We start from the raw sequence: 288,358 nt of genomic DNA on the forward strand, positions 1-288,358 counted from the left end.
ACCTGGACCTACATGCACTTTTAAATTTACAGACCGATCCTACCTGACCCGACCCAATCTTACCCTACCCGATCCTACAGTCACATTTAAACTCATGACCCTGCCGGACCCTATCCAACTCTACCTGATCTTACGTTAACATTTAAATTTATAATCCTACTTACGTACCTGGGCCGATCCTACCCAACCCTACCCTACCACACTAAAAGTGTAGCATAACTGTAATTAAGAGTAGCATAGACCCCCCCCCCCTTTTCCTTTCCCGAGCTGTGCAAAGCAGCCTAACTTGGAAAAATTGAGAGCTCCTATATGTTTGGATATTGGGGAGTTTCCTTGATATAGCGTTCATTTCTGCTCTCAAAAAAAACAAACAAAAAAAAACCCAAAAACGCTAAATCCTAGGGGGTTGGGGGGGTTATTTGGATAAGCTGCTGGACTCATTCATGATTTCAAAAAGCATACTTAGGTGACTTTTTCTAACATTAATTGGCTACATTTAACTAAGTTAGCCTTTGTTTTGAATTTACTCTAATGCCGGATTAGACTAAGATCAATTCCAGTAGCTAACATAACTGGCTAGGCAGCAAGTCAAATTCCAGTCCCTCAAGGATTTTCCAATTACAGAAATTGACACAAAATCAAGGAAACTCAGCAATATTCGGACGAGTTTGCAACTTTTCACACATTCAGCCAAAGCCAAAAGTATACAGTAGCTAAAAGATCCGTGCAAAACAATTTCGTGCAATTGTAATTTTGCCAAACGAAAGTAGTTTTCCATAAAAAAAATATTTAAAAAAACACACGAAAGATTCCGCAAATTGGATCACAAACTTTCGAATAAAATAAATAAATAAATAAATAAATAAATAAATAAACCCACAACAAAATCAAGCATTTTTGCCCACAATAATCACGCAAAAAAAAAAACCTCGGTGAAATCCCGTACAGACCGTAATTCTAGTTGATGTGAAATATTACGACTAAACTATGTTTTCAGGCGAAAACGGCACAGCAGCATTTTACTCCTTACTCTCCGCAACCTTTTTACTTTCCCTTGAGTACTTTTATTTATTTATTTATTTTGGCTGGATACTTTGCCTTTTTAGAGCAACATTTTGACTCATTATCTGTACTTTTCCATAAGTAGAATTTCTCAGAACGTTGTCCATCCATCCTCAGTGCTGGTAAGACAAAATATAAGTTGCGAGATTGCAAAGGCTTTTTAGTTTTTGATTAAGATTCCAGCATTTTCGGTTTGGACGACTTCCAGCAAAACAAAGTGTGGGTAAGGTTCTTGCAGTTTAAGTTTCGAGTTTTGGATTACTTTAGATGAGTTTTTTTGTTGTTGTTTTTTTTATTTAAAAAAAAAACTCAAGAATTAAATACAGAGCATTTGAAAAACTTTTGAATGGCAGTGTATTCTGGGTCTAGACTAAACTAATAGGCACCTGTTTGTGCTCACTTAGGCATGCATTTAGGAGTGTAAACTAACTGGTGTGTGTGTGTGTGTGTGTGTGTGTGTATACTGTATGGTACTAAAGCAAGTGTTATGTTACTGGTGTGTGTGTGTGTGTGTTTGAGCATGCTATTAAGTTCAAGTTAGCACAGCTAGACTCCAGCAGACAGGTTGAAACTCACTCATCCAGGTGAATTAATGACACACACACACTCACACATCCATCTGCCCCTTGCATCAGAGAGAGGCCAGTGGACAGTGGAAGGGGCTGTGAGGTGCTAACAAGGTGCTAATAAGGTGTGAACATTGTATAACTCTGGTCAATGTTAAGGGAGCGAGAGCAGGAGGTGATAGAACATGCTGAAACCGGAATGTGAAATTTCTGGCATAAATCAGAAAATTCTCACCTTTTGTTTTACAGCCCAGAAAGTTCGATATATTTTTTTTTTTTGTTCTGTTTTTTCAGCAAAATGTCAAATTAATTTTCAACCCTTAACTCTAAGCCAAAGCATAATTATTACTCGTATGCCATTACTAACATGACAGTTAGCATTTGAATTGCACATAGTGGTGAGCTGGTGCAATTTGAACATTTAAAGTTACTCAACAATGAATGTTTTGAAATTACAGGCTTGGTTTTTTTTTTACTACCTACATAGCATCATTCATATGTTTGCTTCTTGTATCAAATGTAAGTTTACCCATGTCATCGGTGAGTGCTGCACATGTTCACTGAAACGATAAAGGAGGAGCGTTACACACGTGTGGAGGAGCGTACACAGAACAATGACCATAGAAATATAGAGCAATCAATTCAAATATACAGCAAGCGCACTCGCCTTATACATACATACATATACACACACACACACACACACACACACACACATATATATATATATATATATATATCTATATCTATCTATCTATCTATATATCTATATATATCTATCTATATATATCTATATATACATATCTATCTATCTACCTACCTATCTATCTACCTACATATATATATATATATATATATATATATATATATATATATATATATATATATATATATATAGCAACTTATCTGGTAACAAATGCCCGAAGACTTTGCCCGAAGAGATTTATACTTTGACCTATCACAAGCTGTGTATGGGCAAGCTGTGTATGTGTGTATGGGCATGTTTTTATGTCTTAATGGGGAGATTAGGCTCAGATTTGGGTGTGTGAGTAACATCAGTTAGCTGCATTAATAATTATGTCAATGGAAGACAAATATATATATGTGTGTGTGTGTGTGTAACTCAGATATGGTTCCCATACTATGTTTCGGTCCTCTGGGCCGCTGTAGGGCCTTTCCACACTCACACGCCATCCATCATCACCAGAACAACACAAGAATACACAAAAGCCTTGGCCCAGAGGGATCAGAAAAGCATTATTACATTAAATATACATCAAGGAAAGCACTTGCTTTACTCCAGAAACACGGAACAAAACAAGCACAGATCTTCCCGTAAATGGATGACTTTAATACAGATGCCGGAGTAGAAGAATTGCGTTTTTAATATCTGGGACGACTGATACCGCAAAAGCAATACCAGGCACGGTTTATGAAAAGATGCCATATCTTTATGTAATGTCACTGCCAAATGAAGCTCTGAAAGTGTTTCCAATATCATTTTGTCGTGTTCAAAGAGATGTCATTCGTCTCATCTGGAGATCAAAGATGGTGGAGGATGACCGCAAAGCCTGTTTCTCCTTTAATATGCGCGTCATGCGGAAACATCCGGGCTGATTTGAAAGGAAAATCGCTCTGTGTGTGAACTGAAATTGAAAATGAAAAAAATAAATAAATGTAGAAATTGAAAGCATTTCATATTAATTAAAGCAACGAAAAATAATACCACTGTAACATAGCACCAGGCAAAATAATCAGAATATAAATGGATTAAATTGTACATGTCTTTGACTCAACTGCTCTCGGTGTTGTTATCTAGTTTAAATTAAACCGTAATTAAACGCAATACAAATGCGAAATGAACCCACTAAAACCTGCTATTTTGGCGAGTACATTAAGCAGTTTATTTATTGATTTTTTTGCTGAAATAGAACAGTGGGAAATTCATGCATGCGCTGTGCAACTCAGTTTTGAGGCCAACCATGCTGCCATCACTCCTCACTATCAGTACGTTTCCACGGACGACAATAATCCGATGTTAACCCGATTAAGACGATACTCGGATTAAGAAACTAGCATGTAAACAGCGATTATTGATGACCTTAATCCGATTAAAGTCGTACTTGAAGTAAACACAGATGGAATTAAGACGTGTGGAGTATTCCTGTTTTAGTCGCGTTATCGACGTGCGTTACAGACACGTACACACCTTAATCACACTATTAACGTCGTGTGCGAGTTTTCACCGCATTGTGCGACAGGACACGTGCACACACGGCAGCGCTCAACCGTTTGACGGCAAACGAGAGCACGGCTGCGTCCCAAACCGCGTACTTACATACTACAGTATACAGTAGGTGAAATACATGCATCTCAGCTACCATACAGTAGGTAAGTACGCGGTTTGGGACGCAGCCCACGGCTTCAAGCGGTCGTCTATTTGCACGTACAGCACGACGAATCATTAACTGCGCTCGAAGCGTTCATAAAGTTAAAAATGAAACAAAACTGTATACGGTTCCATAACGAAGACGAACCGTATGTCGATACGTGAAATTCTGGAGGGAATGTCGGACGGCGTGGCGTGGGGACGTAACGACGTGTGCCGTTAATCCATCCATGTTCTATAACATGTAAAACGGGAACATGAAAGGAGTATTCTAAACGTAACTCATGTAAACACCTTAATCAGAATACTGTCTTATTCAGAATAAGGTCAACAATTAGATTATTGCTGTCCGTGTAAACGTAGTCTGTGTGTACGCAACTCAAGTCCGCGTAATACGGCCCTTTGTGTAATACTGGCTTGTCTAACCACTCGAAAAACAGCGATTCCAACACCTTTGTACTGACACGTAAATGATCACCAACCGATAAAGGCAAACCACGTTGCTTTCAGAAATATTGGAAAGGATCATATCATCTCCAGATCTTTTCATTTCTGAAGTATCACTGAAGATGCTTGCGATGTACATCAGCTTCACCGAGCTCATTTGGGTTCTGGGTGGGATTAGATGTACATCTTACGTGCATCGCATTTTGCCCATGTGTGTAGCAAAGCCCCGTTTATTCCCTCACATTCTTCACTTTGTGTTTCAATGATGTCACTTTATATTCACGATATTACCCATGCAGGGTCAGGATATGAGGAGGAAAAAGTCACGAAGCAAAAAAAAAAGCAAGAAAGTGAATCAGACTTTTGTCAGAGATGGACGCCTGAGAGGCCACTTCTCTCCCTGGTGTCACTTACCTGATTATTAGAGGGAAAAAGAAGAACTGCTCTCAGACTTCAATTGTATATGACAACATGTAGCATGAGTACTTCAGGGAAACAGGCTACGCATACTTCAGAAACATCTTTCTTTTCTTTCTTTTTGCTTTAACAGGAGTCAAAGCAGTTTTCCTAGAATGACAGGGTTTCACCTTCTGAGACTCCGAGACCCTGCTTTACTCCTGCTGCCTCGGTTTCCCTTAAAGTGACCACGCACAAATTCCCAATTCAACTTCTACATTTCAAGTGACTTTACTGCATGTCACTACTTAATGACTAACCTTATTTTCTCTCACTAGTTGAGCCGTTAGAATTCTTACAATTCACAATAATCAGACCATGGGCGATGTTTCCTTGTGTACGTACTTCCGTAATATTCATAGATCTGGGAAAGGTTTGTAAAGTTTTGAGATCAACTGGACGTTTATTACAAAAGGCCTTCACCAGCAAAGTGTTTCCGTGAAGAATTTCTGTCCGAAACGCCATGTTCTTCTGGAAACTTTGTACACGATATACAAACAAATCGTTTTGAACTACTGCTTATGCAACATCACGGAGAAGCCGAGCGCCATCTTTCCCACTGTAACAAGCAAGCCGCATGTCGATGTGGCGAGACGCTAGTGCGCAAATTCAGCGTGGGTTATATTAAGGGCAATCCAAGATACATCATCACTACTACAGGGGTCAATGCACAGGCAGTGAGACTCATCATAGGAATATCTATAATCACGAACGGTAGCACAGGTAAGGGCTGACGCTGAAGACGGGATATAAAGTAGGAAAATACAAAAATGGGGCTTAGGGAAACATGTTGCAAAAGGTACTCAGACACAACAGCTTATAAATAGACGAGTTCATCAAGCGCTAGTGCAAAACATGTCAATGTCGGTTCCTTCAAAATCAACGCAAAATCAAGCAAACTCCGTAAAGTTCGGAGGAGCTTGCGATTTTTTTTTTAATTACCGCAAGTTTGGGCAAAAGACGCGTCATGTGGCGTCATCACGACGCGCATTCAGCTTCTCCTATTCATGTGCGTCAAACATGAGTACAGCTAAGAGGTCTCATTTACCAATAAACATCACCGCGAAAGGCCACGCGAAACAATTCCGGCAATTCAAGTAGTTTTGCGCAAACAATCGCATCAAACATTGTGAAAAAACGCGGCAAAATCGAGTGTTTTTGCCCGCAACGATCACAATAAAAACTCTGCAAAATCCTGTACGGAGCGGAATGTGCTAAAGTAATAATCCAATGACAAGTCAGGGGTGGAGACAGGAACAAAAACAAACAGGATCCGTTACACTTCCAAAACGCATGAGCGAGGACCCTCATTATGGACGTGTGGGGCTCTAACCTGCGAAAAATTTCACAATAACCCAAATACTTTTCTGTCACGCTAACAGATGGTATTCCAATATGACTCACAAACCATGTTCGTCATTATTTACTGAACCCACCGTCAACGAGAACACACAACAGAAGGAATGGAATTCTGACGTGATTCAAACGATGAGTTGGTCATTAAGATCATAGAATTAATCACTGTTAACGAGTCTATCCAGTTTCAGTCAACCTGTCCCCACTGTAGCCTCAGATTCCTCTTATTTGCATGCCCTGCCGCTGTTGTAGCTCACACCCCTCAATGTTAAACATGTCGTACGTTCTGAGAAGCTTTTCTGCTTAGCACAGTTGTAAAGAGGTGATTATTCGAGCGGTTATTTGTGTTAGCGTAGCCTTGTTGTCCAGTCTGGCCTTTCTCCTCGCTCCTTAATCTCCTTCCCTTGCCTGTCAAATGCTTGCCTGGGTTTTATATTTACCCCATGGTGCTTGCTTTAAATTCAACACTTCTCACATGCTGTCGAGTGTTAGACTCCACTTTATTACTAATTATTTATGAGTCGTGCCACATGCCTGAAGAATACATCATGTGTCATGCTAACAAGCCGGTGACATTTTACATTTTAATTTTGGAGACTTTACTGTCTACCCCAAGGTATAACCCGACCATAATACACACATACGTCGGTGCTTCTCCCCACACACATCCATGCTGCTTACCCTCGATTGAATACCGACTTATATGTACTTCACGATACTGCACAAATACTTTGTATGCCAGTTTACAGTTTACGGACCTGTACACTTGGGTATCTTATCTTATTCAGGATCAACCTGAGTTGATGAAGTGCACTAAATGTTTCTGTTGGGGGGAAAAAAAAACAACTAAAAATGATATTCAGTGTTGTCATTTTGATTTGAATTTTAGCGTTAGATTAAAAACTCAAGACCTCCCAAGACTCGGAGAACAGTTCACACAAATCTACTTGCTGTGATTGAGCAGATTCGTGTCATCTCCATCACTGCTGCCCATCTGTCAGCACTAATTCCTCCTTCTCACTTCACCCCATTTCACCTGCCTTTACACAAGCTTTGCTGACAGCAGGGACTTGCAGCAAGAAACGATCCTCTATCTTGATCTCAGCTGGTGAAGGCACTCCCAGACTGGAGATTTGACAGGTGTTACCATGGAAGCCTCACAACCGAAGAGTGTGATAAGCCCCACCTCCCAGCATGTGATTGGCAGTCTGGAATCAGTCCACTTTCACAGACCAAGCTCCATCCCCCCCTTTCAAAACCCTGCAGGATGTCACAGTGACGGGGAAGCAACAAAGTGTACACCTGCATTTTGGATCAGTTGCTTGGGAGGTTCTCACAGAGGTCAAATCCTGAGATGACCAAGGATTGAAACACCTGAGTGGCCTTTGCGGAGACAAATCTCCAGATGGTACAGTGAGTGACGATGCCACCACACAGCTCCAGGGGCTCCAGATTGATCCTTAGCTAAGGGTATTGTCTTTGGAGTGTTTCGTATGTTGACCCTGGGTCTGCGTGGCTTTCATGTGCCCTGAGATGTTCTTGGGATAAGTTCTGGTTCCACTGGGATGTGACCAGGATAACAAGTTTACTGAAGATAAATGAACGAATGAAGTACTTTGTGGGCTACAAAACATTTTTTTTTTGCTGATATCTACACTGTCTAGAGCCAGAGGTATATTTTACTAAATAAAAACAGTAGCGGTAACGAGAAGGCCAACAGTTACACCGTCACTGATCTATTTGTTCTCCGACATTCAGCCTGCTCAGGAGCAGTCATGTGGTAAATTGTTTCGGGTTTTATTCAAATATGTATTTGCGTTTGTCTCGGAATACAAAGTTGTTTGTGTACACTGGACAGCAACAGGAATTGCTAATTAGCTTCCAAACGATGAATAATGGGTCTTTGCTAGACATCATTTGCTTCCCCTGCCATAGGAACGTGTATTTTTTTAAATTAAGAAACTACGTTTATAACACGGCCTTCGATTGCAACTTGTTCAAGGCACTGCAAGAGATCCACGCATATTATCTGGACGGAATTTAACTGTTACTAGTTACCGATAAAATCATTCCGTCTGTTAGCAACAGCCAGCGGTATACCGTTAAACCACACTCGCACACAAATGGAAATAGAGCTCGTACAAGATCAGCTGTTCTTCCAGAACCATCCTGAGATATTATTAGCAGTATATGAGGGAACGACAGTGTTGGGAAATTCATTAAAAGATCTGAATAACTGGCAGAAACAAGATTATGTCTCAAACAAGCTGTATCAGAAAGGAAAACAGGAAACATGTGTTGGTTATAATGGCACAGGCAAATGTAAAGTTCTAGGAGTTCTTCCTACCTACTTTGTAGGAAAGTTTTTTTTATTATTATTATTTATTTACTCACTCCTGAAAACAGGAATGATGATTAAAAGGCATGCACTCTGGAATCTGATGGTTTCAGGTCATTAGAGCAGCCCTACATCCTGAGGTGGTGTTAGTTCGCTAATTAGCATCCGATGCCGAGAGCAGTCGACGCAAAGGTAAGACGGTTTGGTCAAATGAAACAGCATATATATGGAAGTCATTAATAGTCAAAAAATATAACTGGATACAAATATGGATAATAGAGTGAGGCGAAGATCGAGAACCTTTTAATTATTTCCTAAAGTTTCCATTTAAATAAATGAAGAATATCTTTATATTATGCCTCTATTTATCATTTAGGCTACTGTTTTGTTTTTTTTTTAAACTCCATGATTCATTATGTATCTACTTCCTGATTTCTTCCTGCAACTATTACTAATATCTCTGCACTGATTATATGATAACGAGGGATTGGGTCTAATTTACCCCAGCAGTATCTGATGCATCATTGGCTAATCATTGTGCAGAAGAACCATAACACCAACATATTAAATATTGCCTGGGACGACATATTTCAGGGAGGTCGGTTTACCAGCTGAGAGAATTTTCATCGTCAAGATCATGAACACACTGACGAATGTGGAAGAATAAACCTCAAAAATCATAGCCGAACACCTGTATGTGTGTGTGTGTGTATATATATATGAAGTGTAGTGCTTTATTAATGCTGTAAGCTTACTAGCAATGAGCTCTACTTAATATAGACAGATGTTCCTGCAAAAAATAAATTCCAGCATGTACAGTCGTGCTTGAAAGTTTGTGAACCCTTTAGAATGATCTGCATAAATACGACCTAAAACATCGTCAGATTTTCACACAAGTCTTAAAAGTAGATCAAGAGAAGCAAATCCAGCAACACCTCGGAGTTGAAGCTGTTCTGTACTGAGGAACGGGCTAAAATTCCTCCAAGCCGACGTGCAGGACCGATCAACAGTTCCCTGAAACGTTTAGTTGCAGTTATAGCTGCACAAGGAGGCCACACCAGATACTGAAAGCAAAGGTATACATACTTGTGCCACTCACAGATATGTAATATTGGATCATTTTTCCTCAATAAATAAGTGACCGTGTATAATATTTGTGTCTCATTTGTTTAATCCAGGGGTTCCCAAACTTTTCCAGGGCAAGGCCCCCCAAATGGCATTAACATTTGACCGAGGCCCCCCTTTTGCAAGATGTCTTTAAAACACATTAAAAATACAGACTTCTGAATATATCCCCCTTTTTATTAATAATTACATCTTACATCTTTACATTACATTAGGAATTGATTGTGTGTGTGTGTGTGTGTGTGGTTGTCTGAGAGTGAGATTTTTTTTCCCCCACACCAAATTGTTGAGGCCCCCCGGGCACCCCCTGGCGGCCCCCAAGGGGGCCCCCACTTTGAAAACCACTGGTTTAACCTACTGGGTTATGATATTTTAGGTCATATTTATGCAGATCATTCTAAAGGGTTCACAAACCTTCATGCACCACTGTACATAAATGCAGCATTACCGTTGCTGTTTAGTAATCCCACTGCATTAATAAAAGCACAGCATTCACATTGCGTGTGCGTGCGCTCCAGGGACCACCCTACTACCAAAACTGTACACCCAAAGGAAAACATCGACAATTACGAATAAAAGTAAGGTTAATGCGACGTAACTCTGAAACAGGCACACGGAATCATAACATGTACGCATATCAGCACTGAATAACTAACAGTTATTATATGTTTCTAAATGACAGCTATATTGACTTTTTAATGATCGATATTACTGGTCGGTTCTACACGAGGAATTTCCAATAAACAAAGAAAGCAACCTTCTCATACAATTTGAAACTGCTTTTATATTTTGATCCTGTATATAGCATTTATATCTATCTATCTATACATCTATTATTGGTATGTTTTGTTTTGCGTTATTTTGACCATCCCACGCATCGCTGTATTGAGAAATCCGTTTAAAAGTCAAATCACATCGGGTAAGATCGTTTCATAAATTCACGCCGTTATGTTACTGAAATCACGCACTGTGACTAATTACTTCTCATCGAAGACAGAAGTGAAAGGTGTCTAGTTGGTGGGAAAGAGGCCATAAAGTGGCAAATTAGGGGCATAATTACCCACTTCAGCTCCCTCAAGCATCTTCTGAAATGACTGTTTATTTTACAACCCCAGCAGAGTTGACTCAACATTTTCAGTGCTCCTATTCCACAAAGGCATCAATTCAGTGTTATTTGTATAACATTTATATATATATATATATATATATATATATATATATATATATATATATATATATATATATATATATATATATATATATATATAGCACAAAGCTGCATTACATACATTCATCTGGATATACTGTAGATTTAGATCTCTAATGGACAAGCCAGATGAGATAGTAGTAAGAACATATGGAAGAAACATACTTTTCATACTGTAAGAACCAGACTCGGAAAGGAACCCATCCTCTTCTGGGTGACACCAGATAGTGGTATGATGCGTCATGACTTTTCTAGAAGTGTCGAGTTAAAAGTCAGAAACACAGGACCAGCAGTTCTTAGGTACGAATCGACAGTATGCAAGCGAGATCATCCACTGAAGTTGTAAATTGATGTGAATAGAGATCAAACACACTAAAAGCAAATGGACACACACACACACACACACACAGCAGATATAGCTATCTTCATGAACTGTGCAGTAAGTGTGTCGTGAGCCCCAGCCATCTGTTCATCGGTCTGTCCAGCATTATATCTACCACAGGGTTTTTCACACCGGTCCAGTCTCATTTCATGAGAAATGTAAAAGGTTTAAGCTCGTTTCTGTTGGGTTTTCATGTGAATAGTGTTCGAAGACCTACACCTAATGCTAGTCCTAACTTTAATCGTTCAAACCTTTTCAAATGGGCTCATGAGAATTCAGACGAGATGGTCGTACTGGTTCCAGGTCACAGGAAGGCTATGGTATCTATGGTAAATATCCACTCTTTAAAAAGTGGTGAGCAGCAAAGCATTTCAAAAGGCATGAGGTGGATGTGTGAAAACAGCAAAAGACCACATCAAGTTCCACTCCTGTCAGCCAAGAACAGGAACCTGAGGCTACAGTGGAGAGAGAGAGAGAGAGAGAGAGAGAGAGAGAGAGAGAGAGAGAGGGAGACTCACTGTAACTTAACCGCTTAAGAACAACATTGCCTGGACTTTTTCCAATATGAGTGATTATTTGAGTAACCATAGGCTTCCCGTCAGCTCAAATTACCATTCTGTCTGAATCCTAGAGACGGTTATGCATGGAAAAACCATTAACTAAGGCTCTAGTGCCAGGTGATGGGCTGATTGGATAATTGCATGAATGCACAGGAATAACATCAAGCCCAAACCCTATTATAGAGAAAATGAGTTGGTACAACAACAGTGCTCATTTAAGTGCTTAGTGAAAAGCTAAGACTCACTGTTTGGACAGCCCGGGGCAGTTCATTCCATCTCCTCGGTGTCAGTACAAAGAAGAATCCTGATACATGTCTTCCTTGAGGATGTATGGCGTCTACTTGGAGAATACATCACTGTCATCCTGGAGTCATTTTGTGTTCAACATTGGTCAGCACTATGATTCGTCAGTTTTGTTAACCTAAATAATTGGACTCGTTTCCTTAGTCCAAGTATTGATTGGAAAACGCGAACATTTAAGGGGCCCACTTTGTCCATCATGGGTGTATCAAGTATAATCTGCAGGGATGCTTTCGTTCCCTTCTCCATAAGCAAGATCATTTAAGGCAGCGTGGTGATGGTGGGCAGCCAGAGGAGCCAGTCAATGACTAAAATGAGTCAATCTGACAGAGAGGCACGGACACGAAGAAAGGTAATGGTGGTCTCCGGAGAGCTCAGCATTCCACTTTCACCACAGTTTCCTGCCTTGTTGTTTAAATTGCAGTTTGCTTCTCTCTCTCTCTCTCGCTGCGATCAGATTTCCTCATAATCAAAGGAGATTCTTGGGGTTCATTGATTTTTTTGTGAATTGCAGTGCGCCATCCCATTCTTTGCTTCTCAGACACTAGAAAGCACCCTTCGACAAGTTTTGGAAAACGTGGCTACAGCCATTATTGGCTCATCAACCACCCCAGAATCCAGGCTTAAACAGAAGCATCTCTATCTGCACCACTTTTCTGTTTGACCAAATTCACGCAAATTCGACTTATTCAAGAAGGAGCAATAAAGAATAAGAGTACTGAACAAATAGAAGGCCCAATATAAAATACAAAATAAAAACACACGCAGTAATGACAAGGACGGTGGTAACAACCAATGAGCTTTCCTGTTTGAAGCAATTAAAAGACAGTGAAGGTGTTAGCTTGCTTATGCCTTTGCTACATACTAGCATTTTGCATACACTAGGTTGTCTAGCGAAAGCTGAATGTTTTTAAATACCAAAACACATTATTGTCTTTTAGCTAACTCTGTTTATTAGTGCTTTATAGTTTCCATCCCAAAACATATCCTCATGATGGTAAAATAGATCTAAGAATAACATTAAGATAAAACCATGTTAGAGAGGAGTAAGTACAAGGACAGGTTTGGTCCCCCCCCACCCCCACCCACCCATGCCTTTCTGGAGTTAGTGTTTAGTGAAGTGCTTAGCAATGATGTGAGGCTTAGTTTCCATTTGAAGACAGCCAGTGACTGTTCGGAAAACCAGGGGAAGTTCACCACCTGGGTGCCATTATAAAGAGTGGGGGGGGGGGGGGCAAGGAGATAATAATGCCATTGAGAATTTATATCGTCATTAACTGCATGATAAGAAAGGGGGATTCTAAGCCTATGCTTGTTGTCATGGTTACATTCAGTCAGCTCTACTTTCTGCTATAAGGAAATGTAATTCTGCCAGCCAATTAGAAATGAGCATTACGCCTTTTCAAACAGAATGTTTCTTCTTCAGAACCACCCTCGACTGTGTTTCTTTTGGCACACGTTAAATGGTGTGGATTCAGTCCAGGCATATGTAGGCATACTGGCCCTGTCAGAAATCACGCAGCTAGCAGCCTGCTCTTTATTCACTTAAACATGAAGAAAAGGCATGCTGGACTTTTCTTGTTTCAACACACGTTCCTGTTTAGCTTGGCCATCTGAGTGGAAGAAGAATAGTTTAATATCTCTTAGCATAACGAGTAAGAGCAATTTAGAGATTAATAAATATGCTCAGAACACGGATGCCGAGCAGGAAGGCATATCTCAGCACTGGGTCGCACTGTCAGCTTGAGTAATTATCACCAGTGAAGACTGCCAGACTGGAGAGGCTCACTGAAGCAAAGCAATGTGTCAGAGCGAGAGAGAGAGAGAGAGAGAGAGAGAGAGAGAGAGAGAGAGAGAGAGAGAGAGAGAGAGAGAGGACTGGACTGGATAGAAAGCACTTAATATATCTGATCTTGTTTTGTAAAATAGCTAATCTAATTTTAGACTTTAGAACTAGATTTTTATTTATAAGCACACGCCTGGGCAACGATTTAAAACACTAACCAAATTATACTTTAGCATACGATTTCCTTCCCATAAATGTCTGGGAGAGGAAACGATCATTTGATAGCACATATCTTCAGAAGTGGTGATAATATTCACCAAAAATGGCTTAATACTATTTTTTTAAAATTATTTGACAAATTTCATGAAACAGTTGTTGTATTAATATCTTAAAGCAAAAGCATGGACCCCACTTTAAACCCAATATTATTCAACCTTTATCATAATATGTTTGCCTGCCACAATGAAGGGTCAGACACACACAGACAGACAAGGTGATACCAGCTGCACCAGTAAAAACTGGTAAAGTGACTGACCATCCACCCTCTACCCGATGGGAAAAACAACCTCAGGAACGAGATTCCCAACACACGTACAGTATCAGCCGCCCAACCAGCGTTCATCTTCATGAAGTCCTCATTTACAACTCCATCCATTTTAAAGTCTAACTTATTGCATCAAGGGGTCAGGAAGTAGAGCAAGAGCTAACAGAGGCCCTCGGGGACAGGAATCACGCTCCCCCACGCTCGCCCGTATGAGGGCCCGAAGATCACGGCCATGCGATGTTGATTTTCACCCTTGTCCCTTGAGCACAGAGATTTCTCCAGATTCTCGTAATCTTTTGATGATATCATGTACAAGATGATGAGATATTCATAGTCTTCGCAAATTTAACATTGAGGAACATTATTCTGAAAATGTTCCACAAATTGTAGAAGCAGTTTTTCGCAGATTGGTGAACCTCTACCCATCCTTACTTCTGAAAGACTCTACCTCTCTAAGATACTTTTTTTTTTATACCCAATCATGTTACTGACCTGTTGCCAATTAACCTCCTGCTGTTTCTTTTTAGCAACACTTACTTTTCCAGCCTTTTGTTGACCCCGTCCCAACGTTTTTGAGACGTATTGCGGCCATCAAATTCTAAATTTTTAATTATTTAACTTATTGCATCAAGGGGTCAGGTACTAGAGCAAGAGCTAACAAAGGCCCTCTGGGACAGGAATCACGCTGCCCCATGCTCCCTGCCCTGTATGAACATTTTCAGTGGAGGAGGAGCAGCAAACAGGACAGTTAATTACATGGTTGCCAGACGGAGCTATTTAAAATAAATAAATAAAGATATATACACATATATATATATATATACACACTCCACAGCTGCTGAGATCTTGTTTTATAGAACAAAACAAAGGCAAAGTGTAAGCGCAGACCGTGTATCTATTATGCACAGATCCATTCCTATTGTAACATATATTGCAACGATTGAGAAATTAAAAGAGGGATTAAGGAGTGGATAATGTCCATACATCGGAAATGCATGGGAACCATGGTGATGGTTGTTTCCCAAACAAAGTCTGGGAAAAAAAAGAAAAAAAAGAAGAAGAAATATGTGTCTCCATTTACCAGTGCTCAAATTTTTAGGTGCTAGTTTCAGGTCTTTTGTGTTTTGGGCTAGAAATGTTGCTGAAATTATGTCAGCTCCTCTGTCTTCATCAGGCACATGAGAACACAAGTGCTGTACTGAAGACAGTTGAACAAAGGTAAATCTAAAAAACAGTCAAAACAAGCTGCTAGACTATACTGGATGACTTTATGTTGTCAACTCTCAAGTGTCTATTACGAGGTTACTCTAAAAATAAACGCACACTTTATCCTTATCAGAAAAGCCAGTCCTGAGCATATAGGGACGTATCTCGACTATACATCTACACCTGCACAGATAATGTCATTGTGTGTTTGTGGAGTGAGAGAGACAGACAAAGAGAGAGAGAGAGAGAGAGAGACACCTGAGACACCAATATTAGTTATATAGCGGCACAGCATGATTCTTCATCAGACTTCACACGCTTGGACTAATTTGTTATTTGAATAGAGGTTCCTTGCTATGATAAATAGATAAAAGAAAGAAAAGAATGAAAGAAAAGAAAGTGGGTAATAAGAGCGTAGACGCACATTGTGTTCTTGGATATGAAGCCCCATGACCCCATTCAAGAGGTCAAACTCAAAGGTAATTCACTGGACAGTATATAAAAAGAGTTTTAATAAACGCCCTTGACATTGGAAATGAAAGGAATAAATATGCATGCTATAAAAGACTTATTATTCAAAAGACCAATTATTCTCTGATCCAAGTCATAATCCATCCATCCATTTTCTATACCGCTTATCTTACTGGGTCACGGGGGAACCTGGAGCCTATCCCAGGGAGCATGGGGCACAAGGCGGGGTACACCCTGGACAGGGTGCCAATCCATTGCAGGGCACACTCACATACACATTCACACATCCATGGACACTTTGGACATGCCAATCAGCCTACCGTGCATGTCTTTGGACCGGGGGAGGAAACCAGAGTACTAAGAGGAAACCCCCACAGCACGGTGAGAACATGCAAACTCCATACACACAGGGCAGCAACGGGAATCGAACCCCCGACCCTGGCTAATGCTCAAAATTAAAAAGGAAGCTACAATAGGTTTATAGTCTAATTTATGTCTCATCATTGTTGTAATATAGACTATATGGACAAAAAAAAAAAAAAAAAAAAGTATACGGACACCTGACCAACACATCCATATGTGGTCCTTCCCCTAAATGCACACAATTTTATAGAACGTCTTTGTACGCCGTAGCATTACACTTTCCCTTCACTGGAACTAAAAGGCCTAAACCTGTTCCAGCACGACGATACCCCCGTGCACAAAGCGAACTCCACGAAGACACGATTTGCCGAAGTTGGAGTGAAAGAACTCGAGTGGCCTGAGTACCTTTGGGATGAACTGGAACGCCGACTGCACCCCAGGCGTCCTAGAGGAAAGCCTTCCCAGAAGAGTGGAGGTTATTATATCAACAAAACAGGGACTAAATCTGGAATGGGATGTTCAACAAGCACATATTAGCGTGACGTTCGTGTGTCTACAAACCTAGCATAGTCATCCTGAATGTATAGGCCCAATCTATACTTTTATACTGACTCGTACTCATTCGAATGGGGTTTTCTTGAAACCTTTTTTTGTGAGAAACTAGGGCTCTACATAGAACCATGAACTCTTCTGAAGAATCCTTCAGAGTGATAAATGGAGGCTTTTTCGTACTATACTATTATATTAGCTACATTTTCCAGGTCATTTCAAAGTTTCTCCCCCCTCCCCTATCTCTCTCTGTCGCCCTCTCTCTCTCGTCTCCAAACCGCCTTAATACTCTCCTTGTTCCACATCCATTTACATTTGTACGGTTTAATTTTCTTGGCGCCCTGTTCCAGCTTCGCTTGTTGTTTTGTGTTGCTTCAGTGTTAATGGTTTGTGACAAGGCGCTAGGCTGCTGAGTGGAGGGAATTTCAATGGGGAAAGAGAGAGCGAGAGCGAGAGAGAGAGAGAGAATGAAAGAAAAGGCAAACCTTTTAAAAGTGATCGAGTTTTCCGTGTTGCATCGAAGGAAGAGAGATAGGGATATCAGAGGGGTGGTAATATTTTTCAATAAAGCCTGCTTTAATACCTCATTATAACTATGCATCAATTCCTTCCCAATACAGTCTACAATAAGACATGATCTACGGTCAGTCAAGACTGTGGCTGTTAAATATATCGAAATCATACCGATGACGTTTAACGAAAAAAGATTATATTATAGCTATATAATATTATAGCGCAATTACCGCACAAAGCAAGGTTATTTGGCACGTCTATAATCGGCTACGCTGTATATCCGGTAAGCGGACATAAATAAGCATTTGTAAGAAAAGAAAGAAAGAGAACTTGAAGCAGCCTCGCACAAATATGTTTCCATGTGTGGAAAAGTCCTGCAGTCATCGGTGTTCTACAACTGTAGCTGGACAGTTTTATCCACTGGGCGTATACACAAAATAAAATAAAAAAAAAAAATCCATCAAAGTGTGAGCAAATGTTCTACAGAAGGTTACAGAGGTTGAGAGAGAGAGAGAGATGTGAAGACATGGAAATGCAGGAGAAAAACGAGGAGTGCTGTGAGGACAGAGGATATCGCTGTGATGGATATGTTGAGGGGTTTTTTGTGTCTTTCACATTGTTCCTTAATTACCTCGTGACAGATAATGTTTTTGTAGGGAAAAGTGAGGGATGGGGAGTGAGGAAAGGACGAGATGTGGCAAGAGACTGATGTCGGCTAATAGGCGTCTGGGAAATCAGCAGCGAGTCATCTGTTATCTATGTCCTACTCAGTCTTGACTCGCATTTAAATTGGTCAGAGACTCGAGAGTTCCTCAACACTCGCTCAGGATGTGAATCTACCTCTGTTTTAACTCTCACCCACTTTTTAGAAACTAAAAGTGGAACAACACGGATCTTATTTTGTCCAATGTGAACCTCGAAATGTCCTTTACTCAAGCTGGGCATGAAAATAAAATTTGAAAGGATTGTTTCTGTACGATCTCTAGCGATCTATCAGTTGCGATCCATTCATTTTCCATAAAAAGTATCCTATACAGGGTCGTAGGGAGCGTGGAGCCTATCCCAGCGAACTCGGGCCACAAGGGACACCCTGGACGGGGTGTGAACCCGTTGCAGGGTACAATCGCACACGCATTCGCACATTATGGACAATTTAGAGACGCCAATCAGCCTACAACGCACGTCGTTGAACTGGGGGAGGAAACCGGAGTGCCCAGAGGATACCCCCGAAGCATGGGGATAACATGCAAACTCTGGGCACACGAGGCGGAGGCGGGAATCGGACCCCAGTTCCAATCCAGTGCGATCTAATCCAGGGAGTATTACGCATAGCATTTATCCTTATATAGAGTTCTGGCTCCACCCACAGACATTCCTGTTCTTTCTCAATTCTAACTGCTTAACACATGATCGCACAACATTTCTCGTAAAGTCTAGAAACAGAAACTCAAACCAGCTTAAATATTCTAGAATGTTTGAATTTACATATACGAACATATCAACAAGGTCCGAGACGTTAACCGAGTCCAGCAGATCCACGCTGGGAGGTGTTCAAACTAAAATGCATACTTTTAACATTCGTGTTTTGTTAAGTACTTCACAGTACGTTTATGTTTAGACTAAGTTTTATTATATATTACCCTGTGTAGTTATAATAGTTGCGTTATTGACATCGAAAAGAGACGGGAATCAAACAAAGTTAACTTGGACGAAGCTGGAGTTTAGCTTGGAATGAGGTGCGGCCATTTATAACGTAACCAAGGTTTTATTCGAATGAAAAATTTATTTCAGGGTTGTTGATCCAAACGCAACATAAACATTTACAATCTACCGCTATATACATTCAATTCAATTTTATTTGTATAGCGCTTTTTTTTTTTTTTTACAACAGTCATTGTCTCAAAGCAGCTTTACAGAAATATATAAATATACATCATCTATATAATTAGAAACACTATTTTACCTCTTCATTTTTGCAATTAGCCAATCAGGTCACAGCCGTGTAGCGTATAAAATCATGCAGATACAGTTTAAGAGCTTCACATCAAACACTCTGACTTTGACCGCGGTAAGTTTGTCGGTGCCGAACAGGGTGATTTGAGTATTTCAGAATCAGGATCTCCACAGAACGGTCCAAAACCCTCCAAGTAACATCCGGTGACTAGGAGTTCTGAGGGAAGAAAGTCAGAGGAGAATGGCTAGACTGGGAAGACTATGGTAAATCAATGAACCACTCTTTACAACTGTGGTGAGCAGAAAAGTATTCCAGAATGCACAACAGTGCGGCGGAGGAGTTACAACAGAGGATACCATTGTGGAATCCACGCCACAAAGAACTGAGGCAAAAAAAAAACAAAACAGTGTTTTTAATAAACAAAGTGGCTGTGGTTCAGGTGGTAGAGCGGGTTGTCCACTAATCGTAGGGTTGGCGGTTCGAATCCCGGCCCACGTGACTCCACATACCGAAGTGTCCTTGGACAAGACACTGAACCCCAAGTAGCTCCCGATGGCAAGTTAGCGCCTTGCGTGGCAGCTCTGCTACCATTGGTGTGAGTGTGAACGGGTGAATGAGAACCGGTGTAAAGCGCTTTGGATAAAAGCGCTATATAAGTGCAGACCATTTAGCAATAATAAAGTGGCAGATGGGTATAGTTGTATCTCAAAGGAAGAAGCATTACCGAGTTGATTCCCACATCAAATACAGACCTGCATAAAGTTATTTATTAAACTGAACCCAGCCTAATTTAAGTGTATAGTGCATACAGTATAAATACATTAAATTCTGGAGTTCTTTTTTATTTTGCTCTGCAGCCACCACGAAGCTTAGCTCTAGCCATCGCTGCTGACCAGAGAAAGCGCAGCAGGAGAAATACTGGAGAAGGCTTTAGGAGGATTTTAAATTACTCTCTTTTTCTCACTCTGTTCTTTAGCGCTCCCGGAGCGCTTTCTGTTACATGAGCTCTGAGCATTCCCCATCTCTAATCTTATCAAACTTTTACCATGGCTAATGATAGGAGTTTTGCATGTTAAATTAAAAAAAAAGGGGGGAGAGAGAGAGAGAGCAGTGTGGTGTGTGCCTGCAACATGATCCCATGCTCGATATCATTCCACACACTCGCAAGTCAATACGTCAATAATGACATCTATGGTGACACGGGTCCGACGGGACGACTCGGGCCCAGGTTTCCAGGAAATTACCCATGTCAGCTGTTCCTGCTCTGGAGGGAATCTCTGGGGCTTTGTGAGGCCAATCGACTGAACGAGGAAGTTGAAACTGGAGCTGTGTTTTTTATTGCTGCTAATTTATTTATGACAGCTTTACTTATTTATTCTTTACTGCTCAAGAGATTACGTGCTCTATTTCTGTACAATGTACAATTGTAATTTGTGTGCGTCGTGTAAGGGACAGGGGATTTAGCATAACAAAATATGATATGTTTAGCCTTCATGAGGCCGTGTGACAAGTTTAAAAAAAAAAAATGGTCATGCTGATAAGATCTTGTGAATTATTTTAAAATGGGGTTCTGGGGTTCTATATTTAATACTAAGCATATTTAGCTTTTTGCCATTTTGCTCCCCTATAGAACCCCAATCAGCGATACTTATACATTAAACGTTACTAACAGTAATATTTAACAATATAATTCATTAACAGTAAGAACATACTACTACTACTACTAATAATAATAATACATTAGTCATGTTTAAATTGCAGTTTGCACCAAGGAGACCTTGCTTAGTCTTGGTTTTGATATAACTGAGCCTTAGATGAGAAAATCTGTGCGTCTGGAATCAACCGAATAACTAACCGATAATAGTTGATAGCAATTGATTCACTATAGCAATTGATTCACGTCGCTATATTGCTATACCGAACTGACCCCTAGTTGTTTGTGAACTCCACTTTGAGAACCATACATCTATAGACTAAGTTACCCAAACACGTTACAAGATGTTTTACAAAGATACTTGCAAAAGTAACACAAGTACTGCAGCAAAACATGAATCAATTCACAGTCCAGGATTTCGCGATTTTGCGATCACAGAAATTAACGCGGAGTCAAGCAAACGTGCAATATTCGGGGGAGCTTGCAATTTTTAAAAATGACCGCAGATTTCCCGTAGATCTGGGCCAAGACGCACGACGTGACGTGATCACGATGCACATTCAGCCGAAACCCTCTTCAATTCACGTGCGTCACACATGAGTACAGATAAAAGGCCTCATTTCCCAACAAACAACACTGTGTTCAATTTTGTTCAAGTGCGATTTCGCCAATTCAAGTAGTTTTCCACCAAGAAAAAAAAAAAAAAGCACAAAAGATTCCGCAAACTGCGTCACAAATACTGAAAAAAGCCACAGCAAAAATCAAGCATTTTTGACTGCAACAATCACAAAAAAAACCCCTGAAATTCTGTACGGACTGAATACAGATCGCAAACACGTGCTGTATAGTATACTAACAGATAACAGAGTCAAGACTACCCCTGTCAAGTCCAAGACCTGGACTAGCCGAGATCGCGTCAAGACCGAGTCTTAAGGAGGTCAAGGCGAAGACAAGATCGACTCCAAACGAAATCGAAACTGAGACAGATCATCATCAAATCCTTTTCAAGGCCAATCCTTTAGTTGGCTTCCTTTGTGCATGGCGCCAATGATTAGGCTGTTTTCTAGAAGAGGGAATCACTTCTCGTCACACTTCGCGTATGCTAAAGAAATCACAACACGTATTATTTTTTACAAACCCTCAGACTAGACCATATTCAATGAGACCAATGCCCAAGACAAGTGCAGTAAGTCCAAATCAAGTCCAAGTCTGTCACGATTTGGAGACGGATGCAAGTGCAGATAATCACTTTAATAAAGACCAAAAACAAACACGCAAAATACACTAAGACCTTGTGGCAAAACACTATGGCAAAGACTAAACATCAACCAAAAACCTAAACACAGCAACAAAGACAACGGCAAAGAAACACAAACGTAAGACCAGGAGTGCGGTGCAAACCGTAGTAAGGTGCAGTGACTTCTGGGAACTGTAGTCCAGAGTGCCTTCTCTGATACATGACAAAGTCAATACATTCTCCAGTCCAGACTCAAATCCTACAGCCCTTCTAACAGAACTCTCATTCTTTATGATACAGCTCGGAAACCTATTTATTTGCAGGCTACATGCGTTCATACGTCTTCAGTCGGTGCTTTATCCAGGCCAGGGACAGGGTCCTGGTGGATTCAGAGTCTGATCCATTGCAGGGCCCAATGCATACACATATTCCCTCCTGGAAGCACGATAGAGTGCAGAATCCATCTACCGGCATGTTTTCGAGAGGTATGAGGAAACCGTAGAGCCAGAAGGAAAACCAGTGGGCCACAGGGAGAAAATGTGACAGTAATCCAAGCCCTGGAGCTGATTAAGGAGTCAGTAATGCTACCTTCTACACCACAATGTCTACATGCAGGCAGATATAACTCCACTATGTACCGTATATTAAAAAATAAATAAATAATAAGAAACAGGAAATAAAAGGTGCGAACCTCACAATACTCAAATTGCATAGTCATGAAGTGAGAAAACAAGACACATGCTTTCGTAAGGTTTTGTCGCATTTACCAAAGCTCTTTAAATGCATAAGACAAGGAATATGATAATATGTATAAAAAAAGATCTTAATCACCATGACTTGTATCTATATTGCATATTATATTAACCAAGACCACAAATGCACTGTGCTAATGCTCTTGGACACGATCGCTTGATGAATTTCTTGAATATACATCCAACAATGAAGCCATAATGGATATCATGGAAGACGTAAGGCAAGTACGCACCTTTGCATACATAACCCGTATTGCATTTTTTCCTCTAACGCTTGCCGCGACTTACACACTCCGCCCCTACATCACCCGCTGTTCCTGACACTCCACGGGAGCTCATGATGAAAACAGATGCAATCACATACCACACATTCATTAAATGTGTAGTTACAGCCTGAAGGAGCATGAGCGAGTCAGCGTGATGACCTACAGTATTCCTTTCCACTTATTAGATACAGTTTAGTGCTCATTTTGTTTCTCCACTACACGCAAGACTAAAGCCATTCACAGATAAGTCAGTCGGTGCCGTGTAATGGCCTTAAGCATTTAGAGTAGAGACGAGTAGCGTCTGTCACACATGATGTAGTGTAAACAGACTGTCACACACATGAAGACACAATGAGAGTCGGCAGACCTGGAAAACAGGACGCAGACGTAGACGCTAATGACGAGAGGCGTTGACGGGGTGCAAACAAGACCAGCAAGCACATGTTGTTTCCGTGATTATGAGCGTGTACTGTTTTTACACTCTGCATTTATAGCTTAGAGATTATTAAGGTACACGTTAGTGTAGGTGAAAACATGAAAATATTGCAATATCGCATGTGCTCCATTGATTGTGTTGTAGGTTTTGCAGTGCTTGACCAATGAAAAGCCACTAAATATCCTGCTTTATTATTTCTGTCATTTTAATTAGTTTTTAAAATGTATTGACTGAGATGTTATGATGTGGTATAAATGCTGTATAAACTATCAAATGGCATATTAGTGGGTTTTTGGGTTTTTTTTTTTTGTTTTTTTGTTAATGAATGAATTAGTCAATATGAAGTTATTTTAATTGTTCTCTAAAGTTTCAATGAATAATATAAATTATAAACAAGTTATATTACTCGACTATGTATTTCCCCATTCCTTTTCATTTTTCAACTCCTTCATGTTTCCTTTTTTTTTTTTTTTCCAATTTCAGAGAGTTTAGTCTTTTATGAGCTTCCTGTTTTACTTCTGCAACAGTTTCTAATGTAATCATTAATTATATGTGCGGCGAGCTGAGAAAACACCGTGGATGTCGCTGTGGCTGAATTCTGGCAAGTTAAGGTTGGCCACCAAAGCGTTTCCTCTGACAAATTTCAGACAAATGAGAAAAAAATTGCAAAAAAAAAAAAATTGATTTTGTGGTCAATAAACTGTTTTTGTGTCGATTTTGTTGTATATATTGGATCATTATCCTGCTGGAAGATCCAACTACGGCCCATTTGAAGCTTTCTGGCAGAGGCCGTCAGGTTTTCATTTAATATCTGTTGATATTTGATAGAGTCCATGATGTCATGTATCCTAACAAAATGTCCAGGTCCTCTGGCAGAAAAACAGCCCCAAAACATTAAAGAACCAGCACCATATTTAACCGTGGGCATGAGGTACTTTTCCATATGGCTACCTCTTTGTGTGCCAAAACCACCTCTGGTGTTTATTGCCAAAAAGCTCTATTTTGGTTTCATCTGACCATTGAACCCGATCCCATTTGAAGTTCCATTAGTGTCTGCAAACTGAAGACGCTCGAGTTTGTTTTTTGGATGAGAGTAGAGGCCTTTTTCTTTAAACCCTTCAAGAGAACTTGTGGTGATGGAGGTGACTTCAGATTGTAGTTTTGGAGACTTTCTGACCCTAAGATGCAACTAACTTCTGCAATTCTCCAGCTGTGATCCTTGGAGAATTTTTTGGCCACTCGAACCGTCCTCTTCAGTGCGTTGAGACGATACAGACACACGTCCAATTCCAGATAGATTCATAACATTTCCAGTTGGCTGGAACTTCTTAATTATTGCCCTGATGGTGGAAATGGGCATTTTCAATGCTGGTGCTATTTTCTTATAGCCGCTTCCCATTTTGTGAACAACAACAATTTTTTGCCACACATCACAGCTATATTCCTCGGTCTTCCCCATTGTTATGAATGAAACAGGAAGTCATGGTTGAACAATTTCCTGTACCTAGTCACCCAGGCGTACTAAAACAAATGTAAAAGATACTTCAAATATATTTTCCCCATGTGAATTCACAGCGGTGCCAATAATTGTTGCACACCTATATTTAACAAAGAGGTAGCAAGAACAAGAGGTAAGGCAGCTGTAGACTTTCATTATATTTTTAAGTTACAGTAATTAGAGCATACGATCGTATGACATGTTAGATGACGAGTGTCTCCCTGATAAAGGCCTTGATGAAGGGTGCGATAACAAGTTGTCATTAAATCTCACATACCAGGCAGCCGTTGTCAGCTTTGTACAAGCAATACAGATCTAACGGCCATATTTAAAGATATGGATGGAGTTTGTTTTGTCTACTTCCACGCTTATAAATACCAAGAATATTTAGGCTTTTTATTTAGTACCTTGAAAAGTTCCAAAGAGAAGTACTTCAGCCCTGTAATTCCCAACTCACAGAAAAGAAAACTTCCATTTAAAAAGTGCTAGAGATATTGGAGAAGATATTTAACGGCCCAGGAAACCTTCAATTCGTAGTTTTCGGTCACGTGACTGGCGCGGAGACCCGGACGGCAAAACATCGTTCCAAAATGGCAGCCAACACTGGACACTCCATGGAACTGCAGCACAGTCCTGTCAAATTTCCATCTCTTTCAAGCCAGGAATAGTTTCATCACCTCTCAAAAGAAGAAAAACAACTGGATCTGAACAAACTCTGAGTTTTGGGCACTCGCAATCCATATACAGCACCGAAAACAGCAAAGTCCCTCCTGGAGCTCCACTTTGGCGATGTTTATACGTATGCCAGCAAGTTAGAAGTAATGTTAGTAACGTTTGTGACATTACTAGTAAAGCCCTCTGTCCCTTCAGACTGAAAATGAAGGTTCCCCTTAAATTAGATAACTTATTATTTAGCTAGCGTTAGTTAACTGTTAACCGTTCCGTGAGTCAGGAAACAGTTTCGCTAACTAGCGCAAGTCGTCAAGGCCACTGAAGTTGGTTGCGCAACAATTAAAATACTCAGTGTTTACCTCTGACGTAAGCTCTCCGGGTTTTCTTTCTCGGACGGGAGTCCGGAAAAGCACCCAGGCTTGTCTCCTCGTCAGTTAATGCGTCCGACTAAACATCAACTATCCGCAAATTTTGGCTAAACAAATCTGGTAAAAATAACCAGCGGGCAGCGGAAGAAACCCGTGTTTTGCCCTCCACGTGGGAGGTTCCTGTAAGAATGTGACGTCACGCGAAAAATTGTTAATACAAACAAATTAGGATAAATCAATCTTATTCTCTGCCTCTAAAATATTACTCAATAAAACAGTTTCCCTAAGCGCAGGAACAGGCGCATTGTCTGCTGAAATCAAAGACATCGAGGTAGGTCGCTGGTCTGACACGGCATCAAGGTCACGCCATATATCGTGTCTCAAGCTGTCGCAGGGGGAGTTCCTTTTCGGCCTCGATTTCCAGTGTGCGCATTTGCTGGGTTTGAATACAAAGTCCCAACTCTTTCAGGCAGGAAACCAGTTCAGTGTCCAATATTGTCACTAGCGGCGATGCGGGATCCTTGACCTCTGTCTCCGTCTCTGCAACACCCACCCCTTCTGATTTCGAGACCGACGGAGCACACGACCGATCCTTTTCCTTCAAAGACTCAGAGTTCGTCAAACGTGGTGTCTGGAGTTTATAATGTGAAAAATTTGGACTTTTCTTTGAAGACAAGCATGTACATGTGTTAAGAAGTGAACAAATATGGTCAATATCCATCCATCCATCTATCTATCTATCTATCTATCTATCTATCTCTCGCTCTCTGGGTTAATGACGGTATATAAAAAGTCTTTCATAGGCCTGGAATCCTGCCTTTCACATGATGGTTTCTTTCAGGCCACCATTTATAATCTATTTATAGTCCAATATCTTCACAAAATGCAAACTGAAGGGTATTATTGTGTGCAGCATTGATTACACACGAAGCAGGAAAATATACGAGTGTTGTATGAGAGTAGCCTGGAGGGAAGCGGAGAATCGATCAGCGTCTTTTATGGGATTAAAGTCGTTCTTCTCAGCTGCCTGTGCATTTCACGGCATATATATATATATATATATATAAAATGGAAATGCTATTTTGGTGAAACCAGGGGAGACAATGCAACCGCTTCCTATGTCATGCTTCCTAACCATTTGTATTCTATTACATACGGTATAAGGCTGTAATGAATGCAGCTATCGATATCTGTTCCTGTATTTGGAATTAAATACAAAAGTGGGTGTGGCCTAAAAAGGCCCGGAAACCTTTTCCCTTTCCTTGTCTTCTTTTTTTTTTATTATTATTATTATTATTATTATTATTAACAAAATACCCATTAATAAAAGAGCAGTGTCAGAATGATCTATGAATTCTGACTATGACAGTTCCTTAACTTCGCCTACAGTTTATAAATATTCTAATAACTAGAGATGTGCACAGGACTGTTTTTTTGTTTGTTTGTTTGTTTTTTAAATCCAGCTCACACAGGAATTAATTTTTGTTTGTACCTTTTTAAGAATTTAGCTGGTTCTTGTTCCCAAAATATAAACAAACTCATTTAAACCCTGTCCAGGCGGTTACTAAGGATGAATGAATGCTGTAAATGTAGCACGCTCATGTTAACGAATGTAGCATCTCTCTGTCCTGCAAGCTTCACATCTGACCACTCGCTCGCGTCCACGCCAAAGTAAGAAACGGGTATAGTGTGCCTCCTATTCATACCTGTATTTATATCTGTCGAGAACACATTATCTGTTCAATGTGAATAATGTGTTCATATTTTGTTACATCCCTACTGCAGTACAATGTTTTTTGGGTTTTTTTTTTTGTCTTGCTCAAATCCTCTCGAAACTTCTTAGCATTCGAACGTTCCATCAAAAATAAACGGTTAAACGTTTCTATAATTAATAAATAATCATCATAATGTATCATGATTATTTCAGAAATCAGAACCATCCTACGCCTCTTGAAATAAGACTTCATACTGAAACTCGGAGCTTGGATGAATAAATCCCGTCGACAAATCATGGGAAAGTCATTTAAGCGCTCACGCGAAAGCCCTTGGCCAATCTAGCATGCTGTGATGAAAATACCAAATCGTTAATTAACCAAAGTTATCTCAGCATTGATTTTAGGAATAAGTGCTAATATAGTCCTGAAAGCAATTAAGCGACTCTGTGATGGTAAAACAAATCATAATAGAAGGTTAATTGGAAGAGAATTAAAATAAAGATTATGCTGATTAGTATGCCATATGGTCAGAGAAGGATGAAGCGCAGAAATGTGAGAAATATATAGACGATGACATGGCCATGGAATAATAACGCTGTGCTAAAACCGTTCTAAATGACTGGGTTAAAAGAATGCTAAATAATAAGTTCATGACAAGGCTCTATAAGTAAGTATATATATTGGTGTTGATTTGGTGTTTGGTCTGGAAACTGTACAAAATGGGTTTCCCCCCCCCACTCTCTTCGGTCCTTCTCTGGGTAACTGATGATTCTTAAACGTTCACAGATATTTCCAAATGGATCTCTATTGTAAATGTTAAACGGGGACCCCCTTACAGAAAGCTTCACCATATCAATCCTGTTCCTTCCATTCAACAACTTGCGTTTAGCGGTAATCTTCAATCATTTTGAAGTTTCCTCTATACAAGGCCTTGTTACTATAGAAACAATAACGTACAGTATTAGAATGAGCGCGTTAATAGACACCTGTGTTTGTAATTACTACCGTCAGAGAAGGTGTTCTAGAAAACGAATCAACACCTTTTGACCAATCAGAAATGGAGAATTTGACCTCGCTGTGGTGGAAAATCATGTATCTATGACGTGTCTCCACCATAGGAGAGTCATCAGGACAGTGAGTTTGCGCTTTTTGGATTCTATGTAACATACGCTGCGTTGGTTTATTTATTTCTTTTTTTTTGATTGTTTATTTGTGTCAAGAGACAAAATTAAAGAGAGGCTGGTGAGGGAATGACTGTTCATAACTAATATAACGCAAGTGATAATAGGAACTAATGCGTCAGGGACGTTAAGAATAATTGTAATCACGGGCAAATCGCTGGAGTACAAGACGAATAAAACGCGACAGGGGTGCCGCTATTGTTATAATCAACGACCGGATGGCATCACATCATCCTGTCATTGATTATTTTCCTATAGTTGCACTCGTTACCCATTCAAAACAACACTGTTTTCATGCAGTACTGTGCAAAAGTTTAGGCACCCTATTTTTTTTTTATTATAGTACAAACTATGTTATAGATTATTTTTATTTTATGGCTTCTACAGTATCGAGACATTTCGGATTCCCGAACATTAGTTTTCCAGCACAAAATTAAATCTTAGAGAAAAATGTTTGTATGGCAGTAAAGAAAGCAGTATATTAAGTGGTAAGAGACACTTTTCAGACAAAAAAAAAAAAAAAAAAACACAACGAAGGCTGCCGGGATTTGCTGCAAAAATAAGAAGCGAGTGCGACAGTCGAGAAGAACTGTGGCTGGTTCTGCAAGACAGCTCATTTCCTTATAAAACTGCACTAGTTCTACCTAATATTTTAAAACATTTCAAATCTTTTTTAAAGCAAAGGGTCATCACAGCAAATATTGTAAAAAAGTAAAAAAAAAAAAAAAATGTACTGTTTACAGCTCTTTATAGTATATTTCTTATGTAGAAACAGCATTTCTTTGCACAGTACTGATTACGAGAGAAACTCTCCTCAAATGCTTTGCCACATGTTTATGAGGTCATTATTTATGGTGGCTTTCAACATGGCACATCTATGAAGTGACCCAAGACACTGTGTACTAAATGAGAAAATGTCCAATGTATTTTGACTCCTTGAGATTAAAAAGGCTCCTTAGCTGTGCAAGTCTGTAATAGGTCAAAATCGCTCACTAATTAAAGTGCTAATTATACGGGCACCTGACGAGCATGATTATTAATTACATCAAGTCTACGCTCTATTTAACCGACCCTAAGATCATTAAGTAAAGCGGTTAACATCTCCTCAGGGCAAAGCTGAACTTCTGGGAATTTTATTTATTTATTCATTTTCTGCCAAAGTAAAAGAATAAAACAAACTTTTCCAAGACAGAATCACCACAAAAAAACAACAAAAAAAAAACAGAATGTACGAAAATTAAGAATCAAATCAATGAAGAAATTATTTACCCGAGTTCGAACCTTTCACCATGACGAGCAGATTATGGTCTAATGGTCGGGCGCTATAAGGAAATATTTCTTTAATACGTGTCATCAGCATTAGGACCAACCGAAAGTTGCAATTGCACGTACGTTTTTAAGTCAACTTGACGATATACTGTATACTGTGAGTTTTTCCCATGTGTCTCGATGTTGTAATGCAACCTGGAACATTCTGTACCCATTATACTGTTCAAGCAGATTAGGACGATGCACTACTGAAAATGCAACGAGGAAATCTGGTGCAGTGATTGCAGATTTTAAGAATTTGCACGAACCAATCGGTACGAGCGGTTAAGGTTAGCGCGAGGCCAGGATCGGCGGCTATAGCTCGATTCGTATGCAACACGACGAAATTGCTCATTGAAACTCCTATTCATTTTGCATGAGATCAGTTTTAAATAAGCACAGCAACACTGGAAAACACGTGATGTCCATTGAAGCATCTAATATACAGGAATAGATATATGGATACACCAATTTGGTCATGCACATCTCTTATTCCAATGTTAGATCTGATCGATGTTATTTGTTATAGATTGGACAGTTTACGTTTTCTATGAGGTTTCCAAGCGTGTTTCTTTTTCTGATGGTTGCATATCTGCGAGCGTAATTCCATGCATATATATATATAAAGCTGTGCATGTGACAGACTGTGACCTTTTGACCCCAGGACTAGGTCTAAAAAGATACACACATACAGTACATGACATGCATACGCGGCCGCTCTCTGCTGAACACACTGCTGAGGGTTTGGTGTGATGAGTTCCAGTGCTGTCTCTTCTCTACACGCTGTTGGCCTGACCCCGCTGAGCTGGCACCTGCTTCAGGGGAAAAGGTGCCAACCTTTCCAGCTCCAAATCCCTAACCTCGTCTTTTTCTGTCTAGCACTATCTTCTACGCGCCGTAGCAATCTCAGTAAACGTATAGGGAAAACAACGCTACAGACACTTTCCTGAAGAGCATTGTAAACGTACCAGCGGGATCTGATTACAAACTTGAATCGATTGGACGCGCCATTTTCAGTATGGCACACGGCGATCCAACATCATCAAAGTGTGACATTCGGACCATGAAGAAACCTCACTTAACTAGAAATCTAGATCATTTCTAGACAGACCGGCTGCTTAAAAACAACCCCATTTTGCTCAACCTGGACGAGATTAGAAAGTAAATAAAAAGATTTGTGTGTCATTTTGTGTGTCAAAGTATGTTAGAGTATTCAGGAACACATAAATACATAAAAATACACACATAAATATAGACATATGTTTCACATTTTGTAGTAATACTATACGCATAATTGGGTAAATGTTTCATTAGTACATTATTACAGAGCAGTACAAGGCAGGCCATTAAAATGATCAAATAATGATGAGATTTTGGAATTACTCTGTAATTATACAAAATAGCCTTTCCCTCATTTGTAAGGATAAAACGGTTTAGAACTTCCAGCATAACACGTGCTTTATGACTACACTGCTTATTGTCAAACGCTTTTAAATAGACTATTGCGTTCTTTTCATCAAGTAACACAAAGGAAACCAAGTGGGGTTTTTTTTTTTTTGCCTAATGCACTGTAATCTCAGTGTACTTTGTCTTTTCTTGTGCAAGAGAATTTGTCTACGTGAAAATGTAATCATAACACTGAATCATTAGAATACACTAATTAGTCATGTTTTCAATTGAACTACTCGAGACTATTTCAGAGTAGTGAGCTAGCACCGAAGGCGAGATCGCATAGCCGAGGCTAATTTTCATCTTTCCAGCCTTTTTAGTTGTTCGATCTCACTGTAGGTGAGATCAGTTCTCTGAAACAGCCCGAGTAGTTACGTTGGAAATTTTATCGCCATGGTATCACAAAATTTCAGTACTGTAACAGCAAAAGTTTTAGGCATCATTTTTAAAAATTTTTTAGTACAAACTTTGTTGTAGATTTTTGATGTTATGACTTCTACATTATCGAGTCCAAAAATTTTGGATTTTAACATTTTTATTTTTTTGTCACACCAAATATTGGCTTTGTTTCATTCACTACCGTTTACTGGTCTTTACGGTATTTTTTGTAAAAATGTAGAAACATTTAATTTCATTATTTTTGAAGGTAGCTTCGCTCTACAGCATTTTTTTTAATTTTTTTTTTTTTTTGCATGTGACTAAAACTTTTGCACAGTACTATACTTAAATTAAATTAAAAATTGAAATTAAATTACAGTGACACATCAGTGCAAAATTTCCCAATTACACTGAAAAAAATGTTTATTTATTCCCAGGTAATTACTAGTGATTGACAACGATGCATTATTTGAATTACTGGTGCATACGTTGTTTCTCCTTTCTGAACCAACTCGAGAATTATCCGAGTCATTATTCATATCACGTACTGTAATATTTGGAGTATTTGTATTTATGCATGGTGGCTTTGTGGTTAGTACGTTTGCCTCACACCTCCGGGGTTTGGGGTATTTGCATGTTTCCCCGTTTTTTGGGGGCTTCCTCCGCGTACTCCGGTTTCCTCCCCCAGTCCAAAGACATGCGTTCCAGGGTGATTGGCATTTCCAAATTGTCCGTAGTGTGTGCCTCGTGATGGGTTGGCACGTCTTCCAGGGTGTCCCGAGTCTCTTGGGATAGGCTCCAGGCTCCTCGTGAGCCGATCTGGAAAAGACTACTGGTAAAAATTAGCATCCCCTAAATCTCTGTGACTTTAACTGAGGCATTGTTGTTGGAGAATAGCTGGCTGGGTTTGAGCAGATAGGACAGCTACAGTGACTCAAGAGCAGAACCTTGGGCTGCAACAGCAAAAGACCACATGGGGTTCCACCACTCCCGTCACCAAAACGAAACAGTTCAAGACTGGAAAAAAGACCAAGTGAAGTTTTTCCAATTTTCACCTTTCTTTCCGATTTCGGCAAACCCGTGCCCCCTAAATCCTATTGCAGAGGCCGGTAAGCGCAAAACTCTCATAAATATCTAAATAGTTGGGAGAACTGTTAGCAGTCATTAAACATCAGGAGAGTTTTAATGAGAGCCTTGAAAGACACTCGAATCCTTTTCATTCTACCTTCTGTAGTCATTATTAGCTGTGATTATAAAAGAGAAGAAAAGGCTTGGTGTCTCTTTTGAACAGAAGAAGCAAACTAAAAGGATGGAAGGCGTTGCACGTTTCAATTACTTTATGTTTAATTGCTCTATGTTTTTGTGCTTTATTATCTTTTTGCAAAAAGAAAGGCACAAGAAAAATAGTGTAAGATTCATATGCTTATATAATTAGGACTTGTTTTATTATTATTAAATTTATTTCTGATTTATAACCACATCCATTCTGTTTGAAGGACTTTTAGGCTTTAGGTATTTTAAGCATGGATTTGCAAAGGTGGTGAGGGTCTAGAGGATATAAGTATTTGCATAAGGTAACGGTCACCAAGGCCTAATCGCCATCAGGGGACATCTTGGGGAGTGGCAAATTGATGAAGAATTAAAGTCAAAAAGATAGATTAAATGCAAATTAGTATGGTTCAAGCTACAGAGTAATGGTTGATTAGATGGTGAGTGATATAGTTAAGTATGAACAGTGTCCCTTCTTATAGAAGAACGCAGGGAAATAAGAAGACCGGGATAGTCGGGAGAGGAAGAGCAAGATGAAGGTCACCTGAGACTCGGATTAATTGTATTTTTGTCATTATATTTTCAATCAGTTGATGGGGAAGCATTCCTCATCAAGGGTCGCTTAATCTTTTAATGTATGAACTTTTATCTTCCTTTTTTTTTGTTGTTCAAATGAACCTATAGCTGTGATTCTGTGCTTCATAAAAACAAAAAACAAAGCTTTATTGGCAGACATGTTTGTCAGAATAAAGGACACTATCGTCATTTTCTCACTCATTTGTAGGTCATTGAAGAATTCTTACAATGTGATCAGTTGTATCTTTGCAAAATGGAAAATGTCATCCTGCCATGCACTTACCGGTCACTTTATTAGGAACACATGTACTGTAGACCCGCTAATACATGGTTGTTGGTGCCAGACAGGCTGGTTTGAGTATTTCGGAAACTGCTCATATTTTGGGTTAACCAATCTTTACAACCGTATTGAGCAGAAAAGCAGCTCACAACGCACAACATGTTGAACCTTGAGGTTGATGGGATACAACAGGAGAAGACCACATCGGGTTCCACTCCTGTCGGCTAAGAACAGGAATCTGAGGCTGTAGTAGGTACAGTTTCACCAAAACTAGACAGTTGAAGATTGGAAAAAGTTTTCCAAAATTGTTTGTTTATAATCCCGGGAGATCGACAGTTTCTGAAATACTCAAACCAGCCTCTTCCATCACCAACAACCAGCCCATGGTCATTTTCCCCCATTCTGATGTTTGTTGTGAACATTAATTGAAGCTTTTTTTCCCCTACATCTGCACTACTGCCACATGATTGGCTGATAAGATATTTTTTGTTGTTGTTGGCGTTTGTAAAATACTATAATGCAGCATTTTATGCCATAACTGCACAGGCCTTCCATTAAAATGCCCGACACTGCTTATATTCAGTTCAGGTTAGAATGACCCATTAAAGACTGTATATAGAACAGGCAAAATGGTGCTGTCACTTCCACTGTGCCATTTTGATGCAATAAAAGGTCACGGTGGAGCCAGAGCTTATCTCGGGAACACTTTTCACAAGTCGGATACACATGGGTCTATCGCAGTGCACCCTGCACACACACATTCACACCTAGGGGCACTTTAGCATAGCCAATCCTCCTACCAGCATGTTTTCAAGAGCGGGAAGGAGGAAACGCACACGGACGCATGGAGAAACTCCACTCGGGCAGCAACCGAAGCTCAGGATCAAACCACAGACCCTGGAGCTGCGAGGCAGCAATGCGACGCAGCCCACGGACGGAGGGACTGCAATAGAAAACTATGAAACGCCTTCATATTTGTCTTTTTTTTTTTTTTTTTTTTTTTTTTTTTTACACTTTTAAATAACAATTTTCAGATTCATAAACTGAACAGTATTCTAGCAATGTTCTACTTAACGTAAAATTACGGAATATCTCACGGAATATCATAGTTTGTATTGCAATACAAACCGTGTAGACAAAATGCAAATCACCTAAAAGACAGAGTGAGATTGTTCAAGTTAGTAAATAAGTATGGCAGTGAAGAATTAGTGAGAGCAGGACCAACAGATTTGCTCAGCATGAACATATTACAGCAGGGGGGGGGGGGTAGGGAGCATACACAAAACAGACTACATCTGAGAATGCTCCAGACAGATTCATTTCTGACCTCTGCTGTGTGTGAAGTTCTCTTGAGAAGAACCGAGACCGGTTTAAATTGGCATGGTGAGCCACGTAGAGTTTTAATGGTTGTGTTTTTAAAACAGCTTGTCAATGCTAGTCAGAGCTCTGGAGTCTTGTTAGAAACCCAATTGCTCTTCAATTTGAGAGCGTGACTGGCCAGGGTACACCTAACCATATAGTGTTTAGAGGCATCTGTTGTTAAAATTGAGCTGTAGCGGGGGTGGTTAAGGTGTGAAGCAGGACTGAGAAGGCAAATTTCTGTTAATGAAGTCAGAACAGGGCTTTGCAATCAGTTTGTACACCGTTATACCAATAGGGTCTCGCAATTGTAAATTCCAAGCAGTTCCAAAAAGTCTGGACAAATTACTGTAGCAGAGGATAACTACTAATTATAACTACCAAGAACGCCGTTGACAACGGTTTCTATTCTTAACATCTCTGTGAATATAGTATTTCACCACCTATCCTAAGTGTCACACGCTACACCAATTATCTTCTCCATTAAAGATAGTCCGTAACCTGCTAGCAGCAGAGAAGGTGCTACAATATTATGCGTTTTGCAATCTATAAATACAGAGGATCCAGAGCCTATCACGGGAACACTGGGAACGAGGAAGGAATGCACCCGGGATGGAAGCTACCGGCATGTTTTTCCAGACGTCAGAGGAAATTGGGAACCTGAACATAACCATAAACTCTGCAGTAACCAAAACTCAGGATTGAACCAGGGACCCCAAAGCTGTAAGGCTACCTGCTGTGCTTCATGCTTCTCATTTGATCGTCATCAAATGAAAAATTACTATTCACGGGGATTCTTTTCAAGTTTTTTGTTTGTGTGCGCGCGCTCCTAGGCAATCCAATTTAAAGTTAAAGTGTGACTCTCACACTTTAGTAGGAAATGAAGTTTATCATGAATTTACTAATCAACCTTTTACAACAACAACAACATCATAGCTAGCTAGCTAGCTAAAATTACTTCATTAGATCCACCATGTTATTTTAGCCAGTAGGGCTGTGCGATATGATAAAAATATCATATCAGGATACTCGAGACATTACGACGATACACGATGCATATCACGATATATAATTTAGCTAAGAAACTGTCGGCAAAACAGTCGTAAAATAAACAAAAATGACGTTAAATGGACTTTGACTGTACTTTTCTTTAATGCCGACAGAGACGCATCATTTATTTTAATTACGTCAAATCACCGGCATCCATTCAGTACCATTTAATTTGTAATTATTAATTTATTTATTTATTTATTTTTAAATACATCACCATTCCAACAATATCTCAAAAGTGTATCGCGTAGCCATTTATCACGATATCGATATTTTTTTCGATACATCACCCAGCCCTATTAGCCAGACCTACTGGATATCTCTAGCGTGCTACAACGTTACTTAGACCCTTACATTTCACTCAGTCTACTGTAGGTCTGGCTACGGTTGTTAATTTGCTTGTGTGGATGAAAAAGCACTACTGGAGTCCTTTTCCACCATTTTTTGATGGAGAGGATTTAGATATCGGTATGGATCGAGATTAGTGCGTTAAAACGAGTGGCTTGGAATGTTGGAAGCTTATCGTTAGTGAAGTTTAATTAAAGTCCAATGGATATTTCTTGCAACGCATAACAAGTTACAGTCTTGAGATCAAGCTGGGAACAAGACAGTCATGCAGCGAAAGAAATGGAGCCTATTAAGATGCCAGTAAAATTTGCGAACAGAAACAAACTTCCTGGCGTTTTTATGGAAAAGCTTTCACAGTGTGCACAGTGACAGTAGATTGGCTTACTGTGTCATAAACATTTTTTTTTCTCTCCAATATTTCAACATCATTTCAGAACCTGAATGAAGCTCAGATGGCTTTGTTTAGTATTTTTTTTAAAAACTTTTCCTCTACCGTTTCCCGCAGCTCTGTGACGACTTTGTCCATTATTTCTCAAGGTAGTTTTATTATACCGATGGAATGGAGATCAGATGCGTATCGTGCTATTTTGCTTACAACCTTGCATTTTTCAATAGGATGACACTGTTTATTTTTTTAAAACGAACTTTTAAATGACTGCTTTTTTATTGTATAATGAGAACGATAGCGATTATTTCAGATTTGCTTTACACGATATGCAATCATACTGGTTCGTTGATCGGATCCCTAAATGTTAAATCAGACCATGCTCATTTTTTGGCTTCTCTGCTCTCGGTAGTTTGCCCGAAATCTTTACCGACAACATCTGGAAACAAATTAGCTTGGTACATGTTGTAAGGCGTTCCAGTCGTTCATTTAAAAGTCTCAGGATTCCCATTAGGGAAATGCAGCTTGTTAAGGAAACCCTGTCTATGTATCACCGAGCTGTCATTTATAATCACTCGCATGAGAAGGAATGCAAGTGCAGGTTGTTAAAATATTAAAATATGAAAATATGCACAAGCAAACAACACAGGAGAATAGAACATTACTCGGATACAAACGGGCATGAACATGGCACGTGGATGCAGTTACAAAAGCTTGGTACACTAAGCCAGTGTAACTTGCGCTTCAGGCTGAATCACCAACTGAGAACTATGACCTAGTACATGAAACTGAATGCAAGAGCCCCTAGCACACAAGCATGGTGGATGCTGTTCTGTAAATGGTGTTCATTTCGTTCACTAGACCCAGTGCATTGCCTGCTTCCCAAGATCCTGACTGTTCTTCAGTGACAGAAAGTCCCCATCAAGTCCCCACATCACAGCAACTCTCTGAGGTCTCAAAGGCTTGTTACCTCCTGAACTAAAAGAGATACCTCTGAAAATTGCCTTTACACTAGCGATCACTGGCGAAAAAAAGTTGCAGAGTTACAAAAGCTAGTTTATGCTAATGTTATATGATATGCTAATGTTATGCCAATGACCGTATGAGATATGGGAGCATAACGTCCTAAGAGCCTATCTTAGGAACACTGGTCATAAGGACTGCCCACTAGGTGGGACACCAGTCCATCACATGGCAACATTCACACATATTTAGTGTACAATTTAGTGAAGCCAATCTACCTACTGAGTGGGAGGAGACTGGACAAACTGGATGAAACCCAGAGCCCACCCTGTTACCTGCTATTTGTGTAAATGCAACGTTCTTAGTAACTTCGTAACCATGATGAACTACCAATCAGCAAAAATCTAAATCTTTCGACGAAACTTTGTTGCTGGTGAGAAAGTAACACACTGGCAGTTCATCATAACGTTAATGTGAGGTATATTATTGCTGTGCATACAAATCAGAGAGAGACAGATAGTGGACCCATCAGCCATGTCTAGAACCACAGCTGATAAATTCCCTACTAAAGCAGCCATTAGTGCACTCATGTTCATCACACATTTCTGAGAGTATAATGACAGAGCTCAAGATAATTGGCTAATTAAAGTTTTCGATCACAACTCAATCAGGCAGAACTAGAAAAGTCTCATTAGTGTCGAGTCTGAGCGAGATGCACTTACAGACTAAGCTGTGCCGCTGTCTCTCCTTCTAAAGCAGTAAAAACAGTTTCCATTGATGCTCGTAACAACAGCTCCAGATTCGAAAGATTTTGACAGTGTCAAGAAGGTATGTACATCCAGGGGAGTGGCTTCTACAACTGAAACTGGTAGCTCAGCTCTAGGAAGGGTTCGGCAAGACCTCTTCACCAGTGCCAACTCAAGACATTGCCGTTTGTGGTTCTCCTTAGTAGAGTTGAAAAGCCTGCGGGGACGCATGTCTGGTACGCCACTCATTACATCATCCATTACATTCTGCAGCCCAAGATGGCCAGCAAATCCTTGGTATCCGCTACTGCGCTCAGAACACCCTGGCGACTCAGCCTCCAAGACCCCAAATAGACAACAAGATTTGGTACCCAGTGTGACTTGTGCCTCAGGCTGAATCACCAACTGAGGACTATGACCTAGTCCAGGAAGCACTTCTGAATGCAAGCGCCCCGAGCACACAAGCCTGGTGGATGCTATTCTGCAAATGACGTTCATTTCATTTACTAGACCCCGTGCACTGCCTGCTTCCCAAGATCCTGACTCTTCTACAGTGACAGAAAGTCCCCATGAAATCCCCATGTGCCAGCCATCACAGTTTTCAATGCTCTATTGTGAAGAACATATGGGTTTATGAGATCTGAAAATCATTGCATTCTGCTTTTATTGACATTTTACACTGCGTCCCAAACTTTCTTGGAATCGGGGTTGTATTACTGTGCCTCCTCGGAACTGTTCTATAGCGTTTTGCTCGTCTCTTCGATTCTTAAGTGGTACAGGATAATCTAGTTGTTGTGCAAATTGTAAATCCTTGAATGCTTGGGATTTACATCAAGAATTCCTGATGGCACAGGATTAAACAAGCCACTTGACTATAGTGGTCGATGTAGTGCCACTACGTGTGATCTGAAAAACGACTTCATAACGAATAACTATCAGGCCTGCCAAGAAAAAAAAACAGCGTTTTTATTAAAAAAAGGAAATTGCCAGACCAACATTCAACTAACGTTGGCGATGCCTTGACTTCTTGAAGAACATTGTTGTACCAACTGCTTCTGCACCACCAGCTAATATTTGAATACTTGACAATGACATAGTAGGACAATTTTGAAAATAGCTTCTACGTTTTGACCACACTAGCATTTTTTAATCCATTTCTCAAACGTTTCTCATCCATAATGATACACAAAAACAGAAAACGGCATGCTGGGTGTCCAACCAATGACCTTTACGTAATTTGTTTCCACAGCGACAGAAAAACATGCGCGTTCTTACACGTCTCAGCAATCAAAGATGGAAAACGGCATTGAAATAAACTCCACCACCTTGGAATCTTTTTTCTTTTATTATTCATGACAAACAATTGATCATCAGCGTTTTTGAAGACCGATGTTTTTCTTATGCATACTAAATATGGAAAAGAAAAAAAATGTCTGATTTATCCACAGAGCAGATTCCACAAGATGGTTGATTGCATAAGAAAAGATGCGTGGTCAGATTTGCAATGATCATACAGATCAGCAATCATCATACAAATACAGATCAGCAATCAAGTAGAAACTATGCATCTTTTTTTTTTTTTTTTGCGATCACAGACTCTTTTTATTTCCCCCTCAACCTGCTTCACAAACATACAAGCATTTTCAGTAATGATTTTCCTTTGCTAAATGCTAAGTGCATGTGTTTTGTCAACTTGTTTCTAAAGTCAGCGTTAATAACGTCAGAGCGGGGTGTGAATTAGGCAGCGATTAACAAATGCAGTGCGACGCTGTGGGATTCCATGTTTGCAACTTCATTTATTTATTTGTTTGTTTATTTATTCGGGAACCTGATTTTGATCGTATTGTTGAGTGCCAAAGCTATATTTAAAGAACATGAGATGATGATAAATTAGGGAATGTGATGCTGTTTTGCTATATGCCACTACAAATAAATTTATTTTTTTTTAAAAAAAGGACAAAAAGGTTTTGCTCTTTTATGATTATTTATTTATATTATTTGGGTTCATATTTCAAATATATTTGCCTCTAAAATAGTTCAGTACATGACAGAGAATATACAACGGCCAGCACTACAAGCTTTCCTTGCACTTGTGCACCGGTACATCTGAAGAAAGAAAAAAAAAAAGACAATAACAAAAAGAAAATAACATTCTCACTCAGGCTCTTACATACACTCTGACCAATTCAATATAAGGACATATGGTACAACCATGATTGCTTCATCTTCATGTGTGTGAGGAACCGTGAAGTTTCACCACAGGATTCCACCGGGTTTTTTCTTTCTTTTTTTTTTTCTTTTCTTCTTTAATGGATGACGCAACGGACAAGGTCGTGATCAGACGGTGTTTTTCAGCACTCAAGGTACAAAAATGAACGGACGTGAACGTTCTGACAAAGGACGACCTCGGTACGTTAATTTAAAATGTGTTTTAGCATGTTTCGCTAATTCGCAAATTCATGACAAACTGGGGCTTTTTTTCCTTTCAGGGTTTCTACACCAGGACATGACGAACGGAAGAAAATGAAACTGATACGGCATACTCCTAAAGCGGTAACGTTGTGTTTCGAATACACACTCACCGTCCACTTTATTAAGAACATCTGCACGTTCGTGCGATCATCATCATCACGTGGCAGCAGTGCAGTGCGCAAAATCGTCCCGATGACAGATCATGAGCGTCACTTGATGTTCACGTCGAACAAAACGTGACTTTGATCGTGACATGGTTGTTGGTGCCAGACCTGCTGCTTCGTGTATTTCAGATACTGCTAATTTTTTATGGGTGGAAGTGCCTTGTTGATAGGAAAGCTCAGAGGAGAACGGCCGGACTTGTTCGAGCTGACAGGAAGGCTACGGTAACTCAAATGACCACTCTTTACAGACGTGTTGAGCAGAAAAGCATCCTAACAGGTCAAAAATTGCAGCAGGTGAGCTACACTAGCAGAAGACCAAATCGGGTTCCACTCCAGTCAGCTAAAAACAGGACTCTAAGGCTACACTGGGCATCCAGTCTAGAAGAATGTGGGGAAAAAAGTACCACGCAACGTTTGATCTGAACATTAACTGAAACTCGACGTGATATCTGCATGATTTTATGCATCGCACTGCTGTGACGTAATTGCCTGATGTACGGCGAATATGTCCAGGCGTTCCTAATAGAGCGGACGGTGACTGTATTACGCGTACGTCTGTCGTTCAGTGTGTTCACAAAGTAACGTACGCCGACGTCTTTTAAACACGTAGAACATTAAATCTGCACATGCTCACAACAGTCCCGATGCCAAGACGCGGGTCTGCAACACTGCATATGTCTGTTTAATAACCTAACTAACTCAACATTGCAGTTAGTATGTGGATCATAAGAAGAAACAGCTTGGAAGCAGAAGCCGTAAAGCCACCGAGTCACTTGAAGGAAGTTTGTCAGTGCTGATTTTCTGAGCTCTCTGGAGGGGGCACATATTTAAGGTCGTTTTCTGGTTGCGCGCATACATTTCTGTTCATCGTCCGACTCAAACTCGTTCTCCGTAGTTCATCTAAAGGCCATTCGGGGCAAATGAGCGCGCATTTATCTGAGCCCCATTTACTCATTTAACTCAAAGCAATGAAATTGACCTCCCGTAACGACGAGACACATTCTAACGGGAGGGGAAGAAACACCGTGCAAACCAGAAGTGGAGAAAAAGAGAGAGAAAAGTGCCATTAGCGATGAACCAAGGACAAGACATACACTCTCCAACCCACTTAGGCAAATCTTTACAATTGTGCGTAATGATCATTTCCATCCCTACTATTGAAACGCGCCAGTCTTACAGTTAACCCGTCTCTACATTTCTTTCTCACACATGCACACGCCGTGGCAGGTGACGTTGACGTTTACGTGACATGCAATCCTCGCACATGCACACGGTCTCTCGGTTGCAGCATGATGATATCGATATTAATAAACCAATTTGAGCGGAACGTCGACGGGAATAACGGATCAAAAAAGGATTCGTGAATGTATCCCTTCACCTTAAAATACGTTATATGTGCGATCTGAACTCTCTGTGCTAGCCTAATATCTACTGAGGTACATGAAATGTCTAGATGAAGCTTGGTATAGACTTTACGTGAAGCAAGTGATATTTGGAATGCGTGTAAAATGAGGCAACATTGAGAAAAATATACGAGTAAACGAGTAAGCAGTGTAATCTGGGTTGATAATGACCCTTAGCAAGGTGGGTCAAGGGGGTGGAGCTGAAAGGGAACAGGCATGTCATGGAAATATTCATCTTTCCAAAATTTTCCACTGCACCAATGCGGCGCACACACACACACAAAAAAAAAAAAAAACAAGCAATGTAGTTTGTTTTTTGTTGACAGATAACTTTTCATTTAGTACAAACATTTCAAGTTGAATTTCTGTATTAACTAGATATTAGTTATGCAGGCAATAACGAACTCTGTTTTTTCTCCCCCCATTGGCTTGATACACAATGCCGACATGTGACAAGAACGCTATCCAAGTTTATTTAAGGGGAAAATGTGTCCGAAATTGGCTTCTTGGCTTCCTAAATGTAAAGATAGATCCTTAAATTATTACATAATTACATTAACAGTTCAATTTTGGGCTGCTACATAATTGTTATCGTTACTTCTAGCTACATTTTCTTTGTAACATTATCTTAGATTATTGGCTAGCACTGTGAAAATCAAACCAGTACACTGGCTCAACATACTAACCCGACCTCACTGGGTTCAAGCAACCCATGCTGGGTTTGTCCATATTGGACCCAGCACTGGGTTTCCAAATCGACCCATTTGAAATAATAATATTAATAATAATAATAATAAAAATTTTATTTTAAAGAGTAAATAATTAATTCCCTTTCCATCGTTTCCTTTTTCGAGTCTAATTATTCTGTTCTGGAAGCATTTTATTTATGATGATAAATGGCTGGTCAAGCCAAGTGCACGTGTTAGCATGAATGGTAACACACAGGCCTAAAAACTATGTAACGTACAGGTACAGTCGACTGGACCAGAAGCAAAAGAGAAATCTAAAAGGCTCTGCTCTTGGTACGTACTTTTAAAAAAAAAAAAAAAAAAAAAAAGACCTGAGATGCAAGTCAACACCTTTACCGGAATGTAGCAGATCTGAGCGATATAGCATCTTAAGATAAATATGCACTGGTTAAATATGAATGTGAGCAAATTTTACAAGCAGGGCTCAAGAATGAGGCAAACCACGACGTGACTTCAGAAAACTAATCTCACACTAAAAGCTCAGTGATTAGACATTGCATATTGAACATATAATATGGCAGAGCATATGAGCATGAATAATACTGGGTCAAAACCAAATTTATATATGATTGTTTCATAGCATCTAAAATGTTATGATGACCAGGTCGCCTATAATGTGTATACTCTGACAGAGGCACACATGGTTTCTTCCATTATCTGTGTGATTCTCATATTTATATATATTTATATATGCTTGTGCTCCTTAATAAAAGTCCACAAAATCGGTCATTCATGGTCATTTGTAGTAATGAGTAAATTGTGAGTAAATGCCATTCACAGAGGACCTAATAGAGAACCCTGATGCACTCTCTGGGAACTTAGTCAAACGGTTCACAGTAAAAGTCGACTCTTCGAAACGTACGAGTTGTCGGGATAAGCGTATGATACATTTTGCTCAAAGCGTCGACTGTGATGATGGCACATTTCACTAAATATGTGCTCAGCTTTGAAGAATCATTATTATGCTGTATTGCTTCGTGTGAAATGTGGATGTCCGTTATTTCTCGATGAGCAGTTCATTGAAAGATGGTTTGCTTTGTGCCAAAACTAGATGTCTCCTTGCTTGCTGGCAGCACGGTCCTGTTCCTCTTTCGAACGTCCAAGTCGGAACACGGCACTCATTTGGATGCACCTGCACTATACAAATCCTCTTTAGCAACTTGGCTTTTTCGCTATAGGATCATCAGAAACGTGGGTGGAGCATGCAGACCTTCTGGGAAGCCCGTCTTTGGAGTCCTTATGGACCTCGTGCTCCTGCACTTGGGGAAATCAGTCAGTTCTGATGTCCGTTAGTCCGTCGCCGGTGAGCGCCGATCGGCACACAGTTCAACATGCGGTTTAACGTATAGATAATACGGGTTGCCGTTGTGTCGGAGGATGGTGGGGCGAGGGTAGACGTGTCCGATATAGGACTACCCTTTGACGTAAAGTTCAGCCACCATTCTGTTCAGCAGCAAGGCAGGAAACGTCATTTATAGTAAGGGACAAGGCATACAGCAAATTTGTAGATGGACAAAAATACCACACGGGGAAACGAAAGTGATTTAAAAAAAAAAAAAAAAAAGCATATAAATTTGTGCTTCTTTAGTTTAACTTGATCATACTCTGAGTCATGATTAGTCTCAGAACTCGCTGTCATTATCCATGTGTTGATACTTAGGTAATATATCATATACATGTAACTGTACAGGTTCTCTTCCATTCGTCCAAATGGACAGCATTTCATTTGGCTGTCCTCATTTTTCACCCTACATTCTGCTGATCCGTCCCGAGAATTCACGTTTCTGTGCAGGACAGTCTTAAGGGATGAGTGACACGTCGCTTTAAAGAGCATTTCAGCCCGTGTTTGCCCCAACCTTCGCTTCATCTGAAGAACCGCCATCATCTTTGGTAACATAATTGACACTTTGGTGTGTCAGCAACACAGAGAGGGTGGAGAGGGAGGGTAGTCGGGGATAAATAATAAAACATACATACATACATACATACATACATACTGATGCGATGCAAATATAAAGAATATCATGAACGTGGATTCGACTAGTCATAGCAAAAGGTATGGAGGTATGGCAAGCCATTGAGTTGAATCGTGGTGTTCAAGTCAGAGACGGAAACAGAGAGCAGGTCTAGGGAGACGACGGCAAGCGCAAGGTCAGCGCAAGGTCAAGCCGAGCATGGAGAAACGTGACCAGGAAATGCAAGGAAAATAATGTGAATGATGGAAAAATGAAAATAAAAAAAAAAAAGAGACAGGAGAGGAGGGAGAAGGTAGGAAGGAACATATCTGGGCAGTGTTGGTTGATGCCACAGGGGGGGCGGTGGGTGCGAGGGTATGAACAGATGTATCATCCATCATCTGGAGAATAGCAGGACGTAGAGGCACATGGAGCTAACGAGCAGCTCGGTCAGTGTAGCGGGCTGAAGGCGTCGGGCTGTTCCTGGAAGCACGGCTGGGGACGAGAACAAAAAGGAAATGAGTTATTTCAGGTGCAGTCTTTGCAGAAGTGCACTTCTCATACTTTTTAGGCCAGGGTCACCGTTGTTGCGGTGGATAAACACACCTGGATACTGTCGACTTGTACCCAAGGCCTACTTTGTAACCTTAAAGACTGTCCAATCAGATGCATTTCAGTGCAACACACTGATTATTGTGAAATTTACATTTACACTTTACTTTCGCTTTGCCTGCATCCATGTCTCGGGGACTTTTTCATTGCCATTGTCGCCTCTGGCTTGTTCATTGCGGATTTAAATCTACATCTTGACTTTTGTGACGTTGCTTCATGACACTAGCTGCGTTTACATGGACAAGAATAATCCACTCTTAATCCGATTAAGACCATACTCTAATTAAGAAACTACCATGTAAACAGCCATTTTTACTTACCTTAATCTAATTAAGGTCATAATCGAAGTAAGCAATAATCTAATTAAGACAGGTGGAGTACTCCTGTTTTAGTCGCGTTATGGATGTGTAGTAGTGACATGTAAACACCTTAATCACATTATGAACGTCGTGCCGGAGTTTTCACCGCACAGGACACGATCACACACGGCAGTTTTACGGCGAACAAGAGAGTTCGGCTGTGTCCCAAATCGCATACTTTCCTACCATAGGCCTGTAGTGGGGAAAAATACATGTATCTCGGCTACTATATAGACGTTAACTACGCGATTTGGGACACACCCACCGCTTCAAGCAGTTGTCTATTAGCACGTATAGCATGACAAATAATTAACTGCACTTAAAGCGTTCGTAAAAAATAAATAAATAAAAACACCCAAAACTGTATACGGTACCATAACGTAGACGAACTGTATGCCGATACGTGAAATTCTGGAGGGACGTCGGACGGCGTGGCGCGCTGACGTGATGACGTGGACTGTTAATCTAATTATGTTCTAAAACATGTAAAACGGAAACATGACAGGAGTATTCTAAAAGCGACTCATGTAAACACCTTAATCACATTATTATCGTACTCAGATTAAGGTCAATAATTAGATAATTAATAATTCGATTATTGCCTATATGTGCAAACAGACGACTGCAGTGGGACATTTAGCAAGGTTTTTTTTTTTTTGCTGGTTCGGATTCAGACACTGTTGACTCAACTCGAGTTGCAGTAATCAATGAATAACCGGTCGTATATAATTATACCCCATCGTTTGTATAAATAAAGAGCAATTACATGAGTGAGTGAGTGACATACTGTATTCGTTCCCAACAGGTTAAATGTTCAAATGTTATTCGGCAGGACGAGCCATATTCTGGTGTTTAAAATTGTTATGAAAAAGACCCCAAGAAGGATTCAGCACGTCGAATGAATCCAAGGGACTCGGTTTTGTAATTTGTCTACACGCCATGCCTCTGTCACGTGTTTCTATTTTGAGACACTATCATAGTCACATTGATCGTTATTTATTTTCTACCTCGCTATTCTTATTTCTTTTCTGACTTTCATGCTGCTGTGACACCTTCATTTCCGCATGAGGAATTAATAACAGTGTGTCTTATCCCATCGTTATATTATTACATGCTACTATCTAGCCATCCGTTTTCCATACCGCTTATCCCGCACGGCATCACGGGAGAACCTGGAGCCGGGGTATAAGGCAGGGGACACCCTGGCACACGCATTCACAAAATACGGACAATTTTGGAAGCTACGACGCACGTCTTTGGACTGGGGGAAGAAACCGGAGTACCCCGAGGAAACCCCCAAAGCTAATGGACAACATGCAAACTTCTCACACCCAGGGTGGACGTGGGATTCAAGCCCCCAGCCTCGAAGATGCGAGGTATGCGTGCTAAACACTAAGCCACTGTACCCCGCCTCTAAATGCTACTAATGTTCATAATAAGCATACAGTTGTTTTTTTATATTATGTAAAAGTAGAAATCTTCTCACCCAATGTTCAATTCACATTCAAATCACTTAACCATCCCACTCTATTCTGGAAGAATATTTGTATGGATTTATTTAAATGGCAAATGATATTGGACTAAAACTTGTGTATAATACTTTACTACGCTATAACGCTCAGCTTTCATGCCGTAATCTATTTTTAGGTGGGGCAGGAAAGGGGGGAAAAAGGCGTTTAAGTGTATAATAGCTAAAGTCCTGACTTTGAAGAGGGAAGCGGAAACTTAATTTTGGAGAAGGTAGGGAAGGAGTGAGTAATTATGCTTCATAAAATGTTCTCAGGCCTTCTCACGCTATCAGGGCGCTAAATTACAGTACGGGTTGCGCTTTGGTATCATCGATGTACGGCTATGCCTCGGGCAGACTAAAAGCGTAGATATGACCTTATCGACAAGAACGCGTAGCAAGAGGACAATTAAAAACCAATCAAATTCATCCGAACTGAGGAGCAGCTTTCCATAAAACTCATAAAACGGCTCTCCATGAAGTACAAACGAACGCATTGCTGTATTTTGGTACGGAAAGACGTTAAGGATTTCTCCCTCTCTCGGTCTTTCAAGCATGCAGGCACATATAAACACACACATGGAGTGCATTATGCATGCATGTCAGCAGCAAAATCGGTTTAATACATAAAGAGTAGCTTTCTATTGAAGAGATCAATATTATTTATATAAAATGTTTTCTAGGGCTGGCAGTAAATCAATACATTTTTAATAAAGTTCCTTATTCTTCCGTTTCAGTGAAGTACAACTGAAGCATCTGTCGCTTCTCAAGGACCTTTGAAGGAGTTGGCAATTTTTCTAGCGCGGGTCAGTAATGGAAGATCGCTTCAAGTGGATGTATGCTAACTATAAGTGCATGTGTACACATGCCTATCGATACCGGGGCGGTCAAAATGAACGTACTAATCGATTAGGATTTTCACAAGATTGACATATTTGAAGACAGAAAACCGAGATTTAAAATTTTTAGGTTTTCTTTTTTTTTTGTCGCCTTCATATATAAATCTACCAAGAAAAGGCTTTAATATACATACATGTAATTATTTCTTTAAAAACATACATTTGTAAATATCAGCGATCACGCTAGGCTAAATCATAAACCGTTTTTACATTCCATTCAACATTCAGTCAGCTCCAGAGTTACGGGCACACGTGGAAAATAAAGATGGGCTAAAAGTTTTTATTCATCTCAACCTTACACTGAAACTATGACCGAAATCTTTAATGGAAGTAAAAATATCCAAATAGATTAGACAGAGAGAGTTAGATTAGATAGATAGATAGATAGAGCGAGAGAGAGAGAGAGAGAGAGAGAGAGGGAAAGAGATAGATAGAGCGAGAGAGAGAGAGAGAGAGACAGATAGAGAGAGAGCGAGAGAGAGAGAGAGGGGGGGGGGAAAGGGATAGATGGAATGAGAGAGAGCGAGAGAGAGAAAGAGATAGATAGAGCAAGAGACAGAGAGAAAGAGATAGAGCGAGAGAGAGAGAAAGAGATAGATAGAGAGAGAGAGAAAGAGATAGATAGAGCGAGAGAGATAGGGAAAGAGAGAGAGCGAGAGAGAGAGATAGAATGAAAGAGAGAGAGAGAGACAGGCAGACAGCCCCGCACTAATATTGGCACCCTTGGTAAATATGCGCAAAGAAGGCTGTGAAAAATTGTCTTTATTGTTTAACATTTTGATCTTTTGTTAAAAAAAAAAAATCACAATATACTCTATTTTTATATATATATATATATATATATATATATATATAACCTAACCCTGCAGATAGATAGATAGACAGAGATAGATAGTAACTGAAACAAGTTGGGATATACGTATTTTACTTTTTAAGATGGCATAAATGTTCAGGAACCCTTTCAGTCATCCATGACTTCCTTTAGGGCATAAATATGAGGTGACAAACAATTATGATATATGCTGATGAGAAAGCCATTTGGGATTCCCAATTGTCTAACTGTCTAACAGTGTTTGAGAGGCTTAAATGTAAAATATATAAATATAAGCAATAAAGATATACTGTGGGTAAATAAAAGCAAACAAAACCATTAAAGTTCCTGATGAAATACGATCTTAAGATTTTCATGTAGCTTGTATGATACGAAAGCATAGTGTCACGCTACAGCGCATGTTCATTCTCTCTGGGGCAGTGCAGAACTGCAGGCTCATCACTATTCATATGCATTCGCACACTAAATACTTTCACTACTGCACGACGTAAAGATCTCACAGTTCTCACGGCCCTGATCTGCACTGGGAGTTAAACAAAAAGCAATACGGCACCTCATACGAGAAAGGAAATATCTACTGTTTATAGAAGCTTTAGATCAAATCCTACACCTCTCTTCTTGCATATATAGGTGTAAGATATTCCTCAAACACAAAAAGGCAAAAGCAAAAGGAATAACAACAGACATAGCACTTTGTAACAACATGAGCTTAAGTAAACACTCAATCCAGGATGGGGGTTCAAAGCACACACACACACACACACACACACACACACACACACAGACAGTGTCAATGCTGCTGCCGCTACCCATTATTTGTCATCTGAGAGAGAACATAAAGACACATGCCATCGGCAGCACCTGATATGACAGCCAACGGCAGAGAGGAGTGACGCAGCAAAAAATAAAAACAAGAAATAAAAGTAGAAGAAATAGAAAAGATGAGCTGGATAGAACAGAAGAGAGCTAGTTAGAACAAAATAGAGCGGAATAGAACACAACAGAATAGAATGAAACAGAATAAAGTAGAATACAACAGAATAGAATGAAACAATGGAATATAATAGAAAATATCATAGAAAATACAGAAAAGAACACAACTGAATGGAATAGAACAGAATAGAGTGGAATAGAATACAACAGGACACAATAGCATGGAATATAATCGAATAGAACGTGTTCGAATAGAATGGAGAAGAATGGAATGGAACAGGACAGAAAACACTAGAACAGACTAGAATAAAAACCTTTCAGAATAGAACAGAGTACAAACATACTGGAACAGAATAGAATGAAACAACAGAATAGAATTGAACGGAATAGAACAGAATAGAGCGGAATAGAAGGGAACAGGACACAATAGCACGGAAATAAAATTGAACAGGATGTGTTCCAACAGAATGGAGAAGAACGGAATAGAATAGTACAGCTTCGACTAGAACAGAACGATACAGGATACAACAGAACACAACAAAACAGAATAGAATAGAACGGAACAAAGTACAGAAAGTAAAAGAATAGAATGGAACGGAACCGAGTGGAATAGAATAGAACCGGACCGAATGGGCTGGGAAAGAATGGAATAGAACAGTATAGAAGAGACTAGAATGGAACAGTACCGAATATAACATAATATAGCAGAATGGAACAGGAAACAGAATGGAATAGAACCATATAGAACGGAGCAATACAGGATATCAGAATACAGCAGAACCGAACAGACTAGAATACAGTCAAAACAGGGTGCTAAACTCCCCCTTTCCTGGTCACTGAGGTGGTACCTCACCGACGTCTACCAACGTGTATATATTTCCAAGTACATGTTACATACTAAAAGGTATAAACAGTGTATCCTCGACGATGCTGCGTCAGCGACTACTACTACTACTCTTATTTCTGCACAGGAGGAGGCGCTTGTGGGCCTCAGAATGCTAAGAGTAGGATGAAGAGTAAAACACGATTGCAAAAATAACTGTTCTTCGTTTAAGTAATTCACCCGAGCACGTAACGTTTCATGCTAGAACGATCCTTCACAGATGGCTCCATTTTTAATAATAAACTAATTTTTTTTTTTTTTAAAAACAAAAATTAGCTCAAGTACACCAGAATAAAACGAAACAAAACCGAACGCAACCGTAAAAAAGTGATGTTTTGACTCAAACAGAATAGAAACACACACACACACACACACACACGACGAGACTACAATATATATTATCAAGTGTAAGCTGCAACAACAGGCAACAGTTCTTGGATTCTGTCCTCAGCTTTCGACTTTAATAATTGAGTGGTGACTTGCGGAGCTCACTCGCTTCCCTTCCAGCATTACTTTTTTGCAGCTTTTTTAAAAAAAAAAAAAAAAAAAAAAAAAAAAAAGGGGGGGGGGGGGGGGGGGGGGGGGTTGGGAAGAGGAAAGGCATACTGTAAACATCTAATAAGATTTCCATCTCTGATTGGTCTAAGGTCACAGACTTTACTACAGGCAATGAAAAAGAACTCGTATGGTAAAAAGTGCATTTGGCCAATAATCCAAATGATTGCGCCCCAGCTTCCTGTCCAGACGGCATGCAAGTGCTCATATTATACTGTACAACATCTTTCTAATAACCCTGAAACACTGCATTCGTTGGCTGGAAATATGAAACGGGTTTCAATTCAATCTAAAGAGTAGTTTCACTCTAGTGCTTACAACGTACAATTAAAAAAAAAAAAGTCAACGTCATTGTTGATTAATGAATTACATTTCATTGCATTTATCAAATACGCATTCATGGGGCGAACAAAAAGAAATCACTTATTGTGGCCAAAAAAAAGGGCTTTTTTTAAGTTTTAAAAAAAAATACATTTTAGCAAAAAGATCTAATCAGGAAAAAAAAAAGTAAGATTTTGATGACTAAAATGAATATATTTATCTTACAATTAATTCTCTGTCTTTTATCTGTCAGCTTATTTCTTTGTTCTCCTTTAATAAAATGTTCATTAATCTCATTCGATTGGAAGAGCAGCCATTTAATAAGTTCTTAAGTACAAAGATTTAGATCTTTGATGGAAAAGTTGGTTATCGCTATTTCTTTTTCGATAATAGCACACCCTATTGTGTGTGTGTGGGGTTTTTTTTTTGTTTTTTTTTAAACTTAATTTGCATTTAATTGAACATGTACTAAATAAAATCTAAATATAAACATGTTGTGACTCCTTATCTACCTTACGTGATCTTTGAAAATCTTTTGTAAGTAAGTAAAAACATTTCCATGTCATTTGGGCAAAATCTATTTCATTATAATATATTGCTTTTCTTGAAAAAACAATAAAAATTGCGGAAAAACCGCAAAAGCAGTTTTTTCTGGGTTTTTTTTGTTTTTTCTGACCACCAGAATTCAGTCAGTGAGACACCTCGTGTGTTTTCCCAGACCGCTAGACATATATTCAATTCAACTTCACTTGAATTTCATGTCAACGCGAACAGGCAACGGGTTAAAGATACCACCGTCAGGCTCGTACAGAAATCCAAAGACACGAAGGAGAAAGCAGGCAAAAGGTCAACGATGAATATAGACAGAATGAGTATCGATACTGTACAAACCCTCCGCTCCACAGGTACAAGCTGTATATTGATTTTAAATTTTACATCATCTTGAATGAGGGGGGATGAGTTGAATGGATTTCTACAGCGTGTATATATTCCCCTCAAGTGTGTAAGTCAGGCACTTGATGCAAACAAATCCAGTAAGGACGGGGTTACCTTTTGTCGCACCTCTCCCTGAGTTTCCGAAACCAATGAAAGTTTTATTAGATGTTAAAAAAAAAAACAAAAAAAAAACAGCATCTAAGTGCAAACTGGAAACAACCTGGAGATATTAAAGCAGAAATATAGCAGAAGTGTAGAAGGAAAAAAATGGAGTTGTTAGATCGAGTTGACAAAGTTCATTACAGTAATGTGTTTAGCTGATGTTTGGCTTTGACAGCTTCATACATCTATACGTTTCGCTTTGATTCCATGTTCTCGAACTGGTATTCTGCTGGGAGCTTCCACACCTTCTGCTTCTGTGAATGGTCTCACAAAAATATCCCAGCTTATAACAGCTTATGCTCAAATCCCCACCCTTTCATCAGCGCATCATGTGATCTGGACTTGAACCTAACACTATGTTCACACTAGAATGCCCCAAGTCCCTCATGTCAAGCCCAATATACCATTTATACACATCCCTTTTGTTTTAAAGTTTGATTTAGGCCAATTCCAGTTTTATGGATGCACATATATACATACACACACACACACACACACACACACACATATATATATATATATATATATATATACACAGAGAGAGAGAGAGAGAAGCGGAATGATTTATAATCCAACTATCTGGTATCACCCAGAAGTCGTTCCCGTTTGAGCCTGGTTCCTCTCAAGGTTTCTTCCTCGGATCATCTCAGGGAGTTTATCCTTATGACCGATGCTTCTGGCTTGCTCAATAACGATCTAAATATAAAAGCGTTATACATTTTTTTTTAAAACAGTATTATTAATGAATAGAATCAACTACTTCTTAATAGTGAGCACACAACTTTGGACTCCAGTGCGCATCATCAGTGTCGGTTTGTAGCGAGTCTACTGGAGGCCCACTGAATCAACGCCATGAATCCCATCGATCTTCTCAAATTAATGTACATTTACATCATACTCCTCTTAGTTGTGTATGACGGTGATGGGAGACAATGGCACTCTGGACTGTCGCCTGCTTTCTTTCAGCATTTTTTTTTTCCTGTCGCTGTGCCCGTATTTACTGAGGAGGAGTGCAACAGGGGCCTAACTGGAGAGAGGAACGGGCCAGAAACACCAGCGCTGTGCCAGGCACGAGCTCTTCTAGCTTTCACTGGATTGGCTGGCATGGGCCTGGATTATTCCCAGAAAGAGAAATCCCTATGACGATGTTTTGTTCTCTTTAGACCACTTATCTTTCTCTAATATCAGAACCAAGCCTTGTGATGTTCATTTGAGGAACCAGTAGCAACCAAGTAGGAGAAGTAGTTGAAAAATTTTTTTTTTTTTTTTTTTTAAAAAGGAAAAATTTATTTTCCTCAAGTCTCCTATTAGATGCCAACTGTGGTTTTATTTCTTTGCATGCCTAATAACAAAATCCTCCGTCACCTGTGTTACAATCCTTATCGAATTCTTTTCACTCAAAGGGTATAAAAAAAATATTTTAATTATATTTAAAAGTATATTTAAAATTTTTTTTTAAATACTTCAGAAAAAGGTATATTTTCCATCCATCCATCCATCCATCTTCTACCACTTACTCCTTCTTCAGGGTCACGGGGAACCTGGAGCCTTTCACAGGGAGCATCGGGCACAAGGCGGGGTACACCCTGGACAGGGTGCCAATCCATCGCAGGGCACAATCACATACACACTCACACACCCATTCATACACTACGGACACTTTAGACACGCCAATCAGCCTACCATGCATGTCTTTGGACCGGGGGAGGAAACCGGAGTACCCGGAGGAAACCCCCGCAGCACGGGGAGAACATGCAAACTCCGCACACACATGGCCCCGGCGGGAATCGAACCCTGGACCCTGGAGGTGTGAGGCGAACATGCTGAAAAGGTATATTCTCGATTGAAGAAAATAACACAAAATCAAGCACTCGGAAGAGCTTGCAATTTTTTCAAAATGACCACAGATGTTCTGCAGATTTGGGTCAACACGTGCCATGTGACCTCACTTCAAAAAAATATATATTTTTTTTAATATCATCAACAAACGTCACTTCAAAAAAATCCCACAAATTCAACATCGCAGAATCGCAATCACGCCAATTAAAAAAAAAAACCGCAGCAAAATCGAGCATTTTTGGCTGCAAGAATCACAAAAACTCGCCGAAATCCTGTACGTTCTGATAAATATATTTTTCACTCAACAAATTATTTACGTCTGTGCTATATCGTCAATTTTGTATTGCTTTGGTTAAGAATAAAACATTGATTTATAGATAGATACTTTTCTCTTTTTTTAAAATATAAGAAATTTGTCAATTGCTATAAAGAATTGAACTTCCTACAGTTTCGAATATTATTCTTTGTTTATTTTCTTCATACGACAGCTGCATTTTACAGCTTCGTCTACTGCAGTTTTACTCCTTGCCCATGCTATATGCATATTTATACCACAGAGCTGTTCTTGATTGATCAGAAAGTGTTTACTATAACAGCAGAACTTCTGGTTTCATAAGTTAAACGTTATCGCTTCTACACTAACAACTTACACATGCGGCCATTCCACATAAACCGCTTATAAAACCGTGTTATCACAATCTACGCAAGAAACCCCCGGATCTTGTTATTAAAGGGATCTTCCAGTTCCGTCACGGAGTTTTCAGGTCTTTTAGATATAAAAAGTTCTCCAATTCTATAAGTACCAACCTGTTTCGGGGAGCTTCTCCTGCTTGCACTTCCCTTTGGTGACGGAGACATCGTCAATGGCGATGTCGCCCTCGAACCCGTCACCACGGATGCCCTCAAACACCACCTGGAAATAAAAAAATCACAGTGAACGTCACAGAGAGCATGGTTTCATCATTACGGCCTCACCAGCAGGACAAAAATAAAAAATATTAAATACGACAGGTCTTTGTAAATATTAACGCAAGACACTACTGGTATTTATTTATTTATTTATTTATTTATTGTAGTGACCTTTTGTTCCCTAAAGAAATTGTATTTCTTGATGTAAAAGTTTACTGATTGTGAACACACTCAACAGCCAAAGATGCTTACAGACGTTTGCTGAAATGTCATCTTATTTATCATTTAATCGCAAAAATACCAGGTGTTTTTTTTTTATTATTATTATTAAAATGGTTTAGTATGCCATTTGTCAGCAGAAAATTGATCATAAATCCATTTCGAAAAACAGAAATAAATAAAATCTTCCGTAATATTCTTGTAATTAGGGACACTGATGAATACGTAAAAAAAGATTTTGTGGCTTCGAACAAAGGAAAGAAAAAAATCATTTAAATACGCATTCATCCACTATTAAGTGTGGTTTATATGATTTATTTGCATTTGTAGAAAGACGGCAGAGCTTTTAGGTCTTCTTCGAAGTTGCTAAGATGCAATTTAGATTTAAATTAGCATTATTTTTATATTTAAATAATTTTTTTTTTATTTTTATAAAGACTGATGTGGCCTAAATCATCATTTCTACCTGTAGTGTCTTGCCTCTCTTAGCTTTGTGTGGCATCTTTCACTCCTTCACCAGCTTCCTCCCGTCATCTCTGGTATACACAACGAACACATCACGGCGCGTACGTGTACACACACACACACACACACACACACCTGGCTTTGACTGACAGCTTAATTATGTTAGCACTGAAGCTGCCTATACACACCTAATCACACACCTAATCTCACACACACACACACACACAGGCCTAATTCGGTTCTGCGCGAACACACTGCATCACTTACAAGCTGGATGCTCACGCAAAACAAATGAATCGATAAAAAGGAAAGACAGCTTTGTACACTTTCGATTAACCCGCGACAGTTTATCAGTGGAATTACATCCTTTCGCTACTTAAAACCGTGTGGCGTTTTTAGTGCTGAGGAGATAGAAAGTGCGGCGTTATTAACAAGAACTACTAAAACTCTTTTTAGTTTCCGTTGTGTCTGATTATATTTCTGCTTCTTTACTAGTATAAATTAAAAAAAAACTTTAACCTATTTACTCTAAGGAGTACTGATTTATGTTTAGGGGGAGGGGGGGGTCAACGCAAGTCAGGGACGAGATCCTCAGAATATTGGCACAGCAGTGTACTGGGTCCAAACCTGGTACAAGCTCCACAGAATCACCAGAATAAAAGTAACAATACGAGGAAAGATGTGCTTATTTAAAACGTTACGACGAAAGAAAGAAAAAAGCCTCAAGTTAACAAATAGGAGGTTTAAAGTTAATGATAACAATAACAGGACAAAAGCGTGGCAATTGAAGGCGATTCAGAAATGAAGGAGTCGAGGATAAAGTCTTCAGAACAGGGCGTTTGTTTGTTTTTGAGCTAATCCTCAATATTCTGAGAACGCTGTGAAACTAGAGAGATGATATGCAAATTCCATCAACTCCACTGATTATTTTCTGAGATTTTTATGGAAAACCTGATTTTTTTTTATTATTTATTTTTTTAAATACATTTTCTAGTATACAGGATAGGATCGTAGTCAGCCATTTTGACAACCAGTACCTGATAACTAACTAAACCGATTGTGCTTATGTCCAGTTCGCTTTGGCAGGTAGCTCTCCAACAGCTGCATCAGAGGCACGTAGCTCTCTAACAGCTCCATCAGAGGCACGTAGCTCTCTAACAGCTCCATCAGAGGCACGTAGCTCTCTAACAGCTCTATCAGAGGCATGTAGCTCTCTAACAGCTCTATCAGAGGCACGTAGCTCTCCAACAGCTCTATCAGAGGCACGTAGCTCTCTAACAGCTCCATCAGAGGCACGTAGCTCTCTAACAGCTCCATCAGAGGCACGTAGCTCTCTAACAGCTCCATCAGAGGCACGTAGCTCTCTAACAGCTCCATCAGAGGCACGTAGCTCTCTAACAGCTCCATCAGAGGCACGTAGCTCTCTAACAGCTCCATCAGAGGCACGTAGCTCTCTAACAGCTCCATCAGAGGCACGTAGCTCTCTAACAGCTCCATCAGAGGCACGTAGCTCTCTAACAGCTCCATCAGAGGCACGTAGCTCTCTAACAGCTCCATCAGAGGCACGTAGCTCTCTAACAGCTCTATCAGAGGCATGTAGCTCTCTAACAGCTCTATCAGAGGCATGTAGCTCTCTAACAGCTCTATCAGAGGCATGTAGCGCTCAAACATCTTGGCTGAAAGTTGTAGGCCTGCTGTTTTGCTACTGCAGTAGAACTAGAACAAGTTGTGTCTTAAAAACAGCAAACGAATCAAAATAAAACATTCGCAAAAAGTGGTTTCGCAATCACATTTTTTTTTCCCCCGGGTGGGCGGAGGGGCAGTGTTGTTGCCTCACGGCTCCAGGGTCTCCGGTTCGATCCTGAGCTCGGGGTTACTGTTCGGAGTTTTGTGTGTTCATGTGTATGTTTGGATTTCCTCTGGCTCCCTGCCACCTATCAAAACATGGAAGCAAGTGGACTGGCTACAGTAAATTCCCTCTACATGGGTGAACGTCTGTGTGTGCAGGGTGACCTCAGATTAACTGCTGTCCTATAGGGGCGAATTCTCCTGCCTTGCGCCTAGTCCGGCTCCACTGCGACCCCGGCCAAGATAGAGGTGTAGCCGAAAACAGCCGGATTATTTTTTTCCGTCATCAACTCGGTTCAAACCTAGATCGGCATTTGAGCATTATCGAAAGTGCTTGGACTTCTTTTTCTGGAAGAGCAAAAATAATAAGACCTATGCAGAGATATAGAGTCTACAAAGGAGGTTAGTGTATTTATGATATATTTGTATTCATAAGAGTAAGTGAACTGTCAGGCTCTTAGAGACTCGGTGTTGTTAAGAGCCATTCATGCCAGACAGAGAAAGCGAAACAGACAAGTGCAAGGTCAAGCCTCCTGATAAGAGAAAACTCTCCACATGAACACTTTGACTTCTGATTTTCCCAGTCAGTCCAATTAAACATACACTCACAGAACCACCATATTATTCTGACCCTTAAGCCTCTTGTATAGTTCATTTTTGTTTACACGTACGCTAGCGTATACACACGGTAGTACGCATAACCTTTCAAAGTATACTTCATTCGACATGTACGCGTACGCACGCGGTCGACTCGTGCGCATTACGACAACTTGCACTACCCCTCCTCGCCTACAAGAGTCAGTACAGAGCAGTAAAGCAGGTCTTCTGGTGTGAAGGACGACAACGAAGAACAATCACAACAAGACGAAGAACAACGCCTGGACAATCTCTTGCGCACGTTTCCGTCTCTTCCGTTTGTTCTTCGACTACCTTGAGAATCAGTGGCCCTGGGCCACTGTTGCCACCTTGTGGAACAACTAAATAGTGCAAAAGAATTAAATGCACATGTACGACCTGTCGCTTTGAATAGGATGATGTTATGAATATGTAACTGAGAAGAATATAGGCTGAGGGAGAGGAAATCTCACGCTTCTACTCTATAAGACTGGGAATAGACTTCCCTACTTCCATTGCTAGCAGGTCTGTGGTACTAAGCCTCCTCTCTCTCTCTCTGCTAATTGGCTACCAGGCCATGGGAAAGGATGAGCGACAGGAACATGGGTGCAATGTCAAACACTGAAACTTTATGTCAACTGACGTTAGAAGCCTTTTCTGTCGCCGAACACACCCCCATACATACTATTCTTAACCCTGCTGATCTTTTCAGTAGGTTGCTGTGGATGCTCCTTTAACCTGGTCATCTTGTTAGCTTTTGCAGCCATAAAAATGTTAAATCTATTTTTAAATACACACTATCCATCCATCTATCCATTTTCTTCTGCTTATCCAGGTCCAGGTCGTGAGGGCAGCAGTCTAGGCAGAGATGCCAAGACTTCCCTCTCTCTAGCCAGCTCCTCCAGATCCTCCACGGGGATACCCAGGCGCTCCCAGGCCAGACGAGGGATATAATCTCTCAATCTAGTCCTTGGTCTGCCCCGGGGTCTTCTCCCCATCGGACATGCCCGAGACACCTCCCCAGGGAGGCGTCCTAGCCAGATGCCCGAACCACCTCAACTGGCTCCATCCGATGCAGAGGAGCACCAACGCTATTTCGAGTCCCTTGATGAGACACACTCATGTAAACTTCTACAAACCGGTGTTCACGGTTTGCCTTTTTGGATGTATTTATTCTCTCCTTCTTATCGCGGACATGTACACAGAGCATAGCGTGCATTACTGCTGTGCATCTCATTACAGAAAAAGACCTCATTCATTCTACATACACGCCTTCATAACAGACTCCGAGAACTCAAGGCTAATGCTCGAAACGCCGCGATTCGTACACGCGCTGCCATTTTTAATAGGATCACGCGTGGGCTTCCGTTCTCGTGTGCGCGCAAGACTGGAAGAGAGCCGTTAATTAGCGTATGTGGCTGCTGAAGGTTATGAGAGTGTCGTGGCAATGCCGGGAAGTCTCCTGTGTATGCCGAGCATCATGGAAAGGAAGAACTAGAGTAACAAGAGAAGAGAAGTAAAATAAAGCTGGGACACAAAGAAAGGGGGGAAAAACAGGAAATAGGAAACACTAGTGGGAATGAATAAATGACCAAGCGAGAGAGAGAGAGCGCGAGAAAGAGGTTAATGGACATCACGCATGAGAAGCTCAGAGGGCTTGAGAGCTGAAAAACAGGCAGCTTCACAAAAACATCACGACGAGAGTCTGTATGGCTTGTGTGTCTCTAACCCATCAGCCATATTGATATTTTAGTTTACGCTGAATATTATTTAAAAGAATAGCAATAATAATAATAATAATAATACAATTTGATATTCTTTTCTGCTTGCTTACTTTTTAATATCTGCGCTAAATAGAATTTCACCGTTCGATGTTTAAGACCAAGTGTCCTTGACTGACCAATCGATGGTTGAATATTCAATTTAAGACTAAGAATCATAAGAATAATGAATCGTGTATCTCATACTACTGTAGTATAATATCCACTATAAATGTACGGTAATTATACATAATGGACCGAGCTGATAGTAGAAATAAGGCTTCTAGAAGTAGATATAAAAACACAAAAAAAAACCTAATTGCTCTTAATTAACTGTTTCATATTCAAAACCTGTTTCTATACCACAGAGAGCCCTTGAGAGAGAAAAGCTGTGACATGGAGAGAATCGAATATTTCACTCCCGCATAAACAAGTTCAAGAGTGACCCTCGCTCGAACATCTGTTCACACAGGCCGATCGATTCTGTTCCTTCGTGTCCGTCGGCGTAGCGGAACATTGGTGTCATTCAGACTACACGGATACACGAGGTTCATGTTGACGATCGGCGCTATTACACTGGACATGGCTTACGGGAATTACACTGTGATACAAACAGGATCTACACGCTTTTGCAGCACTAGTTGTGAGAAATATGTACAGTATGATAAGATCATTATCAATATCTGCTTCTAGCTTCGCGTTAAAAAAAGATGACATTCAATACGATTTATACGACTGTTGATGAATTTTCTAAAACAACCGCTATGTATGATTGTACTTTCAGCTGCAAGGTTTTTAACGCAACAGAACAATATGTTGTCATTTCGATAGTAACAGCTACACAGGGTATACTAGTATGGTTGGGAAGTTTATTTAGCATTTTTGGAAAGAAGTCAAGCTGCTGTTTTAAGCTTTAATGATGGTAAATGGTCCGCACTTATACAGCGCTTTTATCCCGAGCGCTTTACACTGGTTCTCGTTCACCCATTCACACACACACACACACACACCAATGGTAGCAGAGCTGCCACGCAAGGCGCTAACTTGCCATCGGGAGCAACTTGGGGTTCAGTGCCAAGGACACTTCGGTATGTGGAGTCACGTGGGCCGGGAATCGATCCGCCAACCCTACGATTAGTGGACAACCCGCTCTACCACCTGAACCACAGCCACCCATAATGATAATGATAATGAATCTTTATTGGTCACATGTACATTACAGCACAGTGAAATTTTTTTCTTCGCATATCCCAGCATGTCAGGAAGTTGGGGTCAGAGCGCAGGGTCAGCCATGATACAGCATCCCTGGAGCAGAGAGGGTTAAGGGCCTTGCTCAAGGGCCCAACAGTGGCAGCTTTGCAGCGCCGGGGCTTGAACTCCCGACCTTCCGATCAGTAACCCAGAGCCTTAACCGCCATCGCCACCACTGTCCAGGTGACACGGGAAAGTGTTAACAGGTTCACTCATTTCGCAACATTAAAAGTAACCATAAACAGACAATACTATAAGAACAACACGTTGATTAATGAACACGAAATTGCAATCGGTCGCATATGAAGAAAAAGAAAAAAAAAAATCAAACATTTCGGGACATGCGGTTACTGGAAAATAATCGACTCTGCTTGGCATCAAACCAACCCCTCGTTGATTGTTTTCCTATAATAGCACAATCCAAGTGTTTTATTATATTTTATTATATATAGCATAAGGTTAACCAAATAATAACTTCTGACTGCCTTATCATGGTGCTGTATGCTATCGTACTGGTACGCCGTCACAAGCACAACCTCTTCTCTTCTGGCGCTGATATGTGGAAAGGAGGAAAACATGACTGGAGTCTGTATTCGTTTACTGTTACACAGCGAGGAACGAGGGGACAGGGAGAACAAACAGATGGGATGGACAGAGGGGGAGAAATGGCTGGATTAAACTGGCTGGCCGGCTGTTCTTATCAGGAGGAGTCTGGCTCAGACTTTTACCATCGATCCTTGGGCACACTGTGGTCTGACTGGGAAGCTTGAAAAGGGACTTTTTATTTTGAGCTTGGATCTCAAAAAAAAAACAAACAAAAAAAACCATTGTTTCTTAGTAGATGGACAAAATAGAAAAAGATGTTCCAGAGGAACTCCTGCTTGTTCTGCTGATTCTTTATTATAGTCATCGTCAGTTATAACCGGATGCTGGACTGGTTTATTGTCTTCGCATGCAGAATACTGTAAATTACGGAGCCCAAAGGTTTATTACAGGTTGTGGAGCCCTCATTAAGTACTCCAAAGTTAATTGCCCTGCACTAACAATTCAATGGCTTAACCACTGGTAGGACTTTATTTATGAGGCTATTTTAAAGAAGCTCCCTCATGATTTATCTGGTTTTTATGGCTGTTATGGCTTAAGGTCTGGGCTGTTTCGTAAGTTTGGATTGAGATGTAAAAAAAACAACAACAACAAAAAAAAAACATACAGTTAACCAAACACGGGTATTATTTTTGTGTGATATTAGGTAGGAGACTGCTGGTCATCAACAATTTTTTTTTACACGTGAAGAAACTAGCATAGCTAATCATCTAGCTGGCAAGCTAACATTCCTAGTCAAAGTTTATTATGCTTTCAATTGTTATTATGGGGGTATTTTCTTTTTAAACTTGAAGTGATTTAGCATTGTAGTTTAGCTTTTTCTTTTGTAGTCGAATCTGCTAGCTAGCCTGCTAGCCTGCTTGTAGTTGTCACTTGCTAGCTAGCCTGCTACTCCCAGAGAACAGTCTAGAAATCAATGCATATCTCAGGTAAGTGCAATCCAGGTTACAATGCAACTGCCATGTCTGCTATCAAAAGTTGCTTCTCAATAATGCCTCAGTGACATTTTGATTAATTGCTTGTCGTTCTTCGTTCATGTTTTATTCTGGGAGAAAAAATAAATAAATAATGAACCGAAACGAACATATCTGATGAATGAAACCAAACCCTCAGAAATTCAGTGCTTATTTCTCATGAGCAATTCATTTCCGAAATGGTTGTGTGTTATCATTATGATAAAGGTTGTCCTATTTATAATAATGTCTTATTTTCCAGTTTACTAGTTCACCATAATAAAGGATGTAAAGTGCATTGTACCTGAACATAACATTCAAAGATCTTACAAAAGAACTATTTCTCTCACATTAGAGATGATTGTTCATCACGTGAACGCAATTTTAGATTTTCTGTGAATACAAAGTTATCGTGGAGGTAGTACGTGGTTACTATAATAATAATAATAATAATAATAATAATAATAATAAACTGAATTTCTGTACATGTGCAACTATTTACATTGCTGCCATCTTGGTAAAGTTTGTCTTGTAAAAAAAAAATATATTTTTTTAAAAAAAAAGTGATTTATAGCTCAATATTCAGCTTGAATAAATCGCTAAAGGGTATGCTGTTATAGGGAAATTAATCAATGATATGGTGTTTGAATATGGCCTACCGTGAAGCAGAGTTACTGTTACCACCTCAAAATATCTGACAAAAGTATTTTATTCTTCGACCACCATCAATTTACCAGTCTTTCATGAATCAAACTTCTGACCAATCAGATTTCGAGAATTCCACAGCGCTGTTATGCAACATAAAATAATTAAAAACATCCATCTAATTATCACACATATGACGCATGCTTTTTCATATCGGTTTCATTGCAGTGTACCACATATTTGATTTTCAGAAGCACCGGCATTAGCGGTCTTTCAGTCTTGCGTGTCAAACTAATGCACAATGTCAAGATAATGACGAGCGAGACGTCGAGTACAGCAAGAAGAATCTACAGGAAATTAAAGTGACTGACGAAAAAAAGACAAGAAAGTTTGGCATAGAAGTTGTTCCTATCTACCCTTCGTTCTCGTGTGTCTCACCAAAACATATGCTGCTGTGAATACGTGATGAGGTCCGCAAGGAGCCGCCATCTCTCTCCCTCATTCTTTTTTTTTTTTTTTTTTTTTTTTTTTTTTTTTTTAAAAACAGACACTCCAGAATTGGCAGACGGAGGGAGTGCAGAAGCAAAGGAAGAAAGAGAAGGGCAGAAGGAGAGGGACAAACTTGGCTACCTCTCAGCTGTCATCTCAACTTTATTGTTAATTCTCTTCATTAAAAGGGAAAACGCTTTTAGCCGAGCGTGATGGATAGGAAAAACAAGTCAGACCCAAAAGCAGGCAGACAAATAGTATTGTGTATATAACACAATGCTAAATAAATAAATAAATAAATAAATAAATGTGTGCGCATGTATGTGTGTGTGTGTATATATATATATATATATATATATATATATATATATATATATATATATATATATATATATATATATATATATATACACACACACACACACACACACACACACATATATATATATATTTATTTAGTATTATATTATATACACAATACTAAATATAGTATTTATAATTTCATTTACAAAGGTGTGAACACAAATCAGACTTCAAAAATTCGATAATTTGGTGTCTTTATGCTCAATTCCAGAAAACAGACTTCAACTTCAACACCAATAATCTGGATTTGGAATTAGGCCTTGTGGATCGAAAAAGACTTGAGACTCCGGCCAAATTCACAGAGTCTAGCCTTCAGGGCGACTAATGTTTTACGCTACCAGAGTTAGGAAGCTATGTATCTAATTAGAAAAGCTATTCGATTAAAATACAATTAAGTTCCCAGTTGTGAGGCCACTACATTTCAAATAAAGAAGCTTGTAGACGTTCTGCCAGGAGATAAAAAAAAAAAAAAAAAAGTGCTGCAATAAGAAAATAATCAATGGCCACCCTAAAGCACATCCTGAAGCAATTTGACCAAAAAAAAAAAAGAAGTCAAATTTAGAGTTGTTATTTAACTCTCTTAATTGTAACAAAGTGCGGACACTGGAGACTCCTTCCAAAATGCCGAATAAACATCTATCCACAGAAACATCAACGATTACACAAGGGTTTAATCTGTTTATAAGGAGCACCCACCATACAAATCCCTGCATAATCTGTTACTATAGAAATGCTAAGATATTAGAACCTGTGCGTTAATATAACCTGTGTAGCTTTAGAGCTAGAGTTATAGAAAATGAATCAACAGCTTCGAAAGTAAACTGTGACAATCCAGCCAAGTTACACAGAACGACTCAGTTTTTTTCCAAATCATTACCTCAGTGATCTCTGCACAAGATGGCAGACTCAACCGAAACTTAGATGTTGAATGTGTGTATGTACCTGGAATGGTCCACTGGGATACACCACAACGTTAGCCTTCCTCCAGTTGGGGCCTTGGTGGCCCGAGAGTGTCCATACTAAAGAATCCACTGTGGCGATGCTCTTCACTCGCAGCAGGACATTCAGAGTTCCTACAATGAAAGAGAACATCAGCCTTCTGTTTGCACACCACTTTCTTTGCCATAGATCTCATTTAAATATTAACGCACTGTTACCCGTCTCAACATCGACTCAATATGTACATGCATCATGCTTACTACTTGTACTTTTCAATATATACACTGATAAACACTGTCTGTTGGGAAAAAATACACTCATTTTAGTAGGGATATACCCGTACATTCATGCCATTATGTAATCAGCCACGGTTTTTCAAAAAATATAATAACCATCAATAATGACAACTTAAATCTGATAGCAATTTTCATAACATGTTCTTTGGGTGCAAAGTTAAAGAAACAGAAAGAAATGGCTCTAATAAAAAACCAAAATATTATTGTATGCATTTGAATAAAATGTGCCACATTTTTTTAATAGTGTGTTTTTTTTAAAAAAATAGTTAAATGGGTCCCATTCCTTTAAACCCCCAAGACAACATAACCGTATTACCCAAAAAACAAGGTATTACATGATGGTGCGTCCATATCTGTACAGAGATGACAACCAATTACCTTCCACTCCATCGTTATTATTGCTTTGTTCTCATATTCATGGGTTTGTGCTTACTTCTAAATTGCACTACTCCATAATACGGGAAGATGGAGTCTTCTTTTAACACCTAATCTGACAGAGAGTGGGTGCGCAGACTATAAACACCGTTTCAGTAAACTTATGTCTTAACATTCACTTAAAAATACAAACAAGCACACACACATACACACATACACACAAAAAAAATGGCACATTAGGATTAGTGGAAATGAGGACAAGTGCCACCTGTACGGCTCATGAATTAAATTATCCTTCCTACTTAGTGCTTAAGGGTAGCCGATATAGATATATATATATATTACAGCTCAAAATAGGGACAAAAGCCCTCAAGGTAAAAGTGAATGGAGTAGCATGAGAGAAGAGGCAGTCCAGTGTTGCATTCATAAAGCATATTTGCATATTTATATACCAAATATAACATCATAATGGAAACCTTGGCCTGCACTTATATGCATCACACAAATATCAGTCTGACAGAAGCGATATAGCTTGGAAGAAAGCACGACGACCTTCATCCTTTTAATGAATGTGCATCGAGGTAGATCAAGTGGGCTTCTCTCTGAAAGCTCCTGCCAGATTTGGTTAATACACTCCCTCCTGATAAAGGTACCGCGACATACACAACCCCAGGCACGTACAGGAGACATGGAGAGTACAGTACAGAGAGTTATACATATGAGAGAGTATGAGGTGTCACATGGGTCATCATTCAAACATTAGCTCTCATACGTGTTTTTACTACTAGTAAGGCGTGCTAAGAATCGACCGCAATTAATGACCAGCTAGCGACAAAGGGTCGTGGAGGAGCCTATCCCAGGGAAGTCGAGGCGCAGGGTTGGGAACACCCTGGGCGAGATACAGGGCGTACACACATTCACACAATTTGGAAATGCAAATCAGCCTACAGTGCGTGTCTTTGGAATAGGGTCCAGCTGGAGTACCTGGAGGAAACCTTTGAAGTATGGGGAGAACGTGCAAACGACGCACACACACAACTCTGGAGGTGAGACTAAGCCCCCCGTGCCCATAGACAACATCAGACTCCACCTTAGAACAAGATCAGGTCCTCTTATGGTTCGACTATTTGAAACCTTGCTTGCTATTGCGAAACTATTGCCCTATACTGCTCTAAGCTACCTTCACTGTTGTGTTAGATACATTCTGGAAAACCATCCAAAAATGACCAAGAAAAAAATCTATTAGTTTTACTGTAGTTACTAAACACTTCATCATCATCATTATTATGTAGTGTCTTTTATACCACGTGTTGACTCCTTTGCTATAACAGAAGCTATGACAGTACAGTAGTTCCAGCTGCAAGGCTTACAGCCCTTGTACTAATACGTTACCGTTTCTATAGCAACTTACATGGGGACGTGTATGGTGGACGGGCCGGAAAAACTGGATTTTAAAATTGTTGATATTTATTCAGAAGGAGGAAAAGTATATTTAGAAAAAGGCGTAAAAAGCTGTAACTTTTCCGATACCCAGAAAGTCTTGAAGACGGAGAGCTCTGCGGTTTCTCGGTAACGTGACGAGCATTCAAACACTAACTCATCACAACGTTCAGACGATCTGGTCTCGATTCAGAATGACAGAAATGCACCAGAACAAAAGCTAATCATAGTTAGTGAAACGTATGCAGGTTTACTTCAAAAGTTATCGGTTTACGATACCGACATAGAGATTTGATCTTATTCCTGAAGCAAGCCATGTCAATATACAGTACATCAAGATCTATAAAGGTTAAGTCAGATTTGTAAGAACTTGTAAGACGCCAGGTGTTAAACCGAGTTAGTTATAATAGATCGACATACTTCTATTTCTTTTCATTTAAACGCCGCTAGCTCAGTCGTTTTAAATACCTCCCTATCATACCTATCAGTGTATGAAAACTAGCCAGGTAATAAACCAGCCTTGCTAAGATCTAATGTCTGTCCATGAATTTGAACACATTATGAACCTAGGTCTAATGCTTTACATTCAGTACACGGCATTGAAAATGAGAAAGTGAGAGACGATTACAGAGGAAACTAAAATAAAACACAAAATCTTGGCTGAATGGACACTTAACCACTTGACAAGGACGTGTATTTCTCCTTTTACTTACTATTCAGAGATACAAACGTATCTGACAAAGAGAACTGAGCGTACCAAGGGCAGACCTATATTAGAACTGCCCGAAACGGAGGACCTGAAAGTACTGTTAGTCGGGCAAAAAACTAGATTAATTTAGTTAGCTTTGCTATTTTTTTGTCATTCTTTGGTTCTCTTATGCATCAATACATAACTATTATAATTACAGGCTGAAACGATGGAAAATGTGGAAAGGTTCAAGGGGTGTATACTTATGCAAGCCACTGTGAATCATACTCAAACGCTAAAAACACGACAGTGGTAAAGAACAGGCAGGTAGAGCTTAAACTTCTCAGGCAACTGCTGAAATGACGATCTAATAAAAAACACATCACGTTATGGACTCTATAACTTACACTTTACATTTTGCTTCTCACTTTTCACCAAACAGAAGGAAGGATTTTGTTAATATCAGAAAAGGGCATTGGGTTTAAAATATCTGAGTCACTCGTTTCAGTGATCTCAGTAGAACAGCTTAGGCTTTTACCCTGAATGGTTGCAGCAAAACAAAGCAGGGCAGCTTATTAGCGAGGCTAAAGGAAAGCCAATTGGAACTAGCTTTCTTTAGAGGCATTCACTCGATGTTCTAATCAGAATAAAAGAGGGACTGAACATTTATCTGACATATGTGATCCGAGTCTTAATAAAAAAAATCTTTTTTTTTTTTTTTAAAAAGTATTTGCCCCCATACTGATTCCTTCTGTTTTTGTGTATCTCTCATACTAAATAGTTTTAGATCACCAAACGAAATATAAAACAACGACAACCTGAGTAAATACACAATACAGTTTGTATTTATTTCTTTTCTTATTCAAGCCAAAAAAAAAAAAAAAAAAAGAGTTATCCAACACCCATGTGAAAAAGTAATTGCCCCCTTAAACTTCAAATCTGGTTGTGCCACCTTTTGCAGCAATAACTGCAACCAAACTCTTCTGATAACCGGAGATCAGTTTTTCACTTACTTCTAGGACTAGGACTTAGTCTTATGGTTTGGATCGTTGTCTTCCTGCATAATCCAGTTGCACTTGAGTTTCAATTTACGGACTGAAGACCAGACATTCTCCTTTAGGATTTTATGGCAGAGAGTAGAATTCATGTTTCCCTCAATTATTGCAAGTTGCCCAGACCCTGAAGCATCAGAGCATCCCCACACCATCACACTTCCACCACCATGCTTGACCGTAGGTATGACGTTTACACCAGATATAACTGGACCCCTGTCTTCCAAACAGTTCCTTTTTCGACTCATCAATCCACAGAACCTTCTCCCAAAAGGTTTGAGGATCATCAAGGTGTGTTTTGGCAAAATTCAGACAAGCCTTAATGTTCTTCTAGCAGTGGTTTTCACCTCGCCATTCTTCCATGGATGCCATTTTTGCCCAGTGTCGGTCTAAATGGTAAATGGCGCACTTATATAGCGCTTTTATCCAAAGCGCTTTACAATGTTCACACACATTCACCCATTCACACACACACCCCCATGGTAGCAGAGCTGCCATGCAAGGCTAACTTGCCATCGGAAGCAACTCGGGGTTCAGTATCTTTACCAAGGACACTTCGGCATGTGGAGTCACGTGGGCCGGGAATCGAACCACCAGCCCTACGATTAGTGGACAACCCGCTCTACCACCTGAGCCACAGCCGCCCTTTCTGATAGTGGAGTCATGAACAGTGACCTTTATTGATGCAAGAGAGGCCTGTAGGTCCTTTGATGGTGTCCCTGACTCTTTTGTGACTTGCTGGATGAGTCATTGCTGTGCTCTAGGAGGAATTCTGGAAGGTTGGCCACTTCTGGGAAGGTTCTTTACCGTGCAGAATTTTTCCATTTGGAGATAACGGCTCTCGCTGTAGTCCTTTGGAGTCCCAGAACCTTTGAAATAGCTCTGTAACCCTTTCCAGACTGATGTATTTTCAATCACCTTCTTCCTCATCATTTCTGGATTTTCTTTCAGCTTTGGCATCGTGTGTTACTGTGTAAGATCTTTTAACCAACTTCACGCTGTTGAAAAAGTTCTATGTAAGTGTTGATTTGATTGAGCAGGGTTTGCGGTAATCAGGACTGGTTGCATCTAGTCCAATTGAACCCCATTATGAATGCAATTTCATAGATTGTATAATCTAGTTGCAACACTGAGTGCAACACTTAGTCCAGCATTGACATTGGTACACTAGAACATTCAGTGCAGTGCTGAAGAGCTACAAAATTCTTATATTTACATCTAAGCTGTAGGTCGGTGATCCATATAAATCCAGTGAGTTGCAAGAGCTCCACACTGGTCTCTCCACCGATTTCTTGCAATCAACATGATGATGATTTCCACGACTTCTACAATGTCCGATTGATGAACTGCAATCCAGCTAAACTATAGGCTTGTCTTGTTATTTAATATCAGAGAATACTACAGTACAGTAGTTTGCTTAGAGCAGGGGTAAGTCCTTGAGAGCTGGAACTCAGCACAGTGTGGTATTTTTCTTGGTCAGCCTTATGAGAATGAACTCACCGGTTAAATATAGAGTAACAATAACAGCTGGGCTTTGTGGCCTTTTCAGATATCTTTCATCATTCTTTGTCCTTCTTATTGTCGTCTGTCTGCCAGCTTTCTTCCTATGATTCTCAAAGGGTGTTACCTAGTGTGAAGCATCAGCAGCCGTGCAGAACTATTTTTCACCATGCTAATTTGGGACATTGTTAATGTTAGCCTTGCATGGCTAGCGCACCACACAGATCTTTGCTTGCTAACAGGGATGTCTGATTCTCTGTGGGAAGCCCAGAGTAATGAGGGCTCAGACAGCCTTGCTTCCCTCTAAAGCTGGAGTCTGTACTCACCGAGCTGCCCACATGCCAATGCTCAAGCTAATCATTAGCAGATTATGTACACAGCACTGGCCATCAGCCAATGGTGGGTTTAAGCAGCGATGATGGTGCTTCTCAGTGTGATTAGTGATGCTAATAGAGATCTGATGTTGGTTAAGATGCTATTTAGAATAAATGGTGGATAGCTCGGGGGGGGTGCGCGCTTTGATTAATAGTATCTGTTATTGGTACAAGGTGGAAAAATCCAAAGATGCACATTCCATAAGAATTTTTTTAAATGCTATACATCCTATATATATATAGTTAAATATACAGTCTGAGAACCACACACACCAACAACAGCTAGACAGAATATGAGGTTTCTCTATAGCAACACCATCATGATGCATACTGGTGGTGTTGGGGGGGGTGTGTGTGTGTGAGAGCAGGATTGGCTTATGCGAGATGAGCACCCTGGGGTGATTCCGATTGTGATTAATGCGCCTCGCCTTTCAATTACAATTTTCATTAAGGACGTGCTGTCTGTTCGCGGTCTCTTAAATAGTAATGGAATTAATAAAACATATGCTGTGAAATCAGCAGTAGCGCAGGCCCCGAGGAGAAAGTGTGACCGTTTTTCAAAAGGCTGAGAGAATCTGAGGGATGTCTCGGCCGAACGTGGCGCAAATGGGAGATAATTATAGCGCGGGATCTCTAAACGAAGACGAAAGGATTGGAATAGAAATCAATGCAGTGATTCCAAGCACAAAACAGTGGGGGGGGGGGGGGTGTGTAAGAAAAGGTACAACGTTGCAGTCACGCCCCTATATTTATGTACGAGTTGTTTTCAAATGTGTTACCGTACGGTCGCGTAGTCACTAAACCGACGTGACTTAGCAGGAGTTCAGCTGTGAGCTAGATTCATCAGCAATATCACGAGCATAATGTTTTCTCAAGATACCGTGTTGAATTACAATGAATATTATAAATGGCGACAGATCAATAAAAGAGTTCACATCTTTATGAACCACCGTCCTCAGGGTTTATTTCCCATTTTTTTTTAGCAAAAAAAGTGACAAATTAGGCAAGCTCACAAACGTCTTGTCGTGTAAACCTTTGTGATCTTTTTTTTTATTAAAATATGTCATCATATTTCAAACTATGAGTGTAGGATGTGTGGTATATAGTACCATGTTGTATTTGTTAGGGTTTTTTTTATTATTTAAAGAAAGTGATAGTCTTATCAAAAGGGATCGTTCAAAATAAATTAAATTTGTAGCTGGCTGTTACCTTAACTAAGTAACTCGACCGGTTGGTACACCTCCATTAACTTATAATCTAATGGGTAAGGTTAAAGGGTTAAAATGACATGTATGGCATGGTAAAGCATGGCACGAGATAAAAAAAAAAAGGTTTTAAAAAATTGTCCGAATACCGGCTAAAAGTTTCGTCTAGGCTTAGTGTAGTCCAAAAAAAAAAATAAACAAAAAAAAAAAAAATATATATATATATATATATATATATATATATATATATATATATATATATGGCTTCTTGAATTCAGTACATGCGTTATGCTTTGTGGGATATTGGAGATTGTAGATCATAGGCATACAACTTCGAAGCCCATCCATAAATCAGTCAGTGTGTGTGTATGTGTGCGTGTGTGTTTTGACATGGATGGAAGATCTGTTTGCTGGATATAGCACTCTGATGGAGTATTGTGTGATGAAGGGCCTGGAAAGTGACTGATAGCGCCTTCGCATCGCCGTAAATCAGACGACGGCCTTAGGTGACCCTGCCATCAAACAGGATGCGCGCACACATACACAGTCACACACACACAAACAAATCACACACAAATACATACACACACACAGCACTAACTAAAATAACCCAATGTACACATGAACAATTCTTAATTTGTCAACTGACAGCTGGCAGAGAGATCATTAAACACAAAAAGTGTAATCACACACTCTCACACACACACAAACACACACGGAGAGAATCCGTCAGTGTAACTGAAATGACTCGAGGATAATTAGCAACATGTAGACGGAAAATATTTCCTCTTCTTTCGGGACGTATTCGGAGTCGGCGAGTTTACGTACATCGATAGCTACACAGGGAAAGTTCCTCGTATTCAGAGTCGGGTTACGCGGGTGCTTAAGCTGACTTTACGGGACGATGTTGCCAGATCGTTCTTGAGTAGAAGCATCCGAGACAGCGTCTAGACCACGCCGGGTGGGGTGTAGAAACGATGGATTGAAGTAGCTAGATCGCGCTTTCTTGCTTTGCTGTCAAACGTAACACGATACGAATACGATACCCGAGTGAAAAGATGCCAAGCATCGAAAACCGATCGTTATTCAACATCAATTTAACACCAATTACTGCAAATTCGGTTTAACGATACTGTCTCGGCCCTTAAAAAACAAACAAGAACAAAACACAACAGCAGCTCGCTCGTTCCAGCACATCCTAATAAATATTTATTTGTTTATTTATTTATTTTAGCTCATGTGCCGACTTAACGAAGTCTCAGGATACTAAAGCGAGGTCAGTGTGTACCCAGGATATTCCAACACTGTTTCAAGGGGCAGTGTAGGTGAATGCACGGGTATCCCTTTAAAGAGAAGGAAACTCAGACTCTACTCAGAACACACACACACACACACACACACACACACACACACACACACACACACGGACTGATGGATAATGAGATACATTTCCCCAAATAAAAAGACACTGACATAGATCACCTTCCCATAGGCTGTAGCTCAAACACACCTACACGCTGGTTATACGAGGCTGCAGCATACCCCTTAATATAGACTTTTATACACACACACACCAAACACCATTGATGTGACAGAACAGGGATGGTTGATAATTTGACAGGGATGCAAGGCTGTACCAACTGCAACAGTGACAAACACTTTTTCCACTTTTCTTCCAAGCCCCAACTGTGTGAGCTTGAGCATGTGTGTGTGTGTGTGTGTGTGTTTGCTTTGCACATCTGCAAGCACAACATTAGTGTGACAGAACGGTGACAGATGTCCTCCTCCTAGATGGCTTCCTCTCTGGAAAGGTGCCAAACAGCAAAAAAAAGACAACTGCGCACACACACACACACACACACACCCCTAGATATCCAACACCACTTGGGCCAGACAGATGTCACTTTAAGTTACAGCTCCATGTTTTTACACTCACAATAAGTTATCCATCTAGCATTCTCTCTCTCGCTCTCTCACACTCTCTTCCTCTGTGAAGTGATGTGGTACTGACCCATGTGTTTTCCGTTCATATGGTAAAAGAAGGAGACGCAGTACGGCATTCTGCTGGAGCCCGAGGGACCTCGAGCCGCTGTGACGTTGTAAAGCGGAGACAGGAGACGAGCTTTATCCCCTATCTGACGTGGCCGTGATGTCTCAATGTACATATAATAACCTGTTATGAAGACACAGAGGAAAGAGACACAGGAAGTACGCATCGTGCTTTCCGTTGAATTTGTTTCGGCTTTGTATACAGTTTTCCGTCTGCCTGTATTAATCCGTCAATTAAACCGTACGCATCTTGATAGTTTCCTCTTTGCTTTCGCCCGACCTCTCTTTAAGGAGCGTCCGTCACCTACTAACACACCTAAGGGCTCGATTTGTTTCCGATTCAAATGCCACCTCAAACCATAAGGACAGCAATAACTGCACGACATCTGGTGACTCCGGTGTTTCAGTCGTTTTATTGAGCACTGGAATTGTCCGTTTAATTCATCTCGTATAGTATTCGCTTTTCGTAAACCCGCCCGAGACGACCTACTCGGATTATTACAAATACCCGAGACGTATTTTTCTCGGGTAGAAGCAGGCGAGACGGGTTTTTCAGTCGCGTTTAAACCACCGGCTTTAAAACACAAGCACTTGAACAGATGAGGGACAGAAAACGTGGACCGAAATGAAGCCGAACAGAAGTCAGATTAATCGCTGTTTAAATGTGGCTTTAACAATATAGCTTCCACCCTTCCACCGCATTTTATAAAATAGCACTTGATCCAGCACATCCTGTTTGTTTTTGTTTGTTGCACAATGAACTAGAAGTATAGGGTGAACAACATGGTGTCTACTGTTGAGAGTTGAGACTCTGACTGGACAGAAACGTATTCATTGTTTTACAGTTAATTGTAGTTAATTGGGTGCACACATTTTTGTGGCCATGACATTGTCACGAAATTGTAATTTGTCCAAGCACTCGTCCACCCTGGTTACTGCTTTCATCATTTTAATCCATATAATATTTGCTCCTAGATGTAAACAGTGTCTTCGATGAAGATGCTGTCATCTCCATTGTGCTCTATATGAAGAAAACTAAAATTCCGTAGACTTCAGAGTGACTATACAATTATTTAATGAATAGCATCATATTTATGTATCCAGCACCGCACCGGCGAAAACTGAGACGCACCCTTGTTTTGCATAATTTCAGTATTAACCCTTCACTATGTGCACATATCGCAACTCGGGATACTCCCTTCAGCGTGCATGTGGCCTTTATTTCCCTATAAAATGCCTATACAGGACTGTTTACCTTCTTTGGTCCCACTTTTGTCCATGTCAGGCCCCGTGTTGACCGAGCGTTTAGGGTTTTGACTCAAATGATTTTGTCTGGTCCAGTCAAACACGTCACTGCGATCCTGGGAGAACCCGCAGATCCGCACATCCTCAAAACCACAAACGTGATCTAATGGAAAGAGAGAAAACATGGGTGGTAATATATAAATGGGGCTGTATTACAGGAAGAAAAAGTATACGATGGCCTGGGGCTTTTCAGAAAGGGTGATAAAGATGGACGGAAATAGGAAAAATTATCTTGAGAGAGCTGAGAGAGAGAGAGAGAGAGAGAGAGAGAGAGAGATAGAGAGAGCTGGGGAAAAAAAATCTCTCACACCATTCACACTTTGCTGCTTGTATAATTGTAATTTACATGCAGTATTAAATTTGATTAGCGAATGTAAAAGCTCTAATGTCAGATACATGCCTGAGAGTAAATACTTTTCCACAGGCTATTTTACGACTCTTAAATATAGTTCTCATAGTCCTGTGTTAAGCATGACTCTAGTTGCTGTAATCCATGGGGAAACTAGAGTTTCGCACATTCCCTCGGTAGCTGTTTAAATTCCTTTTTAAAAATGTTTCCCTATTCTGTGGTTCGAGATATTCCACAGCAATTCACATCCTACCACGCTCTCCAAATTGCGCCACTTGTCCTCCAATCTGTTTTCGTCTATGTTTTTATAATTGTCTCACTTTGGCAAAGCTCTGTAAGCAGGCTGCCAGCCGAGCCGTGTTGAATTTAATTAAACGGAGCTGGAGAACGAGAGACACAGAGAGAGACACACACAGAGAGACAAAGAGAGACATAGCGAGAAAGACAGCAAGAAAGAAACACAGAGAGAGAGACAGAGAGAAAGACACACACAGACAGAGAGAGAAAGAAAGAGAGTGAGAGAAAGACAGAGAGAGAAAGTCAGAGAGAGAGAGACAGAAAGAGAGAGAGAGTGAGAGAGACACACACACAGAGAGAGAAAGAGAGAGACTGAGAGAACGAGACACACGCACAGAGAGAGAGAGCGAGACAGAGAGAGAGTGAGAGAGAGACAGAGAGAGGCACACACACACAGAGAGAGAGAGAGAGAGAGAGACACACACACACACACAGAGAGAATTTTTTTTGAATTTGGAAAACTCCGTTTTGAGAGAGAGAGACAGACAGAGAGAGCGAGACACAGCGAGAGAGAGAGATACAGAGAGAGTGAGACAGAATATAAATATATAAAGGGAAGTCTGTCTCACCTGAAGATCTTGGATAAGTGTAAGCTGTAAAAGAACAAGTGAAATGAAATCCTCAGAAAATAACAATGATACATAGATGCATTGCAATGAAAAGTAACTTTAAGCTAAAACAGAAATATATATATATATATAACATAGGTTTTCAGTTATGTGACAAGTGAAAGAAAATCTGAGGAAAGTTCAGAGGGATTAGATAAATAGTTAGAGGAAAAATCCACCTGAACTACGTGCATAATTAATATGTGATCTTTAACAGAGTCCAAGATTTAATTTAATTAAAATTTAATTTAATTAACCGTTCTCGTCATCTCGTAGATAACTAGCTTAGCTGAAATATATATACAAAATGCAGTGCATTCCGGAACTTTGCAGATGGCGCTGCTCTCAGAGCTGCTGTCGCAGAAAACAAAATCAACACCTCCTGGCCAATCAGAATCAAGCTTTCAACAGCGCTGCAGTATAAACGTATCTAGTGATATATTAGTAAGAGCTGAGGTGCCGCTCCTGAGAGCTCATCTAAAACAAACAGTGGTATGAGACTACCCAAACCTCAAATATTAAATACAAACTAAGTAAGTAAGTCATTTACACTACAAAGTACAAACAATATAACTATACAGAGAACCGCACTATATCAGAACGCTCTCCAAAATTCACACCACTGAAGTCGCTACTTCCTGGTCAGGGAGCTGTCGATCCTAATCTCACTAGCCAGTGAGAGTAAAGCGCTGTTAAGCCCCGCCTACACGAGAGGTTTGTGCCAGAATGGCGGACGCAAGCTTGCACGTTCATGAACCACGATTAGCGGGGGAAAAAAAAAAGCTTAGAAAACTGTTAACAAAGAATGCTGTTTATTTAAAGACCGTTGGAAATTTCTGTCACCGAGTTCACTGTTTCAGTTTCAGAGTGCTTTTCTTGAAAAGTTACGTTCAATACTTTTGCCACAAATTTTATTCCACATAACCATGAAACTTGCTGTGCCCTAAGGGCTGGAAAATGCCTGCGAACAGCAAGTAAACACAAGTTTCAACTGATCAATGAAATAAAATGTTAAGCTAGCCATGTTTAACGTCTATATTACTCTGTATAACGCTGCACGACTCTGTATAACGCCTCCTGCCAAGCACAAATTGGGTGCCTTGACTTATATACAGTCGGACACTATTTCTATACAAGCTGCATATTAGAGATATTCGACAGATCGTTCTTTCCAGCATTCTCCTAGAATGATTAGTACATCATTTCTTCTCCAGAGAACAGCTCTCAAGACGTCGCTTTAGAACTATTAATCCAACGGCACAAGTGTGTGGGAGGCCTGTTTGCAATTTTAATTACCGCTGAAATGCTTAGTAGCGTTTATGTTTATGAGTAGGCTTTACAGAGAGAAACATTCACACTCGCTCTAACTCACAATTTATACCAGCCTGGGGTGGAAATCAAGACGCATCTGAATTGGACGTTAACAAATGACATGCTGTTAACTTGAGCACTCCCATTTTTCCCCACACTGTTGCTTCGCAGAGCTCCGCGCCTGGCCGATAACGTTCGGAGCTAACGATCTGACGTGACGTTCGGCAAAGCTTTCGGGCGGCCGGACAAATGGCAGAAAGAGTTTAAGGCGAGGTACGATGTTAACATGCACATGGAACCAAACGCGCGTTCTTAGCATAATACAAGCAAAGGGGAAAAAAATGTGCTGTAAATCCCAGACGCTCTAAAGTAGTCCATCAATATAGATTCAGAGGTTTTCCATCACCATATTTAACCCATTTTTACAGTTCGGGTCCGCCGTACAAGTGTAGGATGTTACTATAGAAACGGTAACGTATTAAAACAGGCACATTGATATGAACTGTCAGAGCTGTCGTTACAGAAAATGAATCATCACCTTCTGTCCAATCAGAATCGAGCTTTCAACAGCGCTGTAGTATAAATGTATTTAGTGATGTATTTGTAACAGCTGTGGTTTGTTAAAACCGCCGAGGTGATAATGTTACTTCTAACAAACTTCCAAGCAAAAGTTCTGAAGAATCTAATTAAGATGGAATGTATGGAAGCCATCATGTTGAGTGAGGTCATGAGAACTTACGCTCAGAGTACTGGATGGTCCGGGTGACGGTATCTCCAGTACCAAAGGCGGTGATGGGAGTGAGGCCCACCTCGTAGGACAGAGGGATCCGTAAGTCCATGATGGTGTGTGACATCAGCACACCTTTTACTGGCTCTCTGGTGTTGATCTGCTTGGACATCACCTTTTGACCCATCTACACACACACACACACACACACACACACACCAAAGGAAATGCTGATTTTAATAATAATCGTTCTCAGAATATGGTAAGAAACCGGTCCATTACATTATTCATCAAGAATCCCATATAACATACATCATTGTATAACTTTAAAAAGGTCCGAAGCAATAAAAAGAACGGTCTGACTGATTATTATCGTGTTGTTTTTCAAATGTTCTTTCAAACTGACAAGTTCTAGAAAAATACTTTGTCGCACATGCCAGTTGTACTGCTTTTGCAGACATTCACTTTGCCAGGGGCTCAACCTAGGTATGAGGTCTATTTAAAAATAACCTCTGAAGAAAAAATCAGCAGAAGAATGAAAAAAAAACAAAAAAAAACCCAGATTTAATAGAACATTTTAACAACACTGGTGTACGTGATTAATGACGTGTGCTTGATGCCATCTTGGAAAATACATCTTTTAATGGAAATCTGTTAGTGGTGTTAGCTGTCACCGGTGTAATGGCCTGTGCTTATGGCATCAGTGTCAATTAATAACTCCAGTGACTTAAAGTAATGACGCCACATAAAAACATCATTCAAAATTCAAACATTTGGCTGGTCAGAAATCCGGAAAGTTTTGAAAACGATCCCAACGCCTAAATGTTTTAGCGTTCATTTCATTATTGTACACAAATGACGCTTTTCCAAACTCCGCCCCTAGACAATTGTAGCTTAGCAATTGAAACTGGCCAAGGACACCTCAAAATAGCTTTCAGGACTTTGCCATCATGTTGACGGTGGCTGTATATTGGATGTCCATTATCATAAAATTTAGAAATCTGTAAATACTTGTGCTTGATATCCAATTCACAACACACAGCCCCCTCTGAAACTACAGATAGATAGATAGATAGATAACACACACAGTCCCCTTGTTTTTGCTATACACTGATTTGAGATCAAAAGATGAATACGAGAAGAGAGTTTAGAATATCAGCGACAATAGAACGCATCATATTTTTGATCAGACGAGCAAAAATATTGAAACGTGACTGACGGGTCATTCTTGTTACCCAGGTGTGTCCTGTTAGATTGATTGTTTAAACAATAAATAGCTCTGACCATCTACTGTTGGTTTTGGCCTTCAGTTTCACCAATGAAGACAACTTCATAACTTGTTGTTAAGAAGGATAAACCAACGTGAAAATACGAGAGCTCTCTATGGGAGCAAAACAAGCCATTTAGAAGCTGAGAAAAGGGGCATTGCATTAACATTGGGCATAGCCAATATGACAATTTTAGCTGAAATTCTGATCTCATATTCATCTTTTGCTCTCAAATCCAAATGTCTTCACTATATAGCAAAAACAAAAGAATCGGCCTTGCTGTTTCGGAGGGGACTGCATATATGGACATGGACATGGTAGCTGAGAATCCATGTTAACAAACCTACAATAAATGAAACATAATATGAAGGTTCGTAATCCTTTATTCGTGGATTGATGATATTTAGAAAATCAGTAGACATTATGTACTGTGCTGTTATATTATGTATTGTGGGTGTAATACAAAACTAAAGTATCTCCATTCAGCCTACAATATGTTTTGAAGAGCCAGTATTCGTAACATAGTTTTTTTTTTTTTAAATTGTACGTGAATCCATTGAAATATTTCGCCATTAATTAAAAAAGAAAGACCACCAGGTGTTTATTAACTATTTTAATAGTTCAACGTGGCAGAATTGGGCTACTTTGGTTGAATTTCGTTCCGGTATCTAGCCATGTCATCGATCCGTTTTTGCTTTAACTTTATAACAGTGACAAGCTAACTCATTTTTTTTTTTTTTTTACTGGTCAACTGGTAAATATTACCAGCCATGCACCATCTCATATAAAAAGAGTATTCACCATTACCTGCCTATAAGTATTTATTGCAACAGATTACTGAAAACATTTAGGAAGCTGTATTCAGTATCCAGCTTTATTCATACTTCTCCAGTATAGCCCAGCCCTGTCAATAGCCCTGTCACTCTACATTGTGTATTTATAAGTGCATTTGCTTAAAGGAGCCAGGCACAGACAGTTCCATTAAAACCTAGTGAATTATTAACAAACATTATCATTACTTAACAGCAGTGGAAGGTGACACGGCGGCAAGAAGCGAGAACTCACAGCGCCCACAGCCAGATGGAAATAATGTCTTTTATTTTCCTTTAGATAAAATGTCCAGGTACTTTAATACAGGCGGTAAGGTCTTTATTCAGGATTCATTTGACTGTTACAGTTTAGGATAGAAATGATGATTAGGTATTGCTGGGGGAACCATTAAAACTAGGAACTATATGACTGGGCAAGACGCATCATACAGTACATGCGCACTGTAGACTGGGATCTTGAACTGCGACAAAGTGCTATAAATCTCTCTTTGTGGATGATTTGTTAGGAAGAACTATCTATTCAGAAAATCAGCACTTTGCCGGTCGAGTCATGATTGATCAGCTGAAAGCTATTTTTCCCCCCACCACCTTCAATCAGGTTGTTGCTGCTCGCTATTCCACAATTTATTTATTTATTTTTTTATCGTCATTCCCCATATAAAAGAAAATGAAACTATGAAAGTTAAGAAGTAAGGCAAGAAAGAAACAAGTGATTAGGGAAACAAGGAACCTGGGAAAACAAGGGAATTAGAACTGGGTGGCTATGAAACAAGGCGTCTGGGAGACATGAACATTAAAGATTAGATGATTAGGAAACAAGAATTCTGGGAAGTAAGTGAACTAGGAAGTAGGTCACTAAGAGGAACTAGGTGGTTATGAAGCATGGGAGACATGGGGACTAGAGAGTAGAAGCCAGGAAAACTAAGAGACAAACTAGGAGTATAAATACCGTGTCACAAAAAGTGTTATTGGAGAAATAAATTTTAAAAGAGACTGAAAAAAAAAGATCAGTTTAGTCTCCATCACACACTCGCACACAACAGGATTCCCAATCAGCAAATGAGAATGAATACCGTATTAATACTAATACACGAGTCGGCGATAGGATGGAAATATACTCAGCAAAAAAAAAAAAAAAAAGAAAAGAAACGTTCCTTATTCAGGAAACTGTATTTTACAGATCATTTTGTAAAATCCAAATAAGCTTTGCAGATTTTTTTTTTTATCGGAAAGGGTTTAAACCAGAGGTTCCCAAACTTTTCCAGGGCAAGGCCCCCCAAACGGCGTCATACGGTAGGGGCTTGACGAATCAGGGAAGGATACGCAATGATCCAGAAAACCCAATCAGGGGGCGGATGTGGGTGGAGCCACACCTTTTATTTTCAAAAGTATTCATTTTTGGTCCGTTTACACTGAAACGCGAGCCCGGAGTTTTTCAAACTAAAACGGGGTCTTCGGCGTTTCCAAAAGTCTCCGTTTACGAGGGTGGAAAACACCCGAGTAGTGTAGACGACAGGCGTAACTGTAGCAACAGATGTGTGTTTTAAATCAAAAACGCACTCGTGAAACAGGGCCTCAAGAGACCTTTCTACTGAATCTGAAAAACACCAGAAGAAAGACGCCTAGGGTTCCTGCTTACCTGCGTGAACATGCCATAGTCCTGCTGCAGGGAGGCTTGAGGACTGCAGATGTGTCCAGAGCAATACACTGCAACGTCTGTAACGTAAGACACCTAAGACAGTGCTACAGGGAGACAGCAAGGACAGCTGATCGTCCTTGCAGTGGAAAATTACACGTAAGCATGCGTCCCCTCAGACGTGAATCGAGAACTTGCCTTGGTGGAAGAGTGGGGGAATATCTCACAGCAAGAACTGAAACCTGATGCAGTCCATGAGGATGAGGATGAGTTGAGGGACTCGTTAGTCCATTTCTGTTCCTCAAACGTCCGTGAAACTTGTTCAGATTACGTCCCGGTTGTTGAATCTTTTTATGTTAATACAAATACTTACACACGGAAAGAAATTTGCGGGAAAGAAAAGCGGCTGAACGTGAGAGGACGTTTCTTTCCTTGCTGAGTATATAACGCCTTTTAATAAAAAAAAAATACATTTTACTGGATAAATGGGACATCTATTAACAAAGAGCGAACAGAACAGGAGGATTAAAGTTAAAAATACTGCCGTCAGGAAACGAGGTGGGAGTAATGGGTATATCGGACGACACCTCCCTCTGCGGCTCTAGACAGTAATTACAGGACAGCTCGCTAGTGTCATGCCAAAGTGGCATCACTACGGGCTCATTAGCGGGTTCAGGTCTGGCAGAAAGGACCTCTGCACTCCTTCTGTCTCGTATCCCTCTTATTTTTCCTCCGTCGCCAAAGGCAGAGGGACAGAGACCGTGTTTGTGTTGTTAACCTTGCAGTTGCGCATCAGCCGTATTTGTTATATGACTAATTAGTTCTCGCTTTACGAGCTTGCTACCCAGAAAGTAGAGCGCAATAGCAACTGTACTATGTGCACATTAGCAACGGTGTGTGAGTGTGTACTTTTGCAAACAACTACAGTAAAGCCACCGCAGCCCACACGCACAAGTCAGAGGTCACACAACCAGATGTACACACACATGTGCTTGGGTACTTTTGCTAATCATTTGCATTCATTTTGTCGCTCGTTTTGGCATTATTCTTTCATTAAGATTCAAATTCTCCTCCTCACCTCCTACGGCTCGAACAACACCTGTCCTTATTTAACACCTGTCCTTATTTCCACCCACATGCACTCACAGCATACTACCATTGTTGGTTTTTTGTTTTGTTTTTTAAAACCATTTCAAACATTGCAAATCCTTCTGCTCTTGGGCCTCGGCTTGTTCTTCCTTTATAAAGTCATACACTACCAATTTCTAAAAAAACAAAACTGTCTCTCAAAACTCACCACTAACAGTAGAAACTTTGCAGCCAGCCACCTGCCAGACTGCACTGCCCTACTTTTTAGATTTCATGTGTGTTTACGTTTATAAGGACGTGTATTACGCACTACATGCCAATATCGCAGGTCTCACACACTTCTCCAAATGCGTACACATTCACCCATAGGAAATGTCTACAATGTTCCACAAGGTGCAAGTTCAACAGGAAGTTGCATCATTCGAACTGAAGATCATAGGAAATTTCAGTGTTATTCTGATATCTGAAAATACAACCCTGTTATCCAAGTTATAAAGGTGTTTTTAAAAAAAAGAACAAACAGAAATCAGACAGAAAACCCCAATGTCCTTATGTCATTAGTATTTATGTTAGTTAAGCACATTTTGTATATTGTGTATTTGCTAAACTGGAGGGGGGCAATGGTGGCTTAGTGATTAAGGCTCTGGGTTACTGATCGGAAGTTCGGGGATTCAAGCCCCAGCATTGCCAGGTTCTGGGTTACTGATCGGAAGGTCAGGGGTTCAAGCCATTGCCAGGTTCTGGGTTACTGATGGGAAGTTCGGGGATTCAAGCCCCAGCATTGCCAGGTTCTGGGTTACTGATCGGAAGGTCGGGCGTTCAAGCCCCAGCATTGCCAGGTTCTGGGTTACTGATCGGAAGGTCGGGGGTTCAAGCCCCAGCATTGCCAGGTTCTGGGTTACTGATCAGAAGGTCGGGGGTTCAAGCCCCAGCATTGCCAGGTTCTGGGTTACTGATCGGAAGGTCGGGCGTTCAAGCCCCAGCATTGCCAGGTTCTGGGTTACTGATCGGAAGGTCGGGGGTTCAAGCCCCAGCATTGCCAGGTTCTGGGTTACTGATCAGAAGGTCGGGGGTTCAAGCCCAAGCATTGCCAGGTTCTGGGTTACTGATCGGAAGGTCGGGGGTTCAAGCCCCAGCACTGCCAAGCTGCCACTGTTGGGCCCTTGAGCAAGGCCCTTAACCCTCTCTGCTCCAGGGGTGCTGTGGAAGGTTGCGCAGGCTGACCCTGCGCTCTGACACCAACTTCCTAACATGCTGGGGTATGCGAAGAAAACAATTTATACATAATTTATCACGTATAAACGTATACATGACCAATAAAGACTCATTGTCATTATTTAAAAGTAAAACGTAGCCAAAAGTCAGCAAAGAAATCCTGTACAAAACGAGACATGGTTGCGTGCCATGAAACACAATTTCAAAGGTTTTAACAGGTTCAGTGATGGATAATGCTGAAGAAAATTATAGTCCAGGTTTCTTGTCTGTGGTAATCACACCATCACGCGTACATCACAAATGCAGTGGATGCTGCAAAACCTTGGAGTATTGCTTTAAGTTGCTCTTGCTTACATTCATACATAGGTTTATCTAGTATTCTTTCTCTCCCAAATTTTTTTTTGTAAAGTAAATTTCATCAGATTGCAATGCCTTGTGGGCATGTTCCGCTCCTGAAGTCTAAGAAACTTTACTTGAGGTAATAAACTATTGAAATTTTCCTGTAGATATGTGAGAGTGAGGGCTCTTATTTTTATATATATATATATATATATATATATATATATATATATATATATATATATATATATATATATATATATATATATATATATATATACACACACACACACACGGTGCACTCATATACATAAACCATGTTACTGTTCTCCTGTGTCTTAGGAATTGTTCTCCATGTTTATCTCTATGAATATTTATGACCGTGTGTTTGATGAACTAGAAGAACAATTTACACAAACCTTTGATTTGTGTGTACGAGACTCGGGCTATTGTACGGTCATATTAATGTGACATATTAATATGAGCTGTGGGTTTATATGGGGGAAGACTCCTGTAAATCATCGCATGCTAATATGAATAATAAGCAAGCATTATGTACTGTAGTTTACTTTACGTATATGCGTACACACACACACGCACACGTACACAGATATACATGCACTGCTGTTAGTCTTTGGCCTCTCTAAATATCAGTGGTTATGAGATCTGAGAACAGATCTGTATCCCCAGGGTACAGAGCAGAGAATATGTGCAAAAGCTCATCTCTCATCTGTCCTTCATACACACTCGTCCAGACATCTCCGTCTCTCTTATTTCCGAATAAAATTGCGTATGCTTCTATAGTAATGCTATGTACGGTATAAAACACAACAGGATGCGCCGTTAGGGAACGAATAATCAACGGTAGAGTGACGTGATGCATCCTGACACGAAGAGCAGCCACCGTTACTGCTTCACACATGATTACGTTTCCTATAACAGCACGTCCTGAGGTGTTTTATTCCCTCCTTCGTACCTTTTAACCATTTATAGTTGCATTTACAGTTGTGGAATGTCCACAAAACAAGTTAGCTGCTGCCGTCACTTACAGTTTGTTATAATGGCTATAAACAGTCATACTGTAGGTGAAGAGAAATGTAAGCAATCTGTCATTATCTGTTAGTTTCTACATTTAAAAATGGAACCAGAAGCCAACATTACGAAACTAGCCAAATCCATTCCGTGGTAATATTGCAAAAGCTTATCGAAGGTATTTTTGAAAGTCCCCTCTGAAACTATTGAAATGGCAAGGCCAGACCCTTTTTTTTTTTTTTTTTTGTTCTAGACTGAAGCCATTGGAGTTTGAGATCAAAGGATGAATATGAAGCGAGCTTAGAATTTCAGCTTTTGATTTCCTGGTATTAATAGGTAGACGTGTTCAACGACATAGAACATTTTGTATCAGACCACCCAATTTCTAGGCGAGCAAAAACATTGGAACATGTAGCAGACGGGTGTTTCTTGTTACCCAGGTGCGTCTTGTTAGACTGATTGGTTAAATAAATAGCACTGAACATCGACTTTTGGTTTAAACCTTCTGTGAAGACTGTACGATACAAAACACAATGCCAACTCAACAAAAGACTTTATCGGGGGGAAAAAGTAGAAGGTTTCAGACTGGCCAAGTCAATCTCTAGACCTTCACCCAATTGACCATGTGGAGACTGAAGCACACCAACACCAACAGAAAGAGGCTGCAGTAAAAGCCTGGAAAAGAACGTAAAAAAAAAAGAAGACAACAATTTGGTGGGATATGCAACCAAATATGAAGTGTTATTCAGTTTCATTTGCTTCAAGATGTATCTGTTCCTATACTTTTGCTTGTCTAAACATTGGATGGTCTGATAGAAAAATTTCTATGTTTTCTGCTGTTTAACACATCTAGATGTAAATACCAGGAAATAAAAGCTGAACTGAGACCAAGTATAGGAGTGTAAACCAAATAGATAGATAAATGGAGAGAGAGAGAGAGAGAGAGAAAGAGTAAAACAAGATAAACAAGCCCGAGTAAGAGTTAGTCAGAAAGAGAAACAAATAGAGAGCAAAACAAAGAGAGAATAAACAAGACAGGTAGACAGAGAAAGAAATAAATGAGGACAGCAAACCATAAAAAAAAAAATAGAGAACAGGAGTGCCAACGAAGGAGGGGGACAGCAAGTGAGAGTATGAGAGATAAAATATAACAGAATGATGTTTGTGGGGTGGGAGGGGGGGATGGTTGGTGGTAAGGAGGAGGGTGAGAGAGAATGGGAAATAGAATAAGAGAAAATGACAGGAGCCAAAGCAAGACCGAGCCATACAGAGTATGAAAACAAGCGCAGGAGATAGAATGAGCAAGAACAAGACACTAAGAACGACGAGAGGACCATGAAGGAGAGACACAGTGGAGATGAGGAGAGATAACGTGTTACGCATTCTCTGCGACTTGTCTCAACCCCAAACACCGAATTCAGTTCATTAAGGGTGTGACAATTAGCACTGGAAAGAAAAAAGAAAAAAAAAAAATACACTAACATGTGCAGGAGAGGAGTGTTATATGACTTGTGATTGAAGCTACAATCATACATTATGTCCTAAGACTTGACAGTATGTACTGTAGACTACACTGAAATACGTTAGTGAACAGTACACATTTAAGTATGTATGTATAAACAGGCTAGCAAGGCAAAGCGGTCCTTCTCTTTCAAGGAAAAAACAGACATTCCACAACATTAAGTGTAGCTATAAACAAATGAAACATGACATTCATGAATACAAAATTGAAATTGTTGGTAAATTTGCTGTGGTATTGGAGAAATAGCACGTCAGGATGTACCGGTAAAGCAAAATAATAAATATCTTTGGGATAGTAAGACTAACCCTGCGTTGTTTTGGGCCACGTCACACCATTCAGGCATTCATTATTTTCTTAGAACAGCACGCTGTCATGTTTTCAACCCTGTTATATACATATACCATGTGATATGCATATGCTATATAATTCATGTTAACTAATGCAGTAAATTATGCTAGTTGAGGGAACCTTAAAGTACAGCCAAATGTTACCAAAATGTTATACTATTATGTATGCAATACACACACACACACCACATAGTTGTATGCAAGAGTTTGGGCACCCCTGGTGAAGTTTTTATTGATTTTTGAAGTGAATAGTAGTAAACACAACCTCTACAGCAAACATGTTTCTGCGAATGTTAACGCTCAGTTACATCATATTTGATGAGCTTAACAAATAGAAAAAGAAAAAAAAAAAAGAGATACAAGATTAAACAGTAATTATGGCATGTGAAAACAGTTGGACACCCTTCCATTTTTAAAGTCTCAGAATTTAATTAACTTGTTAAGCCTTAACTGATTCATTAGGATTTCGTAATTCCTAACTGTCATGAAGCTCAATAAATTCTCTGACTCTTCAAACCCTGTACTAACACTCAACAACCATGGCCTCCTTAAAGCAGCAGACTAATGATCAGAAAATAAATCTAATTGATGCCTTCAAAGCAGGAGGACACTTTAAAATAAATAAATTAATTAAAAAAAAGATATCAAGTCATTCCCAGCTCGCAATTTCCGAGGTCAGATTGATTTATTTTTTATTAAGAAACGGCAGTTAAGTGGAAGTCAATGTGAGAATACCAAGAAAACTTTCAGATATATGTGCTCATACAGTATGCTGGGTTAAAAAAAAAAAAAAACCTGCCACATGACTGCAGACTTGCAGAAAGATTTAGTTGTCACAGGAGTGGTGGTGCACCATTCTACCCTTCAGCATTGCTTGCACAAACATGATCTGCATGGAAGAGTCATCAGAAGGAAATCTTACCTATAACCTTATCACAAAAGTGAACGTCTGAAGTAAGTAAAACATCTAGATATGCCAGAGGCATTTTGTAAACAAGTGATGTGGACGGATGAAGTAAAAGTGGAGGGGATTTTTTTTTTTGCCAAGACATGTTTGGAGAAAAAATGACTATGTTTTGCAGTTGTGTAGCAGCCAGTGGCACGGAAAACACTGGACAAGTAGATGGGAGAATGGATTCCAGTAAATATCAGCAGATTCTTGAAGCAAACACGACACATTCAGGCACGAATCTGATGCTGAAGACAACAGGACAATGTTCCAAAACAAACCTTCAAATCCACCATGACCCAATTCAAGAAACGCAAGCTGAAGCTTCTCCCCTCACAGTAGCCCTGACTTCAACACGACTGAAAATATGTAGGTAGATCTTAACCATGTTGTGGAAGAATACCTCAGAACTAGAATGGCGAAAATTTATTAGACAAGAATAGAAATGGTTATAGCTCTTTAAAAAAAAATTTAAAAATCTAATAGAAAGTAACTGTGCATTAATATTTGCAGGAATTTTTTTTTGTTATATACAGAGTTTGCTTCAAAAGGTTGTGTTTACTTCTTTGCACATCCAAAAAAAAAAAAAAATCAACAAAGTTATCAAATTATATACATAACATGCCCATAAAATCCCGACACACATTAATAGGGTCACAATAAATTCCCCACTGTCAAAAGCTTGGGGATTCTAAGAAGAGGATTAGCTATTCATGCCACCAAAGACAAGTGGCTAATCTTCCCTTTTCTTGTTTAAAACCCAGCCACCTGCTGTAATCCATCACCTTCTTCCTTTATTTCACTACGGGCCACATTCTTATGAATAAATTATTACAATGTTGGAATCGAAATCCGACAGAAAAATAAAACCCACACACACACACATACATACATACATACACTTGCCTTCAGGTGTGTTCAGGAAGGTGTTTTAGATACATGGTGCGATTGCTCAAGACGGTAGGTTTCATCCTCAAGATGTTTACAGAGGCGGGGTTTTTTTTTTGTGGACAGGAGAGTAAACGGTAAAAATACAGATAAATCCAGAAGAAGATCCTTTTCGTCTGCATTACCGTGTGTCTGCTGACAGAGACGGATTGGGAGAGACCCAAAAAATGTGTGTGTGTGTGTTAGTCTGAATATGCACAATGCTGAAAATGTCAGTAGCTTCATCAGTTAGCACTTTATTACCATATCCCATCTGCTACAATGGGGTCAGGATGGACCTAATGAGGGCAGAACAGAGTAACACAACATTGCCAAGCTGCTAATAAATACACTTAACACACAGGCTGGTTTTGGATAAACTCCAGTAGGAGGAATTCACAGCGTTTTTGAAACTGAATTAGACTGCCTAAAAAAATAAATAAATAAATAAAAGTCTCCTAGCAATTTCAAATCTTCCTGTAAACACTGAGTTTTATAGTAAGGAATTAAACATTTCACAACATCAAATGGGTGAACAATATGTTTGGCAAGTTGCTGTCGTATAATAGAAACGAAACACTTTGTGACATGCTGTTACTAAGGTACTGTGACCACCCGAACTTACACATCTTCCTATATCATCACATCCTGAACGGTTTTATTCCACCGTTTATAGTTACAATTAATGTCGTAGAATGTCTTCGAAACACGTTTGTTCCTGTTATCACTGAATAAACTGATTTCCTCCTCCTGAAAATCGTATCCCATAATTTGTGTATACGGATACCTAAGCACTTGGGGTTAGCGGCAATATCAGGGTATAATGCGTATTAGAAATGGTGATAATATTGGAATATTTGTTTCCTGTTCAAATTATTTCATGTACTAGCAATAACCTCTTAAATGAACACCTGTTGCTCTGGGAAATGAACCTAGCCGACTTTACCTTTTTGCGAAAGATGTCTCATCACACTTGGGTAAAGGTAAGCGCTTCCCTGGAGAGAGAAAAGCTTACAAGGTCCAGGTAATTTTGTGACACCTGAGCCCCAAAATACCACCGACACCTTAAGAAATGCAGCATATTAACATTCTGAATCCACGGCTATGGAGGAATCTGGTGCCATATGGGCCAGCATTATATCAAGTCAGCTGACATACTGGATCATATTACCTCCTTGAACTTTTCCACTGCAACTGAAATGGACTTTGGGATTTGGGATGTCATGAATCTACACAAAATAGACAATAATACTGTACATAGCCCATATACAATACAGTGAAGCATGATGGTGGTGGCATCAGGGTGAGGATACGGTTGAGAGCAATGTAGATGGAGCCAAACGCTGAACAATTGCAGAAAAATAAAGCTGTTGCATTTTTCAAGAGACTTGAGATCGGGGTGGAGGTTCATCTTTTAATACAACAATAATCTAATAAAATAATACTGCCCAAACTACACTGACACGGTTCAACAATAACAACCAGAATGTGGAAGAATGGCCCACTCGATACCCAGACCTCGATCCGACTGAGAACCTGTAGCTGTTCACTGACGGTTTCCATCCAATCTGACACTTCTTGAGCAATTTTTCTAAAACGGGCAAAAAAAAATATCAGGATCCAGATGTGCAAAGCTGATCGAGATATATATCTGAAGATTTACTGCTGTAACTGTTGCTAAATGTCGCTCTACCAAGTATCAGCCTGGGGATTGAAGACTTACACAACCGAGAAACGTCTGCATTTTGTTTAACTAACGTTTGTCGCGCAATAAACATTTTTTTTTTAAAAAACCTTTAAAACGTTGGACATTGTGTAAATCAAATGGTAGCAATCCAAATGAAGTCCATTTCAGTTCCTGGTTGTAACACTACAAAATATGCTAAAGTTCAAAGGGAGTGAATATTTATTCCACATTTAAGGCACCATGTAGCTTGGATTTTTATTACAAGGGTTTGGTAGGCGTCCAGTGTTATAGGTGCTTAACTACTGAAAAACCGCTTTCTATTCTGGGAATATAATCTTCAATCACGGATTACTGGTTTAATCTTCCGTCGAGGATTATTGATTCATTTCAGAGCTATATTGCTTTTTTTTCTTTCATTATTATTTTTAAAGTACACAGACATTTCTCATTTTCTGTTCCGTTACAATGGGCTGTATGCAGAATTGACTGAACATGTAGTGTTCTGAAGGTTGCGTGTGCGTGCGGGGCACGGTTATTCGATTCTCTGACTCTAAAACAAAAGGTCTATTTCCTTGTTTGATATTCACCCAGGCAAAGTGCTATATTAAGTCCAGTGTCACTGTCTGAGAGTTTGCTGTCGCACAGGACGCATCGATACGTGTACGTGCTTTTGGTACTCGTTCGGTACTCCGCTTAGTATTAAGCGGATCGGGGCCATATTTGTATTGTAAGTGCTGTAGTTCCTCCTCTTGAATCAATCGATTGATTAATTAATTGGTTTGAGAATTAATCTGGAAATATATGCAGATCAGTGTCATTTCATGACTTCGCATAGTATCATGTGGAACCAGATGCTGGTATTAGAGCATACATGGTACAAATAAAAGTAAACGTGCAGGGTATCTGACCGATACCCATTACTAGTACTGGTGTCGATGCGTCCTTATATTTCATCCTGAAATGCATTATTTGACCATAACACCTATGTAAAGCCAGATGTGAAATATATAAATACCGCAATCGGAAAGAATTCATTGTATGAATTAGCTGTCGACAGTACGTCAGCCAAAGTAAGGTTCATAAATAGCCTAAAATAAAAACATTTCCATGTCAGCTTGGTTAAATAAAAAATAAATAAATTAAATAAATAAATAAATAAATAAATAAATAAATGTTACAGGTCAATTTTTCTTCATTTTTTGCTGAAAAAGTTTAGCCACAGAAACAAATCCAAAGAGTTTTCCTAGCCTTGTCAGGAAAGAGCTTTCCTGCATTACCAGCATCAGACTGAAGGTTTGTTTTTGTTTGTTTGTGGGTTTATTTATTTATTTATTTATTTATTTAAATCTTGAAAGACAGGCAGGGAAAGGGAAAGGGAAAGAGAGAAAAACACGTGGAGGGTGACAAAAAGTGTCACAGACAAAGCAGAGGGGAAATAAGAGGAAGATGTGGAAAATGACAGATTCGGAAAAACAGAATGATGACTGCTAGAGAGCAAAGGGTCGAAAGAAAGAGAAAGCAGAGCCGCTGAAAGAACACAGGCGTGAGTGAGAGACGATGAGAATATAGGGCAGTAGGGGAGAAAAGGAAAAATAAACAAATAAGTAAAGGAAGCTAAGTGATGGATCTGATGAAAGGGAGAATGGATGAGGGGAAAAGAAAAAAAAAACCGAGCAGACTGATTCAAGTGTGTGTGTGTGTATGTATATGTGTCCTTTGAGGGGTGTCTTCTGAGAGTGTTAATGCAGCACAAGCTCTGATCGATCTGCTCTCTGCTTGGCCCGTCCTAGTCCCTCGGCTCCTATTATAAACAAACATTTGTTCAGACTATTTATTCACTCGCAGCCACACTCGATAGACAGAGAGCAAAGAAGGAAGGAAAGGAAGAGGAGTGTACGTCTGGACTTTCGTTTCCGATAGGTCACATGGCCACCCGATAACCCTATTTCAGCAGAATTGAGAAGACTTAATGCGCAGAGTTTCCTCCAACTTTCAGGTGATATCAATGGCCGTATTTAGAAATGGATATTTATACCGCAAGCCGCTTCACTTGATCGATATCTGTATTTTTAGTGTGCGCAAGTGTGCGTCGATTCCCCCGGACACCCTTTTAAGAGATATGAACATAAATGCATTATTCAGAACAGACGGACAGAAAAAGGGGACGCACTATTGAGAGCTTTCCAGAAAAGGATCGCAGGGAATCGGATTGAGACGAGAGGTGTACATCAGGACTGTGATTTGCAGTCAAAAAAAAAACAAAAAAAAAAAAATCACGTGAGCTCGAGCAAATGGTCAGATATGAAGCTCATGGGACAAAGAAAGACCACGTTCATTACTATAGGAAATGCGTTTTCCATACTGCATTTACAGCATTCATTCATTCATCCTTAGTAATTGCCTGTACAGGGTTGCAGTGGTTTAAATGAGAGCTACTAGGGAATCCGTTAGAAAATGGTACGGACAGGCACAACCGCACGAGCAGGATTAAAAAATTTTTTGTAAACACGCCCACTTTATGTTTAAATCTGAATACAGATACAGAGATGAATATTCGGCGCACTTAACAGACACGGGTATCTTACGTTACCTGTTGCACGCTGATCGAATAGCCGATGACTTTGTCCGTAGTGTTTGGTTCTCTCTGCGTCCACTGCAAGTTGTAGGAGTAGTTGCTGCCCTTCAGGATGCGGATGGGGTTCGGCGTGTCGAAGTAAAATTCTGCAACGTACGGTCGAGCTGAAATGGGTTTGGAGAAGAAGAGCAAAGACATTCGATCAGTGTACGGACGATATACGAAAGGGTCTTTTAAACGTAGACGGACATTTAAAACATGAACGAGGGGCTTGCGATCAAATGTACCGGCGTCACGATACACGCTCGCCGGCCACTTTAATAGCAACCCCCTGCTCATTCACGCAATTATCCGATCAGCCAATCACGTGGCAGCTGCGCAATGCATAAAATCACGCCGATACAGATCAGGAGTTTCAATTAACGTTCCGAACGAACATCAGAACGTGGAAAAAAATGCGATCTTAGTGACTTTGGCATCATTGTCGGGCTGGTTTGAGTATGTCAGTGACTCCTGATTTCCTGGGATTTCACACAAGTCAGTCAATAGCACAAAAAAGACAAAAAAACATACGATGAACAGCAGGTGGTGATGCCTTGTCGATAAGAGAGGTTACAAGGGTATGGAGAGACGGGTTCGAGCTGATAGAAAGGATACGGGAACTCAAATAATCACTCTTTACAACAGTAGCAAGCAGAAAAGCATCTTAAAACACTCAACACACTGAAACGCATCGGGTTCCGCTCCTGTCAGCCAAGAACATCTTGGAATCTGAGGCTACAGTGGGGCCAAGACTCACCAAAACTGGACCGCTGAAGATCTCCAACATGTCACAAGAGCATTATACATGCCGAAAGCATTTTCTATTGGGAAAGTGAAAAATTGTGACTCGAGTGAATAACAGTACATCCCCAGAACATTTAAAATAAATAAATAAATAAATAAATAAATCATCTGAAGTGTAGCGTTTCTAAATATATCGTTCAAGTTTTCTGAGGAAGAACACTCAAAATTCTCCTCTAACTCTCACCATGAAATGTAATATTTAGACTCAACCTTTAGTAATACCGTGACTATACCCGATCACTGCTTAAATGACCAGCGTGTCGAAATAATACCGCGCCGGTCTCTAAATTAAATGACTGGATGTGGACTGACACGTAGCGAATGTTACAATACGGGTCGTGTCCCAATTATACTGCAGGCGGCATGCCGGAAAAATTCGACAAAGTCAAATTAAACCAGAGCAGTGTGCACGCACGCACCCAGGGAATCTCTGAAGATGTCCTCTAGTCTGTAAAAAACTAATCTTGAGCTCATTTCACCAGCCGGTGCATGTGAACATGGACGGGTCAGTGAGCAATTTATTCCTAAGAAGACGCCTATCAGAGAATGTGCCTTTAACGGAGAAAACAATGTGGCTTGTATCGCTGTATCTGGTTCGCAGAGGGGGGAAAATGGATTGTTACTGTTGTAATCTTGAGAGCAAAAAAAAAAAAAAAAAAAAAAAGATATCTCTGAGGGTTTTTTTTTTTGAGTAAGAGAGAATAGCTGTAGCTGTGAGCGCTGGTTAGATGGAACTAGATGATAGCAATAGCACGCGTTTAGGTGGCACGCTGAGAAAGATGTCTCGCTGAGTCTGAGATAAGCTTTCCACTTTATAAGAGAAAATCCTACACGTGGGCAAAGGTCATTTCGGCACCTCTGCTAAGATCATACGGGTGCTCGTTACTGTTTTGATCCATTAGGCGTTTCCGTCTCAAATCGCAACATACCGAGTCTTCCCAAGATTAAAAAAAAAAATCAAACATTTTCAATCAGAGAACAACTGTTTTTCCAAACATTTCCGTAGAAATGTCACATGCTTCCTCTGTACTAATTCCTATAGTGCTCAGACCATTTCTACGAGACGTTCTGTTCCCAAATAACCAGGAGACCCTCCACGAATGTGAATATCTATACACTTTTATCCGCATAGCACTATTAACAATAAACATCGTCATGAAGCAGCTTCATCAGGAGACCCACATCAGATTATTAGGCTGTTAAATTTCTCAAAGCAGGTTTCTTTGGACATCAGACATCTTAAAGGCATCATGAGCAAACCAGAGGCAAGAGCACTGAAGAAATAGGTCTATTGTTCAAAAACGTCACACGAACTGAAATTGAACTGGATTTTTAGTTTAGTGGTGCGCGGTATATCCAGCCGTCGGACTACATCGTTATGGGAAATCTGATCGTACCATTTGGACATTATTACCAAGTTATATTGAAGCTAAACCAGTCAGGAAGCTCGAAACTCAGTCATGCCTGTCGGACGGTTTCATAAACACACGATGTATACGCGAGCTACAATACACGATGGTGTTATCGCTACATTTGAACCGGTGATAAAACGGGGTCTAATTACAGCCTGTATGAAATGTCATATCTTCTCTACAGCGTAATGAGATGTGTCTCTGCAATATTGTGAGATTTATATGAAACATACACTGTATGATGAGTTTCAATATCAAGAATATGAAACACTTTTAATTTCGTTCATTAGAGACGAGTGTGTGTGTGTTTGTGTGGGAGCTGTACGTATGTGAGAATGTACAGTATGTATACATGTGTGTGCGAGAGCTGTACGCACGTGTACGAGAGCTACACGTAGGTGTGCGAGATATACGGTTGTTATTTATTGCTATTATTTTGTTTAAAGAGGTCAGATGTCTCCAAGAAGACAAAATAATCATTTACACCGATCATCCTGTTCAGAAGTTTACATCCGCCTGGATCTTAATGTATCGTGTTGCCTTCTTGAGCATCAGTGAGTGGTTGCACCTTTTGTAATAGTCGTGTACGAGTCCCTCAGTTGTTGTCCACAGTGTGAAAGGACGGGTCTGAACATCATATAGACGCTGTTGGAAAGGGGTCAAATATGCAGAAGATGCTGGAAAAGCAAAGAATGTGCAGGACCTGGAGGATTTTTCTGAAGAACAGTGGGCAGTTTAACTGCTCAGGACAAACAAGACACTCATGAACACAAACTATCACAAAACATAAACACAGTCGTGGATCATCCAGGTAACGACACACAGGATTAAGAAACAAGGGTGTGTAAACTTTTGAACGGGGTGATTTTTATAAATTCAGCTATTATCTTGTGGACTTTGGATAGACAGCTCGAGTGTCCAGCTGAGGATGATGATGACGACGATGACGACGACGCTTCGTGCTGCTCCCGAGAGCTCATCTTTAAAACCGGTGGTATGACACTACCCCAACCTCAAATATTAAATACGAATGAATACACTGACTAAGTAAGTCAGTCATTTACACTACAAAGTACAAACAGTATAACTATACAGAGAACCGCACTAAATCAGAACGCTCTCCAAAATTCACACCACTGAAGTCTCTACTTCCTGGTCAGGGAGCTGTCGATCCAAATCTCACTAGCCAGTGAGAGTAAAGCGCTGTTAAGCCCCGCCCACACAAGAGATTTGTGCCAGAAACTCCGTAAGCTTGCGGAGTGTAAAACCAAAACTCTGGCAGCGCGTTCATGAACCACGATTAGCGAAAAGGAAGCTTAGAAGCTAACAATGCTGTTTATTTGAAGAGCATCTTAAATTTTTTAGTTCATTGTTTTCAGTTTCAGCGTGCTTACCCCCGCTCTCATTGTATACTTCTGCTCATTTCTTTAAAAAAAAAAAAAGTTATATTCAATACTTTTGGCACAAATTTTATTCCATATTTATAGACTTGTTAGGCTTCTGTAGTTGAAATACTGTTTCCTCTCATGCTGTCTTCTTTCCAGCACTGGAAATTCAGCTATTATCTTGTCTTGCGGTCTATATGCAAACATCTGTCATGTGAAAAAGCTTCTTCAGGGCAGAACTAAATAGAAAAATAACATGGGATTTTTATGGTCCCTCTTATTTTGTTAAAAGTATTAAAATCTTGCAGATTCTGCAAGAGGTATGCAAACTTCCGACCGCAACTGTGTGACAGATGTACGTGTGATACCTGACAGCACACCTGCGCTCACACGACACAGTAACTGAAACTGTGTCTGTTTTCACTTCATTTTAAAAAATTTTTAAAGAGATCCCTTCTGTTTGTTCGATTAAATGACAAATAAAGCACAGGAAATTTTATTAGTTGAGCAAAAGCTACCTGCATGTGAAGCTTTCGTAGAAAAAGCAGAGGTTTATATGGAATTGGTCGGATGGTAATTGCGTGGCGGCTTGGGAAAACCTGCCGAACATCACTAGGGCTGGAAAAAAAATAATAAACATCCAAGTCTGGTTTTGACTAAAACCGAGTCTTCATGGCAACAATACACTTGATCTTTAAGCAAACATAAATAAATCTTCACAAAACATAGTGCAATGTTATTATTTTGTCTACTTTATAACTGCCTGAAGAGGTCATGACCGGGGCAAGCAAAGACTTCAAAGGGTTTAAATGACCTCATAAAAAGACATTACTAACATGAAATCTAGGCGCCAGAACTGGCCGAATGACTCGGCGATTATCTCCCCACTGATGTCAGCACGAAGAGAGATCGGTCGAGTGAGCAGACGATGATGAGGCTTGTGTTTAAATGACTTCAGGTGATGAGACCGAGACTGATGTGGATGATGCTGATAATTTCAGTTGTAAACTTCATTCATTTGGGAATCAATTTGGGAATCATTTTGTTCTTCCATGCTTACACTAGGTTATAAATGTAGGGTTAGGACCGACAACATTCAGAGGAAATGGATTTAATCTATATGTGGAATTTAACGATGTTCACTTCTGGAGGAAATCAGATTTCATAATGATAGAACTTCTGGTTGAGATACATACAGATACGGATATATTTTTCAGCTCGGGAAAACGTGTAGGCGTATTCTACGATTTTGTTGTGTCGATCACTCCGCCTCCTGTCGCTCTAAACTGCAAATTCTGGCTGAAAATGAACGACTTGCTGTCAGTGTGAACACAAGGTGACAAAATTGGTAACAGTTCAACAAGCCATGTTCTCTTCATACAAAAACGACCCATCTTAAAGTGAAACTGAAAGAAAATTTTTGAGAATTCTCAACCCTGACAGTGGGTCCATGCATACGTTCATATTCTATTCATATATAACGAATCGGGTACCTGAGACGACGAAGGTGCAAGTTGACGTGCCGACGCCGTTGCTGACTTTACACTCGTACGTGCCGTTGTTGGTGGGATCGAGTATGAAGCGGAGCTGAGGGACGTCTTGAGGGTCCACGGGAGGAGTGCGGATCGGAATCGTGTTCCGATACCAACGTGCGCTGGCTATACGGTTCGGATTGGACTTGAGAACTATGCAGCGCAAAATGACAGACTTGTAGTTTGGAGAGCGGACATCCTGGAAGACGGGATCCACCACGGGAGGGTCTGGGAATAAGAGAAAAAAAAAAATGTGTGAAAACCTTTTATAACTACGGTGAAGTATTCCGTACTTACAATGAAACTAACTGAAAAAGCTTCACGTTTGAATTAAAAAATAAACAAATTGCTCGAATTTGTGATTCTGATTGGTCAGAAAGTGTTGATTCATTTTCTATAAGCAGCAGCTCGGATGGGAATTCAATCATTACGCACGTTCTAATACAATATTCTATATGTAAATTTATAGGAACAATCTATACAGGGATTTGTATGGTGGACGTTATAAATAAATGGTTTAAAAAACTGTGGATATGGTGAAGTTAGCAGTCAAGACATTTATATAGCATTTTGGAAGGAGTCTCCGGTTTGGGTGCTTTGTAAAATTCAGAGATAAAGCTGTGGCTAAGTTTTCCAGCACAGGAAGGTCTTCATGACGGAGGGCTTTGTGGTTTCTCAGTAATGTGACGAGCTACAGAACAAAGAAGCCAGTGTGGGAACAACTCTTTACATCTGCTATAAGCTGCTACAGTGATAAGAACTTGCTTCGCAGACGTTCCACAACATTAAACGTAACTATAAATGGATTAAAAAACAACATGGTGCGTCATTAACTCTGCTTCAGATTAGACTGCCGTTTTATATCACCATTCCGGGAACTCATTTTCTCCGTTTTTAATAAAGTAATCCAGAGTTAGGTCTAATCTAGAGAGTAAAATATCGCTTTTTGGTAGCTTGTGTAATAAACGCAGCTCTTGATAAGAGGCACAGTTTTGGTCTCTGGTGGAATTGCTCTTGTTCCTTTCATTGATGTGTGATTAGCATGAAGGCGGTCGATTAAATCAATGAGAAAGGCTTCGATGCTGGCTGTTGTAATTGTACACGATCAAATTTTGCAAGTGCTAGTCTGAGCGATTATTTACAGCCTGTTATATTTGAAAATAACAACCGATGACGAAGAACCAGAACGTGAACCCGAACGAGATGAATTCGAGTCATCAGACGGTACGTAATTATTTTAAGATGAAATGAAACCAGGTCCAAAGCTTCTCATACACTGATTCTCAAGCCCACTCTTCATTTCAAATGTGTTTACTAACTCCCAGAGATGTTCATATTTCCACACACATAATCCTCGATGCATTCTCACACGATCATTCACCAAACCTCGCTGCCAACTCTTACACTCGTTTCTCCCTGAAACGTGATCCTCGCTTACAAGATGGTAAAGCCCCATGTGGGTACCACCATGCTGGCAAACATTAAGTGAGAATTATGAGGTAAAGCCAACTGTCTCTGTGGGAAGTGTCTCCAATGCCAGAGAAGGAAGTTTGCAGGGAACGGCAGAGACAGAGACGTCTCTTTCTTCAAATCCTGTCATTGTTCATCGAACAACAAATGAGCGTCCTCACATATTTGTATGGCTATGACTTGGGGCAACGGAACATGAACATGCTGACTATAATGACGTGTATAGTGATTATTTCCTTTAGTACATCCTAATTTGATTTACACTATTAATAAATTACAGTAACTGTACAAATACAGACTGGGTGTCTTGTTTATATAAACCCAGCCAATTTTCTCCCTCTAACCTTGATTTCACAGCACACAGGGCTGTTTTTAGAGAGCGCACACTCTCAGAAAGAAAGGTACCAAACTGTATTTTTCCTTGTTGGTGGTGTGGTACCATCAAGATTACAACTTTGTTCCTGTAACATGTATATTTCTCGGGCTTCGGTGCATTTCTCTTGCTCAATCCGTCCAGGATTTAGCGCTTTCGCGGTCGCAGAAATGAACGAAACAAAATCGAGAAGCTTGCAATTTTTCATAATTACCACAGATTTGGGCCAAGACGCGTCATGTGACCTCATCACAATTGCGCACAATTGCGCAGTCGAATCCGTCTTCGGTTCACGAGCATCAAACAGGAGTAACAGCTAAAAGGCCTCGTTTAGCAACAAACATCACAGAGAAAGACGAAGAATTGCGTGCAAGTGCAATTCTGCCAATTCAACTCCGCGAATTTTTGAAAAAAACAACCTTGAGCAAAATTTCTGGCCACAACATTCACAAAAAAAAACCAAAAACAACTGAATACTGGCTCGAGCTGGGTTGACGTAACCAAAATACGTCATGCTGAATGTTGAAAATGGCTGAAAATGCTAAGACGACATCATTTCGACTTAATATCTCATTACTTCTAGACATTGTGTCATTATTTTAATTTCTGGTGCCTTCCTGTGACGGTCTGCTATTTTCTTTACTAAAATGTTAATAGTACTGTACAACCCATATTAACTACCAGTACTCAGTTATGGATTAATAATAATAATCATCATCATCATCATCATCATCTAAATGTATTACCTAGAATATAAACTTGTCATGCTTGCATGATTTACATCCGATCCTAATAAAATATTTGTTTTTATTCGTTGTATTTCGTCCATGTTAACGCGTAAATAAGTACCTCGAATTCAAATGCTTAAAACGAGTTCTATGGCCATTATGGAATTGCCATTTTAAGCGTACCATAACGCATTTAAGTGGATTACCAATCATTAGACGTATATGTGTCAGCTGAATTCCACTAAAACAACGTCTGGCTTACTTACTTATCTCAGAAACGACGTACGGAATAATAATTATTATTGCTATAACTAATATTTAATAAATTTGTCTTACTGATTTGAACGTGGAAATAAACACGATACGTCAAGATAAGGAGACGAGTCGAGATAACGACATAACTTCAAGATCGCTAGAGCTTCCGCATGACGGCAAAAAAATCGTAGATACTGTTAAACTTTTGCACTTAAGTCGCAAATCTGAATATGCCCCACGTGTTAAACTCATCGCGCAATAACTCCCATAAGCAGAGCGTGATCGGTCACGTTCAACAAACGTGTCTCTGAAACACACTCCGAAGGTTGCAGCGCACAAATGCTAATCGACGAGCGAGTTGATGTACGAGTGGGAGAAAAGCCAAAGTAGAAGTAAAGAGACGAAGAAGAGGAGGAAAGAGAGAGAGATGTGTACAAAGAAGACAGGAGATAAGGTAACGGGAAGGAGATGGCCGTGGTAATTATAGCGCTGCCGCCGAAAAATGACAGTCATTTTGTAAATCGTTCATGCAGAACAAGATAAAGCAAACAAAGGTAGAATGGAGGGAGCATGACACGCATAATCACAGTAGATAAGTGGGAGCCTCAATCAGACATTAAGATTATTGAGGAGTAAAGCACAGTTCAATTCGAGTGGATTCTGACTGTACAATATTATTCACATTGGAATTTAAACTTTCCAGGAAAAAAAATAAGTTTATACTACGACCGGGCTGGAGTAGATCAATAAGACTGGCCTGGACGGACTGTGTAATGTACGTGTGCGCTTTGTGCGAAATTTACAGTATACTCGCGATAAAATACAGAAGCTCGTGCCCATATCTGAAGATATTACTGCAATCAGGCTATCCGCGCATAATGAATAAACCGACTTGATGAAGGAGACTATGTTTGTGTCTAAAGCATTATGCAGACATACGTATAATTATTCCATCTACTTGTTTATGTAGCTCTAGTCTGGTTTCCAAGTCTTCCAAATTTAATCGCAAACCCTTCTGTCTATGCTCATCCTTGTAGATAATACACACAGGGGATCGGTTCTGCAAGACCAAGTCCAATACATAACCTACATTATTAAGGCGTAGTACATCGCTTTGGGCTAATGGCCTCATGAGAAAAGGACTGAAGAGCATTGAACGAAACAGAGTTATCCTCGACGCTAATGAACTCTGAGCCTCTTTAGCTTGGGCTCTTAGGAAACCCGCTTTCAGCAGGCATCGTAATGGACGCATTATTGAGAGTGTAAATGCATTAACGCATGAGCCGCTTCCAAAAGGATGCATTTAAATACAATGATAATAGGCGTCCGCTAGGAGTGTTTTAATGGAACGTGCGTTTGTGTGTAGTTGTGCGTGTCTGGGTCGGGTTGTTGGACATGTCCCAAGGGAACTCAGTCAAAGCGTGGTGTTAAAGCCCAGATTAACAGCACTTTAGAACAAGCTTCATCAAACCAGATCTAATCACAGCATTTATTGTGATAAAAACTGTGGAGTCTTCATTGCTGTGGGTTTTTTTTTTTTTTTTTTTTAAATGGCATTTTACATCTTGCCATCAATTTACGTAATAGGTCTGTGTAAATCGGGGTAAGTAATGGTTTTAGTCAGATTACAAAAGCTTGAAAATCCAGTGCGAGTGGAGGAAGGTGGGTGTGGTGGGGGGTTTCGGAGGCGAAGTTTCTCTACGAGGATGCGGTTCGGCTCGCCGGACTGTTGTAGAGATTCAATGCGTGCGTTGTTGGAATCCAATACTTGTATCGTATCAAGGCCTAATAGGTGTCTAATATTTGTATTATAATGTTGTGAGTACTCACACTCCACATTGAGCTGCACCTGGCCCAGCCTGCGTTTGATGTTGAGGCCGTTATATGGCGCCGTTTGGCACCGGTAAGCCCCTGCCATATCTCGTGTGACGTTGGTGAGACGCAGGCGTCCATCGCGTGTTTCCATCATCCAGTCACCCGACGGCATGGGCATGTCTTTGTTGGCCCGGGACCAGAGAACCGGGGGGCGAGGCTTACCCTCAACCAGGCACACCAGCTCTGCATTCCCACCTTCGCTCACGTTGACCACACTCCCACCCACAGGTACGGTCAGGACTGGAGGAATTACTAAAAAAATAAAGAGGAACAAGAGGAAAGATTAGAGATATAAACGTACAGATGGGCAATATCCGGACTCTAAATGAGCTCAGTTTCGTGGAATAATTTCTTTACACAACAGAGCATTAAATTCACCAAAACCCTTGGCGTTATATCCTTGACAACTCAAAACAGTGAATTTAAATCCTGATAAAATAACCTACATCCTGAGCACACAATACAAGTCCATGACCCAGATTCACAATCTCGTGGTACTGCCACTATGCAAAATTATAATCGTGCTGGATCAAGTGCTATTTCACATGACGGAGTGATGAATAATCAGGGTGTGAACCTCGTCGGGCTTGATAGATCCGATACTGTAACTAGGATTAGTCTTGCAGCCATATACTAGCAATACACTGGACTCAATTTACAGTTCAATTTTTAAACTCTCTCTTGCTTTTATAATACATCATATGACATTTGGCAGCAAAGGAAGAAAAAAAACGGGGGGAAAAAAAAATGCAATCAGCTCCCTTAATCCCCCTATAATTTATTGGGTTTACAGGTAATTCCTTGTGTTTTAAGGTTTAGAAGCTATTTTAAAAAACCCATCTTGGACTCTTCTACTTAATAAAAAAAAAATAATAATTTTTAAAAAAACTAGCAGCCTGAGCGGTGTGAACTACACACAGGTCATTTTATTCATCGAAACTGGGACTCCCAGAAAATCAACTTAACTACCCCACTCAACCCAACTCAATATGAGGAACTTTCCTCGTCTAAAGATTGACTTTTTCTTTTTTTTCTTTTCTTTAAACTTAGGTCAACGACTCTGAATATAGCCTTTAGTGTACACGTCCTTTTTGTCCTAAATTTTATGTCTCGAAAAGTAAAAGTCTACAGCCCAAAATGCTACTGCAATCGGAAAGATAGAACGCATCCAAGCACTCTCTTGTAAAACAAACTGCATCATCATTTTAAAATAAACGCAATTTAGAGCCCATTATTTACAGTGATTCACTGTTTATCACTAACTCGTCATGATATCCTCAATGCAGAAACTGCATGACTCACTTCATTTTTTTTTTAAATAAAGTGAACGCTACCCTAATCCTCACTTTCATTTATTTTTATTTTTTTAAATTATACCAAATTGTTTCCTCATCTACGCACCTGAGCATAAAGCATCTTCACAGGTACATGCTTATTTATAGACACCCATGGAATGCATTATGTATGCGGTGTGTTCGTTTCCCTTCTCGGAAGGCAGCTTGATGAATGTTAAGCATTCAAGTTCACTTTCTGATAAGGCAACTCGGTTCTATCTTTAGTGAATAGGTACAATAATAATTTACAAACTCACGTTATTCATGTATTTCACATAACCCAATGCCTGTAATGAATTAACACGTGTATAGGCTTTGGAATGAGAAACAAGTTGTGCTTTGAAACGTAGGTTTATTAACCAGCTGCTGGAGTAAGGAGCGTAAAAAGACAAAAAAAAAAAAGAAAAATATGCAAAACTGAAGGGGAGAAAGGAAAAAAAAAAAAGAAAAAAAGAATGATCAGGAGACAAAATGCAATCGACACGCTATTCTTTAGCAGAAACTTACAGATGGATTCTGCTAATAAGGGTATTTTTATTACTCCTAGGACTAAAATCCTGACATTGCTGTGGTCTGGAAAGGAAATTCCACAAAGTATGTGGCATGAATTGTGCAGAGAGAAGATTACTGTGAGAGAGACAGAGAATGTAGAGGAGATTGATCATGGTGGGGAGTAGAGCCAAAAATAAATAAATAAATAAATAAATAAAAAGCCACTGTAATACCCTCAGAAGGTCAAAAGTTTTGAAAGGAGTAAGAAGAAAGAAAGTGAGCCAAAGGTCCTTCCTAAGAAGAGAGAACAAGAGATTTCAGAGTCTGCACAGGGAATCCCAGCATGCACAACTGTGTCCCAAGGGAACGACCAAGTGGTGACTAAAGAAGGCTATTTTCTTTCGGCATGGACGTCTACAAAGAAAAGTCCAAAGCTGGAATTCAACAAGAGTTTAGCTGTCGTTTCAGCACCATCTATCTAAGAGGCATCCAAAAAGCTGTGGTCATTTGAAATATGGTTTAATTTACCTGGAAGGTTTTGGCAATGCTCACGTAGTTTAAGTGGCAACAACTCATGGCAGCTGTCAACACCCAGTCTGTCCAGTCACCTCCCGCTCGGTTTGACGGGGACGAAGAAAGGAATTTTCGATAATCCATATTTAATAAAAGTAATAAATTACCCAGTGCTTGATTTTGACTAGTGTAAAGTGCACTGGTGACGTGAAACTGAAACGGTGGTTGGATAGGAGTACCAACGTTCTGTCAAGATACCTCACCATTGCCAACTTGCACTGTGTGTGAGGGTTTTCAACCAACTTCTCTAAGTGTGTTAAAAATGGGATCGAAGCAGAAATGTACTGTAATTGTTTTTTTTTAAATTGACCTATCCCTCCTGTCTGCCCACTCCTGCTTGAAAGGAAAGACTGCTTCACACCTGATTGTCCCCCTACTGCATGAGAGTAAAATAGCTTTATACCAGACCGCCCACTCTTGCATAAAATTAAAGAATGCCAGCTACCTGAACTGATGCACACCTCCAGATACAATCTGTAGATACAATTTCCAATATGAAGTAACCTCCATATTCTGATAATTGAATATACCAGGAGTGTGCCAGACAAACACTATAGATCTCAGGACTGTTGGGTTTTTTTTCATTGGCCATCTTTGTTCTAATAGTAGTAGGAGATCATTAATGAGCATTGCCATTTATTCATAGTGCTGTAGGACATCTTTACCCCTGAACCAAGAACACTATCATTATTAGTCCGCTTGGCATTGGCAGGTTTTGTGTAACCATGAAAGCATTATAAACCGTCAGTAATAAAAAAAAAACAAGGCAATAGGTCTGATCTAAGATTAGTATGTAATGACATTAGGTAAGGATTATTAGAAAATCCTGTGCTGGCAAAAAAGAAAAATAATAATAACTAGATAGGTAAAGTTTGTCATGACAAACTTTGATGCTGCAAGTCAGATAGATAGATAGATAGATAGACAAACAGACAGATACATAGAGATTGCTAATACTTGTAGAGCTGATTAGATAGACAGATAGATAGAGATTGCTAATACTTGTAGAGCTGATTAGATAGATAGATAGACAGACAGAGATAGAGATTGCTAATACTTGTAGAGCTAATTAGATAGACAGACAGACAGACAGATTGCTAATACTTGTAGAGCTGATTAGATAGATAGATAGATCAATAGATAGATAGCTGGATAGATAGATCGATAGACAGAGATTGCTTATAATTGTACAGCTAATTAGATAGATAGATAGATAGACAGAGATTGCTAATACTTCTAGAGCTGATTAGATAGATAGATAGATAGATAGAGATTGCTAATACTTGTAGAGCTAATTAGATAGATAGACAGACAGACAGAGATTGCTAATACTTGTAGAGCTGATTAGATAGATAGATAGATAGAGACTGCTAATACTTGTAGAGCTGAATGAAATAGATAGATAGATAGATAGATAGATAGATAGATACATAGATAGATAGATAATACTTGTAGAGCTGATTAGACAGATAGATAGATCAATAGATAGATAGCTGGATAGATAGATCGATAGATAGAGATTGCTAATACTTGTAGAGCTGATTAGATAGATACATAGATAGATAGATACTTGTAGAGCTGCTTAGACAGATAGATAGATAGATAGATACTTGTAGAGCTGATTAGACAGATAGATAGATAGATACTTGTAGAGCTGATTAGACAGATAGATAGATCAATAGATAGATAGCTGGATAATCAGATAGATAGATAGATAGATAGATAGATAGATACACAGCCAATACTTGTAGAGCTGATTAGACAGATAGAGAGATCAATAGATACATAGCTGGATAGATAGATAGCCAATACATGTAGAGTTGATAATATATATATACGGTGCCAATACTTGTAGACTTGCTGTCACTAGAATACCCATAACACAATTCTCCTCACTGAGCCGAGCGTTTTGATGCGTCACATGTCTATGTTGCGGTAGTTTTTGTAATTCCACTTATTTCAGAGTGACCATACGTCCTCTTTTACGGACTTTAAAAAAGCGTCCGGCCGGGATTTCCAAATTTGAGAAAATGTCCGGGATTCGGCTTTAGCTTCATTATGATGCGCTTATGGTCTAATACCGCATCGAGTGGGCGCATAGTTGCGTCGCTTTAACCCCTCTACGTAATTCCCACCTTCTCGCAGACCGATTGGTCGATTATTAAATCCTGCCTCTCAACCATTAGCCTCAACTCTCAGCGAACGCGAATCGCTCTTCTGTACGGCGTCAAACAGTTGCTCGACAATACCAGAAAATGACCGCTATCCTGAGTCGAAACAATTCCCATGGCTGTATAAGGTCATTTTTAATTTCCTGTCATCACGTTGCTTCGTATTACACGGCCATTCAAATGTGTAAACGATGGCGGAAGGTACACTCGTAGCATCTGATATTTTATTTTATTCCATGGACTTTCAAAAGAACGTAGGAAAAAAGGTCAAACGTGGGCAGAGTGAAACCAATTTTATTTATATATATTTATGTGACGCTAATAGTGTGTCTTTTCAGTGTATTAAAGTCTGCATTCATAGTAACACTTCTATTGTTGTAAGGATAATATGAAATATATTGGTGGCCATGTTGTTTAAGTAACAAGTACGATTTATTCACATACTGTTTAAAAATGTCAACTGGCTTTCGATAAATCATTTACATTTAGACGCGATTGAGCATTTTGAAACCAGTATTTTGAGAAGATATGCCAAAAATTCGTGGAATAGTTTGCAAACGTAGGTTTACCGTAAATGTACGTGGGTAGGACCAAATGATCCAAGAGGTATGTTTTTATGGCTTGAACTTTTTTCCATATTTGGGTCATAGATGTTCTCGGTATCTCACGAAGCGGTTTTGGTGGCGGTTTTCCATAACCTGATAGTACCTATTAATATAAAATGACTGATGACAGAAGGGGGTTAAGAAGAAAAAAAAAAAAAAAGAGAGACACACAGAGAGGGAGGTAAAATATATGCTCACCACTGCTTTGTGTGATGTTGACGTCCACTCGGAGCTCGGGAACATTACTGCCTGGGAAGTTGGCCACGCAGCTGTAGGTGGCTTGATCTCGGAACTTCATGTCCACAATCTCCAGGCTGCTGGTGCCAGGGGGCATGTCCGGGTCACTGCGCAGCACAATGAGGCTGTCTGATGGGAACACGGGGACTGCGTTCTTGTACCACGTGTAGTTGACCTTATCCTGGGGCTGAGCATCTACGTGGCACGACAGCTTGAGGTCACGACCCATCTGGATGCTCTCGCTGTCCTTGTTCGAATCGGGTGTGATCTGGAACGTCAGGTTCTTCATCGCTGTGTGGAACCAAAGAAGGAACAGGATAACAGAAAAGCCAGTTAGGTCAAAGAAAGAGATGTGGTGCGTAAGATGCATGCAAGTGTTGTTCAGTTCCAACTGCATTCAGAACAAATCAGCAGTGTTCCAGCTTCAAAGTATCTAGATCAGGGATCATCACCTGGCAGACTGTGGGTCTGCATACAGAACAGAGCCGAAAAACAGATTTTAAACCATATTTCACAGGTTTTCCAAACAGAAACCAGATCCTCTGGTACTGTGAAGCACCACTACAAAACATAACCCTTATTTAATTCTTAGATATTGCCATAAACTAGCCACAAACAATCAAAAGGTAACGGTTACCACTCAGTCATGTTAGGTGCTTATCCCAAACTTCATACGTAAGGAATATGCGTAACTGAGCGTGGAAATTTTAGTCAAATACCCCTGATCTAAATGGTATTTAACCCACTAAACAAGATAAATGCAGGACTGGAACATTCACTAACCCATAGCCACAATACTGTACCTATCTGGCAAACCTTTCACACCCTGGACACACTTGGAAACCTAGGGTGACAAATATATCGAGTACAGAGTATAAATAGAAATAGTAGTAGTACACATACTTCTAACAATAAGGTTGACGTTTCTCCTGGCTGGATTCCCCACATTATTGACAGCGGTGCAGTTGTAGAACCCCGACTCGGCTGGGGTGACGGAGCGCAGCGTTAGAGAACCACCGCGGATGGTGGCGCGGCGTGGCAGGGGATTGGGGTATCGTGCCCACGTCACAGTGGGCGTTGGGAAACCAGCTGTAACCTCACACGACATGGTGACGTCCTGGCCTGGGTCCACCACGTACGTCTCGTTGACCGAGAGCTTCAAGGCTGGTGGAGCTGGAAGATCATAAAAGGACAGTTTATGGACCAAAGAGCTGCTGCTGTAATCATAAAAGCTGTCCTGTGCTCACCCTACGACTCTCATTCCACAACGGTGGCAGTTGTGTATCCAAGATCACGTCTGATCTTGGATACACAACTCGACGATGTTTTGCGGTCCTCCCAAAAGTACTGTACGTATACATGTATAGAAATAAGATGACGCCACAAATTGACTTGATTCAGTGTTGAATGAAGGGGGGGGGGGGGGTATTTGAAGCCACCATGGATTCAGAGCATAGAGAATGACCCACAATTGTGAATGAATCGAGTTTCAAATTTCCTCCTTCTTTTTTTTCCCCCTCAAGCTGCTGACCTAAATATATGTAAATCAGATGTAAAGACTTTAATGAACGTTAACACACTGGGTTGACATCCTTATTATAAATATAAATAATTTATATGGTTTCTAACATGGCATATAGAAGACCCATGTAGTTGAAAGAAACGCAATGCGAAATCTCCTATAGTGCTATCATGTTTGTATGCACATTGAGTATGGAAGGACTGGGGAGTTAACCACAGTTTATTATTACATAACCATGTCTATACGATAGTGCTGTTGAATTCTCGATTCTGATTGGTCAGGAGATTTGTATCAAGCAGCTCTAACAGCAGCTCCAAGATGATGTGGTGAAGCTTTCTGTAAGTAGAAAACTTTTTGTTTTTCCTCTCTTCTTCCCTATACCATGACAAGATGCATCTCCGTCTTATTAACCTCAAGAGAAGCTGTTCATGGCTACAGGAAGTGATAACAGGAACTAACTCGAAATTACACAGTAAATGTGTACTTCGGGGTAAATGTAGTTCCACTTCATGTCAGGCCGGTTCACACCACCCCATCACTCATTATTTCTCTAATAACAACATACACCGTTACATTTTATTCCTTTCTTACTCACAGCCCGGGAGATCTCGCTCATTGACGACAAATGTTGAGATAAAAATGCACCCCTCTTTACAGAAAAGCTGCTGCAAAATTACAGGGAAAGAAAACTAAATTGCATCGCATAATGATTTGTTCTTTTAGTATTATCATCACCATCATTATTATTATTAAAACAAATCGATGCTTAAATACAGTGGCTGCTCTTTCATACGATCATCAAGGCTCTCCAAAAATGTCAAGCACACAAGTTTAAATGAACTTGGAAGCATTTTCACAATGCAGAAGAGCGGAAAGGACAGTAAACAAGAACACGGAGGCCATGCTGCATATTTTTGTATTCTACTTTATGGAATACTGAACTGCAAAAGCACGAAATACGGACCGCCTTCTCAAAAATCGAATTAGATTAATTGTTGTTGTTGTGTTACTTATATGTGAATAACTCCAAAACAATAAAAGAAAAAAAAAGGAAAAAGGCTTAGCAAAGCCTGCACGAGGCAAGAGAAAATGTGCCTTTGAATGTGCTCTTACGTTCAGTTCAATAAGAACTGTATCTGGATGAAGGCCTTTTTTTTTTTCATATTCTGAGAACCTTTTCATGCACATGAAAGAGTTTTCTTTTTTTTTTTTTTTAAATCTGGGTTTATGAAGCAGACTACTGTAGGAGGACAGATGAGCAAAAAGCACCATTTTTCTGAAAAAGTGGATTATGTCACCACCTACAGCCAGATATTTAAGGTTATTTTATAAAGATGTGATGATGTTCTGGTGAGGTTTGAGGTTTTCGCTCGTTTACTCATTCGCTCATATTTATCGTACAACTAGCTAATACAACTCCGGCTAATACATCCTCCTGATAAATGATCAATTATTGAATACCATTAAAAACATCTTTAAATGAACTTTATAATCCTCACTGCTACAGTAAATGGTTTCATTTGAAAATGTTCCTTCTCCAAACGCATCACCATCCCCATCCCCACCGAGTCCTGTTGGTGTACACGTCTCGTTTTATTCACACCTGGTTAATTTATTTATTTCGTCGTATGCAAAGCCCTGCAAGTGGTTATGTATTATGAGTGTGGATTCACCTCTGATTTATGGTATTTATACAGATAATGAGTCTTTGATAAACCTAAATCTTGACTGTAATTTTACTGTATATTGCCTTTGAACTAGCAGTTGATGCTAAGTTAACCTGTGAAGTATTGCCTTTACGCAATACGGCTCTACTGCTGTACCATGCCCGAACAAAAGCGTGAATTTCGGCCACCGAACGTATTCAGCCGAACATATTCATCTTCAGTGAACACGTCGGCCATGTGGAAGTGTTTCGCACTTTCTACAAGCTATTTGTATCCACTGTTAATGCCAACTATGCCGAGAACACGACTTCCTGCTCAATATGCAGAATACGGAAGCAAACGAAAGTTCCTGCGACCATACCAACACCATCTGTGGCCCAATTATTTTTGAAAAGACTTGTTTTTTTTTAAATCACAAATGACAGTGGCAAAGTATAACTAAAAAAAATCCATCCATCCATCTATCCATCCATCCATACCACTTATCCTACACAGGAGGCTGAAGCCAATTACAAGGCGGGGGAACACCCTGGACAGGGTGCCAGCTCATCACAGGGCACAATCGCAAACATTCACACACACACACACACACACACACACACATATATATATATTACGGACAATTTGGAAATGCCAATCAGCTTACAACGCATGTCTTCGGACTGTGGGAGGAAACCGGAGTACCCGGAGGAAACCCCCGAAGCACTGGGAGAACGGGATTCGTACACCCAACCCCGGAGGTGCGAAGGATGTCACATTTCGTAGGCTAGTTGTGCCTGGTTGCTGTTTAAGCCCAAGTAACTCTATTAATACAATTCTTATATTGCATACAGCTGGAAAAAAATATGCCGTCATGTGCCGTTACTGGACGTCACATTAGTAGATTTTTATTTATTTATTTATCGGAGGCGCTCCTAATTTCCTGAAACCTTAAAACAAGTCCCAGAGAAACTAATATCCAGTATGGAGTTTTTAAACTAGCCGTTACTCGTACTTTTCACTTTCACGGTCGCTTCAAGAGGAGGAAATACATCCTGTGCCTGCTACATGTCACTGAAGGACTTCACTCAATAATATTTCTGCTTGTGTGAAATGATTACAACGGAGATATGCTGACAATCACAAAATTTGCAAATGATCGTGATAGATCACCATGACAACAGCAACAACAACAACAAAAAAAAAACATTTCAGAGACTGACTTGCAACTAAATCTCATACATGTACTCTGTGACCGGTCAGAGCGACCGGAAATGTCATCGAGAATACGGGGAGGTGGTAGATGAATCAGACAAAAGGGAAAGAGAAAGACGCAATAGCCCGTATTCATTAAAGATGTCTTTCTGAATCCTGCATTCGCCATTATTATTCTCCACTAGAGCATTGTATCTGCAGCTATGAACTTCCCAGTCAACTACTACACTGGTATTTATGACAAATAGTCGACGTTATTAAGCAGTCTGGTGAATTCATTTTGCGACACACAGACTTATCAAATCGAGAGCATAACACTGAAAGATACGCTACGTCGTATCGTCACGGCCTTAATTCATAGGCTTGGTATATTTCAGTTCTACTCCGTCTATCCTTTCAGCATGCGTCAACCGATCCTCGGCACGACGTGACTCGTTGTCAAGCTCGCCGGAGATGCACCAGCTGAGGGTTCAGGTCAGTCAGTTGCACTCGAGTCACGGCTCGTTCTGGCGTCAGACAACAGACACGGATCTGTTCGTACGTATGTCGTTCCAGATGCTCCAATTAAGATGTGCCATTCACCCGTTCCTACACGACTTTCACGAATAACGGCAAACGTGTGTATATCGGTGCATGTCAGAGAAAGACATACTGGAGGCTTAAGAAAAAATAAAAAAGGCGGCGTTTGAGGTTGTGCCAGGGCCAGACGAAAAGGGCAAGTCCAGAGACACATTAATCTTCTGAGTTTAGACCTGAACGCACACAGGGAGGATGAAAATGAAAAGCCAGAATCGCACAAGCAGAGCAGCAACAACAAAAATACAGCGCGGACTTGTGTCTGCAGTCAAACTGGCATCGAGCAATAAACAAACAAACAAATAAATAAGTAAATAAACTTCACTGATACTACTACTGCGATTACTACTACTAATAATAAAATTTACTGAACACAGTCTACAACTGATGTGATATGTATATGTGTGTGTATATATATACACACACACATACATATACATGCACACACACACACACACATATACATTATACACACATATATATATATATATATATATGTATAATGTATATATGTGCATGTGTGTGTGTATATATATATATATATATATATATATATATATATATATATATATATATATAAATTAAAACATAAAACTGTATGCATTTCCTAAATCAAAGGTATATGTGGCCAATTTATTTGTTTGTTTCTGTGTTTATTATTAAATGAACTGTTAAGAGAAATATAAAATACAGTGCCCTTCAGTAATATTGGCACCCTCGGTAAATATTTATTATAATCTTTCTTGTTTAACCCTTTCGATCTTTTGTTAAAAAAAAAAAGTCACAGAAAACCTCGCACACAACATAGGTTTATCTAAAAAAAATATATCTTTATTTTATATATATATATATATATATATATATATATATATATATATATATATATATATATATATATATATATATATATATATATGCATGTGTGTGTGCCACAATTATTGGCACCGCTACGAATTCAGGAGAAAAATATATTTTAAGTATATTCCCATTGATATTTTACCTTTTTATTAGTAGCCCTGTGTGACTAGGAACAGGAAATTGTTCAACCATGACTTCCTGTTTCACAGGGGTATAAATGTGAGGTAACACGTATAAATGGTCCGTACAATTGGGCCATGGTTGGATCTTCCAGCGGGACAATGATCCAAAACATACATCAAAATCAACACAAAAATGGTTTACTGTCCACAAAATCAAGGTCCTGCCATGACCATCCCAGTCCCCTGACTTGAAACCCATTGAAAACCTGTTGGGGTGAACTGAAGAGGAGAGTCCACCAGTGTGGACCTTGAAATGTGAAGGATCTGGAGAGATTCTGTATGGAGGAACAATCTCAGATCCCTCACCATGTATTCTCCACCCTCATCAGGCGTTATAGGAGAAGACTCCGAGCTGTTATCTTGGCAAAGGGAGCTAGCACACAGTACTGACTAAAAGGGTGCCAATAATTGTCGCACACCTATATTTAACAAAGATATCTATTTTTTGATAAACCTGTGGTTTATTGCAATTGCTTGATATCCATGAGCGCAGAGTATTTATGTGAATATTTTTTGAATAAGAGATTAAACAATAAAGACAATTTTTCACAGGCTTCTTTGCTCAGATTTATCAAGGGTGCAATATTATATTATATTTTATTTTTTTTAAAATATCATTTGATTTGTTAGCCTGCTATTCCTTATGAACGTAGAAATGAATTAGAAGTGTGTCTAACTAACTTAATTGCATTCAGTTGATTCAACTAATTAGGATGGAAGGTAGTTAAATGTGACTTAAAAATCTGCTTCTTATTATACTTACTTTCTTTCTTTCTACACCTTCATTCTTTTGTGTTGCACACTAGCACATTTCTGAGTTTTAAGTTTTTGGTGTATTAGATGTATTAATGTTGAAGAGCCTGAGTACGCCGTCATCTGGTCTAAAATGCATGGTTATGGCAGATAAAAGCATGGGAAATGTAGGTGTGTGCGAGGGAGGTAAGAGGTGCTTTGCGAGCTTGAAAAAGTGAACAGCTAGGCCATTAACTTTTCTCTAATTTACTGATGAGAGAGCGAGGAGCTGAACTGAGTGATCACTATGCCAGCACACTCAATCCAATTCAATACACCGTTTCAGTCCCAGTGTTGGATTTAACGCTCCACATAGCCGTCAACCCAGCGTAATCCCCAATCTGCAAATATCTCAAAAGCAAAGGGACGTGCTTTAAAGCGCAATCAGATTTCCAGTTCTCCAGACTTTAATCACTCCAACAGGAGAAGGAGTGTACTTACTCAAATACAATGGGAAGGAGAGAGAGAGAGAGAGAGAGCGAGAGAGAGAGAGAGAGAGAGAGAGAGAGAGAGGCCATTGATGTGGAGTCTGAATGTTCTAGTGATTGGTGTTATAATTCACTTTAATTAGTCAGTAGTATTAGACCACCTGTTTAAGTTAATCGAATGATGTAACAGTAAAGAGAGGGGAGAAAAGAAAAGAAACCTCCCACAGCAACATGAGGTGATGAACGGAGTGGGAGATAAACTGCAGTGAGAGAGATAAAGAAAGAAAGAGAGACAGTGAGAGACACACAGAGAGAGAGAGACAGTGAGAGATACAGAGAGAGAGAGACAGTGAGAGATACAAAAAGAGAGAAAGACAGTGAGAGATACAAAAAGAGAGAGAGAGACAGTGAGAGATACAAAAAGAGAGAGAGACAGTGAGAGATACAAAAAGAGAGAGAGAGACAGTGAGAGAAACACACAGAGAGAGAGACAGTGAGAGAAACGCACAGAGAGAGACAGTGAGATACACAGAGAGAGAGACAGTGAGAGATACAGAGAGAGACAGAGATACAGTGAGAGAAACACAAAGAGACAGTGAGAGATACACAGAGAGAGAGAGACACAGTGAGATACACAGAGAGAGAGACACAGTGAGAGATACACAGAGAGAGAGAGAGAGAGAGAGACAGTGAGAGAAATGCACAGAGAGAGAGACAGTGAGAGATACAGAGAGAGACAGAGATACAGTGAGAGAAACACAAAGAGAGAGACAGTGAGAGATACACAGAGAGAGAGAGACAGTGAGAGATACAGAGAGAGAGAGACAGTGACAGAAGCACAAAGAGAGAGACAGTGAGATAGAAACAGAGAGAGAGACAGTGAGAGAAAGACAGAATGAGACAATGAGAGAGGGACATAGAGGGGGGAAAAACAGAGAGACAACGAAAGAGAGAGAGCTACACAGAGAGCCAGAAAAAAACAAGAAACGGATAAAAAGAGATACAAAGCAAGAGACAGAAAAAAGAGACCGAGAAAGAAAAAGAAATGGAAATACAACAGAGTGAAAGAGAGAGAAACGTAAAAACGAGAGATGCAGAGAAACAGAAAAGCGAGAGACACAGAGAGAGAGAGAGAAAAAAAAAGAGAGAAATAGAGACGGGATACGGGAAAAAGACAGAGACCGAAAAAAATAGACACAGAAATGCTCTTCGGCCCTCTATTAACGAGCAGCGAGGGCGTGGTGGAAATCGTAGAAATGATGGGTCAGATGTCTAAATCAGGGGCTCTTAAACATTTTGGACCTAGAGACCGCTTTTCCTGTAACAACAAAATCAAATCAAATCATTAGGCTCATTACGTAAATGTGGACAGTGTTATTTATTGGAGTCATTCACAGAGCTTTCTAAGCTGTTCCTGAACTTTCCACTCCGATTTTATTTTAATTAAACTTATCGCCAGACTTAAGCTGACATTATTTACAGGCCTACTTGTTTTTCAGTTAATGAAGTTCACATTAAACAAACGGATCAGTGATGTTATCCTCCACTGTACCGTTTTATTTTAATTGGGGACTCTGGTCCCTTAGGGTCCCTGGACGCAATATTTGAGAACTGCGGTTGTAAAGAAAGCATGGGGATGTTTGCGAAAGATGTTATGAAAATTGCGCTTATCCTAGGGTGTACAAAACATATATTCACAAACATATCTCATCATAAGAACGTTCCACTTACTAATACCCTGGCAGTTGGAAACTAACAAGAAAGTAGTTGCAGATGATAAAAAAATGATTTCTCCTCGTCCTCCAGTCGCGGAGCTGATTGCTTCATTGTTCCTCCGACGGTAGAGGACGGGTTCGGCTCCACGGATGCCTCAAGACTCATATTTGTACGGCAAATAAAAGAGAGCTCGCTAGAGAGTGGTGGTGTAGATTGCAGGGGGAAAGAATTTATCGTTTCAATTTTCCAAGATATTGGGAGGAAGATGGTAGCGGATCACTTCCTGCCCGTCCCATGGTACTACCGGCGATGTGTTTTACAGAACTTTTGTCGGTCTTGTGACAAGACGGAGCGAGAATAACTGATGGAGACGGGGACAAAGCGAGAGTCGGCTCCTCGCAGCAAAAAGGGGGAAATGAGGTGAGAGAACAAGTGAATGATGAGACCCAAGTGCCTGATTTAATGCTGAGAACAGCTTCTCGGTCGAAACACAGAAGCAAAACCAAGTGAGCAATGAAGTGCTATGACTTGACTTTCTTTTTTTTTTTTTCCCCCAGACTTTAAAACTTTACGCAGAGATGTAGCGTATAAACAGCGGAAATATACGTTAATCTACGACACAGCACTAACACTGAGGTCTGTCAAAAAGCCTGAATCAAATCTTTCAATTATTAGCATCAGGGCTGCATATTTATCAAAACTATATATATAAAAAATAATAATAAATTATATACTGCATAATCTTCTTCGGGACTTCCCAGGCAGACGTTTTGCAATAAGTTGTGACTGGTGAGAGTAAAGCACAATATGAGATCCTCATCCAGATCGGGTGAAACCCATCAAACTGTACATCGTGCCCATAAGAGCATAATGAACCTCATTAGAAAGCAAGCACGGATTTAGCTTCTCCGGAAATATCATATCTATATAATGCGTTTAGCGTATAGAACATACAGAGGGTATAAAATGTCTACACGCCCCTGTTAAAATTGCAGGGTTTCGTGATGCGAGATCTTTTTTCCGCCTGGAATATAATACAGCGAGCAACAAAATTGTCAAACAAAAGTGAAAAACAAATGGAAATGTTACGATAGCCTGGCTGTACACGTGTGCACGCCCCTTAACTAAGCGACACTTTGTTAACGCACCTTGTTGATCTTGATTCGGCGATTTTATTCCGTGCTTCCTTGCAGAAATGCACCAGATCTATTCAATAGTGAGGGGATCTCCTGTGTACAACCCTCTTCAAGTCATTCCACAGGGTTTTCGACGGTGTTTAGATGTGGGTTCTGACTGGGCCGTTCCAAAATCATCGATCTACTTCTGAAGCCATTCCTTTGTTGACTTGGGTTTGTGCTTGGGGCTGTTATCGTGCTAGGTGGTCAAATTTTCTTCATCTTCAGCTGTTTAACAGCTGTAGGTCTGTAGGTGTTGTGCCAAAATATATTGGTATTTGGAGCCATCCGTAATCCCCTCGATCTTGACTAGAGCCCCAGTCCCAGCAGAAAAGACGCAGCCGCATATCGTGATGCTGCCGCCACCATGCTTCACCGTGGATATGGTGTTCCTTGGTCTCGTCAGACCGTAACACATTTTGCCACACGGTTTGGGGTGATTTAGGTGGGTTTGAATGTTCTGTACGTTTGTTTTTTCATGAGAAAGGGCTTTCATCTAGCCACCCTACCCCGTAACCCAGACATCTGAAGAATATGAGAGATTGTTGACACATGCGAGGAGTGACTACTTTCCAGATATTCCAGCAGCTACTTTAATATTGCTGTAGGTCTCATGTCAGCCTCCCGAAGAAGTTTTCGTCTTGTCCCTTTCGTCAATTTCAGTGGGACGTCCTGTTCTTGGTGATGTCGCTGTGGTGCCCCGTTTTCTCCACTTGTTGATGATGGCCTTCATGGTCTTCCATGGTACATCTAGTGCCTTGAAAAAATTTTTTGCATCCTTATCCGGATCGATATCTTTTGACAGTGAGATCCCATACATGCTCTCTGCAGACCAAATCCTATAGAAACGTTTTTTTTTACATCACAAAAACCTGCAATTTCAACAGGTTTTAATTAGGTGTGTCGATTTAAATATATATCTACTGTATAGAAGCGAATTGTATAATTAAATCCAATTATCTACACAAACCCTCAAAGCTGTACATCACCACACACCTAATTACTGGAAGTTATCTAAATCTATAATGTCTTTTTTTTTTTTTTTTTTTTGAAATGAACGAGCCTGGAAATAATAAGCCATCAATTAAACAAAAACAGTAATGTCAGTGATACATGTTTATAAGTTTCTGAAATGCCAATTACAGCACTCGCTACTCAGTCTTCTCACAACCTTGTCCTGTCTATGATTGCTCAATCAAAGTCTTTCTCGTATTAAATTCCATACAAACAACGGTTAGCATCAACACCACCACTGCTCAGCAACAGACAGAAAGTAATTAGTGCTCTGCGATGGCAGAAACGACAACGGCATCATTAAAGCAATTTATGGCCGCTGACTTAACGACACCAGGCTTAATTAGCGCTGCTGAATAATGTTGTGGCATCCTTTTTCCCCTCCTCCTTATACTCGCTGTTGTTCCAATCTGCTATAATATATATAAATAAATATATACACACACACATACATACACACATATACATATGTGCACATTCATTCTTATTATGTTTGATGGTGTATTAGTAGTCAGTGGAGGATGTATAAAGGATAAAGAACAGCAGCGGCGTGTAGGTGTAATGAGAGGCAGGCTGATCTGCATATAACTCGAGTCTCCTTTCGTCCTATACATTTCTGCTGTTTATAAATCAGGATCTTTATTAAATTGCTGACATCCACCAAAGCCAACGAGCATCTCTAGAATGTTAAGCGGTGTGCTTACCTCGTGTAAGAACAATTACCCATTTTAAAGTAACGATTTTCCCATTAAAAAGGTACAATATTTTATTGTGACAACAGAGGTTAAACAAAAAAATCCCTGTCGGCTTGGCACACGTGAATGCCGATATCTTTCGCCAGTTCCTCTTGGCGTGGAAACCAATGGTGAACAGAAAATGTTCGAGTCTTGCCAGAGCTGGGCTTTGACTGGGCCATTCTAACACATTCACGTCCCCAGTCCGTTCTAAGGAAAAGCATCCCTACAAGATGATGCTACCACCAGCATGCTTCACTGTGGGGATGGTGTCCTCAGGGTGAGCGGTGTTTGGGTTCCTCTAAACGTAGAGATTTGTACCAAATTTTGGTATCGTCTGACTGTTCCCATTTTCACAAATCACATCTCCAACATGCCTACAACCAAACTCCAAACTGGATATTATAAGGCTCACCACTCTTCCATAAAGCCTACAAGTGGAATATCCAGGCTATGGTTGTCTTGTGAACTGTTCTTCCCATCTGAGCTGTGGATCTCTGGCTAATGACCTCCTTACAACTCTGATCCTTTTCGTCTTCTACCGATTCGGCATTACGGAATATTTCCAAAACATGTAACCCCAATTAATTACGTTTAACTCCCAGGTTGTAACCCTACGAAATGAAGAAGGGGAATGAATACTTATGCAAGACACTGTAAAACGTTGCATGAGCTCAGCTGCTTTTCTGTAGCGGACATGAAAACAGATCAGGAGATTTGGAGCCGAGAGTACGCCGTGGCCTGAAATTGCCGATTCCAATCCATATCTCATTCCAGTTTTTCATTTACACTCTCAACTCCATCACGAGAATGCCGAAATCTGTGAAGCTTTTGGGTGTCTATAATTAATCTTTATGTTGAGAGGAATATCGGACATTTTTGAAAGGACTCTATCGTGCTGGAGATTTTAGTTACGAGCCGTGCAGCGCTGTCGAGAGGATAACGTCTTAATACCAAAATGGCTCGGCTCTCATCGGAGGAGATTCGTCATTTAATCTTACGGTCCTCATAAATAGTAGGAAATTCACCTGCATTTAAAATTCCCACTAACTCTCTCGCTCTCAAATAAGAGCATTTGGAACAGATTACAGTCATGAAGTCTGGTAGGGGTTAGCGTATGTTGCGTCACCATAGTATCACTGATTGAGCTGTGCAACGTTTATTGGGCCTCATTTATCAAACTGAACACAAACTAATCGAGTATTAACACAAGAAACGTGGCATTCATGATAATCCAGATAGTTCGGAAATAAACATTCGTATCCAGCCTGAGTTTGTGTGAATCTATGTATAGTTAGACCCACTAAAGTGAACCTTGATTGATAGGCTTCGAGTCATATAATTAGTGCAATAAAATATATACACACAAAATATATATATATATATATATATATATATATATATATATATATATATATATATATATATATATACACACAAAAATATACAGTGTATATGGATTACAGCAGAGAGGTTAAATTGCTTATTTAATTCGATTAAATTTACATTTTGTGAGACTCTGTCAATGTCTGTCTTTTTGTTTTCTCACAGTGTGTTTTTTTTTTTTTTTTTGAAAATCGAACCTTCCGTAAACATTCAGGAGTTTTTCCGTGGTTTGTCCGTTGAAAACATACTTACGACTTTACTAAGACTGATAAATAAGGCCCATTGTATTTACTGGTATGGGAACATGATCAGTGAGACAGCTAGGGCTTTCTAGTTTGGGTGAGTGACGGAGAACAAGCCAAAAACGAGACACTGAGATACTGAAGAGAGACCCGAGTGACATTTTATGGCTCTGTTACTCGTGGAAGGAGGATGTGGCGTAACATCTCTGGCAGGCAGCGCAAAAGAAAGCAAACATCATTATAGAAAAATCAATCATGCTGTGTGGTTATGTGTGTGCGTGTATATAGTGTGTGTCTGACTGTCTGCCTGTGCCATGACCTACTTGAGGAAGAGTATAATCCTGAACCCATTTATGCCACAAGGACAGTGGAGAAAATTGCCTTTATATCCTTTTGACATTTACAGTTACAATCAAAAGTATTCAACCCCCAGTGCAAATCAGGTTTATTGTCAAAATGTACAGACTTTCAGCAGTTTGCGATGAACAAATCAAACAAAAGCAATTGAAATAGTTCAACACAGCGAACGCTTCAAGTGGTTTCCCCAAATTCAACTGAAAACGCAAATTATAATGATTTCAAAATGATTCAACCCCTTCATGGTGAGTATCTTTAGTACTTAGTAGAGCTCCTTTTGCTGTTATGACCTGCTGCAAACGAGATGCAGATCTTCTGGCGGTGTTCCTGGGGAATCTTCTCCCATTCCTCATGAGCAATGGCCTCCAGTCCAGTAATATTCTTGGGTTTGCGCGCTGCAACCGCCTTCTTCAAATCCCACCAGAGATTTTCTATGGGGTTCGAGTCAGGTGACCGTGATGGCCCTGTAGAATCTTCCAGGATGACTTCTGCAACCAAGCCTTGGTGGAATTTGAGGTATTCTTGGGATCATCGTCCTGTTGGAAGGTTCAATGACGCCCAAACTTCAGCTTCCTCACAGACGGCGTGACGTTTTCTCCTAGGACTTCCTGATACTTCAATGAATCCATGTCGCCTTCCACACGCTGCAGGTTTCCAGTGCCAGAGGCTGCAAAGCAGCCCCAGAGCATCACCGAGCCTCCACCATGCTTGACTTGTTCTTTCTTCATTCGTCTTCCTCCAGACATACCGCTAATCCATCGTGCTGAAAAGTTCCAGTTTTGTTCCATCGCTCCACAGAACAGAATCCCAAAACTTCTGCGACTTATTTATGATTTTGAGAGTAATTTTCTTGTGTTTTTGGAGTTCTTGGCATGGAAACCTTCTGCGTTTAGTACGTGCCTTACTGTGCTCGCTGAAACCTCAGTGCCTGTTGCCACCAAGTCTCGCTGCAAGTCTTTTGCAGTCACTCGAGTGACTTTCACAACCTGCCTTCTCAGAAATGTGCTTGCAGCCGTCGACAGCTTCCTTTTTCTGCCCCGTCCAGGTATTTCAATAATTTTCTGCCCCTAGCCAGTTCAGGTATTTCATGTGTTCCAGCTCAAGCACACCTGGTGCAGCTAATGAAGCCCTTGATTAGTTAGTTGCATCAGGTGTGCTTGAAACAACACCTGTTTTGCATATTTGTGCTGTTGAGAGGGATTCTATTCAGGGGGTTGAATCATTTTGACTGGAGAAATCATTATAAGTTGCATTTTCAACTGAATTTAGGGAAACCACTTGAAGCATTCGTTCTGGTGAACTATTTCAATTGCTTTCAATTGGGGTTGAATCATTTTGATTGCAACCTACACACACACACACACACACACGGAATTCTAATTTATTTCATGGACGTTCCACAGTATTAAATGTAAACAGACTGAAGGGTTACTCCACAAGTTATTTCTTTTTCAAGTGGAACAGTTATGCTCATCTCTTAGCCTAATGGGTATTTTTACTACAGTATATACTGCCTATTTTTGCTGTCCATATCATGAATAAACCTCGGCATCTGATTGGTTGAACACAAATCAAGACAGCTCCAGAATATAAAATGGTGCATTAGTGTAGGACAGCAGCGTTGGTATGTATTTAAAAAATGGATTTAAAAATGTCATAGGATTTTATCTGCCATGACTAAAAGTTTGTTTTAAACTGTCCTTTAGCATATGTTTGTGTGTGTGTGTGTGTGGCCACAAAAGTGGTGCAAGTTGCTTCAGTGGAAGTCCAACTCCCCAAGACTGAGCCAGGAGTGCCATACATAATGTGTAGATACGCAGGGTGTGTGTGTGTGTGTGTGTGTGTGTGTGTGTGGCAGGGGAACAAATCCTGCCTGGGGCAATGTTCGTGGCCTGCATGCTCACATGCCCTGCCATGATGTGTGTGTAGCTGCGGGTCTTCCTCTGATTAGCCATGCAGGTGAGTACTTCTGTGTGTGTGTCTGTGTGTGTGTGTGTGTGTGTGTGTGTGTAGAACCTCTACCAGTTGTCTGACTGATATAGGGACCCAGTGGTTTACAGTATTGATGGCACTGTAATTGCAGCCCACTACTGATGGAGTGAGAGCTGCACCAGCTGCGCCAGTACAACGCCATTTTCTAGAACTTTCTCCCTCTTTCTCTGTTGCTTTCGTTTCTCCAGTTTAATTTCCTCCCATCGTTTCCTGTCACATCACTCTTCAACAGTACATCATCAAGTCTAAGTCTTTCTCAGACACTCACCATACACATTCACACATGGTTCTGACCTGATAACGCCGACTGGTCCTGTACGTTGCGAGGTGGGACATCCATGGATCGGACTTATTTGTCCAGTAGATTCCACGGATGACCGATTGGATAGAGATTTGGAGGCCGAGTCAACACCTCGAACTCTTTGTCATGCTCCTCAGACCGTTCCTGAACAATTTTTGCAGTGTGACAGGGCGCATTATCCTGCTGAAAGAGGCCACTGCTATTAATGGAATACCGCTGCCATGAAGAGGTGTACTTGGTCTGCAACGATGATTAGGTAGGCGGTACGTGTCAAAGTAACATCCACATGAATGCCAGGACGTAAAGTTTCCCAGCAAAACATTGCCCAGAGCATCACACTTCCTCCGCCAGCTTCCCTTCTTCCCAGGTTGTCCTTCCCTGGACCACTTTAGATAGGTACTAACCACTACATACCAGGAGCACCCCATAAGACCTGCTGTTTTGGAGATGCTCTGACCCAGCCGTCTAGCCATCACAATTTGGCCCTTGTTAAAGATTCTTACGCTTGCCCATTTTTCCTGATTCCAACACGTCAACTTCGGGAAAATGACTGTTCGCATGCCGCCCAATAAATATATCCCACCCCTCGACAGGTGCCGCTGTAACGAGATAATCAATGTTATTCACCTCACCTGTCAACGGTTTTAACGTTATGGCTGAATAGTGTATGCAAGTGGAAAAAAAAACACATTGTAAACAAAGCTAAAGTGTCCTTCATAACAATCTAATGAGCATGTTAACCTACAGCACATGGGAAACTGCATTTCTCCCTGTCCTGCCCATTATAATCACACTTTAAATCACTTGAAATATAAAAATACAATAAAATATATGAAAATACCGGAAACATCTACTGGCGTTTTTTTTTTCTCCCCCCCCCAAATTTTTTTTTTTCCATGATGCCTCCATTCTAGGTTACGATAAATATACCTCTTAGACCACAACGTTCACTTAACCGTGAACACATTCGCCCCTATGAAATATTGAACGTTCCACAAGTCATGGAAGTTGCATCATCAGAATTTCCGGACGATCGGGAAAAGAAGAGAAGTGCGTTCTCTCATCTCTCGTCGTTCTTTTCAGCGATAGCGCGCTCTTGACTGTTGGGATTCGCTTAGAAAATTCAACCCTTGTTACACAAATTATAGACCGGAAGTAAATGACTAATATAAAAAGAAAACCATGAAAGAGTTCGTAATTTCCTCATGCCTTTAGGATGGATGCTAGATAACCACTTGCTAAATCTATGGTATAAAAAATAATAAATAAGTAAATAACTCAACCCTGCTACTAATTTTAGAGCAAAATACAACCAATGTCAGCAAATAACAAGATAACACTGGTTTCTTTCAATAGTTAAGTGCATGTCTTGTCATATTTAATGTTGAAAAATGATTTCACCAAAAAGATTAAACGAATTTTTAACAGTTACCAGGGCTAAATGGTGCTCCTAATATGTATTCACGTGAGGTTGGCTTCATATTTCTCAGAGAAAGCGAATCGACACGTTCTGACCAATCGGAAATGAGGCTTCAGCAGCACTGGGGTATAACGGGAATATAATTAATATGAACGGACAACCCTCATCACACATTTGGAAAAGGTCCTAACAGCAGATGCGAGAGCAAATTGACAGGAACGGTAAGAAGAAGGAAAGCGACTACGATCACGTTTTCTTATTTACGACGAGCCCCCACTTTTAACGCAATCGCTGTAATCTAAAGAACGTGTTTAAATCGAGGCGCTCCGCTTCGTACTAACGTTTAGAGGACTCGGTTGGAGTTTCACTCTCTTTCAACTGTGATATGAAACAGTGCGCACTCGACTCTGCAAATCCAGAGTCACCTTCAGCTTCGCCTCCCAGACACAAACGCTCAAAGATCTGGACATTTTCCTCCAAATTTTACAAATATACAAGACGACAGTCCTGCAGCGAGCCCTGTGTGAGCTGCTGGGGGGGGTTCGGTTTGTTTTCTTCTCATTCCTGATTCACATTCGCTGTATTCTTGTTGCTCAGAGAGCGAGAAAGAATAAAAAATGAACAGAAAAACAAGTCACTCCTTCATTGCTGGGGCATCTCTCATGTGTTGCATTTTGTAGTATGTGGAAAAACAAATTACACTTTCTGGCAGTGTTTTTGCTCCTCTGTGCAGTTCTATCACAAAGTCTGCGTGTGTGTGTGTGTGTGTGTGTGTGTGTGTGTTCTGCATTCTTTTACATGCTTACACAATAAAATTTTTACATGAATTGTAAAGAGTTGCAGGGAAAATAATAATAATAATATGACTACTACTACTACTACTACTAATAATAATAATAATAATACTAACAACAACAACAATAATAATACTAACAATAGTAATAATAAAATGACTACTACTACTAATACTAATAATAATAATAATAATAATAATAATAATATTGCTACTACTACTACTACTACTAATAATAATAATAATAATAATAACACCACCACAGGTGCAGATAGGATCAGCAGGGTACAAGCACCCTTCAGTGCTAGTTGTCAAGTTACACAGAACTTCAAAGAGACAATAAGTAAATAAATAAATAAACAAACAAACAAACAAACAAACAAACAAACAAACGACATTCTGCTCCCGCTTCGTGCCTCAAAGCTAATCCTGTGAAATGCCTGCTCTAAACTGATTGGCTGATGGTGGCTATGTGTGTTAATGAACCCAGGAATGATTAGAAATCCACCTACAGCACCATACACCAAATATCAGCTCCATCTGACAAACGCTTTTATTGAACTCCACTCCCTACGGATGACTACGGCCCCGGACGCTATAGATGTCCTCAGAATCTAGTCCTAAACATCGTTCAAGTTTCACGCAAATCCATGTAAATAGTTACGCATCCCGTGTTTGGTTTTTTAAGTAAATTAAGCTCCGCCCTGCAAGGTCTGATTGGCCAAAACGGTTTACAAACGTCAACAAGTTCGAGTGTGAGAGAGATTCAAGGAACGCAAAGCAGAGAAATATTAAGAATAGCAAAACTCACTGGTGGCGTTGGTTAATCGGAAGGTGACCGACGTATCCCGTATGTCACAGACGTTACGGACGGACACCTGGCATGTGTAGTTCGCAAAGTCTTGAGGCCTGAGGTTCTTCAGCTTTAACACCTTAGTCTCACCCTGCAAACACACACACACACACACACACACACACAGGGTTTAAATTCATGAATGCTAAATTGACAATGCAAAATGATAATTGTTTAACTGCAAAGTCTGTAACAGCTGTGTGTTCAACCCATCGCGACTCATCACAAACAAGAAAGTTTGCTGATTTTAAAATAGTTAATAAAACAGGTGTTTGTTTATTTACTTCATTTTATTGTTATTATTACTACTACTACCACTATTATTAGTAGTAGTAGTAGTAGTAGTAGTAATCATAATGGAGAAATATTCTAAAATGATTCTCCTAAAAAGTGAAAAGGACCTAAATTCTGAGTTCGATAGATACAGTGTGTTGCATAAGTATTCACCCCTCTTGAACTTTTCTACACTTTGCAGTGGTGTTACGACCTGGAAGCGATGGACTTAACCGAGATTATACACCACGAAGCGTCACAAAATAGCCCATTATGCTGAACTGTTTAACAATGATTGACCAATAAAAGATTGTGATTGCATAAGTATTCACCCCTGTTGCTATGAAAATGAGCTCTGGAGCAACCAGTTGCCATAATTAGTTGCATGGCGTCGACCTGTGTGCAGTTAAAGTGTCTCATGATCTGAATATAAATGTGTTGGAGAACAACATTTGTTACAGTTGAAATTGATTTTAAATGAAAGAAAGACAAAATGTATGATTTTTAGTCGTACGCATTTTAAGGTAACGGGCGTGGTAATTTCAACTTCAGATGGAACGACTGTTGGAAATACTTGGGTATATGGTTGGACGAAAAGCTAGCTTTTAATGTACACATTGATAATCTGCTGAAGGAGCTTAAACCAAATTTGGGGTTCTTTTATCGATTAAAAACTGCTTTCCTCATGAGGCTAGAAAGAAAATAGTGGATATCTATAATCGATTACGGTGACCTTGTTTATATGCATGCGGCTTCATCTTTATTAAGGAAATTGGACTGTGTCCATCACGCTTTGTTTATGGTGCAGATTCACATACTCATTTCTGTATACTGTACGACTCATCGGCACGGACGTCTTTGCATCAGAGTCGGAAATTGCAAACGTACATGTTCATTGCTAAGGCGCTTCAAGGTAAATTGCCCTCTTATATTTCTAATCTCTTAGCTTTTTCTACAAATAGTTATTACACTAGATCTCAATCACACATTCGGTTAAAAGTCCCAAAGGTATACTCAGAATTTGGCAAACATACTTGTTCTTTTTATGCTCCCTGGGCCTGGAACCATCTGCAAGATGTAATGAAACTAGAGATATTTCATCCCCGAGTACTTTTAAACGGCGTTTGCAAACGGTGTTGAAGGAGACTTGGGAGTGCTTTTCTTGATTTTAATCTTATTAATCGTTTCCTATGGGGATTGTTTTCTGTGATTATCTGTGTGTTGAAGCCGTCTTGACCAGGTCTCCCTGGAAGAAGAGATTGTGATTCGTCAATGGGATCTTCCTGGTTAAAAAAGGATAACTAAATACATAAATTCCTAAACAAAAACAGTATCATGAAGACCAAGGAGCTATCCAAATAAATAAATAAATAAATAAATAAATAAATAAATAATATATAAAAAAATAACATAAAAAATAAAAATCAATCAACACATTTGGTTATTTAAAAAAATAATTAGTAATAATTAAAAAAAAAAAAAAAATAGCCCAGACATTTAACATGCCATGGTGTACCATTGAATACATTAAAATATATATATATATATATATATTTATATATATATATATTTTTTTTAAATATATATATATATATTTATTTTTTTTTTTAAAAAGGAAAGATTATGGCACAACTGCAACTCTGTTTAGACGAGGCCATCCACCAAAATCAGTTAAAATCAGCAACTCCATTCAACGAATTCCGTGGCGACTGATGATGACTGCACCAGAACTAATTTATGGGTTTCACAGCAATACGCAATCACACCTTTTACACTTTTTATTTGTAAATAATTGCGCAAAATCATTAAAATGTCATTACAACGATGTATTACAAAGCCATCAATTCTCTCTTTCTCCTCGTTTTTTCTGCGAACGCAATCCGGTCTTTAATAACGGCTTTCAGATCCCGAGTTCATCATCCGGTCTCCTTGCTGTCTGACCCTGGAGAGTCCACGCTGCTTCGGCATGCACTTCGCACAACAAGACTTTTCTTTTTCTTTCCAAATATTCACCAGGCTTCTGGTGCAAATCCAGCACCTCGATAATGGTTCGTGGTCTTTAAATGGGAAGGGCATGTATTATAATAAACAAACACAAAACAGAGCTACGCATCACTCCCTAATTAGAATGACAGAGAGAGGGCATTACGTTTGAATGAACCATGATTTCACTGATTGTGACCATCCGGTTTTTATAATGAGCAATGCTGACATTTTAGTAAATAGCCTGTTTGAGTCGTGTTAATAATGAGCTTGATTTCTCTCTGATATGTTAAGCAAATGAGATATTATTGAACCACAACCAGGGTGGGTCAGTGTATCGCTTCTTAAATTGAAATAAACGACAGATTACAGTAAGTGTATGTGTGGTAGTCTAATGATTCAGAAATGATAAATGGTAAATGGCTTTTATCCAAAGCGCTTTACACTGTGTCTCATTCACCCACTCACCAATGGTAGCAGAGCTGCCATGCAAGGCGCTAAATTGCCATCGGGAGCAACTTGGGGTTCAGCGTCTTGCCCAAGGACACTTTGGTATGCGGAGTCACGTGGGCCGGGAATCGAACCACCATTCCTACGATCAGTGGACAACCCGCTCTACCACCTGAGCCACAGCCGCCCAGAAATAATGGCTTGCCTTTTGAACAAACTGAACTTTTTGTATTTTCACAAAAGCAGACTTTCATGGCCATTGCTTTCCATGAAAAATAATAATAATAACAACACTATAATGACCCAATATCAGATTAATTTTTTCATTCAGCCAATCCCAGAAGCACTAGGTGTGTTTTTGGGAACTGGACAGAAAACCAGTGAACTCAAAGGGAACCCTTGAGGACACGGGAGAACATGCAAAGCTCAGCACAGACAGTAACCCAATCTCAGGGTCAAACCTGAGCTGAAGCTGTGAGGTGAGGTGACCATCATGCCTCCCATACAAAATCATAATGTTTCCATCTTGGTTGAGCTCTAGTTTGCTTTCAGGGGTTCCTGGTGGACAAGCCAAAGAACTGTTCAGGGTGCTATATTTAAGCTTTTTTAAAGACGACTAAGAAAAAAAAAAAAAAATACCTTGTACTTCTTTGCAGGAAAAAAAAAAAAAAAAAAAAGTTACACCTCTAAGGGTACAGAACTCTACAGAATTTCAAAGGGGAGCCTGCTAGTTTCAAGCTCCATCTCCACCGTGTTCATTCCCCTGACCTGCGGTCTGGACCTGCTGTACAGGTGCAGATAGTCATGTACCAGAGCTCTGCAAGCTCGCTGCAAACATGTTCATGGTACCGTTTCTGTAAACATAGGAATGGGAAATCGAATAAATGCCTCTGTGTATAACGTTGCACTTCTCGATTCTGATTGGTCAAAAGGAATTTCAGACTGTAGTTTGGCTGCAGTGCAAATCGCAATCATGGTAAAACCTTACTACAGAAATTATAATGTCATGTAATACCCCTTTCTTCATCGTCTTCTCTTCTTCCTCAGGTTCTTCTTCGATTCCAGCACGAGCACACTTGCATGTTTTTGTTTTGATCACCATACATGTTTTGATTCTAGTCCTATCTCTCAGCCAGTGTCTTGTCATTGGATTATTTCTTTATTGCGTGTTGATTGTTCTCACCTGTTTTGTATTATCTTCTGATTACTTTGTCTATTTAAACCCGTCCGTTTCTCTGTCTGGTTGTGGAGTCTTATCGTGCTTTCATGTCCGTTAAGTCCGAGCCCTTTTTTTGGTCCGGTTTCCTGGTTTTGACTCGCAGATCTTTTTCCAGTTCTAAGAGTATGGATTTTCCTCGTGCTTTGATGTCTGCTTGTTCACTGACCCCTGCTGTGATTTTTGACTAGGATAACTTTTGATTTTGACGTAACTGGATTCTCAGAAAACCTAAATGCCAAGGAACGGCGGACTAGCTTTCGCAGCTTATCAAAACAACCTAAAAACATCGTTCTGATTTCCCCTCATCGTATGTTTGAAAATAATTTTTGAAAATATGAGAATTGCTGAAATGTCGTGCGCGTACGTGGCCGTCATGTACCTGTGTGTATAAAGGTTCGTAGATGTCCACACCGTTGTCTTTGCTCTGTTCGATGGAAACGCTGCCTCGTTTCCAGATGAAGCGAGCCGGAGGGTTGGAGTTGACCGTGCAGCGCAGAAACACCGTCTTCTCCTGGTAGTAGTTGCCTCTCACATCACTGATAGTCTGGTGTACCGTGAGCATGGGCTTATCCAAGTCTACAATGCACACACACACACACACAGCACAGACAGGTCATGACTAATAGTCTAGATTATTTCTTATTGACATCATAGGAGGATAAAATGATGGTCACGCTGACCAGGGCTGTGTGAATGACTGCGTCAATGTCTAAGCTTTTCCACAGATACAGGGCTCTTTTTTTATGGTTATCGTGGAGATTATGCTACGAACATGAACAGACCTTGAACTTCCGCATTAATAAACCATAAGTAAGTTTAACAAAGTTAAGCACATGTTCATAATCCACAACACCCTGTACTGACCAATGTTTATTCAATCAACGATTATGAACTACGTCTGTTTGAATTTAAAAAAAAAAAAAAAAAAAAAAAAATCAATTGCACCATATTCATAATGTTAATGTTGATAACTTACAAAAATCTGCTCTCTGTGTGTAAATATCATAACTTCCACTTCAGGCTCAGCTCTGAATTTCGATACGGAAAAACCACAAAAAGCTGTCGTTCACGTTGATGGTAAATGGTCTGCACTTATATAGCGCTTTTATCCAAAGAGCTTTACGCTGGTTCTCATTCACCCATACACTCACACACACCAATGGTAGCAGAGCTGCCATGCAAGGTGCTAACTTGCCATCGGGAGCCACTTGGGGTTCAGCGTCTTGCCCAAGGACACTTCGGTACGTGTATTCACGTGGGCTGGGAATCGAACCGCCAACCCTACGATTAGCGGACGACCCGCTCTACCACCTGAACCACAGCCGCCAGCTGGTGTTTGATCACCGTGGGCTTCATTTTCTTCATTGATGGTATGAACAATTGGTAATGCTTGTTGATTATTTAGACCCTTCGATATACGATTTAACACAAGCATTGGTGTTAGAAATTAGCATCCCAATTTCCTGGGTTCCCCTGTAATCACTGAGACTTAAAGGCCTTTACAAGTGCATATACTTATTGAATCCTGAACAGAAACAATTCATTTTCTGGTCTTCTTTTGCCATTTAATAAATAAATAAATAAATAAATAAATAAATAAATCAATGTTTTGCTTTCCCCAAACAAATTACCTTATCATATGTTCATTGGTCCATGAAAGAAACTGTCTGTTGAAGCAATAACAGCAAAACGATTGAGGAGAAATCTTTAATTCCCGCTCCCATATGCCGTGTTTGTGATATTGTACCCGTGTAGCTCCATCCGCTTGACTGCTCGATGATCTAAACATGATTAGCGTCTAGAAAATTTCCCTTCCCGTTTAACCATTTCATGATTTGAAAAATAAATAAATACTTAAATCGATAAATGTCAGTAATGAGACAGACACTTGACAAAGCACTCCAGCTTGGTATGAATTATTGACCTGGATGCATATATTCAGCCCCACAAACCAAAAAAAAAACCCCACAACCGGAGAGAGCAACCGATAACCTCAATATCACAAGAGCTACAGAGCGGCGGAGAAAGCGAGACAACTGAGAGGCGCCGTGATAAAGTGTGAAGAGAATGAGAAAGAGATGGAGGAGGGGTGTAAGTGTGTGTATGCGCATATGCGTGGTGATCCACAAGAGATACAACATGTGTATCTATGTACGTGCTCTCTGGAGCGTGCGTGCAATTAATCCAAATAAAATATAGAATAAATGTGTAGGTGGAAAGGAGCGAGCAGCGAAGGGTTGTTCAAGCTATTGTACTGTAAACATCTCGCCGGGAAATGCTCACACATCACACAGAAATGGAACAAGAGATGGCAGATTCGAAATGTGAGGCAGGAGTGAAACTGAGCGATAATAAACACCCTAAAGGATGGCCCAAATTGCTTCTCCTAAAAGTGCCTGTTTTCTATTCATGTCACACGCTGGACAAAACTTGATTAGGTCAGCGGCGTGAATGATATACAGCCGCTGTTAATACACGGCGCGGACTCTCATACGACTACGACGAGCAAATCAGCTGATCCATAAATCAAATCACAGTAGATGACCTGCAGAAAAACCTCATTTAAAACTAAAATCCTAAATGAGCAGTGTGAGCGACGGGCTCACTGGAACGAACGAGGAGAGGGATTGATTTCACGCCCTGGGTCACGATCGTGTGGCGTCACGGTCAGGTGACCCATGCGAGCTCGGAAACAAGTCGTTGAGTGTTTAATCTCATCGAAATACAAAAAAACCCCACTACAACAGCTTTTTAAATTCCAACCAATATTACGGGTTGCGTACATTTTGATTAGTAGATCAGTCATTTTAGGTCTTGCATCATTTCCGGAGTTCAAACTAAAACCGTGTGGAGTTAAATTCGGTTACACCCCAGCGCGGCCGAATGCTCGAATCTGATTGGTCAGAATGTGTGCATTATTTTTACCTAACAGCACAGGTAGTTCTGGCTGTACCACGAACGACAGGTTAATATTGACGTGATCGTTCTAATATAGCATGCTACGGCTTCTATAGGAACTGCTCATACACAAGGGCTCGTACTACAAAGACTAATAATAAACGGTTTTTAAAAGTAATTCTGATAATCATTGATGTGGTGGTGTTGGTCGTGAGCGCTCTCGGTCCCGGGTCACACGTTCCGTTTTCTCTGGAAAATGACTGGAGGTGGGAACAGGAACTAACTCGTCTCTCGGGTGTTCCACAACATAAAATCTAACTATAAACCATTCAAACGTGTAATATATTGAGCAATACATGTGCAAGATAATAACCCTGTCTCATATTACCCTAATTAAAGATCATAAAATGTGTGGACAACGTGGCGACTCGGCGAAAATCGTTACAGTACAGCGCACAACATGGACGCTCACGTCCATCGACAGAGCCATCCTTATAACTCAATGACGGAGGACGCTATGCGCTACGTCAACAGCGGCATCCAGGAGGTTTTTACCACCGTGTTCAAATTTTCCAAATTCTAAGCATCCAAAAAGACTGGACAGCGCGACCGCCAGGCAATGAATGCACGCTTTCACGCCACATCAGTCACGATGGAATTCACTATATATCAGAGTGCAAGGATTTGATCTCAAAATCAACGTGATGATCCTTCAATAAAGCAAAATAAAAGATTTTTTAATTTAAGATCCCCCCCCCACCCGCCCTGACTAGTCGACATCTCCACTGCAGCGGCTAGTGAATATCTACACAACCCCTAATTCGCATGCGCACAAACTTCTATACACAGAGGAACACAAACTGAAGCAGGCCATGCTTTTGATCCAGTCTGCAGCTTGTCAATTATTCATGACTCTACACAGTGCCTACATTTGGAAATACTCAGACAGTGGGCAGGGCTCAAAATGCAAATCAGGAAATGAAATAAAGAAATAAAATCAAATTTGAAAAAAATTTATATAGACAATATATTTCCAAAAGCATTCAGAACTCCTCCATTAAATGTCTCTGTACCGCCCTGCATGCATTGCCACGTTCATAAATCCAACAGGATGGTCATTCCTACAGTCTGCTTCAGTTAGAACTTTGACAACGTTTGAATGTTAACCAACACTAATTTTAGTGATTAACTAACACTCGTTTTAACCAACACTAAAGCTCACACTGCTACTGCAGGCTGAAATACCACGCTGACATTCTGTACAGCTTTGGCTATGCCTTTACTGTGTCTTTTTATGCAGCAGCACTCTTTATTTCTTCATTTTGATGAATTTTCTATAACAGCAGCTCTGACAATAGTTCCAGGTGCAAGGCAAATCACAAGTTTATATCAATGCACTCCTTTTAATATGTTATAATCTCAGAAGTAGCAGGTAATTCTCAGGGATTTGTACAACAAACCAACCACATTTTATTTATTTATCTATTTATTTATTTATTTATAAAACATAGGTAATTTTTGATATGGTGAAGTTTTCTTGAGGAGGCCTCCAGTGTCTAGATCTAGCGGTTCCTTTATGTTTCCTGACAGGAAACTCTTTAGGATGGTGGGCTTGGTGGTTTCTGTAACATTTTTGCATCTTCTTTTTTTTGTTTTGTTTTTTAATATTAACTTCATGAGAGGACAAACAAGAGAAGCAGGTAAGTGACTGACTTTATAATTTATAGCTGCTACAACATAAGTGATGACAGGAACGAACGTGTTCTGTGGACGATGCACAACATTAACTATACATAACTGTAAATGGATTTTTTTTAAAGCCCATTTGCTGCGGTATAAGAGGAATAAAACACTTTGGTGAAGTGCTGTTATTGGAAAATAATAAGCGTGTTGATTATTTTTCTATAACAGTACAGCCCGTCATGTGTTATTCCTTGCAAATGACTTTCGTCAAACCCAGACTCGTGCACCACCAAGAGGAGGAACGTGAAACGTCGTTTAAGACTACGCCGTTAATGACGAAAATAAATATAGTGCAAAAATAATACCTCTGCGTCTTGTTGCACTATTTCAAGGTCTTGAAATGCGGTCCTTAAATAGTGTAATATGACACAGAGCTCAGGTGAAATAGTTGATTAGGGATCTTACAGTGCGCAGCATGGAAGCTCATGCCCATAAAGTGATGCTTAATTACACCACTGACATTTTTCGCCCTCCATTTATTAACTCGCATATACCAAAATAAAGCAAAAGGCTCCTCCCTAAGAATGTCTCAATGACAGTAAATGTTTCAAGTGATCTCAAACCAATGGTTGAAGAGATCTTGGTCCCACCCTCTGGTCTGTAATAAAAGAAATAGGGCCCACGAGCTATTGTGTGCAGATTCCACTATCACAGTGACTGTGTTGATATTTTACGCCGTGCGAGAGAGCTCCAGCAGATTAAAACGAGGGATCTGACCATCTCCGTTTTCCCTGGCTACACAGCCAAGACAGCCCGGGCCCGAGCTGCGTTTAACGAGGTTCGGCGTCAACTTCGTAGTATTGAGGGCGCTCGCTATGGAATACTTCACCCAGCTCGGCTTCGCGTTACATATAACGGTGTCCAGAAGGACTTTATTTCAGCGGCGGAATCAGGAGACTACGTTAAACGCTTGATATCGGGGTTACTGCATCACCTATATAGTGGAGTTTTTTTCCCTTTTATTCTTTTTTTGCACTCGGCCTTCCAGCTCTACAGAATTCGGATTCTTATTGAAGATATTGTCGGTGCATTACTTCGTCTAGATTTTGTGGACTCACTCCTCTTAAATTTACTTCTGTATTAATGTGCTTCTCTGTTTTGATGCTCTGACTGGGTTAGAGTTTATTTCATTTTATTAATGTTGTTTCCTCATCTTTACATGCTACACTGTTCTATTATTTGTTACAAGTCTTTAAAAGGTAAGGACATTATATTTGTTAAAGTGCGCAGACTATTTATCAGATTTGAAGTCAGTAGGGGACTTTTCTCTTACTGGAATTATTTTTTTGTTTAGGTAATTTAGTTGGTTAGTTCGGCTTACTCTTTGAGTTGTTTTCACATTGTGGACAACTCTTGGTGGGAAACACTGCTGTCTCACTTTGTTTTATGGAGACTTTGGGTGTGTTGGGGGGGGGGGGGTCCCCCACTCCGGCTGGGACAGGCACGCCTTTAAGATTTATTTGTTGGAACGTCAGAGGTAATCCTGTCAAGAGATCTAAGGTTTTTACATATTTGAAATGTCTTCCACTTGAACTTTAATTTGAAAGTAGGAGGGGTCACTATTTTAATTGACAAAAGGTTACAGTTTTCGTCCACTAACGTTATCGCTGATGCGAATGGTAGATATATTATAGTTGCTGGTACTCTAATGCAAAGACAGGTATTGTATACGCTCCTAACTTAGATGAATTTTTTATTTATTTATTTATTAATTATTTATTTATTTTATTTTATTTTATTTATTTATTTTATAAATGGCATCCCTTTATTGTATACTTTATGGAGTTACAGACACTTCCCACTTAAATTTTTGTGCCTGTTCTTGGGTTTTATAATATTTATATAACCAGCGATAGTTATTGAGTAGCCATGATGAGCCGGGGGTGTTGGGGGGGGGGGGGTGTTACGTTTAATGTTGTTTTCCTTTTTTTGGTTTGTTTTTGTTTTTTTCTTCTTCTTCTCCTCAATGAAGTATTTGGGAACGGGAAGGGAGGAGAGAAGAGAAAAGGTAAATGAATCACATGAAAATGAATCTCATGAATATGAATCACATGAAAAAGAAATAGGATGTTTATGAACACATGCATAAATATGGCACATGTCCAAGTCAGGCTGGATAACAGATCCTTTTACAGCTCCATCACCTTCATCACCTTATAATGTTGTTAATATATGTTCTACGTGGAAAACACAGTCAGTTCACTTTTATCAATTAGTCAGCTTTGCCCCTTAGCACTTGCTTCTAATGTGCTCTGGATCCATAATGTGTTTAAACGATGCCTTCAGGTGAGGCAATAATCAAATAGCAATGCAGATCTGTTTTTTTCTTTTCTTTTTTTTATTAGATTAATTATGCAGCTGAGAAATTTATTGATCCACAGATCCTTGATCAATGCCTGAGATTCAGAGGAATTTTAATATAACTTGTCCTAAAGCTTGGGCTTATCATTTGCTTAGGTGTGAAAGTTCAGCTCATTGGGATTTAGGAGGAGTTCTAATTACCTTGTTTGCTTTCTGCTTTAAAACGGGGACACAGCTGGAGAGCCTGAGGCCATCAGGTTTAAGGGATCGTTCAGGGGTCAAGGCATTTTAAGTAAAATATTTAGCCAGGAATCAATTGTTAAACCTTCATAGTGACGGGGATGGCGGATTTTTGATTGTATCTCATCCTTAGTTTGATGTGTCTGGTAATTCAGAATGAATCAATTCCTAATAATAGGTCCATTTTAGTGTCTTTTAAAAGCAGACTCAAAAAAACCAAAAAAAAAAAAAACAAAACAATTTTGTTTTCCCATTAACATACTGATGATAATGGGGTTTTTTAGTTGTTGTTTTTTTTTTAAATCTATGTTGAATAATACATTTGGTATTTTTTTCCTAATCCCTAATAACCTTCTAAAAATGAGCCACAAGCATTACTGCATTTACAATTTAAATAGCCTTTTTAAAATCGCATTGAAGAGTGAGTACTTTACATATGTAGTAAAAGGTTCGGTGGTTAAGGCTTTGTGCTGTTGTTCAGAAGCTTGTGAGATCAAATCTCAACACTGCTAAGATAGAACTGCTGGGTTCTTGAGCCATGTCCTTATCCCTTAACCTGCTCACCCCGCTCTTTTCTCTACGCTGGAATATACGTCGCCTTTCTCAGACAGAGCGAGAACACACCTCTATCTTTACACCCCATCAGGGTTCCTCCGTCAGTAAAAGGCTCTCGTTGAATGTTTTTCTCCTCTCCGTATTTATACATCTCACTGCTCAGGGGTTTGTTTAGATTTGTTAGGAACGTGACGTATCTCGAATGCTACTGGATGTTGTGTAAATCCGCCAAGCACTTTGACTCCCTGTTTAAGAAGGAAATATGTCAGCATATGGAATCTAATGAGCTAAGAAGCCATTTCCTAGAGACTTTAACGTCCAAAGAGGCAATCTGCATAAAAATAATCCATTAATTTGGTTTTCAGCGAGTTCCTACCGTGCCTCTTTTCCGAAACCCAGCCTGTCCATCACTTTTACTGCCAGGTCAGATTTTTTATTTTTTTTTTAAATACGAAACTAAAACGCGAAATTAAAGCCAAGCCAAAAGAAGCGGATCACGTGCTGCTCGCACGAAAAGCCTAAAATCCCATCTCCAGACAACACAGACGCTGTTCACTTTACTTTCACGCTCCTGAAACGTGAAGTATCCGATCTACTCTATCGAGCTCAGATCCAATAGTCCTTTCGTGCTTTAGTTTCGCGCCACTTGGAACCTCATTTCTCCATTTTTCATTATGTTTAGTGGTTAGAAACAGAGTTAAAGTCTTTGCTTTGCTTTTTTCCCTCTAGGACTTCCTAACAGCAAGGGCTTCTCTCCTTTTTTTTTTGCCATTACCTTCATCTTAATTCCTTCTTGCTATTCAATAAACCTTTGTAGGCTTGACTATTCTGTTCATTCTTATTATTCATGGCAGCTTTATGTGCAGCGGAGCAGCTTCCAGCGCACTCTCGGTTTATTAAACTCGTTTCAAACAGTTCTCTCTTGCAATAAACACTTATTTATGTAGCGAGACTTGCTCGATACCACCATGTTTCACACTCTTTAATTAAAGCACCAGCCAGGGCTTGGGAATCACACTGTTTAGCTGAAGGGGGTCAAAGGTGAGCCAAGTGTTTCCAAGGTCAACACTTGCTAAAAAGTTAAGTGTTCAGGAAAGAGCCAAATGGAGCTACAATAGAAAAGGTTCTATAACTGTGTGTACTTCCACTTAGGCCTGTTAATTGGCCTAGATTTTTGGGTTTTGTCACACAGGTATGAAAGCACACACAGAGAGAGAGAAAGATCACGGCTCAGGTCGTCAGCTACAGATGGTAGGTGGTAATGTGGTTTTTAATTGGCCTATAAGAGTAATGGTTACTGTTAAACGGTGCCTATTTTTGTAAAAAAAAAAAAAAAAAAAAAAAAAAAAAAAAAAAAAAAACATTCATTGCAGAGTGCATCTGGTTGCCATGTCATCCGTCTTACTGAACAAGCTATTGACCCGCTCAGGCGTTCAATAATGAAATGCAGCACTGATAGACTCAATATCCTATACTATTAACTCTATATATTCTAGCATCCCTTAATGCATAAACAGCACTACATGTTATACTGCATTTAAACCGTGTATTACTTTAATCAGACAAGAGGACAAAAAAAATAAATAAAATAAAACATCAAGTGGCTAGAATCCTACAAATCAACATACAACCGTTTCATTATTCTTTTCCAGAATATACTGTATAATTTTTTTTTATAAAAATAAACCATGATTTATTTTAAATAGATAAATGTAAGTGACACGTACCAAATAATATGCAAGAATAAAACTTGACAGCATTTGCTCATTTGTCTGACACTTTTATCCAAAGCGATTAGGATTGAGGCTATATCTGAGCATTTGATGGTTAAGGATAATGCTTAAGGACCCAATCATGGCAGCTTGGCAGTGCTGGAATTTGAACTCATGACCTTCTGATCTGTAGTGCAAAGGCCCAACCACTGAACCCCCCACTTCCCAACGGGGTGTGCTGTTATAGGACAATAATCAATGAAGTGGTGTAACGCTTTTACTACATGTTACCATTTTCCACAATGGATGGATGGATGGAAGAGTGTGTGAGTGGATGGATTTACCACAATTTACTATTTAATATAGTTAATTATTAGTTTGATGGATGGATGGATGGATAAATGAATGAATGGATGGATAGAGTAGGATGGATGGGTGAGTGGATGAGTGAGTTGATGGGTGGACGGTTGGTTGTTTGGATGGATAGACTGATGGAACGATGGATGAATGGGTGAGGGAATGAATGGATAAGTGGATGAAAGGATATATGTATAGAAGGTGAGTGGATGGATGGATGGATGGACTGACTGATGGAAGGATTTACAACAATTTACTATTGTTATATAGTTTATTATTACTTGTATGGATGGATGGATAGATGAATGAATGGATGGATAGAGTAGCATGGATGGTTATATAGATGAAGGAATGGGTGAATAGTGTAGGATGAATGGATGGAAGGGTGAATGGGTGGATGGATTGATAGATGGATGGAAGGGTGGATGAATGGATAGATGGATGGATGAATGGATGTTTTTTTTCTATTGCTGATAAGAACGTAAAACTCGGCTCAAAATAGTTTGCTCTAAAACATTATTTCTTTTTCATGTGACCCAAGCGGAATGAATTCCAAGCAAATACTAACAGCAGACCATTGAAGACGGCAAAAATGCTCGGCGTTATTAGATTTGTATGCTCTATCGCATTTGCTGATTTGTAAACAAACCTTGTTATTACGGTCAAGAGCCTCACTTGTTTGGGCCTGTTTTTATTTTATTTAACGTTTTAACTGATTGTATTTGAAATATCATCATCATCTGATAACACAGCACTGTTGAATTCTCGAATCGGATTGGTCACAAGGTGTTTCAATTTTCTACAACAGCAGCTCTGATAGTAGCGCGAGCCGAATGAAATAGGTTAACTCTAACCTGTAGTCCTGTCATGACTGATCGAGTAAATGTCACTTCAAAACAACCAGAACATGACAGAACACACTTAGGCCAAACTGACAACTCTTTGACACCAACCAAGCTGGTACCAACAATAAAGTTCTACAACAAAAAATTACAATGTTACTATGACAAGCGCTTGAATTTGTTACTGCTCCTCTGCCCCTGTCTGCACTAACATCTCTGAGCTTCTCCAGACCCCCGAGAGGGAATAAGCAGGCAGGCTTTCGTTAACTCTGAGATAAAGCACAAGACGTCAGATCCTACAGAGCAAAGCAACATCATACAGCTCAATTTACTCAGGAAAATGTAGAGGAGAGCAGGAGAGGGGAATGAATTGGAAAGAATTGCATATTGATCATAATATTTGCACCTTTCCACACTACCGAGCCAAACGTACATTCACATCAGCTACTGCGCAGAGTTTGATCAATAACATCCAGAGATATCAGCTATGATTGGATTACCGTCTGATCCCAAAGAACTTGATCACGCGACTAAAGCGCTGGTTAAAGTGGTAAATGACCTATTACTGGCAGAGGCCAGTAATAGGTCATTTACCACTTTAACCAGCGCTGGCTCTGTGCTATAGATCAGGGTTGTGTCTCCTTGCTCGTGTTGCTTGACCTTAATGCAGCTTTTGGGATTAATGCATCTAGGGCCCTCTCCTGGCTCAGGTCTTACTTGACTGATCGTTATCAGTTCGTAGAGGTAAATGGAGATTTCTCTGTGCATACTGAGGTAAAGTTTGGTGTTCTGCAAGGTTCTATTTTATACCCAGTGTTTTTTTTTTTTTTTCTCCACTTTATATATGCTACCTCTGGGTCAAATTATTCATAAAACATGGAATTAGCTTCCACTGTTGTGCTGATGAGACACAGTATGTTTCAGCAAAGCGAGATGACAGACACCAGCTTAATAAAGTTGAGGAATGTGTAAAGAACCCTCCCCTCCCCTTTTTCACGCGTTCACACAGGTTTGTTGATGGTGGTGTGGCTGACTGCCTTATGTCCCAGGGAGCCCTCATGTCTGCGTTACCTTCTGGCTCTCCCTTTTAGTTATGCTGTCATAGCTAGTCTTGCCGGAATCCCTGCTAGCACTCACGCAAAGTACATTGTCCTTAACTATTGCGGGACAATAAGCAGATCTAATAATCTCTTTCCCTCTCTCTTTCTGTCGAGCTACACGTGATACTCCTGAGATACCAGTGATCCTGACTCCTTCTGGTCTCCAGACTTGCCTGATCCACCCTGATGCCCTACTTCTGGTTGGAGTTCTCATCAGTCGGATGTTACGTGCTGCTGCTGAGGCTGGCCCAAGTGGGGCAGCCTGGAGGTCACTGGGACTGCTGATGATGGTACCACTTAAAAAACATAAAGATGGCTTTGGACCTCAATTCATATGAACAGTTATGCTATGATGGCCAGGACTACAATTGCTATTATAGCTTAAGCACTGCAATTACCACAAACAGTTTTGCACGCAAGCCTCCATCAGTGAACAGTGGAGAAGTTCAACAATACGGACTTCATGTAAAAACTGTAATGAATGTTCCTGGTTATACATCTGCACTATTTGACCATGAAGTATTAGCACATTTATGGAAGGGATTTATTTATAATTATGCTATCCATCGTCCCCGAGATAACCATGGGTTCCCTTTTGAATCTGGTTCCTTTCAATGTTTCTTCCTCATATCGTCTCAGGGATTTTTTTTTTCCTGCCACCGTCGCCTCTGGCGCGCTCATTAGGAACAAACTCATACATTTAAAATTCTGAATACATGTATTTCTGTAAAGCTGCTTTGGGACAATGTTGATTTTTAAAAAAAAAAAAAAAAAGCACTATACAAATAAAACTGAATTGAATTGAAATTATTTTAGTGAAGATGTCCTTCTTATTGTCAACAAATTCATGGTGCTGTTATTCACGCTGATGTCGCTACAGACCGTGAACATTCTGTGAGCGGAAATGCAGACTGGTGACTTTTCTAAATAACTACTTCATGCTGTTACTTTAGTGAAGACATCCACTTGACTGTTTTGCACAGCATGTAAATAAACAAGACATGTGACAGGTATTTTTTTTGTTAAGCAGAGTTGTTCTTCTCCTAATAAAGTATGTACAATAGAGTCAGAATATAAAGTTCATCTGTCTGTCTGGATCACAATGACTATCCATCTATCTATCTATCTGGACCCCTATGCGTGTCTGTCTGTTTATGAACCATATCTGTCTGTCTGTTGTCTGTCCATCTATCTGTCTGTCTGCCAACAATCTCTCTGTACCATAATAGATATTGTTGACAGGCAGACAGATATACATCTATCTATCCATCCGTCTAGACCACAATGTCTGTTTTTCTTTTTGTCTGTGCGTCTTTCTATCTATATATATCTCTGTCTCTCCATCAGGACCACAATGTCTGTGTCTGTTTACTAACCATATTTGTCTGTCTGTCAAGAATATCTACCTACCCATCTACAGTGCCCATCACTAATATTGGCAACCTTGGGAAATATGGTCCTGCCATGGCCATCCCAGTCCCCTGACTTGAAACCCATTGAAAACCCGTGGGGTGAACTGAAGAGGAGAGTCCACCACCGTGGACCTTGAAATGTGAAGGATCTGGAGAGATTCTGCATGGAGGAACGGTCTCAGATCCCTTGCCATGTATTCTCCAACCTCATCAGGCGTTATAGTAGAAGACTCAGAGCTGTTATCTTGGCAAAGGGAGCTAGCTATTGACTAAAAGGGTGCAAATAATTGTTGCACACCTATATTTAGCAAAGTTTTTTTTTAATAAACCTGTGTTGTTTGCGCAATTGTTTAATATCCTTGAGAGCAGAGTATTTTTGTGATTTTTTTTTTAAACAAAAGATCAAAAGGTTAAACAATAAAGACAGATCTATATCTGTCTAAGGATATTTAATGAAAGATGGCTTTTTTGACATTAAATGTAAACACGTTCATAGAATAATCCTCCAATGAACAGATGCTATTTGCTAACCTTTACATCATTACACACTAGAACAAACTAAAGACACTTTCGTCAAAAATAAGTACAGGATGGAATGCATAGAAAAATAAGACGAGTCGACTGCTTAGATTTTTGAAAGACAATGGTGGAAATCACAGAGTCTCACCACAGATGTTTAACAGTCTCTTTTTTTTCCTGAGGAACTGTTCAATTTCCCATAAGGCATTGCTCAAAATATGCATAACAACATTGCGGCATAGACCGAAGCTGTTCTGATAAAAGGTAGCGCTGCTTCCCATTACTGATACTCTCCACAGGTTCAGTTCCTCACGCTTTAGTGCTTTACTCTGCCCTAACACATCTGATTCCACTCAGAGCAGTTTAGATCAAACTGATATGAACCGAATTCGCGTTCGACTCTAGACCCAGTGGTAATAGTTCTGTTCTAGTGGCTGGAACATTGCGAGTTCAAATACCATGACTGCCAAAAAAAATCCACTGTTGGGCCTTCACAAAGTTCTTAACCTTCAGATTTATTCTCAGATTTTTACATATATCTATATATACACATCTTTTACATGTATATTTTGCCAAAACAACGTTTAAAAAAAAGACTTTAATAATACGACATTTGGTCAACAAAACAAATAACCACTCTTTCCATCCATGGTGAGCAGAAAAGCATCTCAGAATGCACAACATACCAAACCTTCAGGCAGATTTGTGATGATTTGATACACTATTATGTAGAATTACATACTGATTCAAAACAGTCAAGAAAATTAAAGCATTTAGTAGTTAGGTGCAGTCTATACATATGAATATATTGTATAGAGTTTGTTAATCTGAGAATCCAAATCTAGACTTTGGATACATCTCGATATGTCTACTGGTTATGATCCTATTCTTTTAAGCATTATTTCCATCCTCCTTCTGTTTTTATCGGCTGGTCATCCTCGAGGATCTCGTTTACTACTAGTGGCTTTGCTCCAAGCCGGGTATACATGATATACTACTTTATAAACTTCTCAACCTTATTTCCCCCCCCTTACAGTCTCTTTTTCTTTTACTTCTACCTTAATTCTTCAAAAGGTATAACACTCTTTCTCTCCGAGTGCAAAAATTGTGTAATACACCTCCTAGGGTATTATAGATGTGGTCAAAAAAGAAAATTAAAAATGTTAGAAGAAATGTTAAGAGGCATCTGAGACAACCACGCAGAGTTGGCGTTCTTGCTAGTTTATATAAAACTGAAAAAATATATATATAATAATAATAATCCATTGCTTGTAAGTTTGGAATTTGGATGAATCTTTCATGACGTTCAGGAAAACAGTAGAAAATTAGCTTCTGCTGCTAGCTACAAATCTGTATTTGTTTAGAGCACCAAATATCTGTACATCTATCTGGATTTAAATCCTAAGAGGGTGTGGCCTAAACTCAAAGGGATTTTTTGTTTTTGGGTTGCCGTCTCATCCCACGGCAACTTATAAAGCTGTTTTGTTTTGACACAAAATTTAACAAAAATAATATCAATTAAATAAAATTCATTCACATTAAAAAAAAAAAAAAAAAAAAAGACTTTTTTGCTGCATCCCACAAGATTCCAGTCCTGACAACATGCACTGTAAACATTTCTGGCAAAGAAGAAGAAGAAAAAAAAAAAAACAACCACAACATCATTACCCAGTTAAGGAATGTCTGGACCAACCAGAGAGTTAATAAAACAACAATACATCTAGTCTAAGAAAGTATGATTGAATTATGATGACATAAACTACAACACGCCGGTCAAGAACGAGACGATGCGTACACATCGCAGCCGAACGATACTGAGAAAATGACCAGAGGAAAAGGTTTAAACCTGAACGATTAAAATATATTGGCAAAGTTCTGTTTATAGGACACTGTTTCCCAAAAGTAAACTGGAAAATATAGCCCTACCACTGCACCGAGTCCGACGGAAAACAAGAGAATTATGTTTCCCATTACCTTTCTGTCAAGTGCCATAGTGGTGGAAAGGCCAGAAAAGCCTTCTTATAAGGAGCAAGTGTCAGGGCAACAAAGCTCTTGGGTTGTTGTGTAAATAGAAGGGAAAATTGAGTGTATTCGCTTAGAGCAGTGGTGTCCAATCTTATCCAGAAAAGGGCCGGTGTGGGAGCAGGTTTTCATTCCAACCAATCAGAAGCCACACCTGAGTCTATTGAAAGCCAAGCTCAATTGATTAAACAGGTGGAATCAGGTGTGGCTCCTGCTTGGTTGGAATGAAAACCTGCACTCAGACCAACTCTTTTCGCATAAGATTGGACACCCCTGGTCTACAGCCTTTCTAAAATGCACTTTGGAGACTTTAGCCATATGTGCTCTCTCTTTATACTTACACGCTCATTAGAGATTTTAAGCCACGTTCACTTTTGGTGGCGTTCACACTTGTAGCAGCCTGTTTTGGGCAGAATTATTGAATGAATAGTATAATAAAATGTTACGCATTGTCTCAGCATCGTCACGTCCGCATTTCATATTGAAATAATTACTATAAAACTCTATAGTTGTGTATGATTTCTTTGCACTGGTAATAATGCCAAAAGCACATTTGTCTGAAATTTCTTTCATTTTCTTTTGCACAGAAACCAAAAATGGGTAGAAACCATCAACTGTGAGAGTAGAGACTGGAGATATCGGACAACCCGTCATACGTAACTAGTTCAAAGTATTTACTGCTAAATTTACTGCGAAAATCACAACGGTATTTGTTAGTACACGCCCACAATATTTTCTAATGACTTTGTTTGCCACAATTTCCAAACTCAAACTAGCCCCTTAACCCACAGCAACCCTAACCAGGATAAAGCATGTACTGAAAATGAATGAACGAACACGGTAAACATACATCTGATACGATCGTGAACGTAGCACACACTTCATATCTGACAACTGGCGTGAAAGGAAACATCAAGTCAGTGATTTAAAAAAAAAAAAAATCATTTTTGTTCAAACCTACAAATGAAAGCTTAAAATATCCTTATAAGAGCTACGTAGTCACGGCCACACAAAACGATTGTACACTTGTCGCTTAAGGTGATTTGTTAGTGTAAATGTAAGTAGAAAACGTGATGGCTAAAAGTGTGAACATTACTATAACGCTATTGTGAACACGTCACTTAATGGAGACGGATTATAAGGTGAGTCACAACTGAATAAAACGGGGGGGAAATGAAAAGGGAATTTTTTTATTTTCAAAAAGTCCTATCGGCTCATGGCCAAAAATCAGAGCGACTGTATCTTTTTCTGACGAGCCTCGACCTTTTTGTTTCCAGGTGTTTGAACAGAACACTTTTTAAAAAAACGTGACACACAGAACTAAAGCCAGCCCATGCCCCCGCTGGCAAGGTGTTAAATTCATCCAGCCGGAATTTTTATGTCTTTCCTTTTAACAAAAGCAAAAAAGGTCAAGCTGAGCTCGACTCTGTGCCGCGTTGCATTAAATAACCTTCGCTGAGAGAAAGGGAGGCCTACAGGGGAGACGGTAAAACACATTTCAGATAAAGCCTTGCCCAGTGTGAAGACATGTGGGCAGATTTTTATCAGCTCTTAACCCATGGCCACATTGATTCTCCCACTTATACAGTATACCCCCCCTGCATATTGATACATTGATGTTTTGGTCAGACGCTATTTATAGCCAAGCTCAAATATAAAATTGAATACAAACGGTTTAGTCGTCACCAGGTTAGCAACCGTGACGTCTGTCTTTTATGCTACGTTCGCATTACATGGGAGTAATTGTTATTGGCATTTTCTGACATTCAAGTCGACCTCTATTAGTCCGGATGTCTCTGATCAAACCTGAAGTGGGGCAACTGGCAACAAGAACATATTGAAGATGTTCTTAAGATAGGATTTGTCTTTATATTTCGGTTTTTGGGCGCTGCAATGGACTGGTGTCCCGTCGAGTAGGCTTTCTTGCTTCTCCGAGCATCTCCAATGTTCACGGATCCACTGCAACCGTCGTGAGAAAGCCATTGTGTTAAGCGGCAAGCAGAAACCCCCCTTGAGATGACATGTGGAAGAAACCTTGAGACTCAAAAAAAAAAAAAAAAAAAAAAACCTTCTTCATTCTTCATGGTGGTTCTTCGAGGTCTACCTTCCTGAAGGTTTCATCTCCAACCAAAAACTAACACACCTGTTTTAGTTGATCAAGAGCTTCTTACGGCAATGATTAGATGGTCAGGTGGGCACCATTATGGTTGGAGCTAAAGTCTTCAGGAAGATAGACCTCCAGGAACAGGGTTGGTGCCCACTATATTAAAGCATTACAGTATTCAGGTGTAGAAGAGTAAAGACAAATAGTACCAAGTGTACGGAAAGGATTTTCGGTATGAGTATGAGTCCTGGGATGTGCACAGGAAGGACTTTACGATTACAGCAACCGTTGGTAAGATGTGCAAGTCTCCGGCACCCAGGTAAGATTATCCAGGCATAAACAATTTTTAAGTAGAACTAGAACTGCACCCACAATGTTTACCTAATAAGCATGTCAACACTTACATGTCAGAATAATGGAATGTTTTCCCTTTCTTCCACAGGACGTATCGGAAATCCAGCATTAGCCCAATCAGCAGTCTACCTCTTCTAATCGATGGAGCTGTATGGAAAAATACCATTTCCATCTGGGTGCAAACGGACATTACAGCAAACCTTCTGTCGCGACCGGAGTCACTGTCCGTTTTCTTTTCATCTACACATCAGTGGGTTATTTTCTATCTGACCGTGCGAGCAAGTGCAAGCATGAATTCTCAAAGGCAGCAAAACGCACACACGCAGCGTACTCCCACCACAAGCTGAACGCCGGCAGGCCGAGGCAGGAAATATCATTCTCTCAGAATTGTCCTCTACTGCTAAACCCCCTCCCACCACCACCCCAACAAAATCTCCAGTTAGAACAAGTTAACCCAATTGAATGTACTACCCAGAAATACTTGCTTCCCTGCTAGCATATATTCCTCACACTTCCCTTATACAAGCTGGACAAAGGCAATTAATAAACACCGATCCTCTTTCTCTAGAATGCCTTCAAGACTGTCTTCAGGATAAATGTCAGACTCTGGGGAGTGATCTTTTCCAGAAACATCTACATTCACATTTGATATCTGAAGAACTCCACGCTGGCAGAAGCCACGGAAGACATAAAGATAAATCCCAAATATTTTTCTCACTGTGTGAAATGTCAGAATCAGATTTTCGTTTGTTTTTCTCTGGGGTACAGGGAACCGATATCCGATCCGCCTGAAAGCCACCGGGCTTTCGTTTCACGTGAACTCGGATGCGACGGCACGACGTGCGAAAGGTATCGTATTCCAGGACAAGGCAACAACTAACGTGACTGAACTTGTCACGTTGCATCCTATTCAAGTTGCACGACGGTACGCTTTGGTCTGGAGATGAAGCGAAACGTCTTCTCTATAAGTGCTGAAAACAAAACACGCCGAAATATTAGTGCCTGCGTTATTCTTCTAGCGAGCCGGCATCTTCGACCGAAAGGAAACGCGAGGTAAGGAATGAAACACGTTGTAGTGTTACAAGAAAATAATCAAAAGACATGGTTCAGTTAACACCCCAAAGCTTGACGATTTACCAGTCGCGACGTATTCCTCTTAAACTACTGCACTTTTCTTAAAACGTACTTTTTATCCATTTATAGTTACACCTAACGTTGTGGAACATCGACAGAACGCGTATAGAGCAGCAGAGGGGTAAGAAATTGAGACGTATATTTAACTTTTATGAGCGAGTCATGCTTTTGTCTTCACGAAACTTGAAGCCATCGCATATTCAAAGCGAGAAGCCGTCCAAAATTAGTAGCGCGCGACAGCGAGCCAAGCAAACAACGTTGACAAGTCATGCCTGACTCCAGTGATACATAAGTGTTTACTTAAAATTGTCAAAAATGTGCTCTGGGTACACATCACCTGCTGCCACACTTGCAACCACATCCACACACACACAAACACACTTGAGAAATGAGAGCTCTATTCTTGCAGGAGCACTAAACTGAAATGACGCATCGTGCTCCCATGAAGCACGGCACTTAGAAGGGACAGTGTCTCGGGTATCTGGCTCCTTTGTGGAGAGTTCTTCTCGAAATAACTCCAAGGTCACTTCTCTTGGCACTGTGGGTCTCACATGAGCACAGTGCTAATTAGCCTTTATGTGATGAAAAAAGCTCATTCCAGATTAATCTTTCAGCTTTAGAACGGATGGAAGCTGGAGGGAAATACATGTATCCCTGTATATCCGTGCAGTTATCCAATCAGGATCCAACCCCACAAAATCATGCAGATCCAGGTCAAGAGCTACACGTAATGATCGAATCAAACATTAAAATGGAGATAAAATGGAATCGCTGTGACTGTGGCATGGTCGTTGGTGGCAGACGGGCTGGTCTAAATATTTCAGAAGCTGCTGATCTCCTGGGATTTTCACACACACACCAGTCTCTAGAATGCATGCAAAATGGTGCGAAAAGCAAAAAACATCCAGCGAGAGGCAGTTCTGCAGGCAGAAATGCCACGTTGATGGGAGAATGGCCAGGCTGGTTTGACAGGAAGGCTACGGTAACTGAAATAACCATTCTTTACAACTGTGGTGAGGAGAAAAGCATCTGAAAAGCATTGAAGACTGGAGAAAGAAAAAAAAAAAAAAAGAGAAAAAAAAACCATTGCCTGGACTTTTCCCAATCTTCAGCCATCCAGTTTTGGCGAGCCGATGCCCACTATAGCCTCAGATTCCTGTTCTTGTCTGCCAGGAGTGGACCCCGGTGTGATCTGCTGCTGTTGTAGCTCATCCACCTCAAGCTTCAACGTGGGATGCTTTTCTGCTCGCCACAGATGTAAAGAGTGGTTAATTCAATTAAAGATAATTGAATAAAACATTACACATATTTACGTACATTTCATTCAGTCAAAGATACCATCTTCCTATCTTATAATAAAACAGTTACACTCCAGCTGGTAAGTTCTAAAAAGAAAGAGATTTCCTTATTTATTTACATTTCCCTGGGAATGTATAGTTCTGGAAAAAGTAAAAACGTGCCACGGCATGAATCACGGCATGGCAGCATGAAAAAGCACGACAAAAAACTCACGGGATACAAGGGACGCTGATCACCTTGAGCATACAACTCCCTGAGTCTCTTAGTTGAAGTTATTGCTAGCAGGAATGCAGATTTAAAAAACACTTCAAGTAGATTTCAGGCTCAAAACGACAACGTTTAAGGATGGAGGCAGCTTGTCCCCTTTAGGAAGGCAGTAATAAGTCTGTGGGACCTCAGAGAGACACCATCTACAATGCTGAGGTGTGCTGCGATAGCTGCCACATACACCTTCAAATGGAGCCTTGCTGAAATGTCAAGATCTGAGGAACTTGACAATTCACAGGTTCCAGCCAATAAGTTAAACACCATTTGCAGGACAATGGGCCATGTGCTAGAGCTCTTGCATTCAGAAGTGTTTCCTCGATTGCTCAATCGCGGTCCTCGACCCTCAGACACAGATGACCTGGTCGAGGATGTCTAATCTTACAGTTGAGCAGTGGTTGGTGGAAACCAACATCTTGCCAACCATCTCAAAGCCACAAATGAGGCTCTGTGGCCTAGTTGCAAACTTCTGCACAGAGTGGGAATATTAAACGTAGAGGCCAGTTGTGGGCCAGAGTATGTCGAGGTAGTGAGGCCAGTTGCGGGCCAAAGCATCCGTCCGGATCTGTCGGGGAGAACTGAAACCAGCCACGAAGAGGTTAACTGATGAAGAGGTCCACATATGCCTGGCCAAACCTCTCCAAGATCTGAGGTGTAGACACCACCACTTTGTACACGCCTTCGTCCACGACACTACCCCTACTACTACTGTGCAAGTTGAAGAGAGGTGTTCCCCTCGTTCTGACCTCATGGTTGACATAACTGGCCATTCCAACACTGTCAAAGTGGACCAGAACACAGGACTGTTTGCAGACCGCATGGACTGCTCTCCGGCGACAACTCCAGCGACACCGGGCAGGGCACCTGTTCCCAGGATAACTCACACAACCACCAGGTGGCGCATGGAACAAAATACTGTAGCTGAACACAGGACAATAAAAACGGAATATGTGTGGTCGAAGGGTTCACATAAAAATATCACGTTTCTCAAAAAAAAAAAACTTATGATAAACCTAATTTAAACAACTGACACAGCAGACACCTCCCTAGCTTGTGTAGGACGCATAAATGGCGATTTATCCATAGGTGATCTCCAGTAGGGAACAGCATAGTTCTTAAGAGTAAGTATTTTGCATCCTAAGAGAGTTCTTTTTGTAGTACATATTCATAGTAGGAGGCACAGTGGGTACAGTAGTACCATCGCCTCACCTCCAGAGTCCCCATTCGATCCTGAGATCAGGTTACTTTCCAACTTCTACATTAAACTGCCCCTAGCTGTCAATGTCTATCATGCCCTGCAATGGACTGGTGTCCCACACAGAATGCATTCTACATATCACGCCCAGGGTTCCCGGGATAGGCTCCAGATCCAACAAGACCCTGACTAGGATAAAGCAATAACTGAAGACGGATTAACGAATGGATATTCATAGTGATATCATCTTCATCATCATCATAGTGATATATTTTATTTAATGTAATAATTGAGAAGCAGATTCCGTGCGTGACCTGAATCATCACCTCAGATAATTCATTTTCTATCATATGAGCATAAGATAAAAATATATTAAGCTTCCTGTGTGACACAACATTCTTTAGACATCCAATCCTATCAACATCATCATCATTTTCAATGGCGTCTCAGCAGTTAGGTTCTACGCAAGTGATCGGAATAATGTTATTTGAGTTATTAATAATAATTAGGAATCCTAGGACTGTCCTAAGACCTTAAGCATGGCCCTTAACCCTCAACTGCTCAGCCGCACGCTTAGATTGTACCCTGCTTGCATAAAAGTGAATAAATGAATAAATATAAATGTAAATGTAGCTCAGAGGTTAAAGTTCTGTGTAAGTTTAAAATCCCAACTCTGCAACAGAGTTAGTACTGGCTCCATAAAATGGCTTAAATTTCAGCTTTGATTGCATCATGCCTTAAAATGAGTTTTAAAACGAATTAACATCGATTAAAATGGCACATTGCTAATGAAAGCTCTGTTCCCTGCTGAGTAAATAATACGTATAACGCATGAATAACACATAGCAGACCGTAATCAACACCAGGGGGGTGCGATACAGCCTTATTCCTCGTATACCAGAGTGATTTTAATTCATCAATGAACAAAACATCACGTTATGGACTGTTTAAAAGTACTTTTAAACGTTACGGGACGTTCGCGAGACGAGTTGGGTCCTGTTATCGCTTACTTTATAGCAGCTATACGCAAGCGTTCGCTTACCGGCTTCTAGTTTTTCCATCTTAGTTCATGACAACGCAAAAATATAAAGAAATAAAAATGCAGCTTGTCATGTTAGCAAGTAACCAGAAAGCAAAGAATCTTCTGAACCGTTACTAAGTTCTGACACCCGAGACCCTTATCATACGTGTTAGATGTTGCACCTTTTCCTGCACTTGCTATAGAAAAGAAGAAAGAAAAAAAAAAAAAAAAGTGTTGTTGGGGGCGGGGGGGAGAAATATCATGTAAAATCTGAGTTATAGTATACACAGAGCAGGTTAGAAACGGGAGCTTGTATTAGAGATGGCTAGTTTTCCTTTTCACATCCTGATAATTGCTATTTCCTTTCCAACAATTACACTAGTTGACAAGCACAGGGTTCAAAACGGCATGCTTATAAATGCCAGAAGTGCACAAGGTTGTAGAACATACTGTTATCTCTGACAGAGAGAGAGATGGTGAAGCGAGGACAAAGGGAAAATGAGAGAAAGCAACATTTATGAAATGGCCTTTAATTTAATTGAGGCTTAACCTACACAGAAACATAGAAACAATGGAGTAATGAATGAGAGATACTGATTCATTCAAACTGCTCTCAGGCGCACATCCACAAGACTGTCTTTGCAGCGAAAAAGAAAACACCGACAGACATTCGGAGAGTATGGAATTAAGAAGCAAGCCTATTATCAGGCCAAATAAATACACACATACATACATACGTAGACCACTATACGTACATGTGCCAGAGAACCATTTACACACACAACCGGGGAAAAAAAATAAAAATACACGAATATTATGATAACCAATATGGTTATCTGTGCTAACAATCTGTATCGAGCGGCTGCGAGTTCCACAGAAAAGCCGGCCGTCAGTTTTAACGAGGCTTTGTTCTGCTGCGAAGCCTAGAGATATTTATTAGAAGCATATGAAATTTTCATATGGTGTAAAACATTCCCTTTCATCCTGCAGCCCGAGCTGTGGCCCAGGCAGGAAGCGGCGTCTGGAAGCTCCACAGGAGAAGAGCTGTGAGGATGAAAGGAAGGAGACAAGGAGAAGTCTGGGTCGTGCCTTTGGGTGACATCAGTTTAAAAAAAAAAACGAGGCCACCACTTACCACCAGGAACTTGAGGCTGTATCACTAACAATAATTCCTCCCCCCCAACCCGTAACAGGCAATGTGAAACTCATGGCTGATTCCACACAAATGATTTAAAGTGCCCTCTAGAATTAATGGCACATTAAGGAAAACATCTGTATAGCCATCCAGCCATTTTCTGTACCACCACCGTGCCCCCAACATCTGTACGATCATGCGATTATCCGATGTAGCAGCAGCGCATAAACTTATGCAAATGCAGGTCAGGAACTTCAGTTAATGTTCATATCAAATATCCGAAGGAAAGAAAAATCTGATCTCAGTGACTTTGACATGGTTGCTTGGTACACAAGACATTACTTAGGAGTGTCTTGAGAGGAAACACATCATTTTAAAATGTTTTGCGTAGACCTAAGATAGATAGGTTAGATAGAAACATTTGAGAGGAAGGTTTATTTGATACACTCATTTTCATGAAGGGTGCCAATAATTCTGCAGGACACGACGGCTACAGCATTGCAGGGGCAGGAAGCCGATAAGACCCCACAAAAACTCTACAATTACGCTTATTTAAAAATGCACGCCTTGAATAAGCGTTAAAATTTCTCTTCACGAACGAATATGTAAACACATAGTCAACGGAAAACAGGGTCTCTTTCGAGTCGCCGCCGAAGTTAAGTTGATTGATTTAGTGGCGCAATTTGGAGCGATGAAAGTAGCAAACGGGTATAAATTAGATTAGAGAGATTCAACAGTGCAACAAGATTCATGCGCCATAAATAATCAGTAAGTCACAGTGCGGTAGGTTTTAGAGTATCAGCTTGTACATATACTCGGCACCAAAGGAAACGTCCTCACACGTTCAACTGCTTTCATATCCAGCAAATTTCCTAACGTGCGTAAATATTTGATTAACATTAAAAAAAAAATTTTTTTAAATAAAACGAGACATAATCTGAACAAGTTTCACAGACGTTTGAGGAACAGAAATGGAATAACGATTCCCTGATCAAAGGGGGGGGGGGGGGCAATATTAAAAGAAACAGTCAGTATGTGGTGTCCTCCAGGTGCTGTAAGTACTACAGTGCATCTCATCCTCATGGACTGCACCAGATTTATCAGTTCTTGCTGTGAGATGTTTCTCCGCTCCTCCACTAAGGCATTTGCACGTTCTCGCTCACGTTTACATGGGTCACGTGTAATTTTCCAGTGCAGGGACGATCAGCTGTCCTTCCTGTAGCCCCGTCTTAGACGTCTTACATGACAGACATTACAGTTTATTGCTCGGGACACATCTGCAGTCCTCATGCCTCCCTGCAGCAGGACGACGGCATGTTCACGCAGGTGAGCAGGAACCCTAGGCGTCTTTCTTCTGGTGTTTTTCAGAGTGAGTAGAAAGGTCTCTTTAGTGTCCTAACTTATTGCACCTGTGACCGTAATCGCCTTCCGCCTGTAAACTGTTCGTATCTTAAAGACTGTTCCTCAAGTGCATGCGCGATAATCATTTATGGTTCATTGAACAAGCATGAAAAACTACGTGTAAACCATTTCCAATAAAGATCTGTAAAGCTTATTTGGATTTTACAAAATTATCTTGGGGGGAACAAAAAAGGGACGTTTCTTTTTTTTTTTTTTTTGCTGAGGATATAATCCGAAATTGTTAGAACATCTGGATAGCCAGACACACAGTCTGCCGTGCCTCCTCTCTTTCCGCTAATTATTACTAAATCCACAGACACTCACCACCCTCTCTCTTTTTTTTTTCTCCCTTTTGATCGGCATGTAATCAATGTTTTTTTTTTTCTTCCCTACACTGCCTTGCTCTCCTCCAACATTCTTCAGCACTAAATGAGTCGTTTCAGACTTTAATGGCTGAAATACATGAGAGAACACACACATTCAACAAAGCTTTCATGGTTTTGGGTCTGCCAATTCTAATAGAACAAGGTTCTAATATCGTGTGCTCTTGTAAAGCTCCTGACCGATCTCCGACTGATCTCCAGCTCATTCTCATTCTCCCCCAGTGCGTCTGCTCCGTGCCCAGCACAAGGGGCTCATTGTGGCCATTGGTGGGGCGCCATGTCCTTTGAGACGCCCTCACCTCTCCTCTCCGACTCAGCTTCCCTCACCAGCACCATTAAACTAACCTGCACGCGCATGCCAAGCCTAAACCCTCTCAGCAACATATAATTCATCTCCCACAGCTAAAGCCTTGTTAATATTATTAATAAACATTAAAAATGGATGTCTGCCTCTCACTCCAGATTTAAACTCTATGCACCCCCAAAAGACTTCAGTAGACTTTCCAATTCTTAAAAGCGAAGCAGAAGCTCCTCATAATCTGAAAGCCGAGTCAAAATCTCGTTCATTTTGTGTTTCAAATCCCAACGGCCCGTCAGAGGCACGTCCTAAATCCTAAACCAAACGTCCTATATGTGGTACGCTTTATTTAACATCCTAATCTACAAAGATGTCCTGATCGCGCAACCCGTTATTACATTCCAAAGTGTTTCTATGCCATGGTACTCATTTTACACTCGTTATACACTGGGTGTTTACTCTCCCACCGTCTCACATCACATTTTAAAGTGAACGAGTTTGTAACTACAGCCGGTCCAATCATTCCATACCGGTATTAAACACTGTATAAAAAGGATTTCGGGCTCACTGGCTGGTGAAGAAACCTTGGCCTGGAGAAGACCCTGACCGCGAGGTCCTGAGCGAGACCGAAACAAGCCGTATCTTGTCGCGCGACCATGGACGACGTATCGTGGAAGTAGAACAATATATTTAATATGGGTTAACTATACAGCCTACATACATGTTTATATTTGCTTGCTGTATTATAATTCCAGAAAATTTTTGATATATAGACTACTTTATTATGCGGTTTTGAGCACTGCTAACAAGTTATTAACAATATTAAAAGATCCTCATGTATAACGTGGTGGTGGTGTTAAATTCCCCTGAAAGGTGGAGCAGATATGTAAATTTGTTACAAGTGTGGGCTGTGCATTACAAACCACTTTCCGAAACTTGAGTAGACACCACAGAGCCATCATGTAAACAGAGAGGAAGGGCTTTGAGCCAATTAATTGTCAAGCTAAATGAACCTAACTTGGTAGCTAGTTCTCGAACTAGGCTAATTCCATTTGTTAACATTATACAGTTAATATCGCTCTCAAAACTTTTTCGAAAAATGCCCATAAATGCAAATTTACCTACTCATAACTAGTAACGATGAGCTGCGGAGACGGATTTCTCCGGACGGTATCGTGTACAGAAACGCAGCTGAGAAGAATCCAGTATGGTCTGGATACACTGTGTCCGGGATGAATTCGGTCTCATTAAGTCTTGATAGGATCCACCTCGGTTACATACTGACGTATTCTCAGTGTTGCTGCCAACACGAGAACATCCCACCTTTTAAGGCTCCGTCTACTCTAGTGTTTCCTTGAAAGCTGCACATATAGTCCCTGAGAAAATAAAAGGGTAAATACGTCCTTGTCGGTAGCTGAATGAGTGTACAAAGGCTGCTGCTAATCAATGGACTTCAGTGGCCTTCTCTGTGTGGAGATGATCCTGATGTGTTCGAAAATGTCCTCTATTCTGCAGATCATTTACAAAGGATAAATATATTTGATCTCGGCCACCAGGACCAAAAAAAAAAAAAAAAAAGGGACACAAATACAAATACTCTATCTGGTATGCGAGTCATGGTGCTGCTTTCTGTGCAACCCAGTCCCTATCAGTGATCTGGCTACACGAATCTATATGTACTCTTATCTTGCAGCACACGAGAAGCTCGTCGATTTATTTTTATGACGGACAGCGTCGCAAAAAGCAGCTTTGTAGGAATCCGGACGTACTGTACGTGTAGATCCTTAACGAACAAGACAGATGCTACAGTGGCGAGGAAGAAACAATGAGAGACTCTAAATGGGGTACAAATCAGGTGTAAAGTACAGTCAAACAGCAATAAGTGTGTTGAAAGGATATTCACTACGAGTATATTACGAGTCATGGGATGAGCACAGACAAGTCTTTATGATTACAGCAGCTGTTCTTACATACAAGTCTACAGTATCCAGGTGAGATCATCCACCGAAGCAAAGGTGAGACTTGGGCATAAACCACTGGCGCTTTTCCATCTTAAGAAAGTCCTTGTGTGTAATGTCCTTTCAACCTCTCATGCTGGAGAAGCCAGGCTATAGGAGGCGGTATTAAAATGCAACGCATGCTTCCATACTTCACTGAATAATTGGCGCCCATTAGCTTATTGATTCTCGTTGACCAAATACAAACAATCAAGCGTTCGGTTTGCAAAAACAACAACAACAACAAAAATACATTAAATCTCTCACTAAAAACCTGGCAGGTATTATCCATAACTATTGCTTCCAGCACACCAAACATAGCCAATCGAGCTCTCGTGTCGTCAACGGTTGCCTCGGCTGTTAACGACGTCATCATGTGGATGTCGGTTCAGTCGTTCAATGAGACGATTGCACGGTTTATGCTGTAAGACATGATGTTCAAAGATACACTATGAATAAGGTATACCGTAACACTGGACAGTCTATGGATACCGACGGGAGACGTTTCGACCGTCCGTGGAACGCAGTCTCGTACAGATTACCCGTCGCATTGTTTGAATTCGTTTTACCCGACAGCTTTCTACACCGTGTTTACCTTCCACTACTTCTCCTGTGATGCATCCGAATCTCTCACCAAGATACACGTCTTTGCCCTGAGTGGGCTTATTAAAATTGCATGCTGCTTATCGCCACCTGTAATGTCATTAGGATTAAAATATGCAGACACTCAGCGAACAAGCTGCATCCAATATTGTAAGGGAGCACACACTCTGGTAGCCCATGCATGATCCTGATACATAAATATGCATCAGATATCAGACTAGCAGATATTAAGCCGGGTGCCGTTATGTATTCCCGTTACCGCCCAACCAAGTCGCAGTACGAACAGTTCAGAAGTTACGTATGTCATTCGACTTCAATAGAATTCGTCGAACGTATCTGACTAGGGTTTTCATTTTATTTGCGTTGAAATTTCATCCCTTTTTTAAAAAATTTTTTTTTTAAATTTTTTTTTTTTTAAATGGCACGCTATGTGCCAGAAATACCGCTTCTATTACGTATGATTTTATAGATCAAAAGACCCTTCAAGTTCTGCAAAAAAAGATAAAGAACAAATCACTGAAGAAAAGAGCACACCTTCAAGGGCTACATGCACTATTTCAAATTTCAAACATTTAAGAAATTTTGGTTAAGGGTTACATTGTATACCACTACACATAATACTCACACTGGACATACGAAGACTTTATACTGTATGTACAAACGCTAGGTAGAATGATCCATCACTCAAATTATATCTGGAGGTTCTATTGTGGTCTATTTCCACTGATGGAGAGGAGCAGAGGTGGATGAAAAATTCAGCAAATTAACAGAGGGGCTAAGGTGTCTAAATTATGTGGCCAATGAATGTATACAATTTGTGTAATAAGTAAACACCTCATTTAATGTTTGGACTTGGACAAAGTCTCCAGTACTACTGAGGTCATTCTTTATTGCTGGTAATAATTTACAATTAAAAAAATAAATAAAAAGACGTGATTGCATAAGTATTCACCCCCCCCACCCCCCCTAAAACATTGATGTTGCAACCAACAGCATTGAATGGAGTTTACTTGTGTGCGATTCAAGTGTCATGTGACCTCAGAGTTAATGCACCTGTTCCTGAAAGACGCCAGAGTTTGTTACAGAAAAACAAAAACCATTCAGCTATCAAACCAAGCCCAGGACAAAAGGTATGGGCTAAAAAATAATAATAATAAATCCAAAGCTGTGAACATTCCACAAAGTGACGTTCAATACATTAATAATAATGGGAAAATATGGCACTAGAGGAAGTCATCCATGAAATGTTTTTTATAGATTCATAACCGATACCCAATTAAGTCCATTTCAGATTCATGCTGTAGTTCAAGGGAGGTGAATACTTCTGCACAGTGACTTGCTCCCTAATACATTGCTCAACCCAAGCAGAAACTGGAAATACATCCTTAAAATAATAAATTGTCAACGATCCGGCTGCACTTCCGTTATCCTCAACAGTAGAGAAAAGCACCCTTACCTGAGTGTGGTTGGCTCGGAGTACAGTGTGAACAACAGAGCAGGGAACGTGGGATTGTGGGTCAGAGGGTGCATTGGAGGTTTCTGAACCAAGTCCATCCCTATTGTAGAGGCATGCTGCATCTCCACCACTCAGTCACCTACTGTCTCACTGGCCAGAGTGCCTGGATCAAAGTCAGGCCTGTTCCCACACACAACCAAATCGACTCCCTGTACATGTCTATTGATGATTTAGGACGGTGTGTGTAAAAACGTAGAAGTGCTGAAGGATTATGGATGACAAAATGAGTTAAATGCTGTTTGTGTGTGCTGGCTGAGGAAATGTGAGGAAATTTGGGAGGGTAATGAGTTGTCAGATGTGTTTTGATCAAAAGCGTGGTGTTTACAGGATTTTCACATTGATGTCATTCCACTTTAAAATACTTCTCTGCTCACTCTCTCTCTCTCTCTCTCTCTCCCTAGACTCCATCTCTCATTATAATTCTCGGCAGGTTTTGATGTTAACCGAGGCTGTCTGTCCCCATGAAAGTTGCAAATTTAAGTAAAACAAACAGAACCAGTCACGTCAATCCTCCCGCCAGCAGATCGCATCAAAAACAACCGTCTCCTTCAGTGACAGGAAAAGAGAGAAGATGAAGGCAGACAAATACACGGACATGACGATACGGACAGCATGAACGCCTGAAAGACAGGAGGGTCACGGGGTTTTTTTGTTTTTTTTTTCCCTCCCTCTTGCAGCTCTTATTAATCTACTCTACTATCACACAGAGCGTTCTCAGAGAGGAGAAACGGTTCTCAGGTCAAATCGACTCTGTTCTCGCGTTCAACTACAACAAAAGGAAGAAAACTGAGCACCTCCTGATGGAGCAAGTTTCTACAAAATGCTCCCTACTTATAGTTCATGCGGTTTTATTGATGTGCTTCTCGGTCTTGTTCTTGTATTTCTTCTCATGTCTCTGTGTCTCTCTCGGTCTACGGCTATGCCTGCTGGGAAATAAATCCTCAGCCATTTTTTTTTATTTTTTTGCCCGCCAGACATTCATCCAGCATGACACTGACCAGGTTAAAGTAGTTATGAATGGAGAAAAAAAAAGGAAGGACTATTTGGAACTTTTAGTGATTGGATGTTTGGGTAAAAATATATTTTATATATATATATATATATATATATATATTTTAAATGCAGTTCCAGCTTCCTATTCTCAACGGTCCTTGTACTTTGCTCAGTAAAAATGCATTTAGATCAGAACTCTAACTGGTTTGTGCCGGTTTGGTGCTGGTTTCGATGTTCATAGGCATGCTAATTAATTTAGAAAACCTTGCTGGTTGCCTGCCTCTTTCTTCCCCTCATTTTCCACCTCTCTTTGTGTCTTACCCAATAACAGGGCTTGGTAGAACAAGAGACTAAAGCAGGACATGGTGTGTGTGTGTGTGCGCCGTGGAGGAAAGCTGTGCTTTGCCCTGGCTGACTCTAATTGCCGGTGCCGTGGTGCCAGAGTCACCCGGGGAAACTGAGGGGAGCCGGCGGGGTAAAATTAAACAAGCATTACATGTCAGGAGTGTTTACTCTCAGAGCTGCTGTCAGCGTGCTCCTGTTTATCTGCACCGCAATTACCCTGTGCCCCCGGGGAACCCCGCGGGGCAGGACAGAGTGGGGAAGGGCTCCCTGTAATGCGAAACTAAAAAGTGATGGTAGTCCCTGTCACATTCCCTCAATCTCTTGATTGCGCTGCCATCTGTGCACACACGTCTGCCATCGGGAGGATCCCGGAGCATGGAAAGAATACGCTCGCGTCTGTCTCCGATCACATTGTTCATACCGGTATTAATCTGGAGGAGTTGAAGATAAACACTGACTCGATTGAAAGACAAATTTCTCAACTTGACTTCGGAGAGTCGACTTCGGGTCGTTTGGTCCATTTGCACAGCGGTTAACGGTTTCCTACGTTACCAACGATGTTAACGGTGCCAGTGGGAATTAGCCTTTGCTTCATCTCCATCTAAAGAGATCCATGCAGCAGGACTTCAGTCTGTCCAGCTCTCCCACCGCCCCCATCGGTCCTCTGCTCAAACTGATCAGCTTCCAAAGCGTCGATTTTTTCACGCTAATACCTCCGTGAATGCCATCACGTTCGTCATCTTGTAGATCGCTAACTAGTCGAGGCACGTCTCTGCCGTAACGCCATCGTAACTGCGCTAGCAACGCCCGCCTGTGAAGTCAGTGCGGCAGACAAGCGCTAACTTCACACAGGAATACAGCACCTTCCAACAAATTAGCACCAGAATCACTAAACACACAAACATTTCAATATAAACTTAAGGTCCTTTTTTAGGTTCTGTCCGTGTGTGCAGTTTTTACAGGAAGTACACTAAATGTGACTGATAAATGTTGATTCCTACGACCTGTGGTTGTGCATGTAGTGGCTGTGATCTCTGACCTGACCCCTGGCTCAGTGGGACAGTAGGTCGAAGACGATGGGCAGCACGGCAGATTGCCCCCACACGTACGTACACACACAACGGGGCAAGTCTGCCTGAACCGACACGAACACAGACACACTGGATCCTCCCACTTCACTTTCCAGGAGTATTTCTCACGCCATCTGTGCACGTAGTCTCGAAACGAAGTGTAATGTAATTCATCACACCTCCTCGACCTACTTGCGTAGTGCAAAACCTGACCTACTACCCGCAGCCCCTTTCTTCCTCTCGCTCGAGGATAAACATACTCCTGGAGAGCTCATTCCATTTCATTCTGCACTCGAACCTCCACAGTTCGCTCTCTTCCCTGGAGACGGATGGAATGATGGGAAGTGGAGGGATCGTGGTCCTAGCACTTACATTGCACATCTACCCGGATGGACTTGATGGCAGCCACCCCAACCCCGTTCTCGGCCTTGCAGTAGTAGCGGCCTCCCTGCACCCTCTGGATGTTGTCGATGCGTAGAGTTTCATTGAAGATCGGCGTGTCTTGGAATTTGTCTGAAGCGCTGCCCGCTGTCTTGGTCCACCGGACCTAAACAGGAAGACACGAGAAGCAAAACATAAATTAAGAGGAAGTTCTTGCAAGCCAGACATCGCTCAAGTGTCTGGTTTTCTTTTAATCACTCGACGTTGCCTGATATCACAGGAAGTCCTCTTTGACCCACACTGCAAAGAACCAACCATAGACTGCTATGTTTCTAGGGGAAGGAGTATGGAGAAGATTCTGGGCTAGTGCCACGAGGACAACACGGCACACTGAAAAACAAAGCCAAAAAGCTGCATTATTCGTGATGTTCATTTATCTCTAAGGTGTATTGCTTTTTTTTTTTTTAAAGAATTAAACACAGACTTTGGCCAAAAAGGTGAACGTAATTCCCTAAGCCGAACTCGTGTCGTTTCCGCCGTCTATACAAAAGAACCCCTCTTTATAGTTTCCAATTGGTTTCGCCTTTCCAACAGGGTGGAAACGTTAACCATCGAGCTTTTCACAATTATTCCTAAAAAAAATGACAAAAATAAATAAATAAATAAATATGAATAAAATACAGCATGACCTTGGAGTTATGTTATGAAATTTCTTATTAAAAGCAACACTGTCTGTACTGCATTTCACATCCCCAATAGTGCGATTGCTTTTTCAGAATAGAGGCGAGTCACAATTGAGGGACTATATCCTCCTCCGAACAGCTCATTATCAAGGTGTTTAAAAGTTTGTGCCCCCACCAGACCGATCAAGGCTAGTACAGCAAACAGCCAACGAGACAACAAGATTCCGATAGCCGTCGCCAGGTCAAATTTAAAGCAGAAAATTATGCGGTACATGGGCGGGGCATCTGAGCCGGAGACTAAATGCTAACTGACTTGCAATGAATGCAGAGAGAAAGATTTCCAAGCCTGTAGGCACTGCTCACGTTCTCTGAGAGCACAAGCATTCCAGAGAAGACCTCCATCAACAGAAAGCTGCGCCAAGAAGTTCAAAATACAAGGTGTATCTGTCAATCATTCAACTACATGCTAGTAAAAGGCAAAAATACCTCTTTGTACACATTGGTTTAAATGTATTTATGCTTTTTATGATGATACAATATATATGGTATAGAAATGAGCTCCTTACACAGAGAGCATACATTTAAATACTGGTCTCAAAGACCCATGTGAACGTTCCTAGCCTACAAGCCTGTCTATAAGGATAAATAACACGTTACAGACATCATAAAAACCACATGGAGTTTCCAAGAATGTTTCCACCAACGTAAACTGATGAAACAGCACCCATTGGTACTGTAGGTGTCTCTTTTCATTTGGCGCAAAGACCCAAAACGGACAAACTTTATAAAATAAATACAGCTACCTCAGTTTAAATTCATATATCGTAGACGCTGCACCAACTCTGGAAACCTTGTAAACATGTATAATAAATAAGTGGGTATTTTTTTTTTTACATCCTACATCTCATGGAGTCTAACAGAAATGCTATACTAATACCTAACAAACGTAACGTGGGTTGTTTTGCACTGGAAGTTGTTTTGTTTTTTTTTTTCCAGAAATCTAACACAGTCAGTTTGGCTGTGCTCATTAAGGGCGGTATATAAACTTACAGTCTCAGCAGTCAATAGTTTTCACTTTTCTCCATTCCAATTTTCCAGCACACATGCTAAGCCTTATATTCTGTAAGAAGAAATACAAAATGATATTTTTCTAGCATGAAGCTTTGCTTTGCCTTACTCCATTTTCTCTAACGGGCATGACCAATCTCAGAAATATTCTCATAAAAGGTCTATTACAGAGATTACGCACAGTTCATTCGACCTGAAAGTAAAAACGTGTCATCAGGAGGATTCCCAAGCATGTGAAGGGGTTTGTTTGACGATAAACAAATACTGTTTATTGTGCCTTTAATCTACAGTGGGAATAAAAACTCTACACACCCCTGTTATAACTAAGTGTTTGCGATGTCGACCTTTAATGTGATCTAGCAAACAACACAACTGACACATGCCAAGTAGTCGTAGCCTGACATCTGACTGCTGAAGAGATCGAGCTACAGAGAGCTTACAAAACCCTGGAACGACGGAGCATGGAGAACTGTGAAGGCCATCAGCAACAAATGGAGAAAGTGGGTCACCACAGTGACATCACCAAAAAACAGGATATCCGTCCAAATTTGATGAAAGGACAAGACATAGATTTATCAGGGAGGATGTCAAGGTGCTGCTGGACGTACTGGTCACTCCCTGCATGTGACAACAATCTGTCATATTCTTTACATATCTGGGCTATGGGGTAGGGTGCCTTTCTCACTAAAAAGAAAACAAACAAACATCCAAACCTGCCTAAAATCACATCAAACCATGTGGCAAAATGTGTTATGGTCTGATGAGACCAAGGCAGAACCTTTTTAGCATAATTCTAAAAAGATCATTTCGACACAAAATCAAGATGGCTCATCACCTAAAAATCACCATACACACAATGAAGCATGGCGGTGGCGGCATCACGGTATGCGGCTGCTTCTCTTCAGTTTGGACTAGGTCTCTAGTCAAGATAGAGGGAATCATGGCTAGCTCTAATTTGACACAAAACCTGCAGACCTCTGTTAGGCAGCTGACGATGGAAAAATTCGTCTTCTGACACGTTAACGACCCAAAATGACGAATCCAAGTCAACAGGGGAATAGCTTCAGCAGAACGTGATCAAAGTTTCTGAATGGCCTAGTCAGAGCCCGTATCTAAATCCTATCGAAAACCCGCTAAATGACTTGAAGAGTGCTGTGCACAGGATATCCTGTGCCTGTCTTCTACCCTTGTTCAAATCCTCATGGCAACACTCTTTTGGGTAAGAGACATCTCCAGATTCCAATCTCCATTCCTTGCTCCAGATGAGACCCTGAGAGGGTCAAGTAGATAGGTCTGGAGCAAGGAACGGAGATTGGAATCTGGAGATGTCTCTTACCCAAAAGAGTGTTGTATTACAAGCCAAGTTAACGCGTGTGGGCACTTATGCAACCAGGTTACTCTAAGTTGTTCTCTTTTGCTTCCTTTCCTTTAAAATAGATTTTTTCCCCTTTTAAATTTTTTTGTTGCTACCGTCTATCACATTAAAGGTGGGGGGGGGAAGAAAAAAAAAAGAACCGACATGATTCATCTTGGTTTCATTTTTAACATCACAAAAGCCTGCAATATTAACAGGGATGTGTAGACCTTTTAGATCCACTGTAATTGATCTACGAACATATATTTTATATAAAACGCAGAAAGAACGTCGTCGGTTAATGGGACAGCCATTACTACGAATCAAAGAGCAGGGTTAAGAGGAGGTTAAAATGAAAAGCGCACAAGAGAGGTCACCTTAACATCATACACATGATGAGCTGAAAGTAATCACGCTTTCATCAGTTCTACCCTTGTTCAAATCCTCATACCATGTCACATTCCAGCTAATGCTTTAAAACCTCTTCAGAACACTTTTTTTTCCCCCCGCTTCAGTCGCATCTATGACTAAGTAAAAGTGCAGCAAACAGCACAAAGCAAAGACTCTAATCTCTGTGGACCTCTAGCCATGATTAAAGCTCCCCTGTTATAATCAGGGTCACCCCTGAATGTGGAGTCGCTCGGGCGAGCAGGCAGCGCTCGGAGTTGGCAGGGGAAGGTTAGGACACGCACGCAAAGGATTATGGGATTAGGTAACCTGTAAAACGAGAAGCTTTGTGTTTATTCAGGCTTGTTTGCCCATGGATTTGGGACGCAGCTGTTCGCCATTGATCAGATAGACAAGGTGAGAAATTAATGGAGAGACTGAGAATACGTACAAAAAAAAAAAAAAAACTGCTCACTAGGAGGTTTCATGGGCATTTTTCAAAGTGCAAAGTGCTTATATTTTTGCTGGAACTGGACAAATGCTATTTGGGGAAGTCAGTCAGAAGATATATTGCTCAGATACAATTTTACCGAGTGCCCGCATTACGAATTACAATGCAATTGGTTTGTTCAGAGTGTACTGGAACACACATCCAGATTGGTTTGATAAATTAATGACACAGGTTTGTCGTGTACGCCGACTAGTCTGGGGAAAGTAAGAGTTAGCTAGCTACTTAATTTTAAGATTAATTAATTTACAGATTCAACTAAATATTGTTATTTAACAAATAAACAAACAACCAAAAAGCATCCGGCGGTTGATATGGTGTTAGGAGACGCTTCTAGAACGTTTAAGGAAGGAGTCTCCAGTGTCGGCACTTTTGTAAGCGAGACGGGAAAAAGTCTTCAGGACTGAGGAGTTTAGGGTTTCCGGGTTAGCTCGGAAGTTCTACAATATTACATGCGTTGTGTGTTAAATAAATAAATAAATAAATAAATCGCCAACACTGGTAAATTACTGCTGTTTAAGTGTATTAGAGGAATCCTCGAGTAAAAACACGTAAGCACGCCATCCAAAACACTCCCGTGGTTATTAGACTGAAGACATAGATGTTGCGGAAGCTCGTTTAGGCTTTTGTTTTTTAAGTTTGCAAAAACACAGCTCTCAAAGCTGTTTATGTACATAAATAAAGATCAGGCCGTCCCTGACCTGCTTTCAAGCAGGATTTCATCCATGCTGCTGTTGGTGCACATGTCAAGAAAGGCCAAGCACCAAACAGTGGGGGTGAAGTACACAAAAATATAAACACAAAGCCTAACCTGTTCAGAAAATCACAAAGTCATAAAATCATCAAAATTCAAGAAGAGGAAAAAATTTAAAAAAATAAAAAGCTTGGAGATGAAATGTACGCTTTAAGTGTATTATAAAAGTGACGGCAGGAGCTAACTTGTTAACACAGTCGCTCTATAGCTATAACTATAAACGGATAAAAAGTATGACATGGTTTTTTTTGTTACTGAATAAAAAATGTGTAATTTTTGACCAACTGCTGTAGCATGCTGTTCGTGGAAACTCTGCGTCTACTTCCTGTAGCGTTTAACCTACACAGGGTCACGGGGCGCCTGGAGCCTATCAAGGGGGATTTGGGACACAAGGGAAGGGACAGCCTGGACAGGGTGTCAACCCATCACACACACATTCACACACTATGGACAATTTGGAAATGCACAACGCTTGGACTGGGGGATACACACACACACACATCGGGGTCCAAAAATCCGAGACCACAGTGAAAATCTGGGATTATGTTTTTATATGAAACTGGAAATAAACCGCAAGTTTATTATTTTGAAAAAGCTAAAAACAAACAAAAAAAATGTCAAACAAAAAAAATGTCACTCTCGACTATTCAATATTCGCGATGTTGCGCAATTTCTAGGTCGGTATTTAAATTTAGGCAAATGCCTCATGTCTCACGGCATTTAGGTTGGGGGTTCGACGCAAAAAGTGGACGTACCAAATACTGAGAAACTCTGAAATTCGCGTGAAAAAAAATCTTTGAGATTCTACTTTTCACTCAAGTCGTCGCTGATAATTTCATCATTTGTAATGAAAGCTTGTGTGTTAAATTGAAAAAGAATGCCAAACAGAAGCATTTGGAGCAAGACTTTTGGATTTCACAGTGCTGGCAATGTGGGACGCTGATATGGAAAGACAATTAAAAACTTTTTTTTTTTTTTTAAAAACAGTGGCATAAAAACGAAAGCGGGAAAGACACGCACAGAGGACTTTATCAGTCTAAAACAGATGGCAAGGCTTCCCTTTCTGACATCGACTTCTGCTACATATCACTTCCATGCTGGTTCTCCCAGAGATCCCAAAAAATACGACATGTCATCTCCTCTCTGTCGCTGGCTTTGCTGTCATCATGAACACTCCAGCCCGGGCGTCCTCTCGCCACATTCTGGACAGCTTAGAGCTGCTTTTATTGTAGGCATTTTTTTCAGTAAATTGACTCAATCACAGAGGCAAAGACACACAGGTTAGTTCGCTCTAAAAAGCCCAAAAGCCAAAATCTATGTTATGTACATAGAGCTATAGTGATAGTGTATAATAGTCACCAGCTCTAGGGCATTTTACTGTGAGTAATCTCTAGCAAAATACAGAATGTACTCGTCACGGATGGATAACCGCGTCTCTCACACACACGAGCACTGCAGCACTAACTCCGCAGCGGTAGGATAAGATTCGGTTTGTGGTTATTAGCGGTTAAGCGGTGTTTACTTAAGGAAATTTGCTGCTTGTTATGCATGTCTGACATGGATCACAGCCCTCATGGGCAGTAAATAGTGGGAGAGGGAAAGGGAAAAAAAAAAAAAAGACAGTCCCAAGAGACCGTGAACAGTTGGGTGTCTCTTGATGGTGTGAGCATGTTCTCCCACATGGTTCGGTTTCATCCAGACCCTTGCACATGTAATCTGCAAATATGAGATTTACGCCGATGATAGAATTATACAACTATACTTATCGGATTAAATCTATAGACGCCGCAGCAGACCTATTCAAAAAATGGAAGGGCGTATAAGATACGTAAAACCTGCATGAACGGAAAACTGATACGGCCCATGTCTGCATGACTGTATGCATTGCACTACTGTATTATAAATCAACTGCATTTACTCTTCATCTCAGGATTTTTGTCCTTTATTTCCAATTCCTCACCTTCTTTTTTTTTTCCCCTCCCCAAGTTGCCAGCTTTCGCCATCCAATTAAATCACTGACGATCGCCTCGGACTGACTAATGTTTTCAGCGGTAAAAATTAGGCATGTTTAAAGAACAGTCCTGAGATTGATTTGTTTACCTTCTTACAACATCCGGAGTGACATCCAGTTCTGACTGAAAATCACTTCTGTCAGAGAGGACAAATTAGGCATAAAAATCAGGTTAAACATCCCATCTTAAGAGGGATCAGCGCCTCCTCGAGTTACTCGTGTTCTTTTCATTGACCCTAAGCGATTTACAACTTAGAGGATGTAAATACAGCGGTACGAGATCCTGAAAGCTGTCGGAAGTTTAATATTTGACGCGTAACGTCACAAATGCCAAACAAGGCTGCAGAGATGTGATACCTGGTGCAGCTGTTGAATCAAAATGCTTACTCATACACCTCCTGATGGGAATCTTTAGATAAACAAGCAGACGTAGACCTGCTTTCTTTATGGAAAAAGAACGAGTGAGTCACCGATTAAAGAAGACTGGACAGCTGGTAAGTGGATTCTCAACTTCGAAATTAATTTACAGGCACATTCAAGAGGAGGGGGAAGAAAGAAAAAAAAAGCGAAAGGCGAAGATCGTATAGACGGAACGAGATCAGGAAGAGCCAATGAGATGAAGGAGAAGAAGAGGGCGAAAACGATCTAAGCGGTGTCGGATTTTGCTGCTTCACCCTTGTTTTCCAGGATGGTTTGTACCCGCGTCATTCGATTCGCCCAAATCAGGTTACATGCATTAAAACAGCACTGCTGAGCAGTAAATCTCTCTGAACACGATGGAACACAGCGGAATGTTATGTTCAAAATTACAAAGTGGTACAATCCATGTTTGTTTGTTTTTTCCCCTGTACAGACACCATGAAAAGGGAGATACACTGAATCTAAAGAATTTCCACTTCAATTTTACTTTGTGTTGGAACATTTAGAGCAAAACTAATGAAGCAGGATGTACCTTCAGTAAGGAGTGAAGAGAGACAAAAAAATACATCTGAGATTGGGGAGAAAGAAAAAAATATATATATATATAAAGAAAAAAAGTTACAGTTGCAATCAAAATTACTCAACCCCCAGTGCAAATCAGGTTTATTGTCAAAATTTACAGACTTCCAGCTGTTTGCAATGAACCAATCAAACAAAAGCAATTGAAATACTTCACCACAACGAATGCTTCAAGTGGTTTCCCCAAATTCAACTGAAAATGCAACTTATGATTTCTCCAGTTTCAAAATGATTCAACGCCCTGAATAGAATCCCTCACAACAGCGCAAATGTGCTAAACGGGTGTTGTCTCAAGCACACCTGATGCTAAACCGATCAAGGGCTTCATTATCTGCACCAGGTGTGCTTGAGCTGGAACACATGAACTACCTGAACTGGCTAGGGGCAGAAAATGAATGAAATACCTGGACGGGGCAGAAAAAGGAAGCTATCGACGGCTGCAAGCAGATTTCTGAGAAGGCAGGTTGTGAAAAACCCTCGAGGGACTGCAAAAGACCTCAAAAAAAGTCGGTTCAAAAATCATATCAATAAGCCACAGAAGTTTGGGGATTGTGTTCTGTGGAGTGATGAAACAAAACTGGAACTTTTCAGCACGATGGATCAGCGGTACGTTTACAGGAAGAAGGATGAAGAAAGAACACACTGTCCACAGTCAAGCATGGTGGAGGCTCGGTGATGCTCTGGGGCTGCTTTGCATCATCTGGCACTGGAAACCTGCAGCGTGTGGAAGGCGACATGGATTCATTGAAGTATCAGGAAGTCCTAGGAGAAAACGTCACGCCGTCTGTGAGGAAGCTGAAGCTTGGGCGTCATTGAACCTTCCAACAGGACGATGATCCCAAGAATACCTCAAATTCCACCAAGGCTTGGTTGCAGAAGAAGTCCTGGAAGATTCTACAGGGCCATCACGGTCACCTGACTCGAACCCCATAGAAAATCTCTGGTGGGATTTGAAGAAGGCGGTTGCAGCGCGCAAACCCAAGAATATTACTGAACTGGAGGCCATTGCTCATGAGGAATGAGAGAAGATTCCTCAGGAACACCGCCAGAAGATCTGCATCTCGTTTGCAGCAGGTCATAACAGCAAAAGGGTGCGCTACAAAGTACTAAAGATACTCACCATGAAGGGGTTGAATCATTTTGAAACTGGAGAAGTCATTATAAGTGGCATTTTCAGTTGAATTTGGGGAAACCACTTGAAACATTTGTTGTGTTGAACTGTTATCGCTTTTGTTTGGTCTGTTCGTTGCAAACAGCTCAAAGTCTGTATATTTTGACAAACCTGATTTGCAATGGGGGTTGAATAATTTTGATTGCAAGTGTGTGTGTGTGTGTATATATATATATATATATATATATATATTTTTATCACATTCTCACAACCCACTCCAATGCCACAACCCACTCTGATCCTGAACTAGATCTTATTTGAGAGTAAAATAATCCGAGTGTTTTGTAAAAGAGAGACACGTAAGGTCATCTGGAGGACTCGGACCACACTGTGCAATGTATAGCTCCAGGGCATGAGCCGATCCTGTCTATCCTATAGCATTTCTGCTTTATTGACTCAGCCAGCTAAATGCACAGCCTTTAGTAACACAATAGCGGCTTAAATGGTTTTTTTGGAAAATGATCCTGCACCCTCCATTATTAATTCATACTGCTGGTCATTGCAACCTTGGGACCTCTGAAGGGGCACAGAGAGGGGGAGAGAGGGGAAAATGGGACGGGAGGGGAAGAATCAGAGAAGAGCATGGACGAGAGAGGGAGAAGTGGATGAGTTTTTTTTTTTTTTTTTTTTTACAAAAGGATGATAAACATGGGAGGAAAAAAGAAAGGATAGTGCGGGTTAGGTTTCTGTCCTTGGGAAAGTGCAGCCTGGGGGATCGATAAAGAAGCCAAAACAAGGAAGATCAGGTGGCATTGCAGCTTCACCACCTTTCAGCTGAGACACAAACAAGGTCATACAGTGACCCCTGAGAGAGAGAATGATGAATAAAGTGAGAGAAGGAGATTGTGCATGTTAATAGAGAGAATTTTAGGAGTCGCAGAGTTTTAAGAGAAAAGGAGAGCGACGGCTTTGCGAGAGTAGCACATCTTCTGCCTCTGGGACCTCCATTGGCTGGTGTTTTTCAGGAAATGCACAGAATATCAATGCAAGAACATACACACTCCATAGTCTATACCACTCTGGCCATTATTCTTCAAAGTTTTCACAGAAACGGGCGCACGGAATTCACGAAACTGTCGTACGACATCAAAACCAGTGGTGATTTCAACGCAACTGATGAATCAGCTTCAGCCGCATGGACGCAAGCTCCCACCCACCAAGCGCATTATTTACACGTCATATGCAAACGACACCATAACTTACCCTCGTATACATCGATTTACATGAAACACGCCCTTAATTATTCTGATTACGCAATAGTGATCCAATAAAGGAAAAACATTCAGGAGGCTAACCAGATCCGAACAAATAAAAATAAAAAAAATTTAAAAAAGAGTCATCCAAAATGGAGAGGGCATAAAAACTAAAATTCATTGAAGCCGAGTTAGAGGTGCTTCTGCTGCAAATAAAACACAAAGTTATGAAAGTGCGCTCCGCTTGATATAAAGCTGTTTCAGATAGAAAACGGACCCATCTGAGGCAAGTTACATGAACTCCACTCATAGCTAGATTATTTTTTTCCATTCATTTTAGAACTTGAATAGATCAGATTTAACTGAAGTCAGATTTATTTAAAGCTTCATTTATATAAACACGTAAGCCGGAACAAACGACTAAGTCTTCATTTCATATAAACACCAAAAAACCAAGACTCGGGGTGTATTTTACTTCCATTAAAAATGTGTTTTTAATTAATTCGCATATTGAAACACCTGATTGGTCAATGCTTAATAATGCTAACTAACAAATACATACAATTTACAATACTATACTAAATAATTACAATTTACAAACATCTGTCACATGCCACATCGTTTTGCTCTTGAATTCTCATCGATGTTGGAAAGTTCCAAGAATAAAAGCGTTTCGGAAATCGGACTGTTCACTCATGATAACGGATCACGTAAACGGAATCGTCTAATTACAAAAAAATGCTACTGTTTTAATTCCGATTTCCACCAAGAACTCACTTTGGTCAACCCGAGAGCGTGTAAGCTGCCTGTTCGCGGCAATCGTGCTACAAAATACGATCCGTACATACGTAGCAATAAAGCTCACCGAGTAATGAACATCGAACAAGCTTCAGTAGACCTTGTTTTCCACATCTGAACAATTGGTCCGATACTACGCTCGCTTATTCATACTCTGGACATATTCCAGGATTAATGATGCCAATGAAAGCAAAACAGACTGCAAACTTTGCTCTGTGGAAATAGCAAGAGGAGCCACTGCAGCATCTTCCTACAATGCAAGTAATCAGAGCAGTATCAACCAGCGTCTTTGTTTAAATGAGCATAAGATGCTATAAATCGTGTGCAAGGTTGCAATTTACAGTTTTTCAGATCCATCCTCTACAAAGAGATCACTGCTTAGAAGCACATAGCAGCACCCAAGATAAACAGAGCTAAATAAAAATGTTCCATGATGTCTCAGACTGATCATTACTAAGTAGGTTACTCATTTCGGTATCGATAAACACGTGCTCGTGCTCGGCTTGATGCATCGCTATCCAGAATAAGCATTCTGAGACTAGACTCGCATCCAAAAATCAATATGAAGCTATGAGTGCTCCTTAGAGATAACACTATAGCTTCTCCGAAGAGGCCCAGACCTTCCTCTGATGTCCACCAGTACAAGTGCAGTTCAACATCTCTTGGGGTTCAAGTCGGTTAAAAACGCGGCTCTTCCAAAGGATCTTACAAGCACACAAGCGGTAAGTTTCTCAGCACGGGTTCACCTTGATAAGCTCCATGGCTGCAGCTGTTTTTTCGCATTTTTCTCTGCTAGAGCTTCAGTCTAAATAATCGTTGCTGACTTTTTCTGAAGACAAACAGGAAGTCCTGAGACGTCCGAAGCCAAACAGTTATCCGCCTCCTTAGGACGTCGATCAAGATTCTGGACTCGATGATCCATGATCAAACTCCCCGGGATGTCATCTGAACACATGCTTCATCGGAAGAGAGAAGATTCATCTCTTGAACGTTAAATGATCGAGACACAGACCATTTGATTGCTTTTATTTAGTGTCTTTTTCCAAAATCCTTCTGTGGTCTCAGACTTTTGGTGCCAACTGTACATGAAGCGACATATTGAGCGATTTAAAGATAATGTACAAATCAGCCGTTGATGCGACGTGTAGTAGTCGAGTACGTCCTGTAAAGTGAACACCGCAGCATACGTTAGAGTGTATAAGGGTATAAGGGGGTGGGAAGACAGAGGAGGAAGTGCTAGACGGCGGCTGTTGTTTACGAGTCTGTCAGCCTGGGGTCTGAAATCTGGTAAAACGGTACCGTACCAGAGCATCGCAGCCAGACACTGACAGCCTGTCACAGTGTCTGGATGTTCTGGCTATGAAGCTCCCAGTACCATTTCCCAGATTTCATGAGTGTGAACAATGAGTGGGCAGGATGGAAGGGGGCCCATGGTAACACTGCTAGCCGATCTACACACTCCCCTGTTGGAGATGTCCCGCAGCGATGGCAGATACATCCCTGTGCTTTTCCTGGCTATCCTGATCGTTCGCTATAGCGATAAACAAACGACGTGACACTCTATTGCAACATCCCCACTGGTTCCACACGTTCGTGTTCTGTATCTATTTCAGATACCGATTCACTTGTTTTATGCGACTCATTATATACTTAACATATTCAATCTGTAATATTTTAAGTAGCTACACATTTATTTACTCGTTCGTTTATTTATTTATTTATTTATTTATTTATTTATTTGGGGGGGGGGGGGGGAGTACACGTGTCAGCCATTTTGATTCTTCCCTATTACGTATGGACGACAACTCTTTCAATCCAATCTTTAGGAACGATGGTAAACAATCAGTCTTGATAAAGGATCGGATAAATCCTCAATCAAACTCATTCTCTGTAAAGCCACCATTTATTACGAAGTCTCACACCCCAAATTGGATTGTCCCGTCAGTTAGAGCGAGCAAAAAAAAAAAAAAGAAGGAGAGAGAGAACAGGATAGAAAATTGCCTTCTTAAATGGTTCCCACTAGACTTTTTTAATTCCAGCGTTGCCCGGGTGCTTTTATCGGCCGATCGACACGTCGATCGTTCCGGCGTCTTTCGTCCGTTAGTTCGTCGGTCAATTCCGTGTTTTTCAAAGGGGACTGAAATAAATTCGTGTAGCCGTGACACTAACACTTCACGCATTTCATTCGTCGAGGATTAAACAGCAAACCAGCCACCCATGACTTTCAGCTGTAACGTCCTTCAAATAATAGAAACCTTAAAATGTAACGTGCTTCAAATATTACAAATCCAAACAGCAAAAAGAAATAGTTGGAGGACTAACGTGTGCAGAATTTCAGCACTCGCACACACAGGCGTCACATCCATCTCCTTCGTAATATTCTATTTAAAGATCCGCATTTCATTATCAAACCATATAAAGACAAGTGGGTCACCTCATTCCTCGCCTGACCAAGCCACAATAAACACGTCACGTGTGTGCATAATTGTGTATTTAGTGCATGCCCTCGTGTAATCTCGTACACATCGGAGCCAGATCTCCTTGGCAACACATTTGTGGTCTGTGCCAAATCCTGAAAGAGGGTCAGTATGGCCTGGTTCCAAATGCAGTTCACACTCTTCCCCTACACTCTTCCTGTATCCAAGTGCATGGGGATAGAGACAGGTTTATTAGGCTTGTGTGCGTGTGTGGATTTTCCGTCTCTTGTTCCCCAAGGACTGTCCAAAAAAAAAAAATAAAAAAAAATAAAAAAATAGAATAATAAATCTTAAATACACATTAACACACATCTTTGAAACTGAAAATTGAAATGATTCAAAAATCATAACCGTGGGTTCGGACTTGTTGGACAACATTGTCTCAGAATGCTCGTTATGCCATCTTTTTTTTATCTACTACTGTAATTTACTCAAACACTTACTTAGACACGCACGTGCATGTGTATAAAACCTCCGAATTACAATTAGAGATAGTAAATAGCTCCACGTTGCCAGAGCAGTCAATATCACCTTGTTATGTCAGGTCTGTTTCTCTTCAAGTCGCTGCTTGGTGAACAAACGGTGGTGTTGCTTTAATCAAACACTTGGCCTCGCATTGCATGAATTTTATTGATAATACCGAGCCCGTAACGTTAATAAACAACTTCTGAGATCCTGGGAATCCCAGTAAATCCCAGGAATTAACAGTCAGAATTTGGTAGACGCCGGCTCGTCTCACCTGAAAGTAGTACAGCCAAGTTTACGTAAAATTGATTTATTTTATTTATTTATTTATTTTTAAGCGTTGCAGGCATTTTATCAGAGAAGCCTTTTCTCAACTGCCTCTGAGATGGAATGCTTGTGAGAATCAAGCTCAAAGAAACACAGACTTATTTTATACAACTCGATTTACTAGCTCGACGTTGGCTCACTGTTGGGCATCTCCTGCAGGTGGAAATGACATTGATGAAAGAGGACGAGAAAGAAGTAAACGGTAGGCAATTTAAAAGCGCAAACTATATTCAAATAAAAACAGCTCGACCACGGTAAATACTGTAAATAAATAAACCTATTGCAATGTACAGTAGCTGTACGACTGACTGCATTAATCGGTTAATTACTGTAACAGCAATTAGAGTAGGCTTATTATAATGGACTGGTTACAATTAAGTGTCGGTAATGTAAAGTCTAATAGAAAGAAAAAAACAGACAGATGGAAGCTTCATATCAATATCCACTGACACTCGAAATCTCTTAATCTGCTAAATTTCTTAATAATTGCTTAAAATATTGCTTTTTGAATGAATGTTTCAATAAACCAACTAACAATGTGGTTAAAACACAATTATTATTATTATTTTAAAAGAGAGATTTTCTATGCAGAGCGAAATATCTAATTGCGCAGACATTTATCATACATTCAGTCTTAAAAATATAAACACCGATAACTAACTACCGAAGCGTGAATGTTCTGTGCTCCGGGCCACAGCCGCTCTGATAGCGCATGTAATATTGTTATTATAGCTTTGCATTCAGAGTGTTATTATTATTCTACGTAGTGAGTAAACCAGTCCCCAGAGGCCAGGGAAAATTGGTGCGGTAATTTCCTCGCATTTCTTCGCAGGGAATATTTCCCCAGGTTCTGAGCAAAGCTTGCGGTTCTGAGAAACATTCTTAATTTACCTGTGAGTGGTTGGGACAAAGGATGTCTAATAGAGAGCGGAGAAGATTTTATCTGGCAATCTGGATTTGTGCCATATGGATGCGTCCTGCAAAAAAAAAATTTAATAAATGAATGGATTTGAATGTGTGGGTGGGTGTAACCGAGGCAGACGGAGAAGCAGATACGAAGAGAGAAAGATGAATAAAGTGAATATGAAAGTATACAAATTAATGATGGCGGATTGTCAATAATAGCTGGTTTTTGGGGGGGTTTTTTTTGTTTTTTGTTTTTTTACAGTCAGTGCTCTACCCAGCAGCTTTGGAGGCTTGGGTCTTCTAAAAAGCGAGTAAACAGAAGATCCTTCTTTCGTGCGCCTATCATTATAACTCAGGGGGTTTTAAACTTTTATTTTTGTCAGGTGAACCCCTTCGACCCACATCATTTATCTGTTTACTTTACGTACTTAAAGCCCCCCTTGAGGTTCACATTTAAGTGAAACATTTGTGATAATTACCAAAACCTGCTTACAAGTTGCTTACAAAACCAATTTTTTCAGTTTGTGAAATATATTCACTTTTATTTTTGGGTATTTTTAGTACTAAAATAGTGCTGCAAGCAGTGATTAAGGGTCCAAACACTTTCTGGCCCCATCTCTTTAGTGACAAAGGAAGCCATTGGGAACCAGAAGCCATTGGGACCAACAGCACTTGCTCCCAAGGAGATGCACTACATGTGATGGCAATGTGTCAAACCGTTGCTAAGATATGGCCTCACTTCCAGTTTTCGGAAGGCCTCCCAAGTTCCAAACAAAGTCAAAGCTGGCATATTGTTAAAGTTGTGTGTTAATGATCCTAAGTTCATGATGATTGGGCAACAATTGTAGAAGAAGAAGAAGTATAAAAAAAAAAAATTGAGTTTGAAAATATTCAAAATGGGTGAAAATCCAATATGGTGGAAATCAACATTGTGGTATCTACTTAGGAACATGGAATATTTGCACGCAAGAGCATTTGAGAGGCATAGACTAAAATTGCTGTGTAGGTAACGGACACTGTCTCCTATGCAAACAGGAACTAACAAAATGGTCTATGGGTTGCCATGGACTCTCATGTGGAGGAAGAAGAAGAAAACATATTTGGTGTTTGGCCCCAAGAATGAACGCCATTGACATTACCAGTCCGATGAACCCCCTGCAATGCCACCATGAACCCCCAGGAAACACTCCTATAGATAAATAAAGCTATCCGTCATGACAAAATTGGGTTTTTTTTTATCAGGTTAGCTCCTCAGAACTGGGTTTTAACTTAATTGTGAGCGTAAATGTTTAAATAAACTAAGTATAAAATGAACTGCAACAGGAACTTAAAATTATCCATGATTTGGAAAAACAAGAAGAAAACGCACAGGGAAACCTGCTTAACATCTCCACTAACTATGACCAGCCTATGTCATACATATATATATATATATATATATATATATAGGCTGATAATCATACACGCTCTGACAAGGACAGGCACCTCAATTGCAAGGACCATGAGAGGTTTCCAAGACCCCCCCCCCCCACCCCACACACACACACCTTGTCTTTTCACTCTTACACAACTGTTATCTCTTAAGTTCTCAGAGTGAAAAAGAGAATACACCCCGGATGGGATGCCAATTCATCGCACACTCATCCACACCTAGGAGAACAATTTAGCATAGCAAATTCACCTACTGGCATGTTTTGGGGAGGTAGGAGGAAAACGGAGAACCCAGAGGAAACTCACAAGGAGAACTGTGCAAAGATTTTCCACAGAGAGTAACCTGAGTTCAGGATCGAACCGGAGACCCTGGAGCTGTAAGGTGGAAACATCATCTATATCATAATCTATATCATCTGTATTACGTCACTATAAGAGACATGATAGAAATGTACATTACACGTAACTTTCTTTAGGTTCGCGAGGAATTCATTCAAAGATATTAGACAAAAGTTGATTAGTCATATTGGTTTTGTTTTTTAAAAAAAAAAAGGCGACATTTTTGAAGACATTTTTGCGAAAATTCCTGAGCTGTGGTGTTGCACTTGGTGTGGAACAGTAGTCTCTAAAGATGTATGAAATGCATGTATGAAAAAAATTATAATTTTGGTGAACAGTCACAATAATAAATAAATAAATAAATAAATATTGTATGGTATGCTCTTGTAGTACAAGTTCTTTCTGTGGTTCTTTTTCAAACCCTTTTGCAAGCTACACATTTTTGAAGACGATTTCACATTGCGTTGGAAGGTTGGTATTTTTTTTCCTTTGAGAAAAAAAAACAAAAAAAAACCCCAAGCAGGTTTTAAAGCCGTGAGCATCCAGTCACCGTGGTAGAGGCATTTTTCCCGGCTGTTTGTGTTTCATACAGTATAATGCTAAAGAATGTGGAAGAAAGCTGCAAGCACATACACTCTGACAGTCTAACCCAACCTTTCTAGCCTGCATGAAGTTTCTGGAGGCTTTTTCACTCTTCCTTTATTCTTCTTACGTCCTCTCTTTATTCAGGACAGCAAGAGAACGAGTTTCCTCGAGTCTCCTTCGGATCATTTCTGCTCTAAATCTTCCTGTAGTAAACATACACGAGAAGTATCTCCCAGACAAGTAACACACACACAGACATTTTTTTTTTAATAATAAATGCAGTTGCTCAAATACTAGAATAATGCAAATTTAATTGGCAATCCTATGTTTTCATGACTTATGAATGGCATTACATGCCTGTTACGGATGAAAAATTAACCCTCTCTCTCAGTCTCTGCGCTTCTTAAGTGCAAACCCGTGCAAAACTGTCACACATTACATTACAAACGAACAAATAATTCAATAAAGATATAAATACTATTTCATATTAATCTCGTATGCAGCGATCATGTGTACGTGCTGCCATGAGCAGAGCGGAAAATGCCAAGCGAGCTGGAAAGCTGCTGAGTTTTGGTGTTACTACCATGCCAAGGGTGCGCTTTTACCCTGGATCTGCCATGCTCTCTAAGTGGCGTACTGCCAAGATTGTAACGTTGGTACCGAAAAATGGATGCTGCTGGGAAAGAAAACTAATGTTGCCCAGTGAAAGAGCCCTGCCATCCCTATTTCAAGGTCCTTTCCAACACTGGCTCTACAGAAGAAGCAGCCATTACAGACTGTGGCCCGGTTACTCAGGAGAGGAATCATGAAGCAGGTTCCAGCATGCCACTTCATCACCTGCGCAACAGTCCTACTACTCAATCTCTCCCCCAGTGCGTCACAGATGATCCCCAGACGGCTCGAGTACGGTACGCATGGGTTTGTTGGGCTGCAAAGGAGAGAGTGGACTGCAACCAACTGGAGGGGGGTCAGGACATCCGTGTATTAACAGTTCCTCTACCATCCCCCAGACCAAAGAGTATCGGTCAGTACTCAAGGACAAAGACCGTGATCCACCGCAACCTGATTCAAGACGAGGCACTGGAAAGTGAATATAGGGGCATAAAGTAAAGGTGCGGGTTAGTCCCCACCTTTCCTAACCAGTAATTTTGGGAGCAGATTGCCCAGGGTTTGGTCAGCGAGGAACAGACTTACGACTAGGCGGATCTTATCAAGTAGGGCAACCGTAAGGCGTTCAGAGCTTAGGCCTGATGCATCACATAACTATGGCTATGTGGGAGCTTGCAACAGGGCGGCAGGAAATCCGCCTTTGTTGTACACTCTCCTTCTCTCTCCTCAAGCCCCATGCTGACCTCCAGCTTGAGCAGATGTTCAGTGATACTTTGAAGAACACTCTCAACCAGGTTGCTGGGATTGATGGTGAATATGTAAGGTCCTTGACCGTTATCCGTAAGTGTGTACCTGTGGCCGTGGATGTCCCTTAACCAGGCACTGTAGCACGAGCGTGTCACCTTCACGGATGGTGTAGATCCTCTCACTGATGTTATCCTCCTTCACCACACATGCCTGGCCAGAGTGAACAATCTGTGCGTTGGCAGGAGCTGAGAGAGAGCGAGAGAGAGAGAACACAAGATTAGAGAGACTGTTAGCACTAAACGACACGAGTGTTTTCAAAAAGGTCTAACTCAGGGGTGTCCAATCTTATCCGGAAAAGGTCGGTGTGGGTGCAGGTTTTCATTCTAACCAATGAGAAGCTACACCCGAGTCTATTGAAAGCTAAGATCAACTGATTAAACAGGTGGAAATCAGGTGTGGCTCCTGCTTGACTGGAATAAAAACCTGCACCCACACTGGCTCTTTGCGGATAAGATCGGGCACCCCTGGTCTAACTGGTCCGATTGTTACCAGAAGTAAAATAATACTTTGTTCCCAAAGATAAACGTCATAAAACAGTTCCTGCCTTCCTACTACTACTAATGCTACTCTCAAAACTAACAGATCAGTGACTCTGTTACTGACCCCGTTGGTTGCTTCACACATTTAAGTATAAGGAATATACTGGGGTGATTATACACATAAAAATGTCAACCAGGACTGCTACACATTTAACGAGGTACGAGATGTTATACAAGTGTAAATGTTTCTCCAAGCCACATTTAGCGACCAAAATCTCTCCTAATACATGACACCAAAATACACATAGGCTCCTCAACTCTAGATCCTATCTGCAATTAGATCCCTTTTAGTGTCTGGAGAAAAAAAACCTTATCTGTGATTTCATACATGACCTCTCATTAAATGTGTATCGAGACATTACAGAGCGAAATAAAGCTGGGAAGGAAAGAGCAGACAGACATCGATTGTGCCTCTCATAGGTACATAGCACATACACTAGGTAGCTTGTTTTGCTAAGCAGCCACTGAAGCCAATACAAACCCCACCATGTAGCATGTAAACCAAACGTAAACCAATTTTCACCTTGATTAACGCTTTATTTCATTTCTGCTCAGCTAGTTTAGGCTAGTGACTTGTCATATGTAAGCTAGGGTTACATATTGACCTATAGAGAAAGTACAGCCTCAAAAATTTAAGAAAAAATATTAGAAATAAACCTTAGAAAAGGACAAAGGGGGGGAAAATCATTTCAGTTCAGACTAATTTGGGTCTAAAACAAGGCAGCGTTTCTTATTCTCGACAGTAAATCGGAGGGTGGTCTGATTACATGGCACTAATTAATTACCACTATTACTAGCAAAATGAGGCCTGCGTTACCTCGAACGCTTTATTGATGACTGGCAGAGTACGATGGATTTCTCTCACTTATTCAAAATCCTGAACTCAGCAGTTATACAGAAATTCCTCCTTCAGCTCTACCCGCATGTGCTACTCAAATATGGAAATAACACAGCTGCACACGATTTTAATTAAACTGTTAATTTTTTAGTAGTGTGACGTCCTGTGTTAAAACAGATGCCAGGAATATATTCTGCTATTTCTGTATCTTTTGGTATGCACGCACAATTTAATATAGACGTCTAGCGCGTTTAATATACACCTGAAACCTCGATTAGAGGCGAACTGTTTAGTGCTACTGCAAAACTATAAACGTGCTGTGCTTATATAAAAGGCCTTACTCTCTCAGTTTAGGAAGCGGTTCACCTGGTTCCCTAGTTCCTCTCGGTTGTTAATAGGTGAATAGGTTTTAGGAAGAAACTTTTACCTAGGAACTGCAAGGTACCAACAGAGTTGCAAACTCTCAGAGGCTGGATAAGATTATTTTTCTGTGAATACAGCCTGCAGATGTGAAGCGAATTCTTGGCTTTGTGTGTGTGTGTGTGAGTGAGTGAGAGAGAGCGAGCGGGAGGCTCAAGGGCAAGGCCCATTATAGCTTAACGGCAGCAGCATGTGTGTGTTCGAGGTGTGAATCCACAGCACGAGAGGACTTAAAGTGAGTGTATAAAGAATATCTAATCCTCTGTTGCACTGATATAAAACAAATATAAAATTATAAATCAGAACTACGACGTTTAACCCCGACACCTCAATTAGCTCCAAACTATTCTGTGCTAACAATATTATTGCATTAAAATATGGACTGTCTCAGTTTACCGAACAGGCTCCAGGGGCTTTAAGACCCTAGTATAAGATGAAAGGGATGGTGCGATGGACCAGTTGTTCCTATTTATCAAGGCGGACAATAATTACTGATGCTGTGTTTTTAATTACCGACTGCGTGGACCATTTAACGCGGACTACGCCGAGACTGCAAAAACGACGAGATTAAAAGTTCATGCAAATGAGAAGTGAAGCAACGTGGCTGTTACTAATTGGTGTGACCCAGGATTAAACCGGATGGCAATTTTTCACCTTGCGACACTGAAATTGCTGTGGGCTGGTCGCTAGTCTGGGTTCCTACCGAATCAGGATAGAAACCGTATACAGAACCACCAATTTCACCACGAATCAGCGTTCTCCCCCTTCGAAAAATAACAATTCTGAAAGGAAACACTTTGTATAAATTGCACCCGGCGCTGTCGACTATTGTCGGAATGAGGTGAAAATGTGTGTGTGGTCAGTGCTATTTGCAAAAAGCACCAGCGCCGTACAATTTGGGTGCATCAAACATTTTAAGCCAGTAAAGGAAATGTCACCTGGAACCAAAAAGCTTTACACAGGGAGAACGAGAAAGAATCGCTTTACTGTCCTTTTAGGACCAAGTTTGGACAACCATTTTTAATATAGTTAGGCCATCAAGACGCTCTATACGTTTACATGGACGACAATAATCTGACATTAACCCGATTAAGACGAAACTCTGATTAAGAAACTAGCATGTAAACAGCGATTATTGATGACCTTAATCCGATTAAGGTCATACTCGAAGTAAACACAAATGGAATTAAGACGTGTGGAGTATTCCTGTTTTAGTCGCATTATCGACGTGCGTTACAGACATGTGCACACCTTAATCACACTATTAACGTCGTGTGAGAGTTTCCACCGCATTTTAGTACAGTATATAGTAGGCGAAATACATATATTTGTATATACTATATAGTAGGTAAGTACGCGGTTTGGGACGCAGCCCACGGCTTCAAGCAGTCGTCTATTTGCACGTATAGCATGACGAATAATTAACTGCACTCGAAGCGTTCGTGAAATTAAAAATAAAACACCCAAAACTGTATACGGTCCCATAACGAAGACGGACCGTATGTCGATACGTGAAATTCTGGAGGGACGGCGTGGCGCGGTGACGTAATGACGTGTGCCGTTAATCGCTCCATGTTCTATAACATGTAAAATGGGAACATGAAAGGAGTATTCTAAAAGCGACTCATGTAAACACCTTAATCAGAATATTGTCTTATTCAGAATATGGTCAATAATTAGATTACTGCTGTCCGTGTAAACGTAGTCAGCAGTGAGAGGAACCAGGACAGCATGGATTTGGATGGAAAAACAGAAACTCAGCCTCACTCGGCTGATAAAGAAAAACAGATGTCATGCTCTAGTGATCCGCGGTCTTGTTGGTATCTCGTCTTTTCACTCGATCACTCCATTAACACAACTTCAGCATTCTGCAAACTGAGGCTAGTCCTAGACACTGCTCACCTCTCTGGCCCTGATTTACTTGCGTGTCTAAAAAGGGCAAAAAAAAAAAAAACATTTTAATAAAAAACCCAACAAATAATAAATAACAGTGTCTACAAGGAGAAATAGCACGTGTATTTTGCACGGTTTCCTTGATAAATATGTCATTTCGCCTGTTTCTAAAAGTATTTATTAATTTTGCACTCAAATGTGGTGTACTAAGCCACTAGACTGCAAGTGGAAACGAAACCATTTTGAATACGTGCAATTTGAAAATTTCTCCCATTTATGATATTCTTCATGCCGGGTAATGGCGGTCTCATATTTGTTGCACATCTGCACTTCCCGATGCCAACAGCAAGGGTGAAAAGGTTTCCGTTCGCATTTCATAATGCACACGCATATTTACACATTTCTGTTTTATATTGTATTTTGAACAGTTTCCCGACCTGACTCGTCACCTCTGACGGGCTTTTTTGGTTTCAGTTTCTCTTCTGGGATTCTTAGAGATCAAAAGCACCGTGGCTCTCGAGAACATAAATCGCACATGTAAAAGAACGCATTTAAAAAATATCGTTGTCTCTTACTACTTCATAAAATCACCCACAACACACCCACTAACTGTGTGCAAAATTTGATTTCAAACACAAATCAGCATTCTTTATGTGGGATTTTATCAAAATCACAGCAGTCGTCTTTCCGTTCGTGAACCAGAACCGGACTCTAACCATGGCACACGGACTTGCATGTACTGTACATACCGCAAGCAACGAATATGAACTTCCCTCCATCAAAAGTGGTAAGGACATAAATAATTACCATAATTATAGCAACAAACAAAAAAAAGCCATTTATTTTTTTCAGTTTTTAAATAGCCAACCTAATAGCCTAAATCTCATATCTACAGCTGAGCATGGAAAAAGATGTATGTACATTTCATAATGAAATTTTTAATACTGATATTTGACGACAAAATGGTCTTAATACTGTTATTCGTAATAATATATAATAATAATCCTCAGTCTTCAACCTCTTATTTCAGTCTCACAGATTCTTGGAGCTACTATGAGTAGAGAGTGAATGAGCAATGTAAGGACCTGTGTGTGTGTGTCCATTCGTGCTTAGGGCAGCTTGTGCTTCATTTGCATGATGAATAATGACTATTTCCCAGTGTGTACAACTCCAGCCAGCAGTGAACACCCTCCATCTCTCTCTCTCTCGCTCTCCATCCTCGCTGTTCATCCAGCCATCTATCCAAGTCTGAAAATAAACACAGCTAGCTCTCTCTCTCACTCTCTCCCTCGCTCTCTCTCTTTGCAGGTTATCACAGCCAGTCCAGTCACAGATCAGCAGGCTGAAACAGGGATGTCAGGGAGGAGTGAAAGAAGAGAAACAAAATGGAGAACAAAGCAGAAAGCTGGACTAGAAGCTGAAATTGATTCGATATCGACACACTGGGAAGTTTGCCGATATAAACATTCACACAGCGGAGCAAGCGAACCAACTTTTAATCAGGAGGTTCTGCATAAAAACAAGTGAATGAAACTACAGAACGTGATCAGGATCACCTGACATCCTCTTTTTCTTGGGCGGCGATCTAGGAAAACCCATCGATGGCTAAATTGTGGCAAAAAGCCAAAAGAGATGAAATATCAGGATTTAACCAAACTTCATTTTTTTTTTTTCTTCACAGAAACCTGCCCAAAGTGGGGGGGGGGCACGGTGGCTTAGTGGTTAGCACGTTCGCCTCACACTTCCAGGGTCGGGGGTTCGATTCCCAGCACGGCCCCATGTGTGCGGAGTTTGCATTTTCTCCCCGGTTTCCTCCGGGTACTCCGGTTTCCTCCCCCAGTCCAAAGACATGCATGGTAGGTTGATTGGCATGTCTCAAGTGTCTGTAGGTGTATGAATGTATATGTGATTGTGCCCTGCGATGGATTGGCACCCTGTCAAAAGTGAAAAGGATAAAGCGGTATAGAAGATGGACGGATGGACTGCCCACAGTGCCAAAACTACTAGTAACTGGTTTGCTGACCGTGGTATTACTGTGCTTGATTGGTCAGCCAACTCACCTGACCCGAACCCCATAGAGCAGGAGCGTCCAATCTTATCCGCAAATGGCCAGTGTGGCTTCTGATTGGTTGGAATGAAAACCTGCACTCACACCGGTCCTTTCCGGATAAGCTTGGACACCCCTGGTCTAGAGAATCTATGAGAGGCACCAGACCTAACAATACAGACGAGCTGAAGGCCGCTATCGGAGCAACCTGGGACACCTGAGCAGTGCCACAGGCTGACTGCCTCCATGCCACGCCGCATTGACAGAGTAATTCAAATTCTCTGCAAAAGAAGCTCTGACCAAGTACTGAACGCATGAATCAACATACTTTTCAGAAGGTCGACATTTCTGCATTATAAATTCTTTATTCTAATATTTTAAGACACTGGATTTTTGATTTCCATGAGCTGTAAGCCGTAATCATCAAGATTTAAAAAAAAAAAAAAAAAAAAAAGGCTTGAAATATTCCACTTTATGTGTAATGAACCTAGAATATATGAAAGTTCCACTTTTGGAATTAGATTACGCAAAAAAATGAACTTTTCCACGATATTCAAGACATTTTTTAAATGTACCTGTATATATATTATAAATATTTTATTACCTTTCTAAACTAGGCTTTATGCAAAGATCTCACCAAGTAGATAAACAGCAAGTTTAAAAAATTGTCTATGAATAAAGGCAGTTTTCATGTCATATTTATGATATTATTTGTCATATTTATTATATTGTTTTATTAATGGCACATTATGCATGCCTACACTCCAAAATCCACCCAGAATGCTCAACAAGAGCGAGCTCCACCTGCACCTGGCACCCCTGGGGGAATCACTGCGCTCTGGGTCGTACCTTTTTCACCATCTTTTCTGGAGCATTCTGCCGTCCTCTTTCCTCGCTTTATCTCTCTCCTCTATCCGTCTCCAATTTCCCTGACCTCCTTGGTGCCTTGGCATAAATCATAAAGTAAACTAGTGAGGAGCCAAATGACTGCTTCACTTCATAAGATGAGATAAACTTCGCCCATGTTGCAAAGGCACAGAAAGAGAGAAAGACAGATTGACTTCTATGAAAACCTGGATAATCATGAAAACCAAATCAGAATATGGACATGTGGCCCTTGATAACCAGCTTTTCAGATTAGTGTTGGATAGCTGAAGGGTTTAATCAAGTCAGTCTAATTTGCAGGACCCAAAAAAGGTCACGGGGCAGGCTTATTTTCTTTTTCTTTTTCTGGTTGCGGTGGTTTTAATGACTAATTTGTTTATATTTTGGGAAATAAGACCAAGTTCAGTAGAAACCAGGTACAAACAAAACTCGAGTACAAACTGCAGATGGAGTAGGGTTTCTGCTTTCTGTGGGAGCAGGTGGGATTGGTCAGAATTCCTTTGGGAGAGGTTGGGATTGGTCATACTTTGTACTTAAGCAGAATGGATTGGTCAGACATTCTGCAGGTGCAATCGGGATTGGTCAGAATTCCTTCGGGAGAGGTTGGGATTGGTAAAACTTTCTGCAGGAGTGGGAGGATCGGAGAACAATCCTTCGGGAAAGGGTGGGATTAGTCAAACTTTTGGCGGGAGTTGGCGCGATTGCTCAGATTTCCCTTGGGAAAGACTGGGATTGGTTAAACTTTGTGTGAGCAGGTGGGTTTCAGAATTCCTTTGGGGAAAGGGTGGGATTGTTAAAACTTTATACTCAAGTAGAACGGGTTGGTCAGAATTCTTTCGGAGAAGGCAGATTGGTCAGACATTCTCCAGATGTGCTGAGGATTGGTCAGAAACCCTTAGGAAAGGGTGGGATTAGTCAAACTTTTGGCGGGAGTTGGTGCGATTGGTCAGATTTCCTTCAGGAAAGAGTGGGATTGGTTAAACGTTCTATGGGAGCAGGTGGGATTGGTCAGCTTTTCTGCAGGCGCGTGCAGGGATGGGAGTTCCCTCGGAAGTAGTTCACTCAATAGCGTTCGCCTACCATCCAGAGATCACAATTCTGATGTCAAAGCCATCCGTGGACCGTGGACGTGAGTCAAAGAGAGCTAAACTGGCCATGCTCTCTTATTAGAGTGACACTAGCCAATCGTGGGCTTCTGTGAGCTCATGCACAGTGCTGAACAAACACAGCACAAGCAGCAGTTCAAAAAGATGCGGTTGGCTGACTTCGTGTGTCTCGCAGAATAGCCCTCACCCTCCCTTGTTGGTAGCTGTTGTATGATCGGGGACATCTGACTGGTGGGTGAGAATTGGCCAAGACTAAAGTAGGGAGAAAATAAATACATATTAAAAAATGGAAGGGGGGGGCTGGTGGGGGCATTTCTTCAGCAGGGGGTGGGATTGGTCAAACTTTCTGCAGCACTGGGAAGGAATGGGTAGGACAACTGAATTGAATACCTTGAATGTATTTCTGAAGCAATTTTCTCACCGAGAACAGATTCCCTTTTAACCAAAACATCATCCACACTATCTCACAGAGACTCGTCTTACACGTCATGTTCTTCACATGCACACAAAGTGAAGTGTAAACGCCATAGAAACGTGTTTAAAATTCCACACTTTCTGTGAACTGTAATTAAAATCCTGATCCACAGTGCAGCCTGTAGCTCTGCACAGCAAAAAAAAAAAAAAGACAAAGAAAAAAAAAAAAAAAAAGGGTTTAATGGCAACGATCGTTCACCGCCCCAGTCTCAGTTGTGTTGTAAATACAGCTGGGCCAACTGTTTCCGACCGACACCACCCCTGACGTTATTGTGACACTAGTTATGTTTTTTTCTTGATAAAAACAAACACAGCGTAGCTGGTAGCATGTACGTAACGTACGCTGTGTGTTCGTAATTGTACGAACGGTGGATAACACTTAATGGATAGAGCACGGTGTAACTCGGAAAACCGCCCACACCACTACGTTAAGGGCTGCTGGAGATGCTGAAGGACTGAAGGTAGTTTTGCTGAGTCGATACCTATCACTATGACTCAATACAGATCGGCTGTCAGATGAACACAGCTATTGGCATTAAACAGCCGAGTCAGTGACAGCCATCAGCTCCACTTAGGGAAGCTCACTCCGACAGCTTCGGCTGCTGCCGGCTATTCCAAGACAACTTTATCTGTGCGCTTGTGGGAGTTTTAAGGACAAAATGTCTGCTTTGCACTACCAAAGCCGTATAGCATCCATCAGTGATGCTTTTATTTATCGGAAGAACTGGAAGAGGACTCACGGAGGACTTTACTAATTGAGTCAACAGCAGGTATTAGTCATTAAGACGTGGCAACAATTAACATTGGGTACTGAAGCATACACATGACTCAATCTGAAGAGGGAGGCAAAGTGATAACACCCATCAACAATGTCTACATTGCTCATCTGAAGGACCGATTATTTGATGGATAAAATTTTGGCTTAAAGGAACGTGCTGGGGGGGGTGGGGGGGGGGGAGTGTGTGTGTGTGTGAGTGAGAGAGAGAGAGAGAGAGAGAGAGAGAGAAAGAGAGAGCGAGAGAAAGAGAGTGAGAACGAGAGAGAGAGAAGGGAAGATGGAGGGGGGGGGGGGCACTCTGGCCTCCAGGGTTGTGGGGTTTGAGTCGCGCCTCCACCTTGAGAACCCATGTTCTCCCTGGGCTTTGCGGGTTTCCTCCCCCAGTTCGAAAGACACGTATTGGCATCTCTAAATTGTCTGTAGTGTGTGAACAGGTGTGTGCGCGCAATTGTGTCGTGCAACGGGTTGGTACCCCGTCCAGGTTGTCCCTCGCCTTGCGCCCCGAGTCCCCTGGGATAGGCTTCTTCGGGCGGCCCTGTGTAGGATAAGCGGTACGGAAACCGGATGAATGCAAAGTGCTTGTGTTTAAAGGCACTCAAGAAAAATCTGGCAGTGATGGACGTAGGAATTTGCGTAATCGGAATGGGGAAACTCATGCGCGTTACCCGACTCCAAACACAACGAACTTTCCCAGCGTAAATATCCACATAACTTTCCAACTCGGGTTGCCAACTTGGTAAAAATAAAGAATTTTTTTTTTTTTTTTAAATCCCCCAGGAAGGAAATCGAATTGATATCTGTTAACACACATGTAAGCATGACTGATAAGGTCAGGTGCTTCATCAGATGCATTCATGCATACAGACAAGCAGCAGCTCTCACCGTAGTATTTATATTGAATTTCAAATGAAGGGCGCAGGGACATTTTTCTTCATCTCCGGCTGTCATCTCGTCGTTTTCTCATCATGTGCCACGGACAGATAGGGATCGCTCAAATGCTCTCACGATATTAGATTTTTCCTTTACAGACAAAACAGCTGCTTTATCTTGCTTTTACACGTACTGGACAAATACACGGTTTAATAGTAGATACAGAGCCTACGATATTAAACGTATACATTCGTATATCCTGTACCGTAACGTACGTACACACGGGCTTCTCGTCTGGGTGACGCAAAGTAAAGCGGGCGTATATCCTATCATGTCATATATCGTCTGACGGGAAGAAATCCGTTTGACGAAACAAACGAGCGGCAACGGTTTTAGCGCTCCGGACAGGAACCGATTAAAGGAGTTGGACAAATGAGAAGAGGAGATAACGACAGAGACTGTAATCTTGGAATTAATGTTGCAAAATGAGAAGCGATCCTGCTCCCTTCCATCCTCGTTTCATCTCACAGGAACATAACCGAGGTCGATCGCGTGGCATCGCATGACCGTTATCGTAAGGCATGACCAAGTCAAGGTCGAGGTAGATGTACGAGTTTAATTAAAACACTAAATTAAGCTGGAGCAGCTCCATGAGCCTAAAATCAGACAGACATCCTATCGAGCAACGCTTTAAACAAATAAATACACTTTGCTTTGGACAGTCCAGAAGGTCGGAGCGAGTCTAAATTTGAATTCCTACCTGCATTGGGTTCTTATGCACTTTGAGTCATTTTTAACATGTAAAGAAAGAAAGAGATCATCGCGTACGCTGTGTGATTTCATCAGAGTAGAATAAAGAGAGGCGTAAATGTTTTGTTATTCATTTGCTTGCTCAGGGGATCAACAACTTTAATCCAAGTTTAATCAGACAGAACACACACACATGTTAACTTCAGAGCTCTGCGTGTCCAGAAGCATGCAGTATGCGTGGACACACACACACACCCATTTAATCAAGAAACCACACAACTGAACAATTGTGCATGTGCACGCACACTCACACGCACACAGACACAAACACACACGCACACACACAAAATGCAGTCTGGTGGCCAAGTCTCAAACAGGCTGTGATTAGACAGGATGAGGGTGAGTGGATCAGGATGAGCCTGTCCAAACAACACAGAGTACAGCCAAATCGGCCCCAAGGACAGAATGTGTGTGTGTGTGTGTGTGTGTGTGTGTGTGTGAGTGAGAGAGAGAGAGAGAGAGAGAGAGAGAAGGGGAGATGGAGTGGGAGAAGGAGAGGGGGACAAAGTGGCAGAGTGAGTTAGAGAGAGACAGAAGGAGAGAGACAGACCGTGAGTGAGACAGAGTGAGCAAGAGAGACAGAGGGAGGGAGACAGACAGTGAGTGAGAGAGAGAGAGAGACAGAAGGAGAGAGACAGATCGTGAGTGAGAGAGTGAGCAAGAGAGACAGAGGGAGGGAGACAGACAGTGAGTGAGAGAGAGAGACAGTAAGAGACAAAGTGAGCAAGGGAGACAGAGAGTGAGTGAGAGAGACAGACAGTGGGTGAGAGAGACAGACAGACCGTGGGTGAGAGAGACAGACAGACCGTGGGTGAGAGAGACAGACAGACCGTGGGTGAGAGAGACAGACAGACCGTGGGTGAGAGAGACAGACAGACCGTGGGTGAGAGAGGTGGAGTAAGTAAGGGAGAGTGAGCAAGAGAGACAGAGTGAGTGAGAGAGACAAAGGGAGAGAGACAGACAGTGAGTGAGAGACAGAGTGAGCAAGAGAGACAGAATGAGAGAGACAGACTGTGGGTGAGAGAGATAGACAGTGGGTGAGAGGCTGAGTAAGTAAGGGAGAGTGAGCAAGAGAGACAGAGAGTGAGTGAGAGACAGACCCGCCAGAGAGAGACAGAAGGAGACAGACAGAGTGAGTGAGTGAAAGAGCAAGAGAGATGGAGTGAGATAGAAGGAGAGAGGGAGACAGACACTGAGTGGGACAGAGTCACAGAAAGAGAGAGAGATGAAGTGAGGGGGAGAGAGAGACTGTACTAGAGAGAGGGACTGACAGAGTGAGAGGGAGAAAAACAGTGGATGAGAAAGACATAGAAAGAGAAACCGATAGGGAGAGAGAGAGAGAGTTAGAGAGACAGATAGAGTCATGTGTCATGTGGTACAGAAGACCTGCTTCACCTGAATATATACGGTCCATATGTAAGCAAATACTTGTACGGGTTTTTATCAGCTCAATATTACATGATTTTGATATCTTCCATCGTCTCATCTGTAGCAGCTCAAATGTTGGCAGAACACCAGCAACCGGAGGAAAAAAACAAAAAGAAAGAAAAAGTCTTCACCGAAAGGCCTCAATGTAACAAGGTACAAACAACTATATCGCTTATGTGCTGACATTTATCACCATAACAATCCAAAATCACCGCTCGCTCCATCAATAAGTCATTCTCTTTCTCTCTCGGGTTCTCGTCTCCATCAGCTAACGCTTCGTCTCTGTATTAGACTCGTTTAAAACGCGAGGCATCTGAGAGCTGCAGTTTCGCTTGAAGGGTTGTAAGCCAAGGGCAAATTAGTAGAAAAGCAGCAGATACAGTCTTACAATGCCAAGGGCAAAATCCCTCACTTCTCCTCCTCCTTTGTTACTCCTCCCTTTCTCTCTCGCTCTCTTTTCCCAGGTGGTCCATCTCAAAGCAGCAGGACCGCCTAGAGGACTGAAACACTTCTCTTCTTACACATGCATGAAAGTTGGAAAGTTATCAACTTTGATTCAAAACTAAACTTAGTACACTCAGGTCGATTTCTTTCTTTTTACTTTTTTTTTTTTTTTTTTTTTTTTTTAAAGCAGTCTGTACACCAATCAGCCATAACATTAAATCCCCTGAGAGGTGACGTGAATAACAATGACTACGTTTACACGGACAACAATAACCTAATTATTGACCTTATTCTGATTAAGACAATATTCTGATTAAGGTGTTTACATGAGTCGCTTTTAGAATATTCCTTTCATGTTCCTGTTTTACGTTATAGAACATGGATCGATTAACGGCACACGTCATTACGTCCCCACGTCACGCCGTCCGACGTCCCTCCAGAATTTCACCTATCGACATACGGGCCGTCTTCGTTATGGAACCGTATACAGTTTTGGGTGTTTTATTTTTAATTTCACGAAAGCTTCGAGTGCAGTTAATGATTCGTCGTGCTGTACGTACAACTAGAGGACCGCTTGAAGCCGTGGGCTGCGTCCCAAACCGCGTATTTACCTACTATATAGTAGCTCAGACGTGTATTTCGCCTACTGTATACTGTAGCAGGTAAGTACGCGGTTTCGAACGCGGCCGTGCTCTCTCGTTTGCCGTCAAACGGTTGAGCGCTGCCATGTGTGTACGTGTCCTGTCGCACAATGCGGTGAAAACTCGCACACGACGTTAATAGTGTGATTAAGGTGTGTACATGTCTGTAACGCACGTCGATAATGCGACTAAAACAGGAATACTCCACGCGTCTTAATTCCATTTGTGTTTACTTCGAGTATGACTTCAATCGGATTAAGGTCATCAATAATCGCTGTTTACATGCTAGTTTCTTAATCAGAGTATCGTCTTAATCGGGTTAATATCGGATTATTGTCGTCCGTGGAAACGTACCGAATGATTATCTCGCTACAGTGGCACCTGTCACGGAGTGGGATATATTTATTAGGCAGCAAGTGAACAGTTAGTTCTCGAAGTTGATGAGTTGGAAGCAGGTAAAACGGGCAAGCGTAAGGATTTGATCGACTCAGACGAGGGACAAGGCCTGAATTTGATGTGCATGTAAGCGTAGTCTGGTCTTAGCTGCCCGTCTCATCTCAGCGGCTAAAGGCTCGCACACACAGCCAGACTCGGCATCTTATCAAACTGCTGCCCGTGTAACGTCTCAAGGGAGATAAACTTGGAGGACAGCACTAACTGCCCTCTTCGGTATACACCAGCACACAGACGGCAGAGATTGACAGGGGAGATAGGCAGACCAATTACGCTCTCTCGGACTCTTGGCCACAGTCGGCTAAAATACAGTCGGAATTGAAACTCCCGACAATAGGGAGAATGACCTCCGCTTAAGGTTATGCGAATCTCTTAATACTTCCATCATCGGTACTGTGACATGCGGATAAACGAGGCGTGTGCTTTATTATGGCGAATACAACCATCAGAGTCCATAGTGTAGGTCAATACAAAGAAAGGCAGCGATACATTTCATAGATGTTTATCTACATGACGACGTAGTTGTCGTCATCACTTGCGTTACGGCAGCTGTAAACAACAGCTCCCACACCAGTGCCTCTTTTCTTTATTATTATTATTATTTCTTGAAGTTAAAAAGACAACAACAAAAAAGCAAACTTGTGAGAAACACCGACTCGTAAAGTTCTCTGCCCTGAGGACTTTCTTGTGGTGGAAAACTAACTGAGGTTACGTAAACATCTGCTGAAAGATAGCTTCAGCATGTCAATGATTACAACACACTCTTTCATTCGTTTTTGATTATTACGCTCGGATTATGTCGATTGTGCAGCTTGTATGTCCAGTGATTGAGCTGTTACTATAGGAACAATTATTAGAACACGCGTGTTAATATAAACCCGCGATCTGCCTTGCAGGCAGCACTACGGTCACATCTGCCGTTATAAAAATAAACGAATGCCACCTTCTGACCAATCAGAACTGACTATTCAACAGGAATAGAACAGGACAATGCATTAACCAAAGCGACTGCGCAAACATACTCGGGAGACATGGGATGTACGGTAAATAGAGAAAAAGAAAAAAAAAAACGAATCAAGAACACAGAACAGGTGCGCACGATAGGGCAACGGACCAATGACGGAACAGGGACGAAGGTGAGAGGAGAACTAAAGCAATGGCACATGGCAAAACAAACAAAAGCATATGAGGAACATATAATGATTGTTACATTGGGAAATTGGGTAAGGGGTCAGGCCAACCGAACCGAATGATCTTTGAGCGAATTGATTTTTAATTTATTTTAAACAGCTATCGCAGACAGAAATGATCAACACAGACGGAAACACACAGTCCTGCCAGTCAGAGAGGGAGGCCTTGAATGCAAACCAAGCTGAATACACGAGACAGAGAGAGAAAGAGAGAAAGCGAGAGAGTTAGAGAGAGACACAGAAAGAGAGAGACACAGAGAGAGACAAAAAGAGAGAGAGAGACAGACAGGTAGAAAGAGAGAGAGAGAAAAAGAGAGAGAGACACAGACAGAGAGAGAGAGACAGACAGGTAGAAAGAGAGAGAGAGAGAGACACACAGAGAGAGAGAGCACAAGAAATGGTCAAACACAGATAAAGCTCCAGCCTTGGCTAAGATCTTGTTCTCAGATTGACAGGGCGAGACAGGGCAGGAATGCAAGAGAACAGAAAAACAAAAATGAATGTGAGGAGAAGAAAAAGAGCAAAGCAGCAGGCTACTGACGAGCACTCTGTCTGTTTTCGGCTCTCTCAAAGAGCATGTCACGGATCATGTCAAGTCCTACCAAGCTGACAGCATCACTATGGGAACCACAAAACGTCGGCGTCAGCGTATCCGTGCGTCGTTGGATTGACAGCAAAAAAAAAACAAAAGGGGAGAAGAAGGGGCGGGGTTTAAACCCGCTGAAGGGCGGAACGACTGTTTATAGCTACTGTAATACAAGTGTAAACAGGAAGTAACTTGTTCCGCGGACAGTCCACGACATGAAACGTAACTATAAACGTTTTTTTTTTAAAGTACATTTTGTCATTCTTTAATAATAATATAGAATGAAAACAGAAATCGCTGGCAAAAAGAATAAACCTCTTCGGGAGATGCTGGAATCGCAAAAACAGCATCACACACTACTGTAACATCGCTGATTATCTTCCTGTAACAGCACGCCCTGTCGTGTTTTATCCCTTACGTGTTCTCTTCATCAGCATGTGCTAACTTTCCCACCTTCCACCAAGCTGGTTATTTTGTGATATGTGGGAGTCTTTTTTTTTTTTTTGGCTTGTTTGTTGTTGTTTCCGTTCAGGCATTCTTTCAAAATGAAAAATTTGCATAAAAGCAGGCGGAAACCGTGCTGCACAGGAACAGAAAGCTTCTGTTGCGGTACGTTTCAAGCTGACTTCTTTTAGATGTGCGTGTGCGAGAAAGAGAGAGCAATAAAGAGAGAAAGAGAAAGAGAAAGAGAGAGACATCCTGCTGTCAGAAATCAGGCGCGTCTAGTGATGATCATAATACTTGCTCCATCTTTTGGTAGCACCGGGGTCTCTGTTTCTCATGTGTGTTTCGGTGGGTGTGTCTCTCTACCACCCTTCCGCACACACATACACACACACCTGCCTCTGCTGCACTACAACAAAGTTGTGAAAAGGTAAGCAGCTGGTGCAGGTTAAAATTAGTGTGTGTGTGTGTGTGTGTGTGTGTGTGCGCACACACACGACGTAGAGCTGAGCCTCACAGAGCAGCATATGTTCTTCATTCTATTCAATCTTTCTCTCTTCAGGATGCTAATAGCCACGGCAAGGTGAGAATGGAGTCATGCTGGAGAACAGGTGAGAGAGCAAAGGTGTGAAAAGAGAGAGAGAGATTGTGCCGGACAGCGTAGGATCAGAGAGGAAGAGTTTAAAGTTCAAGAAGGTCAGGAAGTGAACAGGGACAGCTGTGAGAGACAAATGACCAGGATTCAAGGGAACGTGGAGTTTAATTAGACACGCCCCATTTTACAGTAGTACAACTTTAACCACTTCCCCTAATCACTCGGCAAGGGGACGGGGGTGCGGTGGAGGAGCAGGCGGAACACTCCTGACCTTGGCAGCAACGACGATGTAGGTTAAGTGATGTTCTTTCCGAACAGGAGACTCGGTCTGACCGAGCGCACGTCGTCACAAGTGCAGAATACAAACCACTCGCAAAATGGAGTGACCGAGGCTGTGTTCCAATAAACCCACAGAACATTCAACGGTCCAGAGCTCTCATTAGTGAAGAGTCGGGGTGTTTGAGGAGCAGGTGGAGGTGCTTCAGTGTGCGTCTGTGTGTGTGGCCTAACAGATGATGCTGGCAGATATGAAACGTGATGAGGACAGGAGCGCGCACACACACACACCTCCTCTGCAGCATTCTCAATCACAGTTTTTGATGAGTGTAAATGTAAAACGTGTAAGACCTCTACCACTCTAGCCTGTGTGCTATCAGCCCACCATACAAATGGAGTCCTAAACACACACACACACACACACACACACCCCCACACACAGTATATCTAAAAGTGCCTTCAGGAAACGGAAAAACAAAGAGACTTTTAATTAGAGATGTTTAAAATGTTCTGCTTCGCTCTTCAACCTGGCATTAACACGTTCCTTCCGACACACACACACACACACACACACACACTCCGAGCTTTACCCTCGCTCCCTCATTAGTCCTCACTGTGGCATGAAGTTAGTCTGCAGCTTATGCGCCACTGAGAGACAGCACAAGAGAGAGAATCGGTAAATATCGGCCTTTTCCCTTTCCTCGTGTCCACCAAGGCGCTACACACAACCCCGGAACAATCAGAAGCATCTCTGTATATCTGTGTGAGTGTGCGCACACACACACACCCCCACACACCCTCACACAAATACTCTCTTTTTCTTTCCCACTCTCATGCACACACACAGTGACTTTGTCTGTCGCACAAAGCCAAGCCTGGACACATCACATGCCATTACACTCCACACACTCGCCCTCGGCCCCTTAACGAGCCAGTCAACTGGGCGACGGTTCAATTCCATGCAAGTCTGTTCATCATTTCCGAAACGAATCGCCAGGTATTAAAGGAATAAACGTGGGTTTATTTACACAATCTGGCAATTTTTCAACTGCACTTAAGAAACAAAAACGCCGTGCTGTTCGAAGAGAACAACAACAAAAGCCTGGTGTTCGTTTTATTCCTCTCACACCGCAGCAATCCTTCACCCATGACCGTTTTTACGGAATGTCCGTGCATCCCTGGAGTTTATTGATGACGTGACCGCTGAAAGAAGGAGCAGGAGGAATTCTGACGATTATTCTGCAAAACTGATGGGACGACACGACAGTTCACAGTACAGATGGATAATGAACCAAAACGTACAGCGAAAGCAACCCAAGAGCTTCTTAAGACAAAGAATTGAAAATGTTCTTAAATGTCCGACGACCTCCATCCAATTGAGCGTGCTTTTTACTTCCTGAAGACAAAACCGAAGGCAGAAAGACCCACTAACAAGCAGCAACAGAAGGCGACTGCCGTAAAGGCCTGGCAAAGCATGTCACGGGAGGAAACCCAGCATTAGGTGATGTCCATGGGTTCCAGATTCCAGGCGGTCAATGACTGCAAAGGATTTGCATCCAAACATTGAAAAATAATCCTAATATTTTTGATTATTAGTTTGTCCAATTACTTTTGAGCCTGTGGGAAATGTAGTGACTCTGTATTTTAAATAAATAAATAAAGTGATTACTAAACGCTTAATGCAATATTTTTGTTAAACCCTTTGAATTAAACCCACATCTTGTTTGCTTCATGTCAAACCCATCGGGGTGGTGTACAGATTCAAACATTACGAAAATTGCGTCGCTGTCCAAATACTTCTGGACCTGACTTTTACATTACAGAAACATTATAAGAAACAGTCGTTCCATCACCGGCGTTTCTTTCCCCTCGCTTTCCTGAAGGTAATAAGATATAAACGCACCTTGTCGTGCCATTGAGAAACCGCAAATCACTAAGCCGTCGGTCCTGGTAAAGCTTTACCTCGGACTGTCACAACGTGCTGAGACTGGAGACTCCTTCCTTCCATAAATGCTTAATAAACAGAAAACTTCATCTTAACAAAACACACGTTTAAAAAAATATATATATATTTATAATCATTTTATCTGGACCGTCCGCCACACAAGAAAGATCATGTGCAAGTTGTTACTATAAAAACGAAAACATTTTAGAAACATACGCGTTAATATCGTACAAAGCCGAAAGAGGTCAAGCTCAAAAATGAGAGGGGGGGGGGGGGGGGCATAAATAAATAAATAAAATAAAATAAAAAAAAGGGGTGTCTTCTGGGTAAAAATCTTACGAGTGTTAAGTTTCAGAAGACCGATAACTTCATGGACAGAACAGGACCTTTGAATTTGTACGTTTTTCGCTCCAGCTGGAAAATGAACAGTTTTTAAAGTGTGACATGTGTTCAAACAGCTCTAAAATGTACATGTCTTTGTGCGACAAACAGAGTTTAAAATAGATAAATAAATACATACATAAAAAAAATAATAAAAATAAAAAAGTGGGTTATGAATTCTTCAAAAAGCAGAGAAAGACCATGGAAATGATCTCTCCACGCTGTCACACGATCTGAAAGAAAAGACAGCAGGATGGAAGAAGGGAGGATTATCAGTCCAACGAAAGAAGGACAAGAGGGGAGAGAGAGAGAGAGAGAGAGAGAGAGAGAGAGAGAGAGAGAGCTGCACTCATTAATTCGCTTCCTTCACTGACCCTTTCAAAAGCCTGTGGCCCTGACAGACAAAGCCACTTTGGCTTACACACTGCCTTTTTGTTGCGTCTCTGAAGCTTCCGTCGCCAACACAAAAAAAGCACACACACACACACACACACACACACACACACACACACTCACATGCCCCAGAGGGTCTGTCTGCAACGAGTGTGAATTAACACATGCCAGCAGCCACGGGTCAGAGTTGAAAAGCCCGGCAATTATAGATAGAAGACCGCTGGGCAGAATACATTACAGCAATGTACGTGTGTGTGGCTCTGTAAGCGTGAGAGAAAGACAGCTAGAGAGAGCGTGAGAGAGAGAGAGAGAGCGAGAGATTCAAGTAGGGATGACAGGCAGAGAAAAAGAAAGCGAATGACAGGCTGAGAAAGAGAGAGAGTCCCTGCAGTGAACCAGTCTGGATTTATATCAGCTCTAGCACTCCTTTACAGCCTCATTCCTTACACACTCTCTCGCTCGTTTCCGGTCTCGTACCGCACGCGTGTCCTCCGACGCCCGTTTCTAAATAAACAATCCCATCTAACACGGTGCGAGAGAAGACTCGCAGACTTTCTCCATGTACGCCGAGCTCGTCTGCTTATGTACACGACGAACGCTCGCTGAAAACCGCAATAACGGCAGCCGTACGAAGTTTATTGCCACGCCACGCCGTGCAAGATGAAGCCAATAAAAAATAAATAAATAAATAAATAAATAAATAAAAAGAATCGCAGACGAATTCTGCAGACGATCGGGCGATTATTTATGTTCTCTCATTTTCCATCGGAAAAGCGCCCGGATACGACGACATCCTGCGCGTTTTAACGATGCCAGACGCACGTAGGAGCGAAGGTCACGCTCTTTAATATTTTCCACCATAGAACACAGGTCCACGGTTCACTTTCGGCAGGTTGACGGGGGACTCTACGAGTGCGAAAGCCTTAAGAGTTATCTTGACTCGATCGTTTTTTCAGCACCGAAGCGAAGAAACGTTCATTTAAGCATTCAAACAGACGTCACAATCTCTCGATGTATTCTAGACGTGGTTTCTTTGCTCTTCATTGAGTGTCAGAGTTGAGTTTTTTGTGACTAGAGGACATAAATAACGTTTATGAATAAGTTACTTTTCCAAATCTATAATTTGGTGAACTCCTCGGCGAACATCCCAAAAATACCATTGAGAATAACAACTTCCTGTTGAACTTCCGGACTCGGAATATTCCAAATACTTCACAGGGATGAGTGAATGTTGTGGGATTGAAACTAAAAAAAAAAAAAAAAAAAAAAATGTACATTTTATAATGGAAGACTCGTTGAAACGTCGGTTTTATCCGGAACATGAGATTAAACTTACATAATAATGCAAAAAAATAAAGAAATAATAATAATAATAATAAGGCTTTCAAGGTAACGTGTAGTTCTAGTGGGCTGGGACGAGCAGAAATGCCGTTTTCAAGTACAAGTGCTTGGTAAATAACAGATCGTTGTAATATCATTGGAACCCGGTGTCACGGCAGCCACATTTAAATTCATATTCCAGGTTTTAAAAACGGTACGGAAACAAATAAACTGCCTTCCAATGAAACCATTACCTGTAAGTAATCGCGTCAAAAACATGGTTATATCTAACCAGGCTGTAAACAAACAGCTCTGACTGAAAGGCTTTCCCAAAAACCAAAAGCTGAATAAAAAGTCACGTAGGTCTTCAGCAAACGACCCGGAATCGACCCTGGGTTCGATCGTGAGAATCGAGACCGAGTGTGAAAACGCCCCAAGCGCTCCAAGGCTACAGATGAAAACTCGCGAGTAAATAACGTATTCATAACTTGAAGCTGTATCGTATTATTGAGGGCGTGAACCTGAGGTTGGCGCGACAGTGTTGCACTGTAACCCGGTTAAAAATATAACTCCACTTCCTGTTTAAACGGCTAGTCTTTGTCTACGTGTCCATTTATTTGTAGTCTTGCATTGACTTTATTGAGAGTGCTCCTTGGTTCCTTGGTTCCGAGTTCATCCTGCCTGTGTTTTGTTTTGGACTCCTAGCAAAGCTTTGCCTCCATTCACCTTTGTCGACCTGTTACTCAACCCCTGCTATCGATAAACGCATCAACTGTTGAATAATGGATAAACCCTGATAAAAATAAATAAAGAAATAAAACACTGACCTTGTGATACACGTGCCAGTATTCCTGGTGATAAAATACTGACGTCAGGCTTTAAAATCCCAGCGGGAATCGATGCCGTTTTCCATTCTCTCTGCTTTCTATTAACACATCACACAAGCACTTTTTTCCACAGTTACATGTAATTCTGTTCATTTCTATTTGAGATCCTCTACAGTAGACATGTCTCAAAGTCATTTTACAGGAAACCGATTCACCTGCCGCCTTCTCGTCCTTCTACATCGACACCGACATAGTGGTAGTAGTAGTGTGTGTGTGTGTGTATATATATAAATATCTATATAAATAAAAACATAACACCACACCATCCCATTCTTGATGATTTTCCTACAGCAACACTTCCTGAAGCGCTTTATTCCTGAAATAATGGCCGCATCATTAGACACACCAGCCTTCTTAACACAATTAGAGTCTATGACTGCTTTTATTTCATACATCATTTCTGCTCATTGTTCATCAGTTGGAGTCATTAAACTGCTCCTCCATTAAAAATGACCGTCATTGTCATAGCTAGTGAACTATACTAAACACATTTTAGCGCACTAGTGAGAATTCTTCTAAAATAAAAAATGTTTTTAAAAAAAAAGATCGAATACATTTTTTAAAATCTTATTCATTAATGCGATAAGATTTAAAAAAGATGTACCGTGCAAGTTTGAGCTTTGTATTTACTTTCTTATTTCTCTTGAAGCCTGAGCAATGGATTTTGAAGTTGGGTTCCCCCCCCCCCGTCTTTTTTTATTACTTATTTTTCAATCTTTTAGCTGTTCTCTGGTGTTTATCTCTGCATCAGTATTGATCCACAGATGGATGTGGATCTGCCTACATTAACACTGTCTGGCTGTGTTCTGACTGCCGCTATGGTCTTTCACCGTGACCTTTTGCACTTAATACAGACATACGTTCGAGTACAAGTCAGTATCTTATGGGCAAATTAGACATCAATTTCTCACACAACCAAAAGTTTTTGAGATCTAACTATCAGTAAAAGTCAGTAACAAAAATTCGCTTGGAGCCAATATTTGCTGGTGGACTAATTTGTGCGTAGGATATGATCACCTACGTGTAAAAATTAGTTGCGGGTGATTTACGAATACTAAAGTACAAGAAGAATATAACACTTAAAAAGTTGTGTGAACGCGCGCGCGCGTTTTCACACACGAGAAACTGATCAAAAATACAAAATGACCACAACAGGAATGATTTTGCTTGTGTTTTGTCTGCAATTGGCAAAAAATGGGCTTCCACAAATTTAATACCCACCTTCAGTTGTATTAATTTGCACTTGCTGGACAATATGATAATCACGAATATCATATGATGCTTGAAGACATTTCTATGATAGACAATGTGTGATACAATGTACAATTTTATACATTTACTGTTATTTAAAGTCTATAAAAATACATTACTTTACTTTAAGGAAAGCCTGGAAAATTAACATGACATTTTCAAAAACAAAAATCTTTAATTACGGCATAATTATATCATCTTATACCACGGTGCTGTTGAATTCCTGATTTGGATCGGTTTGAAGCTATTGATTCATTTTCAGCTCGGAGTTCCAGCTGCAAGGTTTAGATCACGTCACGGGTTTATATTAACGTGCTCGTTCTAGTACGTGATCATTTCTAGAGTAAGAACTTCTACAGGGTGATGTACGGTTGATATTCCACATGAACAGATGTGTGCGTCATTGAAAAGCGTGTAATTGTTGATATGGTAAGGGTTCTCTGTGAGGAGAGGTTTAGTGACATTTAAGGAAGGAGTCTCCAGCGTGAGCGCTTCTGGAACGACCCGAAGAACAGCCGTAACTTTAAGTTCAACGTGAGGAGCTGCATCGAGTGCGCGATAAATACATAAATAAGTTTGGAAAACAAACGCGTCGCAGGTGCTAAGTCATCCTTGCGTACGCGCCACGCCGGACGCCGTAGTTTTAGGAAGAAACTCTTCAAATTGTATATCCATTAAGACCCTGTGTGTTCATCAGACTTTAATATAGACCTTTTATTGATTTCTTATTTTGTCTCTACCCGTCTCACACACACCCAATTCTCCCGTCATATCTAATATATTATGTAGTGTTATGGTGCGAGCGCTGTGAAGTGTTGTTCGCTCCTTGTTTGAAGTTTTCTTTGTTGTTATCTCGGTATTTTTTTTTTTTTTGGATGTGCATCAGGTACACATACAGAAAAGCTGGTAACTGATCTTGTGATGAGTCGTGAGGAAGATTTGACAAAAGAAAAGTGAAGGCGACTCAATCTGTGTCTGACATGCTTGGCTGCACTGTCAATCACACACTCGGGGAGAGAGAGACAGAGAGAGAGAGAGAGAGAGAGAGAGAGACTGAATACTCAGTTCTGCATCTTTGAAAGTTTCACATTGTGGGAATTCACTCAAAGGAAAAGACCGAGGACGTGACTTGCACAAGGACGGTGCAAAAAAATATATATATAAATAAATAAATAAATAAATAAATAAATAAAACATCTAGCATGAGCGACCGAGTGAAAGTAAGTGTTGGAAGGTGTTGCTTTAGTGCCACTCAGACAATCCCGGTATTTGAACAAAATGATAAACTAAATTAAAAGGACGCAAACAAACTCGCTTGACTCCGAGCCGGTCTCTAAACAAAGAAATAAATAAGTAGGTATTGGCATGTCAGCAGCTGCACTGCCACCCAACCTGTCACATAGCTCCACAAGATTAATTACAGCAGAGCAGCTGCTTAATTATTAACCGTGTCTATTTAACGTGCGTGAATAATTTAGACAAGGCAGGGGCATGTGCGTATAGAATGTGATCGATACAAAGCGCCGATGAAAGAACAGCGGCCTGCGCGTTCAGTGTCGGTCCGCGAGAACGCCAAAAAAATCTCAGTTGTGAACAAAAATAAAATAAATAAAAGAACTGCAAATTTTGCTCAGTAATGTTAGTGAGAGCAGTAGGGGCGATAACGCGTAGTGCACAGGGGTCTGTACTGGAGCAGGATCAGATGCGTTAGACAACCAACAGCAGTCATATTCCCAGATGTACGTCAGGGTGGGGTTAGGCAGGGTTGGCCAGGTCTGTGCATTTCTGCCTGCAGCAACTTAGCATAAAAAATAAAAAAAAAACATCCATGAATTCCACCAAGACAACACAGAAACTTTATAAACTCAGCAAAAAAAAAAAAAGATATCGTACTGTAAAGATAATCCAAACAAGCTTTACAGATCTTTATTGGAAATGGTTTACACGTAGTTTTTCATGCTTGTTCAACGAACCATAAATGATTATCGCGCATGCACTTGAGGAACAGTCTTTAAGATACGAACAGTTTACAGGCGGAAGGCGATTACGGTCACAGTTACAATAAGTTAGGACACTAAAGAGACCTTTCTACTCACTCTGAAAAACACCAGAAGAAAGACGCCTAGGGTTCCTGCTCACCTGCGTGAACATGCCGTCGTCCTGCTGCAGGGAGGCATGAGGACTGCAGATGTCTCCAGAGCAATAAACTGCAATGTCTGTCACGTAAGACGTCTAAGACGGGGCTACAGGAAGGACAGCTGATCGTCCCTGCACTGGCAAACCACATGTAACCCAGATGTGATCGAGAACCTGCAAATGCCTTAATGGAAGAGTGAGGGAACATCTCACACCAAGAACTGACAACTCTACGGCAGTCCATGAGGATGAGATGGACTGTAGTACTTAAAGCAGCTGGAGGCCACCAGATACTCACTGTTGCTTTTAATATTGACCCCCCCCCCCCCCTTTTTGTTCAGGGACGCGTTATTCCATTTCTGTTCCTCAAATGTCTGTGTTTATGTCTCAGGTTTTTTTTTTTATGTTAATACAAATATTTACACACGTTAGGAAATTTGCTTTAAATAAAAGCCGTTGAACGTGAGAAGACGTTTCTTTTTATGCCGAGTTTATATACTTTTTAATCTTGCCGAGACCATCATCCTGTAAATCAGTCTGCGTGAAAATTCTTGCCAGCGACATGTGATTACCTCACACACCAAGGCCACGATTTAATCACGGTGTCAGATAGTTACGCGTCATAAAGAAACGGACATAAGCCTAATCGGTTATAATCAGATACCGGCTGTCAAAATGTCGACACAGACTATAAACTCGACTCAGAGCCAGGCACAAGGGTGGATCGTATCAGTGGGCTAGCCGGGTTAAGCCCCTGTGTCTTTCAAAGATTTATTTTTTTTTTTTAACTATATATTTTTGGCATCCATGTTATCTTAATTGTGACCAAGTAATGTTTAATAGAGGATCGTTTTCGAGTTTTGTGAAAGCGAGTGCAACACGGCTTGCAAGAAAACCACACAGAATGGTATGATGGTACGCTGCGGGTTAACTGTAACAAGTCCAGTGCTGTGGATTCATGCAGCCAGTCAGTGACGGTCGTGTCAGGTGATTTCACAAACCGACACGCCCCCTGGTGTTAATCTCCATCTGGGCTTATATCTTTCAGCCCATTTCAGTGACACTTCCATTATGCATCATCAGTAGACGTGTTACGGACTCATTCGCGGGTGTAACGAATGTCAACAATGTGGGTTATAATTTATTAGCCATCTTTTCTCTTTTTGCTAAAACATGTTTGGAGGAGAAACTAAAAGTTGATGCATTGAGCACACCTTGTCTAATCAAAGTACAAATTACACAAAAGTATAGATAGAAATGTAAGTTTAGAATTTATTTGATTAGAACAAAAGAGTGTTTATACACACACACACACACACACACACACACACACACACACACACACACACACAGGACTTTTTGGAGGCTCCTTATATACTATGATTAGACGATTGCCTCACCTGTTTCACATCACCTTCTTATTTCAACTTCTCACATCGCCATTAATCTTAAATCGCCCCGTCCCAACTTTTTTGGAACGTGTTGCATGCATCAATTTTAAAATAAACATTTACCTTTGAAAAACTATGCAGTTGATTAGATAAAACAAGTCAAAGTACATTTACAAAATCACTCCTCTGTTTTTTTATTAGCTTTTTCCATACTGTCCCAACTAATGCAGTTCTCTATCTGCTTTTAAGTGTATTATTATTATTATTAATAATAATAATAATAATGAGACTGCCCAGCTATTGATAAATTTCAACCCTCCCATCTAATATCACCACCAGCCGATCACTGCTTAGGCAGCAACCCTGTGTTACCAGCGCAGTACATCAACTTAAGTCCAGGTGAAAGACTTATGCTTGTTGCCATGGATACATTTCAAAAATGTACATACTATGAGAAGCAGTGTTTAGCTTTTTGACTATATCTGCATGAGAGCTGTCTGGAAGATGAAAGAATGAATAAAACTGGGTGTCTGGGGAAAGTATGCATCGTGAGAATTGAATCAAGTTGTCGCAACCGATTTTATAAACAAAACTGAAAAAAAAAAAACCTAATTGTAGGTGAACAGAATTTTCAGATATATTTAAACTCCATACAAAAGGTTTTTCTTTACTCACTCATTCATTTCGTCAGCGATTTCGGATCAACAAGTCTGACGATTGTAAATTTTACACAATGGTAAAAATACATTTTTTACACAGTGTAATGTAATAACCCGTAATTACACAGTTATCACAAGTGTGTACAAATTTGGGCAATTATTACACAAGTATATGCCGCACACACGGTATATAATATTGGCCTTTGTATGTGTATGTGTGTGTGCTTGTGTGTATATTGCCTGGTTATTGTTGCAGCCTGCCAGTGTCTACACGATTAATCAGCCTGCAGCTGGAAAAATTGATGCATGCGGTAGAAATAAAGATCTAATTCATAAGTAAATGGAGTCATAAATAAGAGTATGTGTTTAAGGCAGGGTCAAAGCTGTACGTTAGAGCTGAGTGCAAAATTTACAGCTTCTGAAATGAAGGAAGGACGGCGCCAATAAATATGCATCACTGCAGAGGCAATAAGAGGAAAACAAACTAAATATGCGCCTTCATTACCACGTATACGTACTTTCGTACACACACACATCTCATTGTTGCGTGCGTTTATTCACACGATAAGTCATGCTCACGAGTCATTTTTGTCTACAGATACTTTTCGGCACTGTCCACAGGATGTGGCTATTATGCTACAAAATGGAGGGGCTACTGTAGCGTATTCAGGAGCTAGCAAATATTTTCCCAGCTAACTCACTAAACTGTGTTTGTACTTATTAATTTAAAAGCTCTACAAAGACCGTAAACAAAGCTACAACGAGCTTGTATTTGTTTACGCTATTACGTGAAACAAGCTAGCTATTCACAGCTAATTTTGTGGCGTTAAAACTGAATTATGCTCACAGGTTTGTATGGAAGTATGGAATAAAACACTCGGGAACATGGTGTTATAGGAAAATAAATCAATCCATGACAGGCTAGCGATGCAGCATGACGCGAAGCGAGTTACCGAAATCGCAACTGCATGAAACTGTTTTGCGCGGTCTTTCATCGTGATGTTTGTTGGTAAATGCGACCTTTTAGCTGCGCTCGTGTCCGACGCACGTGAATCGAAGAGAAATCGGAAAATCCTGGAAGGACCGCTCAAGACTTTACCACGGACTCCTTACAAAAAATGTTACGTCTTTACTTTAAAACAAGACAACCTTGTAGATTTATTAAACGAATCCCAAATAGCCACAGAACGTAGATAACGTTCAGGGACGGGAAAACGGCTGGAATGTAAACGTTTATAACATGAAATGATGCGTTTTAACTTGTGCATCATGAACACGTGTTCAACGTAGCGCTACTACAATTTGCTTGACAATATTCTTTAGGTAATTAAAATCGGTCAATTAAAACCTGTTTAAGAGATCGTCTCGCTCTTGTCGTCTTGCTAAACCTGAGCCGTCTAGACTCGGTCTGTCCCATCACGCTCCCGTTGCCAAACACACCTGTTATGCGAACCCCCCTGTGCGTGTTCGGAGATAAACGACGGATTGCAAAAAGTGCACATGCCCTACAGGCAGAGCGTGAGCCGTGCTGAGGGGAGGTTAGAGGGACTTATGAAGGGCATTATCTCGGAGTCCCTGAGTGAAATCGACTCAGCTGTCGATCACCGGACATTATTTTTCATTATGCGTACGGCTTTACAGGTGATCCAATAAGAGTGGGTGCAATTTGAAAGGTGTAAATCTCTACATGTGTGTCATTACATATAATGGTGTATGTATGCTAGCCCTACTTCTCATGGCATCATAGCAATATGCTATATAAGCTATATGCAATTTTGGAACAAAACTTAATACATATAAAAAGGTAAAAAAAAAAAATTTAAAAAAAAGTTGAAGCTTAATAATAAGGTTATAGTTAACTTTGGTAAGAAATCAACTGAACTCCTACCTAATCACCCTCATGCAGTTTGTCGTAATACGTATGAAAAAGCTGTAGCTCCCAAACAAAGTCCACATTTATACTATAGTATAGTGCCAATCTCACCATCGTTGCACTTATGTGCTGCTCTGAACTGCGAGCAAATAGCGTTGTAATCAAGGGCAAAGCTGACTCAAAGAGAACGTAGCCGCCGCAAGTCTTCCATTTTGCACGTCCTGTCCCCTTCGGTGTCGAATATCATCTGCGTTTCGTCTCATCACTGCTTTTGCGGAAAAAGCACGAAAGCTTCCATTTCGCCGTTGGGTCAAAGGCGTAAACGCTACGGTTAAGTGTGGCCAATCACCACCATCAACCGCCATCACCATCATATAATTAAAAACACTGCAGTACAGAAGCTCAGCATTTCGACAAATCACGCCAATCATGAACATCCCCCAATTATAACAATTCGACATGACCATTAGCTGGTGGTCAGGACACAGCAAGTGAGATGGCTGACTCTCAGAGGAAAACCAACCTAGCAACCAACCACTAATACAACCTGTAGTTCTATGTATTTTATATTTAAAGCAGTGTACTTATCTCCGTTATCTCCATCTACCCGACACCTACTGATGTGCCTAGCTAATTTCTTGACATACTCTCGGAATCTCACGTGTTCGGTTTTTAACACTTGGTTGTATGTAAAAGACCAGATATAGTTTCAGTCATGTATCTCGACTTTTCAGCAGACCTGGAGACCCACCCATCAAAAAAATTTATTAGTGGATTCCAATAGGTTCTCCTATCCAGATCCTGAAGTCCTAACCAATGGGTTTCCTACCTTCGCTGTAAGGTTCAGAAGATTCCTGACTGGATACCTCTCCTTTCAATGCTTTCAACGTTCCAACCATTTCATACGTAACCAAAACCTGACAATGAAATGGAGTCTGCACTAGATCGGTCGTCTAAATTAAAGACGCTAAATCGAAACAAACCCTAAAACAAGATGCTTTTTTTAATTCCTTGAAACGTTCAGAGCATTTCCGAAAGGCTAGATAGAATATGACAAGCTGTGACACAAGATTAAGCATCTTATGATAATTGTAGATTGTCACATGCCTTACTGGACCCCTTTTTGGGTGAGGCTGTAATACAATCTGCTCAGTAACTGGAAATTCTCGTGGCAGGAAATCGCCCTGAAATTCAGACCGAGAGGGAGAGCTCGGTTTTGTTATCGACTTGCGTTAACCCTTTGGGATACCTCCCCCCCCCACCCCCCCGCCCCCCCCGCCCCATGTTTTCACCAGGAACATCAAGTAAGAATAAATATTTATTTTAGATCATCATATTCAACAGAACTCCAGCCTATAAAACAATCAGTAAACAGTCTTCCACTATAATAATAACAGATATAAATTCATACAGACCGATTTGCAGACTGAGATAATAAAGCGTTGTAAATTATACACTTCTACAGCTCCAGCAAAAATGCAGGATGAAAATTACAAGGCTAGGCATGGTCCACATTGATGATCTTAGAATCAATAGCCACAATAACCATCTCTGGCTCAATTCAAGAAGCAAAATTGCTATAAACACTATGTTTTGTTCATGTTTTGCAACTCCCACGATCATATTTATAGAGCTGTACGTAATCCTACGCCGTCCTTCTATTGGTGGCTTATAGACAGGTGTTATAGCAGCGCTCGTGCTCGGAGATTTTTCATCCAAAATGTCTGGCAACGCCAAAAAAACCTAGCTTTATGTATTCAGAGAGCGTCGATCTCAACTCATGACCGAAGAGTTCTTTAAATGATGTGCGATTTTTGGTTAATTAATAAACAAATAAATAAATAAAACACCGTAACAATGCTTAATAAAAGACAGGGCTTGCTTTTGTTATAGACACGGTCATTTGTCTTGCCACAGTCAACAGCAGCAGTGATATCGAACTAACAAAACTGCCTTTTGTGTGTGTGTGTGTGCTCTCTGTTTACACTGCCTACAAAAAGTTTCCAAGAGTCTGAAGAAACTGGGCCAAGGCCTAGAGCAGGACGCGAGACTAATTAAGAAGTCAGAAGTGGGAGGCGGAGAGACAGAAAAAGAGAAAAGGGAGACAGCGAGAGACTGTGAGAGATAGAAAGGCAATAAAGAAGAGCGCTAGAATGAGAGAACAAGTCCCCTGATCGGATGCAGAGTGTATTATTAAAATTGGAGGGAGGAAAGGAGAGGCTCCGTCAAGCAGAACTGCAATTACCTGGAGCTTAGGAGGGGTACTGGCTTCAACCCAAAGGCCTTGAACCTAACACAGAAGGGCTAAAAACCTTGCCGATGACTGGGAATAAGAGGTCACGTCGGGCCAGGGGATGTTACTTCTTACCTTTTTTTCCCCATCGATTTTTCGTTCTTCGTCCCTCCGCCTGCGATTTTCAGACGACGGTACTCCGTAGTACGAAGTGTGCACGACCCGTATATAATAGTTTTACATAAGGCCAAGATTTTGGTAAGAAACATTTATTCAATAACAAAGAATTTCTCCAAGGAAACGTAAAGACTTAAAGATAACCTCCACCATGAAACATATTTAATATGTTTAAAGTGAAACATTCGTCATGTGCATAGAGATTCTGCTGTTAATTTGTTGATCGGTGCTGTATTTTCATTATTCCCGCAAGACGTCCAAGGATGTCTGCCATGCTGAGGTCAATTCAAGAGGTCAAGTCAAGAGGTCGGGGGCGGTCAATTCTAGTGCATTGAAAATGTCGTTTAAGAGAAGAAAAAAAAGAAATTAACCTCAGATTTCATACAGTACATAAGAGGTAAGTTTGATGATAAGTTCGACTGTAAGCTCCAAACGCATTTCATCCTTTAGCATTTTTTTTATTTTTATTTAAGTTGACGTCAGGCTTATGCAAATTGAGTAACAATTTAACCGCGACGCTATCTTGATATCCAGTGACAATATAATCAGATTATATATAACATTACCGGACCTGCCAATCCTTAGCTCTGCAGTTTAACACCGGACTACGCTAGTACGAGTTATCGCTCGCAAATACATGCCAGAAGAGTCTTTCAGGACCGCCAGTTTACGGAATGTAAATTTAAATGTAAACCTTTACAAGACACACTATTTACCAAACTAAAAATGCCTCGGGATTTATAAACACGCTTTCAGGCGAGCTCGGTGTCGAGTCCTTATCGTCATGCAGAAGCGATCAGTTCAGCTCTCGGCTTGCTCACTGCTGTCTCTCTGAATTAATTAGCAGCGTGTGTGTCCCAGATGGCAGGCTGGAGCGCTAACCAGTTTAACTGCAGCTGAAAGCACGGAGAGTAGATCCCAGAGAAAAAGAGCATGACCGATGGAGATCAACTTGCTGAGGAACTAATCCACGATAGACGCGTGTAAAACATAACGGCTCTCCATTTGCATTCAAACGCAATTCGATGATCTAATTAGCGATTTGTAATGAATTAACGAGTCTAATTGGGAAGAAATTTGAATGGAACCTGTCCAGGCAGTTTTGAAGATACGCCACCAACGTTAAATATAAATAAAATAAATAAAAGCTGCGACACCTTTCGATCATAACCAGCATTAACTCTTTCAATTGCAATAGTGCTAAGGTAGCTCGTCTGTGGGATCACGTGCACCAATGGGCTTTGGGTGTCCATGACCGTGTCCCGTTCCTTTGGACTACTTTTGATAGGTACTAAGCACTGCATACTGGGAACACCCCACAAGACCTGCCGCTTTGGAGGTACTCTAACCCAGTCGTCCATACGTCACAATTTGGCTCTCGTCAAAGTCGCACAGATCCTTACGCTTGCCCATTTTTCCTGCTTCCAACACCTCAACTACGAGAACTAACCGTTCGCTTATCGAATACCTAATATATCCCACCCCTCGACACTGAGATAAGCAAATGTTATTCACTTCAGCGGTCACGGTTTTAACGTCGTGACTGATCAGTGTACATTTCAGCCAAGAATATCCGACGTTAACGGCGTGAAGGGGCATCGTGGGTAATCACGGGATTATGTATTACATTATTCATTGATTATTTTGTGTCCAGCGTTCACAGATGTTCATCAGTTCTCGTTCAGGATAAGAAGCAAGGGGGGGGGGGGGGATAGTGTAGGTTTCCAACCTCCTCTCGATGATTGCTTGCCCGTGTCATTTCAAATTCGCTGCCAGATAAGGATAGCGGCCATATGATGCCTTCGTTTGATCAATTCAAGAGACAACAGTGAAGTCTCTGAAACAGGATCTTGAGCTGGGGCTACATGGTGGCATAGCGGGTAGCGCGGTCCCTGTTTCGATCCTGAGCTCGGGTTACCGCCTTCGTGGAGTTTCATATGATCTCTGTGTCTATGTGGGTTTCCTCCAGGTACTTAAGTTTCCGCCCACTGGTAGATGGATTGGTGACTCTAAATTACCCCTAGATGTGACTGAATGTTTGTGTGTGTGTGTGTGTGTGTGTGTGTGTGTGTGTGTGCGTGCGCACGATGCCCTGCAGTGGACCAGTGTATTGCTTTGCACCACATGTTCCCAGGTTAGGCTTTGGATTCACCAAGACCCAGACCAGGTTTAAGCTTTCCAACACCAATTTTTGACCACTTTAAGCCTTGAAAAGGCCACACACACACACACACACACACACACACACACACACACACACACACACACACACAGGCATTCATCAAGCATAAATTACAACAAACAAAGCCTAATCAATAGGCAGGCCTTATTGATAAATGACTGCAAGGAAGGTGTTTGTATAGACTTCTTGGAGGAAGAAAAAGGAAAAAGCAAGACAAAAAAGGGAGGAAAAAAGCAAGAGAGAATAAACACCCTTCAGACATAAAGCAGAAACACCTGCACAGTGTGTGCAGCCACATGCACATTAACTCTCCCACACACAGACAAAAAGGGCAGCCAAAAAAATAATAATAATAATAAAATAAAAAAAACAGGATACAATCTGCAATTTCAGGAATTTTCCACAGCTTGTCTGAAATCTCCATTTGATAAATTACAGAGTTGAACGTACTGCTCTCTGGAAGTTAAACGGGCTTTTACCCTCGCATCGGCCCTACTGTTGAGAGCCTCATGCCAGGCGGAGAGAAAATTCCGGTTGTTGAGGAGAGCAGAATTTACACTTCTCCTACCTCCTAAAATACACCTTACGAGAAAATATCATCAACAGGACTATGATGTAACACACAACAAGACATCAAGACGTCAACGTTTCTAGCCTAAATTGTACTACATTTTCATGCAGACTACCAGGGACAGTCAGGTCAGGTGATTACACACACATAACGCATCTTGGACCAAATCTGCGGAAAATCGGCGGCAATTTTGAAAAATCGAAAGCTCCTCCGAACGTCGCGGATTTTGCTCGATTTCGCGTTCGTTTTTGGATCCTGGAGGGACTGAAAAAGAATGGGTTCGGGGTTGTTAATTTTTTTGCACAATACAGCTAGGCCAAGCTAGTCCCCTATCTATGCTCACTACATAGGGTATAACAAAATGGCCTACTTAAACCTACATAAACTATACGCACGCTATTACAGCATTTGTGATTCGGCCACAGCACAACAGTGCACGCTCCAACATCTACGTCTCGGAAACGAACTCTTTAAAACAAAAGTATCCCAATTTGGACACTTTGTAATTTCTTTACATTCAAATGAAAGTGTGTGTAACTCCAACAAATCCGGAATACCAATTGCCAACTGGATTAATTTGTGTGTAATACATCTACATTCCCAGACCTTCCTTTCCCTTGTTCCACTTGTTCTGTATTCGATAAGTTTTCCGTTGCCTTATTATTACGTTTTTCAATCACCGTCTTACTCTGTAGTAGCAAATCCTATGTTTTGTCACATAATCATTAAACGTGGGGTCCAGAAATTGCCATGCACGGCTAGTCAGGACAGTATTTTCACCATATCCCTCAGATAAGAGTTCCAAATCAATAGCACCTTTCGCTTTCTTCACATTTTAATCTCCCCATCACTTAGGTGGAGGTTTATCCTTGTGGCATCCGTCCATAAAAACGCGTCTACCGAACAGACCTATACCCCCTCTTATGGTGCTCTGATATGTAAAGGTTAAAGTCCTACAACCCAAGTGTTTTATTTCATATCTAGCCTTAATAGGTCACGTACGCATACATTTTGTCTCGATATTTCTCCATCACACAAAATTTCATTTGATTACTGAACAATGACCATCGATAGCAATAAAAAGTCACTGAAAGAGAGACTCACCTTGACAGTACTTTAGCTATCTTTAATCAACAATCATACTCTCCACAACTAGTTCGAGATAAGGTTTCTAAAGCCTTTCACCGTTTGTGTTAACATCTAAAACGTTACATTTCTAGCCAGCTCATTGTTGCTGACTTGTTCCTCATTTCCAGTTCTATAGAAAGTTATAAAATAGCTGTCCTAGTTTTTCACAACTTTTCATAATTTCAAGCCTATTATTCCCCAGCAATACAAGACATTGTTTAGAGTGCGTAATACAACGCTGACCCTGATACTGACGTACAAATCACTACCAAGCAATGGAGGTCATGGACCTTGCGTCCTGCCGTGGATTGTTCAGAGCGGCGTATCTGACGTATTTAAATATGATTTGGATGTCCCGAGGTGGTTTGAGGAATTAAGATTAAAAATGTTTCTAATCCAATATGCACTTTTATGTGGGGGGAAAAACCTCGACGTTCCCGAAGCGGAGTCTGGACGTCCCATATGTGCCATGGGGGTGGGGGTCATCTTAAATTGGTGGAAATCGCAGCCCACTACTCAAGGTTATTATACTTATTATTGAGATGTTACATGCATTAATCTGGTCACAGGGTTTAATCCAAATCTCACCAACTCAAAAACAAGCAGGCCTATAAATAATCTCAACGTATATCTGAAAGTGTTCTGTTGAAGAAATGTTTAGGAATAGTTGCATTTTGTTCATCGAATTGATCTGTACTGAGGGGGTTCATGGAATTGTTTGTACAGTCACTTCAATCGGCTTCAAAAACATCCAGAACCCCGTGCTGTAGACCAGGCAACATGCTTCCAATCTTCAACTGTTCACCAGTTTTGGTGAACCTTTGCCCACTGTAGCTTCAGATTCCTGTTCTTGGCTGACAGGAGTAGAACCTGATGTGGGTTTCTACTGCTGGAACCTATCCAACTCAAGGGTCAACATGTTGTGCATTCTGAGAAGCTTTTCTGCTCAGCACAGTAGTAACGAGTGGTTATTTGAGTTACCGGAGCCCGTCTTCCGTTTAGCTCAAACCAGTCTGGTCATTCTCCTCTTACCTCCCTCATCAACAAGATGTTTCTGCCCACAGAACAGCAGCTCGCTGGATGTCTCGGTTTTTCCCTCGCCCTTATGTGTAAACTCTAGAGACGTGAAAATACCCCACGATCAACAGTTTCTGAAATACTCAAAACCAGCTTGTCTGGGACCGATAACCATGACATGTTCACATACACAAACCACACACCAGACACAGTAGACAAATACTCAATGTACCTGGAAGCTCATAACCAATCAAAGTCAATACTTCACCTTCGGATTGATTCTATTAGGAGTGTAACTGAGTCAGCCTCAGCCAAAAGCTCTGTTTGTGAGCTCTGGGATTTCTTTTCCCCCCACCACACACACACAAACGTACGGTATTAGTCATTATTCATTACTCAAGGGGGGGTTTATTCGCCTCGTCAGCTCAGATGTGTGCACGATGCAGTGTTGGAGTGTAAACGGAGAGTTCGTCTAACTCAGCAGCACGTGGGAGGGCATGAAAGGCGAAAGGCAGCTTTCAGAATAAATGGCAGGAAAGCATCCAATTACATAAACATCAGCGCAATCAAACGGGGTACTGAAACCCGTTATCTTCCGTGGTACTTCGAAAGCAATCAGGAATCTACCAAGCTTCTCTCGCCCAGATACAGAACAAAAAATACGTTCCGCTTTTTAGATGAAGAGCATGGACAGGAATACCGCGCGTGTGCATTCTGTCTAATATAAAAGCTTGCACAAGAGAACGAATGAAGACAAGGAGCACAAATAAACGGCACGTTGCCTCTCCATTCGGCAGTCTCAACAGGCAAACACTGAAATGAGCCTCACAGGTTCGAAACACATGGAGAGAGTGTAATCTCATCAAAACTCTCAAAGAGAATATACACGATAAATCAATACGCCGTGAAATATGCATCAAAGGTATCCGTCTGCGCCGGTGGAAGTCGCGGCAAGGTTCCGTCTTGGTGGAGAAACCTTTCCATGCTGGCGTCTCTGCCGTCAGTAACTTCAAAATGGTGCTCAGACCATCGTCGCTCAGTATGAGCGAGCGTATAATGCACAATATGAGACGTTTTACTTCTTTAATCCTTTTGTTTTGTACTATAACCACACGGTAAGGTTCCAGTGTTTTCCAATGTTTCCTCAGACAGGGTGGTTTAATTATTTTTTTTTAAAACCCACTTCGGGTTTAAATGTGAACACAAATACAGAGACAGATATTTGGGACACTAAACTGATACATTTACGGCATTTGGCAGACCCTTTTCCAGAGCGAGTCTGACTTACAGAAGATACAGATATTGTCATTGTGTTACACCCCCAGTAGGCAGTACATGAACTGATGCAATAGTGCTCATCATCGTCAATTACACTTAGCAGTAGGATGAGAGAAATATGTTCACAACAAGATGTTGTGGTTTAATGTTCTCATATACATAAACAATAAAAACCACCTGCTTAATATTATGTAGGTCCCCCTTGTGCCACCAAAACAGCTCTGTCCCGTCGAGGCATGGACTCCACAAGACCTCTGAAGGTGTGCTGTGGTATCTGGCACCAGAACTTCAGCAGCAGATCCTTTACGGGGCCTCCATGGATCAGACTTATTTGTCCGACACATCCCACAGACACTCGATCGGATTGAGATCTGAGGAATTTGGAGGCCGAGTCAACACCTTGAACTCTTCGTACTAACCGCTGCATAGCTGGAACGTCACACCAGACCTGCCGTTTTGAAGATGCTCTAACCCAGGCGTCTATCCATCACAGTTTGGTCCTTGTCAGAGATCTTTACGCTTTCCTGTTTTTTCCTGCTTCCAACATATCAATGCTTTAAGAAACTCATACGATATAAATTGGGCTCGATTGACTAAATGATTCAAGTTATCATCATATGTTCCATATAAGACGTCAGAATAGCCTTTACAACAACCAAAACTGCTGCCTAAGCATTTTATAGCTCGACTGCCCTGACAAGACCCGAGCACCTCATATTTGTTTCTATATGATACCAGACCAAAATCAGAAAAGGGCAAAACGCAATAAAATAAAATAAATCTTTTTCAAATAAAGACCTCAAAGAAGGATCAACCATCAAGTCTCAACAATTTCATGATGTCATCCTTTTTTTTTATGATTATTATTCCTTTAACAAGATACTGTATCTCTAAAACAAAGGCATGTTTGCCATTTTTGGCAAGGCATGCTACAAGCTAGTAACTGTCTGGACCTGGCTCACTTCACTGGCTCGCTTCACTGTGAGAATGTGCTCAACTGCTGCCCCAGTTTCCTGCTGCGCTTCTTTTCTACGGCCAACACCGTAACCGTCTCTCCCCGATATACATGGGTCGAAACAGTATGCGCACATTTGAATTCGATTTCGAGACCCAATCAACACAAAGCAGTTTCCTGAAGAACGTCTACACTTCACAGACCAAATACTTTACAGCAATGTCTGAGACGGTAGAGACAGATGAGCATCCCTGACCTGATTGATCAATTATCTTCAAATCACGCGAGCCAAAACCTGTTGAGATCTTGACATTTCACAGCTCAACGTCCAGCCTGCAAAAACATGTACGGAGTGTTTTTGAGACAGCTGAGCGAGCTAGACTAGCCACATCGATTGCCGTTTAACAGTATGAAAGCTCTGTATTAACCTTAAGACAGTCTGTACAGGATTTCGCAGAGGGTTTTAGTTTTTTCATGCGATTGTTGCTTGACGCAAAATGCTCGAGTTTCAAAATTTGCGGAGATTTTTGTTCGGGAAAACTACTTGAATTTGCAGAATTGCAAACTGCACGAAATTGTCTTGCGCGGCCTTTCGTAGAACGATGTTTGTTGGTATATGAGTCCTCGCAGCTGTACTCGTGTTCGACGCACGTGAATCGAACTGGCCTTTGGCTGAACGCGCGCTGCGACGTGACGCATCTCGCCCCAAATCTGCGGAATATTGCGGCGTTTCCTTGATTCGCAAAAATCCTGGTTGGACAGTTAAGACGTCACTTCGGCGTTCGTTAACGATTGCCTGTTGTGTTAAATATATCCAAGAGCTGCTACAGCCTACTGGTAACATTCAGGTTAACGTGTAAGGGGCATATTTGCTCGATAACTAACTACGTAGGTAGAAAGATGTATGAATTTACAAAGCTACTTTATTTTAAAAAAAAAAGCGCTATTAAAACCCCAACAGCATTTGGCCAAGTTAGCTAGCTAACTAATGTTATATTTGTTTATATACATTCGAGGTACAGCATAGCTCACTTGTTTAGTTAACATAAGAACTGAATAGAAAACAAAACATTTTAAGGAGTTGTTGCGTCAACTGTAGAAATACGTTTTAAAAAGTTTTTTGTAAAGGAAGTACTCGAGTAGGTTTCCCACCAGACGTCCTATTTACTTGATCACTATTTTTACTTCTCAAGGGAATTACAACTAGTCTCAATATTCTCACTCAAACACACCGCGTTTTCCTGAACCGAAATACGTTTCTCTTTTTCGCAAGTTCTAGCATTTTAGAGTCTGTATATGACCAAAAGTGAAAAGGGAGAAAACTGCTTCATAAGATAAGCCTTCTGACTCGACTAAGGCATTTTGACAATCGGTATCTGATAACAAACTCAATTGATTAGGCTTATGTCTGTTTAGTTGGCTTTAGGCGGACCCTGGATCCTTACCCGACATGACCGCTACAGGAAGATAGCCTAGGTTTAAAAATAAAACAAAATCGTTTCCACGTCGTTTAGGTTCAACACTTGTTTAATTTCTTAAAGATGAGGTTTCAAAAGTATGTTATAGGCAGAGAAACGTCAGCATCAATGACATAAAAAGTCCGGGTTTTCCCAGTCCACCACGCACACGTATGCCTTCCTTTAAGTGAATCATTTAGCAGCGCAATCGTAGCTTCTACTCTTATGCAGATGTATCTCTATGTACTTCGATGCTGCAGCCTGGTTTATGCATGTGAACGCAAGTTAGTGACTCGCGGGGATTTGCGCAAAGCTCACGAGTTAAAGCCGTGACTGTTTTCTCGCATTGTTTTCTCAACCGTGATGAAAATCCGATCTGAATCTGACGTTCGAGCGTCTCCCTACGTCTGGTCTACACCCATGCCCCACTTCTAGTCCAAACGTGACAGAAAAGCATTAATAATGCAGACAGCTTTGGAACAGGTTGCATTGGTATTGAATCGAGGAGTGAGACTGAAACAGACACAATAAACAAAAAAGAAAAGAAAATGGAGGAACCAATGGAGCCGGAGTAAGGAAGAATATGACCAAGTCGTTTCATCACAATCACATTTCGCCATTTTTGACACCTTGGGGAATATAAAAAAAAAAAACGTGTGCTGGCTTCTATATTAGTAAATCTCTACCCGACACATCCAAGCATTTTCCCCATTCCAAACAAAAAAACCATGCATAGAAGAAAAGTATTAATAATTAATACTATTAATAGTGCGAACAGCATTCTTCTCTGTGGCATTATTAGGCAGAAAACACAACATAGGAGCTTGGAAAGCACCCAAGGCTTGGGTTCTCAAAGACATCTGTGTGTTTTTCCCTGCTGAATATAAGAGTCTGCTTGCAGCGGAATCACATCAAAACACTCATTCGAAAGCAACACCTCTCCTGCGCGCGCGCGCACACACACACACACAGTCATATCTGTCGTCTCTCGCTTCACATGTTTAGACGTGCCGAATAGTGATCGTCTCTCAGTCTTACAAACTTTACTGAACTGAATAAACTCCAAACAATCAATTGCTGTTATTAATTCTCTTGGAGAGCTAAAACGACTTAATCTCACATAGATGGCTTGTGTGTGTGTGTGTGTGTGTGTACACATGTTCTTATAGCTGAAAGTTCTTTCTAGATTTACCAAAGTTTCAATTATATTGATTTTGACGTTCATTTGCATTTAGTGATGCACACAAACTAATCTTAGAGAGAGCTGAACACGATAATATGACGACTAATCACTGAAACGGTGCTGAAACGGTGCCCCCTAAGCATGGCATGCACTAAATCTTCCAGTAATGCAGCTCAACCACTGCAGCGCATCAGCTACTGGATACAAAACACTAACTCTTCCTATTTTTAAAGGGTGCGTATAAATTTCTTTTGCCCTATTTGAATAACCAGTCATACGTGTCTTTATTTATGGACTTGTTTTGGAAAGTTTTTTTTTTTTTAAATCATTATAATGGAATAAATAAGGGATTTTAAACCCAAACTGTATTTACTCGGTATACAAATTTGTCGTCGCCCAATGGTAATGCTAGGAGATTTATACAAACGCAATGCTCGAGTCTCCTGCCGTCTGGACCTTCCCCGTTTCCGTAGTAACCATCCAAAAGATCGATGGTCCCGACACTTCAGGCTTGGGCTCGATGTATACTTTGAAATACACTAAGTAAGGAATAACAACACAAGGTCCCAAAACGTTTTGTTCGTCTTACACCATAGAAATTCGCTATAATTTGCTTTTTATTTATTAAAAAGTGGTCTTTTTAAGAATATACTCTTTAGTCACAATGGGCGTACTTACACCTGCTCGCTTCATGCGTTATCTCTGTTCAGACAGCTATCCGATTTGTTAAAACGGTTCCATTTACGCGTCTCAGCTAAACGGATACGAATCCGATCTTCTATTCCCGCGCCAGATGCAAACGCACGTTTCCGCCGAACTGAAACGGCGGCCAGAGTTATTCTGCTCTATTTGGGTTTGCGAATGCAGTGGAAAAGAAAACGAAAATGCTTGCTACAACACTTAACTTAAGTACGTTGAAATGTTTGCATATAATGTACTTCGGAGGTTTCCTCCGGGTACTCCGGTTTCCTCCCGCAGTCCAAAGACATGCACTGCAGGCTGACTGGCATCTGTAGTGTGTGAATGGGTGTGTGAGCGTGTGTGTGATTGTGTCCCGGCACCCAGTGCGGCTGGCACCCGGTCCAGAGTGTCCGCCGCATCATGCCCCGAGTTCCCTGGGATAGTCTCCAGGCTCCCCCCGTGACCCTGTGCAGGATAAGCGGTACACAAAATGGACGGATAGATGGACGTTAAAAACAGGAAAGCCTCCGTTGTAGGGTTCTACCTAGAAACGTTCAGGGTTCTAGATAGAAGAGCACATGTTCCCAAAATCCTACCATTTTAGATTTAGATTGCGTCAATATCTAGCATAAAGCATCACATATGCAAGGCATCATGGGAAACAGGAATACTGCGAACGGGTTTCTATTTCAATCTGTCGACCTACGCTGTAGTTACTGAGCAAAGCTGAGCAGAACAATCCAGAAGAGTGCTGCAGTGGTGGTAAGAGTGTTCCAGCTCATCAACTTTGGGCTGTTTTAAATTACCGACAGTAATCGAAGCCTGGTGTAGTGGAAACCTGCTTTCTGTCCGTCCAGAGCTGAAAGCGGCACAGTGCTTCCCTACGGTTTTGGTCAATTATAAAGCTATCTGAAAATATTGGATCCCACCTGTGCTAGAGAACACAGTGAGCACACGCCGTCCTTCCACCTGTATGAGAACGAGACGACACAAGGAGGATGGAAAAAGGACGATAAGATATGAGGGCACGCGTAATGGAGAGAGCGTGGCATGGAGAAAGTAATTAAACGAAAACAAGCGAGAGATGAGGACGCGAGATGAACGGCTGGGAGTTAAGAGAGTGAGAGAAAAGGGACCTCTGTATAGTTTATGTGCCTCTCTCATCCTCATGCATTAGTCATAGCATACCAACTGGTCTGGTCTTGGACGCAGTTCTTTCTCACACTCTCACACAATGCTTTTCCATTCCATGATGCCAGCCGAACTCAACCGCAAGAAAGGATCCGCTTCAACCAGAGTTCATTGAAAAGGTCAGCACTTGTAGGTAACCACTCATCACTAGCTAAAACCTCAGCAGTGGCCTTTCTCCTGCTAACCTTCTTTTAAAAGGTTAGCCGACTTGAAAGCACTGCTTGGCGTTTTGTTCCGCCTTGAAAAGGAAGCAGGAGGGATGGGAGCGTGGCTTTAGAGGAAGATACAAATACAAACTCTACAGAAAGTGATGGTTAAATGAACCAGAGTCAGGCTACAAGGTTATACTCTACAACTAATCCATCATTCATTCATTCATTCACTCATCTGTAACCACCATCACCCTGTAACCACTTTATCCCGACCAGCGTCGGGGTGGATCCGGAGCCTATCCCGGGAAAACCGAGCGTCAGGTGGGAATACACCCAGCACAGGTGTCCATCGCTACACAACATACACACGCACAGAGTCACCAATTCACCTACTGGCATGTTTTTGGAGGAGGCAGGAGCCCAGACAACCCAGAGGAAACCCACACAGACATAGCGAGAACATGTGGAACCCTAGACACACAGTAACCTGAGATAAGGATCGTACCGGGGACCCTGTGAGACCTGCTACACCAATGTACCACCACTGAATCGTACACACTAAATTTACACAACGTTAATATAACATTAAGAGTTAGCAGATGGGGAGTTTGGTACAATTTATTCTTTCTTTCATTTGTTAGCGTTTTGCCCGATACACCCACAATCCTCCTGATAGACACTAAAAGTGCGAATAAGCCACCAGAGTCAGAATATTTCTGGGGGGGTGGAGTGGGTTGTGGTGGAAGAGAAAGTAAAAATAGTCCATTTTTAAAAGCTCTGTATAATTAACTGATTTAAAAACTCCAGCTGTGATAATAAAGACATAAATATTGGCCTGCTGTACTTTATGCATAGTTTAGGCGTGCGCACTGGAAAGCTCCTGCTATAAATGAAAGGCCCTCATAAAAATAATGCGAAAAGAACATTAAAAGCGAGGGAATAGGAAACTTTCCGATTGTGGGTGTCCATTCCTTAATTAACTCCTCTGGCGTTCTCTTCTCCACACCACATTTTCTCCCAGATGGCTTCGGAGATTTTTACATTTTGAGCATGCTGATGGTTAAGGGGGGGGGGGGGGGGGCGAGCATAAAGGTCAGTCAACAACAGGTAACGCAGACAGCTGGAGTGGAATCCGACAGCGTGCATTGGGAACGTGCAATGAGCCTCTGCACATGAGTCAGGAATAAAAGAGAAGCAGAGAACAAGAGAGTAATGGAAAGACAGCCTGGATAAACTGGATAAAAGATTCGGTAAGATATCATGGAGATCAGTATACATTATCATGTATCATGTATCAGATATTATCATATATCATGGAGATCAGTATATATTGGTACCTTGGCATTTTCAAAGATGGTCAAGGAATTCAAAGGAATTCAGTCCATCCTAGATATTCACACAAACATCAAGGAGCAAATTAGTCTAGCCAATCGGTGCGTTCCTGGATCCTACACCCTACAGCCTGTGACCTGGAAATCAACTGACGTCTGCCATCTTTAACAAGGTTCTTAAAAAGCGTTCAGAGATATCAAGGACTGAGGAGAGAGAGCAGGCTTTTGGATCCTACGATATAGACACACCACCTCTCCGACAAATACAAAATGAATCATCTTAATTAACAAAACCTTGGAAACGCGTCATCGTTAAGTCACTTTAAACTAACTGAAGTCTCTTTAAAGTGTCTTGTCAGTGAGCAAGACCGGCTCATTAGGTGAATGTGGGCATTCTCGGATCCTCGTGTCCTTGCTTCCTTTCCGCACTTCCTCAGATCGAGGACTGAAGAAGCCAGTAAGGGACGTGAGGGAAAAAAACGACGAGGTGCAATTACAAGTTTTTGTGAGATGGGTGGAAACCAGAGGAAACGCGCACACAGACAGAGAGAACAGAAGAGAAACCAGAGGTCAGGATCAAATCCCAGACCCTAGAGCTGTAACGTAGCGACCGTGGCATTGCTGAATATTGAATCGTTTTAAAAATGGAATTGCCGAGCCTCAGTAGTTCATAAAAAAAATAATAATAAACCCAGACACGGTCTTTGATTTTCTCCTGGTTTTAAAATCCATCTCTTTGCACGTATAGTATTACCTTAGTTTTATTACCGCCATAAGCCAGAACAACTTCAGCGCACCTAGGAACACCTAGACTCTTTAGCTGTAATGGATGAATGAACTCCGTTCTTCCAAAAGATATTCCCTCATTTGGTCTCTCCAAAACGTCCCATAGGTGTTCAACTGGGTTGAGGTCTGCTGAAGGTGTAGGTCACAGGATATGATTTATTTCATCAAACTATTCCGTGAGCCCTTTGTGCCCTGTGGATGGGGCGGAGTCATACTGGAATAGACGACTCTCATTAGAATAGAAGGATAAAGGTGATCAGGCAATAGAACTTCGCAATGATTCGCAGTGAACCAAGTGGACTCGAACCATGGCAGCTACATACCCCTCCCACATACCAGTCACAGTATAGCCAGCCTTCCTCTCTCTCTCTCTCTCTCTCTCTCTCTCTCTCTCTCTCTGTCTCTCACAGACAAGGACATTTGAGTTTGTCCCCCAGGCTGATGGATGCATGACCTACCCATTTGGGAGCAGTAATACCCACTAGGCTCATTAGAGGGCAATTACTTGATTAATTAAGAAGCAAATTAAGGGGCAAGCCTAGTAGCACTTTATTAAGCTGAGCCGAGATTGTAACGGCTGTGGTTAACACTGTCCATCCTCTTTGACGTTCGTAAAGCAACAGGAATGGTCAATTTAATGCCTGCACAAGATTTATACGTCTTTCATCAAACCTCCCCCACCGAATAAAAACGGACCCGAAATAAAACAGCACACCCTTTCAGCTGACGCTCACGAATCGTAGTTCCCAGAATCCAGGAAGATGACAGTTAACAGTTCATCTCAGTTCACCAACATTGTGCATTGATTAGCGCTATTGTTGTGGCGGTATAGTTTCATGGACGCTTACGTTTTCGGATGTCTGATAAAAATGCATTTCCGTGTATTACCGTTGACTCGTTTTGGTCTTGGGGGGGGGATTAACCAAATTCGGTTGCCTAGTCCAGTCAATTTCTTCCTTTTTGCGACTGGATGCAACACCACTAACATACTACCTCAGTTTCTCCAAACAGGGGACGCGGACTGCCCTGAAAACCATTTGGCAGCCATAAAAACTCGTAGCATGTCCGTGACTTTATCACACACGGTGGAGTAACTATACAATTTTGGACGTGCTAGACACTGCACACACTACTTTGCTGTCGGCGTCCAAAGTTCCGCTCCATAATCTACAGGGTGTCCCAAAAGTCTCCATACATAGGGGGAAATTAGCACTTTTTAGCAAAATTTCACACACTTTGTTTATATTACATATTTATCTCATAGCCTTTAAGAACAAGAAGGTACTGAAGCGATCGTTCTCACGGCTGGATCAGGAAGCTGTTGCGATGAACAGGAAACGTTCTAAGCACGTCACACAAAACACTGCTGCTGAACTTATTAACAAATTCAAAAAGACCGGAAGCGTCGCTGACGAAGGAACAACCGACACGGTGCTAGCGTACACGGCGTCCCATATGCATGTAGACTTTTAGGACACCCTGTACGGTACATCCTAAAAACCAGCCGACGAATTCAGTTTTTAAGCGGTATCGAAACAATTCTGGACGCCATGGAACTGATTTCATTATTCTGTAATGCTCTGGGTCTTGTTATATACTATATTTGCCTTACAGCAGCTTCTTTGATTTGTTTTTTGGGGGTCTTGCTAACCATACTGTTTGGAGATGGATTTAGTTGAGCTTCCTGGTGTAGGAGAAACACGTGCTCATCTTGTATCATTCTGTCCGAGACTGCTGAACTGTTCACAACTTGTCCAAACCCTAACACTCTCTAGTGTCCCGATTCCTCACACAGAATCCAGGATTTTTGCTGCTTCGTTTTTTTTGTTTTTTTTTTGTTATTATAGATATAAATACATTTTTTTCCTGCTATATTAAGCTAGCCAACCACTGACTTCTAATAATGCCCCATAAAGTCACATTTTTTATTAGCCATTAAGTAAAAAAAAAAAAAATTCGATTTTGTTTTTCCATTTAGTTTTAACATATAAATAAAATTATGTCTTATGCTGTATTTTTTTTTTTTATCCCTCCCTGATTCTGTGCTCATATAAAGTAATGGAAATAAAGTGTCTCTTAAACTCAAAGTTCTCAATAGGTTCCTGCTTGGAAAAACTCTCCTGTATGAACTGGGTGTCATACACCTACAGACTCTAGGTGCTAAACTGGATCATTCCATGTCACTGGGGTGGTACCCTCAAAGGTACAGGTCCACTACTTTCAAAAATACAACTAAAAAGGTGCAACGTTTAGGTAAAGGGGTGTGTGCAAATGTCAGGGTTTTTTTTTCCCGCCTCAGTCGAGAACCTCCCAGTTTGTCTTACACCACTTTACGCGCGTGCACACACACTCTCACACGCCCACAAACTTCTTACCGGAAAACCCCTGTGCTCGTATGCATCCATCAATACGTTGTTTGTTTGTTTTTTATCCAAACAAGATAACAAAACTTGTACTGTGCAATGTAGACTAAGAGTCACGCGCGCGCTCTTAGCTCAGGTTCTCTCTCTGATCAATATGCACTGATTTAAAACTTTCTGCCACTGGTCGGTTGGTTTAATTGGTTAATTACCCAAACCGGTGTTTGGGTTGAGCCAGTTCCGGTTCACTTCTCATTCCCAAATCAAAAGTTTATTATTAAACCTGTTAGGTAACGCACTGCTGCATGGCTAGCCTGCGTGCAAAAGCCGTCTACACGCGCTGTACTTTCCGCGCGCGCTCAACGTCTACTCGAACCTTACCCGAAGCAGGATTGTTAAGATTCATTCAGTTCAAGCGTCCCAGGTTTAATATCTGATATCACAAATCATCACTTCCACTAGACTAGACTGCATTCCGTTCGATCGTTCGAGCACACGCGCGTGCACGCACCAGTCATCTCTTGAAAGTTCTTACCGTAAACCCCTTGTCCTCGTGTGAAGCGCTGCAGGACGGAGAATAATAAAATCCAGAAAAGCTCCATGTTCATCTGCGATGCCTCATCACCTGCGGAGAGCCACAAGCACAAAAGAGTGAGACGCACGCGCGCGCGGATGAAACACAGTAGCCTAGTGCACGCGATGTCAAGTGATTCCAGGGGTTTTATCCGCAGAGTTTAAGGGCGGGACGTTCATATTCGAATGTGCGGATTATCTAAAAGATTACGGAGGCGGTTTAGTAACCTGTGACCGGATTGATGGTTATTGTTTATGAAATTGGTTCGCAGTGAGGAAGCAGGGATGCCAAAGTACCCTGCCTAATCTACTGTATGTCCAATCATTTATTATTATTATTATTATTATTATTATTATATATATCTGTAATTAAGTTTGCTTTCTGCAGCAAATATATATACACACATATATATTGAAAGCATAAATGGGCGAAATTATACGTAACACGTGCATGGAATGCAACGTTCAAAACTTCGAATATGACCGTTTACAGCACCGCGCCCGCGCGGCGTGCCTATTCTCCCGAGCTGACACTCAGCCGGCTTCCGTCGCGCGCTTTTGACAGCGTGGCTGCTCGTCCCGTTCCGCACGCGCTCGTACACAACGCAAGAGATGGGCATGCACAGCCCAGCGCGCGCGCACCACCAGCAGTTTCATGAGCATTTCTGTCTGTAACAGAAACAATATATTTGCTTCAAAATTGCTTAAACTAGATTTATCCAGGCGCGCATATATATGTATGTATATATATGTATATGAATAATAGAATAGAAATATATATATATATATATATATATTCTATTTCCTTCACCTTTGCGCGCGAGGGCTGTAGAAGAGGCACATACAGTTTTTCAGACTTTTTTTTTTTTTTCCCTATTTCGGTTTTTGGTGTGCATCTGGGCACGTCTTTGTTTGTCACAGTTTTGGAACTTGAATGATGAAAGGAGATGAAAGGAAATGAAAGGGAACAGGTCTTACCTTTTCCGGTGTGGGAGCTCCGCGCGACGCCTCCAGTTTACTCAATGGGCAAGTCGGTTTAAATGACACGACGCGAAAACAAAATAATAATCATCATCATAATCAAAATAAATAATCCACTTTCAACACCGAAGGCAAGCAGTTGAAGAGTAACTCAAATATCCTGGCTCGTGCGGTCTCCAACGCGCGTTAATGTGAAGATTCTCCCAGGCACGCGCGCGTAAGGGGGGGAAAACGCAACACCGGATTCCGAGACATTTCTTTCCAGAAAGTTTTTTTCTGTTGTTAGAATTAATATCTCCCCCCTACACACAAAAAAACACTTGTCACATCCACGTCACAGCGGCTCCGGGATGAGTTTGCTTTTCTTCTTTTTTTCCCCCCCACAAAAATGTCCTCAGTAGTGTTAACAATATCGCCTAAGACAGAGATTTGGGGATTTTTGTTGGTCTCGCGCTTGTCTTCGGCGTTGTTTATTTACGCAACACGCGCGTGCCGTTACGACTCGTTGGATATTAAGATTCTCTGCGAGTCTGAGCGAGCGACTGCGTTACCGCTCCGTTGGCCACAGAGACTGTGAGCGTGCGTGTGTGTGTGTGCGCGCGCGCGCAGACTGAGAAACGACGCTGAGTGTGTGCGCGAGGAAGGGGCGGACGCCAGAAACGTCTATTTTATTTATTTATTTATTTTTATGGAACAGGTTGCTGAAGTGGGAAAAGTGTCACGGGCCGTCTTCTTCACTTTAGTTTGCTACTTCGTGTTTCCTTTCTGTGTGTGTGTGTGTGTGTGTGTGTGTAAAAAAGAAAAAAAGAAAGAAAGGCTGTCCGCGAGCTTTCGGTGATTTAATTGTTTGCCTGAGTTGAGCTCGAGAGCCAATTAAAGGCGCGCGGCTCTTGGAGGACTCGCGCGCCGGTTCCCCGAGGATCAATTAAATGCGAAAGTCGGTTAGTTGTGGGAGGGGGGAAAAAATCACTATCTTTGTCAGCCCTTCACTTTTCCACTTCTCCATCCAACTCAAGCTCATCAATTTCTCCCAGTGTGTTGTTTCAACGCGGCTGGTTTAAAAAAAAAAAGAAAAGAAAGAAAAGAAAAAAAAAATCAAGTGCTGTCAGTGGCCACAAGGCGGCGTGTTTTAGCTAATCATTCTCCATATTCTGTTTGTGACAAGAGGCAAGATGCTGTGATGTGGATACTCTCATTGCTAAACCTCTCTTGAGTGCAAGTATAGTTTTCAGTGCAGTCAAAGCTTCAAACTCCAACCTGAAACAGAATAAACCTGTTTATATTGAAATATCTGCAATGCGTTTAGTGATTCTGGTGCGAATTTCTTGGTTGGTGCTGATGCTAGCACAGTTACAACAGCAGAATGTGCAGAGCTGGATGAAATGACTAAAGCTCTGCCGCATCACTCTGGTCAGGTAGAGGTGAGTTAAGGATTTATGCTTAAGCCATTATGTTCAGAACTCAGAACATTCCAAGTCAATTTTCCTCAGTTCTGTTCCGCTCATGGATGGAAAAGCAAGGTCATATTCATCTGGCTGATGTGTGAGACTACGGGAAATTATTTCTGCATGACAACATATCTTGCTTACCTCAACTCATGAAAACTACATGTCGCGACGGAATTTGGTTCCAAATCGAAACTTACGGAGCACCTTTTCACAAGACGGAAGCCACATATCAAGTGAAAATCACATTTTACCAAATAGTAAAGGATGCGAAGGGATCATTCCGACTGACAGCACAATCATGAGGCAGTTGAACGGCATTGTGGGTAGTGTAGGAAATCATTAACCAATGTATAACAATACTCACTTGTTTGGGTAAATGTACTACGAACTGGATTAAGCATTTGCACAGCATGTTGGGCGGAAGATCGTGCTTTCGTTAGGTCAAGGCAACCTTACATCAGTCTGTGGCAAATTCACTGTGGCTACTGTGCTGTGCTCCTGGACTACACTCCGGTCTTCACATTGCTCTGATGGTGGACTATGGGCACTATATTATCTGCACTTTGTTTTGTTGTTGCAGTATACAAGAAAAAGTAACAAAATGACACTTTATACCTACATGTATACCAGTTGTTCCTTGACAAGCCTTTAAATGGTCAATGATGGCTAGTCTTACATCACATTCGCTCATTATTTGTGACGATTCATCAAGTATTAGTGACTATGTGGCAGTCAAAACGATAAATTATTTTGACGTGCTTTCTGATTCTTGTTTCATTGTGTTTGTTTTTCCACCTTTACGAAGCTGGATCCATGCCGGTTCTTACGGTGGAGGGTGTAGGCTTGGCAGGGAGTCGGGGCACAGCCGTCGTCACTTTCAAGTGAACCTCTGTTTAGCAATTACCATGACAACATCTTGAGATCGAAACCTCCACCGGTGCTCGTCCGTGCCTAGTGAATTGGAGCAGAACCACGCAGCCTTTTGTGCAATGTACCGGCACAAATCACGTCCTCAAATTCATGACCTTGATACCGAACAGCAAAAGAAAAGAAAAAATTAACTAGACATTACTCAGCGATGAATGAGGAAGGAATTAGAATATATGTTTTTAATTAGTCGTTCAGGAAATATGAGGCAATTATCTGAGTCTCTCCATTGTATACACGGTTTTGAGGCTGAGCCAGCTTCCTTTGCCAGAATAGCATCATGTGATCATGGAGTAGTTCATCACAGCACAAACGTGTGCGAGATGCTGGCACCCTTTGCCTGGGTGGCAGCCATGCTCGCTTCTGGGTCTCGCTCATCCTCCCCTATGACCGCCTGCTCACGGAAGAATTTATGGTGTCAAGTGGAAAGCATGAGCAACACGTGCCTCTGGTTCTAATAATCTGAGCTGAACTATGCACATACTGTACACACTGCCTTTTTCCTGACTGTCTATTGCAATGACATAGCAAATTCATTCATCTGAGCAGACAAATAATAAATAACAAAGATTGTTTATATGTGACTTATATAACCTATTCTTCAACTCATGTTTGTAAAGGTCCAGTTACATAAAATTCCTTACTTACAAAGGTGACAACAGTTACCTTTTAATGCTTAACCATCAGTAGTTCGAGGCTATAAGTGGTTATGTTTTGTTTCGTAGTGGTGCTTCATTTTTGACCAAGGCAGTCGACTGAACGGTTTTGTCATCAGCCTCCTATAACAGCGGGCCCCGTCATGTTTTATTCCTTACATAATTCAGAATGAAGAAAATGCTCGTTAGCACGTTCACCTCACACCTCCAGGATCGGGGGTTCGATTCCCTCCGCTGCCCTGTGTGTGCGGAGTTTGCAGGTTCTCCCCGTGCTGCGGGGGTTTCCTCCGGGTACTCCGGTTTCCTCCCCCGGTCCAAAGACGTGCACGGTAGGCTGATTGGCACGTCCAAAGTGTCCGTAGTGTATGAATGGGTGTGTATGTTAGTGTGCCCAGCGATGGATTGGCAGCCCGTCCAGGGTGTACCCCACCTTGTGCCCGATGCTCCCTGGGAAGGGTTCCAGCCCTGTACGATAAGCGGTATAGAAATGGATGGACAGATGGACAATACGTAACACTCCTGACCCGACTCCATCATCCGTTTCCGGCTGCTTCCTCACCTAAAATAGAACCAGTCAGTTTTTGACGATATGGAAAAACAAAATAGAGCGGACGGGTGGTAAACACCTTACCGTAGAATAATAATAATAATAATAATAATAATAAGGGGTAGAAGAAAGAGGGGGAGGGGAGTAGGAAAATTGTTCATTTTTTTTCATAAAAATGATTTTCAGTCTTCTAGGTCACTTGAAATGTGTAGTAAGTGGTTGAACTGGATAAACTTTATTGTCAACTGATGACTGGAACAGATGTGTCTAACTGTGACCTACTACAAACACAAAATGAATATTGGACAACGAGCTACACTATGTGCACCTACCATATACAGACTCCTCCATCACTATTAGAAAAGCAAGGCCAGTTGCTATACACTGAAGACATTTGGGTTTGAGAACAAGAGATAAATATGAGACGACAGAACAAGATTTCAGCTTTCATTTCCTGATATTTACATCTAGATGTGTTGGCACCTTTGGTGGCAGAGGACCCAGTTTTTAGGTGAGCATATAGTTTTAAAGTAAATGACATTTTTGGTTGCATGCTGCTCAGTTAGGTTAAGGTCTGGTGATTGACTTGGCCAGTCTAAAGCCTTCCACTTTTCCCCCCTGATGAAGTCCTTTGTTGTGGTGGCAGTGTGTTCTGGATCATTGTCTTGCTGTGTGATGAAATTCCACCCAATTGTACTGGATGGATTTCTCTGTAAACTGGCAGACAGAATGTTTCTGTGGACTTCTGAATTCATTATGCTGCCATACCATCATCGAGTGACATCACCAATAAAGATTAGCGAAGCCGTTCGAGAAGCAGCCATGCAAGCCCAAGCCATGACACTACCTCCACTGTGATGGAACAATGAGCTTGTATGTTTTGGATCGATCCTTTCTTTCTCCACGTTTTGGCCTTTCCATCACTTTGGTAGAGGTTAATCTTGGTTCCAGAACTTTTGTGGCTCATCTCTTTATTTCTTTGCTAATTTCAATCTGGCTTTCGGATTGTTACTGCTGATGAGTGGATTGCTTCTTGTGGTGCGGCCTCTATATTTCTGCTCTCAAAGTCTTGAAAGGTGAATTGTGATACCTTCACCCCTGCCCTGTGGAGCTGGTTGGTGAGGTCACTGACTGTTGTTTTCAGGGGTTTCTTCACAGCTTTCACAATGTTTCTGTCATCAATTGTTGTTTTCTTTGGCCAACCTGTTAAAAACCACTGGTGTACTTTCTTTTTCAGGACATTCTAAATTATTGTACTGGCTATGCCTTTAGCATTCCAATTTCCCTTCAGTGGAGCTAATCCGCCCAAACCTGTTCCAGCATGTCAATGCCCCTGTGCGAAAAGCAAAATCATGAAGACGTGGTTCGCCAATGTTGGAGTGGAAGAATTCGAGTGGCCTCCACAAAGGGCTGACCTGAACCCAACCGAACACTTTTAGGATGAACTATAATGCCAATTGAACCCCAGGCCTCCTTTCCTTACATCAGTGCTTGACCTCACTAATGTTCTATTGGTTGAATGAGCAAATCCCCACAGCCACGCTCCAAAATCTAGTCTTCCAGGAAGAGTAAAGTTTTTTTTATAGCAGCAAGGGAGGGGGGGGGGGGGGACAAAATCTGGAATGGTATGTTCAAAAGGCACACAGGGGTGTGATGCTCAGGTGTCCACAAACTTTTGGCCATATAGTGTAGTAAGTGTAGTGCTGACTAGTCTGTCTTCGTGAGACTCTCACACAGTTTTTTTCTGTAAAAAATAGCATATAAACGGAATAACACACATAAGAGTGTTCGAGCTTCACAGTATCTAATAAAACAACACTGAACTGGTAGACAACTAAATCTGTCAGATGCATACCTGAATTCTTACTGGTTTTTTAAAACTGATCAGGCACTGACGTGCATGGAATGGTTTCTCAATCCCCCACCTGAAGTGTATAGGTAATCTGTGAGGTGAGCACACTGAGATGCCCCTGGGAGCCAATACTTCATAAACTTCCTTGCTGCTAATATCAGAAATCAGGAAATGTGCTGAGACAAGAGCTCTGTGTGTGTGTGTGTGTGTGTGTGTGTGTGTGTGTGTGTAGTGGGGATTGAGGAAGAGAGTCTGCATCATTACATGGAGAGATAATGGAAGCATATCGATTGCTCTCAGCTGGGATTCCAATTTCATGTTTAAAACAGCACCAATCCTCATTAGGCAGCCAGCCATCGGTGGCAAGGACACGGTAGAAGATAAGGGTGGAGTGGAAAGGAAAGAGAGACGAATACACTTGCCATGTAATAGAGACTGTATTTCAAGTTAGTCTTCTTGACTTACAGGACTTTATCATGCCTGTTTCGTTTAGTTCAGGTGACTATGCATCGGTCTTCATTGGTAAAAATATATATAATTGGGAGTAGGGCTTATGGCAGGGGATGGGAGTGGGGATGGGAGTGGGGAGGGGGGCAATACTTGTGACATGATCCAAAGTAATGAATATTTTTGTTTGTTTAAGTATTTGTTTTTAAAAGCAGGAAAATTAAACCTGGTACAAACAGAATAAACAATAATATACCCCCTAGCCCGGGAACATTTTCCAGCCAGGGACCCTTAACAATAAAATAACATAAATTCCTTCCATTGACCCCCTCAGTACAAATTCATTTCAACACCATTATTTAAATGTGCGGATTTATTTCAGCAATAGAGCGTTCCAATCCCTAACCATCTCTACTGAATAAACACATTAGGTCTAAGCTTTTTTTTCTTTAGTGAGGTTTGAATGAATCCTATTCATTTCAAGCAAACAGTCAAATGGTGAGTTGAGATTTGGGTTGGGGTTGCATGTTCTCCCCCTGCATCAGGGGTTTCCTCCCCGAGTCCAAAGACATGTGTGATGACCAGGGTGTCCCCTGCCTCGTGCCCGAGCTCCCTGGGGTAGGCTTCAGGCTCCCCTGCAACCTTGTGTAGGATAAGCAGTATGGAATGTGGATGGAGTGAGTTGCACTATTAATTGAGAACCACTGCTATGGGCAACATTACCCTAGTCCATCCATCCATCTTCTATACCGCTTTATCCTTTTTCAGAGTCACGGGGAAACCTGGAGCCTATCCCAGGGAGCATCGGGGACAAGGCGGGTACACCCTGGACAGGGTGCCAATGCATCACAGGGCACATAATCACACACACATTCATACACGCCAATCAGCCTACCATGCATGTATTTGGACTGGGCGAGGAAACCAGAGTACCCGGAGGAGACCCCCGCAGCACGGGGAGAACATGCAAACTCCACACACACAGGGCCACGGTGGGAATCGAACCCCTGACCCTGGAGGTGTGAGGCGAACGTGCTAACCACTAAGCCACCGTGCGCCATTAACCTAGTAAACAAGTCAAATAATTTTAAGGATTTTTCCTAAGAAAAAAAAAAAGAAGGCTGTAATGGTATATTGAGCCTCAAAAAATGGACCAGTAAAAGGAGGCGTCTCATAACTTTACTTTAGTTCTCTCTTTGGTTCCCTGTTCTTGATTATCTTGCACTTACCTCTGGTCAGCTGGTTGGTGTAGCAGGTGAGGTCAGCTGGTTGGTGTACCTCTGGTCAGCTGATTGGGTAGCATGGGTCTACACTAGGGAAAAAAAAGTGTTTGGGGTCGAACTAGAGAGGTAATAACTAACACGGCGCACCTGAGCCCTGTCGTCCCCATTATATGTGTGTGATCTCTCACTGTTTTTCTCTTGCCCTGAGCAGTGAGCTGAGCGTGTGTGTGTTGCTGTAAGCAGAGCAAGGCCAAAGCCGAGCAGAAACTAGAAGATAAGCTACAATGTGATTTGTTTTGCAAAGCGTTTTGTTTTATTGTCTGATTACCCTGCCAAGGACACACGCACAAAACTAAAGCTCAGCTGCACACTGCCAAGTTGGTTGCAGTCGTCTTTACCCCATCGAATAAAGGTCTGTGACAAACGACTAAATCTCGGTTTGATATTATGATACAAAGAGAAGAGAAGACGTTCTTTACTCTTTCCACTACGATCGCTCTGTCGCGAAGACGATACGATTTTGTGTGATCAGACATTTTCAAATTGGAGCAATTTCTGCTCTTCTTTGCAAACCTCTTATGAAATAAATTTCATTTGTTTCCCACAGCAGTGATGCTATCCATGTTTTTGTGGATCGCACACAACGTGAATGTCTATGTGCAGGAAATGTGCACGACGTACTGGTCATTTCTGCTTCTGGACCTCTGCCAGCACTACACTTTCAGCATTTAGGCATTTCAGCATTTACTAATTGAAATTGTTTTACTATTTACTAACTGAATGATTGTTGGGTTTTTGTTTTTTTTAAAAGATATTATTCCGCACAAGCACACAAAATGGCACGTATGGCCATTAAGCCAGTGCTGCAGTGTGTCGATTAGAATATGAATACAATATTCCGAATAAACACATAATGTGTTCTAAATGGATATAAATACGGAATTGAATAGCAAGCACACTATTATTTGTTGTTATTTTAAGAAAGTTTGCCAGAAAAGTTTGAATCCCAATGGTATTACAGCCATAGGTGTCCAAGGGAGCAAACTTGGCCGCATTCTCTGTGTGGGAGGAGCTTACTCGGTCTCCCTTGCCAGTCAGAGTGACACTAGCCAATAGAGGGCGCGTGTGAGCTCTTGTACGTGGAAGATGGTGCTTTCCTCCAAGTGTGTTAGCATGAGCATCAGTTCAAAAAAAGATGTTGGCTGGTTTTTACGTGTCTCAGAGCAAGTAATTGTTAGCCTTCACCCTCCGTGGTTAGTAGAGGAAACCAGGCGTTGGGTTGCGTTGGGGCAGCAATCCCATGGGACGCAAGAAAAAGTCGTGCGAGGGTTTTAACTTTCGTGCTAAACCATTATTTTCCTGTGGAGAGCGGGGACCAGTCTTGTTTTAGATTTTACACCATTCAAATCTCAACCCCGAGACAAACCGCAGTATGAGACGTTGCATCCCGTTTCGTATATACAGTTTTCGCAGCACCAGACTATTTACACATTTATAATGACAACTGATTAAGGCTATAAAGCTCTCCCTCAATATGTCCGGATATGTTTACTTCAAGGTTGGCTAATTTGCAATACAAGCCCATATGAAGTAGAAGACTTTGAACTCATGATATATTTATCTCGTGTGATCACTGGGGGCTTTGGCAGTGACTAATTGCAAATTGGGCCCATGGGTCACTGAAGCCGATGCTAGCTGTGGGTAATGCAGAACCCGTGCATTATCATCGCCAGAATGCATCGTGATCGTGACAAAAAACAAATCGGGACCTTCACCTCATGATAAAGCGCCACTGTATTACAAGGGCAGTGGGGTACATGTACTCCCTGACTACACTGCGGAGGTGGATTCTCAGCAGCATGCACTCAGCACAATGTTTAAAAGCCCATTGGGACCTTGGAGTGAAATTCCCTCTCCCATTTTCCACCAAAGCTGCATGTTGTGAGCAACAGAATGGAGGAGACCTTCAAAATACCTGAAGCACATAAGTTTTTCTTTTTAAATCATCATTTTGAGAGGTTAATTAACTGTCAATTTATAGCCATTGTTGCTAGGCCTAGATATGCACAGTTTATTAATAGCTAGGTATTAATAGATATTTTTTGTACTGTGTTCACATATTCATTGAATTGACTGAGGAAGATGCTAAAGCTGCTAGATGCCTTCCCTAAAGATCATGCTAGACAATAAAAGCAGATTAAAGCTACATTTTGTGCCATCCAAAACTCTCTCCAAAGCCCCTCCCTCTAAAGACCACTAAGATCCACAAAATGCCCCACGTGCAAGTTCAAAAGTCATATTGTCAGTCAGTACGTTTCCACGGACAACAATAATCCGATATTAACCCGATTAAGACGATACTCGGATTAAGAAACTAGCATGTAAACTAGCGATTATTGACGACCTTAATCAGACTAAAGTCTATTAACGTCGAGAGAGCACGGCTCTCTTCTTCTTCTGAATTCTTATTATTCAGAATAAGGTCAATTATTAGATTATTTCTGTCCATGTAAACATAGTCAGTGTTTGGCATGGTGGTAGCGATGAGGATCATACTGACGGAATTTCACAACACGTCTAACATTTGAAGGGGCAAAAAATATATATATTTACCCCCCAAAACATATGGTAAGCCGGTGAATACTTATGTAAGGCACTGTGTTATTTTTTGAATACTCTGTATTTTGTGCGCATTCGTATGTCTTTTGTACCCTTACCCCTACCCATTTACGCACTACGTTGCCATGGACATAGATTTCTTAATGTCAAGCAAATTAGGACCAGTATAAAGCATGTGAGCTCTTTCAAAAAAACAAGCTATTTTCACCAGTAACATAATGCACTGGGGTGTTCTGGCACAGTTTCCACCTACAGAAATGTCAAAGCAAACACGTAGTTACAAAAGAGCAACGGACTTTCTTTAAAAAGAAAAAAGCAGGCATGATAACCAGCGTCGTGCAGTGAAAGGTAACGACGAGAACGTTATTTGTGACAATAAAGCAAATTATATTTCTGTTATAAAACATTGTTTACAAATGTTTTTCCAATTATTAGTTTAATAAATATAGTTAAATCTAACTATTAGCTTTACGTTTACGATTTTTAAATAATTAACGCTTTAAAGGCTAAAAACAGTTAAAGTTGCTACCCTGTTTCAAAGATATGAAGAAGGACTTGGGGTACTATTGGTAAAAGGTATTCTCATTAAAAATATAAATTCAAATAGAAATAAAACTTTTTTAAAAAAAAAAAAAAAAAAAAATAGTGTAAACTATTGTATTATTGTGTGTCCCACTTTGGTCACATTAACTCTGTATCCCTCCCCCAATTTGCCACCCCACATTAAGTGTATCCCACCCCCAACTCACCACCCCACATTAACCCTGTCCTACCCCCAACTTGCCACCCCAAGTAAGCTGACTGTCCTACCCCATATTATCTCTGTATCCCACCCCAACTGGCCACCCCACATTAACTGTAGAGCACCCCCAATAGGTCACCCTGTATTATCTCTGTATCCCATCCCCAATAGGTCACCCCGTATTATCTCTGTATCCCACCCAAACTGGCCACCCCACATTAACTGTAGCCCACCCCCAATAGGTCACCCTGTATCATCTCTGTAGCCCACCCCCAATAGGTCACCCTGTATCATCTCTGCATCCCACGCCCAATAGGTCACCCTGTATCACCTCTGTAGCCCACCCCCAATAGGTCACCCCGTATCATCTCTGCATCCCACGCCCAATAGGTCACCCCGTATTATCTCTGTATCCCACCTCCAATAGGTCACCCCGTATTACCTCTGTAGCCCACCCCCAATAGGTCACCCCGTATTATCTCTGTATCCCACATCCAATTGGCCACCCCACATTATCTCATTATTGCACCCTGGCCACCCTAATCAAAATCGTTTTTGCTTTTAAAGAATTAATAAAAAGTAGAGCAGTCTTAAACATATTCAATATTAGTTTGCAGTTATTAGGTGCTGAACTTAACATCAAGAAACTTTACCCATTTTCTCCAACATTTCAGAGTAGCATTTTAAAGTGCTTGATTGTATTCAGAGACAACCGAGAGACTTGTGGATAAAAATCTATAATCAGCGGTAAATTTGTGTTTCTCTCGTTCTCTCTCTCTATCTAGCTCTTCTCTTTTCTCCCCTCATTAGGAAGCAGGTGTTTGGTAGTTCAGCACGATATCGATCCAGCGGCCTCATCAAAGTAGAAGATGTGAGGCAGCATTCAAGCAGCAGAGCGTGGACAACTCAATCACACACACACACACACAATGATGTGGCTGAAAACTGCAACAACTTCCAATTTTACACACACCTGTCTAACCTTCTAAGAACCTTCCGTTGATATAATTATTAATGCAGCTTATTAATGCTATACCCATGCTTAAATCTAACTCTTATCTTAGATTTAGATCTAAGATAAGACCTATACCCTTATCCATCTTTAAAAATAAATAAATAAATAAATAAAAATTAAAAAATAGGGACCAGCCAAATAAAACTGTCCTATCCTTGTGAGGATATCTGGGCCTCACTCACTCACACACACACGTTTGTAATTCTATCTTTGGTGGGAATTTCCACTGACTTGTGTGTTACCATCCCCACAAGTTATAAAGAGGTAAAAATGTGACTCACACACACATAACTACTTCACCTTATCCATGCTCTGCTGTGGAAAATTCCATTTACCCAAGACTCATCCACAGGTTGACAGACAAACACACACATCCCTCCCTCCAGTTCGGAGCTGTCCATGACGGTCTTGCTTTAAATAAGCCGAGTAGAGAGGTCTTTGTGCATCACCGAGATAAGAGACACCACTCTGAACCTCTGAGGATTAAAGAAGCTCTTGAAGGGATAATGTCAATACCACTGGTCCTAGGACAAAGACACCACTGCCAGTCTCACCTCAGGTCTGCCTTCCAAGCGAATATCTCGCCGATCTGAGATCTGAAAGTCTACATTTGGAGGTAGTGAGTTCACCAAGGGCATACAATAATGATTTAAAGGGTGGAAATGTAAATAGAACTATATACAGAGAACACTACTGGTAATGTCTGAAGCGTAAAGAGATGTTTATCTTATCTGTTAATAAAGAAAGCGATCTTCCTCTAAAAATTCATCGTTCTGCAAAAGGTACAACATCAAAACAAAACAGCTTGTGGTCAAGAACTTTCTTACTTTTTCTTATATCATTTGATGAGTTTGTGCTAAATTCACAGGTTTTTTTTTCCTCCCCATAATTCCCTGGGGTATGTTGATGTGAACGTACACCAACGTCTGAAATTCGAGTGTATTTCCAGTCTTGGATTTTGTGAAAAAGTGTTGTTTTTTTTTTTGCTACACCTCCTACAAATTTGCCATACATCATATTCAGACTAACCCGAACATATGTTAGCAAAAGAATGTTGATATGCCAAATGGTTTGCCCATAACGTGTTAAGAAAGCTCACGGCAAAGCCGCCAAACAGGAATTGAGGCTGTATCACAGTAACGACCTTGCACATCGACACGAATCTTGGTAGACAGCTTCAGGACCGTACCCTGAGGCTATGGAACACGTTTCATGACAGCGCCAGTTACCTGTCAAAAGTTACAATAACAGGACGAAAATGTTTGCGTCCAAGTGTTATTTTGGCTACTCCTCCTATAAGTTTTCTCCAATCGTCACCAAATCTTGAGACCTGTCTAAACACAAGTTATCAAAGGAACTGTAATATTCAAAATCGTTCACTGGCAAATGCATGAAACTAAAAATCATTCTTGAATCCCTTTGCCTGTAGTTATGGCTCTGCGTTTCTGTGATTGCTTACGCAACAATTGAATTGTCTGTGAAAATGCTTGGACCTCAATAATGCTGCTTGCAGCTTTAATTATTAGTATTATTATTATTCTCTAAGTACAGTGCTGTGAAAAAGTATTTGCCCCCCCCCCATTTTTGATTTCTTCTGTTTTTGTGTACATCTCATACTAAATTGTTTCCGAAATTAAAAGATAAAACAAAGGCAACCTGAGTAAACTCAAAATACCGTTTTTAAATGATGATGTTATTTCATTGAAGCAAAAAAGTTTTTGTTTTTTTTGTTTTTGCTTCAATAAAATAAATAAAACCTGTATTGTGCGTTTACTCAGGTTGCCTTTGTTTTATGATATATTTGGTTTGAAGATCTAAAACTATTTAGTATGAGATGTAGACAAAAACACAAGAAATCAGAACGGGGGCGAATACTTTTTCACAGCACTGTAAGGGTATAACCGAGGTATTCGTGTGGAATTTGTGAAGGTCAGGCTACATAAAGTTCTGGATGGGCAACTAACACGACGGAACGGTGACAACTTTTTCAAGCTTAACTATTAATTATTGGTTCACAGCTATGTCAACGTGGTTATGGTGTTTTGTAGTAGTGCTACTCTGTGCTGTGTGGCACAGACTCTGAACAGACATGATATCTGTTTTGAACAGATGAGAATAAACCCATGCTTCTCTTGCCAATGTTCTTCAAGCATGCCGTTTCCCAGGGAAAGCGTCACCTTTACAATGCGCTCCCTTCAGAGTATTAAACCAGGGCAAAACATGTTTAAAACTGAACCATGACCAGCTGTTTGTTTTTTCCATGCACTGATCATTTCTACTACAGTACAGTTTGAGTTCTCTGTTCAATCCACTGAAATACTTTACCGTCTCCGCATCCTGACCGAGGTCCGTAGGTTGACGCTGACGCTTTCTAACGTTTCTGTTCTAACTCTAACTCCGTAAGGTTATTTGGCAAATCTATGCTCATTTTCTTCTTGATTTCCTTTATTAACAGAGTCGATTCACTTCAAAACAGGGTCTGGAGAGCAAGCGGGTTCCAGCAAAACGTCTAATTCTTCTCAGTTGCACTCGACTCCATGACGCATATCTATATGGTGCTGGTCGATGTCATATTTCTAACAGGAATTATAAATAGCTGTTTTGTAACATACAACACACTCGCACCCCGGCCATAATCTAACACCCTCTGTAAGTGCATCCAAGCTCCAAAAATACACACTCTCTAAACGGTCCTCTTGACACTCCTGCTCTGGATCTAGCCTTTCAATTACTTTCCTTATCAGAAAGCTCCCAGCCCTATTAGAGCATGTACTGGAGTTAATTAGAGAACACAGCCTCAGAGGATTACAGAGGCATGGGTGTGAGTGTAATGAGTCTGTATGTGTGTCTACAGATGGTCACTACACAGCCTGCTAATGAACACCCCATCAAACAGTGTGTACACAGGGATTATACACATGAGCAAGTCCTCACGCTAGCCGAGCATACTGAAAAGTCTGTAAAAGAACAGGTACGTAGGGACTGACGTGTCTCGCTTAGGAAGAAGGACGTCAGGGAGGCTATAAAACTTGCCCTGCATTGCTGGACAGTTTGCCTCGCTGCTTTCTCTCAGTTGCCATCTTTAGGGTCGTTCCAATATCTTATTGGCTGACGTTCATTAGATTAGCTTCTTATAGGCCAGAGAGGAATCACGCCAAACGATCGTAAAGTAGCCGAACTTGTCCAGATGGCATTGTGAATGGATCCAAAATGGCAAAAAAAAAATGAAATCTCCATTAATATGACATATTACGACGTAATACGAGAAGGCTCAGAAGAAAGAACCCGTTGAAACAATGAGAAATATCCTCTCGCATTTGTGATCCGATCAGAATTGCTATTACTCGTCTAGGACACCGACAAAGGGGAGTAAAGATTAGTCTCAGCCGTGAATAATACCACCGCACGATAGTCATGGACCAATTCTGAACCTTTATATTCGATACAGAACTCTAAACAACTTTGTTACCAAAGTGCTGTTGAATTCCCGACATTGATGGCGCTAAGAAAATAACTCATAACAGGAACTAACATCATGTCTTGCGGATGTTCCACGACATTAAGCATAACTATAAATGGCTCAAAAGCTCGATGTGTCGTTCGTTAATAAAATCAAAACTGCTGCATTATGGGGGGGGGACGACTTAGTGAAGTGCTGTTATTAAAAAATATTCAACTTCATATTAGTAACTTTGCATCGGGCCACATCTCACCACCCTGCTGTAGATTATTTTCCTACAACAGCACACCCTCAAGTGTTTTATTCCTTAATTTGCATTCGGAACTAATTGGTAGGCCATTTGTTGGACTTGATGTGTGCCTTGTAACCCTTTTAGCCTTTACCGAAGAGGCTTTACTTTGTGTTGCTGCCGTAGTGTGCTCATGACTGGCTCATTAAAGTAAAAAGGTTCCTTATCTGGACAGAAACAGTGTTCTCTTTATGCTCTGTTAAACTTACTGTTCACTGTTAAATGACTGGCCATTAACCAATCAGGTGGAAGACGAGGCAGAGGAGAATCGCACTGTTGGCTAATTTTCTAATGTTCTATGAAAATATTCGGAACACTTTCAGCATGTTTACTTGCTATGTCTCGTGAGGAATGGTTACGCACTTTATTTTCCTATTTGACAAATTTGGCGTAGTTGTACTGGAACGGGTTTGGGCTTCTTCGTTCCAGTGAAAGGGAATCTTAATGCTAACAGCATACGAAGACGTTCTACACAATTGTGTGCTTCTAACTTTGTGGCAGAGGTTTGGGGAAGGCCCGTATATGGGAAATGCCAATCAGCCTACAATGCATGTCTTTGGACTGGGGGAGGAAACCAGAGTACCTGAAAGAAACCCCTGAAGCACAAGGACAACATGCAAGCTTCATGCACACAGAGCGAAGGCTGGATTAGAACCCCCGACCCCGGAGGTGCGAGGCAAATATGCTAACCACTAAAGCCACCGTGCTTGGATTAGTAAGGCCTGGGCAGGAACCTAAGCACGCTACGTGTCAAACTATACATGGAGACGTGATCACTTACCCTACAATTCAACACGTGCAGTGCATACCTTATTTCATTTGCACGTCCATTATGATTTGATCGGACAAGTCTAGCTCTTTAACAAGTGCCTCCGTGGCCAGCAGTGACAGCATGTTGAGCCTTTATTGGCCCATTTTAGTTCAGAATTTGTTAGGGAAAATGAATATTCTCTGGCTCCTCTTTCCTTTTAAAGTTTTTTTCCCCCCAATGATGCACTTTAATGGTTTTACGGTTATCAAATGTGTTTTTATTTGCTTATTTATCTCCAGTTAAAAATAGATTGACTTAATTAACTGCACATTGGTTGCAAATTCATACCCACACATAAATAACATTTCTGAATGTATTTCAGATTCTGTGTTTTTTTTTTGTTTACATTTATTGCCTTGTGTTCTATGTATTGGGTTGTACATGTGTGTAATGACATTATCAAATAACTTCTAGTGGCCAGGGACCATGGGCACATGACCGGTATTCCCAGTCAGTGTTTCCTTTGAACTTCCTTTGTATGACATGTTATAATATTCTTTTTTGTAACTAAAAAACAAAACAATAGATATACAAACAGTTGCTCTAAACCTATAAGGCCCTTCTGCCAAAATCATGGCATGATTCAACGGGCAAATCACCCACTGAAGCCCAAAAGCAGCACCATCACCACAATGACCAAGTGGCATAAAGCCTTATATAAATATTCATTTCATTTTAATGCAATTTTATAACTACTATAAAATTGTGGTGTAAATCAGACCAATGCATCAAACATTTATTGGCCTATCCTCTCCAAACTACCACGATGCCATTTAATAGACAACTCATGTTTTCCCTTCTGTAATCCATATCATTATCCACCCATTCCCCTCCCCTCTCCCTATAATCTCTTAAGACTATGGTGATTGCTTTTCCCTTCCGTGTCGTCTTAAGTCTCTTATGTTAACTGTGCACTTATCCCCTACCTCATTCTATCTATTTTCTCTTCCCCAACCTGTTTATCCATATTACACCACCTCCTGACCCTATATACTGTATATTACCCACTCATACATACTTATTTATACTCACACCAACAGATAAGCAGAATACTCACTGAAACACATCATCAGACTATTTTGCTGGAGACACTAATTGGATCATTATGCATAGAGCAAGTGTCATCTCGGCCTTCTGCTAGACCGCAGCCAGTTTGTTACTCGTACGTCTGTACACGTGGACTCACAGAAAAAGTGCATTAGACAAAAGTACCAAGCTCCGTTTAGCTTTAAAAAGTACAACATATTAACGCTCACGAATTCTCAAATCTGACTGGTCAGAAAGTATTAATATAACAGGATATAAATAAATAAATAAATAAATAAATAAATAAAGTTGTTTTTTTTTTTATAACAGGAGCTCAGACAGTAGTTTTGGCTGTAATTCAAATCACGGGTTTCTATTAACGCGCTCGTTCTAACAGATCATCATTACTATGGTTACAATTTACACAGGGACTTGTATGATGGATGCACCGTATAAAAAGTTGTGAGTGCTTTGTGACAGTCAGTAAGTTTTCCACATTAAGCGTAAATATGAACCGTCAAACGTACGATGCGTCAATCATTAACAGATTTGAAAAAACGTTCACATTTGACAAATTGCTGTCATATTAGCGGAATAAACAATTCAGGACGTAACTGGAACGTCACATCACACTGCCATTATTATATTATATTATATTATATTATATTATATTATATCAGCATGCCCTGTCTTAAAATAGATTAAAATTCAGTTGAAAAAACAAATAACTGATGAGGTAACTAGACCGGGCCCCAAAGAAGACCATTAAATTTTTAAGTATTTGTACTGACCTATTAAGTTTGTCTTTACAATTCAAAAGAAAAATCTTTTTTTTTTCCCTTACTTTTTATTCACTACCTTTTTCAGCTCCAATTTTTTGTCCATTTAAAAATGTAACGTACTTCAGATTTACTTATTAGAAGCAGCCCTATTTATTCATTTATTTACCCTTCACTATTTCTAGCTCCTAGCTCGGCTCGCGAGGTACTTGAGCAAGAAGGGTGATCGAATTCAGCACACGTGCTTATGTTCGGTGGTGGAAATAGCGCGCGAACGTGGGATCACCGTTCATTTGCTGCACTGTCTAGTGGAACGGGTCCACACGCAGTCATATGAACGGACGGTTTCTTGCTTCCATCTAAATGAAAATGTGCTTCACTGTTAAGTTGGCATTTGACGTAACAGTTTGAATTCATTTGAATAAATGTCTCAAAAACCTTAACTAAAAACTCCTATTTCTCTACACTTCCTCATGGAGCCTGTCGTTCTTTGACTTGATGTAATTTAAAGTAGAGTTTGGCAGGACTGTCTACTGCGTTCTGATGTAAAAGGCTCAGCAGATCAGACCACGTTGCACTTGTGCTGTCTCACTTCTGGTGTTCTGCATTAGTTTCTCCGGACCACTGTTGCCAGGTTACAGAGGCTTCCCCCTGGAGCGCTGCTACTTCTATCCCATTGAAAATTTGAATTTCCTCTACGGGAGATCAATAAAGGTAGATCTTATCTTATCTTAAAAAGCATTTGGTACAGATTCAATACATGCACACTTTTTTTCCCCTCTGGACACTGACTCAAACACTAGCCGTTTTCAGAAAAGCTGTAGTTGTCGACTTGCCTAACAAATTAATGATTTATTAATACTTCAACCATTAACTATGTTTTTTTGACTGATTTTGGATGTGTGAGAGACAAAAAACACAACAAAGAAAGGGCGGTTTGTGAACAGTGGCTCTGCATTAAAATCTCAGTTTCTGCTTCCGTTGTTAAATTCATAGCTGGGAATCTACATTGTGATGAGTTCGGGTTATATTCATTGATTCAGATGCGAAATTTAAGATCTCTTAGATGTTCTCCATGTCCTTTTCTTTTCTCTCACTGCTGCTCGTTTTGGACAGCCACGTTTTGAACCAGCCGTTCTCTCGCTTTTCCTTTCCTGAAAACTATACATGCACTATTAACACCAGTACTGGTGATCACAGAGATGCCGACACTGCTTACAAGAAAATTCTAGCGGATTGGTCGTGTATACATTACAGCACAGTGAAATTCTTTTCTTCATATACCCCAGCATGTTAGGAAGTTGGGGGCAGAGCGCAGGGTCAGCCATGATACAGCGCCCCTGGAGCAGAGAGGGTTAAGGACCTTGCTCAAGGGCCCAACAGTGGCAGCTTGTCAGTGCTGGGGCTTGAGCCCCCGACCTTCCGATCAGTAACCCAGAGCCTTAACCGCTAAGCCACCACTTCCCCCACCAAGCCACTGCTGCCCCACAAAAGGGTCTTTACCACAAAACCCTAGCATCAAGTATCATACGTCAGCGATGTTAGTTATAGGGATGTCACGATACCAAAAATCTAGTAGTCGGTACCGATACCACCAAAAGTACACGATACTCGATACCAAAGTCGATACCACGGTGTGGTATAAAAATAAAATTAAAAAACTCTCCTGGAGGACATCCTCCTCTGGCTGATACTGGCAAAGAGAGAGAGAGGGAGAGAGAGAGGGAGAGGAAGAGAGAGAGGGAGATGGAGAGAGAGGGAGAGAGAGGGGGAGAGAGATGGGGGGGGAGGGTATTTTAATTATCAAACACTGTCTGACAATGAGTCTCCGGAGGTGCACTCCTAAACACGCGCACACACACATATACATACATACATACATACATACATACATACATACATACACACACACACACCCCTTATACTCTGAATGCGAGCATTAGTTTAAATTCACTGATATGGTGGCAGGATAAAAAGATTTATTAAAAGCATGAACATGTGAATAATTATTAGTGACATTAGGCTACATTTAGCTGACAGGACACGGGCTGAATGGCGATGCATGGTGGCCTATTAGGAGGTAGTTTATAACACTGCAATGTGTTAGCGTCGTTAACAAATAACGGTCTATCGCTAACATTACATGGAGCATAACGTTAGCTGGTTTCACGGCCACAATGCAGCTGCCTCAAACAAACATAATATAGGACCTGTGTTTCAGGTGCTTCGCCAAATTCCAGGTGTTTCCTCGCTTTGTTTGAAATGAACAGTAGCATCGGTTACACACCGGAAACCGATACTAGCTTTCCTCTCTTTTCCTCTCAACGAGTCAGGGCGGAGCTAAACTTGTTAAGCTAAGCTAATCTTCTGTAGTCCCCCCCCCCCCCCCCCCGTGTGCTTGTAGGCGTTCCTCTTCTTCACCACCACTTGTGGACCGACTAAAACACTTGCGCGTATTTGCTGCCCCCTTCAGGTCCGGAAGAATCGCAACCACGGTACTTTCGGTACAAAGGTACTAATGCTACTGCAGAAAAACAAGTACCGTCACGTTTTAAGAATGTCGGTACCGAAGTATCGATTCTCGTGACATCCCTAGTTAGTTAAGAAGAGTGTTAAGTAACTGCTACAGTGGATTTTTCCTCATGACCGATTCATAAATCAGGCGATCACGGGCAGTCCTGATTACAGTATTAACGTTAAATCGGAAAAGAATTACTGTAATGCAAAAAAAAAAAAAAAAAACACACTGTGCTTTGTTATGAAAACCTTTTTTTCAGCTATTCGTTTTTCTTCATGAAATCTAGTTTGGTTTTTTTTAGGTTTAACTAAACAATAATGCCAGATAAAGTTGCTTTAAAGATGCTTATGAAAAGAACAGGATAAATTAAATTAACAGCTCTAACATTGGCCCGGCTTCACTCAAACGCATTTTCACAGCTCAGAGCCTGTACCGGCATGTGGATATTTTGTTTATAATCCATAATTGGATTCATTAGGCTGCAAAAAGCCACACAGATCATGAAGCAATTCCTCTGCTCTGATAATTTAGCAGGGGACATGCTTGAGGAAAATGTATCTCTAAGTGTTAAATGTGTTAATAAGCAATGAAGCACTAACAGGCTGAGGCAAACCGCCCCTACATTAGGTTCATGTAATGTGCTACACTAATGTAATGCACAATTAGCAGCAACCACCAATTTCTCCATTACATATTACCTCAGCTGAGGTTTTGTCAGGCATTAAGTGTAATTAGAAAGCCAACAGTTGACACTTTAGATTCAAGCCAAATGACTTCCATTTGGAATAGTGAAACAACACTTGACTATACAAAACACACACATACTGTACGTATGCAACACGTTTACAGGAAAGACATTCATTCATTCATTCTTCACATCTAGGGGCAATTTAGAGTCGCCAATGCGGAAACGGCCATGTTTTGGAGACACAGGAGAAAACCGGAGTACGTGCAAACCTCAGCACAGACGATGACTGGAGCTCAGAATTGAACCATGGACAACTAAAACCCTAGTCAATAACACAAGCTCATATTTGAGTTGGTATAATTAAACATCCTGCATTGACGAACTGACTGAGCCGTGGACGTGCAGCTGGCATTTTCCCGAACGCAGCCAATTAGTCAGTCTGGTCCTTAAAGAGTAGTCATTAAGAGAGAAGTTACACACATGCGTGTCTGCGGTAGTCTCCTCGTCTCGGAGGAAACAAAAGAATGGTTTGTCACATTTTTTTCTAGTCAATTACAGTCATAAAGGGTGCGACAGAATCTAGAAATACTGCGCACCTTTGTCTGCTGAATGGTAGTAGTGACACTCGCATTATTCATTTATATATTTAACTAACTCGTGTATTATTTATTCATTTAGGCAGATGCTTTTATCCAAAAGCAAGAATCTTTGGTGTTAGTAAAAGTTCGTTCGTTCATCCTCTCATCGAAGAACCCTGATTTAACAGACTTTGTACACTATACGGCCAATAATTTGTAGACACCTGACCATCATATCCATATGTGGGTGTTCGCCAAACACAAAGTTGGAAGCACACGATTGTATAGAATGTCTTTGCATTATAATTTCCCTTTACTAAGCATGACAGTGTCCCTGTGCACAAAGCAAGGTCCATGTAGACATGGTTTGCTCAGACCCCTGATCTCAACCCCTCTGAACACCTTTGGGATGATTAGTCCTTTCTTGCCCAACATCAGTACCAGACCTCACGAATGTTCTTGTGGCTGAATGAGCACATCCCCAAAGCCATGCTCCAAAATCTAGTGGAAAGCCCACCCAGAAGAGCGAAGGTTAGTATAACAGGGGGACTCAATCTGGAATGGGATGTTCAAAAAACATATGGTTGTGATGGTCAGGTGTCCACAAACTTTTGGCCTTATAAATGTACCTTCTGGTACTGGTTCTGGCGAGACGGCGAGCACTCGAAGACTATAGCGCTCGAGATGGAAAATAGGCCATGACAAGGAATTCCCTACAGTTTGGTGAAGTTCCATTGGTTACTCCATAAGGATATATCAATAGCTTAAACTTGAATTTATAGTTCTGGGAAGTTATTGGATAGCAATAAAGAGGGGTATGACGTAGACATGCTGGCTGACTATACTGTAATAAGTTTCTGGATGAGGATACAATACGTGTTGCATAGTCGGAGAAGTACTGCCCAATCTTCCTGTTATGGCCTGTAGAGGAAATCTGCAAGATTTCAGGTGAATGCAACAATGCAACAAGCAGCTCTATAAAACATTCAGATGGAGGTGAAAATCTTTCATCCAGGCTGAGATACCTGTAACCGTGCTGAAATGTATAGGACTGAGCAACCTTGGGAGGGAAAGGCAGGTTGAACCGAAGATCTGTCAGCACAACAGCGATACAAGCCGAGGGGTCCAAGCACCAGGACCGTAGCCCGGGTTAATACAACACGGATTAACGTTTTATCGTTACTGATTGGTGAAGTCATTAAGTAGGCATCGTTTAGAAAGAAAGATGCGGAAATTCCAAGTTCATCAATTGAAATACCTCACGAAAATATTAATTGTAAAGGTATTCTGATGATTACGACTGATAACCTGTAGAACAATGTGCTTTCCGATTTTTGTTACAGGGGTTCATTTAAATTATATTGATACAGGGATAAAGGTTTGACAAACTGATTCGAGACTTCTTGAAAAAATTTTAATTAAAATATCAGTACATTCTGTTCCACAATTCCCTGGTAGTCGTTTCGGATACCCTTTTGGTGCTATAGCACTTAACAATGAGGAGCCTGAAATGGGCCCCCTTAAACATTAAATCAATGTAACATTTCATCAGCATGACCCAAGCTGCTCTGGTGACGCATCGTTTGCGTTAGGTAGAGATGTGTCAGAAATCAATCAGATACCCTGCAGGGTGCTAGCTGTAGTGAGGTATTGCCTGGCCATAGAACCGATTCTACCTTCATGCACATGACCCCATTGTGCTGTGGAAAGAGCCAGGTGGTGGTGGTGGTGGTGGTGGGACAGGTAGTCTTTCAAATCCACTCGCTGTGAGGTGGAGGGTGACTAATGCCCTCATTGTCTTGCTTTAGAAAAGGAGATTACAACTGGATACCAGACCACCTCTATCTTTATTTCTCTCTCTCACACACACACACACACACACACACACTATGCATGCACTATTTTTTGCTACATTCTTTCAATCCCCGGAGAGTCGACGAGTAGGCCTAGAGCCAATGATATTATTCCAGTTAGATGTCATGTCCCAGTTAGAACTGGGAAGTGAGTAGAGACAGCTCACTATTGTTAGAAAGGTTACAAGGGGGGAAAAATTTCCCAAACACAGTCTCTCTGTCTCTTATGCACACTTCTGTGGTCTCAGTCTAGCATGGTTTTTGGAAGTCTTAAAAATAAACACCACAAATTTAGAAAATTTGACTGGCCTAATTTACCATATCTGAACCGAATAATAAACTCGGTATAACGGTAAGTAAAATATTCGTCTGGCGAAACCCCATAATCACGCTGGAATTTTAAACAGACGAAAGGAATTTGTTCTCAGCACTTCTTTAATTACATACAGTTGGTGTGTCTACCACTGCATGGGCCTGTTCGTAACTTCAACTGCTTCCAGCCCTAAGAAAAGTTAGGGAGAAAGACTACATTCTCTAGCTAATGGTTTCTAAATCTCTTGCTGTCATTTGGGTATACACCTCACAGAACACTTTATTAGGCACATCAGCCATCAGAATGGGTGGGTGTACAGTTTTGTACAACTTTGTACAGTTGTGGTGAGCAGAAAAGCATCTCAGAACGCACATCATGTCAAACCTTGATGCGGATGGGCTACAACAGCAGAAGAGCGTGTCGGGTTCCACTTCTGTCAGACAGGAAGAGAAAGTGGAAATCTACTGGACAGGAGGAAAAAAGACTAGAAAAACACAGAATGATCTAACGAAGCTAGATTTCTGCCGAGGCACACAGATGGTAGGGTTAGAATTTGGTGCCAACAGCATGAATCCATGGACCCATGTGTCAACAGGCCAGGCTGGTAGAGGTGGTGTAATGGTTGGTGTGAGGAATGTTTTCTTGGCATACTTTGGGCCTGTTCATAGCAAATCGATCCTCACTTGAAGCATATTTGAGTATTGTTGCTGATCATGTACTGTACATCCCTTCATGGCCACTATTTACCCATCTTCTAACGGCTATTTCTAGCATGATAATGCGCCATGTCACAAAGCAAAAGAAGCCACAACACGGTCTCATGACCATGACAACGAGTTCAGCGTTCTTCACTGGCCTTCCCAGTCACCAGATCTGAATCCAATCGGGGTTCGTACTCCAACACCCTTAGGATGTGTTAGAACGCGAGAGTTGCAGCATGATTATGCACTTGAAACATCTGCAGGGATCGCAGGATGCGATCATGTCAACTTGGACCAGAATCTCAAACGAATATTTCCGACATCTTGTGAATCCATGCCAAGAAGAAACGAGGCTGTTTTGAGAGCAAATGGAGGCCCTTACCCAGTATTAGTACAGCGTTCGTAATGAAGTACTTGGTGAGTGTGTTTATGCATACTTTTTTATTTAATTTGACCTTACTCAAGTATTCAAGATTTTAACTTTCACTCCAATACGTCTTCTAAAGAAAATGACTACTATCAGCCCACAAAAATATCCACAGGCAAAAATAAACCTGATGACTTTCAACGTAAGGATCAGCCTGGCTTTTATTGGCGAGTTTATTCCCGAAACGTGCGACGGATTCATTTAAGCGTAACATAATATGTTAACGGGTTTGTGCTGTCTTTCTCCCTTTCCTTGCTGCACCCAGATGATAGACGGCAGAAGATTTCTTTTATTACCTTCAGAAAATTACACTGGTTTGTCTAAAAGCAACTGCATGAACATGTAATAAATAAAACATGAACGAATGAATATATATGGCTATGAAAATTGTATATCTTTCTTTATACCTCTTGAGCTGTTTGTTAAACTGACAAAAATTTATACATTTGTGTTTTCGTAAGTGTCAAATTATGTTAGAGGCAGAATTCTTGCCTATATTTTTGGGTGCTTGCCAATGTGTTTTCCCAGACCTGCACACCATTTGGACAGCTTTTAATCTTTATTATGATCTAAAAACCTTTTAGTTTTTTATATTTCCTGGTCGCTAACTCAGTCTGCATGTCATCTGTCTCGCACCTTGCCAGTATGTTGCGTAGACGAATTGTCCAATTAGCACTCAGAGTGTCAAACATTTCCTTTACGTGCAAATGGATCAACTTTACTTCCTCATGCCAACACTGTTTGCTAGTTGCTTGAAATGTGAGAATACAGCAATTAGTAAGTTCTGCATGCGTGTGCGCTAGTGCTAGAGCTGGTGCAGAAGAGATGATCACACTGTGGGTCAGTAGGAAATGGTATCTGCGGTGTGATAATGGAATCCAGAAGAGCTTAGAGATTGTACTGTCAGAGAACAGACTCTGACATATGAATGCGGCTTGAAATGAGAAGGAGCTCACACATGACACGGGGGTTGTTTTAAATCATTACACATTCCGACACCTACCATTACACTGTGCAAGGTGGGGATCTGGGGCATCTCGTGTTGCAACACAAACACAAATAGATTACAGACAGACACTCGAGATCCCTCGCGACCTTCCCAAATGAGAGGGAGAGATGGGCAGATGCAAATAATTCCAGCAGACGGATTTCCATTTGCCAGGTCTCAGCTGCCAGCTGAGGGGACAGCGAGAATATTAAACACACGTACACAAACGCACACACGTGTACACGTGCACATCCAGCTAGGTGTTATGGGGTCATTAATGTTCACAAGATTTTTTTATTTTTACAAGGGCTAGTGGATGAGAGTGGCAGCTTGAGCATGAGTGACACATGAAGCTATCAGCGCACAGAGAGAGAAAGAGAGAGAGAGAGAGAGAGAGAGAGAGGTCAAAGTGATGTCAAAGGACTCAAGTTTCGCACACTTACCATCATGGTAATATTCTGCTACGTGTTTGTTTGAGCTCGCCATAGAAGTGACTAAAACTAAAAGTGTGAGGATAAAAGATGGAGTTAACAAAAAATAGAAGAAGCGTACGATCCCTCGCTCAAGCTCTAGCCACATGCAAAAAAAACCTGAAAATTTCGCATCTCCTCGAAAAACAATGTTGACTAAAGTCAGAACAAAAACATTGGTGATTTTGGTGCAGTCGACAAGTTTTGCCTTGGCCCCACCCCAAAAACACCCACCACTTGCATTCCATAGTGGCTCTTGTTCTTTAAATATATTTATTTATTTTTTTAAACAGAATAATTCATATTCAGGTCAGGAAGTGTTATATAAAAACCCATTTCTGTGCACTGCTAAAATTAGTGAGCTGCTATACAAAAAGGACAACCTTTTCAGAGGTCATCGCAGCAAAAAGCAGTGGTGCTACAGTTCTACAACGAGGACTCGCGCGCAATTTATCCGCACGAGTAATCTGTGACGTGACGAATTCCAGTGGCATGAATGATATTTCGCAAACAAAAATCTAGTATAACTCGCATAGAACGTGACTCAGCAGTGTTTCTATTCTATAGGGTCGTGTTTGGAATTTAAATACTTGGTACTCTCTGATAGCCACTGATATATATAGATAGATAGATAGATAGATAGATGGATAGCTAGATAGATAGATAGACACTAAATTACAAAAAAAGTTGGGACGCTGTGTAAAAGGTAAATAAAAACAGAATGCAATGATTTTCAAATCTCAAACTCATACGTTAATCACACTAGAACATAGAAAACATATCAAATGTTTAAACTGAGTAAATGTACCATTTGAAGAAAAAAATAAGGTAATTTTGAACTCAATGGCCACAACACGTCTCAAAAAATTTGGACCGGAGGCAACAAATAGCCTTTAAGAACGCCTTTGACAAAAGAAGAACGTACTGAAATCATTCTCACGGCCGGATCAGGAAGCTGTCGCGAGGTTACGATGGACTTTAACAGGAAACATGGCGAGCACATCGCACACGATGTTGTTGGCAAACTTTTTAACAAATTCAAAAAGACTGGAAGCGTTGCGGACCGGTCGAGAAGCGGGTGGACGTCCACCAACATCCACTGACGAAGGCACCACCGACGTCGTGCTGGCAAACATAGTCCTTTATGTATGGAGACTTCTGGAACACTAGGTATTTCCACAAATATAAACAAATTAGTCATTTAATCCACAGCGACACTGATTCGGATAAAGCTTTTACTGAAGATGGATAAAGGGTGCGTACAGTACTGAGTACAGTACAGATTATACTTCAAAATCTTACTAAACGTGGAAGTGTTCAGCCCCAAAAATGTTCTCAAGTGAAAGTAGGAAAGGTTACCGAGCCAATTACGTTAGCTGCTGGAAGCAACTCGTTTTATACTAATAATCTTTTTTACTCCAGCATATTGAAACATTTTACTGAGGTAGGGCCAGGGGAGCTCAAGCTCCACATTGCAGTCCATTGACCTATCCATCTTCAGACACACATGGATAGCTATAGCCCTTACTACACTGTGTGACATGAGAAGGTCACGGGCATGATTCTTCATAGCTTTTTCTGCATTGATTGGATGCTAACCTGAACCCATTTTATTTAAGTATAATAAAAAGTTTCTCGTTCAAATCCTTACGCTTGCCCGGCTTCTAACACATCAACTTCAAGAATTGGCTGTTCAACTGCTGCTTAATATATCCCACCCCTTCACAGGAGCTAATGTAACAAGATAATCAAAGTTATTGACTTCACCTGTCAGTGGTATTGATGTGGATGATCGTGTATATTATAAGCTTAAAGTCCTGTATTCTGACAGGGCCCCCTGGTGGCTTGGGGGAGCTAAGCAACTGCTTATACCACTCAGCTTATTTTCTTTCTAGCTCGTCTTCCTAGCTTCACATCTGACAGCCTGCTCCCGCCCACATGAAAGTAATATCCCGCCCTCTCCAGTGACTTGTTTACTGGGTCCTGCAGGATCCCAGTCCTGATGCACACCTTTAGGACAAACTCCTCTCTGTCAAGGAGTCTCAGAAGCCAACAGTTATAGTTTTTATACTACATTTTATCATTGTACGATTACAAGCCATGTATTGGTGTTTGGTGTTTGTCTTAACTTTTTCTTCCCTTCATGTCTTTTAAATGTCCTTTGTGATCTCGATCCAGAGCTCAATCACTTATGCAGAGAAACAGAGATGCATTGGAATTCCACCTCTCTTTTTGTCTCCCTCATCATCCTTGCTTCTGTCTGGGTGGCTGCCATTATTGATTTTCCTGTCCAATGGACACTTAACACCCACCAGCTAAAGAAGTGGGTTTTGTTTTGTTTTTTTAAATGAGGAGTCAGTCTCTCTCTCTCTCTCTCTCTCTCTCTCTCTCTCGCTCTCTCAGCGAAAAGAAGTAGACTATCACTAGGTGTTAATGTGGAACCTTACAGACCTGACATACAGACTTTCTTTCTCCATCTTTCAGAGAATAGATTAGAGGTAATGGGCAGAAGGAGGACTGTCGGTTAACGAATGTCAGTGAAATAAAAACACACACCACTGATTAGTATGTCACGCTAGCTAAATAATACTACACTCATATAAAATAAAATAAAAAACGTCCCTGTAGAAAAGTGTTGCTCTATCAGAAGAAACTAATAATATGAAGAACAATAACTAGCCAATAAAAATTTTTTTAAAAATGTATGCACCCCAAACCCTAATATTGTCAATCTGCTTTTAAAGAAATCTGCTTTAATTATTTTTAAAAGACTCAAGAGAATAGACCGATGGCCATTCATTTAAATACTTTCAAGTTCACTTTCTTCCCCTGGTGGGGGGGAGGGGCCTGGAGGGGGGAGGGGCCTGGAGGGAGGGAGGGGTCAGGTAGACCATGAATTTCGAGCTGGTCGTAAAAACCTTGCAACAAATACTCAAAGTAACATTGAAAAATATTTACTCCCATTTTCGGCACTGGATTGCGCGGTTTGCTAATATAAGCAGGAAGTAGTCATTTCCTTCAAATCGCAGGTCTATCGTTAGCAGTATAATCTAGCAAGCAGAACACATCACCACACAGAATTCAGCCAAGAGTTTATTGGGATCATCTCGTACAGCGTGACGCGTAATAATCTTAAAAAAAAAAAAAAAAAAAAAAAAAAAAGAGCGCTATGTAAAAATGGCTTAAGATTTCAGCCCACGTCTGTAGAGCTACTGAAGAACTAAAAGGACGCCATCTTCTCCTCCTCCGGTACAAATTTTTCATCATTATTCATGGCTCGTTTCCACACACTCTTATGAGACTTCGTTCCTCGTACCAGCTACAGGCGAACAAAATCACCCTATGATCATTAAAAATTCATCCACTCCATTGGTGTATCTCCGAGCCATCAGTAGAACCTGACAGTCAGCACCTTTTTTGGAAAAGGTCAAATGATACAAAGAGAGAGTGAGACTGACTAATTCACGACTTTATATGAGGTAATGGGGACTGCGGCTTCATTTCTAGGTGCAGGATCCCCACATACATCAGACACCCAATCGACAAGGCAGAAGAGATCATTAATAGCTGAAAATTTGCTGATTTAAGCATTCACCTCCGAAAACAGGTGCACACCTTCTGAATAGCAATGGCGCTGCTGGATTTTTTAAAAAAAAGAAAAGAAGAGATGGAATAAATCGGTGGCAAATCATACGCTATTCATAATTTTCTGCTCGCTCTTTCTAGTAGTGGATACCGTAAATGTTCTCTTTAGAAGATTAGAGTTGAATGAGAAAGAGTGAATGGATCGGAGCAAATGTCATTGGCGTCAAAGTAGTCAGAACACGCCGAAAGTTTAAATTGCTATACATACAACGGGGCAAAATCAAAGCGGTGATAGAAACACGCTTTCCACCGACTGATTTCCCGATGACGACGCAAGTCCAAACTAAAGGTAATGACCACATACACTAGTTTCTCTGGGTCATGTCAAGCATCTTATTTTGGGCTGTGGTTTTGAAATGAGGACCTGCAGTTGTAGAGATGGAAATTAAATGAAAAACAAGCGCTAAGGGTTTCATCACGGTCCTTAAGTCTAGCTTTAGGTTTGGCAGAACATGCGTAGGGTAAACCGAGCAACATCGTTGTGGACAAACACCTATCGGATTTACACCAGATCTGGAGAACCTGGCCGTGTATAATGGTGTATCATCAGTGTAGAAGTGAAAAGGTAGTCTTATGTCTGCTTTCTAAAAGATGCACTCAGACCATTGCTCCTAGACTTGAAGGCATTGCTTCCATTATAAACTTGATAGATGCTTTCTCCACACTGCTGTGAGGATTTCGAATCGTCTACCTCCTGATGTTGTCGGGTGTGTGTTTTCTGGCAACGTACAGGCTTTTAAAACTAGAGCAAATGGCTACTTGGTAAACAAGCATGTTTGACTGGGCTGTTGCGAACCATTTGATTTGACTCCCGTGCTGAGCTACAGTCCAACTATTTTGTTCGACGGTGTAGCAATTGTCCGAATGAATGAACATACCAATATCAGCCCTAAAACAGAAACTTGAGGCAACATTGTGGAGATTCTCCATTGATATTACCAAGCTGTTTTACCAATATTATGTCAAGTAAACGTAAAATGCTACGTTGACATCTAACAGATCCAGATTAAGGTGAGCAATACATCATCGATCACTTCATCCAGCACTGATTCTGTACTTTGCTTGAGGAAACCAAACTAAAACACAACAAGTTTGTTATTTCTGCTTAAGGCAAGTTACTACAGGTGGAAATGGAGAATTTGTGGATAAGCCGCATCTACAACATTGCATCTATAACAAATTTTCTATTTAACCGTAGCAGTAAAAATATCCTATCTCAACAGACAAGTGTTTATTTAGCCAGTTTTGTCCACTCGCAACCACCAAATTATCTGAAACGGAACAGCTTTGAAGAAATCAGGGTTTGTTTTGTTTTTTTGGTCTATATCCTGAACCAAAAATCTCAGTTTCTCGATGCCTTAAATTCATGAAATTTCACATGATCGTTCCTATCTTTGTTTCGAAGGATACTGCCAAGGAATATCTCAAAATGTTCACAACTGTTGGAATTATGCTAGATTTTAATACTGAAACTGACATAAAACATGCACATTATAATATTTTCTTAATTGAACAATAAAGAACGTATCTCTCAATAATCTTTCTGGAAAAGTTTTCCTCTGGACAGCATCTTAACGGTGAATTCAACATTTTACTTGTAAAAATCTAACAAAGTCTGGGGGTATTTTTTTTTTTTATTACATATGCAAATTTACGCATATTTAATCGGATTAAGCTTTATTTGCCTTTTTTAAAAAAAGGCAAATTTGGTAGCGTCTTGCCTTACAAAATAACCGAGCTACAACAATTTCCTCCAGAACTTCAGTTAGAAAAGGTGTGTTGGAAACAACTGAAGAGATGAGAAGGGAGAGCTGACCTATTTGCCTATCTGCTCTGGATCCCATAGGAGCCAAAGCCCAGGCATGCAAATGACAGAAAGGTGTGAGGAAGTGACAAGAATGCGTGCGAATGTAAAAGAAACGACAACGGAATATGTAAAAGATGAAGTTCAAAACGGAGAGAAAGACCACGGATCAAGTAGCCCCCTTCCTAAAGCAGGCTGAGTGGGAAAGAAGATTGTGAACACTAACACTCCATAATGGAGCCCTGATTAAACACTAAGTGGAGCCTGTAAGTATTAACACATTGATGCGTTTGTAATTCCAGCCCGGCTCTTAGGGATAATTACGGCCAATCTCGTCAGACGCCTCCTGATCTTTTCCTGCCTCGCTCAGATATCTGACTTCTATTACATTAGCAAATGAATCATTGCACCACTAGAATGTCAACTACTGGCAATCACAATTGCTATTAAACACATCCAGTGAAGCGATGCAAACGCTTGTACTTACTTACTTACTTACACACACACACACACACCATCTCCATCACCATTAATTCAGCTCTCTTACCGTCAGCTGGTGCAAATTGTTCTGTTGAAGTAACAGACTTGGAGAAGGAGTTTAGAAATATTAGACTTATTGGTCGATGAGAGACACATTAGCAAAGTGTTGTTGAACACTAAAAGGAGATCCGGTATCTGACCAGATTATATTTGCATGGATAATCAAACTATGCGCTTGTTTCCAGTAGGAATTGATGCTGGACTGTAATAGCATTAGTCTCAATATTGATACACGTTACATTTATATTTAGTTACAAGGATATCTGATTTCACATACTGCAATGTTTGTAATTATTAGAGCAAGGCTGATCGAATGTATGCAACGGCACTGTATGCGTTTAGTGCTCCAAATTTCCGTATCTGTATCCACAGTGGGTGTGGCCTGAACCAAAAGAAACACTAAAACCTGTTTTTATTATTATTATTATTTTTGTTTATACCTGCCTGTGATGTATTCTAGCAACATCAGTTGGCTCGATTTCCCAAAATATAAAATCAAGTAATAGTCTAATTTCAGAAACTGTGACCAGACAGTTATTAAAGATGCTGCAAATACATCACTTTCCTGTTTGACGAACGTGGTCTTTGTTTGCCCCGCAGGCTCGAACGTAAACACGTCCCGCTCCTTTATCTGTGTAGAATACGTTATCTGTTCATTTCGAATAATACACGCCGATCGGCCAGAACTCTAAAACCACTGACGGGTGAGGCGAATGACGTTGATTATCTCATTACGGTGGCACCCGTCAAGGGGTGGGATTTATTACGCAGCAAGTGAACAGTCGGTTCTCAAACTTGACGTGTTGGAAGCAGGAAAAATGGGAGGATCTGAGCGACTTTCACAAGGTCCAAATTGTGATGGCTAGATGACTGCATCTCCAAAACACCAGGTCTTGTCAGGTGTTCCCGGTATCGTTTTAAATCTCCTCTTTGTATTTTCCCATATGTGAAATGAGCTCCATCTATTCTCTTTCCTTAGGGCAATTTCCAATGACCTATTTCAATACTGTTTTTAGGGGAGAGAACAACGAGCAGATTTTAAAACAGGAACACACTTACCTTCTGTAGTAAGCATAGTAAACATCGATCAAGCAATTTTCCTTTCTACTGAATGTTCAATGTTTCTGTCTCTGACCTTAAAACAAATCACGCATCTTCAGTAAGTGATTTATTCTGGTCATGGTCAAGGTGGAATGGAGGTGCGAAGAACCCGGAGAACCTAGAGGAAACCCATGAGGACACAGGGAAGACATGAGAGCTTCCACACAAATAGTAACCGGAGCTCAGGATCAAAACGCTGACCCTTCAGCTGTGAGGTAAGAGACAGCAATAAACAACATTGTTATATTCTCAGGAACTGTAACCTCAGGAACCTAATATCAGATACAACGCACTCACCTGATACAATTCACTCCTATCTGGTTGTTGTTCATCTGTGAACTAAAAGGCAGCCCTAGTCTTAAACCACGTCCAACATCCAGTGCACATCAGAGAATTATATGGCAGCTTGGGTTCCAGGCATATATACATACATATGATCAATCCTGGCACGATCTGTGAAGTACAATGCTGTCTGTGACTCATACAACCTGTACTAACAGAGCCTTGTTGAAGTATTTATGAAAAGTATGAACTATATGTCACACAACCACGCAAAACAGTCCGTCGTGGGAGGAAAAATCAATACAGTAGTGATGAGTACATATTTATTACAAACGTACACCTGTTCCTGAAAGGCCCCAGAGTTTGTTAGAGAGCATACCTAAACGAACATCATCATCAAGATTAAGCGTCAACAACAACGTTTTGGAAAAGTATGAATTAGGGATCGGTTATTTAAAGACATAAAAATCCAAACAAAACCCCAAACCTTGAACTAAAGATGCAACAGAATACATTATTTGGATTGAACAGATAAAGCGTTCCTATACAAGTACAAATAAAAACACCAGGTGGACAATTTTACGTCTTCTATATTGTTTTTTTTTATTAAAAAAAAAAAGCTTGCCAGAAATGGCATCTATTTGAGACTAAATCCTACGGGAATCAACAAGATGGTCACATGAGAGGAGCAGCAGGTTTTTACTTTGATGTGAGAACAAGCTTGAACATGAAGCTCACAGGACAAACCAAAAAAAAAACCTCATGCTCATTACACCACAGGAGGTATAGACCACACCAACTTCCATTTAAATACAAACATTTGAAGGACTAAACAAATACAGACACCAATAGTGGCATTGTGCTACACCTACGCCTACTTTTGAACAGCCTGTGGAGCACCATTAAATCCATTATTAAGTCATAGAAAGAATACGGCACAACCGTGAATCTAGTAAATAACCAAGTGCTCGGGGGTGGAGTTTTAATTTGTAAATAATATTAACTGTTCCTCCTACTTCAGTATGACGGGTTATTTCATGTAGATTCGTGATGCATAATCCTAATTAAGTACATTTCAGTTCCAGGTTCGAACACTACAAATTGGTTATGTGAGGCTTACGCAAAGTACTGTATCAAAGCTAGACTGTGTATATGAGCCAGGTCAAAGCGAGCACATATTGCTCATCATTAATGGATATTTTGTGGTTGACGCGCATGCTCCCTGGCTCGGAGCGACTGTTTATCTTTGCAAGAACCTTCAATGGAAGAGGAGTGAGCGTTCATTTTCTGCCACTTCCAACGAGTACGGCATGATGTACGAACACCACACATCCCCATGTCACGATCTTCAGATGCTGAAACAAAGGAAACGCAACGGGCTGCGAGGGATATCCTCAAACAACACTCATGCACTGAAGCATGTATACACACACACACACACACACACACACACACGTATACAGGGTATATTTACAACGCAAAGGTTTGGCACTCGCGTACTCAGTGGTTCATTAAATATTAAAATGTTTGGCATATCGTAGACTGGAACTCTAGATATTGGACATCATAAGCCAAGTAAACAGAACTTTACGGGTCTTCTGTCGGGAACGTAATCACACGCTAAAATCGAAGAATGCAGTTCTGTACGTTTTGGAAGAAGAGGATTCTAGCTAATAGGCGCTTGTTCAAAATGGCAGCTGCTTGACTTGCAATGATTGCATTTGTCCAGTCACCGGTCTGCACAATTTCCAGCCATTTGTGACGCACGTATCCTTCTTCGGGACTCTTGGCAGTCTGGCCAAAAACAAATTCAGCAAAGATAATGACTTATTATGATCACTTGTCAACAGAAATACCAAAATGAAGATGCACAGATCTTCATTTCAGAGACATTCCCATATGAACTCCATACCACGGTCCGGTGGCAAAGATTGGGAAGAGCTGCGCTAAATACTGAAAGACAGATAATAAAAAAAAAGATACTGGAATAAGATGAATGGAACGATTTCGTGGAGATAGATTAAAGCATTAAAAAGTATGCTTTAATCTTGTGTGGACATCTGATAAAACTGGAATCTCTCGTTTCCATCTGAGACACTTGTTTGAAATAGTTTAACAAGTGGACTGGCCTTCTTAAGATATTAACACTCTGTCAGATTACTTCACTCTGAAGAGAAATGAATAAGAAATGAGGAACGACACTGAAGTCTAGTAACACACACACACACACACTCAGCTTTACATACACCCACTCTCTCTCACACACACTATATCTATCCATCTCTCTCTCTAATATATATATATCTCACACACACGCGCGTATATACATATATATACACACACATACACTTTATAATATACACACATATACATACATATCATATAAACACACACATTGCTTTCTGCTAAAAGATTTAAAAGCACCAGAAAACCACAACAGGCTTCACTAATCCAGTTTATTCTTTTTCAGCAAAAAGGAAAGGAGAAAAAAAAAAGAAAAAAAAAAACCCAAAGAAAGGCTACAGAATTATCTTATCCATACTGCTTTTTTTATCTCTTTAACAATGTTAACCTAAAGAGGGAAAAGAAACGCAGCTCTATGCTAGTGCGAGTTAATCAGAAACACAAAGATGGTTAAATAAGGATTTCTTTAAGATACAGGATATTCACTTATTGTCTTCAGCGCTGTCCTTTTAACAGAAAGGAAAAAAAAAAAAAAAAAACGCTTTAAAAAAAAAAAAAAAAAACCTGTATATTCAGCACTCTGCCTCCAACCTTCAAAACCCAGTCCCTCCTAAAGCCACTTGGAAAACGTGACGAATGAGATAACCGTGTGTTGGGAAGGAAAAAAGTGCAAAACTGGAAGTGAGAAGAAAAGTGAAGGATGAATGAAAAGGAGGGTCAGAACTGGGGTAGGTGGGGGGGGTGGGTGGGGGAGACATGAAAGGAGGAAAGAATCATTTTGAGAACTGTAGCTTTCTGGAGGCAGAGCATCACTAAATACATCATATGGGGTCTGACTGGAGCTGCAAGTTTACAGAAGTGTATGCAGACCTGAACTACAGTTCCCGTAAAGCCCTGGGGCGCACGATCCCGAATGAACCCGGTCCGAAGGGTACCGATTTAGCTTCTGTCCATGTGCTGGGCACACACAGACCACATGTGGTTTTTGTGTGTATATGAACGTAATATATCAAAACAACTCGGGTGTATGTATAACTGTGTGTGTGTGTGTGTGTGTGTGTGTGTGCGCGTGCAGGGAAATGAGTGTGAAAAATAGAGGCCTCTAGAGTGACAGCACACGGTATCTCCAAGGCCAACGAACGGGTGGACGTGAGGGTGTGTGAGCCACGTCAGACCCCGTTTCCGATTCGAATTCGGGTTAAAGAACGATCGTGGCGACTGGAGGCAAAATGAAAAAAATTTATTCTCCAAACAGACCGAAGGAAGTTAGGAGGTGGAACCTGATTCCGCTGATGAGGGCGAAGGCCAGTCCTGATCACAGATCTCGTTTTCCTCAGCTTTGTAGGCCTGATGGAGGTTTTTTTCATGTTGGGAATGACCCCTGACCTAGTGACCTTATACTTGAAAACCTAAATTGAGATAACGACAACAACGACAACAACAGAGGGATATATGATTCATTTTTGAAAATTATGATGGACTGTAGAATCGAAAATGGCAGGGGGGAAAGAAAAAAATTAATCTGAGATGATGGCAGCATGCCAAAAACACCACTAGATGATTCTCTTTTTTTTGAGATGGTGTTCTTCCAACAAGATCCAAAGGAAGGATATTAAGACAGTTGTGAGGAGTGTCACGGCCAGGAGATTGCGTGCGTGTGGGGGGGGCTTGGGAGGGGGCATGTGTGTTACATTGTTCAGCACTGAGGATCTAAGCACCACTGGCCTCAGTTGAATCAGGGGAAGTGAGACTGGAAAGGGAATATACAGTGTGTGTGTGTGTGTGTGTGTGTGTGTGTGTGTGTGTGTGTGTGTGTGTGTGTGTGAGAGAGAGAGTGTATTTATGTATGTATGTGTGTGTATGTGTTCAGGAACACTCCTCTCCGATGCGCTGGCAGGATCGGCCCACCTTACGGTCCAGCTTGACCATCTTAAGCACGGCTTCCTCTCTCCCACGACCCAAGTGGTCGAACAGGCAGTCGTGCTGCTCGGGCAGCCGGTGCAGCATGCAGAATACGTATCCTAAAAAATAACAATAGTGAAAGTGTGAAACAATCCATTTAGAGCTGAGACTGGTTACCCACACACACACACGGGCTTGTTAAGGAGCTTATCACACTTAATATGTGCGCTGTTCTTAACGAGAGTGAGTGATGATTAAAAGCTCAGCATGCTTCAATTAAAGCTTCGCAATTACGGGTTGTGCGGCAATGCAGCTGGAACGGCACAAGTAAACACACACGGAGCCCGCCCACACGCACCCACACACACACACGCTCTTATGGAGATAAAAGAGCTGTTATGGAGATAAAAGAGGCCGCTGAGGAGCGCTAACAATAGGAGTCATTTGATAGAAAGAGCAGAGAGAGATAATCTCCACTCGGTCCTGAACTGATGAAGGATCGGCGTACGAGCGTTAGCAAAACGACAGGAGCCGCCATTAACGCGACGGCCGCTGCGGCTCACTTACAGACTTATTTAACCGCTTTAATCTCATGATTAACCTGCTACAGCTAGGTGAAATGACTACATCACGTTCATATAAAAATCTAAAATATTAATATATACTATAAAGATATAGATTTTATATATAAATAAAATCTAAATATATACTTTTCTTCTATTCTTCGTTGCCCTAATGAAAGAATAAACAAATACACAGTTACCTATATAATCGTATAATATTAGCAACATACGTGGATGGATTTTGGATCACGTTCATGAACTCACAGCATGAGAGCACTGGGGAAGGGGGCGGGGCTAGCAGGGGTGCCAGTTTTGGCATATTTATAAATGATGACTCGTACCAGAATGCATCTGGAAAGAGCCTGGCCGAGTGGCTAGAGGGTGCAACAGGACAATGCAGTTTATAAAACCAGACACTGACCACAGCGGCATGAGCCCAGCTCCTGCTGTACAAGCTCGAGTTTGGTTTGGCAGCGATGGCAACGCCTGCGGTTCTTCTGCTTAGGCCCTCGCTGAGATTCTTCAGAGGACTCGCCGACACGCACCCGCTTCTCCGGGGAGGCCTCGCTCTCCGAACCCGAGGCTGACAAAAGACACAAAAAAAAATCAATTACGACGATTGGGTGTTTTATAACTGTTTTAAAACGGTTCTTAACATTCCCGGCTTGCTCATGGTCTACGTACGATCATTCCGAGCTTTGTAGTTAAAAATGAAAGTTGATGAAATGTGTACCTGTTTTATATAACAAAAAAAAATCAAAAATTTTAATTTCTGGCCTCCACATCTGGTGAAGAAACACGTCTGAAGTGTACGTCCAGACAATATTACTCAGCTTATGAATGCAAGATCATCATCAAAGTGCACACACCTAATTTCAGATATTCAGAGTATTCTGTTTCTCGCATCAAACAATAAATTGAATACCCTTCATCAATAGCGGTGTTGACTCCATCCCGAAAATCCTTATTAGGCATTCTGGTCCGTGAAATGAACCAAGGCACACATTAATGCACGCGCGCAAACACCCTTGGACGAAAAAAAAAAAAAAGTCAAGGACGCAGAGTGTACCTGTATCACAGGGCCGTTTCGTCGGAGTAGATAGCGTGCCTCGGGCTGTGTCTGTACTCGAGACTTCTGCAGGAGACGGGAGGAAAAACAGAGAGGAAAATAAGTTAAGAGGTCCAAATCCTTAGACTAGAAAAATGTCCACAAAAGTGTGTGGAAATTTGCAGAGGAACTGTACTCTCCTTTCTTATCTATATTGATGCTTTGGCAATATTGCACGTAAACAATCATGCCAATAAAGTACTTTGAAACTGAATTGAGAGAGAGAGAGAGAGAGAGAGAGAGAGAGAGAGAGAGAGATAGAGCACAAGAGAGTGAGATAGAAGGAGAAACGGAAAGATAGAGTGAGAAACAGATTTTTAATTGAGAGCGAGAGAGAGAGAGAGAGAGCGAGCAAGAGATAAAAGGAGAGATGGAAAGATAGAGTGAGACAGAGACTGAGAGACAGAGGGACAGAGAGAGAGAGAGAAAGCGAGACAGAGACAGAAAGAGAGAGAGACAGGTAGAGAGAAACTGAAAGAAAAGAGCGAGAGAGAGGGGGGGGGAACAGAGAGACAGGAAGAAACTGAAAGAAAGAGAGAGAGAGAGGCAGGGAGGGCGAAACTGCGCAAAAAAAGAGAGAGAGAGACAGAACACGCAAGACAGAGCAATTGAGAGAGAAAAGATTGTGATATAGAGATAACAGAGAACAAAACAGAGAGAGAAAGATGGAGAGGGGGAGAGAAAGAAAGAAAGTGAGAAACTGAAAAGAGAGGGGAGGCAAGAGAGAGCAAGTAAGACAGCAACTGAGACAGAGAGAAAAGACAGATATAGAGAGATAGCAGAAAACAAAACAGAGTGAGAGAGAGAGAGAGAGAGAGAGCGAACATCTGGTGGCTTTATATGTCCAGACACATGGTGCTACAAATGACTAACTGTAGCACCTCAGAGTATATTTAGTTCACACATAAAGCAGCCCCTTTGTGTTAATAATTTAGTAGCTGTTATTCCTTTCAAGTGACCGATATATTATGGCCAATAAATACCTCACATCTTGGCTTATACGTCCGTTTATACATCCCTAACCTGCAGGAGGAGGAGCTCTTAATGAACACGTTCACACGCTTGTTCTGTCCTCTGCTTTAAATGAAAGCTTCAGAATGTGTTGGTGCTTTTTACGGATATGCTGCAAACAATCCCAACCCCACCACAGCATGACACGTGACTGCGGTTCACAGGAAAATAATCAACAGCGGTATGGTGTGATGTTTCAAACATACAGGAATAGGTCAGATTTCAAAAGGTGACGCGTGTGGTATAGCGTAACTAAGGTAGGAAACACTTCAGGATGTGCTATATGTACTATTAAACATCCCAGAGCTCACCTTCCTGTTTAGAGAGAGGCGTGGCATCTGTGGACGGCCCCTCGGAGCCCGAGGACAGGGTTTGGCTACTGCTGCTGCTTGTCTCATTACAGAAGACGGCTGATTGGCTATTGCTGGAGCTGGGGGCGGGCTCTGAAGCGCAGTCTTCGTCTGGTTGCTTCTTCTGGATGTCTGAGAGAGAGAGAGAGCGAGAGAGAGAGAGAGAGAGGGTGAGCATGCGAGAGGGCTGAGATTGAGTGAGGCATGGAAAAAGAAGTGTGAAGAAGGCTTAGAGTAGCAAAGAGTAGACAGAGCCTCTCTCTTACATGCGCCACACACACACACACACACACACACACACACACACACACGTATCTTCTTTTACACAGAAAATTTAAAGAGGTGTCCGTATTCTCTTCCTGGCAAACGGGTCTACTGCCATGAGAAAGTGATTCGGAGTGATTCGTGAATCGACTCGAGTCGACTCGACTGCAAGAAGTGAATCAAACATGCCATGTTTTTTGGATAGATTCGACTAGCTAAACTAGAGTCTAGAATCAAGAAGACAAACACTGGACGTGACGCACAAAATACTTCATGCATTTACATTTATATAATATATTTAAATACTGGGTTCAAAAACAAAAAAATGAGCCCGGAGAACATTACGCTAAACTCCTTGCGGCCTGTTAATCAGAGTATTTGTCAATTCTGTTTAAATATTTAAAACAGCCTAATCTTCTAAAGAGCTACGAGGCAAGACGAACTGATTTAACAACAGTTAGGATAGCATAGAGGCGTCAGCGATTAGGTTAAAGCAGAGCCGTCCTTTGTTTTTATATCAAATGCATTGTAACCGGTGAGAGCTCATAATCTCGTTCATGGGCCCAAATCTCTAGACGGAACCACTCTCGAGTCATTTCCCTTTTCTAGCACGCTTACTGAACATGGCTGGCAGGAGGACATGCATGCTGGGAACCTCGTCGAGAGGTCACGAAAAAAGGCCACACCCTCGTGCTTGGGATTTGAATTCAGATCTGCAATGCACACGTTCTCTTACCTGCAAAACATTTGGAGCAGAGGTTCATGGTTTTGCTCGACCTACAAGAGACAAGAGACAAAAGAACACACGAGGCAGGTAAATAAACAACGTCTTGATGTTTCTGAACACATCACGCTCGTTACGACGAGAACTCTGGTTTGTGTGCGAGCGAAAACGGACGACCGTGTGTTACAGTGCGTTCTGTCTCACAAGCTCTCTCCTTCCGTGTCTGTCTTTCAGCGGTGCTCTTTAAATTTCCTCGGAGAGCAAGACACAAACAGCGAGAAAACAACAACGCAGACGATCGACCCTCATCATAATCAACCGCAATCATAATCACCACCCAATCAAGAAGGCGGATGACGGCGCGGAGAGAGATGACGGCTTTCTGGGGACAAATAATGCATATTAAGTGGGTAGTACATCTAGGAAGTAAAGACACCATGTGTGTGTGTTCGCGTCGGTCTAATCTGATTGGGGGGGAAAACACTTCCTACACAGTGTTCCAATACTGGCTTTACATTTTACTTTTCATTCAAAGAGTGAAAAAGTAAGCATGCCGATATGGGACTACAGGCCCGTGCCCGGGTTATGGTTAACCTTGTTGCCGTGGTAACAGCCCACAGTGATGGTAAGCTTTTGTTTGTGGTTAAAAAAAAAAAAAAAAAAAAAAAAAAAAAGACAATTTCCATGCACATCATAGCAAGACACTATTGAACTTAACTGAACTTGAAGTGAAGTAATGTATTACATTAATACCAAATTTGTTGCACTTAGCATAGATGAGACTGTTCTAGAAACATGGCTGGATGAAAGCTCTTGAGTGGGTGGGGAACCCTGTGGAAAAAGGAAAAAAAAAAAAAAAAAAAAAAAAAAAAAAAAAGGAGTACAAAATGTATGCTAAAGGCTAGGATATCCGTCTGTTTTCAGTGCCGCTTATCCGATACAGCGGTGGTCAACAACCCTCTTCCTTGAGATCTACCTTCCTGCAGGTTTCATCTCCAACCAAACTCTAACACACTCGTTTTAGTTGATCAAGAACTTTTTAAGGCAGTGATTAGATGACCAGGTGGGCACGATGACGGTTGGAGCTAAAGCCCTCAGGACGGTAGATCTCCACTGATACACAGGTCACGGGGAATCCTGGAGCCTATCCCAGGCTATTCGGGAAATAATTTAGAGCCACCAATCAGCCTAAAACGCACGTCTTTGGACTGGGGGAGGAAACCGGAGTACCCAGAGGAAACCCCCGAAGCACGGGGAGAACACGCAAAGTCCACACACACAGGGCGGAGAGAGTGATCGAACTCTCAACCCCGGAGGTACGAGGCAAATGTGCTACCCACTAAGCCACTGTTCCCCCCCCCAGGCTAGGTATCAGTTAGTAGTAGTATGTTACTATATAAATAAAACATGCCAGTCAAACCAATCGTGGACATCGTGTATTCTGTGACTTTAAACATTATCCGTAACAGAGAGTGCCAGTGACGGCCGACCCGAGCGCGAAAAAAAGGTCTGCGATGAATTGTGCGTCCACACGCGTGTGTCGTGAAACTCCGAGACTTCAGTTCAGCGAGCACTGAGCCACGTGAGCATTCTTTCCTCCTCCCTCACCATCACTCCCTCTACACCTTCCTTACAAGGACAGTTATATCAACGTATTAGTATTCGGACAATCTGTGATTAAACAAAAAGTAAAACAATTTGAGCTGAATTTTTTTTTTCTTTTCTAGAATTACAGGTTCACCAACGCTGCCGTGCTCTAAAGCATGAAGTCTTGATAGCCGTCCCGAATACTGCAAGAAACGCTTAAAGATGCCTTTGTTGAATTTCTTCACAGGACGTTTAGCTTTTATTCCACCAAGTGAACTTTTCTTGACGGGCGAAGGAACGGTTTGACCCGGACACACCGCGATCAGATGCGACTTCCTTTCCAAAAACATCCAAGAAATCCAAACAGAAGCAATAATTCGCGTTTTCAAAAGTATCAAATTTACATTTGGTATTCATGCAGCCGAGTACGCTGTACTTCATACATTATGGATAACAGGAGACATGTACTAGGATCTGCACAAAATATTGTTAAAGATGATGTGAAACGGGAAAAGCTTTTTTCGGACACGTTTCTGAGGAAAAACAGCAGGTTCGCATGGACAGGACGCTAGAATTTGATTGGCTTGGGGAAACTTGGGAATCTCTACATGTCTTGGCTGATTGCATTTTTTATTTATTTATTTTCCCCCGCTTGTTTTACAATTACGAGGACAGTTTTAGAGATGAGAAAATTTCGCTGCACTTTAGCGGAAGATTGCAGACCAAAATAAATCAATTTTGTCTTTTTAAGTGATTAGTGTAGATGAATCATGCACTCAACAGAGAGCTCACACGGAATAAAGGTCAGTTTTGATTTCAGGTTGTCTTTACTCATAATTGCAATTCAGGCTTGATACACCAGCAATATCAAACCACTTAGGAGGTTGTTTTCTTTGAAGTTTTTTTTTTTTTTTTTGGAGAAATCGTGAATTAGCATGACCAACGGGGTGGGGGTGGTGGTGGGGCTTCCATCAAACAGAAATCTGTGTGTTAAGAACTGATTCTTCATCCACTCAGGCTGTAAAGAGACCCGAAATGAATGTTTGATTAAAAGCAAGTGCACCTGTTTGGTCAAGAAAATACAGTCCCCTCCGAAACTATTGGAACAGTAAGGCCAATTCATCTGTCTGCGCTTTAGACTTCAAGAGATTTGGGTTTGAGATCTAAAGATGGCTATAAGACGAGAGTTTTAGGATTTCAGCTTCTATTTCCTGCTATTTACATCCAGATGTGTTAAACAACATAAAACACAGAACATTTTGTATCAGACCCCCCAATTTTTACACGAGCAAAAGTATAGGAACAGATAGTTCCTTAAAGTGTACCTATTATGGTTTTCCAAATATTACGTCTCATGTAGTGTGAAACATCGCCATTTGGGAATGTAAAAAGTCTGCAAAGTTTCAAAAATCAAAGCGCAGGACAAACGGAGTTAATGACTCCCCAAAGAAGGAACCGATTCTGAACAGCTGAAACGAGTCGTTAGTGATTCCAGACTTACTTCCTGTACTAACCTATGTAGGTTTCTAACAAAAAACCCCGCCTCTGGTCTTAATTTTTTTTTCAGATGGAGCTGAAACTCGTTATGGTACCGGGCGTTTCCTTTTCGACACACGCTGACATCTGACCTGACCAATCAGAGCAGAGTATGCTCTCTGAAAGGAGGAGTTTAGAGTGAATCCTTTAGAATGGATCATTTAACGAGTCGATTTTGACACTGGGGGGGGGGAAAGGTGATGCTGCAATTTAAATTATGCGCACATTAAAGTGTATTTTGACCTTGGATGCATGTAAATCTATTATATGAGACCTTTAAAACAAAATTATGCACATTTCAAAACCATAATAGGTGCGCTTTAAAGTACACCAGTGGTTTCTTTCTTTTTCAGGACATTCCAAATGGTTGTGTTGGCTATGCCCAATGTTAGTGCAATGCCTCAGGTTGGAAATAGCTCGCTTTTCTCCCATAGGCAGCTTTCGGATCTTCATGTTGGTTTATCCTTTTTAACAAGAAATGCACTCTTCACAGGTGAAACTGAAAGTTGAAACCAAGAGTAGATGTTCAGAGCTATTTAGTGTTTAAACAATCAATCTAGCAGGACACACCTGGGTAACAAGAAACACCTGTCAGTCACATGTTCCAGTAGTTTTGCACCCCTACGAATTGGGTGCTCTGATACAAAAGGATCTATGTTTAATGTTGTTTAAAACACATCTACATATAAATACCAGAAAATAAAAGCTGAAATTCTAAACTCTCTTCTCATCTCCATCTTTTGATCTCAAACCCAAATGTCTTTTTCGAACGCAAAATAATCAAGCAAACGCCGCAATATCTGGAAGAGCTTACAATTTTTCAAAATTACAGCAGATTTTATGCAGATCTGGGCCAAGACGTGACGCGTCGTGTGACGTCGTCAACCTTCGATTGATTCATATGCGTCGAACACGATACGGCTAAAAGGTCTCGTTTGATGCCGAACATCACTGAGAAAGACAGTGCGAAACAATTTCTGCAATTTAAGTAGATTTCTGCAAATAAAATTAAGAAAAAATTTCAAAGAAAGCAAAAACTCTGCGAGTTGAATTGAAATTTTGGAAAAAATCCGCAGCAAAATCGAGCGTCTTTGGCCGCAACAATCACGAAAAAATATCCTATACGGACGCTTGTGTTTCTCTCTTGAAGCTAGAAAGACTTTCCTGTGTTGGAAAACTTTGAGTTTTTATCAATTTGATTAGATAAATAAGAGAAAACTAAACTTGTCAGGGTGAACCTTACAGCTGGAACCTTACTACCATCAGAGCTCATGTGAGAGAAAATTAATCAACACCTTCCGACCAATCGGAATCGAGACCTCGACAGCGCTGTGGTATCAGAATACATTAACACGTTCTGTCCGTGTGGGCGAAATTAACGCAGGCCAACCTTTAACCGATGACATGACGTGTCGACAAAGTGCTGCAAAATAATCGAGACGTGCTATTTTTGTCTCTAACGTACAGCCATGACTTTTCTGTTCATTTAGCTCCTTAGGAAGTCAAGAATAGATATGAATGTAGTTACCAGGAAAACCGACTGAAATCACTCACACCTTCTGAGTTACAGAGAATTCCTTACTCTTGATTACGAGTTTATGGGGGTGTTTTTCCTCTCAAATCTAGTTGCCTGAAGTTCTGCGAAAGCGTTTCGGCACAAAAAAAAAAAAAAAGCGTCATTAAATGCTAAAAGTGCCGTACTGGAGCCTCGCATCATCAGTTCAGATCATTTTACCGCTTTTGTGAAACTGGGCCCAAGTCAATTACGACGAAATTATCTGCAGGGATTCTAAACAAGGTGCGATAGTTCAGGCAGTGCCAAAAGAAAAAGTTTTTCTATCCTGACAGACAGTCAGAGAGAGAGAGAGAGAGAGAGAGAGAGAGAGAGAGAGAGAGAAAGAGAAAGTAGTAAACATGTTGCTAGGTATGTGTGTTCTCTGCACTTTTCTCTCTCGCATCACTCGGAGCCAATCAAGGTCTCAGGGGGCATGCACAGGCAGGAAGAGGATTAATTTGACATCTCCTGTTAAATGTCAGCTGCAATTAACTTATGAAGGAAAGCGAGAGCACCAATCAAGACACAAACCTTTACTTTCAGCGGGGCGAAATCAAGGGAAAAGGCGAGAATTGAACGAGAGGCGGAGGGGAACGCAAATATCACCCCAGAGACGAGCAATAAGGACAAAACAATCTGCCAGACGATCGGTGAGAAGAGCAAAGGAGTACTGCCAAGGTACACACACACACACACACACACAGAGAAAACATCCTGATGTCGCTGACAGTGAACAATCTCGATTACTGAAACGCTGAAAGTTGTACTGGATACCAAATTACACGCAACTGTGCAAGAATACTACTAAACTGCGTGTGCTCAAAATAGTCTGTTGGGCTTCTCTTCATCTTCAGAACACTAATCAAGGTTACGAGACAATAGTTGGGTGTTCCCGACTTGTGCACCGGAGGGGGGGGGGGGGGGGGGGGGGGTTAGTATTTTTTATCTGGTTTATTATGACAAACTCACAATCAATTCCAAACACACAGAATATTACAAAATAAATTACTTCTACATAAGTTTCAGTTGATCATAGTATAAATATCGGGGGGGTGGGTGGGGGGTGGGGATTGAAACACGCTAACCGAATAAATTCCTTGACGCACATCCAAAAAAAGTCACATGATTGGATAACTGGCTCAGAAAAGTAAACATGGTGGAGAGCGAGAGGCCAGTTTCCACGGACGTGGCGCTGTTATTCCCAAATGTTGTGTGCGATATTCCAATTTTTCACATAAGTTCAATTCGCAACTTGGATGGAAACAAAGCTTAAGATCTTGGTTTTAACATATTTACTCGACCAAGAGTTACTACTCTTACAAGTTCAATTCTATACACATTTAAATAAACGGAGAACTACGGTCACAACGAACCTAACCAAACTACTGTTCGGTAATACTCCCTCTTTTCTTCAGCCTTCGACTTGACAACTCGAAACCTAACCCTAACCCTACTTCACTAACCCTAACCCAACTTCACGAACCCTAACCCTACTTCACCAACCCTAACCCTACTTCACGAACCCTAACGCAACTTCACGAACCCTAACCCAACTTCCCTAACCCTACTTCCCTAACCCTAACCCAACTTCCCTAACCCTAACCCAACTTCCCTAACCCTAACCCTACTTCACCAACCCTAACCCTACTTCACCAACCCTAACGCAACTTCCCTAACCCTAACGCAACTTCACCAACCCTAACCCTACTTCACGAACCCTAACGCAAGTTCCCTAACCCTAACCCAACTTCCCTAACCCAACTTCCCTAACCCTAACCCTAGCCCTGATGACCTTATCTACCTGCATGCACACAAAAGTCTCCGGTTCGAGCCCGGCACTCTGCTGCTACACAACTAATGCAGGTTATTTCATTATTCTCAGCGTAATAAATGCATTAATAATAAGAAACATTATACTTCTAAAAACACTCGAATCCGGTTATGCTCATGTTTTTATTGTTTAATCAACCTGTCTAAATTACTCGACGTTTTCTGCTATTTATTGTGCTGGATTTGTTTTGTTTTGAACCTGGAGGAAAAAATTAAAAATCGATTAATCATCTTAAACGCAGCTTAGAAATGAGAAGGACTGGAAAATCGTGTTACTTTACTGTCTTTCTCCTCTAATATGTCTAATAATTGTATTAAACTGTACTAAATCACAGCTGGTATATGCTATGTACGTATCTAGGCTTCTCCTACACTGCATTGTGCTGTTGTTCTCTGGCTGCTGCCTTCAAAGTCCTGTCTGCAATGTCCAATTTCCTCTGCAGGTATGTATGAAAAGAAGAGATCACAGCTCGCCCTCAGCATGTAGCGACCCCCAACCCCACGTGTTCACCCTAACAGCTTGTTTATCCAACAAGAAGCCTAAAAGCAGCAGGTGAAATCAGTCAGCCTGTCCCCCCCCCCCCCGAACCAGGAGCATCCTAGAGGCCCTAGATCCATCCTAGAGGCCATTTTCAGAACTGACCTCAGACATGATCGATTAAGTCGAATAATCCTTGCCACTATAATCGTTTCAGTATTGGTATTTCTGCTCCTTTACATTTTAGCAACACGAATCTCTGAACGCTTTATATTCAGCATGTTCCACGTCAAAAGGTTTTCCGACACGTGGTAGCATCCGATCTGAACGCAACATCTCAGGTGTCACAGGGCACATGTACCGCCATTTTGTCTGTCCGTAAGTAATGACTTGCTATGTTCACAAGATTCTGTGAAAAAAAAAAATCGTATGCTTTTAGCCATGCAAATAAATCATATAACTTTGAAAATCACTTTTAGAAACCGTCATTCGAAACAGGTCCGTCTGACGGACTTGGCTAGTTTCTTTATTCCAGGCCTACATACTATTTACATACTTCATTCTTCATAACGTTCTACACAACGGTATGGAATGCTAGTAAACCATAAATAGCTAGCTAATCCTCAAGTATCTTACCTAATTGGTTAGCAGAAAGTAGTATTTAACTCCACTGCCATACCGTATACTAATCTATTGCCAAATTAAAATGTCTACCTTTATTTTTTTTATTAAAAAAACAACAAAATCCATTGCTTTATATTATTTCAATATTAATCAAGAAATGAATCGTTATTTTTCATTGATACAAGCCTATTAATAGTGACAGTTTCATCGCCATTAGATTAACAACGATATGTTAGAACTTAACGTGAACAAACAGTTGTTCGCAGCAGCGCCGTGTATTCGCATCCGTAGCCAGTCGTAAGTCGGGGTGTAATGTCAGACCTAATCCATATACGTTGAGCAGAATTAGTTTAAAATTAGTCTACAATTTTGGAACTATAAATGTAGGTTGCGAGAAGTAGCACGTTAAAACTTTGTCGCAACCGGACGGGAAAGGCTACGCCCGTGACCGAGATCGCCGGGAGGTGGGGTTAGTCATTTTTACAATTAAAAAAAAAAAATAAAAATACACCGTGCTGTGCAATAAACTCAACTTATTTCTCTCTTGTATTGCGACTCCGTGTGCTTGTTCTGCTTGGTCTTTGGTGCGACGCCGAAAGAACTTAACTTTGCACTCGAATGCACTGAACGACAGAAGAAAGCAGCGTGACGTTAACTGTAAAATGTTTGAAATATTTTGTGATGTATGTTGCCAATAATATCAATTTGACCGCAGTCTGATTTATTTATTTTTTTTTTTTAATATCCGATCTGTAGTCTATCCGGCAATCTCTTATACAGTGTAGGTTTTTAAGTTAGAAAGTAAGGATACGATTGGCACCCTGTCCAGGGTGTACCCCGCCTTGTGCCCGATGCTCCCAGGGACAGGCTCCAGGTTTCCCCGTGACCCTTAAGGAAGGATAAGCGGTATAGAAGATGGATGGATGGAAGTAAGGATACATTAGCACTATGCTACTTCGTACGGTTTTTTTTTTAATACTCTGAATTTGAGCATGGTGGAAACGTACGTTAAAACTAGGATAAAAAGAGACAAATGGACTCCTCCCCCCCACCCCACAAATGGGACACGTTTAATTCAAGAGCTTCGACCTGAAAACGTTAACTTCAGTCAAATTGCTGGAAAATCGTTGCTGAAAACTGTGTGGTTAGAAGAGATCCTTGGATGTGCCTGGATCTGGATGCGGCCCTGACTCGCCATCCTGTCCTTATATTCTAGAGAAACCAAATCTCAAGACTAGGCAATTTCCTTCAGAACTTGATAAGCTGGGAATGAAGTTTCATATTTTCATATTAACTGTGATAAAGCCTAGCCAATTTCCAAGCAGAACTCGGTCTCATTAGACTCATAAAGCTGATATTGATGATAGGATTGCAATTTGGAAACTTCTGAATCTTTAAAAAGGCCGCTATAATGAGCGCCGACTCATGAATGAAACAACGACTGTAAAGTTCAGGTGCAGGACGCAAGCGTTAATTTGGGAGAGTTTACCATCATATGCAGAGGAACAATACATCAGTAAGACGCGCTGTCCGTTTTAGGGGATAAAATGTCACGAGACGGTCGGCTGCTCGGGTCTTTCTTAGCCAGATGTATCTAGCCGTCCAACTAGTTCTCAGAAAACTGAAATAAGGCCAAAAATATCCGTCACATGTCTATGAAAACTCCCTTGTGCTATGTGCTATACAAACAATCTCCTTTCCGCTTGCTACGCCTACACCTTTTACACCTTGTACCAACATGCGCTCAGCCTTTTCATTTACAGCTAGAACGGTCTTAATCAGGTCTCGTTCTTATGTCAATAAGTTAGTTAGCTGGACGTTTTGTACACTTTTCTGGCCACAAGCTTCAGCATGATGAAGGTCACAATCTGACCCGATTCTCTACATTTCTGCACGCTAGTTTCCAGTGATAAAACAATCTTTTTAACACCGCCACTCAAAAGGACTTCTCATGGCAGTACAGAGTGATATTTATGTTACAGGGGTGAACAAATAACACGTTTATCACCGAGCCCATCAGACAAGCTTCAGTGTGCTGCCCGGTCCAGTGTTTTTAGCTGCCTGAAAACTAACGTAACGACATACGGCGAGATTGTCGGCTAGCGGAGCGCGTTAATACCGACTACGAGAAACAAACCGTGTTTATGGATTATTGTTCTCTTCTGAACGTGGCACATCATTTTTTTTTGATAAACGCTCGGCGAGTCAACGTTACAGCTATGACCTGTCGTGTTCCATCCTCACACGTCAAAGACGTTATTGGTGTCTGGTTAGCGCCGATTTTCTCTCAACGTGCTTAACAAGTAGCTCATGCTATAGTTATTCTGACATTATTTAACAAGATAGCATTGAGTGTATGATCATATTGCCCAGTTCTACAGTCAGGTAACAAACCAGCGAGGCGTTTTTAACAAGTGGCTTGTGTTATCGTTGGTTACTAGACCCGAATCATCACCGGTCTTCAACTAGCAGACGGCTAAGATTTGATTCTTTCACGGACTTAGCGAAAACACAAGACTTCGCAACGTACGTGCACTTCACAGTTTTACGCCAAAAGAAACCATAACGCAGCTGTTCATTTATCAGAACCAGCACTGCCTGGGGCTGAAAGAGGTTTTCTTTACAACCTGTAATGCAGACACCAGATACCTTCCAGAACTGATCCATTTAATAGAATTGACCAGGCCTTCACGGATATGCAATGGAATAAGAAATCAAATTTGCCTATAAAATTATGAACGTTAAAATTTCTACAATTATGACGGCAAACAATTTGCTGAAAGCATCCCCGTCTAAACTAGATCAGTCAGCTAAATTTCGCATTGGGTCCTCATAAAATGGTTCCAACGCTACTCTTGCTCCTCATTTGATTTTTTTTATACTAAGGCTCAGACGTTACTGAAAGCGAAGGTCAGATTAAGGTCGCCGGTTTTGCGTATTTATCAGCATAAAAACGGTCCGATTTGCCACGCTAATCTTTTAAGCAAAGGAGGCGTTTGATTTAACTCGCAACAAATCGAACAGACAGAGCTGTAAACGTCCCCGAAATGTTTCTCCGTTACGTTTCTCTTCTCGTTGTACTACTATGCGATTTAAAACCTAACCGTAATTAATCTCGTTAAAATGG

The 288,358-nt window shown here is 40.9% G+C and overlaps 2 protein-coding genes across 2 annotated transcripts in view; both read right to left on the bottom strand.

Annotated features, from left to right (window-relative positions):
- Positions 1–45,083: 45,083 nt before the first annotated feature.
- Positions 45,084–237,429, bottom strand: LOC128605214 (MAM domain-containing glycosylphosphatidylinositol anchor protein 1). Its single transcript, XM_053620427.1, has 18 exons — positions 235,764–237,429; positions 234,748–234,837; positions 186,623–186,762; positions 167,697–167,871; positions 134,891–135,087; positions 130,545–130,677; positions 112,288–112,557; positions 111,346–111,675; positions 105,928–106,224; positions 101,233–101,499; positions 96,112–96,260; positions 80,693–80,867; positions 78,604–78,627; positions 77,339–77,491; positions 76,046–76,207; positions 67,108–67,238; positions 56,853–56,958; positions 45,084–46,702 (listed from the first exon to the last, which is right to left on the bottom strand). Exons 2-18 carry the CDS (start codon positions 234,818–234,820, stop codon positions 46,605–46,607), a joined length of 2,880 nt encoding a protein of 959 aa, XP_053476402.1. The 5' UTR covers positions 234,821–234,837; positions 235,764–237,429; the 3' UTR covers positions 45,084–46,604.
- A 34,528-nt stretch (positions 237,430–271,957) lies between these two features.
- zfand3 (zinc finger, AN1-type domain 3) overlaps positions 271,958–288,358 on the bottom strand; it is a 21,846-nt gene continuing 5,445 nt past the window's right edge. The window contains exons 2-6 of the mRNA XM_053620429.1: positions 277,634–277,674; positions 276,595–276,765; positions 275,234–275,299; positions 274,586–274,747; positions 271,958–273,720 (exon numbers count right to left, since the gene is read on the bottom strand). Of these exons, the coding sequence (XP_053476404.1) occupies positions 273,566–273,720; positions 274,586–274,747; positions 275,234–275,299; positions 276,595–276,765; positions 277,634–277,674 (595 nt within the window). The 3' untranslated portion in view covers positions 271,958–273,565. The remainder of the gene's footprint in view (positions 273,721–274,585; positions 274,748–275,233; positions 275,300–276,594; positions 276,766–277,633; positions 277,675–288,358) is intronic.

Source organism: Ictalurus furcatus, chromosome 3 (genome assembly GCF_023375685.1).
Source record: "Ictalurus furcatus strain D&B chromosome 3, Billie_1.0, whole genome shotgun sequence".
Lineage (NCBI taxonomy): Eukaryota > Metazoa > Chordata > Actinopteri > Siluriformes > Ictaluridae > Ictalurus > Ictalurus furcatus.

What these genes read in the sequence shown, in the direction of transcription:
- LOC128605214 (XM_053620427.1), bottom strand. Translation starts at nt 234,820, where the DNA reads ATGAACATGGAGCTTTTCTGGATTTTATTATTCTCCGTCCTGCAGCGC. An exon ending in ACGAACCTTTATACACACAG is followed by an intron (nt 130,678 to 134,890) that starts GTACATGACGGC and finishes GTGTGTTTGCAG; the next exon opens with GGTGAGACTAAGGTGTTAAA. An exon ending in CCGATTAACCAACGCCACCA is followed by an intron (nt 112,558 to 130,544) that starts GTGAGTTTTGCT and finishes ATGATCTTCCAG; the next exon opens with CTCCACCAGCCTTGAAGCTC.